At 40.7% G+C, this 288,358-nt stretch overlaps 14 protein-coding genes across 33 annotated transcripts in view; 6 read left to right on the forward strand and 8 right to left on the reverse strand.

Annotated features, from left to right (window-relative positions):
- The window catches only part of pfkfb3 (6-phosphofructo-2-kinase/fructose-2,6-biphosphatase 3), an 8,326-nt gene extending 4,746 nt beyond the window's left edge, over nt 1-3,580 (reverse strand). For 4 of the 5 annotated variants that reach the window (XM_084910403.1, XM_084910407.1, XM_084910406.1 and 1 more), the window contains exons 1-8: nt 3,297-3,579; nt 1,349-1,477; nt 1,086-1,182; nt 915-981; nt 751-825; nt 605-661; nt 367-491; nt 50-257 (exon numbers count right to left, since the gene is read on the reverse strand). In XM_084910403.1, the coding sequence (XP_084766529.1) occupies nt 50-257; nt 367-491; nt 605-661; nt 751-825; nt 915-981; nt 1,086-1,182; nt 1,349-1,477; nt 3,297-3,366 (828 nt within the window). In that variant the 5' untranslated portion in view covers nt 3,367-3,579. Of the gene's footprint in view, nt 1-49; nt 258-366; nt 492-604; nt 662-750; nt 826-914; nt 982-1,085; nt 1,183-1,348; nt 1,478-3,296 lie in introns of all 5 variants that reach the window. The other variant, XM_084910405.1, reaches the window with a different exon arrangement.
- A 6,322-nt stretch (nt 3,581-9,902) lies between these two features.
- rbm17 (RNA binding motif protein 17) lies at nt 9,903-28,906 on the reverse strand. Of its 3 annotated transcripts, none has more exons than XM_084909885.1 (13): nt 28,800-28,906; nt 28,248-28,395; nt 26,622-26,738; nt 23,615-23,781; nt 23,259-23,371; nt 22,947-22,997; nt 21,501-21,636; nt 21,172-21,323; nt 18,765-18,809; nt 14,753-14,829; nt 14,446-14,544; nt 14,295-14,367; nt 9,903-10,206 (listed from the first exon to the last, which is right to left on the reverse strand). In XM_084909885.1, the coding sequence occupies exons 2-13, from the start codon at nt 28,368-28,370 to the stop codon at nt 10,103-10,105; spliced, it is 1,257 nt and encodes a 418-aa protein (XP_084766011.1). In that variant the 5' UTR covers nt 28,371-28,395; nt 28,800-28,906; the 3' UTR covers nt 9,903-10,102. The 3 variants fall into 3 exon arrangements, with proteins under 3 accessions (XP_084766011.1, XP_084766010.1, XP_084766012.1); XM_084909884.1 differs by having other exon boundaries at nt 28,248-28,465; nt 28,800-28,872; XM_084909886.1 differs by lacking the exons at nt 18,765-18,809; nt 28,800-28,906 and having other exon boundaries at nt 28,248-28,793.
- Nucleotides 28,907-28,933: 27 nt separating this feature from the next.
- il15ra (interleukin 15 receptor subunit alpha) lies at nt 28,934-40,228 on the forward strand. Of its 12 annotated transcripts, none has more exons than XM_084909887.1 (8): nt 28,947-29,165; nt 29,758-29,949; nt 32,551-32,610; nt 32,686-32,733; nt 35,192-35,272; nt 39,045-39,116; nt 39,769-39,874; nt 39,977-40,228. In XM_084909887.1, the coding sequence occupies exons 1-8, from the start codon at nt 29,096-29,098 to the stop codon at nt 40,038-40,040; spliced, it is 693 nt and encodes a 230-aa protein (XP_084766013.1). In that variant the 5' UTR covers nt 28,947-29,095; the 3' UTR covers nt 40,041-40,228. The 12 variants fall into 12 exon arrangements, with proteins under 12 accessions (XP_084766024.1, XP_084766025.1, XP_084766013.1 ...); XM_084909888.1 differs by having other exon boundaries at nt 28,948-29,165; nt 39,048-39,116; XM_084909898.1 differs by lacking the exon at nt 29,758-29,949 and having other exon boundaries at nt 28,934-29,165.
- Nucleotides 40,229-51,748: 11,520 nt separating this feature from the next.
- Nucleotides 51,749-69,645, reverse strand: fbh1 (F-box DNA helicase 1). The gene is made up of 21 exons (XM_084910133.1): nt 69,263-69,645; nt 68,839-68,994; nt 67,625-68,247; nt 67,399-67,535; nt 66,918-67,065; nt 66,642-66,823; nt 66,479-66,553; nt 63,424-63,515; nt 62,716-62,884; nt 62,417-62,636; nt 62,220-62,307; nt 62,034-62,129; nt 61,768-61,904; nt 59,996-60,092; nt 59,681-59,847; nt 59,449-59,545; nt 58,257-58,454; nt 55,976-56,101; nt 55,725-55,831; nt 52,232-52,366; nt 51,749-52,145 (listed from the first exon to the last, which is right to left on the reverse strand). The coding sequence occupies exons 1-21, from the start codon at nt 69,279-69,281 to the stop codon at nt 51,981-51,983; spliced, it is 3,234 nt and encodes a 1,077-aa protein (XP_084766259.1). The 5' UTR covers nt 69,282-69,645; the 3' UTR covers nt 51,749-51,980.
- A 523-nt stretch (nt 69,646-70,168) lies between these two features.
- Nucleotides 70,169-76,407, reverse strand: nudt5 (nudix (nucleoside diphosphate linked moiety X)-type motif 5). 2 transcript variants are annotated; one of them, XM_084910135.1, is made up of 9 exons: nt 76,332-76,407; nt 75,945-76,014; nt 75,647-75,714; nt 74,604-74,656; nt 74,418-74,525; nt 74,215-74,310; nt 73,955-74,056; nt 71,190-71,243; nt 70,169-71,100 (listed from the first exon to the last, which is right to left on the reverse strand). In XM_084910135.1, exons 2-9 carry the CDS (start codon nt 75,999-76,001, stop codon nt 70,991-70,993), a joined length of 648 nt encoding a protein of 215 aa, XP_084766261.1. In that variant the 5' UTR covers nt 76,002-76,014; nt 76,332-76,407; the 3' UTR covers nt 70,169-70,990. The 2 variants fall into 2 exon arrangements, with proteins under 2 accessions (XP_084766261.1, XP_084766260.1); XM_084910134.1 differs by lacking the exons at nt 70,169-71,100; nt 71,190-71,243; nt 76,332-76,407 and adding an exon at nt 76,176-76,316 and having other exon boundaries at nt 73,794-74,056.
- A 496-nt stretch (nt 76,408-76,903) lies between these two features.
- cdc123 (cell division cycle 123 homolog (S. cerevisiae)) lies at nt 76,904-84,833 on the forward strand. The gene is made up of 13 exons (XM_084910659.1): nt 76,904-77,033; nt 77,277-77,348; nt 77,535-77,598; nt 77,828-77,860; nt 78,243-78,338; nt 79,341-79,447; nt 79,722-79,773; nt 82,389-82,464; nt 82,699-82,821; nt 83,131-83,159; nt 83,262-83,363; nt 83,449-83,586; nt 84,054-84,833. Exons 1-13 carry the CDS (start codon nt 76,960-76,962, stop codon nt 84,114-84,116), a joined length of 1,029 nt encoding a protein of 342 aa, XP_084766785.1. The 5' UTR covers nt 76,904-76,959; the 3' UTR covers nt 84,117-84,833.
- A 3,298-nt stretch (nt 84,834-88,131) lies between these two features.
- Nucleotides 88,132-162,397, forward strand: camk1da (calcium/calmodulin-dependent protein kinase 1Da). The gene is made up of 11 exons (XM_084911175.1): nt 88,132-88,504; nt 122,572-122,703; nt 132,697-132,771; nt 144,482-144,620; nt 145,028-145,154; nt 148,029-148,104; nt 152,271-152,383; nt 152,983-153,061; nt 153,189-153,276; nt 153,805-154,066; nt 155,164-162,397. The coding sequence occupies exons 1-11, from the start codon at nt 88,404-88,406 to the stop codon at nt 155,286-155,288; spliced, it is 1,317 nt and encodes a 438-aa protein (XP_084767301.1). The 5' UTR covers nt 88,132-88,403; the 3' UTR covers nt 155,289-162,397.
- A 12,739-nt stretch (nt 162,398-175,136) lies between these two features.
- Nucleotides 175,137-184,839, reverse strand: ccdc3a (coiled-coil domain containing 3a). Its single transcript, XM_084910890.1, has 3 exons — nt 183,827-184,839; nt 182,928-183,105; nt 175,137-175,699 (listed from the first exon to the last, which is right to left on the reverse strand). Exons 1-3 carry the CDS (start codon nt 184,231-184,233, stop codon nt 175,394-175,396), a joined length of 891 nt encoding a protein of 296 aa, XP_084767016.1. The 5' UTR covers nt 184,234-184,839; the 3' UTR covers nt 175,137-175,393.
- A 2,421-nt stretch (nt 184,840-187,260) lies between these two features.
- On the forward strand, nt 187,261-194,197 carry optn (optineurin). Its single transcript, XM_084910398.1, has 13 exons — nt 187,261-187,409; nt 189,340-189,464; nt 189,582-189,790; nt 189,887-190,030; nt 190,157-190,341; nt 190,529-190,622; nt 190,756-190,871; nt 191,030-191,179; nt 191,354-191,438; nt 191,585-191,728; nt 191,869-192,011; nt 192,288-192,370; nt 193,261-194,197. Exons 2-13 carry the CDS (start codon nt 189,344-189,346, stop codon nt 193,371-193,373), a joined length of 1,587 nt encoding a protein of 528 aa, XP_084766524.1. The 5' UTR covers nt 187,261-187,409; nt 189,340-189,343; the 3' UTR covers nt 193,374-194,197.
- An 86-nt stretch (nt 194,198-194,283) lies between these two features.
- mcm10 (minichromosome maintenance 10 replication initiation factor) lies at nt 194,284-203,531 on the forward strand. Its single transcript, XM_084910397.1, has 18 exons — nt 194,284-194,899; nt 197,133-197,184; nt 197,268-197,540; nt 197,629-197,844; nt 198,026-198,163; nt 198,270-198,477; nt 198,589-198,754; nt 199,152-199,319; nt 199,914-200,030; nt 200,104-200,306; nt 200,659-200,753; nt 201,043-201,156; nt 201,298-201,768; nt 202,070-202,194; nt 202,682-202,795; nt 202,897-203,042; nt 203,142-203,184; nt 203,276-203,531. The coding sequence occupies exons 2-18, from the start codon at nt 197,178-197,180 to the stop codon at nt 203,357-203,359; spliced, it is 2,688 nt and encodes an 895-aa protein (XP_084766523.1). The 5' UTR covers nt 194,284-194,899; nt 197,133-197,177; the 3' UTR covers nt 203,360-203,531.
- A 470-nt stretch (nt 203,532-204,001) lies between these two features.
- Nucleotides 204,002-212,429, reverse strand: ucmaa (upper zone of growth plate and cartilage matrix associated a). The gene is made up of 5 exons (XM_084911206.1): nt 210,926-212,429; nt 209,831-209,890; nt 209,647-209,739; nt 207,213-207,311; nt 204,002-204,526 (listed from the first exon to the last, which is right to left on the reverse strand). The coding sequence occupies exons 1-5, from the start codon at nt 210,981-210,983 to the stop codon at nt 204,438-204,440; spliced, it is 399 nt and encodes a 132-aa protein (XP_084767332.1). The 5' UTR covers nt 210,984-212,429; the 3' UTR covers nt 204,002-204,437.
- A 9,856-nt stretch (nt 212,430-222,285) lies between these two features.
- On the reverse strand, nt 222,286-230,453 carry phyh (phytanoyl-CoA 2-hydroxylase). Its single transcript, XM_084910870.1, has 9 exons — nt 229,335-230,453; nt 228,570-228,625; nt 228,234-228,344; nt 226,569-226,737; nt 225,255-225,336; nt 224,636-224,817; nt 224,402-224,551; nt 224,108-224,242; nt 222,286-222,986 (listed from the first exon to the last, which is right to left on the reverse strand). The coding sequence occupies exons 1-9, from the start codon at nt 229,398-229,400 to the stop codon at nt 222,933-222,935; spliced, it is 1,005 nt and encodes a 334-aa protein (XP_084766996.1). The 5' UTR covers nt 229,401-230,453; the 3' UTR covers nt 222,286-222,932.
- Nucleotides 230,454-230,476: 23 nt separating this feature from the next.
- Nucleotides 230,477-279,349, forward strand: cdk17 (cyclin dependent kinase 17). The gene is made up of 17 exons (XM_084910866.1): nt 230,477-230,770; nt 255,420-255,564; nt 260,054-260,218; nt 266,246-266,379; nt 269,726-269,851; nt 271,273-271,329; nt 271,420-271,534; nt 271,856-271,950; nt 272,069-272,131; nt 272,408-272,531; nt 272,622-272,742; nt 273,869-273,966; nt 274,077-274,182; nt 274,418-274,460; nt 275,369-275,459; nt 275,579-275,656; nt 276,331-279,349. Exons 2-17 carry the CDS (start codon nt 255,438-255,440, stop codon nt 276,369-276,371), a joined length of 1,584 nt encoding a protein of 527 aa, XP_084766992.1. The 5' UTR covers nt 230,477-230,770; nt 255,420-255,437; the 3' UTR covers nt 276,372-279,349.
- Nucleotides 279,350-279,440: 91 nt separating this feature from the next.
- Nucleotides 279,441-288,358, reverse strand: part of elk3 (ETS transcription factor ELK3) — a 10,143-nt gene continuing 1,225 nt past the window's right edge. The window contains exons 1-4 of one of the 2 annotated variants that reach the window (XM_084910868.1): nt 285,242-285,488; nt 284,414-285,148; nt 283,110-283,232; nt 279,441-281,522 (exon numbers count right to left, since the gene is read on the reverse strand). In XM_084910868.1, the coding sequence (XP_084766994.1) occupies nt 281,427-281,522; nt 283,110-283,232; nt 284,414-285,148; nt 285,242-285,448 (1,161 nt within the window). In that variant the 5' untranslated portion in view covers nt 285,449-285,488 and the 3' untranslated portion in view covers nt 279,441-281,426. Of the gene's footprint in view, nt 281,523-283,109; nt 283,233-284,413; nt 285,149-285,241; nt 285,490-288,358 lie in introns of those variants that run through there. The other variant, XM_084910867.1, reaches the window with a different exon arrangement.

Raw genomic sequence — 288,358 nt, forward strand, 5'->3', positions numbered from 1 at the left:
AAAAATGTATCAGCTGATCAACTGGAAGCTCTTATGCTCTCTTTTGTACCTGTTTGCCATGAGGTGAGAGGCCAGCGTCACCCCCCAGCCTTCCCTTCAGATTGTCTGTGCTCTCCCCGTGCCGACACAAGTAGATGGTTCGGGGCTGGACGTGGATGTTCATCAAGTAGTAAACGATCTTGCTCTGAATGTGATCCTGGATGCGGTTGACGAGAAAACGGCGACCGACATCGATTACCTTGATGAAGGACAGATCCCTGGGAGAAGACAGGATCCAAATGATTCATCTGAAGGTTTGCAATGACGCGACATAACCAGCAAGAAAAATTTAAGCCGAGGATTAAATTTTAATTTTATTTTTTTTACCTGTCATATTGATCTGGGTCCAGAGGCTGGTAGCTCTTTTTGTAGCATTCAATCCTTTTCTGGAAATCCAGCATGGCTTCAGTCTTGTTACAGTCCCGGTAGTCCGGGCAGGACACCTTCACTTCCTGCGGAGGAAGGAAAACTGTCAGACGGCGAACAACATGCCTGATGCCAGAGATTTGTGAGCATTGTGTAAAAACAGCACAGTAATGTCTCTGAGGTTATATTTGTGACTCACCATGATGTTCGACGCAATGACGCTGGGATCATCGCACACAGACTCGATGAAGAAGATCTAAACAGAAAAGTGAGACTTTGTTTAGAAAGGTGCTCCACATCACTGATTCAGTACTTTGGTACTCTGATAACGTTAGCAGCATGTACCTTAAAATCATTCTCCTCCCCAAACTTGAGGATCATGTCTCGCCTTTCTCTTGTTGTATTGGTAGCATCAAAGACCTACAAAAAAAGAGAAAAGTTTAAGAAAAGCTTCACCACAGGATAAGGTTGTCACAGAAACAAGTTATTTGAGAAAATGGAAAACTCACCGCTACTTGGCCACCTTCGTCCTTCAAATAGGACCTGACATCTCTCAAGGCTGCTAAGGCACACTGCCTGAAAAGCAATGATAAGAAACGTTTGTTTTCTTCTTCTTTTTTTTTTAATAAACAAAATATGTTTTTATTTGGGGTGTTTGTGTAACATGAGGGGAGACTTACTGCCTGATTTTCACAGCACACTCATTGTCAGGCTTGAAGAAATCATAAGAGCTGTAGTTCTTGACTGCTTCTCTGCGGTACTCTCCTACATTGAAGACTGCAACACACACGAGAAAGACAAACAAGTGTGAACACAATGTCCTGGAATTGGAAACATGAGCTGATGCCGTTTACTTCCAGGACCACAGTGTTACTGTGAAACTGATAAGCTACTGAACAAATAGGAACAGTGTACAAATGTGTGTTGCCGTCTGTAAGCATACCTTTGGTGGGCATGCCGATCCAGTTGAGGTAGCGGGTGAGTTTCCTGGACATGTACGTCTTGCCCCTAGCCGGCAGACCCACCATGACAATGACGGTGGGTGGGTTGGCGAAGTGGGGAGCACCACCTGCTGTAGAGACATTGTGAGATATCACAATTGCGCTTGTTTGCAAAACGTAAAACATGTTTTGTGTGTTTAACTTAAATTATTCTAGGGGTCTTTTTGGTCACCTAAGTCCCATCTCTTTAAGTCAAGCCTCTCTTTAAGCCAACAATACGCTGATTGGCTGCTCATCGTAAACAACATTTGATGAGCAAGTGGCTGGGGCTTCTGTGGTCACAGATGACCATAACAGACATATACCCTTATGTGACATTAGGCAGAGCCAAGACTTTTTTTTTTTTAAGTCAGCTTTTTGCTCCAGTGATTAGTTGAACATATACCAATCTCATTATTTGAAACTTCGACAGTATGCAATGCTTTTAATTACAGGTCCATTATTTTGACTAGCATCAATGAAACACTGACTTTAAGTAATTGACTGCTGTGCAAACTAAGGTTTGTATCCAGTTGCATAAATAACGGGTTTTGAATTATTCTTTCAAGTCACCAACCTATAATCTCCATTTCCCGCTGACGGGCTCACGTTCAGCTTCAACCTCACTGCACATCTGACCCACTTCTGTTAGCCTTCACGAGCCAGGACAATTTGTGTTCACATGACCAGATATACAGTAAGCCCCCCAACCCCAGAGGCTCATGGGAGATTTTACAGGGCTTGCTTCCTGTCACGCCTGCTCCCTCTGTCCGTGCAGCATCAGCCATTCATCTTCAAATAGGCCCACGCATCCCCACAGCACTGCTAATCTTGTTTCCACAACACAAGTGCTTAAACGGAAAGACGGATCAAATTTTAAGGAGATGCTCAGACATCAGAATCAGCCTTCCCTGTGTTGAACCTCCATCTTTCACAGCTGATCACCAATAGTTTTAGGTCTTATGACAAAAAGGTTCAGTTGGATAAATTTGCAGGTTTATCTCTGGATCAGACCTAAAACAAAGCTTAAGCCAAACTCCCAGCACTGACAGACGATTGGTGAACCATGTGCAAAATCCCATCAATAATCAGTCAGAAGCAGAATGAAGTAACCAGTGCATTCATGTGTATTGGAAGTGGGGTAAAAATACTGTTATGTTGATTTTTTTCTAAAACTTACTAATAAGAAATGTGCAAATAATTGTAACAGCACACAAAATATCAAAAAGACCAAAAAGGGAGAAAAAAAAAAACAAAAAACAAATTAGGGACGTAAATGACATGAAATTCGCTTTACTTCTATCAAACAGGTCATTTCCCTTAGCATTTAATTCAGTTTTAAATGATCCAGAAGCAAGAAAGCAACGGCTTCGAGTCACCGCCCCATTCACGGTCACCGCCCCATTCACGGGCATTTGCCGATTGACCAACCAGAAAACGGAACCAGCATCGTTCGCAGGTTGCGCGGGGGAGGGGAAGGCACTATTAACCATGGCAACAGGAGCTTTGTCAGGCCGGAGAGAGGTAGTGACGTGTTGCACGTGCTGAGCGAGACCACCAATCAATGAATGAATGATGCCGGTTTTTCGACTTGGCGATTTAGAAGACCGGCGTACGCGGCAGGTGCAGTGCATCACCCAAAGACTCAAGAATATTCGACCAAAACTGCAATTCCGTCACAAAAGTAACACTACGGGGTTGTTTTACAGCAATGCAGCGACCTGGTGACGTGATAAGCATTCATACGGCAATACCCACCCAGCACCACACTCACATGTCGTCAGAAAAAAAAGAACTAGCTTGATTAGCGTACGTTAATACGCGAAAATACATTGAAAATACCAGTTATCGTTACATTTAAGTAACTACTGAGGTACCCACGAGCAAAGCATAATATCTGCAGTGTTTTACCTCTCCGCCTGTCATCCTTTGTGGGAACCCAGATCTTTTGGATCCTGTTCTGGGTGAGCTCTCTGGGCATTCCTTTGGGCCTTATGAACTGCACAGCACACAGGAGAACTAAGACGCTTAAATCCCGTCGATAAAAAGACTTCGAAGAGCCGGAGGCGATGTAAAACTAGAGCGTAGTTCTTCCGTTCAGTGTGTTCAGCGTACTGACCGGTGCAGAGCCGGGTTTAATCTACCGGCCTGTGCCACACATCCGCTATTTAACTCCGCCCGCGCGGCCGGCAGACAACGTGACTTGGGACGCGCGCGCGCAAGCACATACGTTCACACATATTACACGCGCACACAAGCTGCGCCACAGCGCCACTCTGTGGTGATCCTTAGAACAGCACTTAATACGTAACCCTTTTTTCATTATCGACATTGTGTGCAATAGTTCTTAAACCGACTGCAATCCACGGTATATTACTCATTTCATTCTATTTTTAGCAGCGGCGCCAGCGGCGGGTATAACTGATATCTGATATTTATTAATTAAAGCTCCATGTGGTTCTCTAAGACTGATTTTCAAATATTCCTGAAGCTTTCTGCTGTAGGTTTATTTTTTAAATATTTTTTTACCATTTCAAAATGCAGCATTGCCATTAATTTCCATTTTGTCTCGGTCTAACGTGTAGTGTGAATGTATAACATTAACAATTTTTCTGTGTATTTCTGTGTATTCATAATATTTTCGAATATTATTGTTTTTATATTTTTTAGGATAATTCTGATAAAGTTTTTATAAAAGGGGGGCTATTTATGCGTTTTATTTTATTTATTTATTTTTATTTTATCAAAGAACGATTCGAAATTGATACGATTTAATGTCTGAAACCAAATTTTTCTTTTCTTTTTTTCCCTCCACGTCCGCGGTCTTTGTGGTCAAGATGATTTGCCCCCCCCCACGTTCTCCACGTCCACTCGCAACCCCCAACAAAATCTCAGCTACTTTGTTCAGTCTAAAGATGTGTGAAACCAACCCCAGAAGAGACGTGCAGAGCCTCACGTCACCTCTCTCTCCTTCCTCATACTGGGCCGTCCCACTGAGTCACAATGGGTATCATTAGACATACACTGGTGTGGATTTAACTTTTTCAAAAATGTCCGCATTAGCCAAGCACGCTTTCATCTTATAGCGCAATAAAGACATTCGAAGGGAAATGACGTGGAAAGGGAGAAATGACAGACAAATGATACTGAAAGAAGCTCAGGTTTGGTTAACAGCTGAAGAACCTGGAGAGGTTTAATGATATATATGTGTATATATATGTGTGTATATATATATATATATATATATATATATATATATATATATATATATATATATATATATATATATATATATACATATATATATACATATATATATATACATATATATATATACATATATGTGTGTGTGTGTGTGTGTGTATTATTTGAAAGGTTTTAAACCCTTGCTCTAAAAAGGTCACTTTGTTAATTTGAAATATGTAAACGTGTTTTTTTACATTCAGTTATCCTTTTCCAACAGACTGAGCAAATACAACTGCCTTTGTTTTGCAGTTGGCTTTGTAACTTAAGCCTGAGCACTATAACAACAGTCTGCGAAGGGAGAGCTCAGAAAAGCTGAGCAGACAGACAAACTGATACATTACTCTCCAACTATAAAATATCAACAGGCATTCTATGATCCCATTACTGACTTTATAATGGCTTTTTAAAAATGTATTGACGTGTGTGAGATCTTTCTAAAAAAAAAAAAAAAAAAAGTGCCACATAGTAACATCAAAAAAATATGGGACAATTTGAAACTTCTTCATTGCCTAAGTTGGGACTCCTTCTGACCTCCTTTCAACCTTTTTCCCAAACCAACCATGATTCTCTACATCGTGTCCTGTTTACCGAATGAATCAGAGTGACAAACTCTTTCCTCTTGGACAAACAGTGGACACAATAGTTGTGGAATTTACATCCATCGTAAATATTCATACCACGCACACTCCCCCCCCCCCCAGCTGATTAAGAGTTAAACAAGGTCAGGTTGTGAACTTTACCTGGAGGGTTAAGATATGTTCGGAGTCTGCAGTGAAAGGGTTCAGCTGAAATGACTGTGAAAAAAAAAACATATTTTCCCCAGAAAAAGAAAGCAGGACATATATAAATGTTTGTAGAAGCACTGACACAGTTCTGGAATTTTAGATAATAATATTATGCAGACGGGCCAGTTCAACACCCAGAGTCGTCTACTACGAAGTCATGCTGTTGTAACAGCCGTAGGGTGCAGTTTAGCATTGTGTGCAAATATGCAAAGCCTTTTCTGAAAAATATCTGTATGTATGGGAGCATATGTTGCTCTAAAACCTGCATATACCTTTCAGCATTGATGGTTCCTTTCCAGTTGCGCAAGCTGCCAGTTGGACAGGCAATGATGCATTGCCATACCTTCAAGAGAAGCAGGTTTTTGTACTGAGCACCAATAACAAGCCATTGTTATTGGTGTACTGAGCACCAATAACAATGCCTCCTCTCTGGCATCCATGTTTTCCAAAAGTAAATTAAACCAGAGAAGAGTTTTACACTTTCCTCAGTCCATTTTAAATTAGCTTCATCCAAGAGAATATGCTGGCATCTGGATCGTATTTACATATGGGTTCTTCTTTGCATGATAGAGCATTAACCTGAATTCATGGATGGAACAGAAAACTATGTTCACAGACACTTACTTCTGTAAGTGAGGGCCCAAAGTTCACAAACATCCTCTATTAATTTGTTCCTTCATTCGTCCCTTGTGCACAGATTTCTCCAGATTCTCAGAATCTTTTTATAATATATACTGTAGGTACTGAGATAATCAGTCTTCACATTTTTACATTGAGAATTATTACTCTATTGTTTCACAATTTTCTTTTCTCTAAGGTGTTACAATAAAGTTTAACTTCCAAGGATTTCTGAATAAAGCATTTATAAAGTTTAGCAGTAAGATGTTAGCAGGAAATTAGTTAGTTCCCACCTAAAGATGACACACTATGTTCCGATTGAAGAATTTCTAAAAATTGTAAAATGCACAGCTCTGCTATAACTTTCTATCATATCATCATAAAGCAGAACTAAACTTCAGCCAGGAAAGCATCTGACATAATCCATCCACATCACAAGGTTAGTCGTTAATATGTTGCCGCATGATTTTGATTACTCGATATGAAAAAGTCCTGATCCTAAGTAAGATCCTGAAATCTTCTGAAGTGCCCATGGGCTGCAGTGTACACCATGAGATTTTAAAGATTTCCTAATTTGCTGGTGTGCAAATAAAACGCTGAAGAGACCAAGAATTAGGCTGGTTTCTATCAAATTAAACAAGACACAAACATCCTAAAAAGATGACAACCTCAATTACTGCAATAGAAGCTTGGACCTGGAAACTGGGCTGATATGTCATCACCTAACAAGTGGATAAGCATAGAAGCCCCACCCACCTGCTGTTTATTAAATGTTTTGTTTGCATGAGCTAGCCAATCGGACGAAAACTAGCTTAAAACATGAATTAAGGGACGAATCATAAGGGGAATAGCATAAGGTAAAAATGGTCAACAATAAAGAGTTGGAAATGAGCAAAAAAGTGTTGAGATAAGAAAACTGCTGATGACTGAGCAAAACCCTAAATATATATATTTAAGACTGCTGTTGCTTCATATAATATGCAGGAACAGTGACAGTGATGCAGACTGTATTTTGTCTCAGGAGAGTAAACTGCTTGTCTGTCTTGGAATGAGCTCCCATAAAAATAGCTGTTCATCCAAATGGGGCCAAGGCTGTATAGGCATCAGGTAATTAAAGCATTATTTTGAAGGGAAACTCTTGATTAAGTCTTTTATTTGACTGACATCTTTCTACACACAAAGGGATTTCTGCTTTGTTATCAAGTTTTACACGGAGGACTAATCTCATCTTGAACTGATGAACAGAAGGACAAAGTGATTACAGTTAAACGTTTAAGAAAATAATCACAGTCTCGAAAGTAAACATGTAGTGTTGAGCTTTTTGAGGTGTCAGGTGTGATAAAATTTACAGACGTGTATTTAAAAGTCATTACTGGATCATTTGCAGTACTTCACTTTGTGTATTCAATTTGCCCCTAAGCAAGCACTCAGTTGGGAGGAAAAAACTCCCTCTTTAATGTGAAGAACACACAGACAGAAAGGTGAGAGAGGATCAGGGAGACAAAGGAAATGAGCAACAATATAACAATAAACACTTAGCTTGTTGATGTGTCTGTGTGGGTGTGAATGCATGGAATGAAGGTAGGAGAGGAGAGGTAATCAGTCCATCGTTTGAGGTCACGGGAGCCTAACTAAGGGACATGTCTGTGAAGGTTCTCAGTCATCCAGGTCATCGTAGTCAAAGCAGCTTGCAAAGAAAAGCGTCTGGACTTCTTTAAGTTGCTTGAAGACGTTTCACCTCTCATCCGAGAAGCTTCTTCAGTTCTAAGGTCAAATGGTGGGGAGTCCCAGATTTAAACCTAGTGGGAGTGTCCCCCCAAAGAGGGACAAAAGGACCCCTTGATGATCCTCTAATCGCCTGAGCCAAGGTGTGAAAATGGGTGTGGGTCCCAATCAGCCAGGGTTTCGGGTGAGCTCATTGTGAAACCTGGCTCAATATCTTTGGACAGTACTAACCTTTCTTTAATATTCCGAAATACAACTTGTGTGGAAAAAATGTAACAGCCACCTCACTAGGACATCATCACTACACCACTACAGGCTAAATGTATTACATTTCTGGATTATGACATCAAACTGTGCCCCCTAACACACGGTGTAAGGTCAGGATTGTAATGACCTCTCTGCGGGCTATTTTGTAAAGCTATGAAAGTCACCTGGAACCAGTCTTCAATGAACAAACAATTTATTATGACATGATTTAGTTTAGTTTAAAAACTATTCAGAAACCTTGCTTAACTGTCTCTAATGTGAAAGACACATACCGGATTTTAACCTCCAAAGTCAAAGTAGATGTTCCCAGTATCCTTGAAGGCATGTAGTTAACAAGGGAATTAGTTGTAGTTTTGGACCTGGCCATAAATGTTGAGCTCTGCCTGTGAGCACAGAACACTGTGAGCACAGTGCTCTTGTGTTTGCAAGGGGCAGCCAATCAGACGAAAGCTGGCTTAAAGGGAGAAGAGTTCAAACTGTTTGATTCCTACAGTGGATGAACTGAGGGCTTCCATCAAGGCCCAATAGAAGATAAACAAGGAGAGTAGAGATCAAGAGAAAGATGACCCTTTGAAGTAAGAGCAGAGCAGTGGTCTTCAAATAGCATGCATTTGATATGCAAGTGGCTGTGGAAAATTTGTGGAAAATTCATTTTTGTCACCTTGTTGATTTAAAGATCAGAATCTGGAGTAATATCTTGGACACAAGTTGTCATCAGGATAACTACGAAAGCATAAACAGTTCTTTCGAATTATTCCCCCGGCAGCCAACATGTAAATAGTAATGTACTCGGGGTAACTTCCTGACAAGTGCTGCACAACACTGTTGAAGATCAGCCTGAGAATGCTGCAGGAGGCGACCGATAGTTGTTGGGGAGCATACCACACGTGGGATATGATTCACATGCAAGCCGCTTTACGTCATTTACACTGGAGTGGCTGACAGGAAAGAGACGACTTACAGCAAGTGGCCCATGGTGGAATCAAACTGAGGCCAGTGCAATAAATATTCAAGCTCAGTACATGGTGTGCGAGTGTGCGCTCCACTACGGGAACTACTGCGAGTAAACACCGTGGCCACCCCCCCCTCCTCCCTCAAGTTGCACTGTTGACACATTCGTTAGTTTCATAGACCAAACAGCACTCTGCTGTGCATGCTCAGGACACACGCTCAACATCAAGCCCTGCTCCTGGTTTGCACTCTGACACAAACACACTGCACACGCTCAGTAAAAGACTGAATAATCAACTTAACATTTTGTTGTTTAATGCTCTTAGCTGGGCTTATTTCATAATCGAGCAGTCGATCAAACATTTGTTTTTATTCCTCAGCTTTTACCCATTAACTCCCATCACTTCAACCTTTGACCACTGCAACCCTAAATGAACGGAATGATTAAATCTTTTAAATGGGTCTCGCTTCTTGTTTCGTTTCTCTGTCCAACCTGTTTTCCTGATCTGATTTAAACCTTCTCCAGTGGGATCCTTCCTGACGTTTTTCACGGGAACCTCCAGGGCCCTTCTGGCGCACTTACATAACTTCTGAATGAGGCTGGGGTTGCGTTCACTGTCCCAGTCCCCTTCCTATAATCCGGCAAGGCTAAATCAAGACAGTCTCTGCCTGGGGATGTGTTAACACTAGCGAGGAACCTGCGTTATGTCAGACAAACTTCAGACGAGGAAAGTAGGCTTCCTGGAGATACAACATATGATTGGAGTGGGTTTCTAGAGTTTAACCTCTCGTTATATTAGTGTTCATATTTTGACACTTAAGAACACAACGACAGTCAACATGAAGAATGAGCTTTGTCTTAACTAATGAAGATCTAAAACCAGAAACAGAAAATTTTCTATGTAAAAATGACAAAACCATCAACTCAATGTTGTTTATATCCTTTATTCTTTTTACATAAAGGTTTTTTTTTTTTTTTTCAACACAGGACAAACAAGCCAATATACTACAGACATGTATCACTACACAGACTGCTGTTCAGGAAATATAAAAAAGGTTTATGTACATGTGGGGAGATGATGTGAGCTCCTTGTGTGGTGGTTCTTGTAGTTTCCCAGGGTGAATTCAAACCTGCTCGCCGAGGTCCAAAACCCGAAACTTGTCTAGATTGTAGAAGCAGGCCTTGACAACTCGCCCACCGAAATATCGTCCGTTCAGATCCACAACAGCTGCAAAAGAGAGGAACGATTAATGTCAGAACCTGGGAAAACAAAGTAGAGTCATATGCAAAAAGAACAAAATCCACCACATTTTGGGACATTATGTTTCAGTCCACCTGACACTGGCAGGTTGCACCTTGCATCATCCAGGAACTCATTGATGCTTCCGAGCTAGGAGGAACTCCCCCAAGGACACCCATGATCTCATTAGGAGCATGTTGTGATATCAGTAATGCATTCATGCATGTGGGGCTTACGGAGTACCATTTTGAGTTGCTGCAATGAAATTTCAGCCCTATGGACCAACCTCCTTCATTTTCACATACAAATGTTGATCTTTTTCCATCTCCATGAAAAAAACGTGGCATCTTTTCACTCCTAACAATTTACCCAAACCACATCAGTATAGATACCCAACACAACTCAGCTCCATGCTGATTTTTTTTTTAACAATATGGCTGTTAAAAAGTTGTACAGTTGAGGCTGCACCCTATTCTGATATTTACTGGGTAAGCATGTGGCCTTCAATTAAAAACACTGATCAAAACAGGCCCATCAAAAGACATCAGAACACAGATGCTGTGGAGTATCTGGCACAAATCTGGAAACATTGTGCTTCTTTGAAGCAGATCCCTACTAACATGAGAATGCTGTATCACTTACGCACAGGAAGAACAAAACACAACAAACTAAAACAAAGTCACTATTGTCTCAATATGTTTTATGGTAGATTTATTCTCTGTGACCTCCAAAGATCAGTTCATCTCTCCTTTGTAAAAAATAAATTATTACACTGTTTATGAAAAACAGCCGACTCATGCTGGTAGTTCCCAGCAAACAACACTCAAGAAGAGAAAAAAAAGAAAACTTTTTTTGCCTCTCGTACTTCTGCATTCTAGGAAAATAGGAAATTTTATGTCAGGGTCATTTCCCAGGACCGTCTCCTAAAGATGAACCACTGAGGTAATGATCCTTTAAAAAGGACGCGTCTTATCCGACTGTGTGAGAGGACAGGATTCAGCATTAGTCACTGAGGCATGTGTGTCCCAAGCATGATAATGGATCTTGAAGGACGCCGGAGATCACTTCAGTTGGTAGACAGCTATAAAGCGTGTGCATATGCACAAAACAACGTGTGTTATGACTACAGCAGCTAAGGGGAACATCTTGATTTGTATGGAAACAGATGGTTAGTGTACAATTGTGCATCTTTTCAAAGATGAATTCAGACCATTTTTTAAACGTACTTTCTTCACAAGGGTTAAAGAGAGCAATTATTTTATGTTATGGGTGCGGTTAGGTTTGCAGATGATTTACAAAAGTTGTGCTGTTTTCTAAACGCAGGCGCACTCTGTTCATTTCAATGTGACACGCACAATCTGCCAAGAGCTGTGGGTAATTTACTAACAGGACAAGCATATCAATATAAATCAGTTGTACATGTGTACGTTCAGTGTAGGCCTACAGTGGCAGTCATGAGCTCGTTAGAATGGAAACGGGCTTTAGTAATTGCTTCGATGTTGACAGTACCACCATAACGGTTCTACGCTGAGAAAGAGACAGATAAACACCTATTGCCAAAGTGCATGCAGCTGAATTTGTGTAACCCATGACAAAAAAACCAGTCATGTGTTAGAGGATCACGAGATCATGGTGAAAACCATGTGCACCTTTTATGATCCTGAAATCAAAATGCTTTAATTTCAGTGTAATAAAACTTAAAAGACATTTTTTCCTTAACAAAGATTTATTAACATAAATGCATCAATCAGACCAACATCCATATCCAAGGCCTGAATATACTAAGGACAGGGTCCAAATTCAACATATTCATTCCCCCTGTTCTTGCCATTCGTCAGCTGTTTCGCTTTGAACCTCCGTGCAGGCTGTGAAATAGCCACAGAAGCCGCAGTTTACAGGAACCAGAAACTGAGAATTGAAGAATTGCAATAAGTTTTGCTGCCGCTGGCACTGCGTGACTCTTTTAGTTTCCAGGTCATTTCGGAGTTCACTAAACAAATTTAGAATTAGGTGGCTTTGTAATCCATCCATTTTTAAACACATCCTCATCTGGAATTCCACATAAATTAATAAGCGCACTTCTAGCGCACCCTTAATTTACTGCGATGTCTCCTCTACACAGCAATAACCGATGTGCAAAAAACTGTTATTAGATATACATCTTATGCATAGCAAAACTTAAATATTCCCCTCACTAAATTTTGTGCCCTGAGAAAGGAACTCAGAGAAACGCCTATGCAACAGGGCCAATTGCAAAAATCTGAGTTTCCACCTCTCATGTGCAATACTGTCACTGTGCTCTTTCTGTAAATGCCAAGCAGAAAGTGCTAAATGTCCAACAACAGATCTAAATTCATCATTATAAATCTTTACAACTTCTCAGTAAAATGACAAACTGTTCCTTTAACTATTGTCATTTACTATCTGTAATCTAATGAAGGTAATGAACAACTTTCTGTTTGAGGACAATGTGCAATCGCCAGGCTCTGTAACCTTTCCATCACCTCATACTCACGTCAGCAGTGAAGAGAACCGACAGGATTATTTAGCTGGTTTCTATGTAGCCATTAAACCTTTCAAAGAATAGCCGGGAAAATTTAACCTCAAACTTTATCTTCTTGGGTATTATTGCATTCCTTCAAGCGTGGACACTACTGTGATGTACTGTTGTGTTGCCACTGCTTAAATAACAAAAAAACAAAACACAAAAAAACTAACAACAACAACAACAACTCTGCATGTCTGATTAGTAGTGTTCTAGCAGAATACAGTATGTTTCAGTATTTGAGAGGCTTTAGCTGACAGTCTGACCTTGGAATCCTGTCACCCAAAACTGCTTCTTACTACTTCTGAGTCACTGTCACGCTCACCCTGTCTCAACACTGAAGACAGCATCGATCGCTTTAATGGGGAAGTTGGCGTTTGCTTTTTGTGCACATTCGAGATGAGCGATAAAAATCACAGAGAGCGGTCAAGATCAGAACAGGGCTTAAAGGGAGCCATCAAAGGGTGTTTCACAACTGCGCTGTTTGGTCTGTTTAAATCAAATGTAGACAGATTGCAGTCAGATTGGCAACATGCTTGATGTCTCAATTGGTGGATTCAAGTCTTAGTTGCACATGATGACCAGAGGTGCACAAAGATGCAACCTTGGAGGGGAGATAAAAATGTGGATGTTATGGGCAGACTGGTATATCTTAACTGCACTTTGAACAACTCCAGCCACATCCAAAGCAACTACAAATGGAATTCATGAGCTAAATCACCTCTACTAGAAGAAACTAACTTAAATGAACCAGGTGCTAGATGCTACACTCGCCGTTCTCTTCCCTGTAGGGGAATCATAGCTAACATGAGGATAAACATGGCCCATTTTCACACAGTGACAGAAGAAAATCAGGTTTAACTGGGTTCCAGCATATTATTTACAGCTACCCTGACGGACACTAAATACAACAATCATCTCCGGCCTATGAGTGCGAGAACATGCCCTCAGACTTCACTTTCCGGATGTTTCGTCATCACCTCCAGAAACAGATCACTTAGTGTGAGACTTTTAATTTGATTCTTTATGACAGGTTTTAGTGTCGTTCTTTGAGAACCTGCCCTGCTTTCTGAGAGCTGTGATATAAGCGCGGTTCTGCCGGTGCCACAGGGAGACGCCTGGGTTGCTGGGTTACAAATGATGTAACACCGCAGGGAATGGGAGTCTCACCTTGTTTCTGATCTGGGCCAACTCATTTAGAATGGGACACATTTTCACCCACATTATTAGAGCAGTTATGCAATGATTCCTCCCCCCCCCCAAAAAAAAAAGAGAAAGAAAAAGGAAAAGTGCGATGCTGTTACATGAAGTAATTTAGGAAACAGTCGCCTACATATGCAGACTGAAAACCATTGTTTAAATGAGAATGGAAATGTGTGAGGCAACCACTTTCATTATGAACAAGTGCACAGCGAGGAAGTTCCTCAAGCTCCTGTGACACTTGAAGGCAACATGGTCTGATGCAAATGCCCGATATTTCATGAGTTGAGGCCTATTCCAGGGATGGCACTTAAAAGAAGTGAATACTGACCTTTGATGGCCGACTCCACCCTCTCAAACTCCAGAAATATTCTGACGGCTTCATCATCTGGCACCTCTGCAATCTGACAGTGGAAAGAATCTTCACGCTTCTGTTTTGATGACTTTAGGTAAATCGAGTTTTATAAATCACGTCATCTCACCTCAAAAATGACACATTTAACTACTTTGCCGTATTTCTCGCATTCCTCTTTCGTCTCTCCCTCCAAGTCCTCGTCCACCTCTCCTCGCCCCACCATGTTCTACAAAGGGAAACAAAACATGTAACCAAGCTGCACGGGACATCAGACTAGTCATAATCTCATATTAAAACTGCAGTCCTTCCATCACCCCAGTGTTCTGTGTTGAAATAATAACATGTGCCACTTATAACCCACTGATCATGTTTCTAATACTATAGTAGCCAAACCTAGAAAGGGGGAATTTAACAGCACACAGGGATACACGTACCCTCAGCAGGACCACCTTGGTCGGGTTTTTCAGGATCTCAGTGAGCGGGTTCGCGTCAGACTTCTTGGAGGAGTCAGCTGATTGGAAGAAAACAGAGGTGATCATAATTTTTTCCTTATCATCAGAATATTTACAGGCAGCAGGTATGCTGGATGGAGCAACAGAAGGTGTCGGACGATAAGTGGATTTGTGCAGGACTGTTCAAAACTTGGGAGCTTGATTCAACACAGATGATAAATGAAACAATTCAGCAGTTTGTTTTGCGTCAGCTGGTCTGATATCTACTTCGTCTGACATCCAGTTGGCTTTTACTGTGCTGCTGAGAAACCACTCTGGGTCATTCTGGGTCATTCAAGTAATAAAACTTAAGATTTCTGGAAAGTGGCCAAGTTGCCAGTCTCACTCAAATACTGAAATGTATAAAACAAAACAGAGCTGAAGTTTTTCTGCTCATCTTTATATTTTTCCGTTTAGATATTAAGTTAAACAACAAACAAACAAACAAACAAAAAAAAGAATGCAATTTCCACACTATTTTTCCACATTTTGGAAATCTAAATGACGATCTGACAAGAGTATTGATATTACTAATTAATAATAATAAGGGGTTAAAGGGTGTGCTTAAGCTGTTAGCACATTTGAGAATATAAGAGATTATCAGAGTAGCTATGTTCTTATTTGACACTCATTTAACTGGACAATAAACAACACTGATAACAGAGCTCAAGTTATTCAACAGGCATACAGAAAAGGTAAACATGGATGGAGCGATATCCAATTGTGCCCTCTAGTGGTTAAACAGAAACACTGACATGTTTAATGACAGGGAGGAGTCGGCCTCTTATTACAAATTGGCTATTTCATTTTTAATCTATGCTTGCTATATATGGCTATAAGCAATAAATTGCAAAAAAAAAAACAAAACTCATGTATACGAATTGATGTCAATTGGTTTTTGTTTTTTTTTAATTTGTCAGAATTTTCCATAAATGCCCCAATATTTTTTTAAAAAAAGAAAAAAAGGCGGGAATTTTATGGCAATTATGTGAATGTGCAGGCTTTACTGGGTTAAGTCATAATGGAATACATTGCAGATTTGACTTGTCAAATGATTGTCCAGGGGTTAGGAGAACAGGTCAAAGAGTGAAAACTGCACAGAAGCCAAACATTTGATGAAAAGCTGTTGAGAGGGGAAAATAAGGGAGACTTGAAGCTTGTTTGCGTTGGCAGCAAAGAGCATGCTGTACAGGCAAAACTCTGCACCCTGCTATAAGAAGCACAGACCAAATTCAAAGCAGGGAAGACTTAACCTCCTAAGACCTGAACCCTTCCACGGCATGCATTTTTAATTTCTCTTTGATATTTGGGCTGATTGGGGCCCGATGAATGTAAAAAACAAAGAATTGCCAGATTTTTTTTTTTTTTTTTTTACCTGATTTTTGTCTTTAAGAAAAATAAGAGCCACATATGAGGATATTCGTTTAAAATTTTGATAGAACAGTAGAAGTATAATGTCCTTGTAAGTGGATATCAGGCACTTGTAGAGCAAAATTGAGTATTTTGGTCTAAATAACCCAAAATGTGATGTCCACATATGTGGACGCCAGGTCCTAGGAGGTTAAAATAAATTTTCAAATTGAGGCCGGGTTGCAGCTTCAGCCTGGGCGGCATCACAGCATTATAGCACAGCAGAGCATTTGTGTTGCAGATTGCAGTACATAACCAGACTACAGTATTGTTTGATCGAATCGCATTTTCAAAAGTTACAAAAAGGTGATAGAGGCCAAATTGATAAATAGAAGATAATTAGGGGACTCATAGTACGTTTATAAACGGCATAATGTATTGCCATGCATACATGATTTTTAAGTCAACCAGCTGTGGAATCTACTACAACACTCAGTATCCAGACAGTGTCTACCGCAGATTACGTGAATAATGAAAAACTGGTATGGAAGACGATAGAGTAAAAGAGGATTTTATAACTTAATTTTTTATGACATTGGCTTATTTACATTAGCCTTATGGTTTACCTACAGTAGCACCTGGCAAAAATAACAAGCTGGAAAGAAAGTGCTTTAGTAGACTGGAGGAATTCACATGGCTTGAAAGCCCTTAGCATAAAAGTTCAATTATACACTTATTTATCCAACATTAAAGTTTTGATATAGACCCTAAATACAGTAAACTTCACTTCAGATGTACATGGAAATATGAATATTCAAGATATGATAAATTAGATACTAATGTCATTAAATTAAAATAATAAGATCCTTTTGAAGGTGTTACAGGTGCACAAACTCAATCACTTTTTGCCCACTGGTAGGTGGCTGCCAGGCAACATAATAATATTCCCATTATCTGATATAGACAAGAAGCTTCAGGGGACTAAGATATGAGCCAAGTTTGGGTTATTCAACTCCTGATTATCAGATCGAGTTTGTAAGCAAACAAACAGACAGAGATTTGGTGTTATATACTGTTGATGCTGTATCGAGGTTGTCATATTATAGTGCACTGCATAATGACGCCACCAGAGGGCAGTTTCTACATGTGAAACACTGAGTGGAGCTAAGTGAGCTGTGAGCAGGGTCTTAGAGTGCAACCAAAACTCCTGCTGATAAAAGTGGATAAAATGGATAAAGCTGTGTGCAGTAGGGCTGCACGATTTTGCATAAAATGAGAATCACGATTTTTTTTGCTTAGAATTGAGATCACGATTCTCTCATGATTTTCTTTTCCAATATAAATATTTATTGCACTTATTAGCTGCACATCAACTTCGTAACAGTTGAGACTGAACATAAAAACCATAAATGTCTCACATTTTGTCTTTGCCGCAAAACGTTGTACTGCTTGTAATTCCGTCTCCACCGTTGCTCGACGCTGCGTGTATAGAGCAGGTAGTGCAACATTTGAAAAATAGTTGCGGGACGGCACTGTGTAGCGTTTGTCTAGGGTGTTGATCATTCTCCTAAATCCCTTGTTTTGCTCAGTGTTGATGGGAGCCATATCTTTAGCCAGCCTCCGTAATTTCTTTGTGCCTGCAGGAGTTCGACGGATATGGGGAAGCGCTGTATAAGGTTCCCGTTATTGATGTTTGGGTGGTTGACCGGGACGGATTTTCTCCTGTCACTTTCTTGGCCTTTACAGCTTCATCATCTCTCATGTGCTCTCCGTTGTTTTTTCCCTGCCAGCTGGCTTCTGTATCACGTGGTATAAGGCTCCGCCCTTGTCATTTGTTTTCATGCAGATCATGTCCCGGATCAAAATGCGGTACAATCGTCATCTTTTTTTTCTTTTTTTAATCATTGTCATTTGGAAATGAGATCGCACATATGTATGAATTGAGATCGCGATTTTCTAACGATTAATTGTGCAGCCCTAGTGTGCAGTATTACCCTTGAGAACAGATACACACTTTATCTCCATTTAGCGCACTTTTAGCTACTGCCTGGTGTCAAATGTGGCTACAAACTCATATCAATAAGCTATGGAAGAATGTAGGTGTCCCAAAGTGCAAATGTCCTAATTAAACAGAAATTTAACCATTAAACTAATCATCTACTCTTGAAGTAAGAGAACACCAACTTAATATGATCAATGTTAGCAGTGGAAGCACTAGCAGCCTTCTTTCTTTGTAGGTCAAAGTCCACACGTCTATATTAAATGTGGTTATGCAAGGTTCCAATAAAGTAAGTTAGCTTTGAAATAATCCTCATCTACTTTACAAGCTTATAATACCCCCAGCTACCATATGTGATAAGTCAGGAAGGTACGAAGGTATCAATAACTGGATGTGTCCAAGCTGACAGCTGTTTTAACACAAATATGCTGCGTAGAGAACATGGATGCAGAGATTCATGCCAATACAATGAATCTGTGACACGCGCATAGAGTAACTGTGTGACAGTATGCATGTATATAAAAGTCATGCAAACACAAACTTTAAAGATGATCCGTGTGGCACATTCTGCAATATGAAAGGGAGAAAATGGGAGTGGAGGCCAACCTGCAGAGCCTGAAGTCTCAGTGGCACCTGATTGGCTGGAGCCTGCTGCTCACACACGCACGCGCACACACACACACAGAAACACACACACGCACACAAAAAATGAAAAGACATGCATGTAAAGGTCACTGTAAAACATCTAACTGATACTGAAATGGAATCTTGCTGTGGTCACACCCAAAACAAAAGTATGTGAAAACAGTGGACAGCTAAATATTGCACATGCTCACACAGACCAGGACAGGCTTGAGACAATACAGGCAAAAGCAGCTTTTCATGCAGCTGACAGATATAGAAAATCACGTTAAAGCAGACAGGGTGAAAAGGAACACAGAAAGGTGGGGTGGGGCATAAACATCAGAACACGAGCGGTAGGGCTGGGCGATGTGGATCTTGAGGGGCAGGCTGAGAGTAGTGTGCTACTGGAGCACAATGTGAAGAAATAAAAAAAAAAAAATTTTAAATCCAGTTGAGCTAATCTAGTTTAAAAGGGTCATAAAAGAGTATGTTATGAACAGAAGCCAATAAACCAAGACCAAAACTGTAAAATTGATGGAGACCTATATATGTATTTATTTATTTTAAATTATATGGCGCCAAATCACATCAACAGTCACTTCAAGCAGCTTGATATTGTAAGGCAGTGATACTCAAGGTTTGGCTGGGGACCCTGAGTGGGCTATGAAGGTACTGCAGGTGGCCCACAGCAATCACAGAAATTCAGTTTGAAGTTATAAACATTTACAGTTACATATTTATATAAAATGATTCATTTCTATAAAAAGGGAATTAAAACTGGTAATAGGAAGTGATTAGTTTGTGATATTACTCACTACTCTGACTATTTAGGGCAGAGTAGTGAGTAATGTTGCTCTTGCACTGGAACTTGGGGCCCAGTGGTAGGTGGGTCACACAGTGGCTCAGCACTTAGCATATGACTGCAATACGTTTTAGCCATTTAAAGCGAAAAAGCCTGTGTTGCTTATGTTTTTGTTTGGCTTTTTTAAACAGAATTTTTAGGAAATGAATTGCTTTCTCTTGTAACTTGACTTTTCTTTTAAGATTTGGCCCATGGCATTTTCTGGTATTTAAGTGGGCCGCAACCCTCTTGAATTTGAAATGACTGTTGTAAGGAAAAGACCCGACAATAACACAGAGAAAACGCAACAATCAGACGACCCCCTATTAGTAAGCACTTGGTAACAATGGGAAGGAAAAATTCCCCTTTAACAGGAAGAAACCTCTGGCACAACCAGGCTCAGGGTGGGGCAGCCATCTGCCGTGACCCCACAGCCACATCAGGCACACATGTGCCTGTCATAAATGCTGTTAGGAGTCTTACAAGCGCCTAACTGGCACGGTTGGATGGCACAAAGCTACAAGCACGAAGCCAAAGTTTTGGGTCCGACCTCTGGCTTTTCACTCCTGCATGTTTAGGGTTGAGACCCACACGCTGCATGCTTCAGGTAACACTGTCATTATAATAAACAGAGGTACAGTGAACTTAACATTGAGTAATGGAGGGAGAAGAATCCTTACTAGACACGTAAGGATGATTATTACAAGCAGCAGAAATCATTTTACAGTGAGCTGATGGGTTTGCAGTATTTCAGGGTTTTAGTTCTGTTTTTACTCAGATTGTTAATGTTCCCATGATGGACCACACACACACACACACACACACAAAAAAAAACCCAACTAAACTGTAATGTGCCTATTTACACAAGTGGCACAGAAACTTTATTAACACAGATACAGTCATGACCTGACTGCAAATGATGATTTGTGTTTTCCTACAAGGTCTTTTTGTACGTGCCAATTTACCCACGCTTAGTAAGTTCAAGTGTAAACTGACTCACTAAGTCAACTCTTGAAGCATCATGAAAGAAAACATTAGCTTATTGCTTCGCTTTCTAACCAGAGTCTCACTGGTAGGAAATGCTTCATTTCTTAACGAGGCTTTTACAGTGAAACATTTGCAGGAATTTGTATAAAAACCTAAACTGACAGTCTGACACATGATTACAAATTAATATACATTTCTTCATTTGTATATTTAGTTAAGAAGTAATGCCGTTTTTAACAAATGGCAGTCTTATGTTTAAAATAATGACAGTAGTTCAGCTGAGTGCAGTTTAGTTTTGGTTTTCACTGTGAGAGTGAGCATAGAATTCAAAGAAATGAGAGAGTGGGGGCAGGGGAGAGAGCCGTAAACATCTATATGACTGCACAAATATTTATGTGACACAATGATCAAATTATAACTCGATCAACCAACTTCTCTGATCTAACCTGCTAATGTACTGTTTAAAAACAAAACAAATACAAAGGCATCGCCCAGCCCTAAGCTAAAGACGGAAAGGACAAAAAAAAAAAAAAAAAAAAAAAGCACAAAGGTCGCTCTTACGTTTTTCTGCTGCGTCACCTATGATGATCTTTCCACCTCTCTTGCTGGTCTTTTCCACGGACAGCGCCGTGCTGAGGCCTTGCTCGTGCTTCCCGAGGCCCTGGCCTTCTTTGAAGCCATATTTCTGCATAATCTTATGGGCCACTGTGCCTCTGCAGGTGAAGGAGAATTAATGTTAATGCATAACATGAAACATTCAGCTATACAGTACATGTAAACATGATATACAACTGATTAACTGTAGTATTTAACTTGAAGTACTTTTTATTCAAGCAGAAATAAATGAAGTAACTATATGAATCTACTTGTTGTGTAATATAAGCACCCACCCCATGTTAGCAAGGAAGGAGCTGGTCGGTCCAGGTGGTGAGCGGGGCCGGTCTGAGTCTTCATACATAGGTGGAGGGATGGCCGCCTTTGAGCCTCTGGCAGGACGGCCCTCGTCTTCATAGGAAAATGAAGAGCCTGAGATCCCACACACAAACAGAAAATGGCTGATGATTTATAATGCAGTAACAAAGGGCTCAACTGCAATGTCAACATGCATTCAAAGTAAACTTTAGGCATATAAAGGTGACCTATTATGGTCATTTGAAGCTCCACATCTTTATTTGGAACTGCATGATTCACAGTTAGATGGGGGTTGGTAAATACAGCTATATTCATCCTCTGTCTGAAACCATGTTTTAGTTCCTCTTCCTTTAACTTTAACACCACCATCATTCCATTTCCTCGACAGGCTGCCTGTAGTAACCTGAGACAAACATACACGATATTGCCAAAGGCATTCAGTTAACAACCGCTGACCCCGCTCTCTGATTTTACATGACCTGCTGCTTCATGTCTGAGTTGTTGTCATTTTCAATCGTTTCTACTTTGTTATAATACTACTAACAGATGACTGTGGAAGATTTAGCAATAAAGAAATTTCATGACTAGACTTGTTGCTATCCTATCACAGTACCACACTGGAATTCACTAAGCTCCTGAGAGCAATCCATTCATCCACAAACATTTGTAGAAGCAGTCTGAATGCCTACGTGCTTGATTTTATCCACTTTGGCCGTGAGTGAGTGGGTGAGGAAGCACTTTTGGAAATACAGTATGTGATATCCACTCTTACTGCCATTATATGGTGCAAGGAGCAGAAAGAAATGACTAGAATTGAGCATTCAGAAGTCTGAAAGCTAAACTTTTGTACTGTGTTAAAGTTAAAAAACTTAAAATGCAGTGTGGCAGTACACACTGGCTGCCTTGTGTCCCATTCTCTGTCGAGATGATCCCACACTGCTTCAATAAGGTTGAGGTTTAGGCTTTGAGGAGGCCAATTAATGAGTGATAGTGTTCCAGCATATCCAGGTGTGCCTTTATCTATCCAGTAAAAACATACCTTTATCTACCAATGCGTGTAAACACACTATTAATGTGTGCTATCATGCTGAAAAACAAAGCCACTCCCAATCAGATACTTCTCAGATGGTATTGCATGGTGGAGCAAAGCTCAAACCTGACAATCCTGACTTTACCAGCCCATCGGTTTTCACAAGATCCCAAAATCTGTGTGTCATATTCTGTGTCCATGACACAGAAAGAAAATTCAGATATATTTTAAATGAAATTCTACTAAAAATATTCAAGCTCATAAGCCCCATTTTTCCCTAAAAATCCAAACCCTGCAGGAGAAAAAAACCCTACAGTTTATCTTCATTATTCTGCAGTGAGCCAGTTGTATGCTGCTACTAAGATAAATATCCCCTCAGACTTATCAGACTTACCATCTCTGTCCACAAGGGAAGATGGAGGGGCAATGGCTGCTCCACCCATGCCTGAAACAGAGACAAAAACAGATCAAACAATCAGGCAAGTGGATTTTACTTTGTTTTACTTTCAAAATAACTTCAGTGATCAATTTATGATAAGAAAACAAAGACAAGTAATCTCTGGGAGGGGCACAAACCATCTAGGGTGTCAACTGATTTGAAATCACGAGACGCTAAATGTCCAAACAATGTGGATAAGGATCAGATCACAGATTATTTTACTTGCAAATCAGAGTCAAAACATCATTCGGTGTTTCAAGAACTCACTTCTTTTCCTCCTCTCCTTTTCGTACTCCTCCTCCTCATCCGAGTCTTCCTCTGCTGCCGGGAAACGAGAGAAACCACTGGGAGCTCCACTTTCGTGTCTGTCTTTCCTTTTCCTGCAAACACAACGCCCACATTCAGGATTTAGTTGTCTGCTTCATTCAGTTCATTTCTAAATCAAAGTAAAGATCCTCCAAATTCCTGAAAACTAATAAATAAAAATCTCTTTTAATCATTTTAAATGTGGAAGAATAGAAAGCTTCAAGTATTTTATTTCATCTAGTTTGTCAATCTTTAGCTTGTATAATACATCACCTACTGAGGAGAATTTAAAACAAAAGAAAAGAAAACAGCCATACTTTTCCCTCTCTTCAATTTCCTTCTGCCGCTCCTGCTCCCTCTGTCGCTGCCGTTCTTCTCTGTGACGCTTCACCACCTTCTCGTAGTCATTGGGGAACATGGGGTCATACTCGTCTGCTAAGGGGATCAGCACATCGCTAGCAGAGAAGGCACTGGGGACTGCATCCTAAAGCAAGAGCCAGCAAGCATGAGAACAAATGCAACATATGAGTGAGATAAATGAGTTCCTTGACAATTTTTACACTGGACAGTTATATTTTCCCTCTGCATCTTTAACAAAGATCCAACTGAATTAAATTTTAAAAAATTAAAAATTAAAAACAGCAAAATACAGACAACATGAAAGAACTGGTTGACAACATTACGCTATAGAATACTATATGTAATACTAAAGATAAAGCTGGATTTATGGCACACAAGGGGTGGATGAAAGCAAGGGAAATGTGGTGATGTGATTCTTCAATTGTCTTTATACCTGCAAAGCAAAGAGCAGTTGTTCTTAACTAAAGAAATAAAACTTATTTCATTCCACCTTGCTCATCTCTACTGCAGCGCTGCCTCACTGTCACCCAGAAAGGAGTGGCTGCAGCTCCACATACACTCATCACTGAACCATGACGACAGCCGTGTAAATCTGTTTCTTCCTGTCTCATGTAGAAACTGAGAATAAGCTTGAATTTAGTATCTGACCAGTGTCCAATAAAGAAGCAGTGGCTGCTGCTTATCAAACAAATCAGCAGATGTATTTTAAAAACAGCATTCAGTCTCGATTTGAATTTGGCTGTGCAACCTCTCAACGTATATTTAATTTTTTCAAGTTTTAAAAAAAACATGACATCTTTAAGCCACCGGAAAATAGTAGGATACTTAACAGACTTCCAATGCAACAATATTAGACGTCTCGCTAATAGGGATTTGAAGGCTATAATATCCTTTTGTGTGGAATCAAGTGTAAGTGAGCGAACAGGAATCCCAAATACAGCAATCAGAGGACAAGGATGAAGAGTTACCCCCAGAACAGTTGACATAATAGCAAAATACCCTGTCCAGAAACCTTGTAGCTCAGGACACAGTAAAAAACATGTGGCTAAGGTGACAAGGAGAACCATGGCATTTATCACATTTATTTTCCACTTCTGGATACAATTCAGAAAGTCTAGACTTAGAGAAATGCACCCTGTGTATGACCTTAAATTGAATAAGTCCATGACGAGCACAGGAGGTGGAAGATCGTACCCTCGCTATAGCCTGTTCCCAAGACTCCTCATGTATTCGAATTCCTAGTTCTCCTTCCCATGTACACTTAAGCTTAACATTAGAGTGGTTACTAAAAGACAGAATAGCATCATAGAGTTTCGAAATGGTTCCTCTGTGATGAGGAATAAATGATAACGTAGTTTCCCACTGCTGTTCTGGAGGTAAAGAGGGCAAATTTGGGAAACACTTGGCAACAAAATTTCGAATTTGAAAATAGCAAAACAAATGGGTAATAGGGAGATTATAACGAGAAGACAAGTTGGGAAAACTATCGAAAACACCATCCACATATAAATGTTTGAACTGTTTTATACCCTTGTCACACCACACTGAGAATGTCGAGTCCAAAAGTGAAGGGGGAAACAAATGGTTGTCGCTTAGAGGACCCGAGGAAGACGGCATTACAAAATTAAAGTGACGGCTAAACTGAAACCAGATTTTGAGTGTGTTAAGAACCACCTGATTATCAGTGTACAGAGAGGGTTTTACGGGTAAAGAGGAATAGAGCAAAGCCGGTAAAGAAGAGCTCTTACATGATGATAGCTCCAATTTACACCACGAGGAACCAGAAGATTTTAGCCAGTAGCAAAGTTTATGGATGTGAGCGGCCCAGTAGTAGGCTAAAAAATTAGGTAATGCAAGTCCTCCACTAAATCTGCATCGCTGCAGCAAAGTTTTAGAGACCCTAGGTGGCTTCCCTCCCCAAATGAAAGAACCAATAATCTTGTCCAGTGAAACAAAAAAATGTTTCGGCAAAAATAAGGGAATTGACTGAAATAAAAATAAAAATTTTGGTAAGATGTTCATTTTAACAACATTAATCTTACCGATTAAAGAAAGGGGGAGATTACCCCATCTTTGAATATCAGATGTGATCCTTGATATAAGAGGAGACAAATTTGCTGCTTTAAGGCCAGCTAGAGAGCGAGTCACATTAATCCCTAAGTACTTAAACCCAGATGGACTGAGACGAAAGGGTAGATCGGACTGTTGAAGTTGACGTGCTGCCTTATTAACAGGAAAACACTCACTTTTCCCCAAATTTAATTTATAACCTGAAAACAAACTGAAGTTCTCCAGAATACTTAAAACAGCAGGGATGGAGCATGCAGGGTCAGTCATATATAATAACAAGTCATCCGCATACAATGATACTTTATGTGTAATTCCATTACGGATGATTCCCCTGAATACAGAAGAAGATCTCAATGTAATAGACAGAGGCTCGATGGCAATGGCAAAGAGTAAGGGAGACAAAGGACAACCTTGACGACAACCACGACCCAGCGCAAAATAATCAGAGTAAACATCATTAGTATGAACACTGGCTTTAGGGGACGAATAAAGAAGCTGAATCCAGGAAATAAATTTATCGCCAAAACCAAATTTCTCTAAAACTGCAAACAAGTACTCCCACTCCACCCTATCGAAAGCCTTTTCAGCATCTAAAGAAATCACAAGTTCAGGAAGTTCAGATAGACGCTTTGAGTAAATAACAGCCTTTGCTTTTAACATTCAGCCTGCAAGCCATGATCAGAGAGAATGTGAACACACAGCAACGTCAGACACGATCACCACCAGCTTTGTCGTTATAAAAGACCGGGTCTAACAGATATTTAAGACTCAAGTAATGCTGCATAAACAGCATAATTTGTCCAGGTGTTTTTCAATATTTCCATACTGACCAACCCAGTAACAGTTTAACACTGGTCTTGAGTACCCATCCATAACAAACACTGTGAGCCGTACCTTGAGGCCAGCCGCAACATGTGGAGGAGCGTCTGTGATCTGTCGCTCATCACTGGAACTTCCTCTCTTAAGATCAATGACAGGCGCCAAGACGGTGGTCTGCTTCATCCGCTGGGTCTACAGAAGAAAAAAAAAAAAAAAAAGCATAAACAAAACAACCAATTAACCTTGTTCTTCTTCTGATCAGTGACTGTAGAAATACATCAAACAGAAAACCATTTGCACCACACTGGCATGACAGACAGTTGCCGCGGATATATTGGCTGCACATCCCAAACATGCTCTACTGAATTGTAATCTGGTGACTGCAGAGACCATTCGAGCACAGGGATCTCATTATCACATTCAAGACTCCAGTCTGGGATTATCTGAGCTTTGTGACATGGGATGCTATCTGCAGGAAGCAGCCATCAGAATATGGGCACACAGTGGTCATGATTGGATGGACATGGTCAGCAACAATACTCAGAAAGGAAGTAGCATTTAAAAAATAAATAAAAAATAAAAACTCTGTCTGTATAAACAAGCCCAAATTATGGCAAGAAAACTGCTGTATATAGACAAGTTCATTCAGAGATGCTTTTCGGCATACTCATTTTTAGTTTACTCATAGTGGTTATTTGAGTTAATGTTGCCCAGGGCTGCAATGATTCATCAAGTAAATCAAATATTTCAATTTAAAAAAAGTTTTTGACACAAATTTTTTGCTTTGATGCTTCATTTAACATACGACTCTGTAGCGTGCCATTATCACCATGGAAATGCGAGCATTTCACCCACATTTACATGTAAAAACAGACCTACAATAGAAGCTTATTTAGGAGCAGCATGTAAATAATAGGTTTGACCAAATTAAGTCCACACAGCCTCCAGTTTTCAACAAAAGCACTGATAACACAACAGCAGCAGTGATGATGACGCTGGTTTAAGATGGAGCCATATTCTTTTTACACATACACAGATTGCAAAGAGCAAAAAGGCAGAGCTGTTACCGAGACGGTAAGCTCAGGCTAAGTGAAAGAAAACTTGTTTCAGGCGTCCAAAACATCAGCGTGCTTCCTGTGATCAACATTAAAACCTTTACTGGGAAAAAGTGAGTGGGAGTCCTTCATCAAAGCACCTGATCAACAAACTCCAAAGTGATGAAAAGTGAGCTTTGTAGCTGCTCCATCCACGGCTATTTGTTTATTTAAAAAAAAAAAAAAAAGTCCTGTAAAGCTGCAGAAGTTTTATTAAAATCTGCAGAACTATTAACTTAGTCTGATACTGTGTTTAAATCATACAGCTTAATGAAGGCTGACGGCAACCGCTCAGTTTTACATAGAAGGGAAGAATGAGGCAAACACCGGTGAGTCTAGACTGGGATGTACTAGACCAGATTTAATTCAAAACTTTCATAACATTTTTCAGACCAAATGTAAAATAATATAAAATATTTTGTTAATTAAATTACATTAATATTTAACAATATAAAAATAAGAGCTTTTTTCACAAGCTAATAAAAATGTACACATGTACACACATAAGCACTAGTATCATCACTTCTGACCATCTTATAAACAAAAGTGTACGTTAAGCTTGATTGAATGACAGCCCACTATAATACATGTGTAGTACTGCACGCACCTTGGCCTGTGTCAGAGCCGCCTTCTTCACCTTCAGCTGGGACTGTAGTAGCTTGAAGTTCTTGGACCAGCCTTCGGTCTTAGTGTCACTGGCACCCACACCGAGGTCATCATAGAGCGACATTGCTGTCCGTCAGTGCTCCTGTTGCCTTCGGACACACAAACACGTTTCACTTCTCAATATTTATGGAGCCTACGGTATCATCATTCAGTCCTTCACTGCTTGGAAAAGCAAAAAAATAAAATCGGTTATAACGTGCAACAGCTAAATCACAAATCTCCGCTATAACCTTTTGTGATTCGGTCGTTTGTCGCTGATACTGAAGCAAATTTCCCAGGAGAAACTGGGAAACGTTAGCTAGCTAACGAAAGCTAAGGCTAGTGTTGCTAATGTCTGCTCCTTATGAAATGTGTCAAGAAAAGACCCAACATTCGTTCCACTGTCTCTATACCTACCACTATTATATAGAATTTAAAATAAAATAAATTACAAGTCAGTTCATATTAATCTACTTTTTTTCTTTAAAAAGGCTAACCAGCGCATTTGATATACCTCCTCACTGCTTGTAACGGAAGCCTGAGCGCAAAAACAAAAACCAAGAGCCAACATTTGCCGGCATTTTACGCTTTTGCGCCATCTGGCGCCCGGATGACTCATTTGAAACCAGCGATTTCTGCAGAAATATACCCTGTTGTTAAAATGGGCGGATCACACACGAGCACAAGGGGAGTGTCATGATATAAAGCGAAAGTGTGAACGAAAAGAAATACCGAGGCGACAACGACGATGGTCTTTACCGGCCTGGTTTTATTTAGTGAACATGTTTTAAGTCACTACCGAGGTGTCCGATGGCTCTGGTTTCACTGGCTTTCCCTGTCTGCGTTATGATAGTTTGTTGGCCTCAATTATCCAGCAGCGGTAAGTGCAAACAAATTTCAACTCGAGCGAGTACGCTCCAGAAAGTGCTTTAAACTGCGCATGCCGCAATTTGTTTTCTTTATAGTTTATCGCTTATTTAATCAGTGATTAAATTTGATCACCTTCAAAGACAAGTCGTTCAAATAGAAGGCATAAACTCGCACACTTCAGCGTTTTACGGTGAGATATGTCGGAGGGGGATAATTGCTTATTGAAGACATACCTGCGGCTTGATTTGTGTCTTGTTTGTTATTTTTGGTAAATCATTGTTTCTCGCCGTCTCGGAGTCGGGTCCGTATCGTAAATCTTCATAGTGAAACCTAAATGCTGAAAGTCGCAAGTGTGTATCGTTATGAATCCTGCTAAATTTTTGACTTAGAAGCGGGGTTGACCTGATGTGTGTGTGTGTGTGTGTGATGGTGTAAAAGTTTTTATTGACGCCATCAGGTTACCATTAGTACATTGCTAGAAGTTAGAATTAGAATTATAACTTACGTACACCATTCGCCAAAAAATACTGGTTATTTATTTTTAATCGTATGGTTTTATTTAAAAAAAAAAAAAAAAAAAATTATCATTATTATTTTTACAGATAACAGCTGTCCATGTCCAGAAATTCCAAAGTTGAATTTAACAAACCTCCCACAACAAGGCTGCTTCAAAATAGATGCCCATTTTCGCTACAAATGTATGGATGGTTACCTGAGAAAAGCGGGAACCTCAAATTTAATCAAATGCGAAAATCCTGGAGCACAGTGGAGCAAACCATCGCTGGTGTGTATACGTAAGTATTATTTGCTGGTACATTTCTGAACACCAAAGATGAAAACATCTCTCTATCCACACATGTGTAAACCGGTACATTGTTACGAGGTCCCAACCACAGCTGAATGGTTCAAAGAGGCTTCTCTTCTCTTGAAGTTCCAAGCTGAGGTTATTTGGAAACAGCAGTACTGCGGCTTGTTGCTTTTCTTTTTCCCTTTTAGTTTAAAAAGTTCCACTTGGTTAACTTTCAAGTATTCACATTAGATTTGGCCTTGGGGGGTGGGATTACAAATCCAGTATCCATGAACCCATATTTGTTATAACCCTAGATTCTTAGATTACAGCTAATGGTAGCTAATAGTGCTGACAGTCTGAATTTTGAGTGCTCAGAAGTAGTAGTACTGGTATTATCATAACATGAATCCATTACCATTATCCATTATCACTTTGAAAAATGGGAGCTGTTATGTTCAGTCATTACCCCAGGGGATGACTGAATTGCTAGGTAACCCTGAAAGTCTGCTCTGGATGAATGGGTGGAGAGGGTTTATAGAAGGCCAGCCCCTACATGTGTTCCCTGGAGGAACTTAAAATATTAATACAGAGCATAGGCTGGTGCCTGGTATCTGTGGCACAACCGAAGGATGTCTGATTATCGGTGGATTATTTAGTCTTTGTCTGTCTCTGGCTGAATAAAAGTCACACTCGCCTCTGTTTACTGATAAAACCTCAACAGTACTGACAGCCCCGTGTGTCAAGATGGTTCGGTTCAAACCAGCCGACTAAACCATCCCACGCTCTCTAGTACACTGGCACACCCGCCCTTCCGATTTATCAAATGTAGAGTCATACTAGAACTGTTGACGGCAGGTGTCTGGCTGGAAGTCTGAAATTTACAAGAGATAAGAGAATGCAATGGTTCCTTTTCAGGTGCAGTGGAAAGCCACCCACATGTGGTTTGTTTTTGTGTTGTCACAGCTTATAACTGTGAGCAGTTTCCTTTTTAGACTCTCTAGCTTGGCGTAAAGGTGACATTATCTACTGTAAAAGGAAATGAGTGAATATTTCTCTAGGGGAGTGGTTTCAGAGTGACAATCTCATGCATGCACCCGTTTCTACACACCACAAACATTTATTCACCTGCTAGGACACAGATTTGATGAAAGGTTGTCTATAGACTCAAAACATTGGATGGAAGGAGCACTTTTAAGGTTTCATGAAAGAAGGACATGAGAAAGGGAGAGCAGAGGAAGGACATTTAGTAATTTAGGGGATCCAGAGGATTAGTAAGGAGGAAGTGAGTGCAGTGGACTTTTTGAGACACTGTGTAACACAATTAGACAATGCCTATAAGGAATGAAGATATCTATTTTTACAAGAACGGCAGTGATGTGCAGTTATAGTGGGGATATAATGTCACTTTCCCTGGGTCTTGTACCCAGACTTATGTTTTATGGGTTTGATTTTTTTTTTTTTTTTTTTTTAAATTCTGTTTATCATGCAGGTGGAGATGAGTATCTGATGCTTTTCAGTCTCTATTTTTGCCTTTAGTTCTTTATTCTGTTTCTCCAGTTTTGTCTCATGGTCATCCTTCTGCAAGTATGCATGGCTGAGTCTGTCATTTCCTGTTTTTACTCTGGTGGTCTGTCTCTTGTGCTTTGTATTTGTTTTGACTTTCGTAGTTGCTTTCTTGCTGATTATACTCACAATGTGTACCACTCTTAGCCTCATTAGCTGTCCAAGTTTCCTGCTGTCTTTCCACAAGGCTTTGTAGAAAGAGCACTATAGATACACTGTTTTCTTGGGGAGTGCTGATGGAGAAGTATATAAAAAGTCAAAAGAAGTTGTACTGTCTTTAATCTAGTGAAAGCATAAGGTTGGTGCTTCATGAGGAAGTCAGGAGTGGCAGAGGAAAAATCTGAGGGTGATGCAGCAACAAATGAGGTCATTGTGGAGGTGGGATTACATCAGGGACCAGCTCTTGGGTGCTTCTTGTTTGCTATGATAATGACGAGTGAGGTCAGACATGAGTCTGTGTGGACTAGAATGTTCACATTGCGATCTTTAGTGGGAGCAGGAAGCAGGTTTAAGAGAGCCTGGAGAAGTAAAGGAAGGAAAGTCAGTAGAACCAAGACACGGTACATGTATGTAAATGAGAGGGAGATTGTTGGAAAGCTGAGTATGCAAAGAGGGAATGTTGATGCCTTTTTTAAATGTCTATGGTCAACCATCCAAAACAACGAACATTGCGCAAGAGAGGAGAAGAAAATGCAGGCAAAGTGGAACAGATGGAGACCAGTATCGGGGTGATTTGTGACAGACAGGTGATGTGCAGAGCAGTGCATCATGGGAATGCAGTGAAGTGAAGAACTTTAATTAATGCAAAGTAAAAGGGATTTGACTGTCTACCTGTAGAACACCCTGGACGTGGGGAATAGTTGGATCTTAGTCAAGTCTACGATACTTTCAGCCAGAATGCGGTGATAATGGATTTATAATCTATAATAGATCTCTGATCCATACAGTAATTATTTTTTTTTTTTTTTTTTTTTTTTTAGCTTTCCCACTTTCATTTTCTTTTTTTTAAATGCATCTCTTGCATTTCTTTGTCATGTTTCAGCTGACCCAAGGATAACCACAACACAACCACCAAAAGCAACAAGTACAACAACAACAACAGGTAAGCGTCTGTCTAAGGAAAATGGTGTTTGCCATACTTTGCTGACATGTGCTTAATGATGGTTTGGTTTTGCAGAGAGTCGCACTGATATTTCCTCTTACTCCGTCAGTACTTCCGCTATCAGTAAGTTCTCTATTTGCATGATTGTGACGATCAAAAACCGTGACCTATAACCACTACTAATAAACTAAAAGGAAACTAAATGTCTCAAGGGTGTGGCAGTAATACTAATATTAGAGCCATGTATAGTGTCTGTGTATATATTACACTCATTTTACTTTTATCACCCATTTTACAACTTCTTATGGAACAAAAACAAACCCCAGTACCTGCAGCCATCAGGCTTCTTAATTCATCTGCCATTTGTATGAGAATTAAGTCAGACACATGAATTTCCTTTTAGTTTAACCCTCTCAAGGCAGGCGTTGCCGATTTGCAACAGTTATAAACTGATTACGCCACATACATATTTTATGAGTTTTTTTTTTTTTTTTACTCAGAAGTACCACTGCAGGACTTGGTTGTGCATTAGCAACAAAAAGTTTAATTTGAGCCTGAGAGGGTTAAGTTATTATTCTTATTGTTATATTGCAGTGTTAGAGGTTGGAATGTTAAAACTAGTAGATGTAACATGGGCTATTTAAGTGTACAGTGAGCAAATGGTCCTAAAAGACTATATTTGAACTGGGTAATTTGGGTGAAATGACTCTCCAAGTAATCCAGGAGGTGTTGCAGTGCAACTACTATTAAAGGAAATGGTTCACTGTAGTGAAACCTCAAGTCCTACAGCAACACAAAAAGATTTGATATGTAGCAAATCTGCTTTGAATGACATCAAGAAATTTAGTTTTATTTCTTTATTTATGATTTTTAGCATCATGGAAATGAAGAGCATCTGTTCTTGTCAAATCAAAATGTATCCAGTAACAGAAACCTCTGGTAGTGTTCCCATGGTTAGTTGCTTTAATCATTATAGTTCAACACAGCTCAGCTAAGCAACCAGACAATCTTGATATCATAATCACCGCTTCAAGAACTAACTTTTGAAAATTATGGGACTTGGTTTGGGCCCTTACTAACAGTAAAGTAAAAACACCCCAGCTCCTATGAGTCATTCATTTCACAGCAGTTGTCATGCTCAGATTAACTGTAAATGATCAGTGGGGCAGTTTGCATTTCTGCTGTGTACATCTGTGGCTGTGAACCCCCACCCCTCCCCTTCCTCATTTGTTATTTGCATATTTGTCATACTTGCATGTTTCAGATCATCACACAAATCTAAGTGTTAGACAAACTTAACCCTGGAAAGCCAGTTTTGTTTTTTTGTTTTTCTTAATGAATTAAATCATTAAGTTAAAAATCATTGTCAGAGTGCACTTGAGCTTCATGGCATGAAATTCCTGGATATTCTCCTACAGGAGTTTCTGACTGAGAGAATAATTGTTTCAGTCAATTATGGCAAGTTGTTCAAATTCTGAAAGAGCAAAGTAGACACGGATCATTGCACTACCATTTGACTGTTAGTATGATGTTCTTTTCATGAAGTGCTTTGTTAGCTGTATTCCAGATGTAATGAAATGCAAACCTCAACCCTTTGTCTCATCAGTCCATTGACTATTTACTCAAACAAAAAACTTGAAGAAAAAAAAAAAGTTTGGTTTTTTTCTTTTTTACTTGTTGGTACTGAATCATGAACACTGACATTAACGGAGGCAAGTGTGGCCTGCATTTTCTTTTTTTTTTTTGTAAATGTTGGGGCTTTTTGTAGTTTTGTCTCCTGGATGAGCTGCCAGTGGGCTCTTGGGGTAATTTTGGTAGGCTCACCACTCCATGACGGTTTCTTTAGGGTTAGCATGATGTGTTGCTTTTTGACATCTACTTCACTTTGTCAGACAAGATCTGCTTGAGTGATTTCTTTAACAGATATGACTGTAATCATGCCCAGGTGTGTTTAGTGAAATTTAACTCAAGCTTTCCAAAAATGTGGTTAGTCATAGTTAACTTGTTTACTCATTCATGACTATCACTTAGTCATGAATGAGTGAAGACAAGAAGCTACTTGTAATGTGACAAGTGTAAATGTACACAGCTCACTCCTTTTGGGGATGCTCATATGGATCCTGCTGCTGCTGCTTGTATTTATTAATCTGAGGAAAATTCATCTGGGAGCAACAAATACAACTCCAGCTCCTCTTAACATTTTGTTAAACAAAATGTTAATTTCCGTTACTAATATTAAATGGTGGTTGGGGAGAGGGAGGTCTGGGCTTCTCTGCTTGGGCTGCTGCCCCTGCGACCTGGCCCCGGATAAGTGGAAGAAAATGGACTGATAACATTAAATCCTGCATGTATTTTTCAGCTATTGTAATATACGTGGCATGTTGAAGCTAACTAATGTAAAATCAAACGCAGTATAACACTCCATGCATGCTTGAAGATAGTTATGGGGTTTTAGTTTGGGATAATGGAACAAACGCATGTTTCATAACAAAGAGATAATTCGTGCTACAACTAATCTTAGCAGTGTGAGATGTGGTCAGGGTTTTTACAGTATTAATAGAGGTGGGTTTTTTCTTCTCAGCAACAGCTTCTACTGCCCAGATGATGCAGAATGCAAGCACAGTGCTTGAACAAGGAACCAGTACACATACAACCACCCACGGTAAAGAACTTAAATTCATACGTACTTTCTCAGTTGGCTTCCGCTGAGCTGTTGCTTTCAAGTGTGCCAGGTGAAATGTTGCTACCGACACCCAAAGTCATGACTAACCTCATCCCCCAGACTGCTTATAGGGACTCTTGTGTTCAGTGGCTCTGTCTCATACTTGCTGTCAAACGTGGTGGTGCAGAGAGGGGATGATTTGGGCTTGTTTCCTAGTGATTAAGGCTACGTTCACACTGCAGGCGAAAGCGCATCAAATCGGATTTTTTTTTTTTTTTTTTTTTTTTTTTTTTTTTTTTTTTTTTTTTTTGGACCCTATGCGACCCATATCCGATCATGGTATGACAGTGTGAACGGCACAAATCCGATATTTTCAAATCCAATCTGGGTCACTTTCGTATGTGGTACTGAATCCGATACATATCCGATGTTTTAGAAAGCAACTGCTGTTTGAACGGTCATGTAGCATTAAATCAGTCTTTTACGTCACTGACACAAGACAGACGCCAATTATCAGCTCCGGAGAAGACATCGCGAACGCTTCCTGGTCATCCAGTGAAACTGCTGGGAAGACAACGTTGGAGAAACGTTAACATTTTATTTGTACTGCATAATCTGCAGATTCTGACAGAAATCTGCAACTATCCTTTGAAGCACCGCTCCTCTCTAAAACAGCAATAAGGATAATTATTTGGTTATTCACATTATTATGTAAATAACAAAATAACTTAAAGCAAAAATTGGGAAACGTGAAGTCCGAAGTCTTTATATTAAGGGCCATCAGTCAAACAATATTGTTTGCTCTGGGTCTAAACAGAGCGTGTTGTGTGTGACGTCTTCTTTTGGCAAGTATGAATAATACAGGCCAGTAATCAAACACAAATGTTGTGTGTTCTTGAACATACAAACTGGACGCTTTAGTAATCTATGCAGTGTGGACATGTTTTGTTAGAACTAGTGAAAGCTAACGAAATCTGTCTGACTCAAAGTGTCAATGTGGTTAAAAAAAAAAATGTGGTAAAATAATCTGGCGTCCTCAATGCTACGCTTGCCACATTGATGCTAAAATTTCAATAGAAACTGTTGACAAATTTCTTTGAAACTACTTTTAGTAATTCGGTCACCTATAGAAAGAAATCAGCTGTTCCAAGCCACCAAGTCCAGATCATGTAGTGGACTAAACCACTTTGTCACTTGTATTAGGTGAAAGCAGATGGGTTTAGGCACTCACAGCTATGCAAGGAATTGGTTAAAATCTCAAATTAAAAAAAATTGTCTTGTAGCAGAAACTACTTTCTACATTGGTGATATAAGGGACGTCTAGGGATGGGCACTTAATGGACTGTGTACTGTAAATATGATGTGGAAAAGGGAACTGAAGTAGTTTTTGAGGTTTTACATCATACATCAACATCTTTAAGAGGATCTACAATGTTGTGATACACAATCATTAGCATTAACAGCACTTGTTTGTTTTTATGGTTGGGTGTTGAATAGCACAGTGCTGTTCAAAAGGTTGTTAGCCTTTAGAACTTTGGGTCTTCCTTCCCTGTCATGCTAAAGCCAGGACACAAAGTCTGAAACCCAGATCTGTTTCATAACAAACAGCAGCTATATACAGGTCAAACCTCAAAAGCAGTTCCAGTTAAACCTCAACCACAAATGGTGACAGGTGAAAGAGAGCTGTACACTGGAAAGAGTAACTGGTTAAATGGGTGCAGGCCATGTTACTAAACTCTAAGCAAACAGCAGGTCGGGGGAGACAAAGATTGTGGATCTCTAGTTGCTGTACTTCCAAAGGAAAGGTTTTATGAAAATAATTTAGGAGGAACTGAAACTGGGCAGGTGCCATCTAAGGTTTTAATACCAAGGTCAAAGTCTTAGGCAGAGGTGAATAAGCCTTTCTCTGCACTTGAAACTGGATTTTTAAAAAGTGAATTGTACAATACCTGGGCTGCAGGACTTTGGTGCCCTCAGCATATAAAATCATGTAATGGATGATATTTTTGCTAATGCTGGTTCACAGGATATTATCAAAGTGCTTGAGAAATAAGTCTGGGCTTCTGAAGCCATCTTTGAAACTTCTCTGGGCTACATAAAGACGATATCTAAATGAATTTACTTCAATAATTTTTTGTGATCACAGGCTCAAGTTTCAAAACTAGGGCTTCATTAACATAAAATGTAAAAAATATCATACTTTGACATAAATGTGTGTGGGTTGTTTGTGTGGTTTTTTTTGTTTTTGTTTTTGTTTTGTTTTTTTGTTTTTTTAAAGCAGTACAGATATCATTACCAAAACAACACCTGAAGCTGCTAATATGCCGTCTCTTCCATTGAATTCAATTTTATTTATATAGCGCCAAATCACAACAAAAGTCGCCTCAAGGCGCTTCATAGATACAGAGAAAAACCCAACAATCATATGACCCCCTATGAGCAAGCACTTTGGCGACAGTGGGAAGGAAAAACTCCCTTTTAACAGGAAGAAACCTCCGGCAGAACCAGGCTCAGGGAGGGGCGGCCATCTGCTGCGACCGGTTGGGGTGAGAGAAGGAAGACAGGATAAAAGACATGCTGTGGAAGAGAGACAGAGGTTAATAACAGATATGATTCAATGCAGAGAGGTCTATTAATACATAGTGAGTGAGAAAGGTGACTGGAAAGGAAAAACTCAATGCATCATGGGAATCCCCCGGCAGCCTACGTCTATTGCAGCATAACTAAGGGAGGATTCAGGGTCACCTGGTCCAGCCCTAACTATATGCTTTAGCAAAAAGGAAAGTTTTAAGCCTAATCTTAAAAGTAGAGATAGTGTCTGTCTCCCGAATCCAAACTGGAAGCTGGTTCCACAGAAGAGGGGCCTGAAAACTGAAGGCTCTGCCTCCCATTCTACTTTTAAATACTCTAGGAACAACAAGTAGGCCTGCAGAGCGAGAGCGAAGTGCTCTAATAGGACAGCTGTCATTGCAGTATTTATATAAGCAGTTATTTAAAGGGGACCTATACTATTCTTTATCATAAATGCTGTAACACTAGTTAATTATCATATTAAACACAGTAATTTCTGAGAGCTAATAGTTCGATTGCTGTTCAAGTACTAAGACTCTTTGCAAAAAGCCAAACAAAAATGACGACAAAAATCATTTGACTTTGAAATGGTGACACAGCCATTTCCATGTAACCATACCATTTACTCTGTTAAAAATGTATGAAGAAATACTAGTGTTAAGTGAGGCTTGCTAAAGGAAAAACACTGTTGCATTGGGAGCTCCCCCTGCTGGGCAGATGCAGTAACTGTCCACACCTGAATCTGCAGATTACCAAAAGAATGAAACTCAGGAGAATCATTTGTGATGAACCAAGGATTGTTTGTTTGAGAAATGTCAGCAGACTTTCAAAGAGTTATCAAAGTAAAGACATATATTGAACTGGTTATCTGTTACAGAAGGATGTGTATGTTTGGATTTCAGCTGATAAGCCTGTGAAATAAAGCATAGGTTATATAAGCCATAAATGCAATAGGGTTTGTTTGTGTTTGTTTTTGTTTTTGTTTTTGTTAAAACACAAGCACTGCCACCCAACCTTACCCCACCTTGTGGTAATTTACTAAGTGGTACATAAAGCTTAACCTTTGATATCTGCTTTTCCCCCAGCATTTCACAAAGCTGCATGTACATGCATAAGAAACTTTTCAGGCATGACACTGATTACGTCTTTTTACCTTTACAATTGCACTAATTTGTATAAATTTTATTTTGTACTGGAAAAGCAGAACCTGTGATGGAGACAACAGGACAGACTGACACAATGAAGAACGCCACCCATTCTGCGCTTGAAATTGGTAAGCTTCAACGGCGTTATTTCTTATCTGAGATGATCTCATTTAATACACTGATCAGCCATAACATATTTTAGAACCACTAGCAGGTGGTGTGAATAACACTGATTAATATATGCCACATAACAAGTGCAGTGATGAAGAGATAATCAGTGTTATTCACATCACTGCACTTGTTATGTGGCATATATTAGTGAGCAAGTAGGAACATCAAGCATCTGTGGGATGTGTGGATCAAACTTCTTTAATCCACGCAGGCCCCATTGTGATACATCCAAAGGAAGTCTAGTAAAGTAAGGACTGCTTTGGTAGCAAAAGGAAGCAGGTGGTCATAATGGTCTGCGAGTGTCTGTGTATTATTTGTAAGTCAGTGATGCAACTTCTCGATGGACAAGCAGGGAGTCCCTTGAGGCTAAACGCTGTTTGTGAAGCAAGACGTTTTAGAAATGCTGAAGGCCGCAGAGCAGACTCGCAGTGTAGATTCCCTCATTGATGTTTAGGACGGTACATTCTCTGAGATTGTTTGTTTGAAAACACTTAACTCACAAAGCAGACTTGGAATTGTTGTGTTTAATGAGATGCAGTCATGTTATACCTCCTTTTCAGTGAAGAAACTGAATCAGAGCACATTAAGGATTTTCTCTCCCATTTGCAGATGCTGCAGCAACCACAGCAGACGCTGCAACAGCCACAGCAGCAACGGTCATCACTGTTTTACTGGTGACTCTCTGTACTGCAGGGATAGTCTTACTGTATCAAAGGTAAAAACAAAATTACTTTTTGGATTGTCTTTCTATACACTCATTGTTTTGCAGTTGGCTGGTTATAATCCATTTCAATCCTGATTGTCCTTTTTGTCTCAGGAGGCGAAGAGAGCACACCCCAGTGAACCAAGACCCAGAGGAGCTGTGCACACTGGATGCATGAGTCCTGGCCCACCTGCAGTGGACCAGTAAAACACACTGACTTTGTTGCGGTTGCAGAGAGCTGCAGCAGTGTTTTACCAAAAGCAACATCCCACTAAAGTGAAGAATGGACTCTTACCTCCACGTAGGACTGGTTGTCATCAGTGCCTGATAACCCATTTGAACGTCTGTGGACGTCATCCCAAAGAATCACAGCCATCTTAATATGGCAGTGCAAGAGGCTCAATCTATAACTTTCATCTTAACAGCTTTCTAGCTTCACATTACCAAAAAACAACTCTATAGGAACTTTATCGTTCACATCCCTCTGGGTCAACCATTGCTCTGGTGCTCTGGTGGGAAGTGTTTGATTTCTATCTCTTTTATTTATTATTCAGATCTCATGAAAATACTAAAACTGATAATGAGTTACTCAGACTAAATGTTGTCTCTAGCCAGGCATTGATGCAATGTATTGCTTTGTCACAGAGATTAACTCTTGTACAAAAACGATAATTATATAATACTTTCCTATCTTCAGTATCAATCAGGCTAGATGGACACAAGCATATTAGAGTATTATTTCGGCCAGTAACAACATGTCTTTTGGAGCTGCTACGCTTTCTGCTCAAACACTCAGTAATTTATGTGGGTCCTTATTTATACCTGGCAAATGGATTTTAGCCCCTTAGAGAAACGATCACTGGCCACTTTGTTAGCTATGCCGGTTTGTTAAGTCAGACAAATCAGACTTGCCTAAGTACATCAAGTTTTACTTGGGTATGGAGATTGATCTTAAAGGAGAAGCTAAATTATTTATTACATGTTACTGTGAATGGAAAAAGGAAATGCAGTAAGATATGAACTACAGTAGGGAGATCACATTTTGCCACTTTTTTTTAAAATATATCTACTGTTTTTAAATTCTGCATTGATGAATCATGTAATCAAGGCTTTTAATTGTTTAATAAAGTATTTATTGATGGATTGGTAGTTGTATTCTCTGGTAACATATCAAATATTTTATCAACATAGTCATAAATTATAAAGTCATTAGAAAGTGATTTACAGCTTTATTTCATGGACTGACTTTCCTGGTCTTCCATATACTGTGCTTACCCTCCTTGTGAAGGGCGTTCATGAGCATCATGTGGTAGTCAAGCTACACAAGGGAAGACTGCATTATCTACACAAGGGAAGACTGCAGTACCCACTGGACCTTGTTGACCAGTGGTTGCTTGTACTTGAAGTGTAATCCTCAGAGTAGTTAGGGTTGAAAAGTAATTTACATACTGCAATATTCTAATATTTCAAGTATTTTATTTTCTGGGTTGTTTTTGTGGGTGTTGTTTTTTTTTTTTTTTTTTAAATGCTTGAAATGTAGCCTCCACGCAAAGACCAAATAATATATTAAATATTCATTTCTTAAAAAAAAATAGTTATTTTCTATCATGAGAGGAAAAAATCTAATCTGAGCAAATAATTTCGTTTCACGGGTGCACTTCTTTGAACAGAAATTCAGCAATCCACGCACTTTGAACTCGGCAGCTGCGCACAAAGAAGCCACTGTGCACACACTGCTGCAGTTAGCATATTATCATATCATGCATAAAAAGCGCAAGGTCACAAATGTAGGACTTTGCATCAGCATTAAAACAAACTGTGTGAACTGACACAAAATCCTCTCAAGTTTTGATCAAATATATGCATTCTAGAACTAAATATATGACCAAAGTGCATGAGATATTCTTCTGTGCCAGACAATCACTGATGAAGGCAACAAGCTGAAACGCATTAGTCAGTTATTAAAGTTGTTCATCTTCCCTTAAGTGTTGCTGGAGTTCCTGCATTGTGAATTCCGGCAACAAGCTGAAACGCATTAGTCAATTATTAAAGTTGTTCATCTTCCCTTAAGTGTTGCTGGAGTTCCTGCATTGTGAATTCTTTCATCCTCTCCATGCACCTTGGAAGTAGGTGAAGTTGTGCCAGAAATTTTTGCAATCATTGTCTATTTCCCAGAATGCTCCAAACTGCAATACCGCATTCTTTCAAGAGCAGTAATTTTCTGCTTCGCTGTTGCTGACAGCTTATTTTTACCTGCTCAGTTGGCGTTACAGCCAAAATTAATGACTAACCGCATCCTTTCCAACGTGCTTATGAACTCACCTCTTCGTCCTCTTCAAGACCAAGAGAAGAGAACTGGAACATTCATCATCAGACGACCTTTCAGAGCTGAACAACCATATCGAGGACAGATAAACATGGGTAGTTAAGGAAGTCATCAAAGCAGTTTAACAAAACACTGACAATTAACAGTTAGTAGCATCCAGAAATAATTCATCTTTCTGCCTTAAAAGCACCACAGATGAAACACAAACACCTATAAAAGGAATTTCAAGGGCATCCCATAGGCCAAATATGCCCTGCTAATGAGTCTAAACTATGAATGGTGTGTATTCTTTAGAAAAGCAGTGTGAAGTCAATGTGAAGCCTCACCTTGAGCTAGCTAGCTGAGCTATGTTATCTTGTTTTTAGATTTTAGCTGTTAAGTCTCTAAAGAAAGGCATGTATCTGAGGTTTCACATGCTTATCTAACATATAGCTCTAATAACAGAATTAACACTGCCACAGATCCTTGCTGCTAATTTGTGGTCATTTACTGACACCATAGACTGTGGGGGATTTTCCGGCAGAAAACGAGATAGTGAGAAGAACATCTGTGCACTCCAGTGTGATCTAAATGGTCAAAGTCTTTCTTGTAACTCAATCTTGGCCGCAGTGCTTTACCAAAGGTAAAGACGAACTTATTTTCACTTTGATCTTAATCTCTTCATCATTATTGTTTATTCTTGTTTGCCACATTTCTAAGTATTGTGAGTTTTAGTTCCTCGTTTCCTTGTATCAGTTTACGGTTATTTTCATGAATATTCTGCGTCAAGCTTATTTTGTATAGTCTGTTGTTGTTGTTTTCTTATTCTTTCCATTAGTTTTCTCTGTGACAGGTTTGCATGTTTCAGTCTGTCATCCCTGATTTGTTCACATTGTGTTCCCCAGCCTCATCACATTTTGTATTTATTTTCTCACTCTCTCCCTTGTCCTTTGTTGAGTTGCCCCACATACAGGGAGTGCAGAATTATTAGGCAAGTTGTATTTTTGAGGAATAATTTTATTATTGAACAACAACCATGTTCTCAATGAACCCACAAAACTCATTAATATCAAAGCTGAATGTTTTTGGAAGTAGTTTTTAGTTTGTTTTAGCTATTTTAGGGGGATATCTGTGTGTGCAGGTGACTATTACTGTGCATAATTATTAGGCAACTTAACAAAAAACAAATATGCCCATTTCAATTATTTATTTTTACCTATGAAACAAATATAACATCTCCACATTCACAAATATACATTTCTGACATTCAAAAACAAAACAAAAACAAATCAGCGACCAATATAGCCACCTTTCTTTGCAAGGACACTCAAAAGCCTGCCATCCATGGGTTCTGTCAGTGTTTTGATCTGTTCACCATCAACATTGCGTGCAGCAGCAACCACAGCCTCCCAGACACTGTTCAGAGAGGTGTACTGTTTTCCCTCCTTGTAAATCTCACATTTGATGATGGACCACAGGTTCTCAATGGGGTCCAGATCAGGTGAACAAGGAGGCCATGTCATTAGTTTTTCTTCTTTTATACCCTTTCTTGCCAGCCACGCTGTGGAGTACTTGGACGCGTGTGATGGAGCATTGTCCTGCATGAAAATCATGTTTTTCTTGAAGGATGCAGACTTCTTCCTGTACCACTGCTTGAAGAAGGTGTCTTCCAGAAACTGGCAGTAGGACTGGGAGTTGAGCTTGACTCCATCCTCAACCCGAAAAGGCCCCACAAGCTCATCTTTGATGATACCAGCCCAAACCAGTACTCCACCTCCACCTTGCTGGCGTCTGAGTCGGACTGGAGCTCTCTGCCCTTTACCAATCCAGCCACGGGCCCATCCATCTGGCCCATCAAGACTCACTCTCATTTCATCAGTCCATAAAACCTTAGAAAAATCAGTCTTGAGATATTTCTTGGCCCAGTCTTGACGTTTCAGCTTGTGTGTCTTGTTCAGTGGTGGTCGTCTTTCAGCCTTTCTTACCTTGGCCATGTCTCTGAGTATTGCACACCTTGTGCTTTTGGGCACTCCAGTGATGTTGCAGCTCTGAAATATGGCCAAACTGGTGGCAAGTGGCATCTTGGCAGCTGCACGCTTGACTTTTCTCAGTTCATGGGCAGTTATTTTGCGCCTTGGTTTTTCCACACGCTTCTTGCGACCCTGTTGACTATTTTGAATGAAACGCTTGATTGTTCGATGATCACGCTTCAGAAGCTTTGCAATTTTGAGACTGCTGCATCCCTCTGCAAGATATCTCACTATTTTTGACTTTTCTGAGCCTGTCAAGTCCTTCTTTTGACCCATTTTGCCAAAGGAAAGGACGTTGCCTAATAATTATGCACACCTGATATACGGTGTTGATGTCATTAGACCACACCCCTTCTCATTACAGAGATGCACATCACCTAATATGCTTAATTGGTAGTAGGCTTTCGAGCCTATACAGCTTGGAGTAAGACAACATGCATGCAGAGGATGGTGTGGACAAAATACTCATTTGCCTAATAATTCTGCACTCCCTGTACTTGTGTGCCTTCATAGTGTTTCCGCTCCTTGAGTTAGCTGTATATGTATTCCCTGTGGCTTCTGGTTATTTGTTTCCCCTAGCGTTCCTTCCTGCTTTCGGACCATGTAAGCCTTTGCACTATTTAGCATTAAATACTACCCCCCCCCCCCCCCGGATTTTTTTTTAGACTAGGACACGCTGCAGGCACAGCACAGAATCCCACTGAGTTTCATTATAGTCTTTGATGTTTACGCTGAAGCACTTGAAAGATTCACAAAGCCATCATGTCTGATTGTCAATGGAAAATTGTACTTAGTAGTCAGTATAATCTTTAATGATATAAGTTTGCATATGGTAGAATACTGCATGTAATCATTTGTGTTTAGAAGTATATAGTTGGTGGCATATTGAAAGAATGTCTCACCCTAGGAAGTCTGTAACGACGTTGTGTATATTCCAGAGTGTTCTGCCACTTACCCCCACATCCTAGGAGCATGGGAAAGGTCGTACCTTGTCTTATTGTTTTATGGTAGGATAAACGTAGCTATATCTGTTTTAGGCTAAGTGCCTTTTGTTTAGATGAACTGCTGGACTTCCAGACCAGCAGGTTTAGGGAAGTCATTTATGAGGTCACACTCTGACACACACACACACACACACACACCTCCACATTTCAATGTATGGAACGAACGCTCACTGAAGTGTATAAATAAAGACGAGGGCAGTCCTCAGTGTTAGTCTCTGAGCCTCACTCTTGGTGTGTGAGTTCTGGAGGCTGCCCTTGCTAGCAAGAAAATCTGTGTGTTTCTCCTCTCTGATTCTCTGCTGAAGAAGTGTTTTAGAATATATCTCTTAACACTGATAAAATGCCATATTATATGTATTATTTTCTGTGGAGAAAATGAGAATGAGAGGAGTACATGGGTAGAAATTGATGTTCAGTATTTTCTCTTATTAGCAGGACCTTCTAAAGCAGCAACGCTGGCATCCATCTCTGTCATTGTTTTACTGGTGATTCTCTGCTCTTTGGGCATCATCACCTTAATGTATCAAAGGTATAAGAAAATGTTTGGATAACAGCGAGCTTGGATGAATTTTGTCATGCACCCATCACGTTACAGTTAATTGTTTTTTAATCAATCTCATTGCCATTTCTCCCTTTTGTAACTCAGGAAGTCAAAAAAGCACATCCCAGTGCAGACGCCAGATGAAGTAAAACCCATGAATTCTGGCCCATCTGAAGTGGACTTGTAGATACTGTAGTACCCTGTGGCTTTCCCACTGACTCTTACCCTCACATAGAACTGGACTCTGGTCAGATGGTGTTTGTCACAGCCTAATAACTTCCAACAACACCATTCCCAAATCATCAGGGCTATCTTGCTATTATTTTAGTTGTTTATATAGCCTAAGAAGCTTAATAAAAAATAAATAAATAAAAAAAAGACTACTCGGTTGTTTCTGTCCTAGCAGCAGTTTGCTTCTTTTATGTAATAAAAATAAACATAATTAACTCTGTTAAGGCATAATTCTTGTTGTTTTCTTCTTCTTCTGTTTCAACTTATAGTGAAGTTGTTTTACTTAATTCAGCCGCTAAATTGGAGCATTCTTACTTGAGAATGATTAAGTGGTATTTTAGTATTTTATCTTCACTACCACCTTGTTAAAGGTACTTCATTCAATTGTTTTTACAAACTAAACTTTCCTGTATCAGATTAAAAGCCCAGAGTTTTAGTAAACAGCATCACTTCAGTTGTTATTGTAGTGTGTATTGTGATACATGGAATTAGTAAAGGAGAGAAAGAGTATGAAGATCTTCATCCTGGCAGAGATGAAGACAATCAGATATTCAAGAAAAGGAGATCTGCTAGAAGGACAGCTGTATGGGTATACAGAGGTGTTAAACCACCAAGAGAGAACTGAAAAAGGATTTTTGAAATCAGTGACATTTTGACAGTAATGAATTCAAAAGCATGGGCCTTCTTCACAGTGTGTATGCACAAAACTATGCAAGAAGGAAATTGTCAGTATTTAATTACCTGGGTTTGTTTATGCTCTGCAAACAGACTTGGAACGGGGCCAGAATCCTCTCACTCATGATGAAATACTTTAGAAAAACGTGCATAAGGCACGAAAACCATTGTTTTCGAAAACAAAACAGTTTTTCTAAAGTAAAAACTGTTTTGTTTTCGAAAACCATTGTTTTCATGCCTTATGCACAGAAATTCTCCCTTTTTGTTTGTTTGTTTTAGCCATTAATGCTGCTGTCTTAAAACATTGTTCTCCACAATACACCTCGAGCTAAACATATTTCTGTTTCCACCCATTTAACCGGCACGCCCAATGCTTTAGAGCATGGGTGGGTAAACTCCAGGCCTCGAGGGCTGGTATCCTGTAGGTTTTAGATGTGTCCTTGATCCAGAACAGCTGATTTAAATGGCTAAATGACCTCCTCAACGTGTCTTGAAGTTCTCCAGAGGACTGGTAATGAACTAATCATGTGATTGAGGTGTGTTGACCCAGGGTGATATCTAAGACCTGCAGGACACCGGCCCTCAAAGCCTGGAGTTGCCCAGCCCTGCTTAAGAATAATTCTGAATGAACAATGAACCGTGGTAAGAAATTGCCTGATGCGCACGTTGCAATGCGTAATTCTGCCTGTGAACCCAGCTGATACCTTAGTTCAATCCAGCTTACGTTTTATGTCAACCTTTCGCTTTACATGAATAGGCTACAAGCCCCTTTATCTTTACATCTTTATCTTTACAAGCCCCTTTATATTTATCTTCTGTCCCGTGTAGAGGACACTAGGTCCTCCTTGATAACAGAATGATGTGATATGATTATGCTGTTTTGATTTTTGTGTGGATTTCTTGTTAAATGTATTTTCAGTTCATGAGCACTACAACAGTTAGAAAAACACATCTGAATCCTGAAACGTTTTTTAGCAAATAACTTCCCATAGTGAAGCCTTTTGATTCAAAAAAGAAGTTGAGAGCTCAGACGGAGACATCCTAGCTTCAGAGGAGCCTGAGGTGGGGGAAAGTGGCTGAAGTGTATTATGGATAGTAAGAATTATTTAAGCTGGAATTTGAAGTTGTGGGAACATAAACATCAGGTCAGACTTCTCCAAAGGCAGCTGTTCATCCCCTGAAATTCCTCAAAGCAGTTTAAATGGGGATCCAAAAGACGCCTGCTTCCAAACTGGGAGCGCTTTTAGCCTCACGCGTATAGAAGATAATGCGAGGAGAGCAGGGATCTCAAGTCTCAGATGCAAGGAAAGTAAAGGTGGTCCAAAATGGACCAAGTACCTGCTCCAGTGTATACGTAAGCCTTATTTATTTTTATAGTCACAAGATCAAAAATATCCAGATTCTGGTTAGCAAGAAAAACGACCTTAATGACTATGATCGAACATATTTCCACACTATTTATTCTCAAGCTAGTTAAACACTAGATGGGCCTTGGATTTATAACCCTTGATTTATAAGTAGCCCAGGAGAGGTGCTATGGCATCTATTAGAGAAAATATTTTTGTCCCCTCCAAATAATTAATATGTAATAACATTACCAAAACTAAAACTTAAATGAAAATGTATCTAACCACAGTCTGTGGTTAGATACAAAAAAGTTTGTTTAAAGAGACCATAGAAGATGGTAGATGCACATTTGTTAAACAGTAGCTATAGCACAGTTCACACGTCTTTGTCTATGGGAATAACTAATAGCCATGAATAGAATAGGTAATAGTCATATTGGGGGACCCTCCAATGAAGCCTGTGTTTATATAGACTGAGATCCACTAGCTTAAGCTTTAATTGTTACAGATTTGGCAGCAGTATTTGTACATGTAGAAGTGCTGGTACCGGAGCAGTAGAAACACTACATTTATTAAAGAAAGAGTTCATAGCAGTTGTATTAAACAGTGTAAAATAATGCAAAATCTCTCGTGTACTTTCAGCTTTTATCACATTAATTCTAAATGTGCAGCAAAGTGCATGAAAGTCTTTTATACCCCACCACCGCTGTCCATGTAAGAGTGCAGAATCAATATCCCAGTATGCTCCAAACCACAGAGACAACCAGGCTTGGAGCGATATTAACACACTTCCATCTGTTATGTGATGCAGAGCAGAAGCATTTTACCATCACAGAGTCAACAACGCCTGGTAAAGCGTTCAAATAGTGTCAACTAATCTGTATCAAGGTTAGATGTTGATAAAGGTAGGCAATGTCTTGGCCGCATCCTGTTAACTGGAACCCAACAGAACCCTGAGGTAGTAAACATTCATAATGAGTGAAGTTTTCAGAGTAAAAGAAGCACACCTGGGCTGAGACATTAAAATAGTTTAACCAAACTTGAGGTTTAATCTGAAGTTCTGCTAAGTTTCAATACCAAAATAAGCTAAATTTGTCCCCCTGCTCAGTAAAACTAAGATTAGTCATTTTTTAAATTTGTTCTTTCTGTGTGTGGAGTGCTCCTTCTATTTTGTGATTTGTTTATATCTTGATGCTTCTTACAGATAGAAACGCTCCATGTCCAGAAATTCCTCAAAGGAATTTCATTAAACCACAAATAGATTGATTCAAAATCGCTAGCAATTACAAGGGATTCCACAAGAAAGTGTGGGAGTTCAAAGTTCAGTAAATGCATGCAAATTGAAGGTGTTCAGCAGTGTAACGGGTATAGGTTCGAGTATAGGCCTATACGTAATCCTTGGGACGAGATCGAAGTGATGTCTCTCTCTTCAGCTAGCCTAATACAACATGAGCATGACATCCAAATACCTACTAATGAGGTGATGAGATAAGAACAGCTTGTACATCATGTAGTCAAGCTTTTATCATTGGCAGCCTCTGTGAAAGCAATGGTCTCCAGATCCAAATCAGATTGGCTTGATATTAATCAATTGCACATCTGAAGACACTAAAAATGGAAGTTTTGTCTTGACAGATCTCAAGAATTGCGCAAAGGAAGTTTAACCAAGTTTAATGATGACATTCCTTTGGGTCAAGCATGCCCCTGGTGCTGTAGCATCTGCCCTTTTACAAACTGGGATGAACTTTGTTACACTTTTTTTTCACATATACGAGGAGCAGAGCTGTTGCTTCCGCTATTAGCAGACACGGGGCTGTTACCGTGACGGTACCTAAACCAGATCAAACTGGTATGTTGCCTCTAAACTCTTGCTTGTGCATAAACATATCTGTGAGTTACACTGATGAAATCATCGAGCGATGGAATTTCTTCCTGCTGAGCTGCATATCTTTAAGAAACATTTGTTCAAACAGCCAGCAGTTGGTTTCTTTATTGAACCAGCCAAATATGTTAATCCCCACTGATACCCAGTCAAGAAACAGAACGGCATCCTTTGATTTATTTAGCACATAATTAATCTGAAATGTACCAGACTTTTACATCTAGTAAGTGTCTGGGCTTCTCAAGGTTTTCTTGTCTTTTGTTCTTGCCTTCTGTCACTTCCCTTTTTCCCTTGCTGTAAGGTGGAGGTGATCCGCCTACTCCTGTTCCTCATCATGTCAGGACCTAAAAGCATTTAGGGACAGCTTGTTTATAATAAGGCTCTCTGATGATAGCTGAAATCTGTGGTGTGGTAAAGTCCTTCTCCTTGGAAAATTCTTCTCGTCAGCTGAAGAGCTCTCTCCTTGTGGATATTATAGGTCATCAGCTAATCAGTAGGTTGGTGGTTTGATCCCTGTGGTCCAGTCTGCATGCCAATCCGTGATTCTACATAATGAGGCCCTATAAGTGCATTTGAAGCAAAACTTTTTGTAGCCTTAGGATGTTAATTATAGATTTTTTTACATACCTTTTCTTCTTTTATCTGCTATATTTTTTTCAGCCAATTATAGGTGTGTTTCTTTGCATGCAATATGTCTGCAAGGGGTACTGATTTCCTGTGTTAAAACCATCAAGAGAGTATAGATTATAGAGATAATTTCAGTTTGCTCAGCGGCACACCAAAGTTTTCTGTGTAAAGGTAAAAAAACAAGGCAAAACATGTTTGTGGCACCACCTGCTCTTCTTCCTGAGAAAATCTAAAGATCGAAATTGAAAGTCTCCTCTTTGTATATATATCTTTAGTATCACGGAAAATGTTAATATTACAGCAGGTGTTTCCATTTGTAACTGTGACCTTTATATGATGGCAACTAAAAAAGTTGTTTGTGCGGTGCTTCAGGTTGATATCCAAATCATGACTAAATATGTACCATTATTTTGGGCATAAGTGCTAGATGTTTAAATGAGGGATGTCTGACTAAACCCTTAAGATGGGTGGAGCAGTAAAACTGTCATGTTTTGTCATTTAAATGTTTATGTATGACTTAGTTATTTTGGTGCAATATGAATGGATCCTGAGGTCTTTGTCAGTACGTAAAAGCTGTGCAAGTCCAAAATCGATGCCTTCCTTCCTTCACATTTTCCAAAGCTTTCCAGTGGGCCATGTTGGGAGTCTTTGGCGGGCTGATTCTGGCCCCCAAGCCTCATGTTTGACAAGTTGTGTTAAATGTATTGAGTGTGAGCTTACACCTTTCTTTTTCTGCAAATAAGATCACTGCAGTCTCGTATCTCACAACAAACTTCAGGCTGTGGCTGCAGGAAGTGGACACTGATAACACCACTTCCACAGTAACCTCACTTGAAATATGTCAACATTTTGCCGTCATTAAGTAACATTTGCTCTTCCTGTCTTTCTTGTTGTTTTCCATAACTCAAGGAACTTGTACAGCTTTTCAGTTAAGACTAGTGCATGCAAACACATTTCTGTTCTGTCACCCCACCAGTCATCTGGAAGTTGTTTAACTTCAAAGTTTAAAAAGTAAACTTAATGATGAAGCGATACAGAAACTGAAGTTTCCTGTTATAATTATCGGTCATTGCCTTTGAACACAAACCAGATGGGCTTGTAAAGCAAAACAAAATGAGATTACAAACAAGGACCATTCTTAAAAACTGCAAAACGTTACAAATTATTCTGTTATTAAAATGTAATCAGATTTGATTACAGAAAAGAAGACTTAAAAAAAAAAAAAAAAAAAAAAAGCAGCAAAAGTGGCACAAAAAAACTTTTTTAATAGTCACACAAGGCTGGAGGCTCTACTCTCTAATTCAAAATCACACAAATTATACAAAAAGTATAAAAATAATCACAACAGACAAAATACTTTTTCAGTAGTCGGTCTGTTTAACTAAACATTAACCCCAGCTGTCTGTGTCCTGCTTTGAGCGTTTCGATCTATTTTCCCGACCGGACCGTATCACTGTAGCGCCTTAAAGACGAGCAGTTAGAAAAAAAGCTCCAGGAAAAATGCATGATGGACCGGCAGGTCGAGTCTTTGTGGGATTTCGGCCATTGAGAGCACGTCTTCAGTCATGAGGAAGGTGATGGGCCCGACACGGGTCCACACACACTTCTCACACAGCGGCCCGCCTTGAGACAACCCATCGGTCTGCAGGAGGGCAAAAGTAGAAACATAAGAATTAAATAATATTCTTATATTATAATATTATCCTTTACATCAAAGAAGGGTCTTACACATCGCATCTGCTGTCGGCACATGATGAAGGCTGAGCCTGGGGTGATGCAGTTGGGACAGTTTGCGATGGAGCATGGGAGAGGCTGGTCGCTTTTCAGTAGGGAACTGGGCATCTCTGACCTAAAAAAGTACTCCTGGAGATAACAGTGAGAAATGGCAGACAGTTTCATTTATATGGATAAAACCGCCTGGAATACAAGGAGCGGGACATTTGATAGACAGTCTGGGAACGCACACGCTAAAAACCAAACCCATGAGCCAAATCCAGCCCACCCGTGTCACCCAGCTGTTGCTGTGATGTGCACTGACACTCGTAAAGCATAAACCATGTCAAACTACATGTGGCACAACTTTTAGCTTTTGAGTTTCACAAGGCTGAACATGAAAAGAATCGTCTAACTATGTACAAGAACAAAACAAATATATGCCCATAGTAACAGTAGCTGGTCTTAGTGACTCAGCTATAAGGTGGCCGTTCTGACAACAGTTTTGCATTTGGCTGGGGTCAGCGTCACTGCTGGCAGCATGATGTGATACCTAGAACCTACAGAGGTTGCACAGGTAGTCTCACATCATTATCTTTCATTGCCAAAAGGTTTGCAGTGTCTCCCAGCACAGTCTAAGAGAATGGAGAAGATTTCAGCAGACAGGCAGTTACTTCAGTCTCGGACCAATCTAAAACAGACTTCGTGAGGGTGGCCTAAGGACCCAACATCCTCTACTGGGCCCTGTGTTCACTGCCTGGTATTGGTATTTGTCATATGATATCAGAATTGGCAGTTCTACCACTGATGCCCTGTGTGACGTGACGTGAAAGGGTCTGGAGAAGCCATGGAGAGCATTATGCTGCCTGTAACATTGTTCAGTATGACCAGTTTGGTAGTGGATCAGTGATGGTCTGGGAAGCATATCCATCGAGGGACACACAGACCTCTACAGGTTAGGCAAAAGCACCCTGACTCCCATTAGGTATCGAGATGAAGTTCTTGGTGAGACCCTACGGTGGTGCAGTGGGTGCAGTTCGTCCTCCAGATGAACACTGAAATTACCATGGTAACAACACTCCATGAAAAAGAAACAATACAGGGCCCATAAGTTTTGGTAGTAATTTATAGACAGAGAAGTGAAAGCCACTTGAGAAAACACAGGAAGTATAAAAGCAGAGCAAACATGATCAGCTATTTCTGTTTCTTCTTGCTTCAGGGAGATTCCTTCACTGTTTAAAGCTGCTATCGTATCAGAATCTGTTTCCTTAACCATCACACGTATATATAAAATCCTTAAACCATCTAGGAGGAGACAGAGGGTAAACTGTAAACGTAAACTGCACTTGCGATGGCGGCATTAACTTCATTGCTGTTGTGTTACCAAACTTTCAAAGTCTGTGTGCACTTTTTTTTTTTTCAAAAAAAACTGAGGTGAAGGTGTCATTACCACACACCCCTCCCCAAACAGAATCCAACAACCACCCAAGAAGCAAAAAGAAAAGACAACAACAGACTATTATGGCCATGCAATTTGCCCACCACTCCTTTTAGAGTGTGCGTTTTAGACTGTGTTTGGCTTTCTGCAAAAACTGATCTCACTGACTCGGCTCCCAACATCTGTACACCGACTGGGCTGCATTTACAATGGGAAAACTTTATCGTGGAGTTCAGGCAACAGTCTATGTTTACAAAAGATAATCAAAGCTTGATAAAAACCTCCCTAAACAGAAAACGTTTTAGTTTAGCTGTACTGGAAATATAAAGGGCTGAAAATCAAAGTCCTTTGAGTCACTGGAAATGCTAATTAACAAATACAGTGCTTTCAAAATACATCAGATCAATGAGAAAAAAAAATCATACTGGATATCTATACTGATATGGGAACAAAATAACAAAAGGATGTCACATCATTTGATGGAAATGAAAATGATCATCCCACGGAGGGCTGAATTTAAAGACACCCTGAAAATCAAAGTGAAGAAAATGATGCTGCAGGCTGTTTCAATTTGCACCACCAAACCAGCCACGTTTGATGATGAAGCACAGCGTTCTCCATGGCTTCTCCACACCCTTTCACGTTTGTAACAACCCTCCTAGAAATCTCCTCCATGCTCTGGGAGACACAGCAAACCTTCTGGCAAAGACATGCATTGATGTCCCATCTGAAAGAGTTGGACTACCTGTTCTGTAGGGCCCAGGTACCTCCTCATGCTGACCCTAGCTTAGCCAAATGCTAAACTAGTGGAAAAAGAGTCAGAAAAAAAGATAAGGAGGAAAAACTTTCAGTGTCCAGCAAGTCATGTCTTTTTTTCCTCTGACAAAAGGGAAACACTGAGCACCTTCTTATATTATATTTTGTATTGAGGAAAGGGTGATTAGTGTTTGTATATACTGTCAAACAGTGATCACTGTCAAGAAGTGGTATTAAAAAAAGATAAAACAATCAGCCAAGAAAAATGCAACTGATTTTTTTTTTTCTTTAATTGTTGGCACAGCTGCCTGTTATAGCTGTTCTACTTCATTGCTTCTTTTTTTTGCTTTTTCCTTCTTCTTTTTTTTATTTTCACACTGAAAGTTCTGCTGCCTGGAATAAATCCTGTAATCAGCTTGGGTCGTCTTCCAGATCCTGAAAGGAGTGACCCATCCGAATATCTTGTACTTACATACAGATTTTAAGAAATCGCTCAGAAAGACATGACCAAATTTTGTAAATCTACAATTCTTCATTTAATTTTCCCAATTCTTATTTTTGAAAGTCATTAAAAATATCTGCTGTGTAATCATTCCACCTTGGAAAAAGAATAGTTCAAAGAAATCCCCCCAAAAAGACCCACATAATTATGACAGTCATGCCCATGATGAGTGTATGGAAACTTCCAGCACAACTGTATTTGTTTCATGGAGCTGGAGCTGCATTTAAACTTCCCCGGCCACATTCTGTACCTGGCTTTGGGGTTTTTCAGTCCGGAAGGCAGCAGAGGGATTGATACATTTTTAGACGGAAAGTCATGCGAACCTGGTCATGTTACTGCAAAGAAATACTTCTTTGTCCTGAATACTGTACTGCCACGTGTAAAATGTGCTCAAAACCTTTTTTGGAGGAAATTCTGTCTTTGAATCATAATGGAAAACACATGGATCCAAACCACCCTCAGTGCCACTTACTGGAAATTACGGGACACACAGTAAGGGAGAAGCAGCATTGCAGTAATCTGAAACTAGGAAGTCAACGTGAAGCTGGGCGGGTCCCGAGTTGAGAGCAAGGGGCAGCTTTTTTTCGTTCTTTAAATTTTCTCATCTCTTCATTCTTTTAAATGTGCTCCAGGTTGTGTTTAATGCTGTAACTGCTGTGACAGTCATTTCTCAAGGTTTGGTTTAAATGAAGTGCATCTATTCTCATGACCGTGTTGTTTTGATGCCATTATGAGGTTTACATGTGAAGGCGTTACTGAAACTGCACAGCAATAGGATAAGAAGTGAGATGCACAGTGTGAGAGTTTCGTACCCCAGCCATTGTGATGATGCGCCGGATGTTTTTTGTGATGATGAGAGTCGTTTTGGCACGAGTGACAGCCACGTACAGCAGGTTCCACTCATCGTCAGGAATTTTAGCTGTGTGTCGGGGGGAGAAACAACAACAGTTAAACAACATTCCTGCTTTCAGGTAGAAATCATCCTCCTTACTAGACGTGCTTCATGCCACTCATGACAAAAAGGTCCAAGAAAAAAAAAAAAAAAACAACCCAAAAAACATACCAAATGAGAATTCAGGACTGTGGCGCAGGTTGTGCTTAGAACAGGGAACCTTGACAAAGTCATCAGTGACCATCACGGTGTCAAACTCCAGACCTTTAGACTTATGGACAGTTCCAACTATGAAGTCTGGAAGGAGAGCCAGAACACAGAGCGGAAAAACAACACTCATTAAAAGAAAGACTCCATCCCCCAGACAATTAAAGTCATCTATCTAATCCTGAAAGAAAAAAGAGAGACAAAAGAAAAAAAGATGTTCCAGCTCATGTGAACATCTCCATAACAATAAAATAAATAGTCTATAGTTGCTGATGGTGAGGTTTGAGAGACAAGAGTAAGAAGTCTTCACTGAGTAAGAAGACGACGAGTCCCCTGCTTTTTTTCTCTTGCTTCACTTCCTGGTGCTTGTTCCAATTTCAACAAATCAGCATCAAATAAAATAAAAAATTATTAAACACATAGAAAAATTGAGTGTTGGCAGTGGTTATAGTGATGGTTGTCATCCACGTCATTCAAGCCCCTGGCATGACGCATGAAGTCATCACGAGAAGATTTATAGACATCACTATAAGGTTAATGTGAATGAGTCAGCAAAGGGATTTGGAATCATCTTCAAATTATTTAGAACAAATCCACTGTATTTTACTGTGATGGAGTCTGTACTGACCACCCCAACACAACAAACCAGGGTAGAAGAAGTTTTTATTGGATGCAGATTCATATTTCAGGAGCTTTCACATGTACATACAGTTAAAGAAAGGAACTGTGCAGAACTGACCCAAATCAAAGGTGCGGCAGGACAAAATAAGAGCCAAGAGTCAGTTTGCCAGTTTAAAAAAAAAAGAAAAAGAAAAACATGAAAGGATCAATCCTGCCTTCTGTCAACCATTCAGGCTGTGTCTTGATTCATGCTCAGTCATCCAGATAAGTAAATCCCAAAAAGTTGATTCTGTTCTTCTGGATGTAGCGTTTCTTCACTCATCCAAGTGACTGCAACTGTACTTTTTATAAGATTGGGGAAACCCGCAGTGAGCTGAGACTGAAGAAGTCACTTGGATGAGTGACAAAACGTTTCTCGCACTGAAAACGCTACGTCCAGATGAATAGAATAAACTTTTGTGCATTGAGGCTGTGGGTACTGGTAGTGTAGTGATATAGGGAGGATTTTCTTGACACACCTTGGGGTCCATTATTAACAACTGAGCATTGTTTAAACATGACAACCACATGAAAGAAGTCCCAATGTACCCATCAGAAAACGGGTACATTGTGTCCTCCAAATCTGAGGTCATAGTCCTCAGCCGGAAAAGGGTGCAGCGCCCACTCCAGGTTAGGGACGAGTTTCTGCCCCAAGTGGAGGAACTTAAATATCTCAGGGTCTTGTTCACGAATGATGGAAGAAGAGAGCGGGAGTTCGACAGACGGATTGGTGCTGCAGCTGCAGTGATGCTGATGCTGTACTGGTCCATCATGGTGAAGAAAGAGCTGAGTGTAAAAGCAAAGCTCTCAATTTACTGGTCGATCTACGTCGCTAACAGGAGATTCACATCATGTATGTGCAGCTGACAAATCTGAAGCAAGTCTGTGATTATGTTATGTCATCATGAACCAAAAACTGAAGTGGAACTGGAAGCAGAGCTTTCAAATGGACAACAAACACAAGCAAATTCAAGAATAGCTAAAAATGAAGTAATGGATGTTTATGCTCCACCAAAGTAAAAAATAAAAAAGTTTGAATTCCCCAGAAATGCTGTACAAACATTTGAATCTGGCTGCATGCAAAAATCTGAAGGGGATTTTTATGAGTGTGGTTAAAATAGTACCATGTAGAAAGCAGAAGTTGTCTTTTTTCCTCCCACGACACGATATTCCTCACTATTGTACAGTTACATCGTATCCTACTACGTTCTAAACGGAAATACAAAATCCAGTTTTTGAGTAAAACCTAAAGAAACAAGCAAGAATCAGGAAAAAAACTGAGCTGCCATTTCTTCATTTTTCAGCAAACACAAAATTATTTTAACTTCTAAAATCAATCCCGCTTTTGATACCCAAAAAGAAATTTTCCATCCTTATTTGAGGAAAGGAATAAGTGTTTCTATCTTGGCCAGGTCTCCCTTGAAAAAGAGGTTTTTAATCTCAATGAGATCTTCCTGGTTAAATAAAGGTTAAAAAAAATAAATTAAATTATTTTTAGTAACTGAAGTCACTTTATTAAGTTATTATTTTTCCAGGCTTCTTTGTGGAAAATGCAGTGTGTGTGTGTGTGTGTGTGTGTGTGTACCTGCATTGCATAAGTCATTTTCAGAACAGGCCTTCAGTCTTGACACCAGTTCGGGGATTCGTTTCCGATACTTTTCCACGATGGTCACCTTTGCTTGGAGTTCATTATCTTCTGTTTGTTCAACATATTTTTTGAAAGCAAAGAAGGGATTCTCACTTCGACGAGAGGCGAACGAGCGGATCAGGGGGTCCCTGATGTCTGAAAGCAGAGAAAGTTCAACATTAGTGTCCGAAGTTTGAGTTCTTTGAAACGCTGTTGGTCATGAAGTCTGTATTATTGCTTTTTTCCTTTTTTTTTTTTACTTCATTTGTAAAACTAGAGCAATAACACAGCACAGAATAACGGACATTGAAATAAAGAGATTATTAAATATGTCCTGATCATGGTTAAAAGAAGGAGTATGAATAAGGTTGATTATCACTGCAGGGTTATGGACTTGAGGACTTCGTGGACATCTTTAATATTTGGATCATGATCAGAGGAAAGATGTTACCTCATGGATCTTTGAATACCTGAACTTCCAAAACACATTTGGGAACTTTTCAAGAGTTTTTTAAACAAACAGTAAATGAAAGTGCTTGAGAACCGGACTCCCCACCAAATCTTTTGAACTGAACAAAACTTTTCAGATGAGAAGTGAAACGTCTTTGGAAACCTGAAAAATTAATCCCATTACCTTCAAGTTAAGCGCCTGACCTGGATGACTGAGAACCTACACAAACAAAGCAGTTGAAAGCACTAAAAGCCTAATATAAACCTTTTAACTAAAGGAAATAAATTATAATTACAGAATAAAAACTTTCTTTTCATGGGCCAGAGATACACTTTGTTATTTACTTTTTTTTCTTCCCCTAAACAAAGCAACAATATGATTATTAGGATTTTGAAAGTTGCTGCTAAACAGCCACCTTCAGTCCCCACAATCTAACAGTGGCTGGTAAGATATGTTCGGCTCTGGTATCAATGGCAAGCTATAGAGCCACTCCAATCAGAAGATGGAGCAGATGGTGTAAAAAGTGCAGAACAGGGAGCATCATTGCTCAATGCAGTTTGAAAGAGAGCAGATGGATTAAAACATGCATACAATTTATTTCTTTGGCAAAGCAAATATACCACAAATATACTCCTGTCACAATAGTCTCATGCTATGGGAAATACTATATTCCATTGCTGTGTATCATTTTATTCTTACAGTGAGGTCTTCGTTCTCCTTCTTGGAGCTGCTGCCCTGTTTGCTGCAGCAGGTGCCATACATCCATGATACGGTCCAGCCCAATGTTCTTTATATCCTGAGGGAAAATATCAATACTGATTTCTAAACGTTACATACATTGATAACAAACAATAAAGTCTTAATTTTTGATCAAATTTGACCCGCAACGTAACGCATCCCTTCGTATAATTATATGTGGATACACACTCACGCCGATGAAGTGGAGCCTGCAGCTGGGATTTGCATCTATAAGTCGAACGGCTTCACTAAACACGCCGAAATTGCACCTAGATAAGATGGCTGTCTTCCCTCGGCTTTGGCACGCACCTGCCCCCACAGCCTCAACGACTCTGTCTGCAGTATTGTCACACACCCCGCCTACAGAATAAATAAAACAGTCAAAATCAATTATGCTCAAGTCTTTAAAAAACTGAAACTGGTTCTGAAAAACCACATATTTTTACATTTTTATAAACACAAAATTAAAAAAATGTGAAAAAAAACCCCAAACATTGGAAGAGTTTACCCTTCTGGTTTCCTCCGACAAGAATTTTCTGAACTCCCTTGCAAACTTTGAGGATGGTGGCACCCACATAGGCGATCTCAGCACCAAATCGAAAGCTCTGGACAACATGAATGGCATGAAGGTTTAATAATAGGGGCAAAAAGCATTATACATGCTTGATCCTTTTTTTTATAAAGACATTTAGAATTTACAGTTGAATAGCAGGGGAAAGTATAACTGCAAACTTTATAACATGCTTCAATACAATTTTATTTATACAGCACCAAATCACAACAACAGTCACCATTTGAAGGTAAAGACCCTACAATAACACAGAGAAAACCCCAATAATCATACGACATGAGCAAGTACTTGGCGACAGAGGGAAGGAAAAACTCCCTTTTAACAAGAAGAAACCCCTGGCAGAGCCAGGCTCAGGGAGGGGCGGCCATCTGCTGTGACCGATTTATTTAGGGTGAGAGGAGGAAAAGATGCACACGAGGAAGTTGTCTTCCTGCTTGCAGGCGTCAGTCAGCTACTTGACACACGCCAACATAAGCAGGTTAAGTGAAGATAACATGCTACTTGAAACTGATAGCAGTTTTTCCTAGTGACATAATTCCTGCTGGAATATTTGGAAGAATCAGCCCAAGTGAAGCTGCAATCTCCCACGTTTAAGCTGAATGAGTGAGATGGTCACGTGTCCTTTAATCTTCTTCAGCTGCAACCTGATGTGCATTGTAACTGCTGATGTGCATGACTATGAGCTACTAGCTAATATTAGCTACTGCTAGATTTAAGGTTTTAACTTTTCCTTGGAACTCCAAACTGACTGACAACATGTCAAAGGAAACTGCCGGTGTGGTCGCACTGTGCTAAAATGGAAAACGGATGGCCAAAAAGCTGAGTTTAAGCTTTGTTTACATGTCACCAGACTGGATCTGATGCCTCCTCTTTCATATAAACAGACAGATGCCAACTTCAACAGCTCAACTGTTCTGGGAAAGCTTTCTACAGGATGTAGGAGTGTGTTTATGGGAACAAAAACATTCTTTTTGATGATTATTCCAAAAGCACATTTGAGGTCAGACTGTTCCCGCAAAGTTGGGAGCATGAAGTTGTGCAACATGTTTTGGTATGCTGAAGCGTTAAGGGTACCTTTCAGTGGAACTAAGGGGCTAATGCAGTGGTGGTGCTCTACACCACCACTGCATCCAACGCTTTGCATTCCGCTTGATGATACAAGGCTTGAATGCAGCTGCTCAGGCATGAAGCTCTATACCCACCGCTCTTGAGCTAATCTGAAGCCTACATGAACTTTGGAGGTCTGCGGCGATTGATTTTTCAGAAAGCCTCTGCACACTATGGGCCTCGGCATCTGCTGACCTCGTTCTGTGATTTTATGCGGCCTACCATCTCATGGCTGTGTCGCTGTCATTCTCAATCGTTTCCCCTTTGTTATAATATCACTAACATCTGACTGTGGAATATTTAGTAGCGAGGAACATGTGGCATCCTATCACGGTACCACGCTGGAATTCACTGAGCTCTTGAGAGCGATTCTATCACAAATGTTTATAGAAGCAGTCTGCATGCCTGGGTGATTTTATCCACCTGTGGTCATGGAAGTGACTGGAACACCTGAATTCAATGATGTAGATGGGTGAGTGAATACTTTTGGCAGTATAGTGTATCTTTCTTCTTTTGCTGTATTTGTCAACTTTGACACATCTGATGCTAAATAACATTTTCTGTCCACGTTTACCACGGTGTGTTTGGGTAGTTGTGTGTACCTGGGTGAGGTAATAGATGTGGGTGTGTTCAACAACATTCAAGGCATTAACAGCTCCTCTGAAGGTGTAGATCTGCTGATGAGGATCGCCAACCAGGATTTTCCCACAGCTCTGAGACAGCAGCACATCCATGATGGCTGAAACAAAACAAAACAAAACAAAACAAAACAACAGTCAGTGGACAACATGAAAGCATAAAAGCTGAGCTAAATCATCAAGGATTTGCTTTTCTGCAAACATGTGAGCCTGTGGGAGTATTTCAGTACCGGGAGTGCAGTCCTGGGCTTCATCAATGAAAAGAGCATTGTATGCACCCGACAAGCAAGGCTTTGGGTCTTGGAGCTGCCATAACTTTAGGTAACCTGGGAATGAAATGTTCCAGTGATCCTCCATCATTTCTTTACACAACGTAGTAAACATAATTATATTTCTTCATTTCACAGTTGGCGTACCATCGTGGGTCATGTAATAGGCATCTTTTGACTTCTCATTCAGATCCTTCATTTTTTTCCAGATTCTCTGTGCATCACGGACGACCAACTGAAACAAGGATTTCATGATAACATAAAACACACTTTAGATGTAGCTTCATAATAATTTACTTCATAGGTACAGTGCCGATCTTTTATATACTTTAAAACGTTTGTACCAGTTTTTCATCATGATCTATATCCTTGCGGAAGTTGTTTTTAGTCACACGAGAGTTGGGAACATGTCTTATAGTGATGGTTTCATCTGTAGAAGCCATAAAGGCATTGAGGGTTGTCATAACCACTTTGGCCTTGGTGAAGCCACCGCGGCCTTTGGGCAGAACAGAACTGATGGCGAAAGCCTTCATGTTAAAGGTCAGCTTGTCACGGAATTTGTATCTGAAAGGGAGAGAAGAGAGCACGATAGTATTAAAACGAAGGCCTGCCATCACGAGCATCTGAGAACTCTGATTCTCACCTCTTCCCTACGTCATTATAGGCCAACGAGTGGACGGTCTTGCAGTCCACGTTCCTGGGGAAGCGGCGGCGTGCCTCCGAAGCCACAGAATTGTTGAAGGCCACATAAAGGAAGCGAAGGTCCGGCCGCTGCTCAGCGTACTTCACTAGTGTGGTAGTCTTCCCAGTACCTGTGTCACACAGCACTGAACTTAATGAAGCTACGACACAAAGACCCGTCATCTGCAAATGTAGCCTACATCACACAAGTTGCAGTGATGACAAAAGATTCATATTTTACATCTATGTTCCCTACGGGCTGACGGCATCTTTATACCACTGTCTGCTGCAGAACCTTAAAGAGAACGGAGGTAAAATGGCTCATTTCAGGCTAAAAGGCTTCATGAAATCATGTAACGCTCCTCCAGGGCAATCCCACAGCTATAACATAAAGAAATGAGCGTATAAAAATGAGCATATTACACCCATTTTACCAAGGTGTTATAAAGGAGAAAGAGCGCCCCCTGGTGATGTCTCAAATCCTATAGCATTAAACGTATTTAGTGCAGACAGTACATGCAATGGGAACGAACGGGAAAAGTTGATAAAAATGGACATTGCAGTGTTGTTCTTCCATAAACATTCAATCCACTGGCCAGTGACACATACTCTGGCTGACCTAAAAGATTCATGTAAGGGCACTGTCTCCAATTCCACTTCTTTACTGTACCTGCAAATGCTATTATCTTAACCACGTGGTCATCCTGGATATTGTGGCTGAGGATCTGCTGCTGTTCTTGCGTGAGGTGGATCTGGGGCCGCCTAGCAGAGACACCAGAAACAAACAAAAAAAGTGCTAAAACTCATCAAGCATCAGTCCAGCTCTTATTATTTAAATGTCTGCTGAATATTACATATACAAGTTCAGAAAAAAGAAAATCACACTGGCTGTTAGTTTATTATGTGAATAAGCAAAAATCAATCAGAAAAAAATGGAATGCAGTGAATTAGTTTGGTCTGCAGTTTGAATCCCTGTTAAGACAGTTACACAAACATCATGAGCTGAAACATGATTAGATCCAGAAAAAAAGGACTGAACTTCCATCAAGGAAGGTTTAAGCAACTTGCAAGTAATTATGACGGTATAAGGGGAGGAGGACTCACTCTTTATGTAAACAACCGCTGGTGTTCCTCTAGTCACGTTAAGGTGAGGACGGCTGTGCGTAATAAACACACTGAACTGTTAGCAATCGGTCTTCGACCGTATTATCTACCGTGAGAGTTTTCCCTCGTCATAATTATCATTGTTTACATCACCCCTGACGCTAACGCGGTGCATGCATATGATGTCATCAGCTCTGTGACAGCGGACCTCCTGAATCAAAGCCCATCCACTTTTGTGGCTGTAACGGGCGATTTTAACCACACAAATCTTTCTACTGTTTTACCTACATTCAAGCAATATGTGGACTGCAAAACCAGAGTCAATAAAACACTGTACCCGTTTTATGCAAATGCTACTGAGGCATACACCTCCATCCTCTCCCTCCCCTAGGCAGGGCTGATCACAACCTTGTCCACCTCCAGCCCTTTTACAAACCTATCATCCAGAGACAACCTGCAGTCACAAAAATTATTATAAGATGGACAAGGAAGACAGAAGAGACTCTGCAGGGATGCTTTGAGGCAACGGACTGGGATGTTCTCTGTAATGCTCATGGGGACAATTTTGACAATCTGACTGGCTGTGTTACAGACTATAGCAACTTCTGTGCGGAAAATGTGGTTCCCAAAAAAAAAACATTCATTGCTTCCCCAACAATAAACTTTGGGTAACCAAAGACATCAAAGCTACGCTAAACAAGAAAAAGAGATTTTTCAGAAACTGTGACAAAGAACAGTTGAAATGTGTGCAGAAGGAGCTTAAAGCCAAGACTGCTGATTGAAACAAGTCCCTCAGAAGAAAGCTGGAAAGCAAACTCCAAGAAAACAATACCAGGGAGGTGTGGAAGGGAATGTGAGCCATTACTGGCCTGAGACAAAAGAGAGGTGTGTGGATGGATGGGGATGTTGAATGTGCAAACAACCTAAATCTGCACTTCAATAGGTTTGACTGCCCTGCATCTCCTGTCCCCACACCCAGCTCTTCCCATCTTCTCCATTTTCCTCCCCCCCTCTCCTGCTCCCTCAGCCTGTCTCTCTTTGTCCCTCTCAGCAGATGACATCAAAAGGGAACTGTGCATACTCCACTCCAGTAAAGCTGCTGGCCTTGATAGTGTCTGTTCCAGGGCCCTTAGGTGCTGTGCTGCCCAGCTGTCTAGAGCTCTACATCAGATCTTTAACATGAGTCTGAAACTGCAGAGGGTCTCATCACTCTGGAAGACATCCTGCCGGGTTCCTGTCCCCAAAAAGATCAACCCGTCGATCCCCAGTGAGTACAAGCCAGTGGCTCTGACCTCACACGTCATGAAGACGCTGGAGAGACTCACCTGCATCTGCTGGTGGAGCCTTGGCTGAACTCCTTAAAGTTTGCTTATCAACCCCGTATCGCCGTGGAGGACGCCATCACCTACCTGCTGGACCAGGCTTATTCTCATCTGGACATTGTTGAGAGCATTATGAGGGTCATGTTCTTTGAATGCTTTTAACATGATCAGTCCATCACTGCTGGGCAATAAGCTCAAGAAAATGCAGGTGGATGCATCAATGGTAGCTTGGATTACGGACTATTTAACAAATTGACCACAGCATGTCTGGCTGAAGAGCTGCCACTCGGATAACATCCTAAGCAGCATGCTCCTCCTCCTACCCCTGTAACCATCAGAGGGGCTGTTGTGGAGGTAGTTGAGGACTACCGGTACCTGGGGGTACACACTGACTGTAAACTGGACGGTCCAAGAACACAGAAGCTGTCTTCAAGAAAGGCCAGAGCTGGCTTTTCCTACTGAGGCAGCTCAGGTCCTTTAATGTCTGTAGGAAAATATTTACCAAGTTCTATCACTCTGTGGTAAAGAATGTTGTGTTCTTTGCAGCTTTGTGCTGGGGCAGTGGGGTGAAGACAGCTGATGGCAACAGGCTGGTTCTGTCCTGGGTGTCAGACTGGAGAACCTGGTGGAGGTGTCTGAGAGGAGAATGCTAGAAAAGCGTCTCAGTATCATGGACAACCCTTCTACGCCTCCATGATGGGCCATCGGAGCACACGTAGAAAAAACGCATCGCCTCTGAATGCAGAACTGACAATAAGACTGTACAACTCTTCTTTCATCTGTAGATGATTTTCTAGGATTAATATGATTGTATTTTGTTCTCACTCAGATTGTGCAATATTATTCACCTGTATGTTACTGAATGTTTGTTTCATCCCCCCATCATATGCTGCTACTCTCTTTATTCATTGCACTAACATTATGTCACTTGTCATAATTACTTGTAGTGATAGTTATGTTATTTTATTTTATCTGCGCTCATTTTTTCTCTTGTTGCATTGAGCATGTTTGCAACAAAAGAATTTCCCTCGAGATAAACAAAGTTCTTCTTATCTTAATCGGTTAATGGGCTTCACCTAATGAGAGTTTACCAGAACTGACTGAAACTGCTGAGAATTATAGGATCAGTTGGAATAAATTCTTGCAACAACAAGAGAAACGCTTCAAATCACATACAGAAAGAAAGCTTGCTGAGCCGCTCTTCTTCAGTCTTCCCAAAGTATTTTAATTCACTGAATAAAATATCGATATTTAGCGTCCCTGTATCGGTATTACAGAACTAACATATTTTGACCTCACCTGCTCTGTGGAGAGCTGACAGGGAAGGGGCCATTCTCCATCAGGTGGAGGACATAGTAAATGTTGTAATGCAACCTGAGCAGGCAGAAAAAAGAAAAACAAACAAACAGTGTGACGAATGATGAGAACAGAAATCCAGATTGCTACTCGTTATTCATCTTACCTGTTACTGACAGTGACTTTGTTCCTTTCTAAAGCGAGCAGCATCATGGCCATGTGGCAGAGGTACTCTGTGATGGCCGAGTGTGACATGCAGCCCGTGAGCAGAGACACCAAGGCCTGCACATCACCAACACCCTCACTCAGGATCAGTATGACAGCCATGGCTGCATACGGGTTAGGACCCTGGAAATCAGATCCATTGTGGACACACTTTAAAACTCAGATTGTCTCTATATGATCACATGGCATTTTTTATGTATTAATGAGTGAGTCATACAGTAATTCCAAGGTTAAAGTGCTTCTGAACATCAGAAATACGCAGTCTGATGGAGGCCTCAGCTTGAGGGAAAAGGCGATGTTTCTTTACACGCTCCAGAACGTCATCTGGCCTCAAGCGCTCTCCAACCTTATGCTGAGCCATTAAACTGATAATAAAGACAACACACACACACACAGAGTGACATTTTAAAAATGAGAAATTGATATCAAATTCCAGTCACACACAATGTGAGATCAGCTTATTTACACTTTTGTTTTTTTACAGCGAGGGTGGCCACAGCAACTCATATACAGGAGAGACTTGCATCACTTGCCAAACCAACCTTCCCAGTCAGATCAGAAACAGTCATATTAGAATCATATTAACCAGAAATACATGAATAATTTTCTGCAGTTCTAGGCGAGACTTCATGTGGTGGATATTTTACAAGAACTTCAACTGTTTTGTAATTTTTCTTATTAAAGAAAGAGTAACTTACACAACTAGCTTTCGTATGCTGTGCTCTGAAGGTGCTGGCCCTGTTATACCGCTGTTCCTCAGGATGGAGCAGATCTCCATCTCTGTATGCCTCTCTCTCATCATGTAGCGATAGTATTGTTTCTTGAAAGGCACAAACTGTAAAGAGAAGCACATCCAACATGACTTTGACATTTCGTTCCACATGCTCATTTTCATTTTGCGATTGTTGTTTAGTGTCATCTTACCGTGCTGTCCTGGACGATGTTCCTCCAGCGATGGCAAACGAGCCTGACATTGAGGTACAGGTCCTGGGCAGGTAGGACGCACAGCACTTCTCTCAGCACCTCCTCTGGAAGGTCGTCCATGCAGCCCTGGGGTTTCAGCAAGCCGCTTCTGCTGCCCAGAAGCCCAAAGTGGGCATCGGGAAGGGCCTCCACCTCCTCTTCTTCATTATCAGTGTCACACTGGTCAAATTCATCATCATTCCCAAACATCTCAGCCGTCATTCCCTCCAGATAATCCACTTGCTGCTCTTCCTTCACCTTAGACTGCGGCATTATCTCAACAGCCAACAGGCTGGCATCGTCAATCTCCTCCTCCTCGCCTATCTCAGGCTCTGGCATCATCACAGCAGCTAAAAGACTGTCATCGATCTCCTCCTCCTCTGTTACCCTGAGCTGTGGTGCCAAAGGTACAGCCAACAGGCTGATATCATCATCCTCATCCTCCTCTTCTTCTGCAGCTCTTGGCTCTTCCTTGGAGGTGGAAGGCAGGGAGGATTTGTGCGGACTGGAGCTGAGGACTCTCGCCACAGAAAAAAATTCATTGATACCCTTCTGTCTCCCAGAAGGACTTCCTGTGGCAGGTGCTAAGAGAAAAAGGACAAAGATTTATAATCTGATTCCTTCGACTTTTTGTCAAAAGGCAAAAAATACATCCATAAATCATTGGTTTAGTTTAGTAAGGTTGTCTGTTGTGTTCTTTCATTTCTTTTGGTGTCACTGAGCTGCTAAGTGTTGATTTATCAAATTCTAAAGTCTTTGCCGATCTCTGATAGTTTTATTGGTGGTTTTCAGCCTTACTTGCTCCAACATATCTTTGGGTCTCATATTTAAAATTGCATTAAATTTACAGTTAAATGCAGTGCACTTCAATCACAGCTTGACTGCTTGGTTTACAGTCCACTACAAAAACTGTGTCTTCCTCCTAAAGACATGACACAAAGAAGCTGGGGTGGCTGTAGCTCATGTGGTAGAGCAGGTCATCTGTTAAGCAGTCAGCACTTAACAGTTAAAAGTGCTTGATTGGGTGAATTAATTAGTTGTATAAAGCACTTTGAGTGCTCATATAGAGTTGAAAAGTGCTATATAAGAACCAGTCCATTTAACATTTACCAAGTCACATGCTCAGTGTTCCTTTTCTCACACCACACTGTAATAAAAGCTTTACACCACATTACCAAACTTTGGCCGCTTAGTGGGTGTCCTGGGGTAAAGCCCCCGGTTCGGATCACGGTTGCCCATCCTCTGGTTAAAGGTGTGAGGCCGGGTGAGGACTGCGCTTTGTCCCAGTCCATCACAGTCTTCTGCATTTAGGTGCCTCCTCTTGGCCTTTCCTAGAAAACCACACAAGATCCAGCCGAGGCAGAACAATTCAAATCACAGTACTGGGATTATCCTGCATGCAGGGTAAGCCTTTCCTTAGATTTCAGCCTACAATTGTTTGCTAACTAGTTTACCTTTAAAGATTATATTCAGTTTTGTGGGATAAAACATGGCAACAAGTCTAAAAAATCTCGTTAAAACTTTATTTTTCGTATACGTGCATTTCAAAAGTAGTACACGAGTACATACAGTGTACTTAGCTTTAAATCCTGAACTTACCTTTAACAGACACCTCCATTTTCTGCTGCTACACCTACAATCTTTCAGTAACAAAGCCACATAATTTCACGTAAAGAAGTCTTTATATTGATTACACACGAACAGCCTCAGAAAATACACCCGAACCGTCCAAGCTAACGTCCACAAACGATCACTGCTAGCCCGTGTGTGCCTGCTAACATTAACAGTACTTCTCCCAGAAGTACTGCTAATGCAAAAACTACTTTAAAAACGCGACTTCTCCTAAATGTAAGCGGACTAATTTAACGTTAACAGGGATTCATTGGAGAAAACGTGCTTGTATGTTTTTGTTTTCGAGGAAAGCTTCTGAAGTTGCAGGTCTGGTGTAATTGGTCGGTTTGTTCTTCTTTGAATCTCAAACCAACTTGAAAGGCGCATCATCGCCACCTACTGGAAAGCTGAAATTCGCATTTTGCGACATGGAGCGAAGTTCCAGTTTTTCAATGGCTTGATCCAGATGCCACAAAGTTTTTGCAAAAGTGAGCAAGAAAGATTGTAATCAATTTAAAAACTGATTAAATAAAATATAAAAGATTATCCTCTTATTTAAATGACAAACTGATTTGATTAGTAGACCCTTAACATAACAGATAGAACTCTGTTTGGCTTACAGGGCTCATTTACACATTCCCTGATCTTATTGGAAATGGCAGCCATGTTTCTTATGAGCATTTACAACTGTAACAACAAAATAATAATAATATATATTTTTTTTTTAAATGCATCATAATAGTTCAATGTTGATTAAAATGAGCACTCTAAGCATTTGCCTTCAAATAATTTTTTGTTCCACAAATTTCCTCACCAAAGCAGTAAAAAGTACATTTTAAAAAACCAAACATATCTTTGTTTGTTAAAGTGTAAAAATTAAAACAGAAGCACATATTCCAGAACAAGTAGGGGGAATATGTTTATTCATGGGTCAGTAATTTCTAGGTGCTAGGGTAAATACAGTAAATCTCCAGGTAATTGCACCGCATCAATGTTTGAGGCACAGCAGTCACTGAAATCAATAGAGTTCATTTGCTGTACATTACAGAGAAGTTACACTCTTAAAATGTTAATACATCTGCTAATTATGTTACCGTTATCACTTTGTGACAGTTTTTTGTGACCAATGGCTCCTTTCCATTCTGAAATGACCAAAGGAGACATGAGCTGGAATTATTCAACTTAGTGAAGTCTGTTTTTTCCCCACAAAGCCCAAACAGCCAGCTTTTAAACGGGTAAGTAGTTTGAGGTGGATTTTTCTCTCATTAAGTCAAACAGTATGTAAGTACATGTAAAGGAATGTTTTCAAATCAGTAAATACAACCTACAAGAACCTGTGTTAAGTCAAGCTATCTTATAAAAACTTGGAAACTACTATTTGTCAGGCTTAAAGCCCAACCATGATTTATGGTGGAATCTTCACACCAAGAGCAAAAACTGGTCCAGCACATGTAGTGTAAACAGGGCTTCTTCATAGGTTTGCTTTCTCACAGCTTTGAATTCCTCCTTACTTCAAGTTTTCGGTTTTGAGTATGATTTTAAACACATAGCTCTATTAGTCCCAAAAGCACAAATATTTTGATTTCACAATTTAAAAAAAAAAAAAATCCTCATTTTTAAAAACACGTCCAAATTTTGTGCTCCCATGCAGAAGCCCCATGTAACAAAAAAAGAGACTATTTCTTCCTGTCATTCCTCATCTTCAGCGGGTTGCCTTCACTGCTTCAGCACAGGCAGCTCTCTTGGCTTAAAGAAGGCCTGAGCCATCCCCATGGCGAAGATGTACACCCTAGCATCCACCATTATTTTTTCCTTCTGCAACAAATCTGTGGGGTAAAATGAGGGAAGCTCATATTAGGCTTTAATTCTTACAGTCTGAATTCTTGCACAAACTTTAGTGTGTGAAAAGTCGCACCGTCTATTTTGGCCTGGAACTCGTCAAGCGGTAAAAGAATAACTTCGACAAATTCTGGAAGGAGAAGATCAATGAAATGGTCACATGGGCCTTTATGTCTGAGGGAAACTTAAAAAAGGAACTGAAACATGACTCACCTCCATCATCTGTGGGGGGGGGGAGAAAAAACAACACAAGAGAACAAGATTAACATAATGATATTGGCTTTTTAAGAAGCATAAAAAAAGGGAAGACTGAGTTTCTCTTCATGTTTTAGAAGGTTTAACACGTGAACGCTGCACAACAGTGGGACAATCTGATAGGGACAGTTCATGTTTGAGTACAGATGCTTATGACAAAGATAAAACTCACAGGAGACAGCAGATGCAATTAGTCTTGGTATTGTATCGGATCAATACCAGCACGACAGGATTGATACTTTGTTTCTAAATTGCCAATTGAACTGCAGAGGCTGGAAGGTTTGAATGTCAAAACCAACTGAGACTTTCGAGTCATTACACTAACCCAGACTGCTGCAGTAGGCTTCAGCATTAGATCAGCTGCTCAAGCAGGTGAGCTACAGTGACATGAAGTCACGAAGGTATTGTTCATTTTTAACAGAAAGATCACAAAAACTTCAATTTACAGATTGGAAAAATGATGAACCAACTACTCATTTTGGCCTAACTTTAATTAACACAACCAAAACCTCTAAATTACTATTTCATCCATTTATGAATGAATTGTTAAAAAAAGAAAAGAAAAAGGGGCACAGGCTTGTTAAGGCAGATACTTTGTGTGTGCTTCAATAAACTACACTACCATAACCTCTTGTTACTCCCAGCAATGTAAAAGCCTGCATGAGAAAAGTGAAGATCCAACTACCAAATGAAGTCTAGAAGCTGTCCAAGGAGCTCATTACAGTAACGCATTTAAGCACCAAAACTAATTAAGAGTAAGCTAATATTCTCCTACTCTGACAGAAATCATGTTACAGGAGCAATAGTACAAATAAAAACTCCTTTGTCCCACACACTGTCAAACTGGTTAACTCCTCTCTGGAGGGGAGGGGAAAGGGAAGGACAAAGGAGGGTGGGGAAAACCAAACTAGTGTTTGCACAACAATCACTGAAGAACTAATCACTGTGCAATAGACTGACAATAGTTGAAATGTGCAATAGACATTTGGCTGCTACATCTCATAAATGAGTATATTTCATGGCCTATTTATATATTTTGTATATATGCTAATATTATATTCTCTCATTCACCTTTACTTTATATTCTTTATTTTATATTCTATTTCTTTACTATGCAAATTTCTGTTGGCGTTCTGCTACTGGAAACTGAATTTCCTGGAGGAACCTACCCAAGGGATTAATAAAGTTCTATCCAGGTAAATCATAACATTTTGGTACAGATTAGAAGGCCTATTTCTTTTTTTGTTAACAGTACTACACAGTACTATGTAGTAGGGCTGCCACGATTAGTCGACTAGTCACGATTACGTCGACTATCAAAATCGTCGACGACTGATTTAATAGTCGACGCGTCGTTTGAAGCTTTGTAAGATCACAAAAGACGCAGGAATAAGTAGTAGGATTTAAGAGTGTAATAACGGACTGAAACAGAAGATGGCAGCACTGCATGTACAAGGATGCCAGCTGCCGTTAAACCCCGAAGAAGAAGAAGAAGTAGCTCTGTCCCAGAATTCATAGAGTGGCCCAGCTCAGTTTCCAACAATGGCGGCAGCTAGTTAGTTTCAATATTACTCTTATTATTCTTTCTGGGTCACAAAATAAGCGTTTACCATATTTTCAGGCGAGAATGTAGCTGTGTTTACCTCAAATATCTGCTCAGTTTATCAAGACACCACATATTTTCAAGCTAATGATAGTTATATAAGAGCAGATGTATGCTGGTGTACGCTGTACGTCCAATGGATGCATGATCTGATTAGTCGACTAATCGCAAAAATAATCGGTGACTAGTCGACTATCAAAATAATCGTTTGTGGCAGCCCTACTATGTAGTTACATCTACAACAACTTGAAGTCTCATGACATGACATCTATGTTTTATCATCTGAGGAAAGAAACAATGTGACTAACACAAGAAAAACGAGCAAACATACTTATTTATTCCTGACAGTCTTGTAGTTCGGAGTTCAGCAATGTTACATCCTCTTCAAGACAGTTTCAGAAACGCTGGCTAACAGCTTCAAAAACAGCAGCGCTTACTGACAGAAAACTTCAACATATCCTCAAATTTTCACCTCACTACAGCTGCCTGACAGAAGTGAGCTTCACTGACTCATGACCTTTATCAGACTCCTTTCACAAAGTTTTACATCCTCCTCCAGAGTAAATAGATGTGGAAGCTCTTCACGCAGCATATAAACAGCTAAGGTGAACAGTGGACTGCTGGCCTATACAGACAGCAATAGACACCAGGGTCGATCCAGTCAGGGGTCACTTTGCTATCTGGGGGAGTCATTTCTGTCCGTGATCATGTCAGATGAAACAGTGACCCATGAAGCATAGCTCAGGGTAAAAAATATATATATATATATATATATATATATATGAAAAACATCAAGTTTTCTCTCTAGAATACAGTTTAATTATTTTAGCACCGGCTTCAGATTACTGCACAGGAATTCTGCTTGTAAGTGAATCTAAGAAAAGTGATGAAGGCAACATGGCCAACTGAATTATGTCCTAAACAAGTTAGAGTAAAAATGAATGATGATGGTGAAAAAACTGAGTTGTGAAATGTTTTCTCACCCAGCTTCTGTGTTGGGTTGATATTCTCCACATCGTCACCATTGATGTTGACCAGGATAGTCTGAATGGTGCAGTTAGACAGACCAGGGTCCAGACAGGTTGCTGCAAGCAAAGCAATAATGTTAGCCAAAACAAACTTATCAGTCTACTTAAAAACCTTATCGCTCTTATTGGAATTTTCAAAGATAAAATGTGTATGGACACTTCATCCTGCCGATCCCTGAATCGAATGAAGTATGAAGTATGGTGTGTAATAGTACCTGGAGTGACTCCTACTACTTCTCCTGTGTAACCAGTTTCCTCCTTCAGTTCCCTCAGTGCAGCCGCCTCGGCAGTTTCCCCCTCATCGATCAATCCTAAACAACAGAAAAATAACAAAGTGCCAACTTGGAGATGATTAAGCACTTCTCATTACCCTGGAACATACTCCATCATCGAGCACATCATGAGTGAAAAAACTGACCTGCAGGAAACTCCAGAGTGCAGCATCCCAGAGGAGGGCGGAACTGCTTCACCATCACTACGCAGTCCTTATGCAGCGTCCGTTTCAGCAGAGCGATTATTCCCACACCTGGAGGAAATATGTGTTATGCCTTCAATAACTCTGGCAAAAGCTGAACAACCAGAAAATGAAAGAAGATACGCTCACCATCTGCTTCAGTGTTGGCCCGCCTCGTTGTCCGTTTCACAGTCTCCCAGGTTCTGGAGGTTTAAAACAGGTAATCAAAGTAGTTTAAGGGTGGACCTGTTGTGCTGTTCTACCATCCTTCCTTCCTCTTCCAGTTAAGCTAACTTTCTTCTGATTGGCTGCCCATCAAAATCAACATTTTTGAACAGTTGGTGGGTGGGGCTCCTGAGAGGAAACATCCACATAACCATCTACTGACATCGTATAGAGACAAGAGCAGCAAAAAACCTCTCTGAAACTGAGTGTTTCAGACAGGTTTGTACGTCGCTAAGAGTAAAAATGAATGATGATGGTGAAAAAAAACTGAATTATGTGTCTACGTCGCTGGGTAGCAGTCTAAGCAGAGATGCTCAGACTTCCTTCTTCCTAGCCACCTCTTCCAAGTCTTCCATTGGAAAGAGTTTTTCCCAATCCATCTGAGAGACATAACCTCCGCAGCAAATCCTAGGTCTACCCTGGGGTCTCCTCCAAGTAAGACATACCTTGCCTAGAAGGGACCCAGGCACTATCTTAGATGCTCAAACCACTTCAGACGACTCCTTTGTGGAGAGGCAGCGGTTCTACCCAGAGCCCCTTCTCGCCCTCAGCTCAGCCACCACTCGGAGGATGCTTATTTCCAGAGTGTGGATTCGCGATCTCATTCTTTCCATTGCTACCCATAGATCATGACCATTGGTGGGGGTAGGGATGTAGCACTAACAGTAAAATAGTACCGTTGCTTTCACATTTGGCTCTCTCTTCACCTCAACAGACCAGCAATGTGTTCTGTGTTATTCTTTCAAGCTACTCCATTTTATTTAAGCTATTATATTACACATTAAATTTATTGTTTTGTCTGGATAAACACCAAAATTTCCCAAATTTCTAAATTAAATAAAGATCTTTTTGTCACTGCACATAGACTCATTATTTTAAACTCAGGCTATGTTTTATATTACTATCCACTATTTATCAGTGTTAATTAATCTCACTGAGAATATGGAAACCCACAGACAGAACAATACCTGGTGTTTCCAGCGGGGTCCACATATGTAGTCTTTTCCAGCTTCACCCATTTCCCTGCCGCAATAAGCTAGAAAACAAACAAACACATACACACAGCTCATCACATGCCTACTGTTCAGTAAACTAACATGGAAGCTCCACATTGAAACTTTATTACTTTAAACTGTATAACACAATTTTTATATTACACAAGTGAAGCCAATTTATAGCCAATGCACTATTATAGCAATTTTATACTGCTAGCGTCGACATTTTTTTTCTGAACGCCCTCATTCACAAACATTTAAACACACACACCTCTTCTTTCACAATGTGAGGAGCTGCAGTGTCTTTGGGTTCTTCGTGGTTGCTCATTGTTACTGTCCGACTGAAAATGAAAGAAAGACGAGTCAGAAAGCCTGACCTGGGCAGGAAAATAAAGCAGTTGTATCGACCCGTGCTTAAACGCTGAAGAGACGTTTCAGATCATGAGCTACTCAATTAGCTGCCAGAGCCAGGCAACTGCAAGACCGTTCAATTTCCCCCTACCTTTCCGCATTTAGCTTTCCTTCCCTGTGTTTCTTTGTTTATTTAACGGCGGGTATCTGCTTTACCCTTCACAGTGCTACAAACTGCCAGAGCTCGAGTATTTCAAACTTTTAACAATCCGGTAAATTTGTAAAAAAAACACTCAAATTAACTCACGTGAACTCCCTTTCGTGTGTGACTAGTTGTAGAGAGTAGAGAAACGATGATGAGTCACTCTGCTGCCACTTCCTGATACAACAAACGTCACAATAATGGGAAGAACCGAGAGACTTAAATCTATTTCAATAAACAGTTTCAATGTTAACATTTTTAATGAAATATTTTCAATACAAATCCAGCAATTACTTCATTCTAGTTTTAATGATCGGCTTTGTTTGCAGTAAAAAAAAATTAAGACATTTCACGGAAAATACACCTATATATGAATCCGGTTAATTCTTTAAAATAAATAAAATTTTTATTTTTTTACGTTTACAATTGTAGTTTAAGGCATCCACAGTGAGGTCTTCTTTTTAATAAACGATCTCCGTCAGCTCACTGCACGCCTACATGTGCACCATGAAAATGATTCCCTGAGCGAAAACTTATGGCACGATTTTTAATTGTACCAACAGCTAACTAATGTATTTATTTTCACCGTTTTCTGAGTAAAATTAAAATCATTAAAATCGATTCATAACTGTGAAGATTTTGTGTAATTTCAAGCCAGAATTTTAATGTGTTTCTAAAAGAGATTCGGAAGTTATTTACTGATGGACTCGTTTCCTTTACAGGATATTGCAGCATGAAGAAGGAGCAAGTTGTCAACTGTCAGTTTTCGGTTTGGTATCCGATATTTAAGAAACATACGATTAAAAGGTAAACTGCTAACGTTTGTAGAGCAAGTGCACTGAATGTTTTTATAATTGTTGCTGTAAAATAAAGGCCAGCTAGCCGGCTGCTAACGTTAGCCGACAGACAAAAAGCAGACAGCTGCCCTTTCTGTCTTCGTGAGTGTAAATAGTAAACAGTGCACCCTTCTTCTACTTCTGTGCTTTTATTTCATATATTTTGTTGTTTTCTGTGTATTATATACGTGATATGGTTCGTCTTGTTTTCCAGTCTGATTCTTCCACTGCCTCAGAATGTAATAGACTATTTACTGGACGATGGGACACTGGTAGTCTCTGGGAGGTATCAGACTACGCACACACACACACACACACACACAGACGGTTATGTTTCCTATGTGAAATTTCACAAACGTATTCTGTCGTGGAAATCATGATTTAAACGTAATTGGGCGTTATGACAGTTGCTCACAGATTACATGCTGTCTCTTCTGATTTTACACTTTTCCTCATTCTCTCTTCCCTCAAGTGACCACAACACACAGCAGACACAAACTAACAACAGCGACTCAGATGCAGAGGAAGACATTCAGGTAAGCTGGAGCCTTTTTTCAAGATTGGAAGAACGTCACAAAAATCATAAATGGATCGCACTGTCACTATCGCACTGAATATGACCTAAATAAGTGTGAAACAAATTTAAAACCTTAAATGTGACATATTAAGCTTTCATGTCTTTGGTGTCACATATGTGCTGTTACAGTGGTGGATGCTCATTTGAAGCATGGCCGATCAAGTTTCTAACTCTCTCCTCCCTTCTAGTGGTCAGACGATGAAACAACTACAACAGTCACTGTAAGTGTCCTTAATGGGTCCAAGTGCGCCTCATTTTTAAGGTTTTCTGTTACATCTAAAATGTTAGGATATATGTTATGTATTCATTATTATATATTTACAGTTAAACCAAAGACAGTCAATTCGGATGATTACGTAAAACCATTTTGCTAAAAAAATAGCCGAGTATCAGTTTGTAGTTTACATTACTTCCATGTATATGTTTCTTCATATGTGTGCTGTTATGTTAATATAGATATAAGCATTTAAGCTAAAGAGGTGAACTCATTCTTCTTTAAATCAGGTTGCATATATGTAATAAATGTGCATGACCTCACCTTTAAGCCTGTAGTATCATTTTGCTTGGTGGGAATAACAGCCTGAAATGTCATGTTTCTGCCAGGCTCCTGAGTTTCCAGAGTTCACCTCTAAAGTGCTGGAGGCCATAAACAGCCTGGGTGGGCGTGTATTCCCTAAACTCAATTGGAGCGCACCACGGGTAAAAACACTGCTTTCCTCTGCTTCAGATTGAAGAGTGTTAGCATGACCAACATCTGTTTGTCACTAAATGCCTCATGAATTATTCATTAAGGATGAGGGCATATAGTCCTGCCAGGTTTTTCTGATGTTAGTGTGACGAAACCATAATAAGTCATGTTTCCCACCTTTGATGTGACCTATAACCTTTACAGTTCAAGTGAAAACCAAATAAATCCAAGTGCAATAAGCTAGTTGCATAAGTGGGCACACCCTTAAGCTAATACTATTGAAGCACTTTTTGATATAATCAAAACATTCAGTCTATCAGCATGGCAAAACTTGACTTCGCAACATTTTTCCACCATTCCTTGCAAAACCTCTCCAGATCTGTCAGATTGTGAGGGCGTCTCCTTTTCACAATCCTCTTAACATCTCCCCTCAGATTTTCTATTTTGATTTGATTTTTCTGTTTGATCTGAAATCCAGCTTTGCCATTCGAATTTACATTTTATTTGAATTTACGTTTAGGCTCTCTGTCATGTCATACTGAAGGTTTTAGACTAAAAGTGAGTGGTATTTGGGAGTGTTCACAATTCCCTTCACCTTGACTAATGCAAAGCAACCTCAAATCATGATTATGCCACCACCATGCTTTACCTTGGTTTTTGCACCAAACATGCCTTTGGAATTGTGGCCAGATAGTCTTATCATACTGTAACACATTTTCCCACATGCTTTTGGGAGACATGATGTATTTTTTGCGAACTGTAACCTGGCTTGAATGTTTTTCTTTCTAAGAAAAGGCTTTTTTTATTGCCATCCTACCTCATAGTTGAGACACATGGAGAATCTGGGAGATTGTAACATGTAGGACATGTAGGACTCTTGGCAGCCTCATTTTCAAATGATTTATTGTGGTCTCATTTTTTAACAGCACAGCATGTTGTCATTTTAACAGCTGAATGCACACGTTTTATATCCAGTGTAACTTAACGTGTGTGTTTGTTTCCCCTCCCTACAGGATGCGAACTGGATTGCTCTGAACAGCTCCCTGCAGTGTCGCAGCCTCAGTGATATATTTCTGCTCTTCAAAAGTTCCGACTTCATCACGCATGACCTCACCCAGCCGTAAGTCCCATTGCCTAACAACAACATCACAATCGTAAACAACTGGGTTCGTTTAAAGAAAGAAAAAAGGAAAAACACCTGGTGTGGTGTGCGCAGGCCCATTTGAACTGGCAGTGTTGGCTGGAAAATTTGCTGGGCTGTAGATTTACCTCTCGCTGCTTCACACTCCATGACAAACATTCAGTATGGGCAGTGGTTGTGGAGCAGTGCGGGGAAAGTGAAAAGTAAATTTTTAAGGTTTTTATTATTACTTTTTTGTCATTTCCATGTTCAGATTCCTTCAATGCAGCGACCAGGACTCCCCAGACCCAGTCATCAACTATGAGGTATATACTTTCTTTTTCCCACCATAAAGAATATTGTACACATAATAGCACTGCAGCACATGCTAAGAGAATAGTCTCCAAATGTGTTTTTGTGTCATTACCCTGAGGCTTAATTTACTCTTGCTTTACACATGTTCACAAAATATAATAGAACATAAATCTGGAACAACAAAAAAGTAGATCAGATTAGACTCTCTGGCAGCAACAACCATTCAAAGTCTTTTCAATTACCTTACTTAGTTTGAATATCAACAGGCCACCTTGTCTATGTCTACATGCCTAAATGCATTTCTGTCATGTGATTGGCTGATTAGATCATTCTTTTAATGAGCAGCTGAACCGATGCAAATATTGAAGGTGCTGTTGAGTGTTTAGCTTCTTGTTTAAAAGGACTGATAGAACAAAAAACCCTCTGGCTTCTGCTGGTTGCCGACCCCACGTCGTTATGGAAATAACTGAAATTACTCGAGCACTTAAATCAGCTCACAGTGGTTCTCATCGCTGTTAAAAGATTGCCAAAGTATGGCCCGAGGGCCAGTGGCAGCTGTTGGTAGCATATGGTGAGGATGATGGGTGAAACAGTGTAATACTGCTGTCCCACTGTAATACAGAGCTCAGAGCAAGACCAAGAGAGCGTTTCTGTTCAGTTGTAGCTCTTCTATTTGAGCCATCACAGCAGAGTAAATCCCTCTGACAATAACAAATATAGCTGGAGTCAAGAAATGCCACCTCTCTTTATGATTAAGAAGAATAAAACCTAGAAAAAACTAAAAGTAAAACCCTTTTCTGAGCTGTCACTTTATGAACACAAACTACAAATGTGTCTTTTTATGGCGCCTCAGTCACTCGCTGGCTCCCAAAGTTGGCATTTTGAGAACCCAACAGAAAAATGCAAAGATTAAAATTTAAGACTTATTCAAAAAACTGGAGAGAAACGGTTTCACAAAAAACTTCACCATTTACACTCCTCAACATTTTCAAAAGAAATCATGTTTGATTAGTCTCTTTGCATTGTGACAGCACCTGTTATTATAACCCCGAGCTTATTTTGGTTTTGGAGATTATGAGGGAGCGCTGGCTCTGACTAAAAAGCCTGTGGACTTTCCAGACTCATACAGCAGCCACTTGTAAAACATACCCTGATCTCTATGATCTGTTTGACTCCAAATACACCAGTAATTTCTTAAAAACAAACATTGTATTCAGTAAGTAGCTGAGACTGAAAACTCACCAGAAAAGCAATGACTGGGTCATAAGTCAAGAGAGGTCATTTTCTTACAGGCTTGTTTTTCGTGACCTGGTGAGTCATCCTGTGTTGGCCATTAGGCTGTTTGCATATGAAATAAGATTAGTTAATAATTGTCAGCCAACCGCTACATCAAAAAACAGACACCCACAAACATGAGAGCAACAAGTGGCGACCTTTTCTGACTTCCCCTAATAAGTTTTGACACCTCAGTTTATATCAATAAAGATGGAGTTTGTCAACTATTAGATTGGGTATTAGGTTTTTCCCGAGGGTAGTCCAGATAAGCTATACAGGCAAAGATCACCCTCACTAACTTCTAATGCACATCCAGTCATTTAGTTCTGGAAGGAGACCTGAAATACAACAAAAACATGTCAGTTCAAAAGAGAGAAACAAGGTTTATCCTTAATACGTGACTAAGGAGGGAAAGAGTTGAAGTAACAACAGATCCTCTCTGTTCTGCATGAGCTGTTTTATTTATCAGTTTAACTGACAGAGGAGAAAAATGAGTGTTTATAGCTGGTGTGCTTACACAAAGGGAGCCTGTACTTCCTACCAGCATTTATTAGCACAAACTTGGATTCAGTCATGTGAAGGATTGGCTAAAATCATGCCAGACAGCCAGCGAAAATACAAAAATGTCGGGGAGGTCGATCCCATGATTTTTCCTGCCATTCAACTAAAACTTAAAAACTTGACTACTACAGGTGTTAGAGGTGGACTCTATAGAAGCACGCTGGGGAAAAAGAAAAAAAAAGACATTGCAGCAGAACCGAAATCCTGGAGTCTCCAAGGAAACGGAGATGCTGATTGATTGCTTTACAATCACGGCCACATTTATGAGCCAAGTAAACGCACTTTCAGTGTGTTTGTACAAAGTAACCTGTGTAATGTCATTGCTGTGTACAGTAATATTCACATCCCTTTGTTGTTTATATGCATTGCTCAATGGAATTGAATGCACATAACAGGACTGGGTAAAAAAAAAATACTGTAGTGCAACTAAATAAGATCAAATAAAACAGTTAGAGAGGTTTGATCTGCAAAGGATCCTGCACCTACCATCGTTTCTTCAGTTTTTTGTTTGTTTTTTTGAATGACACCATTTCACAAGCCTGTCCAGTCCTGGTTTAAAATGTCAGACTTGCATGTGAGTAAACTAAGAATAATGGTGTCATCTGAAAACTTCATTACATATTGATTCAGTTGGGAGTAATTTGCATGCAGAGCACTAACACATTCTTTGGGTTTCCTTGTATTATCAGCAAATCTGCTGCCGTATTTAAGTATTTCTATTGGCTTACTAGCGCAAGTGTCTCCTCTTTAATGGTTGTCTCACACTCTAACACTTGTCTTCTTTCTTCAGCTGGTACTGAGGAAGTGGAGTGAGCTGATTCCTGGCGGAGAGTTTCGCTGCTTTGTCAAAGAAAACAAACTGATCGGTAAAAACTGTCCCTCTTCTTCTTTTACCTGAGTGTTGTCCATAAATATCTGCACTGCGTTTGATCACGTTAGCCACCGAGTGGCTACAAATGGACATAAAGAGAGTACGCTTCATGCGTGAGACGGGAATTATTTTTAAAAATTCTCTGTACAGTTATTCAGGAGGCTAATTTAGAACCAATTATAAAATGTAATCTAAAGTGTGCTGACGATGTGTCTGTGCGATCTCCCAGCTATCTCCCAGAGAGACTACACGCAGTATTACCAGCACATCCTGAAGCAGGAGGAGCAGATAAGCCAGGCCATTCAGGACTTCTTCAGCCAGCACATCCAGTACAACTTCCTGGATGAAGACTGTGAGCATCAGCCTGCTTTTATTTTTCCCTGTACATGTAAATTTTAATGCAGTATTTTCAGTTTTGTAAGTTCTCCTCAGACAGAAACAGACTTTTTGTGGAGTACTGAAAGTCATTAAATATGTACTGTTAAAAATGGGGTCATTTAGGCAGGACGGAAATGAAAGCGAAGACTGATGACATTTCACTTAATTGTGATTTTAATGTTTAATGTGAGGTGGTAATAAAAGTTTGCTTTTTGAAGTTGTGCGAGACAATAGTGTGAATGTTAAATGATTACTCATTCAGATGTTTTTTTCTGCTTTACAGTTGTGTTTGATGTTTACAGAGACAGCCAGGTAACTCGATACTGAATGTTTTTCCTGATAAATCAAAAAAAACCCAACACACACTTTGTGAGCTGCATTTACGTGTAGTATGTGTCTTCGTGTGTGTCGCAGGGGAGGGTGTGGCTCATCGACCTGAACCCATTCGGAGAGGTGACTGACTCGCTGCTGTTCACCTGGGGCGAGCTGACGTCTGGAGAGGTCGCAGAGCAGCAGGTCAGTCATTGTATACTGTATGTCCCGTATTGCAACACACTCTGGAGTCTTAATGAATGCTCAGTGTGTCTGTGGACCTGTGCAGGAAGGCCCGGCGTTCCGCTACACCACCAGCGAGGTGACGGTGCAACCCAGCCCCTGTCTGAGCTACAGAATTCCACGGGACTTTGTCGACCTCTCCACAGGAGAGGATGCATACAAACTTATCGACTTCCTCAAGCTGGTAGGTCCTGGAAAGTTGCGTTCATGCATGACGAACACGTCGTCATGCATGAACGCAAATGTTGTTTGCCATTCAGGCGTTGAAACAAAAGACATAGTGAGTGCATTTTCAGCTACGGCTGCAGCAGAAAAAACTCAACTTCTTGCACCAGCATGTAGCCCAGGTTCTCTAAAGTTTGACCACTGACTGACCACCATTGTACTACCAGCTGGGACCTTTAGAGAGCATCCCATCAGTAACCACTGGACATGCTGAGCTCATCTGGTGCTGACTCCGTTACTGCAATCTTCCCCTAAACTTAATCATATGACGTGGAGAGTTTTTGATTATTTTTATTACCATAAAAAACGTACAAGAAAAGTACTAATTTCTAATGTTATACTCAACTCAAACACTACACTAGTGTAAAATGACAGATGACTGCAGTGAAGGGTTAAACTCTCCTCTCCTTCTTCTCCTGTTCGCAGAAGAAAAGCCAACAGGAAGAGTCTGAGGAGGAGGAGGAAGAGCAGGAGAACACGCCACAGTGACATCAGCGTCATCGGCTCTCCATATAAAATCTGCATGAAGTGACTCTTCACCCTCTCTTCTGTTTCAGCACCAGTTCCTTCTACTTTTTTTTTTTTTTTAAAATCTCAGAATGGTACGCGGTATACCTGGGATTTCCTAAATAGCTCCTTCACATTACTCGAATGGAGCATGTTAAATTAGCAGATTGTGTTACCCGTTCCTTAGGGACTCATTTCCTTCGACACTGCCTAGCGCCTTATTGCCGATCTTAATAGAGGCCTCTGCCGTGTCCAGGGGTTGGTTATTTCACTTTTTGTGGGGGCGGGGACTGTGTTACTGTAAAATGATGTATTCATTAACAATGTAAAGAATGTTTGCTTTTATACTTTGAGCCTGTGCAGTAGTCTGTGTATCTGTATCACATCTCAAAAACAGTCTCTCTTGGTTTGAAATCAATCTGATACACACACACAGTGTTAGTTTGTTTCTTTACCTATGGGGCTGACAGACTTCTCTATTTAACACTAAAACCCTTCATCACTGAGTCACCTTTAATTTTCTTGCCAGAAATCCCAGCTCCTCCATCTTTCCCTGCCAATTTCCTCTGAGCAGTTTTGACACAGTCATTGCTCCCAGCGCTCATTTGGAGTCCTGTTATTTCTTTTTTTTTCTCCCCTCATCACGCATCAATGTAGACTGTTGCTCCAAAGAACACCATTAAACTTCTTTGTCGTGTATTGACTCGGCTGTCAGTCTGGTGGGTGCTGTAAACCAGCACATTAGAAATTGATTGCACTTTTACGCAACAGCTCTCATTACCCCGAGAGCTAAATGAGCTGTGCACGCACGACACAGGGCAGTACTTTGTTTCTTTTCCTTTTTTTCCTCTTTTCCTCTTCACTGGATTGATGGAGCAATTATGGGGAGATGAAAGAGTGGGTGTCAGAGGTACAGCTCGCCAGGTAAACCGCTGTGGACGAGCAGCAACAGTGTGCATGACACAAATATTGTGAATACGCCTCGCCACTTGTCATCATTATGAAACTGAAACGTGTATGTAAACATCCAGTTTGACCTGGAAATAAGGACGAGCTTGTCTGCTGAAATGTGACACGGGGTATTTGCTGTTGGGGGGAGGGGGCAAATCACAAAATCTGATCTTGGTCATAAAGACTAAATAAAGGGTAAATACAAAGCTTAGCTAATGATGAACTCCAGTCTGTGATTAAAAATATAGATGTACGTACACACACACACAGTCACACTGACTCCAGTTCATTAAGTGCATCAAGCTAAAAAAAATACAGATACGATAGGCCTGCAGTTACACTCTCTGCTCACATTATTAGGTACACTTGTTCAACTGTTTAAGATATATGTCTATGAGCCAATCATATGGCAGTAATAAGGGCTGATAAGAAGGCAACAATAGCTCAATTAACCACTTGTATGCAAGGTATGCAGAAGAGTGTCTCTGAGTATACAACACACTGAACCTTGAAGCAGCAGAAGACCACACCAGGTGTCATTCTTGTCAGCTAAGAACAGGAAGCTGAGGCTACAGTTCATACAGGCTAAGTAATACTCGTCAGCAGAAGATTGGAAAATGTTGCCTGGTCTGATGAATCTCTATTTCTGCTGGGTGTGATCGCCTCGGTTGCTACCTTTATTCTGCCGTCAATTTTGATCCTCAGCATCTCTCCTTGCAAGTGGTTGGGCATCATGTGCTTCAGTTAGACTGATGTCCTTTACCAGGGCTGCCTCATCATATCCATGCTGCTCATGCTAAATGCTGTGCAGTAACCTCTCGAGCTCCAGCTTCAGTCATATCTGTGTTCTATTTGTCTTATAGCACTGAGCTGCCAAGTGCTTCTCAGTCATTGTGGATGTTTGTTTTCTGCTATTCTACAGTTCCCATGTGTTGCATATATATCCGCTGTCATTGAGTCAGCTGCCAGTTCATCGAGTCCATGTATGCCTTGTTTCAGACATACTTCTTTTCAGTTTGTCATTGTTCCTCAACAGCTGACTTCCAGGCTAGTATAGTGTTTTGTGGATACTCTTACGGAATGCATTCCCTGACCAGGATTGAAACCCTGACCTATTGTTCCAAAGAATGTAATGTTGAGTACCGCAAAATCCAGCTTCTTTGGTTGGCACCTAAGCAAATATCCAGCTCCTTAATATGGTAGATCGTGACTGCATTTCAGTATAACATCAGCTGCTAAAGAAATCCTTTCATCCATCCACACATTACATCAAGTCAGATGTCAGGTAGGATGGAAGCTGTACTGAGTTGGGGGCTGGGAGTGGGTCATTTAATACAAGCCATTTCAGAGTGTGAAATCGTTGGTGGGTTTGACATTAGAGGAAATATGTATATCAGCATCTCAGCCAGGCAAATGATTTCTGTACGTGCGCACATGTCTGCATTTAGAATGTCAGTGTTCAAGCTGCAGGCAGTAAGTGGGCCCCATTCGTCTTCCATGACCTTCATCTTCTTTTTTAACCATGGCTCTAACACCCACCTAGGATCCTCCCTCCCTTTGCAGCCGGGTAATCATCTTTCACCGGGGGAGGTCAGGTTTGCTGACTCAGAGAAAAAGACTAGGATGAGGGGGGAGAGCGTGGGGGAGAGGAGGTTTCCTCGGATGCTGCTGAGGAAGAGCTGCAGTAGTTTGCAGCCGGAATACTCATGAGCAGCTGAAGCTGCAACACATTGTCCTCCACCCCCCTCTCTCTCTATCTCTCTCTGTCTCCTTATAGTGCAAACATAACCTAGTGTGTGTGCGCGCGTGTATGTGCGCGTGTGTTGTGGGCAGTAACGCGGCCTGAGCTGACCTCAGCCCCTGCAGCTGTCAGAGCCCGGGGATCACCGCTCTTTCCGTCTGCAATCCAGGTGTTATGAGGACCACTGTAACTTAGGTGAGCACGCTGCTGCAGCTGGGCTCCCCGCTGATCCCTGGGCGCCCCGCTGAGCCACATGGACGCCTTTAGGGATCCCACATGGTGATGAATACATGATAGCTGTTGTCATAATGCTGGCGCATTGCGAATTTGCTGCTCAAAAGAAGTAGCAGGATGCAAGGAGCAGCATTCCACCGGCTCTCTTTAATGTCATAACACTCACTGCCAGAGTATGACTTGGACGCAGTTGTTAAATAAACAATCACAATCATAGAAGCAAAGAGGTGGATTTGAACACACTAGATATTTCATGCAACAGTGGGAACGGGGGGGTGGGGGGGTGTTCACCAATTAAAGGCGTTTATTAAAGACGTTTATCGAATTGCAGGTGGAAGCAGATTAGCCGCCAAGTTAGAGATGCTTGACAAACGCGATGCCGGAAGTTGTGAGGCTCTGTCTTCAAAATAAAACAATTTTTTTTGGGGGGGAAAAAAATGAGTGACGTGAAATAAATCATTCCAGATAGCGTATATGTGAAACTGTTTGATAAAACATCTTTCAAGAGTGAGACGTGATTAACCAGTTTGGTGAAAGTGAAGTATGAGTTTCCATTTTATTTGACTGTAAACCCAGAAAATAGGTTATTTAAATTATTGGTTAATTTCTTATCCAGTGAATGAAAAAAACAAACAAAACGTCATTGGATAAGAAAATAAAAAATCTGGAAGAGTGTTTTTTTAGACTGATTAATTTATTTACTACTTCCCGCCCCCATTGGTGAAAGTCCAGAAAATTAGTCTACTCGATTTATTTTATTGTGTTTTACAGGGGGGGGTTTTTTCATCTTTTTTTTCTTTGTACATACCAAAAGCTAATGAAGTAATTCAGACTCACAGCGTCAGCAAATGATTTCCCCCGTTCTTAAATCCTATGCTTTGAGTTTACTGTTAGCCTAGGGATTCTGGGGCTGATTGAAGACTGTATAATAGCTGTGGCAGTTGCAAGAAAAATGTTATTAATAATATTATTCCAGCTAAATTTTGGCTTGTCAAGTAACATGCTCTTATTTTGAAAGACCGTGGCGGAGGCTCTTTTGTTATTCGTCTACGTTTACGCAGCCACTATCCAGACGGAGGAGGAGGCAGGAGGGGGAGCGGATAAAGGGAGAGAGAGTGAGAGAGAGAAAGAGGAGGAGGAAGCGGGGACACGGTAACCTGCAGGAGGACTCACATGGTCCTGCAGCAGCGGATCCCAGACCATCAGGACTCTCAAACCCCTAACACTCTAGCCCACGTCTTCTTCCCCAACACCACCCCTCCTCCTGTAGTCTTATTTTATTTTCGCATCCTTGCTCCCGCAGCCCAGTGTTGGGGTCAGACTTGGGCCGGCAAAGCAGCGCCATGGCTCGGGAGAACGGAGACACCACCGGCAGAGGGGAAACGTGGAAAAAACAAGTCGACGACATTAAGAAGATTTTTGATTTTAAAGAAGTCCTCGGCACGTGAGTACACACGGTTTTTGTCTGAGTTCACCTCGTTGGTCTGAGTGATAGTCCAGTAATATCCATCCGGGCTTGTGTCTGTCTACAAACGGGGCTGCTGGGAGAGTTTATGGTGACCTTACTGCGCTCGGGGGCAGCGTTCAAATGGACTTGAAATGTGCATGAGTGCTGACTCTTGGACCGCTTTCTACATTCTTCTTCTGTGTCGCTATTACTGTAGTATTCCTGCGGATGCTTGTCGGAGCTCTGTGGTTGCTCAGCGGGGGGCTTTAATCACGTCAGTGGATTTCGTGCTGTGGCATCGCTGTGTAATAAAGCACCGAGTACTATTAATAATGACTTTATAGCAGTTGAATATTCCGCTTACACAAGATGTTCAGCTGTTTCAGTTTGTTAGGGATTACTTTTAGCTAGCGTGATAACTGTTTACACCAAATATTGAGAACTTTTAGCTAGCTTCACAATTCACAAATGTTATCTTTTCAGTCGTTTATATACCCACTTCGGCCTCTCGTCGTTAGTTCTACCTGTCGACATATATTTGTAATCAGTGACATTACACACATAAATGATTGTAGTGGTTTTAAATCAGGGCTTTGTGATATCAGCACATCAAGTGTAGTATTTTCGCAATGTTTTGAAAGAGGCTTGCAGGGCTTTTGAGAGCTTTTTGAGTAGCTGTAATCAATGTTGTTGCGCTCATCTTTGGCATCACATTGTCAGATTCCCATGGAAATGACTGTACACGTCTTTCATTTATTCCATAACAAAACATGCAGAGACTTGAGAATTGTGTTAGAGCTGACAAAATCATTTGTAAAAAGGGTGTTTTTTATGCTATGGGTGGCTTTTTACTGGTATGGCATGGGTGCACTTGCCATTTTAGAGGTAGCGATGCATTTAAATATTGGCCAGTTATTAATATTGGCTGATGTTGGCCCTGTCTGTTGATTTATCTGCTAAATACCTATACAGTCATCAGCCACTTTCTTAAGTACACATCTCTAATAACGAACGGGTAGAACCCCTGCTTCGCCTTCAGAACTACCTTAATTCTTAGTTGCAGAGATTCAACAAGGTGTTGGAAACATTCCTTACAGATTTTTGTCCATATTGACTTGACAGCATCGCGCAGTAGCTCCAGTTTTGTTGGCTTGCGCATTCATGATGTGAATTTCCTTGTTCAACCACATCCCAGTGGTGCTCTGTTGGGTTGAGGTCTGGTGACTGTTCTGATATCTGATATACCTGTATTAGTGCTGTTCCTGTTGTTCATCATAATTAGCGTTGGTCCAGGTTCAACACTGCGGTCATTTTTTTTCCTGCGTAGATATCAGTAGACAACCTTTAGCAACATCCAGGAACAGGATCCAGGATCCAGGAACAACACCAATGTGGGGATGTCAGATACACCTGATGAGTCATGTTCAAGAAACCAGTTTGAGAGGATTTGTGCTTTATGACATGGCACATTACCCACTAGTAGATTGGTTCAATGTGATCATAAAGGGGTGGACATGGTCAACGGCAATACTCGGGATAGGCTGTGGCATATAAACAATGCTCACTTCCTACTGAGGTTCCCAAGAAAATATCCCCTACACCATTACACCACCGCCAGCAGGCTGAACTGTTGATAGACTCATCAGAGCAGGCCATGTTTTCCATACTCGTGTCAACCAGTCTTGGTGAGCCTGTGTGAACTGTAGCCTGACTTTCCCGTTCCTAGTTGTCAGGACAGGTACTTGGCAGGGTCTGTGTGTTGTGCATTGAGAGATGCTTATTTGAGTTACCGTTGTCTTCCTATCAGCTCAAAGCAGCCTGGACATTGTCCTCTAACCTCAGGCATCAACCAGGGATTTCCATCCTGAGAACGCCCGCTCACCACATCTTTTTTCTCTTTTTCAGTCCATTCTCTGTAAACCTTAGAGTGCGTTGTGTGGGAAAATCCCAGAAAATCAGCAGTTTCTGGAATACTCAAGACTAGCCCGTCTGGTTTGGCAGTAAGTGGTGGCTACTCGCCTTACCAAGGCACTTTGTGTTGGTTTTTCCTTGAATTTTGTGCATACAGATGTCTCTGATTTCCCTGCAAAGTAAGTACAGTAGTTATTGCTGTTGAATGGATTTACATTCGTTTAGTGTCTCCTTCTGTATTCTTGTTTGTTTTCCTGGTGGCTTTTCTGCTGTATGGGATGTTTACATAGGGGCTTCTACAGTGACTTAGGATTGCTGAGTTGTTTAAAGGTGACCTTAAGCTGTAGCCGTGAAGGGGATTTTCTTGTGGATGACAGCGAGGCTTTAACAGACTGCAGGAATTTCATTCCCCTGGCAGCTGCAGCAACAGCAGTATCACCGATGCACTCGCAAGCTTTTTTCTACTTCAAATTAGACTCCTTCACACTTCCTCTCCTTGCTCCCCCTCATCCTCATTTAAACAGCAACAGAAACACAGGTCCACGCCTCCCAAATCTCTTGACAGTCTGTCCCTGCGAGCATCTGTCTGCCCTCTCTGGTTTCCTGCTGCGAGCAGTGAGCTGCGCCTGTTTGGACGGCAGCCTGGAGGGAGACAAACAGGGCGGACACAGATTGGGATTAACAGCAGACAGATTAGACGAACTTCCCCTGAATAGGAAGGAAGTTCCGTCACATTGTGTAATGATGCTACACCGCTAGCTTGTCTGGTCTGCTTCTGTGCCAGAACAGCCACAAATTTTGGACCCGACATTAAACACAGAGACAGGCACACACAGAAACGCACAAGCTCAGGATGCAGGCTGGTACAGGACTCAGTGATCCGAGTCGGCCATGTTGCAGCCACACATTAACCAGGGCTGCTGCTGACGGATCTTTGAACCTGATGCATCAGCAGAAAGGGGAATACAAATGTGTCTGTGTGTGTGTGGGGGATGAGGGAGTAATTTGTTAGGAGAGAAGGAAGAAGAAGGGGAAGATGAGAGGTGACTGGATGTGAAACAGATCCGTTTTGAGTGATGAAGCTGGGAGATCAGGGAAGAAAGCAGCAGACTGGAACAGCTCACAAAAAAATTCCTGTATTCCAGAGTGTGTTTGCTCATTGGAGATGAGTTTCCAGGGTAACTTTTTTCTTCGGTACCGGCACTGTGTTCGGGTGTAGCAGCACGTTTATTTATTTATTTATTTTTTGTGGAGGGCAGTTGAAAAAGGACTAGTCAGACTGTTGCTGCAGTGTTGAATGTGCTCTGCGTCAGCGTTTTGGAGCTGCATCTGCACCGACAGGATTTGATGTCACAGACCTGACACCGTCTCCTCATGCTGGATCATCCTTGATTCTTTTTGGGATAGTGTGTTTGTGTGCCTTAAACACCTCTTCTGTTCTGGGTCTTAATACCAATGTGTGACATATATTTTGTGTCCCCTAACACTGGATAAACCTCAGAAGGATTAGCTTACGCTGGCAGCTGTGTGTGCATTCGTGTTTATGTGTGTGTTTGGAGTCATGTACATAAAGCTCTCCTTGGTGTCTTATTACCCTCTCCTGGTGTGCATGCTCTGTGCGTCCCTGTCGCTCTCTGCTCAATAATTCAGCACTAACAGCAGTGTGTTCTTTGTGTATACACGTGTGTGAGAGCCTCAGGTAGGCTGCAGCTCTCAGCAGGAGGGATGATGATGAAGACGAACGGGACAAACTTTAAGCATCCGAGGTCTGTGGTCATATCCAGAGTTCCAAATATAATCTTCCCCACCCTGCGCCCTGAACTGTTTTTCCATTTCATAAATAAATGCGATAATGACACAATTGAGAGCGACAAATGCGAACTGAGGAGGAAACGCTAAGGCTTGCAAACCAACAAACAGGAAAACTAGCTGTGATTTTATTGCTATATCGATTTAGTGCTTTGATATCATTAATATAAATGTTAGTGTAGGGATGGCTTGTGAGCCAGAAGTACCTGAGGTTGGTGATATGCATAAACTGTAGGTTCCAGATCTGAAAAGTAAGGCTATATGCAGGTTAAAGTGCCTTAAACCAGTCTTCTTTTTTATGGTTTGCAGGGTACTACTCCAATGGTTTCAAAAGTACCTCTAGTTCTATATAAGTCTATGGGAAGACATCATTGGGCCCCCATTCTTCTTCTTTTGCTCCCTTTAGGGGTCACTGGGACTCACCTTATCTCTTACCTCAGAAAAGACTCACCATGCAATTCTGGATCTCTCCAGCACCTCAACTGGCTCCCTTGGAGGAGGTTCAGGCATGTCCTCCCAGAAGGAGGACTAGGACAGACCCAGGATATGTTTAGAGATTCCACCTCTCATCTGGCTTGGAAGCACCTAGGTGTCCCACTGCCAGAGGCAAAGGAGATGGCTGGGAAGAGAGAGGTCTTCTTTGATTAGACATCTATCCACACAACCCAGACGTACATGAATAAATGGAGGCGATTAGAAGTGAATGATTTACTAAGTTGAGTTTTCAGTGATGCAGCTGGACAGATCAATGCAAAGAGCCAGACAACCATTCACACTCACATTCACACCTAAGGTCAATTTAGAATCCCTGTTTAACCCAACTCCACTAACTGCATGTCTTTGGACTGTGGGAGGAAGCCGGAGTACCTGAAGAGAACAGGACGTGTTTGCGTGCAAACTTGCTGTGAGTCAACAGCGCTTACCACCACATCACTGTGCCTTAGGCACACTCACAAACTAAAACAATGAAACAACCAGTGATTAACTTGGCCAAAAAGCCAATATATTCATCCAATCCTCCAGCATTTGTAAGGCAGTCAAATCTGAATACTGCTGCCCTCAACAACAGCATGCGCTTACCTGTGATGCTACTCTGCTACATGTGCTGCAGAGTGCAATCTACAAACAGTGAAGCTGCTCTGACTTAGAGACTGTGACAGCATCATCCATAAGCATTTTTCAGCAATGTGTTCAGTTAAAAAAGAAAAGTTCATATCTGCACATGTTGAACAAGAAATACATGAAGATAGTCTAACAATACATTTTGTTGAGGTCTGCAAAAGTGTCACTGAGCACAGTGTATGCCAAACCTTTCATTAGCGCTGTGCTTTGTGTGTGTGTGTAAAACAGAGACTGAAAGTAAAGTGGTGGCCGTGATGGTGATGCATTGTGGGAACTTGACTGTCCCATCTAGGGCACGCTGCCCTTAATTGATGCTCTACTTCCCTGCGGTTGGCACCGTTCTCTACACTGTTTCTGGGACTTCACAGTCCACCCTCCCTTCATCTCTCCAACCTTTGAGATCTCTCTATAGCTCCTCTTTATGTCTGCAGCTCTACTTTGCTTATCTCGATTGTGTAGCTTTGCTGTGCCAACATACACGATGTCGATTTGAAAGTTTCTTTTCTTCTTGTTATAAATAGCAGCTTAAAAATAGAACAAAAGATGATTGTTTGCTATGTGACAACTTCATTAGTGGACTGCAAGCCCACGCTTTTAACAGTGCGTGTATGCAAACATGCTTTTGTGTGTGTTTGTGTGTATGTGTGTGGGGGGTGTAGGTAGGTAACTTTGTACATATGTACGTGCACGTTGATTTTTTTTTTTTCACAATCAGTTTGAGGCTTGAAAACTCACAGTGTGTCACCAGGCTTATCTGTGCATCTGTTCCATTTTCTTTATTTCTGCCGTTGAGTCATTTTCTCAGGCTGGTAAACTGTGATTGGTTGTTAGTTGTTTATAATCCTGTAGTGTTTTGTTTAGTGTTTTGTTTAGTGTTTTGTTATATGGGATCCATGTGTTTTCCAGACCAGACCCAGCTGTGCGTCTGTTAGGGTTGCAGAGATGCTCAGACCTCCTTCTCCTTGGACACGATTTGTCCAGGTGTACCGGAGGGACATCAATATAGATAGTAGAGCAGGGCGATATGACCAAAAGTAGGTGGAAAATCGGGAAAAATTCGGGAGAATGGTGGCTCCGGGAGATTTTTGGGAGGAGCACTGAAATTCTATATTCTCCCGGAAAAATCGGGAGGGTTGGCATGTATGGTTGTGGCAACATCATTAACCTTGTCAAACACCTCAGAGTAAATCATATCACAGAATATGACGAGCGCATGTTGAGGCGAACTGAAGAGGAGGACAGGGACAGGTGCTGCTAGGGCGAGACAGACGTCTCTCACGGAGTCCTTTAGTGCTGCAGGCAGGCAAGGTGTTCAAATAGCGCACAACTTCAGTTTTTTTATTTCTATATGATGATCTCTGGATGAGCTGGAGTCGAGTGTTTTAACCGATGCATGAAACTATACATTTTTAGACATAAGTTGTAACAGCCGCCGTTTTCTTTGTGAGTATTTATTACACGGCGTGCTGCGGGGAAAAGCCTGTTCTAACGTTTGAGTCTAAGGTCTATTTTTTAGCACCTGGCGGCTCTTTTTTACTTCTCATCTGTAAATAATCTGCTCTTTCACGTGATTCAGTTTATTTTGAAAAGTCTCAACAGGATCTTGAGCTTTATTGTGAAAGGTTTATGTGGAACATAAACAAGCGGACACGCGATGGTGTTACCGTCGTTGTTGCTAACCATAACGCATAAAAACAGGCGCTTGTCCGTCCGTAGTGTGGTTATATTAAATATAAGAGAAAGAGAGAACTTTAAGAAATTAATATAGCCACTACAGTGTCCATCAAAACCATGAAAAAATATTGCTGTAAACAGTTTATTTTGCGACACCACGAAACAAACGATAGCGTAAAATGAAAGATAGACGTTTTTATATCGTCATCTGATATATATCGTTATATCGAACAGCCCTAACCCTGAATATTACTTGGTATCAGATCGGAAAGAAAATCAGTGGTATCGCACATCACTAGCACTCATGCGATTGTTTGGCCTCCTTGGCTCCAGGTGTTGTGCTAGACAGTGATCATGATTACCGTCCGCGGGAGCGCGCGCAGCTGCTTAAAGCTGTAGCGTCCAGATTATTTACGTAGTCAGCTACTTCCGTGCAACTGATATAAGATGCGGTAAGCTGAACACAGCTTCAACCGTCTGTTTGTTGAAAAATAGTAACGGACCGCATTTTCTTGTTAGTAACTGTAACGGCGTTGTAACGATAGGAATAGTAATTAGTTAGATTACTCGTTACTGAAAAAAGTAACACCGTTACTTGTAACGCCGTTATTCCCATCACTGTTTAGCACCCCCATCATTTCAGCCCGAATGCAACTTTTTATTCATTTACTTATTTGAAATGGTTGTCGCTCAGATGGGAACACTTCGGAAAGCTGCCACTTCTCTGGCTTCCTCCTCAGGTCTCAGAGACAGTTATTTAAGTTTCTCTAGTCGCACTTTCTCCGTCTTAGCAATGCAAGCTTTGCTCTCTGCTTCACCTCCAGGTAAGTGTGTTTCCTTATACAGAGAAAAGTCTGATTCACTAAAATATCAGTCAATCAATTTATTTATAAGCACATTTAAAAACAACACAGGTTGACCAAAGTGCTGTACATAGTAAAAAGGTAAAAAGTAAAAAGTAGAGCAAACGCACACAAAGAACAAAACAAAAACGGAGTCACAATTAAAAGCCAGTTAGTAAAGATGCGTTTTCAGACGGGTTTTAAAGATGTCGAGTGTTGGAGAGATCCTAATTTGAAGAGGTTCCAAAGTTTGGGCACAGCAATCGCAAAGGCTCGGTCTCCTCTGTGTTTCAGTCTGCTTCTAGGAACAATTAGAAGCAACTCATCAGCTGACCTGGGAGTTCTAATTGGAGTATTTTTATTGAAATTTCAGAGTGGTCTGACAGAGCTAATCCATTTAGAGACTTAAAAACAAGCAATAAAATCTTAAAATCAATTCTATAACATACTGGAAGCCAGTGTAAACGAGCCAAGCCTGGGGAAATATGGTCGTGTTTACGAGTGCCTGTCAAGAGTCAGGCTGCAGCATTCTGAACTAGCTGAAGACGAGAGAGCAGAGCCTGGTCTAAAGACTATTACAGTAGTCAAGCCTGGATGAAATGAATGCATGAATCACTTTGTTGAAGTCAGCAGATGACAAAATGTTTTTAATTCTTGCAAGGGCCCTGAGCTGGAAGAAGCTGGCTTTTATAATTGAATTTATTTGTTTCTCAAATGAAAAACTGCAATTTTCCAGAAGGCCAAGTCACCCCTAAAAGAAAAACGAGGGTCAGAAGGTCCAAACAGTACAATCTCAGTTTTTTGAACATTCAAAAAATGTAATGCAAACCATGATTTAATGTCATCGAGGCAGTCAAGCAAAATTTTTAGGGAATCCATAGAATTCTTTTTAAGTGTAAAAGTAGATTTGAGAATTATCGGCATAACAGTGACATGAGATTCCATATTTTCTGAAAATATATCCTAATAGGAGCATGTAAAGGGAAAGAAGTAGTGAACCAAGGATAGATCCTTGAGGGACCCCACATGTAAGGGGGGGTGGATGCGGGTGAAGATAAACTTCTGTCAGTGCAGTTCCTTCATAGCCACACAGCTCTCCAGTCTTGACAAGATAATCCCATGATCCACTCAGATCTAAAAGCACTAAAGTGGCAGAGTCAGCAATTAATAAAAGATCATTAAAAACCTTTAAGAGCAGGTTAAGAACCTTTCCACGCACATATTTGTAAACGTGGCCGAACATACTCGAGTGATGTTTAATGATGTTCCGAGAGGCCAACGAAAAACAGTAACACTGCTCATGCTGCTGCAAGTCTACCGACCCCCAGCACTCCTTGTCCTCCTTGATCACGACAACAAGGGTGCTGGGGGTCATCCCCAACTGCTAATCTCATCACAACAAGCATTTGTGCCCCAGCAGGCTGTATCCCTGATTTCCCTCTCGAACAGCAGATGTTGTTGTCAGAACTCTTTAGGATTGCGCAACAGGTCTGAAACCAAATCCCCCAGTCAGGAAAAACAAAGCGAAAGATTACCGTCCAGTTCTCGACGCCACCTGCGTTAATTTTGTCCGACTGTCATCTCCGTACATCTCATGTTGGATATCATGCAGAGGGAAGGGTTTAGTTTTTTTCTTGTTGAAGAAAGTGTATTCAGTGCAGCATCTTTGAGGGCTGCCATTTAATTAATATAATATTAATTATTTAATTAATTAATAAGTAATGGGGAAATATGATTTTGTTTTCCATAAGTGGCAAAAATGGAGTCACAGTAAAATATAAAAAAAAAAGTTTCTGCTACGTAACGCCAAGCCTCAAATTTATCTGACATTTTATTTTTTAATGTACGACAAATGGTAGTGCGTGCCGTAAATGAGAGAGTAATAGAGTGAAGAAATGAAAGGTTACAATAAAGAATGGTTTTTAATGTCAAACCTTCAGCTGCTAAAGCAAAAACATGTATTACAGCACAGAAATTGGCTGAATTTCTTCTTTTTTTAAAAAAAAAAAAAAAAAGCTGAAGACAGCAAAGCTTTCATTTCATGACAACTTTCAGCCATTCCTCTGATGTTCCTACATGAACTTCCCCGCACTGTTCATCTATTTGAATAGGTGGCTGTATTTAGACATGAGCAGCAAGACACCAGTGTGCACACAGCTGTTCACCAGAGCAGTGTCACAACAGCACAGGGACAACAGGCTTTCAAGCTCGGGGCCATTATAAGCTGGATGCGGTTGCTGGGAGGCTTGAAATAGAGCGCTGATCCGATAATGGACTAAAGTTTATGATCATTAATACTCAGAGGTCTGAAACACGTGTCAATCTGTGCAGACAGATAGGTGTCCCCCCTCCACACCCATGCAAACATGCATACACACACATGGACACACCAGCAGTTTTGCCTCAAATGCATTTAGTGATGAGGAGTCTCGACAGCTGGCGAGCGGAAAAGCTACAAGGCTGTAGCTCAAATTTAGCAACGCTGAGATGTCAAACTGATTTCAGCTATTCAGTGCTAATTCCTGTGGAAATGCTCAACTCATCCATAACAAACCAGAACAAGCACCGGCAACATTTAGGTCAGTAATGACAGGATTCTCAAGTGCTGTGTACAAATCAACAACAACAAAACTGTTAACGGGAATTTAAATCCAGCGTTTTAGGCTGGGAATCCTCACAGTGACACCACCATGTTAACGCCAGGTTAATTGCTGGGATCCGGCAGAACTATTTAAAAAAAATTTATTAAAAATAAATACATTGTAAAAATGAATCTTTCTTTCAACCCAGATTTCCTTTTGTTCTCCAGTGAGCTCCTTTGGAAGCTTTTTAAACTCAAATCTGATTTATTCATGGGGGTGGCTCAGCAGTGCAGTGTTAGCACTGTCGCCTTACAGCAGGAAGGTGGGCCAGATGGGACTTTTCTGTTTGGAGTTTACAGGTCTCCCCGAGCCTTTGTTGGCTCTCTTCAAATAATCTGCCTTCCTCCCACAAGGCAACTTCTACCTGTGATAGTTAGGATGGGAACTCGTTTTACAATTTATAGGTATAAATTAGTTAGAGTTAGTTATATTCCATTTATAATAAAATAGTCTATAATCATAGCATCTTTAATGAGCCTCTTATATAATGGAGACGAAGACAAAGGGAGTTCTCAAACATTTTATTTAATAATGGAAAAGGGCAAGTCTTTTCTTGATTGTAAAGACCAAGGAAATTGTGGCTGGTTTTAAGAGGAAACCATCATCCCAGCCCACCATGACATCATGACTATGAAAGGCGGAAGAGGAAGTAGTTCCTTTGAATGTAGACAATCCGAATGTTATAGTTTCTTTCCACTGTGTTCCTGTTAATGATAAACTACAAATTTACTCTAAATTACTAAAATATCGATATTTTAATGTGAGAATCTATTCTAGAACATAAACGACTGGTATCGGAGGAATTGATATTTCAGAATCGATCCACACATCACTAATGAGTGCTGCTGTTTGACTGAGGAAGAATAAAGTAGTCGTGGTAAGCCAATCACATGACCACTTAAAGACAAAGCAACAAGGTGATATATACCAGTTTGTAAATTGTGTTGATAGGCCACGTAAAACCATGATAAACAATATATACGTGGCGCTTTTTCCTCAATAGTTTCGTCACGTTTACTATCTAAGGACAGCGCAGCGAGCACTCTCTGCTTATGACCAACCCCCCCCCCCCCAAAAAAAAACAAAAAAAAAACAGGGGAAGTTTTAGGAGTGACGGCGAGAGAGAGAGAGAGAGAGAGCGAGAGACAGCAGAAAAAGAGAGAGAGAGAGTTTTGAGATGTGAGAGATTTGTGACGTTTAGCGTGTTTGGAGTGTGTAGTTTGTGTTGTGGATAGTTTTGTGTTGTGTGTCAGAAGAATGAGGCGACTGCTGTCTCCAGGTAGAAAAAGGAGTGATACACCTGCTGCTGTCAGACCTGCAGGTATCAGGCTGTGATGTTCTCCTTTATAGTGGACAGAAATTATTTTTTTTGGAGTGGCACAAATAACTTGTGTGGCATCTTATCTTATCTTATCTTATCTTATCAACTAAAATAAAAATCAAACCTAAAATTTTGAAAAAAAAAAACCAAAACTAAATGAAATGATTTTGTAAACTTGGAAAACTAACTAAAATAAAGGAAACAATACATAAGAGATATCCGTAGTTATAGTTTATGTTAGTTTGGTAAGTTCTTGTTACAGCTTGCTTGATGAGGCATTGATGGACGTGTTTATTATGACTCGGGATGTCTGCAAGACTGTGAGTCACTGCTTTCAACAAGTTCTGTGTTTTTATTGTAACACCTGTACTAATTTCCTAAATCTTGCCTCTGACACATTTGACACAATTTTAAGTCCAGACTCCAGATTGTCCAGCCCAGTTGGGATAATGCCACAAAAGACAAAATAATGTAAGGAATACAGGAATATGTTTAAATTAAATGGCCAACAACTTTACACTGGATGGATAGTCATTAATTTATTTCATATAAATATTTGTATTCATTCAGAACCTCAAGATTAAGCAGTAACACCTTAATATCAAAGAGGAAAAATACGCAAATATCTAATATTATATGTGTAAGACATGCTGTATATGTAACATTTAGGTACATGTTAGACTGAGGTCCAGTAATTAGTCCTCTTGGGTACATTCATGTTTGTACCTGTAGGGGCCGCTGTTTCTGAGAATGTTGCTCTGGTGGTCAAATGAGAAAGATGTGTCGAATCTTAGCAGTGGCAACAAGGCTTTTAGCAAAATAATGGACTAAACATGTAATGAACAAGAATATTTTCAGTAGCTAGTTAAAGAAAAACAATGTCCTTGCAGAATTGTTTCATGCTGGAGGAAATTAGACCTTCTGACCTCAGCATGTCTTTAAAACCCTTGCAGCCTGCTAGCTAAGAAGCCTACACCATGTATGAGACAAACTGAACTAGTCTCAAAGACCTGACAGTGAAACAAAATGCCATCATTCAGATTTGAAATGCTTCTGTGATTCACGCTGTCACTGAAACACAGCAGATGCAGTTTCCTGGATAAGTCAAAATGAAGTGCCTGTCAGTAAATGTCATGGTTACTCTCAGAGGAATGCTTTGATTGCTTTGTGCTGTTTTCTCTGTTGTAGTTTCACTTCAGGCTTCCATACCTGGCCTGTGTTTCCTGTTAGTGCCACTCAGAGGTAGCTGCCGCTTCTATAGAGCTGCCAAATGGTCCCAGTTGGCAAACCATACTATTAATTAGCTTAAGAGTCACACTGTTCCGTAGTACACGCCTGGGCTTCAGTTCAATGCTTAATTCATTTTCATCTTCTCCCATAATTCCTTGCATTGCCGCAGAAGCACGTGATGGCCGAATGCAGTGAACGCCATAGCTTTCTGTCCAGTTCCCATCACACAAAGCTGCGTGGTGCTTTTTTGAGTTGGATATCCACTAAGTAGATCACAGAGGGCCACTGAAGACTTTTATTCTTATGAAAGTGTTCCAAGCCATCCATTTTCTTAACCCCTTTTCCAGGTTAGGATTGAACCTATCCCAGATGACACTTCAGTAGTAAACGCTGATGTCTGTGATACCCACTGCTCTGACCAGGGTGGCAGCCTCTACCTGAACAGAAATCAAGTCAGAAAGCAACTTAGCATATTTCCCCTGAAGGCTTTATTGCTTCCATTAGAGCCAGGAAAAAAAAATGAAGAGCGGAGGAGGAGGAGGGGAAGGAAGAAGAGATAAGAAATGAGGAATTGTAATGAAAAGCAATGAGGGAGGGGAATCGAAGCAAGTAGAAGCCTAAGGGGGTGGCCTCAGGGGCTCTGAGCGTTGTCCTCTTTCACTGCCAAAGAATAAGTAAGCTGGAAGTGATTTTTTTTCCCTGTCACCCTTTCACTCCTTCCACCATCTGCCAGTACTAGGAACAGAGCTTTTGATTTGAAAGTACAGCACTTGTCTTCCTGTTTTATTTTGTACAGCGATTCAGATCAGCCTTCCAGTGCTCATTATGCAGAACACAGAGTAGAAGCTAATGGAATCTTCATATTCACGATTGCCATCACAGTCTTAATTAATTAATGGTAAACTGCAGCAGCGTTAAAGGTTCATCCCAGAAGCACCTGACAGGATGCAGTGCTTCGAATGCATAATAAAATGATCAATCAGGCTGTGTGCGCCAGTGCCTTTGTCCTCTACACAAACATAAAGATCTGTGCTTTCCCTTATCTCTGGTCTGCTGCTGTGATAGCACTGAGCAGGAGGATAGATTGCCCTGCTAGGATTGATTTTTTTAGGGCAGGAGGAGGGAAACTCCAAAAGAGGTCTGTTCCATTCAGTTCAGTGATGCACTCATGCGTAGTAATGTGTTGGGTTTTTTTCCGACCCTGGAAATCACCAGAGGATACCTTTGAATCATATTAGCAGACGGCTATTGAAATCTTGTCTCTGGAATCAAGATTGAGCTTAATGGCAGCCATCAGTCCAGTCCTAAGGAGTAGATGAAAGTACTCATCAGCTCCACATGTCATCACAGGAGTGTAATAAAAGCTTAACAGGGAAGTTGTGCACAAGATACTGCTTTTGCTGCTTGTTGCTTCTATAAGGACATACACACACACATCCAGGCCAACAAAAGATTAGTTGTTGTGCTGAAACAAGCCAACAATAAAAGAAGAGAACTAACAGGTCCAACAGGCAAGGCTTCAGGTTTGGTATTGTTCCACTGTAATTGTGCATAATATACCGGGATATTTATATTTTAGAGCTATTTTGTTATATTTTGTAATATAACGTGTAATTTAATGAGTTAGTTACTGTTCTTACTATCTTCAAACAACTTCAGAATTTTGATTTTCATGATTCTGATTTACTATTTGTTGCACCCTTGCACAACCTTTTCTTGCACTGAGATTTTGGCAATTTAAATTCTGACCAAGAAGCACAGTAGCATGCACAGCATTTTGTTTTGAAAGCATATTTCCACAAATTCAGGTGATGCCATTAAGCTTTTTCACCAGCTGAAGCATTGCCAGTGCCTTGGAGCACTCACAATGAGTCCCAGACACTTTCACCCCTATCGTGCACTACTACAGAAATTGAAACGACACAGTGATATCACGAATGCAAAACCCTACTGTGTTGTAAAAGGCACAATGCCAGTAAGCACAGCTGAAAATGTCTGATTTAAGTGGCTGATTAAAGTAATTGACCCTCGTTACCGACTCCCTAGACATAAACATTTCCCTCAGTTACCCCCAGCTACCCAACAGCTGTGGCGTACTTCACTATCACATCGCATTTGAGGTCAATTTGCACATATGATCCATATAGAAAAGTTGACCCATATCCATATTTTGTATACATTTGAAGGTTTCTCTAATTTTTTTTTTTTTTTAGATTAGATAAAATAAAACTTTATTAATCCCCCGGGTGGGTTCCTCGGTTTTTACACAGCTGAATAAACATCAAACAGAAAACTGATTAAACAGAAGTGTGAGACGGTCGAGAATTTACGCCAGTGTCCTGTTATATTTTAGATAGCAAGGAGCAGACGGCCAAGTTTATTAAACTCCACCGAGATAGCGGTGACGCTAATCAGAAGGCTAGACCGTCCAATTTCCCCAGCCGTTTACTTCCAGCCTACCCAACCTTCTGAGGACCCAGCCCACGTAGACCGCGAAGCAATGAGACCGCGAAGGCTGGGTCCTCAGGAGGATGCAGCCCATGAATTTTACACGACCATGGATTCACTTAACTGGACCTCTTAACTTTGTTTATGGTGTTCGAGTATTTTAATGCTGTTAGCTGACAAACAGCATAGCTTGTTGTGTAGTTAATTGCAGTAGCAGTCTGTGTGTTTTTGTGAGTGAAACCCTAGTGCTAGCTAGCACTAATTTAGCTTGTGTTTGTGTTTCTGCTGATGGAGCTCGCTAGTGGTACTGAAAACTTTCCACCCTTTTTTTGTTTTTTTGTTTTAATACAGTCATTAAATATTAAAAAAAAACACAATATCTTAATTTTTGCAGTTCTAAAATTAGGGCTTCAGTCCAAGTCCACAAACTGTCCATCTTTTATATACAGTTAAGTGCTTTTTATTGCTTATTTCTTCCGCAGCTTTCTTTGCTTTACATGTTTAACTTATATAAAAGTAATCTCTACCTGTGAACATAATACACTTGAAACTTTGTGCAGTTTATCCTGGAATGCTCGTATTAGCTGCTCGAAAGCATTTCATGGTAGTTAAAATACATTTATATGGGATTAATTGTAATCAATGGACGGGCCATTCTGAATTTTGTAGATAGTTTGTTTTTTCTTAACAACTTACTTGCTTCTCAACTCTTATTTCACCATAATAACCTTTCAGAACTTTATATATAGCAATTAGATGGCTCAGATTCGTTATAACATAACAAGATGTACCCAAATAATATTTGGCAGGCATGCAGTAGTGTTGCTGTGGTAACACTTAGCCGTTGCCCATCAGATTGTAAAAGATCGCTGCCATTAATGGAAGCAGCACCGCAGGAGCTTTGCTGCTGGCCAGAACACACTCTATCTTCTGGACAGGTAATTTAGGGCAGACCATAGGTGCACACACGCACACACACACACACAACACAAGAAAATAACACACAAAAGCACAAACACAGAAGGGGCAGACTCACTCTGATATACATGACTCAGGTCTTGAAAACACACCATGCCAACAAAATGTCAGCATATCACACACACACCAAATTTTAATCCTGTGGAATTTCTGTGGAAAACATAAAACATACCAAAACTAATACGCATACCCACACACACACACATATTTAAATATTATTAAATGACTCACATACACATTGTGTTTTGGTAAGCGTTACACTTTACAGTGACACACACATACAGTACACACACACACTCATCTTCACCTTGGAGGCTTTTTCTGTATTATAGCAGACCTATTTTCACTGAGTCCCACTACTGTACGTAGATAAATGTGTGTGTGTGCATATGTGTGTGTATCTGTGGCTGTTTATCTTGCTCGACTTGGACCAGTTGCATTCATGTCGTCCTTGAGCAGAACACAATGTTGAATCTTGAAGTCTTAAAATGTCTCAAACTTCGAGAGCGAGAGAGAGATGTTGTGCAACAGCTGAAGCAAGCACAAGCCTTTATAGGTTTGAGTCCTTTATCTGAAAGCTACTTTGGGCCTGGGCTTACATGTACATTAAATGCAGTCAGCCCTCTTTAAACCGATGCGTGCTTCATCATTTAATTAGCAGAAACTTTCTGAAATTAAAAACCCACTGGGATAAAACAGTATCGCAAGTGATGCCCACAGCAGTTCAAACTAATCAAAGAAAATGTTTGGATATTACCCCAATCAGTCTGGGAAAATGTCTCTCACATTAGAGTGCTGTGAATGCAGATCTGTATTCTCAGCATCTCGATGTAAACTAGACCAAAGGGGAGTGTTCAGATGCTTAAATATGTATGAATGAATCAGTGTGTTAACATGCAGTTGAAGCTTCAGTAAGTCCGAATTTGAAAAGAGATCGCCCTTCTCCCACAGCTCTTCCCTGACTCTTCCCACCGGACGAACAACCAATGCAGAAATGTCAAAAGCTTCTCAAAGTGGCTACTTGACTTCCAGTTAAAATCCCTAACTTGGATTAAGAAGAATGTTTACAGTTATGGAACTCATCCGCTGGGATACTGGGCTGTGGGATGGGGCCACTTTAATTGACAGGTGCGCCAAAACAGGAAGCAAGGACTGTAAAAAAATGTTGTTATATTTTAAAAAAAACACACACACACACCTTAACTTACTCCAATTCTTTATAACATCAACCATCTTTCTGTAACTCCTACTGTTAATGAATAAAAATTCTCAGTGTAAAGCTGAAGATATAAAAAGAGATGGTGCTAAAAATATTCGACATAAGTTTTAATTTATTAAAACAGCATCATTTGTGTTCAGCTGATAATATTATGGTTTGTTATATTTTTAAGTCACTGTATTGCCTGCTAGCTAGTAATCTGATTTACTGATTAGCTTACAAAACACGCAACTTACTGGGGAAATTGTAATACACCTCTGCTGGTTGTGGAACTGGGCCTGCAAATTGAGAATATTGGGTATATACACACAAATATACATACATACATTATGATCATTATAATTGAAGAACTCAGGATTGTGCTCAGCAAACCTGCTGTCCTATAGAAACAAATGTTTTCTTTCTTCTATGTACAGTCTATCTTGCATATGCATTAAAAAAGATTCTTTACTCAGCATTTGAATTCGGAGTAAAGCAACTACCACATCTTCTTAAGTAGATTTGCACTTTATACTACTTAACACAGTACCACTTAGTCTCGTTGGCTCAGTGTATCATAATCCTGGGGCAGGAATTGTACATGAAAATACACTTAAAGGCGCCCATTTTTGTTAACAAATAGGTTAAAGCACTAGGTTAAAATCTGGTTTCTGCACTGACCTTGTTTAATCATTATGGAAACTCTTTTTTTCCATTGTGAATTGGCAATGAAAGTAACGCAAGCTACGTCCCTGCTGTAAAACATCCATTTCTCGGTCATGTCCTCTACACTAAGCATGCTTCTAATCGGCTTTCACATAGACATAATGCCATTCCCCTCTTCCCCCCATGTTTCCTGTCTGTTTGTCAGCGACATCCTCCAATTAAGGCTAAATGAGAGGATTAATACCACTCAGCCTGCCGTTGTTAGCTTCATTTATTACAGAGACTGGAAAGGTACCAAAGGTAACCGATTCAACCTGGCAGCACCTTAAAACCAAACAGATGTCTCCTGCTTCACTCATCGAGCCTGCATCATTCTGGGCTGACATCATTTTTAGGTTGCATCATCCGGGAAGACTTCAGGCCCAATAAAGGGCTGGCATTTCATGCATTTCACTGATGTGACAGTTCATTCCACTGACTGCAACCCGGAGGCCACCCTGAGCAACCTTTTGCTACCGATTACACTCTTCTTGTTGTGCTCGTGTGTGTGGGTAACTTGGGCGTTTGTGAAGTTTGCAGTGATTTACAATCTGTTGAACAGAGCCAGAATAAAGTTCACACAGTAACTGTTATGCTGGAGCGCAATCATGTTGACACCTGTTCTGCAGCGTGTGACTGTGTCTGGGTGTGATGGCAGTATAGTTTGTGTGCTTGTAAAATAGTACGGCAGAGCTGCTCAAGAAGTGAATACATAGTTTATTCAGATTGAAAAAAACAAGTATGAGCATGTGCGTGTTAGTAATGGCAACTGTGCTGCCTATTATTGCTGACATAAAAGGAGCACCTTTAAATATTTACGGTAGGCTTGTTGATAGTGATGTCATCATTAAATATCACACAAACGTAGGTATCCATTGGTGACAAAGACTGACTTGTTAATGACTGTGTTACATGTCTATAAAACTAGACAGCCACTGAGAAGGCATTATGTCCTTTTCGTAATTACATTTTCATTCATAGTCTCCTTTACTATAAATGCACTTTTTAAGCTTTTTATTCAGGTAAAGCTCACTTTTACACTTCCAAATGCCACAATGTTGTCTGCAGAGGTTCCATTGTTTCATGATACAATGTACACAATGTATAATATGTGCACATATTAGAGACCTGTCCATTTGTTTAGAACTGTTGCGTTAATTAAGAAATCATTTAGAGCGTAGTTAGATTAGATAACATAAGTCTAGGCGGTGACAGAGAGACTCCTGGGAGAACTAATCCTCCTCTATTAAACTCAAACGAGGTACATTCAGTGAATTGTCAGGCCGTGATGTACACCTGTCTGAACATGGTTGGATATCACTAGCCACCCACACACTTGGTAAATCATGTAATCACAATGAACTGTGACTGGAAGAGTGACTTCAGCTTAAGATAAATGAGATATAATAATAGTGTCGCACCTATACAGTGACGTTTCCTCACAGTGTGTAATAGATCAACTCTAACCCTAAGCATAGTCTGTATAGAAAAGATTTAACCATGTTGATGCCACCAGGTGTTTTCCCGTTCTTGGTGTTTTGCTGGAGCCAGAAGTGAACATGTTTTTTTAGGGTGGAGTTATCAGCTAGCACTTGGTTAGCAAGTAACGTATACGTGGGGCTAAGGGAGCAATTTTAGAAGATTTAGTGTTGTATTCACTGATTGTGGTGCTATCCTCCCACTATTACGAAGAAGCACACACAAAACAGCAGATCTGAGAAAGGGAGGCGGTACAGAGGAGAGAAAGACAGAGACTCTGGGGAATACATTTTCATTTCCAACATGAAGACATAGTACATGTACTGAATATATACCAACTGGAGCGCTCCTCATCATGACCTCATTTACCCTACTTTAATTAGTGGACATAAGCAGACATCTGCTGCACAGTTAAAATGGTTTTATATCATAATATGTTCTTGTTGTTGGTGCTTGGTTCATTTTTAATTGCTGCAAGGAAAACTGCTTTTATATGGTTAAAAATGGATAATGAAACTGGTAGGCTAGATACATTACCAAGCTTATGGTTGTGGGATAAAACAATAAAATACATATCTGGACAAGGGAGTCCATAAATAGCTTCTCAGTCTTATTATTCATCATATACCTCAGTGAGGTAATGCCTGGCAGCTACAGCCCCTGTTTTTGTAGCCACCTGTCACTCAAATCAGCCGCACCCTTAATCTCACATAACTTAAGTCCTTAATGCAGTTAAATCAGTGATGAGTCATATTGAAATTTTTGGGGTTGTCATGAAAGGGACAACTGAAAATGTCCTTTTCTCTGATGCAGTGAGCATCAAAACTGTTTATTCTACCAGGTTTTAAACATGATGTTCTAAAGCTGGACACCTATACAGCAATATAAAATCAATTATCTTTTGCTGATAAAAAACAAAAACATTAAAATGTAGGTCTTGTCTTTGTACTCATATCCCAGTCTATGGACTGGGTTAAAGTTGGGACATTTTTACAAAATGTAAGGTTGTATTAGTATGCACTTAGATACAAATGTTGGTGTGAATTACTTATGCTCCAATATGACCATTAAGGTGTGATTATATATATATATGTGAACACAGTATGCTTTGTAGTTTTGTATTTATAGTATGCTGTGCTTTATGTAATTAAATGTTGTCAATCTTGTTTGTGCATTGTGGACAATAATACAACACGCTGTATTGTACTGGATTGATGTCAAACTGTCCTTTTACATAAATCAATAAATAAAAAAATGCCCATTTTTTTTATCTTTAGCCCTTTCTGGCATTGCAATTTTTTCAATGTCCTCTCTCTCTGTCTCTCGCTCTCTCTGTCCTTCCATATGTCTCGCGCTCAGCATGCACTGACTGTGAGGCTCTGCTGTTCTGCTAGCAGTGTTTGTATTGCCGTCACTGCAGTCAGCCTTGTACCTTTTTTTTGCCACATGGACGCTTTTGTGGGCATTTTATTTTTGATTTGCATGTTTTTATCAAAGACTATCAAGTAATTCTGAAATGTTATCTTTAGGAATCATCACATTATAGGCAACAATAAAAACCAAAGCCACGGTCTTACATGTTTACAATATACCAGTAATTGCTGATAGTCCTTGGATCCAACCGTTAACACCACGACACACCCGACACACAACTATGCCCAGCATTATAAAGTTGATATGAAAACATAACAGAAGCTGAATGGAGGACTGTCCCTCTCATCTACTTGTAAACTTGTTCCTTGTAGCGAACATAAACAGGGTCTTCCACTTCCACATGTCTTATTGGATTATCTAAAGTCCGCACACTTACTCGCGCACGAGTCTCAAAGCTGTTTCCATGGTGATTAATGTAAACATAATGGGAGTGTCCTGACATCCCAGTAGTGGTCCAGGCTGTTTCCATGGTAAATCCATGCCTCAGTAGCTGAGTTAGAGAGCGCTTGTTCATTACTGTTTGTCTGTGTCTCTTTCCTGTGCAGTCCTTCCACATTTCCACTGAATTACACACATACACATCTTATACTACTGTGTTGGTCTCTTATCTTCTACAAATTCATTTAATTAAGTTTTGTATCATGGATGTCATAATCAAACACTGACAGAATCAGCTTGTTAATAATATTCATGGATGTTATTCTGTTCATATTGGGGGGGTGGGGGTGGGGGGTCATTAAGCAATAGAAGTTACTATAAAGTACATGTAGAATAGATTAACCGATGAACCGCTGTGAGCACTGACAGCATGTTGCATGGTGATGACTGTGATACTCATCTTCTTTGATCACTGTGCAGGCTTGTAAAGTCTTGCATGTCAGAGGGGGTGACATGGATCTGATTAAAATCTTGGCCCCATACTGTGTCAGATTATACTCTTTCACATTTTAGATCCGTTTTGTTCAAAGTGTAAATGAAAAGAAAGAAACATGAAAGCAGAGACATATCAGCAGCTCATCTGGTTCTAAGCAGAAACCAGGGGTAAAAAAGCTGTTTCATGTACATGTTTCTGAATGCAATGAGGGAAAGTGATATTATTTTTGCTGTAGTTTGGTGGAAATCTTCATTGTTTTGCAGCAGATAGTTTCATTTCACATCACGTATTCCTTTGTCCAAATCAGCAAACATCAATTTAATTTGTTGGCTGAGCGTTTGTGTTTGTGCCATGCTAGCAGTTTGATACAACTGTATAGACAAAGAGCATCCCAGGGACATATATTTAAACTAAATACAGTTGATACAGTTCCTTATGCTTTAGAGTCGAGTGATTTTGAGTACATGGCCAACGCTCAAGTCTTCAGCTTCATCTGAAGCAAGCGTCGAGCTCAGCAGCGTGCACATTTCCTGAGGGCAAGATGATTCAGATAAGTGCTTTTTATGCCTGGTAACCTTACCAGCCACACATTTTGTAGTTAAAGTACCGCTAGCTTTCAAAACTAAAATGTACCACACCAAGTAGACCTCTTCCAAATGGACCTGGGAGAGTTTTGTGTTATGCTAAATATTATTGAATTCAGGTGAGTAACGCTGGACTGGGTAGACTGATTCATTTGGTATTATGGCATTTAACAGCAGTTTCTCAGTTAAACTCCCAGCAGTCCAATGAGAGCCACAAGCGGACCGACAATTAGCCAATTAGAAAATGCATGGATCTACTAATGTTGTGAGTTAATGTTGAGCATTGCTACACTGCGCTCTGCAACAGGGTAGTTTAAACGACTTGTTTGTTTGTTTTTGGCACACTCATGACATGGCTACTACACAGCCAATGGAGAAACACAATGAATATTTTGTATTTCACTTTGCTCCATTCTTAAGACCCAGAGATTCATACAAATAACATAGGAAAGCCGAATTACAACTCAGCAGGAACAGGAATCTCCATTTTGGCTTCCAGTTAATCCTGCTCTGGAGATATCAATGATGTCATAAACCGGCTGAACCAGTGAGAAAAACGGGCTAGAGCAAAACTGGCCAGAGAGTGGCAAGACTCCAGACTCCACCCCACACGGTTAGAGAAGATCTGCTCAACCCATCCTGGCTCAGAGGCTCAGAAAAACACAAAGCAGTGGTGTGCTATGACAACTGATCTGTTTTCATTAGCTGCTTGCTATAGATGCTGAGCTGAAGTAATCTCACAGGGTTCATGTGTTCCTGTGAATGTTGTCCTAATGTTTGTCCTACAGAGTGTTGGATGCATGATCCATCTGTTGGTGGTGGAGTAGAGTGAATTATTCACACCCAAATTGACAGTGGGTTGGATTTACCCTGTCGGGGCAACTTCTTGTATCTAAGGATGGATTTTGGTCTTAATTGCGCAGAAGACTGTACAGGCATTTTCTTTCAGTGCGCTCTCTGTCTCTTGTCTTCATCTTCTTCTGTCAGAGCCACAGTGAGAATACAGACTATAATTGGCACTTAATTGCTGCCGTGGCAACAGTGCTATTTAAGGCTACGTGCTCTGCAACAAAGCCATATAGCGCGCACACACAAAACACAGGGAGGAAGACACATGGAAGGAGGTTCCTCAGCTCTCTTTCACTCCGAGTGTTTATGTCTTTAACATATGGTGACTAGTTAGGCTAGAGAGGTTTTGCTGAAAAAGCAAAAACAGGGGGTCTGTTGTATTCACCTGACTTGTTTTTCTGCTCCATTTCATTTAGACAACAGTCATAATAAAATCCTCATCTATCATGCTTTACCTCCCGTTGCCATAGTGACTCCGATCAGCAGCCTTCTGCCTGTGGGTCAGAACCCCACACAAGGTCTTCTGATAAATTTGGTGGGATATTGCATGATGAAATGTTTGCACACTGTAATGCTGAAGTTACAGTTCTTTGTCTCGTTTGAATTTAAAACATAAAATAACCGATCAGCTAAGTTATATTGTGTAACTGTTAATGTCCAGTTTTTTTCCCTTTTGTATTGTTTATTGTATTTTTTAATGCTCTCCTGTCTATAGTAATGGCACAAGCATATTAAAAATTAAAATATTGTTTCTGTTAGGCCAGAGGAGCAAAGCAGAAAAAATGTGTCCGCGTCTTTTGGGAAATTTCTGGTTGAAACTGCTTCAGGCTTTGTGAGGTCTTTTTATTTCATTATTCATGCTGAGACCTGATAGTCTGAGACAGAAGGTACACCATCACCAGTAAATGACAAATTGAACAGAGGACAACAGCAATATTAAAAAACTAAATAAATGAATAATCATCTGTGATGTAATTCATTTGTCAATATTGTTGTAAAAAGAGTGATTTTAAATGTTCACATAAACTATCAATAGAAAAAAGTTAAATGTTGAATTAATTTCTGTTAAATTTCAAAACATATTGGGACATAAATGGTAAATGTACTGATTCTTATATAGCACTTTTCTACTCTCCCAGAGTACTCAAAGCGCTGTATACAACATGCCACATTCACCCAATCACACTCATTCTCACAAGCACTGACTCTAAACTGAGTGCTTTTCTAACTACATTCACGCACATTCACACTCTGATGGATGCATCGGAGAGCAACTTGGGGTTAGTATCTTGCCCAAGGATACTTGGCATGCAGACTGGAGGAGCCAGGGATCGAACCACCAACCTTCCGATCAGTAGGTGACCTGCTCTACCTCCTGAGCTACAACATATACGTATACAACATAAAAACAGTTCAATCTGTTCTTAAAGCTATGGATAATATTCTAATGACAGTTTCCACCTAAGATGCTTCCAATTAATTAAATAGACAGTTACATTAGTTTAACATGACAAACTCATGATCAGAAGGAGACATAACCTACTGGAGGGTTATGTCTGGAAGGGCATCTGTTGCTGAGAACCCTGTGAAGAAGAAAAGAAAGATAAAAGCAGCTGAAAGATGATCTGAAATTGTCAAGTAAAGAACTACATTCCACAGTTTAATTCAGTTCTGTTTGATTTTCATAGCACCAAATCACAACAACAGTCAACTCGAGGTGTAAAGTGTAAGTTAAAGACTGTACAATAATACAGAGAAAAGCCCAGCAATCAGGTGGTCAACTATGAGCAAGCACTTGGCGACAGTGGGAAGGAAAAACTCCCTTTTAAGAGGAAGAAACCTCCGGCAGAACCAAACTCAGGTTGGGACATCCATCTGGCACCAGCAGTCAAGGATGAGGCCGATACAAAGGAAGTGTCTCACTTTACGCTGACAGACACTTTACTTTTAAACTTTTCAAGCTACTGTAGCAGATATAGCAGCTGTTTAAAAAGCAAGTAGTTGGGGCCTTTGTTGTTACATGTTGTTAGGGTGTTGTTAGGCACATCATCGAATTCATCTCTGAGGTGATTTCTCCAGATTCCGGATAAAGACTTTGCTCAGTGTGGAGCCCCCGGCTGCATTCACAGCCAGCATGTTTTTGTCTGAGCTCTGCAGATGCTATCTGAACTAGCTGTGAATGCAACTAAAAGCAACGCCAAGATTCTAAGAAGCAACATAAAATAACAGAACGAGATTATTTTTGATGCTACAACCATTGCCAAAATGAACATTCGCCAAATATCTGCTAACCCTGCTGAACGTCTCTACTATCTTCCGGAATAGTTTGACTGTGTCAGAGTTTGACACATAACAAAACCTTTCACAGCAGATATATTTGCCGTTAAATAAATTTTATGCTGAAGACTTGCATTTGCATTAAGGCTTGCATGGTTTTTTGCTCCTTGGGCTGAAGGGCCCATAAGTTTAGTCTATGGTGAGTCATTACACTACTCCACCTAGAATATTAGTCAGAATTTACTACACAAAATGAACACGTAATGGGTCTTCACTCAAGTTGTGCTCAAGCTCAAAGTCAAGTAATACCTTATTGCTAATCAATGCAGTTCTGAAACAAAAAGCATTATATTCATTTGGATAGGCAAAGTATCCAGCTAGGCCTGCTAGATTTATTGACCTGCCAGTCCCTTTGAGTGGTTAGCCAAAATACAGTGATATACAAACTTTCCCTTCCTTTGGATTGAAGTACTTCTGCCTAAATTAATGAAATACGACAAAACAAAGCCAACTGTCACTGTGTCAAACCCAAAGTGAGATCACATCCTGTTGTTGCCCCTTCCCCATCCTCTTTCTCCTGGTTCATTGAACCTGCATAAACAGTGACAAAATCATGAGGTGGAATCCCAGTGAGCCAAAGCGACTTTGCTGGCTGGCCAGCAGTGAATTTTACTTCAGGTGAAATATTTACCTTGAATAGCCAAATGGCTTCTTTCCCAAACTCCACCAGTCCAGACGTCCTATGTGCCAACCACATTTCATCGACCAGTTTCTCCCATTGTCTAATCTTTTTTATCCACTCTGGGTTTCCATTACTTCTTTTTCTCATTTGCATGTCATGAGCTTCCTCTATGTGGTAATCTTTTTTTTTCTTTTTTTTTGAATGGCCACCAAGACAGTGAGACATAATTCAAGCAGATTACTTTGTATTCAAACCACATGCAAATAATGGTGCATGCGTTTGTGCTCTGCCGGTGATGACGTTAGTTTCGTGCCGTATAATTGTCCTTGTCCATGCTCTGTCATTATCAGGCCTTCTGTTATGTGTGTGTGTGTATTAGTCAATTCAGAGGCAACCACTTCTGCTTTGATTAAACTGCTAATTATTGATCGGGCAAGCACCGACCTCCAGAGCTGACATTATCCTGCTCTGTGTGTGTCTGTGTGTGTCTGTGTGTGTGTGTGTGTGTGTGTGTGTGAGAGAGAGAGAGAGACACACACACACACAGACAGACAGAGTAAGAGAGTATGAATGAGAGCTTACAGCTTCTTTCCCAGCTGCTTTTTGTTGTAACACTTCCTCTCATTCAGCTCCACTTGTAATTTCTTAGATAAATGTTTATTGAGCCTGTAGTTTTCATTTTGACAAACAGGACTGCTCATATTCAGGAGCATTTCGACTTCAGATAGAAGAAGAATAAAATCTGTAAAACTGAGATTGTATTCCAGAGATCCAGCATTGATATAATAATATAATGAGGGAAGAGAAGCTTTGGAGTGATGAGGACTTGAGATGAGTGCAGGCAGAGGAGATATTGTCATGAGAAGAACTTTGTGTTTTCCCCTAATCTCCGAGGGATGTGTTGACAGTTTTCACAAATGAATTCATTGTCATTAATTATCATTAGTGATATCTTAGATTGTCAGAGTTGTTGCAAGTCTGCTGTACCTTACCTTGTTGAGAATCATGCCAAATAAACCACAAAAAAAGCTGAGCTGTGTTTATTTTATCAAATGCGGAGTTTATAACCACAATTCCAAGAAGTTAAAATGGTTTGTGAAATGTAAATAAAAAAAGCATCCCAACTTTTTTGGATTTGGTGTTGTAGTTCTTTTTGGCTGGGGGGACAAAAAGCCATTGGGTTGCAAAGTCCGGTTTTTGAAGCTTTGACTTTTTGATACTTGACCAGAATAGTAAGGATGAGATCCAACTTAAAGCCCACAAACGCTGACTAATATTTGCACACCCGACTTTAACCAATTTACAAAAGGGACACCATGTTGTATTCAGTAAGTCTTGAAACTTGAGACCATAAACTCATCTGTGTGGGGGCAGCTGGGGGCCATTTTATGTCTTTTTGGAGCCACAAAAGTCACCCCCTACTGGTGATTAGAAAGAATGCAGGTCCAAGGAATTTGCACATTGGATTTGCTTTTCAAACTCAGTAGCTACACCCATTTTTATACCCTCTGAGTAAAGAGCAGACAGTTAGTTAGAGCATGGGAAATGTTAAATGACTGAAGTTAGCAAAAACAACCGCCAGTCCCTCTGTGACAGGATAACTGAAAAGAATTTGGTTAACTTAGCCTTTTGCTTTGATCATGTCATCCATTTGTTTCATTGTCCCCTCCCTATCTGTGTAAATGTCATACGTTTTCAGTGGAGCTGGGTCAGCTCACCTTCCCAGACTGACTTTCTGTGTCTATAAGTGACCAATATGGCATTACACCCATAAACACACCAGTACAGCAAACTTTTGCAGTGGACGTGGAAGGATTTCCTCAACAAAACATTGGAAACACAATCTAGGACATCCAATTGGTTCACAAGCTATAATGAGCCAGCCATTCTTCTGAACATGCTGAACATTATACCTGCAAAGCAGCTACAATGATGAGCATCACCATTGTCAGCACATTCTCTGTTTCACTCAAACCCCAACCTGGTGTTGCTGGTTCATTGTAATCTGATCAGGTTTCCCTTGTAATAATAGTTTTCTTTCTCTGTGCATTATTGTTTTCATAATAGCTGAGAGAACAGCCTTAAAGAGACTGAAACCCAGACCTAATGTTTGCCAGTGCTGTTTCAGACACTTGAAACCATCGAAATTTTCCAACCCCGCTGCGGGACCTGGAAATAGTGTCCCCAACACCAAAAAGAAAGACACCAGTGGAAATCTGAGATCTGTTTATAGCAATTTTACTAGGTGCTTTTAGCAAAACATGGATGAATGTGATGACTGAACAACTTTAGATCAGTGTATTTTCAGCCTGACATTGACAAACACTGATGGCTCCTGTCAGTTTAAATGAGACACTCTTTCACCTTGTCAGCTTGTCCTAGCAGCCAGCCCCCCCCCACACACACACACACACACACGCACACATCTATCATACACTCTGTGTGTGTGGGTTAAGGTGCACATGTGTGCACGTGAGACAGACTGTTTCCCTGTTGGATATGTGATCTAGTGGAGAAACATACCCATGCACACACCATTGCTGCCAATACATTTCCCGCTCAGTGCACTGAAGGAAGCAGGGGAGCTCGACTGACACAATTACACAAATTCCTGCAGGAGGAAATGCAATCATTGTTGCCGCAGGTAACAGCAAACTGGGGACTACCTGCTAGTCAAGCTCTGGGATAAACAGATGTATAAACACAGCCCATCGTGTGAGCTCAGCTGCCAGATGTTAGACAGGTTCCCCTTCCTCCAGTCAATGAACCCCACAGGTCCCTTAGTGTGTGTTTGAATGAATTTAGGGTTGACGAAATGTGAAGTGGACCATGCTGATTTCCTGCTGTTGTTGGTAGTGGTGTGTGTGGAACTGCATGGAACTACAGTGATGAGGTCCATTCTGCCTCCAGTCACATTTTCAGCTCTCTCTTCTGACCTTTCTCCTCACTTCGGTGCAGTTCAGCTTAATTTTGATTTTGCAAAATAATCATCAAGAACAAATACAGCATGCACATGTGTTTCTGCCTGTAAAAACAAAATGTGATCATTCAACTGTTCACGTTAGTGTAGTAGGTTATCGGTTGCCATGAAAGTATTGATGGGTTATCAGTTTGGTTGATCTAGAAATTGAGAGGCATAGTAGGAATAAAGATTCGGCTTTTCTGGCTTAGCTAGAAAAGTTTGATTTAGAGAACAAATTTGCCACGGAGTGATAATAAAATGACATAGTCTGTATATGAAAGAAGGCCACAGTGTTACCCATTGTTCATGAACTACCATTTTAAAATTAGGAGTCTTGTTTCTTCAAGCAAGACATGACCAGCTTTGGATCACAGAGTAGGAGTTGTTAGCTAGCTAAACAACCATGCTGGATGATTTACTATTATATAAAACGGGATCCTTACTCAAATGTATCAAATGGTTTGCATTCTCAAGAAATATGGCCGGGTTGTGATAAGGTTTATTTTTTATAATAATTTTATTTCATGATCATTTCAGTGTTTAATGTAATAAATACATAAATAAAGTTATAGAACTGTAGACTACAAAACTAAAACAATGAGAAAAGAGCAGTTTTGGGTGGTAGATCTCTGTTTCCATGACATATAAGTGTCCCCTTAATGACACAATCCTCTGATTCATTGTTACTATAAAAATGTTGAATACACAAGCTTTAATGGTTGGTAGCATTAGAAAGATTATCAGTGTGAGAGAAAATTAAAGCCAACAATTATCATAGAATGGGAGCACCTGGCTTGTTTAGCTGTTCTTTAAATCACGATTGTACAATGAAAGTCCCGTATCATTTTACAACCTATAGTTTTGATGCGGCTAATGCCCTCTTGTTTATCTGTGATGATGTTTTTGATATTAGCCATTATTATGGGATTATAACAAAGGAATGTTAAGTGCAGGTTAAGGCTCTTACTCAAACAAGCCTGGCAGTGTGTGAGAGTAGCCTTAACAGTGTATATATACGTGTCTCTTTGTGGTTTTATGCTGCACTGGATGTTCATTCATGTATAGCTCTCTTTGAGGGTTGTGGATGAAAGGCTCTAAGCACTTCTGACTGAATGAAGCAACAATACAAACATCACGGCCTGCTTGTTTTTGTCTGGCTTTGACGTCACCGAAACCCACAATCGCCATTATCAGTGCAAGCAGGTCTCTCTTTTGTTCACATAGTCAACTGAGAATCGGTAGTCAGACAGATCATCATTTTTTATCACTGGGGCAACCAGAGGCATGATCAGTTGTTGCAGTAAAATATGTTCGAAGCATGAGATGACAGACAGAAAGGGTGAGATAAGGGAGAGAGAGGAGGAGGAAGTACAAGTGAGAAGAAACATGATTCCCACTGAGAGGCATGAGAAAAAACACCAAGCCCCAGCGACTGCAGGAAAGATGGTGACAAACCGTTTTTCTCTGCACTCAAGTTTGTGGCTGATGGACAGCTTGTTGAATGCGCTTCGGGGAGCCCAAGGGATTTCTGTATGTTGCCACAAATATATTGATGCAGAAGGAAGCCCGTTCACAACATCCTCTTGCACTCTCGGTGATGCTTAAAACACAGAAATACTCAGCAAAATACATATGGATTAAAAAAACGGGGATGCTGTAATAACGGTTTAATGTGGTGTTTGACGGTATGAAAACAAACCCAAGGTGGAAGTAATTTTTTAGCCATTGTAAAGATGAAGAAAAAAATGCTTTTATTGTGAAAAGCCTCTTGAAAGCGCTGAGTTTTGATCCATGTAAACTTAAAAGCCCTTTAACATCAGCAAATTTGTGTAAATATTTTGTTCATTAATGCAGCCGTTTACATATTTAGTTTAGAATCCACATATATGTGTATATGTTGTCAATATAAACAATGGAAAGGTCAGAGGTCAAATGTGACATGATATTTTAAGTCTTTATATGGTACTTTCTATACATTGACAATACACACTATACGTGGAAGAATCAGAGTTTCTAAGACATGAGTTTTCAATTTTTGACTTATAAATCATTACGTACCTCGAGGACCTTGGTGGTTATTAGGGCTGGGTATCGTCACTGATTTCTAGAATCGATTCGATTCCGATTCACATGGTCCCGAATTGATTCGATCCACGATTCGATTCGATTTGAATCGAGGAAATTTTGCCTCAGACAGTCAGAAATATTATAATTCTGATCACTTATCAGTACATATCTATAAAAAGAACCCTGACACTTGTGAGACTTTATCAAAGGTGTAAGCATCACAGCAGATTCCTTTGTGTCAGTCTAACTGAGGATAAAACACAGAAAAATATGAAGGTGGTTTTCCTGGTCTGGGTTTCTATAGCAGATGAGCTTAAAATATTGTGCAGTCAAAAACGAAGTGAAGCAGAGCAAAGTTACAGAGAATTGATTAGAGACACAGCTAAGCATTTTGCAATTTTACATAATTAAAAACACAACAAAAAATAAATATAATCAAAGATTCAGTGGCACCTGTTTAATTCACCTGATTCGATTCACTTGTTTAATAGCAGGAGTGGGGCGGGTGGAGGTTTGCCTTGTGTCATGTCAGTGGGGGGATCCGGGAGTTTCTCTGTGAATTTTACATTCCTGTGGCAGCTTGCTAGGTGCTTGCTGTCATGGTCCTGGGTGTTTCCCAGTGTTTTGTGTTTGAGTTCCTTTTCCTGATTATTGGTTATTCATGGTTTTCTTCTCTTGATGTTATTTGTTGCTCTGGTTTCTAGTTTAAGTCACCATCTTCCTTGTGTTCCATGTGTCATATTCTTTCTGTCTGTCTCTGAGTATCAAGTCCACGTCTTTGTGAATTGACTCTTGTTTCCTGTTTTATTTTGATAGTCCCGGTCCTACGTGCTGTGACTCTAGTTTTGCTTCCCCTTGTCTCGTTAGGTATAATTAAGCCCAGCTGTGTCTCCCTCCTGTTTCTCATTCCCTGATTGCTCCTGTGTGTATATAAGCCCTGTGTTTTCTCCTGCTTGTTACTGGTCCTTCTGTGTTTTCTCCATACAGCTCGCCATCCCCTTATGTTTCAGCAGTGTCCGCATCTTGGGTCCTTTATTGAATTCCACACGTCTGCAGCCGTGACACTTGCACTTGATTTGGAGTTTAATTTTTCGCTGTAGAAAGAAGTTTCAGTGTACAGTGGACGCTAATGTTTTTGTCACTTTTTAAGGAATCAAACTCAAAGTAATGTCAGCACTTCCAAGCTTTTATCGCTGCATGGCCGTACTCTGTCCCACACTCCATATTAGCCATTGTTGATCAACACACATCTGTTGCTGCCACGGACGTCGCACACTCGTACGTCAGTGTCATGAGACACTCTCACAAACAAAATCAAGGTTTTAGTAACGCAGCGCGCTTACGGGAAAGTAACAGTAATCTAATGACTTTTTTTGCAGTAGTAATCTCTTACTTTACTCATTACTTGAAAAAAGTAATAAGATTACAGTAAAGTATTACTTGTAACGCGTTACTGCCCATCTCTGATCGTATTTACAAACAGAACGAGATCAGTCAGATTGCAACTCCCTGGGTAGAGCAAATGATATATGATATATTACTCGATAGGGTTTCTTGAAGAATTTTTTCAAGGTAAACTGAAAAACTGTGATTGCTCACCTGTCCAAGTTTGAGAAAAATACACATTGCGATCTACTCTTTCATTACTTTGTCATGAGTGCTCCTTCCTCAGTGTCAGGGCTAATTAGTAGTTAGGAATAAGTAATGAAGTCATGTTGTAAACTGCAGCAAAATAACTCAATAACAGCTTCTTTTGATACTTTGTCAAGGGCGCGAAAGGCTACACAGGGTCCTTTTTTTTTCATCAAGGAGGGCCTTTGAGGGGCCTTGCGGGGTTTCCGAGGCTTCATCTTACTTGGCACACGATTTGTTTGGGCAGCATGAAAGCATTAGATGGAACGTCGCCAACAAGCCAATGTTATATAAATTTAGGGCCTTGGATGCAAAGTTTTGCTAAGGCTCGATTTCGGAAGGGTAAAAGAAGTTGTGACTAGGGATCTTGCACATGCGGATGTGGAATTAAAAGTTCAGATAAATAGCACGGATCATAAAGTGCCTTAAGAGAGCTTATCCTCTTAAATTCAATACAGTTGCGCTTTTAGAAGATTTCATAAAGTTCGGATTTGTGTCAGCTGCAGGTAGTTGGACAGTAAGAGGAGGAGGTTAGAGATGAGATAAAGACATGCATCCTTATCTCATCTCTTCTCTCCCCTTGTTTACTCTAATGCGCCGGTGAAGCTGAGGGCAGATCGACTCAGGAGTCAACACCCGGTTCAGCCAGATAAACTCGCAATAAGCTCATCTTCATTCATCACCCTGCTCGTCTTCGTGACGCACGCACACATGCACAAATGCGCACTTACACACACACACACACTCGTTCAAGGACTGGAAGATGGATCTGGATTGAATCCTCCAATTGGCTAATTCCAGTTTCATGACTATTACTGAGGATCGTCTGTGTGTATGAAATGAGACACAAAACTTTGAAATTATTTTTCGGTCGCTCTGAGCTAATTAAAATGCCAGTGCTCTCACGTTACACTTGGCAGATCCAATCTCATTGTAATTTTCCGCCTGTTAATATCAGACTTTACCTGCTGCACATGGAATCTTAAAGGAAAACTAGCTGAATTCACTTATTTTTAAATCTTTTTTGCTTTTTTGTAAAGTACTGTTTTTATTGGATGGACACACAGTTTGCTCATTATTATATAAAATAAAGCAGACAGAAGATTCCAAAATTGATTTCAAGTGGAAGTGCTAACTGGAGTATATTTTTGATAAACATTAAAACTTTGTACTCAAATACGTAATCTATGTTTTTTCATGCTTGTCTTTGTAAGAGATACATAAGAAATATTCAGATACATTTTGTCTGACACTGAAATTATTGACCTTTTTTTCAGTCTTTTATATATATATTTAAATGTACAAGTCTGCTTGTGACTCACATGAGTTTGCATGTGTTCACAGAGGGGCGTTTTCAGAGGTGGTCTTGGCCCAGGAGAAGCTGACCAGCCGTATGTTTGCAGTGAAATGCATCCCTAAGAAGGCTCTGAAGGGGAAGGAGAGCAGCATCGAGAATGAGATTGCCGTGCTGAGGAAGTGAGTGCTGTGACACGAGAACACAAACATAAGTCTACTAATTCCTGGTTACCGGGGCAACTGTATCTCTGATGCATCATACCCCATCAAGCCCCCCCCCCCCCAGGTCACGATCCACAGCCTGCCTACCCTAATACAAACAATATTCAGGACTGAAAATTCTGTCAGTGTAGCAGCTGCAAAACATTAACTTCAAGAGTTAGGCTAAGAACACTGTTTGTTATACGGCGTTTCTTGTTGGTGTTTAAAGTACATGTTAGATTCAACTTTACTCTGTTACACAAGAGCCGAACAAACACTTTTGTGCTTAAGTAACAGAATTTAGAATTTTGCTTAAAGGTCTGAATGGACAGCAAAGTCATTTAAGTAGCAAGTCTCTGCAATCAGCAGGAACATTGTCTCTGCCCAGATACTTGAGCAGTTATTTTGAAGTCATCAAATCGGTTTAAAATCACTTGAAATCTTTGTTGACTTTGCCCCAAAATAAGGTTTCAGTATTTTTATATTTTTTTCCCCATGCCAGTTATACAAATACACACAAAATGACGTGATAATGACGTTTTCAATCACTGATACAATATTATCACAATACTTCACTCACAAAATGATATTATTGTGAATTTTGCATTATACTTAGTATTGCGGTAACATATATTAAATAGTTATAAAAGTTATTTCTACCAACCCGTCACTAAAAGACACCATAAATGTTGACATAAGAATCAGAATCAGAATACTTTATTAATCCCGAAGGAAATTAGGGTTACAGCAGGCAGCACGCTAATGGCGCATGCGCACTTACAAAGGAACCTTCTGACCAACTTTACACAAACATCACATTGGGGAGACATGTCAGAAAGGTAGGCTGATAGGAAAAAAACAACAAAAATACATAACATGAGGTAAGAGGAGGAGAAAAAAAAACTCCACTCAGACTGAGCTCCTAGTGGGAGAACAGTTTGATAACAGAAAAAACACCTCAGCACAAAAAGCACATGACTATCAATACACCATAGAAACACAAGAAACACAAGACAAGCAACAGGGGCGGGTAAAGAGTAAGAGAAAGCCGGTGTAGACAGCGCATCCAGTCCTGCAGCATGTCTGCGCTGGTCCAGTCGACTGCCATCTTCCCCGGTAGGGCACAAGCATCGAAGGCGTTTGGAAAGGGAGGGGGGATCACTGTGTGCATATCAGTGTATGTGTATGGGCTCAAAATGTGGTCATAAATATTTTGTACTTGTAAATCAGGATTTGTATGTGTAAAAAAAATTTGTGTGTGTGTAAAAAAGATTTGTATGTGTAAAATAAATTTGTGTGTGTGTAAAGAAGATTTGTGTGTGTAAAAAAAATGTGTGTGTGCGTAAAAAAGATTTGTATGTGTAAAAAAGATTTGTGTGTGGACTTAGCCAAAAAAAAAACCCTGCAAGTTACAAGTACGAATTTTGACCCTATTTTTCTTCCTTTCATCTGATTGGTCAATGTCATGTCAATCACAAATGTAACAATCCAATCAGAGAACAGATGGGTTTGGCTGTCGGAGGGGCGCTTTTTTTGAACTGCAGGTCTTTGAAGGGAATAAATGCCCTTTTACATGCCAACCCAGCGTTTTCCTTCATCACCACGAAGTAAAACAGTCTGTGGTCGTGCGAGTTTGGTGATTTTTGTGTCACAGGGTACGTGTTTAATACAGGGACTTCCACAGCCTTTTCAACAGCGCTGCGGACCGCGGGGTGGGGAAATGACAGTCTTCATCACAAAGCTTTCTTCGTTATGAATTAGCATAGATGTTTTTATTGAACATTTGAAGAACTAGCAAAAAAACCAGAAACTCTTGTAGAGGACATAAAGTCAGAGATAGAAAAGACAAGGAGCAAGTGCATCTAGTACAGGTAGAGCTGCTGCAAAAGCCCACAGAGCCCAGCAGCCAGCGCAACAAATTCTGGATCCTTTGCTTTTAGTTAGCAGTTAGCATTAGCAGCACATCCTGCGTCCGATGTGAAAGGACTTTTATGCTGCGCACTGTGACTCACAGCAATGGTCCCGGGTCAGCCCTGACTTTGTGTTAAACTAATCCTAAAGTAATAATGGTATTTCTAACCACTGATATACCACAACTTTATCCTTTCAACAGCTACTGAAAGTTAGGGGACCTAGCTGCTATCGGATATTTATATAGAGATCCTCCAGCTTCAAACTGTATCACCCTTCAAGGACCTGCAGTTCAAAAAAGCGCCCCTCCAACAGCCAAACCCATCTGTTCTCTGATTGGATTGTAACATTTGTGATTGACATGACATTGACCAATCAGATGAAAGGAAGAAAAATAGGGTCAAAATTCGTACTTGTAACTTGCAGGGGTTTTTTTTGGCTAAGTCCACACACAAATCTTTTTTACGCACACACAAATTCTTTTTACACATACAAATCTTTTTTACACATACAAATCTTTTTTACGCACACACAAATTCTTTTTACACATACAAATCTTTTTTACACATACAAATCTTTTTTACGCACACACAAATTCTTTTTACACATACGAAACTGATTTACAAGTACAAAATATTTATGACCACATTTTGAGCCCATATATGTGTGTGTGTGTGTTCAGAGTTCAGCTGAGACAGTGTCCTTCGCCCTGCCAGGCTAAGTAAACAGTCTTCCAGCCAACCCAGGTGGCCTTGCATGGAATGGGGGGAACAGTCTAAACACAGTCGTTATCAGGGTGTTTTGTTCAGCTCCAGCCTTGAGACTGCAGCTGGCGCCGAAGGGGTCTCCACATGAAGTGATGATGGTTTTTACTTTAGTGCGAACAACTCATATGAATTTCAAAGCTGTTCTAACAGTCCAACACTGGTCTCTCAATCTCCCGTTGGAGAGCCGTGAGCTTTCTATGATGTTATCCAAACTTACGTTCCGTGATGTTGTCATTCTTTTTGCTCAAAGAGCAGGTTCTGAGAACTCACGACTGCAGTGCACTTCCCAAGATGTGATCCAATTTGTGCTCAAAGGTGTTATTCGAGCTAGCCCCTCCAGATGTAATCCAGTTTTTCACTCAGAGGTCTTGTTCTGAGTATTCACGGCAGCCGTGCGTTCTCCAAGATCTTATCTGCACTCAATGAGCCCATTTTGAGAAACTCACGCCTTGTCCCATCATTTCAATCCCAGCGGGCAGCCTTGTGGGGGTTTGAACAGCCGGTTCCGCTTCCTTAATTCTTCGATAAGCCAGGGCCAAGCCAGCTCCAATCAGCAAGAACCCTGTTATCATGATTCCGAATAGGTAGATATCTTCAGCAGTCAGGCTCACCCGAGCCCAGACTTCTCGTTGAGAAGGGGTGTCAATTGCATTCAGAGACCAGTTGATCAAATCCATAATTCCTCTTTTAGGTTTTAGAGAACAGACTGTGAGAGAGTGTTCCAGGGAAAAGTAAAAACACAAGACAAGACAAGGACATAAGAAGCTAAGCAGGGAAGATAAGGGCAGGAGAGGAGAAAAGTGCGACCGCCTTCGCTGAGAGCCAAAAGTATTACATGGCAAAGTCAGTCTGCAATTGAGTGGGGTCAAGTTGCCAATTGCATCCAGTCTGTTTCTGATATTACAGCAATTAATTAAAATAAATCGTTGAAAAACATATATGTGTATGTGTCTGCATGGACAGAAATTTTCATTTTACTATTACCTTGCGCTCAGCAGCCTTCCTGTTCTATCATCATCATCATCATCATTTATTTATATAGCACTTTAAAAACACACCTGGTAGACCAAAGTGCTGTACAATACAAATATAAATATGATAATAGATAGCAGAAACCAGACATAGCAATAAAATTAATAAAAATGTCAGTTACCCACAGAGTTAAAAGCCAGGGAATAAAAATAGGTTTTTAATAAGGACTTAAAAACTGGCACTGATGAAGCCTGTCTAATATGGAGAGGAAGGTTATTCCAAAGCATCGGCGCTGCAGCAGAGAACGCTCGGTCTCCTCTAAGTTTCAGCCGTGACTTTGGGACCGAAAGCAACAACTGCTTAGCTGACTGAAGGGAACGAATGGGGACGTGGGGCTTCAACAAGTCAGACAAATAAACAGGTGCCAGACCATTTAGAGATTTAAAAACCAATAAAAAGGACTTTAAAACTGATCCTAAATTCAATTGGAAGCCAATGTAGAGAGGCCAAAATCGGAGTGATGTGGTCAAATTTCCTTCTGCCAGTTAAAAATCGTGCCGCAGCATTTTGCACTAGTTGCAAGCGTGACAAAGTGCCTTGCCCAACCCCTATTAAAAGAGAATTGCAATAATCTAAACGTGAAGTAATAAAGGCATGAATAACACTTTCCAAGTCACTCTTGGAAAGAAAGGGCTTAACCTTCGTTAAACGTCTGAGGTGATAGAATGCTGATTTTACCACCCCGTTTACGTGGTCATCAAAGGTAAGTGCAGAATCAATTTTTACTCCGAGATTTGTGATCGAACTCTTTAGTTGGGAAGTCAAAGCTGCAAGATCAACATCTGGAGCGTGAGAAAAACGATTTGGGCCAAATAAGATCGCGTCTGTCTTCCGATCATTAAAATTTAAAATGTTTTTTGCCATCCATGCTTTAACATCACTAAGGCAGTCAAGCAGAGGTTGACTTGGGAGACTATCAGAATGACTAAAAGGTAAATAAAGCTGGCAGTCATCTGCATATAGATGGAATGACACAAAATCGCGCCAAGAGGCAAAAGGTACAGTGAAAACAATAATGGCCCAAGATGTCTGTGAAGGTTCTCAGTCATCCCCTATGTAGCCGGTGTATCAGAGAAACTCAGGAGAGTTTAAAGGACAAGGTCACTCTTTCGAGGATGCCAATGTTCACATTTTGGACAGAGAGGACAGATGGTTTGAAAGAGGAGTGAAAGAAGCCATTTACGTCCACTGTGAGCGACCATCTTTGAACAGAGGCGGTGGTTTGCGACACCAACTGTCTGCCATCTATAATCCAGTTTAGAGATCCCTTCCCAGATGCCTTAACGCCCACTCACACCCTGGGCCATCTGACCTCAGGAAATCACATGATAGGGTGGGGCCAGGTTTCACAATGAGCTCACCCGAAACCCTGGCTGATTGTGACCCACACCCGCTTTCACACCTTGGCTCATGTGATTAGGTAGAGGATCATCAGGGGGTCCTTTGTCCCTCTTTGGGGGGAAACTCCCACTGGGTTTAAATCTGGGATCTCTCAGTGACTCTCCACCATTTGACCCTTAGAACTGAAGAAGCTGCTCGGATGAAAGGTGAAACGTCTTCAAGCAACTCAAAGAAGTCCAGACGCGTTTCTTTCCAAGCTCCTTAGACCAATAATGGCCCAAGAATAGATCCCTGTGGCACACCCCAAAGCAGAGGGGCCACAGAGGATGAAGCCGACCCCAACTTAACACAAAAGGTTATATTTGAACGATAAGACTTTAACCACAAAAGTGCCGAACCAGAAATTCCCACACAGTGATGTAAGCGGGAGATCGGCAAATCGTGATCCACTGTGTCGAATGCAGCGGTCATGTCCAACAGGACCAGCACTGCATGTCGCTATCAGAATGTCATTCATAACTTTTACGAGGGCTGTCTCCGTACTGTGAAATGGCTTATAGCCGGACTGAAAGATTTCCGACAATTGAGAGTCATTCAAATAGTCCATCAACTGAGTATAAACAATCCTTTCCAGAATCTTACTAAGAAAAGGAAGCTTAGAGATGGGTCTAAAATTTGATATGACTGAACTGTCTAAGCCTGGTTTCTTAAGTAAAGGATGTATGACTGCATGCTTAAACTCCTTAGGTACTTGACCAGACAAAAGACTAGTATTAATAATAGTTCTATAGGAATATACCCAGAATACAACCAGTTGGCAGCCGTGGCCCTTCGAGCTCTGTTCATTGAAGACTTATTCAGACTTATTGCAGCTTGTTAGAGTATAGAAGTGCTTTATAAGAACCAGTCCATTTACTGTTGGAGTATAAAAGTGCTATAAAACAACCAGACCATTTATTATTAGAGTAAAAAGCACTATATAAAAACCAATCCATTTACCATTTATGGGAATTAGTTATACATGCACTGACCTCAGTGTTTAAAACTTACTGAGCATTCACTACAACAGTATATGTCAGAAAATGAGGAAAAGCACAAAAAGAAATTTGTGCTTCCCATTGCAAACTGTCAAAATAATCATTTCAAATGACATGGTTCTTTCAGCTGCTCACTTATTTCCCTAAGGGGTTGCTACAGAAGATGGATCCACATGTTGATTTAATACAGATTTTATAACGGATCCCCTTCCTAAAGCAACCCTCCTCGTCTGGGCTTGACACCAACACTTAAGAGCATGCTGGTTTGTGACCGCCTTCGGCTGGCTTTGTTTCACCGCCTGGTCTCAAATCACAGATCTTACACATTAAAGGTGAATGTTTTTAAGCACTACATCACAGAGACACCAAAGTTATCATTTCAAATAATCAAAAAAGAGAAGTCTTCGTCTGTTTCACCCTACAGACAAACAAGTGATCTCACAGTTACACAGAAAAATCAAAGTGCTGCAGCAATTATTATGCCATTAAATGCAATAACTTTGGTAATTTGGTTTCACTGTTAACATTAGAGAAAATGCAAATTGGATCCACGAGGGAGAGAGCAGACATCCATTTAGACAAATGAGTGTAATTTCAGTGCATGTTAGAGAGCATCAGTGAGCAGATTCTGTCTCAAGCAGTCTTGTGCAGGGCAGAGACACCAATTTGGCTTTGGAGGGAAATCTGCTGGATCAGGTTATGGCAAGTTTCAGAGATTTTGGTGGCAGCAGACGGTGGAAAGAACTGTAAATCTGACCCCAAGCGCTAACAAAAGCATCATCTTGTTTCGTCAAATACTTATCTTCAGTAGCACAACTTTTCGTGCAAGCACCTCAGCGCATGCTGAAACACTTCTGTGTTCTGGGTGAGCTTAGGCAAAATATGTCACTCACAGCAGCTTCTTTGAGTCCCACCTCTGATTTTTTCCAGAGAAAACTACATGCACCATTTTACCTGCCATCAGACAGCTCTTGTCAACAAGAAGTGAAGTCGTCACGTTCCACCATCATGAAAAAGACACTGAGATACCTAAAGTCTTCCACTTGTGACAGCAGCTTATTGCTGCCATAGAGTTGGCACTCCACCCTTTTCCAGCTGAGAACTATGGTCTCGGACTTTAAGGTGCCAATTCTCATTCTCTCTGCTTCACACACTTTGGCGAGCAGCCACAGTACGAGCTGTATGTCTGATGAAGCGAACAGAATCACATCATCTGCAAACAGCAAAGATGAGATCCTGAGACCACACTTGGCTATATCTAGAAATTCTGCCCATTGAAAGTTGTGAACATGAACAGAATCAATAACAACCCCCAGCAGAGTCCACCACCCACAGGGGAGGGGATCCAACTTAAAGCCTTCAATATGAACCAAGCTCTCACTGGACCACATAGCCCATAGCAATGAGCCACGTACCCCATACTCCTGCTCAACAAGATCCTGTGAGGGATGTAGTCAAATGCCTTCTCCAAGCCCGTGCTGATCTGGACAAAAAGCACAGATGCAATTATCTACTTAATTTTGTTTTAATCTCGTTTTTTTTTTTTTAAATATATTGATATATTTTAAAATATGTACAGATCTCACATCTGAAGGTGTCTTTTAACATCTGAATGAGCAATCTGGTCACCTGTCTCACTATCTTACTAACTCTGTTTTATAATCTTCTGTAAGTTTCCTATATTTGCCTCTGATGCACGTCGTGCTTTTTGCAGAAGAGAGATCAATTTCTTAGTGTCTATGTGCTAGGGGTAGGGCACAATGCTTTGAAACTCACACTGCAGCAAACACAAACACAAAAGCATGCAAACCTTGCTGTTCGTGACATTGCCAGAGAAAAATTAATTAATTAACGATCAAATGTTGAGTCTTTTGCACATGTGGCAAACGTGGCTCTCACATCACCGTTGCGGGGATGTCGGCATGAAGGCGTGAGGAAGTGTTAATGTCGAAGAGGCCTGTGTCTGAATGACACAATCCCGTTATTTACCCAGTCTATGTGCAGCAGTAACAGGAGATACATGCAGGAGAAATCCATGAATGAGAACAACTAACTGCCACACCAGGCATTTAATGCAAAAAGAGGGTTTTTCTGAATGCACTCCAGATCTGCTCTGCCATTACACTCAGGCTTTTCCTGTCAGCCGTTCATTATCCTTGACAGGGCACACACACACACACGCTCACACACACATTACCCCTTTTCAACCAGTACTTGTATGAGCATGAGTATGAGTCACGTCTCAGCTCTGTGATTCATACCTGCTGCCGCTGCGATCATACGCTCTTTAATAGGTGTTAGATGTTTACCTGCACACCTGCTGTGTGTGCCTCTGTGTGTATATGCCTGAGTTAGGCCAGGGGGGATTACCTCTGTTTACTGTGCAAAAGATGATTAACCTGCAACCACGCACACAAAATTAGTCGTGTTTCCACTAGGCACGGTATATTAGGATAACAAACTGACAGCCACACACACACAAACACGCACACACACACACGGAAGAAGGGAAACACCCCATCATGCTGCTGTAACCATGGAGAAATCAGCAGAGAAGCAAAAAAAAAAATGAGCAGAAATTGTGATGGGAAAGTGTGAAGAGGTTTTGGTTGAAATAGATTGTTGGTTCGATTTTTGTGAAAAGTTTGTGCTGGCATCAGAGTAAAATAACTTTTTCTTGATTTTTGCAATTACAAAAGGATCTAAATTCAAGGTACAATTGCTATTTATTTTTCTGGAGTCGTGTACACCACAGTCTTCACTGGTTGCTGCGAGTATGGATGAGGCAGAGAAAACATGGTAGCTGCCTTGCTGGGATTAGTTAGGATTGTGACATACATGCACACTGTATAAAGTTAAATATAAATTGTTTAATGCCCTATAATTCAGTGTGATTCTTGTTGGTTTAATACCTTTTCAGTAAATCTCTTCAGTAAGGTCCAACCAAACCCCCTTTGCCTTCAGCTGTATTTGTTTCTGTACCTTAGTTAGTTAGTTAGTGGCAAATCGCAACTCAAGGCACCTCAAGGCAATTTATTTTGTAAGGTAAAGACCTTAAAGTAATACAAACAAAACCCCAACAATTTGACAACCTCTTGTGAGAAGGCACTTGGCAACAGTGGGAAGGAAAAACTCCCTTTTAACAGGAAAAAAAACCTCAGACAAAACCAGGCTAAAGGAAGAGCAGCCATCTGCTGTAGCCGGTTGTGGATGAGGGGAGGGAGACAGGGCAAGCAAAGAAATTAAGTAATTCCGGTTTTTAATACTTACAGCCAACTACATTTCAGAAGAAGACAAGAAAACACTTCGTGTTAAATGACTACAGGCCTTTGTTGGGATTGTAATATATAGAATTATGGCAGTACAAAAAGTAAAAGTGGGTCTAACCCTGTACTAGTAAGATGTAACTAATGGTTACCAGCATGTGTATGTTCATATTCTTTACAAAATACACAACATATATACACAATATATATTATTTATTATAGTATTTTGCAAGGATGTCAAAATCATCTTAATATATGAAAAATAAGTTTCAACAAGTATTTAACATGACTAAAAACTGAAATTTCTATAATCAGTACTGAGAAATCAGGAACTTTACTGTCATTTAACTGCCTGTCTATGACTTTATTACTTTGCGATAGTATAGATGGGCTGATTGTTTAATTCAATCAGTAGCTTCAGAGCAGCTAAGAAATGGATCGTGAGGTGACACTTTTTTGTTGGTTGAGACATCAAGTGTTAACAATGTACAACTCAGAATATTAAGGTGTACAAAAGACAGTTGGAGCATTAATCTGCACTGTGACTGTGGCAGAAACTTTAAAAAAACAGATTTAAAAAAACAAATCTTTACTGATTGCTTTGTCTTTGTTTTGCAGGATCAAGCATGAGAACATTGTGGCACTGGAAGACATCTACGAGAGCCCCGACCACCTCTACTTGATTATGCAGCTGTGAGTCAATGTTCTTTTTCTTCTTCTGTTGTCGTCATTGTGTTTAGGACATTGTGTTCGACAATGTGACTGATGGGAACAGAGACCCCCAAATCACCCACATCTCCCTGGAAGACCATTTCATTTAGTGACTGCAAGCTCTGCTCTGTCACATAATGGGACTCGTCAGCCTGTAAAAGCTGTTGTGTAATATATTTGTGGGTGTGTTTGTGGGGGCGGGGTTGGGGTTTGTTATTTAATATTGTATTAGTAGGGTAGAAATTAAATAAAGAAGACATATTATTTCTTTAAGACAAAGCTGGTGCTACAAAAGTAATATCAAATTATAGAGGGCATAAGCCGTCCTATTGTGAAATTTTAGCCTACAAATGAGTACATTTTAAATATTAGTTATAGTTTATATGTAAAATCTTTCTCGAGTGGGTCAGATTTTATTCTGGCAGATATTTTGGTTTTCTTATAGCGAGGGACAAGAATACAAATTCTTTGTTGTTCTGTTTTTGATTTTTATTAATAATAATTTAATGTTTCAGATGTCGGAGTGCGTATTTCTTATTTGCTTCTGACTTAAATTGTTGCTAATTTACAGTGTTTTCAAATTCTCACACTTTACCTCTCGTTCTTCTGTCCACCCACCCATCACATAGACACACAAAAAACACACAAAGCCCACCAGTCCTCCCACATGCACGCACACACAGACACATGTACTCAAAGCCCACCACACCGCTACGAGGCTTCTATTACATCATCTGATGTACATCTCTGCTTTGATGGTCAGCACTAGAGGAAAGGGTTCACCCACAGGTGTCCCACTAACCTCCTCTTCGAGGTTAGAGCTGCTTACATAAGGAGTTGATCTGGAAGTTTGGCATTCGGGCTGGAAACAAATCAGTCAAGTTCAGGTGGAAGTCAGAGCCGTGGTTTACACAACAGTGGCGTGGTTATTGCCGATTCCAGTGGATTATCTGCTCCCCTACCGCATGTGTTTGGGTGGTTGTGTTTCTGTGCCAACTCGCGGCAATACAGGAAACGATATTGAGGTCTTTAACTTATGAATAAGCTCATAAGTTAAAGCTAATATTTAACCTACCTATGACAGCTGGCAGATAATCCACTCACTTATTTGGTGGTAAGCCATTGTGTTTATGACATTTTGCACCCTGTTGGAATTCTTGGATAAAAAAGGCTCTCAAAGTGTTGATCCAGCCCGTTCTCACTCCCGAGGCGTAATATACTGACAATTTCTCAAGTCCCGAGGCGTTTCTGAGGAACGCAAAAGGTGACCTTCCACGCTCTTATGCTACGCGCTGGGTGATGGATGACATCCAGTAGAATGACACTCCCACGGTAATACACGTTCCAGCCATGTATTCCAGCCCTAACCTTATCCCTAACCCTAACCATAACCTTATCCCCAGCCTTAACCAGCACTTTAATGACGTTAGATAGTGTTTTTCAAAGCGATTTAAGTAAAACGAACTTACATGTGTAGATTCATTCCAAATGGTTCTCATGTTTCCTAATTTTTCTGATCTTGTAATGTAGGGACGTGTTGGGAACCCGGAAGCGCAATATGCCGACAATTTGTCACCTAGTGTAAAATGTTATGCTTTGGGAGTGAGACCATGTTGTTTGATCACAGTTGTTGGAAGATGCAAATGTACCTCTATCAGCTTTCTCATAGTCAAAAAAATTATTAGATGATCAATTAAACTTTAAAGATTTGAGCATGAATGAGGTTATTTTGGCTGGATGATAAGCCTGGTTTTAAAAGAAAGAAAAGTTAATATGTAGATTCAAGAAGAATTTGCATTCAGTTCTGTCAAAGCCTCGTAGTATACTACAGATCCTATTACTGTGGACAACTGATAAATAGTCAACAGTTTTACCAACTCTTTAATAAGGGGCTAGGTGAACTTGGTGAGGTTACTGTGACATAGTTAAGTCAGACCTGATCTAGTAATGGAAGTTTGAACTGACATCAACGATATTTAATGGTATTTATGTTCAGCAGCAGGCAGAGTTGTACATACAACCTTGGCATTTTCCATCCAGGTCAAAAGCATTTGTATGAGAATAATCCTGCACAGCAGCTATAGATGCTCATTATTAACCACCACATCCACATACTTTACTGCATATAACTCACTGTGTCATAGCAACTTGGGATGCAATTATTAATGCTAAGGGAGTAGTATGATATTTATTTATTACCCCGTACTGCTCTTGTTACCCTTAAACAGACTAATTTTAATACAGGTTCATTTTAAGAGCTGTCCCTTTTTAAAATAGCCTCGACTTACTAAGCTGCTTACAAATGGAATAAGCTCCAAAAAGTATGAAACTACCAGCCTTTTTTAAAGTAAAACAGTTTTAGGTTTGCAGATCCTTCAGTCATTTATCTGTCAAGTTTGTCCCAAACCTTTTCTCCTTGAAAAAAAGATCTTAATCTTAATGGCTTTTTACAATCTTATTTTAAAAAAATGTTTTAAGAAATGCAATATTACATGTCTAAAAACAGATGTTAGAGACGTTGAAATGCAATATGGATATTATCATTACTAGCAAAACGCTGCCCTACAGGTGGTTTTTGTTTTTTCTAGTTCTTCATTCTGTATTTATTCACAAGGGGAACAAAATTCCATTGTGGATACAAATTTTGGTGACTGCTACACACACACACACACACACACACACACACACACACACAAACACATAGATTGTTAAATAGTTCCATGCAATCATTATAGTTAGATTAATATTACCAGTAGTAGTAATAATAATTGTGCCAGCTAAAGCATTAAATCGCCATAAAGTCAGCACTCACTTAGTAATATTAGATTATGAAGTGTTTCAAATGAGCTAAATTAAGCTAGTCTACAAGCTAAAAATGTAGAAGCAGAAACTTTACTTGTAGTGTACTAAGCAAAGATTCCTATCAACATTGGTGTAAAATTTGTAAATTTGTTATCTACATTTGCTTAGTTACTTTTCCAAGGTTGTACCTAATCTCTAGGTCCGAGGTAGCTAGCTAAGATGCCAATGTGTTGATGGCAAGATAAATGGATGACTTTCCAGACATAACAAACACAGATTAACTACGTCTGGGCAGCACTTTTTTCCTCCTCACTCCATTCTGATGACAAATTAAGAAACACAGTTTCCTTAAGCTTTTACGTCACTTAAAATCCTTCTGTTGGCCAGACTCCAGTCAAAGGTCTTAACTGTGGTTAAGCTGTTAACCTACAATCTTAACATTTTGATTAAATCTCCTGTTGTCATGGATAAACCAGTTAACAGAGCTGACTGCTGTTTGGTAAAGAAGCAAGTTATTATCGCTGAGTGCTCTCACTTCATCTAGCAGTGACTGTGGTTAAAGTTAAGGTTAAGAATCAAAGGCAAGATTTTTTTCTACTTTGACTAACATAGGTTTCAAAATTCAGTAGTTCATTAACCAAAAGACGTTGGCTGTACCTGCTGTTTTATTTCTTTGAGAAAAAGAACAGTAACAAGAAAGACCGGTCTCTGATATCTCCCTCTAACCCTCCATCCCTTTTCCTCTCCTCTTTCACACCATCTGCCCTCTGCTTTTTTTTTTTTTTATTTCTTTGCTTTCCTTCTCTTTATATCTTCCTCCTGCTCACTGTTTTTCCAGGTACAATCTGCTTGAACACAGGTCAGCTTCAAACATGGTTAAATGCTTAACCCTCTTTGAATATATAACAAATTGGGCATATGGGTAACTTACATATTAATTTGCAAATAATATGTACATGTTTTATACATGTACATATTATATATATTATATACTATTGCAAGGGGTATCACAGTGGCACGGCGGTTCTCAGAGCTAAAATTGCCTGAGATAACCATAGTTTGGATAGAAACAAAATGTGCCCAAAGTGATTATTTGTACATGTGCTGAACTAATTATTTCAGTGTGTCAGTTGTAGTTATGATGCCCAGATGTATTATGAATTTGTCATAATATAAAAGGCAATGTGAAAGGATCAAAAGATAGAGTAGCTCAGAATCCTTTTTGATCTAGCATCAGCATTGCATGCTGTCCTTCTCCAAGCAAAACACAGAACTGCAGCTTCATCTCTGCATCTATTTTAACCCTGTGCAGCTGTGTCCAACTGTTCTTGTAAATGGTGACTGAAAAGCTGCGTTTTCCCAGAGCACCAACTCAACAGTGCTTCTGCAAAGTGAAGCTTGGCAATAGCTGCATTTCTACTGATCATTACAGTACTAATTAACCTCATTTGTATTCAGTGGTGTGCTGGTTTTCTTATTCAGTAATCAGAAACCACAGTTAAAAACAAGGATTTTTGCAGATTTCTCATGTAATTGCAGTATGGCAGATCAATGCAGTCTGACAGAATTTCCTTCATTCCTGTTCATCATAGCTTGTCTTACGTAACCTTGACCGCAGGGAGGCAATCAACCCATGCTGCTATGAAAATCGATGCAACCGAGTGCAATGTGGACTTTATATTGATGCTGTTTGTGCTGTGAATTGCATATCAGTAAAAAATAAATAAATAAAAGAACTGGCTTTCAATAAACCCAAACAAAGTAGCACCTGGGATTCTTAATACAGTTTTCTATATTCCTTTGGAATAGTATCATCTTTTTCAGTTTCTTCTATTGAGCTTGTGGGAAGCTTGTAATCAGCAGGACTCGACAGAAGCAGACAACTTTTTTTGTCAGTATTCATAATTTTAAGCCTTTGTTTGTTGTGGATTGTCCACTGACAGTTGGGTTGTTGGCTGTATTTAACTTCTTCAGTTCATTTGTACAGTTTGGATGTGTTCAGATGAGACTGAAACAACATTAGAACATGGCTCTTGGTCTTGTTACAAGATAATACACTGAGGACTGATTGGGGGGTGACAAACAGGAGAAATGAGGTAAAGACGAACGTAATTAACAGAAACCGAGAGCAATTAGGGAATCTGGAGTACTGACAGGAAGCAAAACTAACACAGCAAACAACAGAAAACTAACCTCTAATGTAAAACAGAAACAGTAACCAAAAGTAACACTGACCTGAGTTTTTAAAAAACCTAACAAGAAGTCAGGGAACAATGAGGGAGCAATATTTATCACTAGAATAAAGAAAATGCAGGGACCTTAGAAACCTTGCAAAGGGAATTAAAATATGTGTCTAAGCCTGAAACTACCCAAAACTAAGAATCAAAACACCACAAACCTGAAAAACAGAAAAGCCTCAAATAGAGGACTATTTAAAAAAACCCAAAATAGTACAAAGGCTGTGATACGTGAGTCGAAAGCTGAGGCTTCAGACAACACTAAATCCTCAGGCTTTTTTCTACTCTAAGTAAGATGTCACTGACAGAGGATATCTTTATTATAGTCATCTCAGGTTCACAGCGACTGAGGGGCAGCTACTGAGAAGAAAGTTGGATTAAAGGGAGGGGAAAGGGAACTAAAATAACTTGTTTCAGACAGAGGATTAACTCAGGGGCTGCACCAAGTCCCGGTGTGAGATAAGTAAGGATTAGTTGACCTGTGAGTCATGCAAAGCTGCTCGATTAAAGAATAAAAATCTGGAGTTGGAAAAGAGCAGAATAGCTTTCCGTTCAGTCGGGGCTCTTCCAAAAGTCTTGAAACATTGCAATTAGTCCTGAGTTGACCACCATATTGATTTTTTGTGGTCTTTTCTTACGGTTGTATTGTTGCGCAGAAAATGTGTTTCCAAAGTTAAATTACAAGTCAGCTATAATTAGCAATTTAAAAAGTTGACGTTAAAGACCCAACTTGATCCATTTATAGAAGCATTTGCCTGATTAGAGCTCTTCTATGTTCTACAGTATGCACCTTTAAAAGAGTGCCCTACATGATACTCTTCTCTCTCTACTTACACTTCTTATACGCTAGCTTCACCTAAAGACCTAATCAGATTAGTTATTTGGGTCTTTAGGGTCTTTAAAGGATTTAATTCAGTTTTATTTACACAGCAACAAATCACAATAGTCACTTAAAGGTGCTTTACATTGTAAGGTAAAGATCCTACAATAATGCAGAAAAATATTTATATATATTCATGTGTGTGTGCGCGTGTGTGTTCTCTGAACAAGAAACAAACATTTTCTCCTAAAGCCTGAATAAATGCCACAATAAGACCTTATTTTTGTGCTGTTGCTTAATAGCTGTCTCGCTGTGTTAATCAGGTTGTGTTTGCACAGATATGGAGTATAATCTAATTGTTTGCATGATATTTTAGACAATTAATCTCAGTTAAGTGTTCACGTGAAAAAACAAGCTTGAGATCAAAGAAAGCAGAGTGGAGGTGTAAGTGCAGGAGTGGGGTTTTCCTCCCTACATTTCAGCTAATGAGGCAGCGGTCAGATCTCTGTCTCTCTGCTGTGATGAGCAGAAAATGAGGCTTGCCGTCGTCAGCGACGCACAGCCATCGTCCGGTGAGAGTAATAGCACTGTCTGCTTGTAAACACATCAGCTGACAGAGGAGAGATGAATGAGGCACAGTGACATGACAAGCGGGCTGACTGTTGCAACATTTACTTTTCAAAAATGTTCTTGCATCGTAAGCAAGGATGTCATGATTCCACCCTACAGCCCTGCGCTACATTGCAGTGCGCCAGCCCAGTGTGGCAGAGGTGTGGCTAATGCACACCAATATGAGGCTGGATTAGAAAAAATACATTATAGGTGACCTTGTTAAAGGTGGCTATAGTCATAGCCAGTCATAGTCACTCCTTTCATCCCTTTTAAACACAGGGATCTCTCCATCATTACACCATGACAGCTTAGGTATCCTGTGGAGTTTTCCTCAGAAGAAACCTAATATCACCGAACAAGACGTGGGAGGCTGCCAAGAGAAGGCAATAAAGCTTCTTCCACGGAATTCAATTTTCTGCACATATTAAGGATCGTACAGTGTGTTAAATGAATTTATTTATCAAGACAGTCTTATATATTGACAGTCTTCATTTGCCCTAAAACCAGCTTTTCAGATGAAACTCACTGCATGTTTTTTTAAAAATAAAGGAATTCTATAATTTATTGTCCAGGCTATGCAAGTACATGTTAACAAAGTTAGAGCACAATTGTGACACATTGCAGACAAGGTGAGGTGAAAGCTATTTAACCTGTTTGATGCACTTGTCTAAGCATGGCAGGCAAAGATATCAGTGGGGTTACATATCATTACTTGGAACTCCGAGCATCAGTCAGAACTTTAAGAATAAAATGAGAGCGAAAAACAGGATGCATTGATTTGCAGATGGGCCCGTGCATCAGCGTCCAGCATGCCTGTTCAATAATTCATTGAAACAAAACGAAGTGTGGGTTCTTTTGTTCTTTTTGTAGTCACAGCAGTGCTGCTGTGTGTAATTGTGGCTTGACATCGTCAAACATCACACAGATGGATGCAGCTAGATTAGATGGATGTGAAGACACAAAATTAAGATAAAAAGTATGTCATTTTAGATTATTTGCTGTTAAGGATTACAGAGCTCCTAGGAACCACCCGTTCAATCTTATTATGTCTCATAATATTTTGTTTGTAATAACAGGGAAATTTGATTAGAGGGGGTTGTATAATATCAAGTAGCTATATAATTGTGTGTTTTCCCCAAATAAAGGTAAAGTACTTTCAGCTGCTCCCTTATTTCCCAAGGGGTCATCACAGCAGATGGATCTGCATAATTTACTCCTGATGCCCTTCCTGATACAATCTTCCCATTCATCCATGCTTGGGACTGGCACTAGGAGTACACCAGCTTGTGGACCCCTCATGCTGGGTGTTTTGTCTCATCCCGGTCTTTACTAGCAAATAAAATGGCCAGAATATCATCATTAGATATAAACCGGACTTAGTGAGCAGACTTAGGTAACTGTGTGCACGTTTAAAAGGTGTTTTGGGTTGAGTAATGATATGACACATAGGTCTATTAGAGATGAGAGAGAATGCTAATACTCATATATGGGTGGTGAGTACATAGCATAAGGTCATCTGAATTTTTAAGATTGTCTTACCTTCTACAGAGATAAATAGAAGCTCAGCTGGGTTACCAAGGTGGGGCGGTACAGGTGAAGAGCGGGCAGGCAGGTTTTGAGTTGGTGAGTTCCTTCCTTTACAAGATTCACCGGCTCAATGCAATGGAGTGATGCTGGTGTCATCCACAGGCAAGAGTGACTTGAGCAGACAGATTTTCAAGGCAGATTCCAGGCACGAATAACTTTGAGACAAGGAATTAACCGTGGGAGTTTGTCACCGTAGCAGCGATGACTTTCTGGCGAAGAACGGTGCACTTTTTTATTCTTCGTTTGGGATGTAGTTTGGGAGGTAGAGCAGGTCATCTACTAATCAGAAGGTTGGTGGTTTGGAGGTTTCCCTGGCTGCTCCAGTCTATATTGAAAGCGCCTTGGGCAAGATACTGAATGTGAATGTAAATGTCAGATAGAAAGCTCTTAGGCATAGACAAATATAACGTAAGAACCAGTCTATTTACCATTGCTTCATACCTGAAACTGACCAGTTTGGTCAGAACTCCTGCACGCTGGGCTGATGTGGGAATGCCAAGTCCAACCAGCAACTTCACCTGAGAGTGAAGAGTTAACCACCTGAGAGAAAGTTAACCAAACCCAGCCCAACCTACCAAATTATGACAATTCCACATACATGCTTTGTACTCTTGATTAGAGAAGGCTGTCACCATACCATTGGCACCAGGATCATAGTGGACCACTGGAATGGCATCATCACATCCTCTGCTGCCCTTCTCCTCTTACTAGAGTTCTTCTAAAAGCTCCAGCCAGAGATATCAGGTGCTGTCATGGTACAATTAATTTCTTTGGTCACAATGACACAAAAACCTTGTACCAAAACACTGTTCAAAAAAATTTCCAAGCTGGTTAGGCCCCTGCAGTTTCTTTTCAGTTTCACAACACTGTGGCTTCCATATGGAGGAATCCAGACTGCTGACAGGATTAACATCTTGTCATATGTAGGTGAATGAGGACCCAAATGCATACTCACAGGCAGTCAGGATTAACATTAAGCTCATCTCTAATTTATTAAAGCTCAAATAAAACAGGAACTTAAAAAAGCAAGCCAACAGCTAACACAGAGACAGAGACTGAGGCACAAAACATGGGGAACATATTTCTCTCCTGTCCTGGGAGAGTACTCAGCAAATGCCATGCTGATTCACATTATGGAGTAGTACTCTATGATTCTGCTTTTAGCTGCTGATCACATTTCTTTACTGTGGAATTAAAGTCATTTAAAATCATTTGTAGCTATCATCAAAGACATAAATTCTTGCCTGAAATGAAAAAACAGGGTGATACTTTGAGTGTTTTTAGACTTGGCCATTATGTGTGTGTTTAACAAGTCTTCCCCTGCTGATAGTGACGGATGTCGGGGGCTGTGCCCTGGGTGGGGACACCTGCTTTAGTGGAGCCATGGTCACATGAGGCTGGGAGTATGATGCTTAAAGCTGATAATCAAACAGCAGCAGGTGGTGCAGATTATCTCTTTTGTTGTTGTTCTTGATTTTTTAGATGAAATACTGTAGGCTAAACCCATATCCAGCACAGCGTGGAGCATTGTTGACATCGGGATCTTTGATCTCCCGCATTTTGCAATGATATGTCAAATGAGAAATGATGAATGCGGGTAATTTGGCAGACATTATTCTGGTGTTTGTGTGTCTTAGGATCTGTGTTGTGTCTACGATGTTGCACGTGTTTGTGTTTTGATTTTGGTCTGTTTGTGCTCGCCTTTCACTGCATTTCCTTTTCACTGTGTGTGCTTATATGCATGTGTGCACATGTGTGTATTGTGTATGTGTGTATATGGTCCTGCCCTTGTATCTGTACGTGTGTGACTGTGCACTTGTGTTGTGTTCTTGTGTGGGAGCTCCTGTCTGATTGCCATGGTCTTCTTACGCAAACACTTATGCAACAATGCAGCCTGGTGGCTGATCTCCGTTGTATCGTGTGTGTGTGTGTGTGTGTGTGTGTGTGTGTGTGTGTGTGTATTCAGCCCTTTTTTGTCATGCCCAGGCATTGCGCTCTCTAAAACTGAACAAGTCGCTGTCCTCTTTGAGGAGAGAAAAATTGGTTTAGTGGTTCTTTTAGATTTTTATTTTTTTTTATGTCGTCATTGTGAACTGTATGCTCGAATCTGATCTGTGTGTGTGTGGACATGTTTGCCCTTGTGAATCCACATGTGTCCTTTCTGTCATATGTACACATTCCTGGCCATGGGTGTGTTTCTATATATGAAGGGTATATTTATTTCTGTCATTTTTATTCGTGTGTAAATCAAAGCATACTGTATAAGGCGTTCTACTTCTATCATGTTTTTGTGCTCATTCTTTAACACTGTGACAATCGGTCCAAACCCCAACTTGTATCTTAACTGCTCTGTTACTACGGCTTTGCTTGTTACTGTACAGGCACAAAAACTAAATATGAATTAACACGAGGAGGTTGTTAATCATAAATTCCTGTAGACTAGTTGTAGACAGTTATATATTTGTGTAACTTTTCTTGCTCATGTAACAATAGTAATGTTACATGAGCCTGAACTATTAATGTATTCTATTACTGCTAATGTTGCTGGGGCAATTAAAATGGTCCTCTCCAGCAGGGGGAGCTATGTGTCTGTTAACTAAGTGGAGGGCTGTTCTCACCTGCATAAACTCCATGTTGTGTATACCTGGACAAGTTGTTTCATGTGCTCTCGAGTCATAAAAGTTAACACTAACTGTTGAAAGAATTTGCCCGGGGTGGAGAAATTTGCCTTTTACTTCCTAAATGTTTTTCTTGGGTCACAAATGAGTTTTTTTCTCCGACTGCTGACAGTGTGAGCTGCATTGCAAATATTTCAGAACCTTTTGATCACTTTGATGGGAGATGGGTTTTTTTCCTCACTGAATACTTACACACTGTCTTCTGTCCTTCTCTTATAATCTTTTCTCAAAATTGAGCTGCCCTATATTCATGGAATCTGATGTGCCGCTCACATTTTGGGACAAGAAAAACAAATGAAGTGGAATTATCCTTTCTGTAAGATTGAGGCTCATCTTTAATCATCTACTACTGCAGTAATATCGCACGTCACAAACGCACAAATTCACACACATCGGTCCTTTTTGTCTCCTCTTGCTCTTATGTCTTTCCCCCCACTGCTCCACTGTGACATTTTAACTTAAGCTTTTTCTTTGGCTTCTGCTGCAGTGAAAGGAAAAGAAAGTAGGATAAAGATTAAAGAATATTCTTGAAATATTATAAAACTCTGAGAGCTGCAGTGCAATCGTGGAGAAGTTAGAAAATATTTAAGTCAGTGGTGAATGTTTATGAAGGAAGAAATGAAAGGATTCGCTGTAGTTAAAGGATGCTTTGCCAACTTTTAGCACATCTTCAAAAGAAATGTGTATATATTACAATTATGAAGCTGCAGGGAAAATCAGTGTGTGTGTGTGTGTGTGTGTGTGTGTGTGTGTTTGTGTTTGGTTGTCCGTGTGTGTGAGCTGGCACATGGCTCACCATTTCCACAAACTCTTGGCTGGGAAGCTGTACTGCTCATAAATTACCAAAAATATCAACCCAGCAAATCCCCCCAGCCTGCTACCAGATACTGCTGTGTGTGTGTTTGTGTGTGTAAGGTCTTCTTCTTCCCACATGCACCCTTTGTCCTGTCCTGCAGGGTGTCTGGCGGCGAGCTGTTCGACCGAATCGTGGAAAAAGGATTCTACACGGAGAAAGACGCAAGCACGCTGATCCGGCAAGTCCTGGACGCCGTTAACTACCTGCACAGGATGGGAATCGTGCACCGAGACCTGAAGGTAACACACTCAAACACACACACACATTCCCTGCTTCTTCACTGAAGTCTTACCCCACATACACACAAATACTCACTCTCCCATTCCACACTTTAAATCCACACAAGTGCTTCATTCTCACTTGACAGCCCGTGATTTACTGCTGCAATAAGGGCAGCAGCTCGACACATGCAGTGCATTGTGGGTGAGTGTAGTGTGTGTCAGCTGTTTGAAGGAATGGATTGGTCAGAGTGACCTCCATTAACCAGGACTGTGTAAAATGAGCAATAAGGTTGTCTGTCTATTAACTGCCTGAGACATTAAACAAAGTGACAGTGTTTGTAATCCAAAATTCTTTCTTTCTTTCTTTCTTTCTTTCTTTCTTTCTTTCTTTCTTTCTTTCGTTCTTTCTTTCTTTCTTTCTTCAGCCAGAGAACCTGTTGTATTTTAATCCTCAAGACGAGTCCAAGATTATGATCAGTGACTTTGGTCTTTCAAAGATGGAGGGCAGCGGTGACGTCATGTCAACTGCCTGTGGCACGCCAGGATATGTGGGTAAGCCGGTCACACCATCACCGCCTGTCCTCAACGTTCTTATTTCTTTCCTTTTAAAATCACAGTTTATCCCCTCTGTTAGTGCTGTTACTGTTTTTGGTCATTAAAAGACATACAAGAAAATAACCAGTGTTAGCTAACATTAGCCAGAACCAAACAAAGGGACCTTTATTTGTTTTTGGAGATAAAAAAAAATCTATTGTGGTTTCGTCTGACAACTGTGAGCTAACACTAGCTTACCTGTTTACACAGATAAATTGCAACTTGTCTAAAGTCGCAAAATGCTGTAACGAGAGATGAAGGTCCAGTTCATCCAGACCTTCAAATCACTTCTGGCATTACACACTAATGACTGCACACAAAAAAAGAGAAAAAGAGAGTTTTTCACGAAACCCCCCGCCCCGCCAAACTATCCGTACCCCATGATTCAGTGGCTTGTGGAAGCATCTTTAGCAGCAATAACTTGAAGTAATTGTCTTTTGTGTGACTTTTATCTGTCTCTCACATAATTGTGGAGGAATTTAGGTCCTATTTTCTTTATAAAGTTGCTTCATTTCAGTGAAGTTTATAGGCATTCATTTATGCATGGCTCTATTAAGGTCCCATCAGAGCATTTCAATCAGGTTGAGGTCTGGACTTTGAGCCACTGCTACACCTTGATTCTGTTCTTTTTCAACCATTCTGTTGCAGATTTGCTGCTGTGCTTGGGCTCATCGTCCTGTTTCATGACTTCATTTTTCTTGGACAGATGGCCTCACATTTGACTCATGAATCCTTTGATAAACAGAGTAGTTTATGGTCGACACAATAGCTGCAAGGTGTCAAGGTCCTGTGGCTGCCAAACAAGCCCAAATCATTACTCATCCACCACCATGCTTGAGAGTTGGTATGACGCGTTCGTGCCATATTTGGTTTTCTCTCAACCTGGCAATGTGTCATGTTCAAAGATCCTGACTTTGGTGTGGACATTGTTCCACAGTCTGGTTTGTTCTAATGGAACCTTACATACCGAACATGTGCTGCCATTTTTCAAGAGAAGAGGCTGTTTCCTGACAAGTCATTCTTGTTCATTCATTTTCTAAATGCCCTGTTAGGCCTGTAGAGTCTAAGATGTAGCTCTTTGGGTTCGTTCGACCCTCTCCGAGCATTACAAAGTTTGACCTAGTTCGACTAGTTTGACTTAGCTGTTTCTGTAATGATTCCTGTGAGCCAACAAACACGTGATAAATTAAATGCGCACATGTTGTTCCCATCTGACGCCGTTTACACTTCCTGCATCATCTCTTTTCTTCCCATGTCATCTGGAGCGATGCGTGTTTGTGCTCTTCACACACCCCAGTCATGCTTATCACTCTGAGACAGACAGTCATGCTCTGTATCATATTATATCTAATTTTTGTGTGAATCTGTGTGCAGTGTGCTTAATCTGCTTGTGTGTGAGCATTTCTTTGATTGCATGCTACAGCAGACAGAGGTTCGGTGACACACATTTGCATGTTGCAAAAATCGTATAAGTCGCACAAACAGATCATTTCCCACTATTCACACAGAAAGGTACATAAATGTTGAATCGTTTTTGTTGCAGGGCAGCTTTACTAAATCCAGCTGTGTGTCTGTTTAGGTTCTCAATCGTCCGTGTCATGGTGGACTAAAGTGCTTGAGTCGAAGCCACTCGCAGAACTGGAGTGGCCTTTTAGATGAGTTGGGAAATATCTTCAAGAACCTGAAAGAACTCCAGCTGTCTTTGGCTCAAGCGCTTCAAAGCACCCTGCTGTTCTTCAGGTTTTTTTTGGTGTACTAACTTTAAAGAGTCAGTTCACATTCTCACCCAGTCAGCAAAAAATTTGCATCGTTTTTCTTTGAAAGGTCAGAACTTTGCATCAATTCCTCTCATCCGTGAGAGGAACTCCTGCAGTTTTTCCACTCAAGGTGCTTTGTGTGAAAATACAATCAAAGAAGGTGACAATTTACAACTGCGTCTGAATGAAAGACTCAGTTTTCGTTGTTATTTTTTCATTTTCTCATTATGATAACTTTCAACTGTCAAATTTGCTTCTTCCAGCAAAAAGAAAAGTCACGCTTGGAAATAGGACATAGCCAAAGACCCACTACGGGGTTAATTAAGTGATTTACTATTAAGAAATTACACATTATGGTTGTACCCTGATACCGACTCTGGACTTAGTGAGCTGCAGACACGGTGATCTCAGTGGGTAAAAATGCTCCAGTTCTGCATCCAGAAAACCCAGAACAGACACACACACAATGAGTCAGATTAGACTAATAAACAAATGTAAGCACTCAGATTCAGCACAAGTGTGCAAAGTTTATATTTTGATTCAGATATGACTGGTGTTCCTTCTGTGTGTATGTGTGTGAGCATGCCAAATCTATTTCGAGAGCCTTGTGTGTGTATATGTGAGGTGATATTACGGCGACCTCGCTGTCATCAGTAATTTGCTCTGTCCAGGGCCTTCGGTAATGAGCTGCAGAGAAAGGTCGGGCCTGGAAAGCCTCCCTGACCGACACCAGCAGCAGAGAAAATGGGTCTGAAGCTAACTAGAAGAGCTAGTTGGAGCTAGTTGTACCATGTATTTCTGCACCTATGAGAATCTGTACCTCCTGCAAAATATTTCCCACCGTGCATGTGATTTTAATTTCAACAGACATGAGGTGTCTGCATATTTTCTCTGTACTCAGTCTCATTAAACAGCCCCTTTTTCATATAAAAATCACACCGCAGTTGTTACTGGACCTCAAGCTGAAAAAGTAAAAACGCACTGTAGTTAGGTTTACCACCAAACTGAGGTCGTTTCAAAGCCGGTTTTTTCTCTAACCCCACTGTGTCTGCTTGTTTCTCCCTCTCTCTATCAGCTCCAGAGGTTCTCGCCCAGAAGCCGTATAGTAAAGCGGTCGACTGCTGGTCCATTGGAGTGATCGCCTACATCTTGTAAGTACCAATTAAACTTCTTTATATTCCACTGTACAGGAAGCAGTTTCCATCAATCCCATGACTGACATCACCAGAAAGCACATAAGCTCCATTAGCACCGGGTCATGGTCACGGTGGGAAATCTGAATTCTTGATGCCTTATTTATCATTAAGGTTGTGATTTCATTGCCAGAAATGCGGCCAAGTCAATCAGCTAAATACATTCACATGTTTGCCTTGCATTGAGTCACATGACTGCTAACCATTAGCTTGTCCATCCGTTGTATACACGTAACGCTGTAGGGTGAATAAATTTTTTTTTATGAAAAAAAAACTTGCAGATGAAACTATGAACCAATTAGGAAATTGTTAACTAAAGTCATAAAACCAGTAAGAAGTAGGGTCGTTTTCTCATAGATTTCTATACAATGAGACCAGAGAAGTTGTTGCCCCTAGAGGCCATGCAGGCTTTGAAATAACTGAAATAACCCGTGTCTAGACACAGGTATGAAGCAGTTTTAGGTTATTGTAATAGTGTTTAATTAGTGTGTTATTTACACCTTTGGTTTTCCTCCTGTGACATATTTTTACCAAATCTTCCATCAAACATTATATCAAATCTCTGTGTAGCTATTAAAGTCATTTTACAAGTTCCCTTGGATGTAATCTTTGTACTTAAATAGAATGAAGGTCTTTATAACAGCACAACAAAACAGCCATTTTCATACTAGTAGTTTTCTAATCATCAGCTGGGCTATGGAGACCTGGCTCAGCCATGTATGAATCACAAAATTGAAAACACCTTAACTGGAAAATCTGTTTGTAAACATGCATTCCATTCACATCACATTTACGCTCATTAAACGGATCTCCATCTAGCCTTTGTCACCCTTCTCATTCATGTAGTCATGAGTAAGTGCTCTGCAGTGAATACAAAAGCCAGGCACACGCAGTGACTCACTTTACCTTAGCCCCTGCACACACACAAAACCACTGTGTCAGTTGTAATGTTTTCCAACTACAAACACACAACCCTGGCTAGTTTGTGAATGTTTGTCATGTACTATCAGCTGCTCCCAGACACTGGAGATCTGCTGCATGGCCTTTTAAGGACTTGAGGCTTTGGACGAGATTTCATTTTCATTTTCTTGTTTTTCACCAGTGTTGGGGAACAATGGAAACCATGTTTGTGTGCTCAGACTGCAATCTTGTTGTTGAGAACGCCACTGTTGGAGTTATTTTAAGGTGTATGTTGCCTCTGCATCTTCATTTATGTTTAACACCTGAGGAGCAATCAGAGAGCTCACAGTGGTTGAGAGGAAAGCAGGCGCAAACAAACTCACGTGACTCTCTCACGCTGACTTTTTCTCTGTCTTTCTCCCGTTTTACGCTGTACTTTGTGGTGAGTAGTGAAGTAAAAGCTTTTGCTAGTAAAAAGCATTTGGAGGATTTGACAGCACAGTAGAAATGGCTGTGCGTGTGTATGTCCGTGTGTTGCTGTGTGCGTGCAGGGTAAAAGAAAGAGCAACTCCCTGCTGGCAATTAGCACAATTAGCGTTGGGATTCAGACCTTGTTAGGTTTTAACTGCTGCTCAGGTGGAAAGATCACATCAGGTAATCAACCATGATAATCAGCCAGGATCCCGAGTGCAAGTGTATTTGTGTGCGTGTGTGTGTTCGATGGAGTGGAGAGTCAGCCGAGTAACATGACAAGTGAGTCTTTAAGCAAATGAGAAAGCAAAAAAAAACAAAGCAGAAAACCCTTTTCCCCTCACGGCAGGCAGAGTCCTCCTTCCTCTCTGCCCGGTGCGTTTCCCTTTTATTCTTTCTTTCCGGTGTGTATTGATGGAGAACGGCATTTTAATGAGTTTTTATGAAAATCTCCTGGTGCATCCAGAACCTCGGTAATGAGGTGTTTTGGGCTGAGCGGCAGCTCTGCTGTTGCTCCGCTTTGTGTCGTTATGGAAAATCAAACTTGGACTTAAGTTCATTTGTGCTCATCAGCACCAAGAACCAGTAATCTCATGTTAATGCGATTAAGGCGATACAGCCAACTACCACTGCTACTACGCAGTCACAGTAATACACTGCTCTGAGTTCAAGTTCAGATGTGACAACAATACTGCGACACCACCTACTATTAATTCAAGTTTGCAAGTTTAGCAGGGGTAATGGAGGGTAGCAGAGTAACTGGAGTACTGGAGTATATCTTGACTGCAAATTGTTCTTTGTTACCAGTGTTAAAGCGACCACTGCAAGCCACAACCTGCCTTCACAGATGCATTCTGAAGTGCGGACATTCCTCCTTTTAGATAGTACCTCGGATTTCCTACAGCCAGACTCATAGTCATGACAGTCAGCAATAATCTTTTACTAAGTTTTCGATAGGATGTATATTTGCTATCTTCACCACATATTTGATCCACACAAATCAGGGATACATCACCATGACAAACAGAAAAACAGGGCTTTAAAAGAATTGAAGCTTCTATTTAGCCTACACTATGATCTTTTTCTAAACCTAACCCAGTACTTCACAAAGTTGTTTTTAGCACCAAAGCCTAAACAGGAATTTTGTTTTGATCTGATAATGTATTTCAAAAAGTGTGGTACACAACTGAGGCAAGCTATCTTGTCATTTCTTTAAGCAGCCTTCGGGAATAGTTCTCCAGGCTTCCTGAAGGACATTCAAAGCTCTTCTTTGGATGTTTTCTGCCTTTTGTTCTGTTCTCTGTCGAGACGATCCCTCACTGCTTCAGTAATGTTGAGATCTGGGCTCTGGTAGGCCACTGTGTGTTTTTCTCTCCAGGTCTGCATTGGCAGTGGGTTTGGGATCATTGTCATACTAAACAATGAAGCCACTGCCAATCAGACTCTGACTTTCTATGTTCATAATTTCATCAGTTGTCACAACAACACTGGCTGAAATTCTGCCCGGAACCACGACAGAACCGTGTTTTGCAGATGTCAGTAGACACTCACTGTTGTACATATTGATGATGATTTGAACTTAAAATTTCAAATTCCTATTCATCAGTCCATAAGATCTGTTACCACAGATTTTTAGTCTAGTCTTGTGTAATTTGGTATACCAAAGCCTGGCTATCAAAGGCTTTTTTTATAGCACCCTTCCACTGAGATTATTTCCGAAGAATCTTCAGTGAACAGCAGATGATCACCTGCTGTGGCTAGTTTTTTTAAGCCTGCCACATCTTCTTTTGTCCCCCACTTTTTCAGTTCCCTTAGATTTTTTTATAAAGAACACACTGAGCATCATGCTGAGATATACCAGGTTTTCAGCTAAATAGCTGTTTGAGAATCACCTTGTTAGTGCAACAATAAAGGTTTATACCTGCCGTTGTCTTTGGTATTCTTCATAGATTCATCTGGGAACAAGTGATGTGTTTGTGCAGCAGGCTGCTAGTAACAAAGTGCATAAAGATACAATTTAAAATGGGCTCTTTGCCAGTTTGTTGTCTGTGTAGAAACAACACTGGTTCATCCCTTGGGTTATGTGCTTTATTATGCTTCAGTGATTCAGAGGTCAGCATTAAGTGACTTAACAAAAAAAAAGAATCCTCTGAAAATCATTGGATACAACAACTGAACTGAAAATGGGTGAAAAAACAGCCAGTGTAGAAAGGAAAATTTTGATTTTTTTTAAATTACAAGAAAGTCTGATTTCTTGGAAGCAAAATACAGAAAAATGAAGGGTGGGTGGATTTTTAAGTCAAATTGTGGTCTCTGCCATGAGTAGCAAAATCCTTACAGGCTATAAATCTCTAAATAAGGAGTTTTTTACCTTTTAAAAATTAAATATATTCATTTCATATTCAGGGATCCTGAAAAGAGAAAAAGAAAACCTGTCAAATTCATGTCCAGAAACACAAATCTGCCTGTGGCACTACACTGTTGCCTACATGTGAGGCATTTAGGGGACATATGTAAATTGTAGCTACAAAGATTAATCTGGGTTACAGTATTCCCTTACAGACACAGATCTAGTCTGTCTCTTACATACACATGTGTTTGCATTTAACACTATGTGTCCTAAGCAAGGCAGTCATATCAAAAGGGTGACAATGAGTAAAGGGACTGTGTAGTAATCAGTGAAATCATTTATCATCAATGAAAATAAGTGACTGTTAAAGATTAGACCAAAAGAATAAATATCTCGTCTGCAGGTTGTGTGGTTATCCTCCATTCTACGATGAAAATGACTCCAAGCTGTTCGAGCAGATCCTGAAAGCTGACTATGAGTTTGATGCACCGTACTGGGATGACATATCAGACTCAGGTGAGGCCTCCTCTTCCTCCTCCTTCCTCCACCATCTGTCCTTCCGCCTTCTCGGTCCATCATGTGGCACATATGGCCCACACACCACCTTTCCATCATAGTCGCTGATTTAATCTGCATGGAATGAAAATATGTGAGAGTAAGTGTGTGCGATGTGTGGTTTGATCCATTACCAGCACAGTTACGCACATAGACTGGAAGTAAAACCAGCGTTCTATTGGCTGGAAGTCTATTTCAGTCACCAGTCTATTGTGTTAGTGAGGATAAAATCGCATTCATGGACTGTCAAGAAAAGCTTTGTGTTTTCAGAAGTGTCAAGTTTCCTCAGAGCAAATAGAAATCACTCCTGCACATTGCTAGTAATATAGAATTAACAGAGGTCAACTTGGCTGATACAGTAAAAATCAGATGGTAGACACAGCCCAAGTTCTCAGTAGAAACCAAACAGTGCATTACTCTGTGCAACATCTGACATCTGAAAACATCTTTCCCTGATCGAAATGTCAAAAATTTTCAGTGTCGCAAAATGTTTTGTGAGCGGGTTTTAACGTAGTAAAAAACAATGTGGTGTTTATATGTTTGGTTTGTTTTTCTCCCAGCCAAGGATTTCATCAGCAGACTGATGGAAAAAGACCCAGCCAAGCGTTTCACTTGTGAACAGGCACTCAGACACCCCTGGTGAGAAACACACAAGCACACACACAACAGCATCACAAAAATCCATCAAATCAATATTGATATTGATGTACATTCAGAAGTATTGACTAAGAAATTGTGTTTTTGTGTCGTTATATATATATCTCAGGATCGCTGGGGATACGGCTCTCTGCAAGAACATCCATGAGTCAGTCAGCCGGCAGATCAGAAAGAACTTTGCCAAGAGCAAATGGAGGGTAAATTTTGTTTACTGCAGTTTATTCTCTGTGGTTTTGGCTCTACTGCAATAGACTACATTACCCTATTACAGCTCCTCAGCCAACTGTTTTTAGAAGGTGAATCACTCAGCAATAAAAACCTGGCTCGTCTCGTGGGTAAGATCTACCTCTCAACAGCTATTTACCCCTAAAGAAGTCAGAAGAAATAAGAACAAACTTCAGATTTCAAACAATTCCCATTTTCCACAAGTGAAAATGATTTACTAGGTCATTTTAACACAATATATTTTACCATAACATTACCAGGTTATTGAACTCTGCCGTCATAATAAGGTATGGCTCAAGAGTTTATGGTCTCAGTCATTAGTTTGAACTCTGTTTAAATACGGCTAGATGTTAATTTTTTAAACAATAGTTCCCATTAGTGTACAGAAGGATGATAAAGCAGGGTATACTTTAGTGCAGACCTAAGTTGTGATGGCTCAGCGTGCATTGTCCCAAGGTTTCGTGATCAGATTTTTCCTTTTGTTTCTATGCTCTTCACAGCAAGCGTTCAATGCCACTGCCGTGGTTCGGCACATGAGGCGGCTGCAGCTTGGCAGCAGCATGGGGAGCAGCATTGATGCGTCCAACCCACCGACTAGGCCGAGTCAGACGCAGAAGTCAGCCCAAAGCCAGAGCCAGGCGGGCCAGAACCAGCCGGCTCAAAGCCAAAATACCGGCCAGACGGCGCAGAGCCAGAGCACCAGCGCTGTCGCCAGCAAGATCTCTTCCATCGATAACAACATAGCAGCTCCCCACAAGGATTGTGAGTATGATTCAGTGGTGTCAGTGGCATCAGAAAGTTAAGAGAACATATGTGAGCTGTTCATAGGAGTATGTAACAGTGAATGAGCAAAATTTTAGGGCACAGTGTGGGAGCGCAGTGCCTTGCAGTGTCTTCAGGATTTGGGACATTATGAATTCCAGAAAAAGTGCATTTACCTGATTATACTGAATAGGTGTTCCACTTCTTTGGTTTAACAAACTCCTGGGTTGCTTTGGCTGTATGTTTGGGGTCACTGACCTTCTGTATTATGAAACACTGCCCAATCAATTTGAGCATGAGTATGTCACTGAACACCTCAGAATTCATTCGTCTACTTCTGTCCTGTGTCACATCATCAATAAACACTATTGTCTCAGTGTCACTGGCAGCCATGCACGCCCAAACCATCACAATGGTTCTGCTTTATAGATGATGTGGCATGCTTTGGATCATGAGCTGTTCCACGCCTTGTTCGTACTTTTTTCTTGTCCAAATATATATGGACCTAACTGTATTTCTATAAAATACTGCTTTTCAAATGTGCTGTTTGAAAATATAAACAGCAAGATTTCTGGTTTTTTAGAGGGGTAGCCCTGACAATGGAGAGGAAATGATGTTAGTGTAAGTACGGTACAGATTTACACTTAATACCTCATCTCAAAGATGGAGCAGTGCGGTTTATTGGTGTAGCTCTAGTTACATCTTTGAGATAGACACACCTCATAAATGGATTGGATTTTAGTGCAAGAGAAATGAACAGTGGTAAACCTTGTTCAGCGAAGATTGAGTTAGTAGACGGCAGGGCTTGTAATACAATTCTGAACAATAAAATTTACACTAAATTACATGAGCTAAGGGCCAGAACAGCGTTACATTTATTACCTACGTTATTTTGTATTTTTCCTCAACATATTTAGCTGTACAGTGCAAAAGCTGTTTCATGTCTTCACTTCTTTATCAAAGTGAAACTAATTTTATCTTAGTGATCCAGTCACTAGTGAGAAATGCAAGCCTGTGGTTTTCTGCTTCTTTTGGAAATCAAGGAGGGATTTCAGTATTACAAGCAGCTGATGCAGCTTCTCATTCCCTTCTTTCAGGTGTCACTGCACCAGTCACACCCTGCAGCCTGGCATCTGCAGCCTCTTCTCCTGCCACGGGGACGGAGCTGAACCGGCCACACCCATCTGCGGTCCCCGCCCCGGTTCTCACGGAAACCAAGTGACGCCAGGTCCCGCGGGGAACCAGCTGGGAGGCCACGGCGCTGTGAAGCAGGGAGAGCGGGAAAGAAAGAGAGATTGAGGACGACCAGTGAGGAAGACGATCGCCCTCTTCTTTGTCCCTCCCTCTCTTCGCTTTACTGCCTCTCGGATAGGCCCCCCAGCCAGTACCCTGCCCTGCTCGTGGGAGAGCAGAGGACTTTACCGCCACCCCACCGATTCAAGCCACCATTGTCATACTGCACACCCACCAGGATGTCAGCGTAAAACTCGTCCTGCCACAGCCACAGCACACCCACGGTCTCTCACTGGGGATGTTCACACAGTTGGCTTTGATCATTACCTGATAAAAGGGTGTCCACTGCTCCACGTGTGAGCTGCAGTTGGTGGTTCACGGTGGAGCTGCTGGTGTCATACAAGTTCAACCTTCCCATTCAATCTGATCTTTCCCGCATCAATTTATTTAGGTTTTTTTTCCGACTTAGGTTTGACTGTTGGCAAACGGATTGTTTTACTTTTATTAACTGCTGTTAAATTTAAAGACGCTATGTGTAACAAACATATCATTGTCAAATTGATATTGCTACCTTGGCATAATTAGTGTAACCAAATGAGACAATACCCAAGATGAACCACATGTAGTTCCTCTTTATTAATAGCTGTTGTTGTGTTTGGATCTAAATTAGAACCCAATTCCCATCATCGCCAGATGCTTGGTCTAAAAACAGCAAATCTCACTTCCTGTTAATCAAACACATCTCCCTGCCAATCTGACCTGGTAATTGTGGAACACAGAAAACAGACGGTCATTGTTTTTTTTTAAACACAAATGATGCAGATGTAGCAAATTCATGTTGACAGTGGTTTATCTGTGTAAAAATGCCACACATAGCACCTTTAAGACATTTGTGTGTCCTTATGGGCTTGGTTGTCTGTTTGTTTGTTTGTGCTTTAAGAAGTGCTTTAAAAGTACCATATGACTGTTGAGATGTGGAAACATGAGTAAGCGCTTTATCTATTTTGCACAGAAAGGATCAGACATAGATTAGCTGCCATTCACATGTGTTTATCAGAGAGAGTAGAGATTGTAAACCTTTATTGATTGGATGTCAGAGCATTATACAACTTGTTTATTGTCTGAAAGATTCTGATTTGTTTATTATTTTCTTACTTTATTAAACTTTTATAATAATTGCCCTTTAAGGGACACACATAATGGTTATTATGAAACATGGAATAAGTTTAGGATAGAATTAGAACACATAGAGATAAGTATTTACTGGAAAACACGTCCAGGTAAAAAAGTCAGAAACTAAAGATGGATTGTCATTAGACTTCCCAAGGAGCTACAGGCAGTGCAGCATAGTTACTAAAAGAAAGGCCTGGTGGGTCCTCAGAGACACAGTCCAGAATGGAGAAGCTGTAGCCTGCCGTCGTTCTTTATGTCTCTACCGAAGCCATGATCTCACCTTCTTTATTTGTCAAGCTGCACCCAGTCCAGAAGTGCTCAGGGAAAACTGCAGCTGCACTGTGCGCTGGTGAACACCAGTTTCCTGATTTAGTCTTTTTATTTTTGGGGTTTGTCACAGTCCGGCCGTTCCAGCCAGCATTGCAGTTAATGATCCAGGCTTCAGGACGTTAGCTGTGTCCTTACTGTAGTGTTGTGTTGGTGCACGACTTCAGCATTGATAATTTAGACCTGGACTACTATTGACCATATACATACGTGGGCTCACTGCAGGCACCAGCAGGGCATCGATGCTTACTTTTGAAGCTTTTTTTGAAGCATTTTCAAAAAACATCACGAAATGTAATTAAAGACTGAAAGCAGCAATTCACCAACCATTTAAACTTTTTGACGCTGGCTGATACCTGCAGCACTTTTCAAAGAAGTTGGGACAGGGGCATATTTCCTAATCACCACTTATTTCAATTGTTTTGAAAAACCTGGAGGCCGATTGCTGTAGTTTTAAAAGAAAAAATGTTTATCCCACTATTCTTTGATATTGGATTTCAGCTGCTCCACAATGTTTCTGATAGCTTTCAGAAGCATTTCTGAACACATGCAGTGATTTCCATTAAAGAAAAGCAGCAGCAGTAAGTTGCAACTAACCTGTCCTATGGTGGCTTAATTCCAGTTGATGATCTCTATGGACGGTTTATGCTTGTCAGTGTAGCCCTAAAACATGTGCAAGTGTCCCCAGGTTAGGCTTTACCACCTTTTAAGAGATTACAGGGCTGTACTGATGTCACTGGTGATGCGTGCAACACCTAAGTCCAGGTTTTTTAGGCATTAATCTACTTTTCCAGTCGTTATTTCTGCCCCAACTCTTTCAAACTTTTTGCTGTTTTCAAATATATAATGAGAATAATGTGTTTTATCTAAACATAATAACATTTCTCACTATCATTACTTCATGTTTTCTTTATGCTATTTTCAATTCAGTGCGGAGGTTAGGACATGGTAAATCAATGCATTCTCTTCGTTATTTACATTCTACATGTTGTCCCAACTTTTTTGGAAACAGGGCTCTAAATAAATGCACAGATCCACGACTCAGTCAGTATTTTTGACTACTAACCCGACTTTTGTTTTCTTCACTTAATGGAACTCTTGAACATGGCTAATGGCCTTTCCTGTCCCAGAAAGCAGAGCTGTACAATGTAGGGTGCTCACTCACACATATCAGATTGTCATGTCTTTATTCGATGCAATTGTACCGATCCCTTTATTGAATTGTAGCCAAAGACTATTGCTTGGTAATGAAGACAATTTGGTTCATTCTGCAGTGCTTGACAAATTAGAACAAAACTAGCCAGATTTGAAGTTGTTCAAGATGGAAACTAAGGGCTTAATTATAGCTGCAAAACAACCTAAAGAGAACATTTTGTGACCTTTTATCTTTTCAAAATCTGTTTCCATTTACATTATTTTTATTGCCTGAATTGTCTTGCTAAAAAACTGTGTTCATAGTGCTTTTCTCGATATGTGGCAGCTAAGGTGGGTGTGAGGCCACATTTGGATAAAATTTGGGTTAAGGTGAAAATTACAGTAAATCTACACTCACCAAAGTTTTCTTGAATTCATTTTTGGTTCACTGCACAGTTCTCAGTTCTGTGTGTTAGACTCCATCTACCATCTAGATTATCATCTCTTTTGCCCTCACTGAAAGGATAAGGAGTAATGTTTCTAAAGTACTTCTGCATTTTTCCTATTGTCAGCTAATGACAAAGTCACACTAGGGTAAAAGTGGCTGAAGATTGCAGCATGTCCAAAATTACTGTGGCGATGTAGAACGATATTATGATCTTGCTTCCTTTGAAATGGTTGCTTCGAACACTGGGACCAGTCTGCAACCACTCGCAGTCAGCTGCCCCCTTCAAAGCAACTTTGGTGTGTCAGGAAGGCAATAAAATGGCAATAAGACCAAGTCAGTCTGCTATCAGTTTGTGATGGAATGGAAACAAGTTGGTAATTACATGCTGTCTGTTTGTGATAACACTCATTAACTTTGATAAATTGGTTAAAATTGCTAATTTGTTGCCATCTTCATACACAGAAATTCATCAGAACCTCATAGATTTGAAACAGACTCAGAAATGACTCTATAAGTAATGACTTAGTTGCTGCATGATGGCAATTTATTCCAAAAATGGCATAGGTGCTTGGCAACCTTGCATTTATATTGGAATATAACCAGACTACAACCAGTTGGCGACCAGTTGAGACGAGTCCTCTTGCAGATGAGTTGCACTCACTAGCACACTGACTGAGATTGATTGCAGTGTGTTGGCAATTTGTCTGTTTTTAAAGTGTGTTAATTTACACACCAATTATTTCTAAATTCTGCCATTCAGAGTCTGTGTTTGGAGACAGGTTGCTTTCGTCACTAAAAGCAGAAAACTTGAAAATGCAAGTTCCAGGTCATCATCCTATTTTTCTCTAGCATAGACTAAGCCATAATCCCACAAAAAGTCCAAAACCAGCATTGTGTTTAATGTATCTTACCTAGTTTACAAAGTTCTTGCCCCACCTGAAGCTCTGACCCCAGAGTCCTTCCTTCTGTTGGTTTTTCAAAAATAAGATGTGGGTCCAAGTATGTGAGTGTGATGAAGCAAAATTTCCAGCCTAATCCAGCAGTGTGTCTAAGGTGATGTGTTTCTAATAGGTTTCGGCCAAAACATTATGCACAAAAAACGCATGTTTTTGTAGGTCCGCTCGTTATTGGCTTTGCTTGAAGGTTGTTCAGGGGAAGAAAAATGTCATTTATAATCTTTTGAAGGATGACAACATAGAAATCCATCAGCTATAATACACAATGTAAAGTCGCAGAAAGACCATAAACTACTGATTATGTATTTTAGGTTAAAGTTCAGTTAGTCACATTATGGGATGTGGGCCCACCCCATATTGGAGAAATAAAAAGTCAGTATATCTTTAGCTTTTCATTCTGTCTGTGGCAGTGGAATATTTGACATTTTAAATACCCTTTTAATGGATAGAAGACTGCGAAAACCACTAATCATGCTGCAGTTGTTGTTTATAAAACTACAGTCTCCGCAGAATGTACTGTTTTTCAAGCACTATAGGATAAATTGTAAAACTTGCATAATATATGGTGACACTACTGATGCAGAGCAGATACTTCTCGGTGTCATGAAGACTATTCATTGGCTGAAAACACTTCTGTTACTTTATGCACAATGCTGTAGCAACCAAGCAAGTCTGAAGTTCGATGAGTATGAATATTTAAGGCAGCGTGGGTCAGGGCAGTCAAAAAAGAAACAAACTTCTAATGTTTGAACTGCTGCACACATGCCTGCGCACAGATAGTTGAGATTTCTGAAGGTTTGCATTTATTCCGACACATTTTTCTGAGAGGAACCTAATCCGACTCTGACGTCAATGTATACCGAAGGGAACTTTCTACCATGTAAGGGCTTTATTCCAATGACCACCTTAATCTTATTCTTCACTGTTATCGCGTCTATTTACCCATTGATTGCTATGCATTTTTTAAAAACATTTGAAGTGTGTTGTCAATGTTTTTTATTTCTGGAAAGCATGATCAGGAAACAAAGGAAAACATCAGCAGCTCTATTTAAATCTATTCAAGACCATTTCACTCATTTACCTATTATTATTAAATTTGAATGAGCTACATTAGGGATTTAAGAGGTTGTTCAAAGAGGTTAATGAATTAGGAATACCGTTCATTAAATGTGAAGTCGTACACTTTAGCTTGGACGTGTGGGCTTCTGAATGTGCTGTGAGGCAGGCAGAGGGTTCAGGTTCATGCTCCTCTGTGGTTTTATGTCTGCTGTTTTTGTTTGCTACAGAGAGAGAGAACATAAATGTAATCCAAATGAGTCTTTCCATGTTAAAGATGCTACTGTAAATAGATTGTGAATACTGATGATCATTTTCAAGGTAATGTTTTGCTGTACAGGCATGTCTGAGTGAGTGAATGAATGAGTGCATTCGCAAGGGAAGTTGATTGTATCCTCTATGGAATGTTTTAATGTAAAAAAAAAAAATGTAACAAAAAAAAAAGCAGCTTCAAGTCTCCTTTACTTCCCGACTTTGCGGTTAGCTTTCAGAAACTGTCTGGCAGCACGCGACTGCTATCAGCAGAGCTGCACAGCGCAGTTTAATGCCATCAGTGTTCCACCATCACTTCAGTGTCAGTCCAACTAAAAAGGTGAAATCATCGTTTACTGAACTCAGGCTTACGTTTTTGTTTTTTTGCCATTCTAAAGGGAGAAATCCAAAGCTGTGACCGACTCAGAAACACACTGTTACGGACGTTCGCTCTCTCCACTTTAAACTCACCATCCTTTGACTTTTCTTTCTTTCTTTTTTTATGAAGAAAAAAAACTGCACCTTCATGAAAAAACACAAGCATGTTGAAAAAAAGTGCTTCAAGATTTCAACTTTACCATGAGTGTTTGCATAATCTTATATGCCCTTGTATGATGTTCGTATCTCTGTATTATGTGAAGACGTACACAGGTTGAGATGACCGGGTCCACAAGAGCCAAGCAGAGTATTTGTTCTAACTGGCAAAATTGTGTTTGGTGTGTAAGGAGTTTCTGAAAAATCAATGAAGAAAATTAATAGTAAATTTAGGAATTAGAGATTACTATTAAGCTCTGTTCAAGAAAAGTGCAAGTGAATGCATTTGCACTTATGTGCAATTGTGTTTGGGCATAGAGTTCTCATCTAAGGCATCTAAAAACTGAATCAAAAGTGCAACTATAAAGAACTTTTAGTTTCATGATTTTAAAATGTACTATGTTAGCTTACCATATGTGCATTAGCTTTTTATTTAGTTTGGCTAAGTTGATAACGTATATTGTGTAGCTAAATTCTCTGATACTTTCCTTACTTATTTGTATGTCATAAATGCAAAGGCTAGAGAGTTTAAAATATATATATAGCCACTGACTGTGTGTTGTATGTAGACTAATTAGCGGGGGTGGTTTTACCTAGCTAAAGTCTACACAATTGTTCAGTAGTTATTGCATTTTGTTGAAACTTACAAGGAACTACAAGCATGTATTTGAATTGTTACCAACTATTTCAGTGTCCTCTTAGACTGAAAAAGTTGTTAGACTTTGTTAGCATTAGTAAATGCATTAGCTAGCTTTGGTTTAGCTGATGCTAAAAACACTCCACCACCTCTAACCTGAACAGCTAACTGACCAGTTGAGAGAATCTCTCTCGCTAAGATTTCTTTGTAGAACTAAAACTCTACACATGCTGCTCTTTGGCCCCTGGTGTCTCCCTGTAGGTGTCCTTGTCCAGAGCCTGCTAATTTAGCTGGCTGTATTTACTCTCTGCATGTGACCACAACAAACTCTCATCCTGTGCACTGTCGTTACGTCGACGATGCTCTCACCTATCGGAGCGGCCACTGCCTGCCGCACTTAAATGTGGTGTGATAATGATGATTTCGATGATGATGATTTTCTGTTGATGGGGCTTGTATATCAGATGCCTTTGACAATCATGTGCACATATCAGAGTTACCATAACAACACAGGCCGGAGCGACTGATTGTGTTTTGTTTGTCTTTTCTCCTGGAATAAATCCTGAATGATCGTAAAATGACTCTCTACTCTCATTTACTCTTTTTCTCTGTCTGTTTGTGTGCATACTCGACAAAATAAGACTGACTTATTAGCACTTATTAGCACTCACATACTCAAGATTCCATGAATCTGGAACTAGAGCAAACACTCTTTACTACAGTCTGACTGCATTTAATGTATATGCTGTACAGCAGATGGCTTACACACAGAGGACAGATCTTGCAAAAACTAAAGGCACACCTTGCCTTTCAACAGATGTAACTGTCCAGCATAAAAGTGAACACTCTACTTGAACACGTTCTCCTTTGGTTTACACTCCAGTTATCACTACTTATTGGATGTCCTCATGTGTCATTGCAACTAAGGGTTCAATAAAAGTGCAGAAAAAACTTTGGAAATACAACATATCACTCTGTATTTTTGTAGTAGTGATAGTTTTCACTACTACGGGCAGCACGGTGGCATGGTGATTAGCACTATTGCTGCACAGCAAGACGGTCCTGAGTTCAATTCCACCATCATGCCAGGGTCTTTCTGTGTGGAGTTCTGTGTGCATGTTCTCCCTGTGTTTGCGTGGGTTCCTTCAGGTACTCCGGCTTCCTCCCACCGTCCAAAGACATGCAGTTTGTGGGGATAGGTTAATTAATTAATCCAAATTGTCCACAGGTGTGAATGTGAGCGCAAATGGTTGTCTGTCTCTGTGTGTTAGCCCTGTGACAGACTGGCGATCTGTCCAGGGTGTACCCCGCCTCTCGCCCTATGACAGCTGGGATAGGCTCCAGCGCGACCCTGAAAAGGATAAGCGGACGTTTTCAGTGACAGAAGTTTATAAACCTTTCAGCAGCCCAGCATCACAACAAATTCATTGTTAAAATGTGCTGATCAGGTTTTGGTTAAAATAAGAATTTTGTCTGAGATAACAGCTATAGGATTGATTGTTATGAACTGCTGTACAGATATGTATCATCACCAGTCTATGAATCCTGCTCATTTGTGGGAGCCTCTGACTTTTCATTTAGTCCAGTCATGTCATTTGATATGCTGTGTGTCAACTATGTGACTCTGGTGTTCAGGTGTAATTTCACTTTTTGTATTATTTAGCTGCTAAGTCTTGGTGAAGTTAACGTCATGCTTACAATCATATCTTTTGCCTCTAGTATCATATTAAACGAACATTTTAAACATATAACATTAGTGGCAATTCTAATGCTGTTATTGTAAGCTGGAGAGTATCTACGTCCCCATTGTCCTTTATCCCTCATTAACCATCAGAGAGCAACTTGGGGTTAGTGTTTTGCCCAAGGATATTTGGGAGCGGCCAGGGATTGAAGACCAATCTGCCAATTAGTAGATGACCTGCTCCACATCCTGAGTACAGCCACCCCATCCACCCAAAAACCCTACAATAATATAGGGAAAGCACCAAGAATCAGATGACACCCCCCTGCAATTGAGCAACTTTTGCAACAGTGAGAAGAAAAAAGTCAATTTTAACAGGAAGAAAATGCCAACAGAACCAGGCTCAGGGAGGAGCGTCCGTCTGCTGTGACCTGTTGAGGGTGAGGGAGAGGAAATGCTGAGTGGTGTATAAACACATAGTGAGTGAAAATAAGTAAGAAAAAGAAGAGAGGCAGAGAGTTGCACAGAAGAGAGCCTCCAGTTCTACTTTTAAATACCGGTTGGGGAGAGAGAAGGAAGACTGGATGAAAGACATGCTGTAGAAGAGAGCCAGAGATAATAATAACAATAATAATAATAATAACAAGTATGATTCAATGCAGAGAGGTCTATTAACAGCATGCTGTAATCTCTAATAAAATATTATGGTTAACAGTATCAACTGCTACATTGAGGAGAAGCAGGACAAGCACATAGATGAGCCCACTGTCAGAGTCCTTCTGCTGAAATGAACTCAGAAGGATCAATAGAAAAAAAGGAGTCTAAAAAAAAAAGAATAGTACTAAAGGTAGCTGTAGAAAATGTTACATCTGTGAGGGTATTATTAATAATTATTTGTCTAATGGTAAAAAAAAAAAAAAATTATTTGTAAATAAATTCATGAGGTCATTACTAGTAGTTGTTTCTATCTAATGAGACAATGATCCCATTGCGGTTCATTGCAAAGTATCCATTGTTTTCAAGGTCCTATATTCCTAAGGTTCTGCCCCAATGTCCTATGTGCCCATTGTCCTGTGTTTCCAGGTTCCCATCCCTATTGTATTCTGTTTTTGAGGTTCTATGTACCTAATGTCCTATTCCAAAAATGTATGTTCCCAGGATCACATCCCAAGGTCCCATGGTTCTGTGTTTATAAGTTTCTATCTTCCCATTATCCGTTGTTTTAAAAGAACTTTCTCAGTGTCCCTGCTATCCTATATTACCAGGATTCTATCCCAATGTTTTATGCTTTGAGAGCCATGTCCCATGGTCCCTTGGTCCTATGTTTCCAGGGTCCAATTCCAACGCAATGTTGCAAAGGTCCCATGATATTCCCATCACCCTAACCCCACAACCACGAACCCTGGAAACACAGATTAAGCTACCGTTGACTTTCTTCCATGTTTAAATTTTACTCCATACTGGTTCCAAAAACAGCTTAAAAGAGATCACCAATGAAAGCTGCAGGATACTCTCAGCCTTTGTACCCATTCAGGATTACAGTTAATCAGCTAACATGAAAAAAGAAATCTCTCTTTGAAAGTTTATTTTTTCTTTTTTTTCTTATCAACTGAAGTAAGTGGTTAAGACGACGTTGACTTTACCGCACTGAGCGGCATCAGCCTGAAGGTCTATATGTGCTCATCAAAGATAAGCTGTATTAACATTAGTTCTTTATTAGCAGAGTTTGGCCTGTTGGAGCTTCCTGTGGTTCAGGTCGTCACACTTCCTTTACTTTCCCCTCCATCTCAGTTGGAGACATTCCTCCCACTGTCTTTGTATCATGGCTGAATACAGAGGAACGAATGTGCTAACTTATTCAAAATCAGTTTTCCGTCTGACACACAGTCCAAAGCACTGAGATGAAAATTGTGAAAATCAAAGTATTTTACATCACTTTGCAGCACTTTACAACAACATATGCACATATTCATACATGGAGACATACAAATGGGAAAGCTGCCAACTGAATTTGTGCTTAATCAAAACTGCTCTTCATTTTTACACATGCACGCTGAAGACATTTCTCGCTGAAATTGGCTGCCAAGCTAACTTGAAAAACACTTAGGGCTCTGTAAGTGTGTTTGTGCTCTGAGTCACTGATCTCTGTGCTTCTTAAACTGATTTCTCCTCATCTATAATTCAGCACTTCTCTCCCCCCTCCTCACCACTTCTCTGTAAGGCATCCTCTTCTTCATCACATTTCTCACTGCAGGGTTTTCTCCTCTCCTCTTGGCTCGCTGCTTGTTTTGTTCTTTGCTGAGCGGCAAATCGTGCGTATTCTATAAAGCTAATGACAGGCAGATCATCTGAAACGAAGAGATAGCACTGTCGCAGGAAATGGAGGCAGGATTGTGGCGTGTTGTGTGCAAAGATCATCTGTGTCATTTGGGTTGACAGCTCTGGATGCAAACAGCAGGGGGGAAGTCATATATTTTCCTTTTACTGCCCCTAACAACCAAACAAAGTTGAAAATCATATTGCACCACCATAGTTACACCAGAGATGATTCTAAAAGGTATTTTACGATGATAGAAAAAGGTTTTGGGTTTCAGTAAAGATATTTTCTAGCATTCTCTCCACATTTTTATATTGAGGAACATTATTCTCAAATTGTTCCACAAATTGTATTTGCAAGTTTTTGCAGATTGGTGAATCTCAGCCCATCTTCATTTCTCAGAAACTCTGCCTCCCTAAGATGTTCTTTTATATCCAATCATGTTACTGACCTGTTACCATTTAACCTTAATTCTGTTCCTTCAGCTTTTCTTTGTAGCGTCACTCATTTTCCCATTTTTGTTGGCCCGTCCCAATTTTTTGAGACATGTTGCTGCCATCAAATTCAAAATGACCTCATTTTTAAAAATCTTTGTCAGTTTAAACCAGTCAGTTTTCTAGGTTCTATCATTAATGAAATGTGTGTTATTAGATTTGATAAAGATTGCACCCTGTTTTTTATCTACATTTTACACAGCAATCCAACTTTTGTGGAATTGTGGTTGTACATGGAGAGGGACATTTTAATTTCTTGCATGATGAGGTAGATAAGCCCCTAACTCCCACCTCAACAGCCTACTCATGATTTGACATACTGCAAAACAAAACATTGATTCCCTCTTTAAAAAAAGACTCTGCAGATGAAAAAAGATATGCCATTAAAAGAAGCCTTCAAAAAATAGTTTTCCCCTTTAGCAATTCAATTCAATTCAATTCAATTTTATTTATATAGCACCAAATCACAACAACAATCGCCTCAAGGCGCTTTATATTGTAAGGTAGACCCTACAATAAAACATACATAGAAAAACCCAACAATCAAATGACCCCCTATGAGCAAGCACTTTGGCGACAGTGACAAAGAAAAACTCCCTTTTAACAGGAAGAAACCTCCGGCAGAACCAGGCTCAGGGAGGAGCGGCCATCTGCTGTGACCTATTGAGGGTGAGGGAGAGGAAATGCTGAGTGGTGTATAAACACATAGTGAGTGAAAATAAGTAAGAAAAAGAAGAGAGGCAGAGAGTTCCACAGAAGAGAGCCTCCAGTTCTACTTTTAAATACCGGTTGGGGAGAGAGAAGGAAGACTGGATGAAAGACATGCTGTAGAAGAGAGCCAGAGATAATAATAACAACAATAATAATAATAATAACAAGTATGATTCAATGCAGAGAGGTCTATTAACATATAGTGAGTGAGAAAGGTGACTGAAGAAGAAAAACTCAATGCATCTTGGGAATCCCCCAGCAGCCTACTGTTAGGGTGCCTGGGTCGTTGACCCAGAGTTTAGAGCACAGGTGTCGAACTCCAGGCCTCGAGGGCCGGTTTCCTGCAGGTTTTAGATGTGTCCTTGATCCAACACAGCTGATTTAAATGGCTAAATGACCTCCTCAACATGTCTTAAAGTTCTCCAGAGGCCTAGTAATGAACTAATCATTTGATTCAGGTGTGTTGACCCACGGTGAGATCAAACACCTGCAGGACACCGGCCCTCGAGGCCTGGAGTTCGACACCCCTGGTTTAGAGTTTTCATTATTATTGTACTTTGGTTTTTGCCTTTATTTATCATTTCTAGTCTTTTGGTTTCTTTGTCAGAGTTGTGCCTTCTGGTTTCTGTTCTGTTCCATAGTTGCTGTATCCATGTGACATAACACGTCTCTGTGTTATGTTTCCTGTTTTACTTTGAAAGTCCGTGTCTCATGTTAATGCGTCTGGTTTTGCTTCCTTTGTCTCGTCAGCCCTGACTTGTCCCAGCTGTGTTTCCCTCCTGTCTCTCATTCCCTGATTGCTCCCTCTGTGTATTTAAGCCTCGTGTTTCTTTGGCTGTATCCCAATTCAGGGGCCGCAGCCTCAAGGGCTGCAGCCTCAAGGGCCGCGTACTTAAAGACCGCTAAGGCTGGAAGTGCGAGGCTTGTGAAATGGGACGGTCTAGTAGTGATGGGCAGATGAAGCTTCATGAAACCCTGAAGCTTTTCATCCAATTGGTTCACCCCAGCGCAAAGCGTCTTGAAGCTTCATTTGCTCTAGTAGGACATCTACTGGACGTAAAAATATTAGTTGGCATGAATTTGAAGAGTGTGGCCTTTTGCACACAGCCTGTAAATGTCAACAACAAAAGGAGTGTGTAAAACATGCATATTGTAGTGATGCAGTATACTGTCTGTATTTATACTGGCAGTATGGAAAATGATCATTTGGAAATGCTTAAAATGGAATGATCATTTACTGTGAGGTGAGGTGTGGTTGGGGTGTGGACAGTGGTGGTGCTTTTGTAACGTTGAGGTATGGACAGCTACACACTGAGGCTTTGAGCCTCAGTCCTGCCCACATTTTATTCTGTAAAAACTACATTTTCACTGCTTTTATGACCTTTTTAGTGGGGAGAACATAGCTAGGATTTAATGATTTAACAAATCTTTTAAATCTTTTGTCCTCCACAATGCTAAATGGCTGGGAGTCCTCAATCACCATGCTAACCAGGTCTTCATCAATTTGAGATTGTTCTCCTGAGGAAAGACAACAAAAACAAAGCACAAATATAAATATCACACACGTAACTTATAACAGCTGTATAATATTGTTATATCTTTTAGTTACATTACTGCATGCTATATTATCATGGCATTTGATGGCTCACCTGGTCTTGCTCCACAATCGGTGTTCCCCCTATTCTCATGCAAAGCCCTGTAGTGCCTAAGCATGGATGAGGTGTTGTTGTTATATCCCAGCTCCCTGGCACATAGCAAACACTTCACCTTGTACAAAAGTGAAGACAGCTTAACAAAAATTGCATTGCACCATCAGTATTATGAAAATACATCTTCTGTAGAAATTTACATACCTTGTTGGGAGGAATAAAATCAAAATGTTCCCACACAGGGGAGGACATCCTCCTCCTCTTAGCTGGCTCCATTCTCTCCTGACTTTCTCTTCTCACTCTCATAAACCTCCAAACTGTCTCCAAACTCTCACTAACCGCAACTCTCCATCAAACACCCACATTTTTGAATGACGTCTGAGGGGTTTATATCATCTGTCATAGCTCGCGGCAAAGTTCGAACCACTTCATGAACCAGTCACGTGGTACAGCCGGGTAGCAAGGCTTCGGACGTCATCATTTTCAGCTCCTCCCATAAATGAAGCAAGCCTCGATACGCGCATCGCGGAAACGCCCCCTCAATTACTCGACACAAGCTTCGAAGCCTCGATACAGAACGTCACATCACTACGGTCTAGCCTCCGTTGCGCTGCCCAGGTTGCCTAGCAACCGTGATACTAAATCATACAGCTTTGTTTGACAGAAATGAAGGAGAAAATCTTTCGTTCATTTGTTTGTTTGTTTCTACATGAGCTTTGATCATTCTCTGTAAGATTAAGGTCAGCTATTGAACGGCGTATATTTTAAAGTAAAGGCTGTAAAACCAAGTTAGTACAAACGTCACTTATGTCACATAACTTTGCCGACATGTGGCCAACAGTAATGTTTTAATGTTCTTCGTTATTAAACATTTGCACATAAATAAGTGACATGATATTCAGTACTTACTTAAAGTTTACTCTTCGGGCGCCCCTCATCCACCGTTTTTTCGGCAAAATTATCCACACCCACCGCCGCGCTATGCATTCTGGGATATATTGGGCCACGAAGGGAAATTAAGGACGCATTTCGAGCAGCCTTCGAATTGGGACAGCCTTCGTCGCGTCGCGGTGACGTAATCGGCCTTAAAATGCGGCCTTTAAGGCTGCAGACCCTGAATTGGGATACAGCCTTTGTGTCCATGTTGCGATCTCCCTTATCCACCATCATATATGCTGTGTATTCTGTCTGCCTGTGTAAGATATTTGGATTCTTAGTTTTCTTCTGTTTGAGATCAGCATTTGAGTTTACGTTTGTCTCCAGAGTCTGCACTTTGGGTCCTTTTCCTGCCTGCACACAGCCATTTCATAACACCTACGACAGGTATGGCAGGGAGTTCAGCACTTAACCAACTACAAACCTGGCAATACCACGTTGACTGAGGGTAACGCGGAGCTTGCGGAGGAGCTGAACCACTTCTTCGCACGCTTTGAGGTGAAGGGACCAGAGGCAGCAGCAGCAAAAACATCGGACAGCAGCAGCAGCCCAAGCCTCATAGTGCAGGAATATGAGGTGAGGCGCACACTGAGGGCAGTGAACCCCAGGAAGGCCGCCGGACCAGATGGGGTAACCGCAAAGGTCCTAAAAGAGTGTGCAGACCAGCTGGCTGGGGTCTTCACTAAGATCTTCAACACTTCACTGTCCCAGTCCTGCATCCCGCCGTGCCTAAAGTCAGCCACAATTGTCCCACTGCCAAAGCGTACTAACATTAGCAGCCTCAACGACTACCGACCAGTTGCTCTAACACCTGTTATAATGAAGTGCTTCGAGAAACTGGTCCGACGTCACATCATGTCCTGCTTGCCACCCACACTCGACCCGCTCCAGTTTGCATACAGAGCTAACAGATCAACTGAAGATGCCATCGCTACAACGCTCCACACCACCGTCTCTCACCTGGAAGTGCAGGGCCGTTACGCCAGGCTGCTCTTTGTTGACTTTAGCTCTGCTTTCAATACGATACTCCCGGACAGACTAATAGTTAAACTGCTGGAAATTGGACTTCCTTCCACCACCTGCCGCTGGATCAGAGACTTCCTCTCAGACCGTGTACAGAGAGTTAGAGTGGGGCCTCATCTTTCCTCAGCCCTCAGCCTCAACACCGGCTCTCCACAAGGCTGTGTACTGAGTCCCCTACTGTACACTCTGTACACACATGACTGTGTTAGTTCCCACCCAGACAACACAGTCATCAAGTTTGCAGATGATACCACCGTGGTGGGGCTCATCTCAGGGGGAGATGAAGTTCAGAGGCTGTCAGATTGGTGTGCAGATAACAACCTGGACCTCAATACCACCAAGACAAAAGAACTGGTAGTTGACTTCAGAAGGAGGAAGTCCGAGCTGCAGCCTGTCAGCATCAACGGGGAGTGCGTGGAAAGGGTCTCCAGTTTCAAGTTTCTGGGTGTGCACATAGACACAGACCTCCAATGGAGCTCTAACACCTCTGCGGTCTTAAAGAAGGCCCAACAGCGTCTCCACTTTCTGAGAATCCTCAGAAAAATGGACCTGAAGAAGGAGCTGCTGACCGTCTTCTACCGCTGCTCCATTGAAAGTGTGCTGACATATTGCATCGGTGTGTGATTCTCCAGCTGCACCACAGCACACAGAAAGGCACTCCAGAGGGTCATCAACATGGCCCAAAAAATCATTGGACATCCTCTTCCCTCCCTGAAGGACCTGTACAGCACTCGCTGTCTCAAGAGGGCACGCGGCATCCTACGGGACTGCACACACCCAGGACACCGGGTGTTTAAGCTGCTGCCGTCTGGCAGGAGGTTCAGGCTGCTGAGGTCCCGAACAAATAGACTCAAGGACAGCTTTTACAACAGGGCAATAGCCCTGATCAATGCAAATAGCTGACCTGACTGGATACCTCCCTGGACTTTTTTAGGGGGGAGGTAACAATGTTTAAAACAATAACAATAATATTTATATTTATAACAAGGTGCAATAATAATTAATGTGCAATAATAACAGTGTGCAATACACATACACTTATTCTTCTTTTTTTATACTAAGTTAATATACTGTGTTGTGTTGTTTGTTGCGTTGTGATGTGTCATATTGTGTCGTGTTGTGTTATATGTAGTGCCGACGTAGGACAGTTTTCCAATTTCATTGTACTACTGTACTATGTATGACTGTGCAATGACAATAAAGAGTTATCTTATCTTATCTTATCTTATTGCAGCATAACTAAGGGAGGATTCACCTACAAACCAGCAAACGTTTTGCAATTTTTTTTTAACATATCAGAGAAAGCACAGGTCACGTATGTCGACTGTGACATTTAAAGGGAACAACGCCACTTTAATTCCACTCATCACAAGCCAAAATGTGTGCTGTAAAACGATTTAAACATTTTTTTAAAATTTAATTCTTTTATTATTATTTTTTTTTAATCCTGTAAAATGATTAATTGTATGTGAGTTTTGGTAGCTAAAACCTGACCACTCAGTTGCAAGATGTTTAAGAATAAGCAAACACCACTGCCACAATATTTCAAAGAGATTTGGATCTGGCCTTTAACATCATTATTCTGTAACCTTCTGTCCTTCCTTTTGAGCCATTTCTTCTTCGTTGTGCTTGTTCAAAAGTCCAGTCAGATGGACTTTCTCATCATTTTCAAGCACAATTTGATAAAATGTAGAATTGCTAGTTGCACTTTTGACTGCTAGAATATTTCTACCACCATTCCTTTGAGTTGGCACGAGGTTTTAATAAAATGCTCTGCTGCAACCACATCAAGTGCTATTCTGTCAATAGAGTTGTTACCATTTACTTGTGTTTACAAGTCTTGGCTATCTTATCTTTTCTGGATGCTTTAGGGTTGATGCAATTGTCTTGTTACTTGAGTCTCCTGTGAAGTTACTGGTGACTTCAGGTTTATAATTAGGTGTGTGTGCATGCCCGTCCGTCCGTCCATTCATTCATTCTGTTCCTTTCATCAGTCTCATTTCTGTGTTGTATTTTGTGTTTCAAAGTTAGTGTTATGCTCCTGTGTAGTTGTATCTCACTTCCATTACTCCTGCTCATCCCAAACAGCTGATGGCCTCTCTTTCTAGAGCCTGGTTCTGCTGGAGTATTTGTCCTGTTAAAAGGGAGTTTTTCCTTCCCACTATCGCCGAGTGCTTGCTCATTGTTTTTCATCTGATTTGGGGGTCTTCTCTCCCTTATTGTCGGGTCTTTACCTCACAATATACCGTTGTGATTTGGTGCTATATGATTTGAACTGAAACAATACACACAGCAGACTATGACATAGGGTTAAGGTTGACTGCATTTTGTGTTTACTTGTGTTGTCTTTGGCTGATATTTAAATGTGTTTGATGATATAAAACATTTAAGTGTGACAAACATACAAAATAATCAGAAATGAGGAAGGGGGCAACACTTTCTCACACCACTGTATGTATTTGGATACAGCATTTCCTCTTGATACATGCTTTCTTCCTGGAGGGATACAATATTCCAGCAAAATGTTTACTATGGTTCAAATATTTTAACATTTTTCACAAACAACAGCTTTCCCATGAAATCAAACCACGGTCACTTTAAATGGCCACTTCATCTTACCTAAGAGTCTCTCGGCAGGATGTACAAAAAAGGAGCGTTTTCCTTTTCTAAGCTTGTTTTTTTTTTTTTTTCAGGATCTCATCAATCGTTACACTGCAGGTGATAAACTCCTGCCTTATTCTTCACCTCATCATCACAAAGCTTTTCATCAAGACAGACACAGTGAATCAGCTTTTGGTGAAAAAGATCTCTCCTGCGTCTGCATCCCATTCCGGCTTGCCCCTCAATATGTCCTGCTTTAGTGATTTGTTTTCCTTCCACTCAGTGAGGTCTCGTGATGCGATGGCCTCCCTCCAGAGGAATATTTCAGCAAGATCCTGCTGCTCAGAACACTGCTGCCCACACAAACACATTCCAGTCACTTGATGGACCAGACACGCACACACATATACAGTGTCTCCTCTACCCTTAACCTCTCTTTACACTCTCTGTGTGTCACTGCAGAGCTTAACTGGCACACCGTTTGTGTGTGCTTGCTCATGCTGGGATTTGTTGTTTGTACTCTAGTGACCTAGATTTTTTTTCTCTCCTTCAAACTTCCACTCTGAAGTTCATCAAACTAAAATTTTATATACAGAAAAATCATTCATACAAAAATATTCACAAGCTAGCTGTGTATACAGACTTTAACTTGCATTAAAAATAAATGAGCCTTCTGTCAGAAATCCAAGAATTGTTTCATCATCGCATTACTGATATTGGACGAGCTGTTCCTTACACTCAGCCGTGATCATATATTTTTATAAAAACTGATACACTGACAACTGAAGCTGTCGGTTAGTTCATTTTTCCGGGCGTCAACTCTAATTTTTCATTTCAGTCTAATTGTTCTCATCAGCATCACTGGCAGCTGCGTGTAGAAGCAACAAGGAGCTGTTTTCAAGCAGCAGCTTTGAAAATGTGCTGTATGCATACCTATGCAGGTGAAAACAGCATGCACACAAAGTTTTGGGACTGTAAGTTGTTTTTTAATGTCAGCTTTCTCTCTGTAGTCTATTTGTAGTCCTTGTAGTATTGATCAATGAACTTTGAGCATGCTTTGAATGCATGCAGGTCACTGTGAAGAACAAATCTATTTGCCAAAGTGCTTCTCGAAACCATCAGCTGTCATCTTATGAGGACTGACCTCAAACCCAATTGGTATCCAAATATGTAGTTCTTTACTTTTTGCTTTGTTTTTAAAATTGCTTTCCCAATTTCAAAAGTTTACCTGACTTCAAAATGATCCTAATGTTTTCATTATGATCAGAAAATATGTAAGTAACTGTTACCACATTTAGAGAATATATTATTGCCCTCCATGAATCAGCTGAAGCCTATCTCAGCTACCATAGTGCCAGAGCCTGGACAGGATGTCAGTGTAATGCAGGGCTTTCATTAATTGATTGATTGATTGATTGATCAAATGGTAAAGAACTTGTATTTGACTATTAATTTACATGCATCCTTTTAAATGTACTATTCAGTATTTGGCATTTGCAAATGCAGATCTTATAACAGAGAAACCGTGAGGCCAAAATCCTTGTTATAGACTTTATTGTAAAGCTGACACCTCCTATAGCTTGTGAAACTTTGCCTATCTGGCATTCTGGCATGAAACTGAACTCTATCTCTAAATAGTTCCCTGGTGCAGATTTTTTCCACTGAGGTAAAAGTGGTGCCTTGTGAAAATCATAACTGTGTTTTAATTAACAGCTGAAAGGCAAAGAGAACTAATTGTCCTTCACATCCCAATAAGCTCCCACTGTGGCTGTTACTATTGCTCACAGCTGCTCTTAGTGTCAGAGCAGAGCAAGACAACATCTTGAGATGAGCACAGCTCTGCCACTTAATCCACTCATGAAGGCAGCAGAGCTGAACAACCAAAGAAAGAATCAGTGGGAAAAGAAAAATGTTTGATTCTCATTCAGAAAACTGTTTATTTTTATCAGATAAGTGGGAATCACGCTTATCCACAGTTTATTAGAGGAGTTCCAGGTAGAAAGAAAAGGGATAGCAGTTTATTTACAAGACAACTGTGAAGAGTATTGCTTTTAAAGTGTTTTTACTCATAAGTGACACTTCTCCGTCCCTTGCAGAGAGACCGCCCAGCAGTCTCTCCAGATCTACAACCACTCTGCAGTCCAGGTGAGTGGCACTTATACGATTTAAAGTTGCATCCTGTGACGTATCGCTGCACTTGTGTAACCCCCGAGTGGAGGCTCCTTCTGTGTTATAGTGTTGAGGTGATGTCCCGCCATTCTCTCTGAGGCTTTTAGCCTCTGTTGCAGCTCCTGTGCCTGCTGCTCAGCCTTGCGTGCAGCTTTGCGGGCGTTCCTCAAGGAACGCTTCACCTTGCGAACTCGCTCCTTCAGCTGCCGGTTCCTCCTTTCCGCTGCAGCCAACCGCTCCTGCAACTTCCGGCCTCGTTCCTCCTCCTCAAACAGTGCAGCCTGCACCGAGGAGCACAGCAGCTGGGGGTAAGGAGGAAAGAGAAGATGGTGATGTTAGTTAGCATACGTGAAGGCTTGTTGTCTTAAGTGTCTGACAAACTGTTGTAGACTTCCAGCTGCTATCTCGTCGGCTAGATGTGTAGAGTGGGAGCTCTACATGTCATGTGTGTGTGTTTTCTCTCCTGTGCATGTTGTTTATCCTGTAACAAGCCTAGCATGCTAAGCAGGAAGTCTTATTTACTTTTCTATAGGCTTCTACTCCCATTTCAAAAACACGTGTGTTTGGGTACCTGTGTAATATAAATGTACTATTGATCTCTCATCCCTATGCAAGGGTCACATGTTAGATGTTTCTGGGACCCTAATGTTGCACGTTCTTGATGGAAGCTGACCTGAACCGACAGGGTTCACAAAGGTGACAGCTGTTGACGTCCCAGTAGGAATGTATGGTTTGGTTTCCTCTGTTTATGGGCGCACTTTATCACAAGTAACATATACAAACTCAAAAATATTGTGAACTAAAGGTATGTACTGTACATTCACTATTTGTCTCACTCTGCATACATACTCAAATGACCACAGTCGAGGTTAAGGCCAAGCCCCTGTTCTTTTAGCTTGCTGTTTTGTACTGTGGTACCAAGGATCGCAAAAAATGGACACTCGTATGGTTTTGGCATATAATGCAGTTTGTTTTAGTGCCATTTGTTTTGGAAAACAATTGCTGAAAAATTGTCTTAAACTATGTTAAAGAAATACTGAGAAGACATTACTGTTGTGTCTGTTAGCTAAAACTGGAGGGGCTTTAGCTTAGTGTTTAGCTTAGACTAAAGACTACAAACTGAAGAAGCCTCTTAGTGTAAGCCTCCTCAGAAATGGTATTAGTGGGAGGGTGGGAATGCTACACCTTGGTAACAAGGTGTAGCATTCCCTCTTCTTTTAACAATGGTCCATAAAAGTCTGGGAACAGAGAAGACCAGTTGTTGGACCTTTGGGTCTATTTGTATTTACATTTTATATGGCATACTACCTTTCTTGGAATTAGTGTTGCAATACAATACACCCAAATAAAACAAAAAACAAAAAAACAAAAAAACCCTTTACATTAAACTTCATTTTAAAGTTTAAATAGTTCATACTGAGACTGATGAAGATAATCTCATGAGGACAATGTTACCCAGCCATATGGTGATACTGCACTGTATGCACAGACTACAAGATCATGTTGTTTGTAGTACAAGCAAGCAATAAAATTCCATTTACCTTTTTATCAGCGTAAAGGTAGAAACCCATGTGAATAAAACCAAATCCCTCTGCATGGATACAATCCACTAGGGTGAGAAAATATTTCATGCATTTGTTCCTATTCACTAAGACTGAAGTCAAATTCATATTCTTTTTTTTTTGTAACAGTTTGAAGCCTTGCCTTTTCAGTTCTCTTAGGAAATTTCACAGTGGGATGTATCAAGCACACACACGGACACACAAACGCACACCAACTGTCAAAACATCCGGGTCACACCTGCCTGCTGTTTAGCATCATCTGTATAAACAGTATTCAGAGGACATGTGACGACAACTGAATGCACAAAGGTCCACAGTGAAGAAAGACAGAACACAGAAACATTCAGGTTCTTCAGTATCCAAAAGTCGGTAAAGAGAGGCAAGAAACTATGGGGATGTCGTCTTAGTTTGTTCAAAACTCTATTTATTTAACAATTAACATTTACAGCAACTGTGGTCTAAAATGACTACAATGACTGATCGCCCTATGTTGCAGTTTCCTTCAGGTCGGGTCACATGTGACCCTTCAGGTCCTTGAAACCTTTCAGTCTGTTCTGATTCAGTCTGACATTTTGGCTCATCAGTGCAGGTACCACATCTTAACAGTGATGTCATAATGAAACATTGCCTGACTGGAAATAACATGAAGTCAGAGATTTCTTAACATGGTGGATATATTTTGGTAGTTCGGTTTATAATTATCTTATGTGTAGTTATTAGAAAGCATCCATGCAAGCTTTTGTAAACTTCAATGAACGGATCAGAAGATTTTTAAATCTGTGTGAGAGCTAACTTGACTGAAGGACACACTGGTGTTTGTCATTAGATTCTGATCGATCCCGTCTCGGTGTTAGAGATCTTTAGTCATGAGTAATTAGTGCAGCCAGGCTGCAAAACACTAATGGACTTACCCTGCTTCTGTCTGATGCTGAAGGTATGCAATAAACTCTGAAGAAAGACTTCTGCAAATAGCTGAAAGCAACAAAGTAGTTCTTACTCTGATCACAGTCATCACTGAAAAGTCTTGCAAATCTGACCTGTCAGTGACTCTGTCTTCATCGCAATAATGATTTTTTTTGTTTTGTTTTTTTTGTGAAGTTGCATTTGCTGAACATTCTGTCTGTAACATATTTGCAACAGTGAAGCAGGTGAAGGTGTTTGGTAACTCTGGATAAAGAATTTGAAAAAAATGTGGTGCTCAGACTTTGTCCTGTGTTTAACATGTATAGCTGTAGGTTTTGGGGGTTTATAACTCATAACTGCTGCAAATGTAGGAAGGTCAGAGAAATTAAATCAGCCATGCAAACCTCATGACAGCAAGTTTAATGTCACTGCAATACTTTGCACTGTGACACCACAGGCCATCCAGTCCAGTTCTATCAATGCTAAACTTGCTTTTAGAACATTTTGCTCTGGAGCAAACTTGAGGAATTTATGTAAATTGATTTTTTTTTACTCATTTGTTTGAGTAAAAGAAAAAGACACAATGTCAAATATGGAAGAAAAAGAAGCAAAAGTGGAAAAGAAAACACAAAAAACCCCAAAGGCTGTAATCATGTTTGAAAGAATTTAGAGGTGTTTTTGTTTGCGCCCAGCTTGACCTGACTCCTCATTCATTTCTGCAGACTTTTTGATTTCTCTCCCTAACTTTATATAGAATCTCAGCAGGAGTCCACACAATTACACAGACAACACACATGGCCAGACACCTTTACACACAGTTAGTGGCTTTAGAGCTCCACTGCTGGCGTTAAAGAGCCAAGCCAGGGTTTCTCCTCTCCTTGTGCAGATTTTATATTGTCTGTGCATGCGGGGGAAGGGAAGGCTAGAAAATGGAAAGAAAAAGTGATGAAGAGACAAAAGGAACAAAGAAGAGACGGAGAGCAGAAAAGAAATAAAGGTGGTGAAGAGGTGCTCCATAGGGTGGCATTTCTCCTCTGCTTCTGCACTTTTCTCCTTTATTTCTGTAAAACACAGTCTGATAATGTATTTTTTATGAGCTTTAGTGTCTAACTCTTGAGTGAAACAGGCACTCCCTTTTAACCCTCTGTAAGCACGTACATAAAATGTTAATGAGAGTCAGGAAACTTGTTAAAGGGGTTTGCATGAGGGTTCAAAATTCTGCCTTCCCTTACCGTGGGTACAATCAACCAGTTCTGTATGCATACACAGTAAAACATGTGCTGTATATGGAAGTGATTAGGAAGTGTTCGAGCCATCTGCCTGCCTTCTTGTGACCCATCAAAGAATCAAAGAACTCATATGATATGTATGTATTATATCTGTATTAGACCCACAGGAGTGTCTGACCTGGCTTGTGGTAAAAGCGGCTCTGAGCACTACTGATAAGATGAGCCTTTGAACAAAAGCTAATTGAAGGTTTTGGCAGGAAAAGTGCAGTGAAGGAAGTCTCCTGTCTATCCTTCTGGCGGGGCATCTGGTTCCCACAAAGCTGAAATCAGAAGCAAACCTCCTCCCAGCTCTGATTTTAGGGATTTATTTTTTTTGTCTTTAAATGCAGCTGAAGGATGAAAGCACAGAGAGTGATGCAAGAAGGGAAGCGAACTTTAGATAATAAAAGTATTAATAGGCTTGGTTCTTGGCTGTTAGATTAAAGAAGGATAAAAAGAGAAAGAAGAGAGATTTCTTTCCCCATTTTTTACGTCTCTATATACATTCCCAAACAAAACACCTGTTTTGTCCTGCCTTGCCTAAAGGTTATTGTAGAGGAGCACGTGAATCCTCCTCTACAATAACAGCACCTTTATCCCCTTTTTGCCTGAACTATGACCCCTTAATTCAGAGGCTAGATCCTGTAGTTTAAACCAGAACAGAAACAGAAAAGAAGGCACTACAACACCACACTTTGCAGCCCTTTAACAGTTAAATTCTTGCTCTTAAATAATGCTGTGGCTAAATTAGCTGTGAGATTATTTAAAGCTGAAGAGGTAAATCAGCTGTGAATGCTGCAGGCAGTAGAGAAAAAGTCAGCCAGGAATGAGGCACAACATCCTTCAGAGTGTTAAGATGATGATAACGAGTGCAATAAATGGATACAAGTGTATGAAAAAGATCCACGTAATGCTCCACGGTCCACCGGATGTATTAAATGATTCTAATAGAGACACTGTCTGTAAATCGCACTGACTTTAAAGGGGATCTATTGTGCTTATTTTCATCTCCATTATTTCCAAATCATGCAAGGAAAACAAAACCCACACCCAAAACACTGAGACAGAAAAAAAATCAGTTATGATATGAAGGAAGACTTGAAGCGAATGAGCACATCAAGTGCCCTTTGCCAAAGAGTGAAGTGTCACCATAAATTGTGTTTTAATTGATCATCTTTATCCCTTCAAGAAGCATCCTGAAGGATGTTTTTTCTTCCAGGGTGTGATGTTGCCTTCATCCACAGGGCACCAGGTTTGCTGTGCTCTTCATCATCATTAAAACACCAAAGTGAGGGCCTCTTCTTTGGTGTGTCACAAAAACTATTCAGCAACCACTCAGCTGTACCTTTTCAAAATAAACGCAAAGACGTGTCGTAAATTTGTCTCCAGCTGCCGTGTCCTGTCTTGTTTGAGGTGCGAGCTTGGATCAGTCAGAGCAGATGTGATAATGAATGTCTGAATCCCAGCAGCAAAGCTCTCATCACAAGCTTCAGCCTATCTCTGGTCCGAGGTCAGCGTGATATGTTGCTTCATGCTGATACAGATCAAAGCTGCAGACTGACACGCTTTCAAGCTGGTGGTGTCAAAGTCGTGGATCTCTGCTATTTGATCTTTGACCCCGGGGTGCACGGACAGTATCCGATATGCCTGAGGTGCAACCTGGAAGGACCTCGACTCATCAGTTTGCTTTGATCTACAACAGGTTGGGACGTGATTACGTCGGGCCAATCACATATTAAAACTTTATTAACAGTACAATTGATTCTTTTGTGTTGGCGCATGTGGGCATTTTTGTTATCCTTCTGAGAATCAATCCATTTTGTGTGGGTATTTGTGTGTTCAGCTCTGCGCAGTGCCAGAGGGTAGTTTGACTGATCTTTCTTTCCCACATTCCTGTCAACGGACTCACAACTCAGCTCATTATTAGGTGTCCACACACACAAACCAAGACCTCCCTCTGCTCGTACACATAGTTCAGCTACAGCGGTTGATTCATTGCCAGTTTCTGACTCAAACATTACCGAAACTACAACACCCTAATATTGTTAGTTGCTCCACTTCCAGTTCCAGTTCCCTGCACACTGCTGTTTGTCTGGACCCTTAATCTGTTATCACCATGGTAACACATGGTTTTGAGTTTATTTACATTTTCTGCAAACCCCCACAAAAAGTTGGCCTATTTGAAACAGGGGACTGACCAGCCTCATTCTTCTAAGAAGCTCTTTTTTTAATAGCTCCTTTCATTTTAAGGTCAGCAGCTCTTTAAGCAAACTTGCTTCTGATTGGCTGCCCCTTGTAAATAGAAGAATCGTGTGAGTGGTGCTCCTGTGTTTGCGTCCAATCAAAGTTGACTATATGTACTCTCAATGACATCATGCATAGCCAAGTCTAGAAAAAAACTGTTGGGAATGGAGCCCTTAGAGCCATCTGAGGCCTGTGATTTTGGGAATTAGCTACTATTTATACAGTGACATAATTTTCAAACCTTTAGCTATGTTCAAAACATAGCTAAAATATCAAACAAAAACACATGACATAAAAGTTGCAAAATTTGAGTTACATGTCAGTGAGTTAAATAAGTATTTGATCCTTAGATAACCATGACTTACTACTTGGTGGAGAAGCCCTTGCTGGCAAGCACAGCAGTAAGATGTTTCCTGTAGTTGGTCAGGTCAGGTCTGCACACATCTCAGGAGGAATCTTGGACCACTCCTCTTTACAGAAACTCTCACAACCCTTTAGATTTCTTGGCAGTTGCTTAGTAACTCGAAGCTTCAAGTCCTTCCACAGATTTTCTAGAGGACTGAGGTCTGGAGACTGGCTAGGCTACTTCATGACCTTAGTGTGCGAAGATGCACATTAAGGTCATGAAGTGGCCTAGCCAGTTTAGCCACTCCTTTGTAGCTTTGTCAGTATGTTTCGGGTCATTGTAATGCCTGAAGACCCATCCATGACCCATTTTCAGTGTTCTGTCTGAGCGAAGGAGATTTCTCATCCAAGATTTTAAGGTACATGGTCCTGTCCATTTTCCCTTAATATATGTTAAGCCATCATGTACCGTTAGCAGAAAAACAGCACCAATGCATGATTTCCGCTTCCACGCATGACTGTGGGGATGGTGTTTTTTGGGTGATAATCAGCATTTTTTCTACAAATATGGCAGGTCAAGCAAGAGAGCTTGAGTTTGGTTTCAATGACATCTTCTCACAGCTCTTTGCTCTTGCTCACAGCGGTGGAGAGGTTGGAATGGAAGAAAGTGATTCTTTGGACAGGTGTACTTTATACAAATAACAAGCTGAAATCGATGTCATTAATTGGTTGTTTGAAATCCCACCCATGGGAGTCAGATGCCTAGCTGGGTTGCTGGGGATCAAATACTTATTTCACTGTGACTCATATTCATTGTGTGTGTGTGTGTGTGTGTGGGGGGGGGGGGGGGGGGGGGGGGGTTAATTCTACGGTTTGTTTTGTTTTGTTTTTTGTTTTTGTTTTTTGTTTATTTATTTTTTTTGGGGGGGGGGGGGGGGGGGGGTTAGGGATATATAAAAGGCAATAAAAATACAAATTTAATAAAACACATTTGCTCCCTGATGATCCCATGGACTATTTGTTATCTCTGTGACAACAAGATAGTTTTGTGTTTGTTTGCAGTGTCAGCAAAACCCCACCAACATTTCTAAGAAGATAATGAAGCTTTTTATTATAGATTGCAATGGTCAGTTTAATCATAGACATTTGGTTTCTCATCTTCATGTACAACACTTTAACAGGCTAACTATGACTAAGTGATGCCTTACCCTGCTGTCTTCCTGCGTGTCCCACTCGGGGCTGAAAGTCTGAAATGGTTGGCTCCCCTGAGTGCAGTTGGAGAACTGAAACAGACTGGAAAACGTGCGTCTGTTCTCAATCGTGTCAGCAAAGATGGCATCTTGGAAGTTGACCCCATGAGGTCGGATGCTGTAGTTCTCATCCATCCTACAGAGGAGATGAAGGGGACAACTGTAAGCAGCACATTTGAATCTGCATTTAAAAAGAATGCACTCTGCTCCTTTCCAGTATATTTTTGTTCTTGGATTGTACCGGAGAAGCTTTGCATGATTCACAAATTAAAATAATGAGTATTTATGCTAGAAATGTATTAGAAATAGCATTCTGAACCCTGGCTATTTGGTTCTGAGGAATTATTTGCAAATCTATTGATCTTGTTATTTTAAACTTTGGCCATTTTCAATATGAACATCCACCAATGTATTGTATACTATAAGAAAATAACTAGTAGGTCTGCTTTAACAGCCAGAATAGAGAACAGAAATACATCATGAGGTCATAATCTGTTTGGCTGATAAACTGATCATTTGCTAATAACTCCAATTTATAGCTGATAGGTGTACAGTAATAAAAAGTCTTGATGAAGGCCAAAGCCAAAAGTGGCAGTCCTGCAAAGTGGTATTTACTCATTTGTTTTACTACTTTGATTATTTACATACAAACAGTGTTAATTTAAAGGTGCTCTTTCATTTATGTGGCAACAATAATAGATTTGATAAATTCAGGTAAAGCTGAAATAGTATTTAATTATGGGTTATTTTTTGGTTTGGTTTGGTTTCATTTTTTTTGCAAAAAAAAAAAAATAGAACCAAAAAAATATATCAAATTAATTTTCTGAAATAAAAAGTGACCGTTTTTTCTACCTCACCTGAGGAAAAAGAAATAGGAGTAGTTCTCCATCACGGTGTGGGACTGACAGGACAGGTAACCAAGCCCGGTCAGGTTGAGCCTGGATCCAGAGGGTACCTCCAGCATGCTGCCCCAGGCTTGGTCACACAGCAGCTCCACCTCTGCAGAGTACAGCAGCCCTTCCTCTGCGCCCTCGTACCCGTATCCGAACCCGAAGGGCAAGGAGTTGTACAGACTGCCCACTCCAACGCCCACCGGCTCCCGGTGGATTGCCAGGACCCGGGCATACAAGATGATCTCCGCAAGTTCCGCCCGGCAGCCCTCGCTCAGCGGCCGCCATTCCGAGGGGAGCTGGCAGCCACGCGTAAAGGTGTCCAGATGCGCAAAAACGCAGAGCGTTGCGAGGAGGATAGTCGTGGGAAACATCCCGAAAAGCCTACAAAATCTTATCTGGCACCTCCTAAAGTCTGCGTTGATGAGTCTTTCTTTTTTCCCAAGTGTTTCCAGGAGACCCAGCCAAGTGGCCGAAAGTAAACAAATCTGGTTGATTTTGCAAAAGTTATGCACATGTGTTTACCTCAACCACTTGATGATGCTAACACAATGAAAATAATTTTTCAGACAGAGTTTTTGAGCATTAACACAAACTCAAGCTAGCTTCAATCGTCTGAAGACTTTTGGAAAGAATAAAGTCGGATTAATATGAATGTGCAAAGACTAACCGCTCCAACCTGCAGCTCTGTCCGTTCTCCTGCTTGGAGGAGGCGAGGTTTAAACAGAGCGATGGTGATGCCTTCAAGGACTCGTGCGCTGCTTTGATATTTAGAGTTTCAATGAGGGGTGGTCGATGCGTTGAAGTGGTATTTTGCCTGATGAAAAGGTGATGAACCTGAGGTTTTGAACCTGTTGACCTCAGACATAATATTATAACCCACATGATGTATAAAACTCTTTCGATCAAAAAGATTATTAATTCAAATATACTCCAGGTTCTTCACAAAACGCGTCGCTTTATGAAACGAATACTTCCTTGAGGAATCGACTTCTTCTGCTCGGCATGTGAAGGCGTTAAACGTGATTATAAAGGGACAATCACTGTGGTGGGAGATGGTATCACAGGAGCCAGGGTTTGGCTGGAGGAAGTTCCATGGGAGATAAATCAAAGCATCTGAGAGGAATTTGAATGGGTCCAAAGGGGGGTGCTGCTGAAGTTTCCACTGGGTTCCAGAGTACCTCGAATTTGTTTTACAACACACTGGGGGTACAGTGGGTCTTTTAGGTTATTCAAGCGCTATTCTGGGAACTTAGTGTGTCGTGTTGTGTGAGTCCCAACATTCTTTCTGATAGACCTTTAGTACAAATCTTTATTTTGGCTACCTATTGTGGGTCAGTGGGGTCCAGTGGCTCCTGGACAAGGATCACTGGGAGTTTTGAAGCACTTAAGGGAAATCCCATGGGAGACAATAGGCTTTCTGTGGTGAAAATCCTCCAGGGATTCTCTCTCTCTCTCTCTCTCTTTCTCTCTCTCTCTCTTTTCTTCTTCTTTTTTTTTTTTACCTGATATAAGGGACTCTAAAGATGCACCAGGACTCTATAATGTGATTACATTTCACAATACCTAAAATATTTTATTAAGAATAGCCCACATAGCATCATAGTAAAGATTAATAATCACTTTCAGTTCCTCAACTATAACCACTTTAACAGTCTTCCATACAGTTCTAGGCTCAACCTCCAGTAAGTACAGTGACCATCTCTGATTGCTTTAAACCAGGGGTAGGCAACTCCAGGCCTCAAGTGCAGATTTTAGACATCACCCTGTGTCAACACACCTGAATCAAATCATTAGTTCATTCCCAGGCCTCTGGAGAACTTCAAGACATGTTGAGGAGGTAATTTAGCCATTTGAATAAGCTGTGTTGGATCAAGGACACATCTAAAACCTGCAGGACACCGGCACTCGAGGCCTGGAGTTGCCTACCCCTGCTTTAAACTAACCTGAACATGAACATCAGTAGATTGCTCTTGAATAAGACTGCCATCTAGTGGAAAGTAAGTATAACGGTATATATAAACGTATAGCTGCACAAACAAGAGCAGAAATGGTGTTTCTCGGACATTCCATTGTATTTTACTACAGTAGCCTCTGAGTGTTCTGTGCTACAGTATTGACAGATATCCCATCGGAATCAGTTACACTGTCGTCGCCATTTATCATTCAAAGCTGACATCAGAGGGAATCTCCAGTCCTTCCTTTCCTGTTTGCAAGTGTAAGGTGACTCCTGAGGGGGAATTCCCGCTAACAGCTGATGGTCTAGCCCCGCCCCCACACATGTCAGCCTCTTGCCGGTGTGTAAAAAATGCGGATGGACCCGTGCCGCGGCGGCGCTGCTTACGCGCAGGCGCTCTTTGTTCTCAGATCAGTCCTCTGCCCCGTGACGTCACTACGAGGAAATAAAAACCGTCCGTAAACTCCGCACAAGTGAACTCGGTGTCGAGTTGTCGAAAATTAGACCGACTTAGATAGGAACTGTGGCTTTCAAAATAAAAGCAAAGCGTTCTTGAAGAATGAATTAAGATTGCCCTAAAAACAAATATCAAAAGCTAAGGACTTCAGAAAGAACAAATAATCACTATAGTGTTTTAATATGATAAATAGAAGTGAAAATAGCTACACACAATACAGTTTAATGAATATAGTGTACTTAAGCCTTATTTAATTCCAGCGCAAGATAATGGTTTTCCTCTGATGATGAATTTAATTTTATAAAGACATTATTTATTTTTAGGTGGATTTGTTTGTTTTGTTTGTGTCTTTGATTTTGTCTTGCGGTTTAGCGGATTCATCTACTGCTTATTAAAATAAACTTCAGATGAATCGTTGAATTAAGTCTTTACTGTTTGAAACCCCCATTAGTGGAAAATGTTATTTTTATATTATTTTAAACTGATAACTACACTGTCACTATAATTGCTCTATAGTTGTTATTTGTCACAAATCAAAACAAAGCTCTTGATCAAAAGAGTCACTGATGTGATCTAGGTGCATATGCACACAAAGTCAATTTCCAGTCAAAATCTTGGCCTTTCAATGATTTATTTTTGCAAGAAAGCAAACCAAGAACTAGGCATATATGCATGTTGGTACCAATTTACTGAGATAATCATAGATTCTCGATTTTTTTTTTTTTTTTAATCCATAAAAATAACCAATAAATTAGTTAAAATTACCTAAAAACAAAAGAAACTAAATAGCAAGCATAATAATTCAACAAAACATAATAATAATAATAATAATAATAATAATAATAATTATGAGCTCTTACGCGATTATCACTGATAACGCAAAACGCAGAAAGATAATTTATTCGATTTAAATCAACAAACACAAAAATGCATAGTTTATCAGTACTGCGCCAGTTAATGAGTTTACTTTGAAAGGAACAACCGGAAGTAAAGATCGTTTTTTCTGTATCGTCACTCAACGCCCCTGCTAACTAGAAGAGCAATATTACTCGACATACACAGCCACCTTTGCGATACTGCCTATGTATTATCAGCGCGAACGGGCAGGCTGTGTTTAGTTCTCGAGTTGCCAGCAGGTGAGTTAAAACCTTTAAACTCGGTTGACGTTTGGTGTGACGCAGTTTGGTTGAGGTTAAAGCTCGTCCGTGTTCGTTTTAAGTTACTGGTAACTTTTTATTGTTTACCAAAAGTCGCACTTAGGATAGGCCTATTCCAAGAAAGTGAAAGTAAAACAATACTGAAAGAAAGCCAAAACAAATATAACTATTTTTGGCCGAACTTAGTGTCCTCCAAGCTAGTATTACACGATTATTTTGAACTAGCATGTGAGATTTCCGACTCGTACTTGTAAATTGGCGATCAACGGTGATATCCGCTGTTAAGAGCTTCTAAATGTGATATTACATCTTATTTAGGCCATTGTGTAGTATACCATAGCGTTAGGGCGAAAGGACAACACAGTGTCTCTGTTATTGAAATCAAATTGCCATATCATGTGACTCTTGATGGGATAATTCCCCTCGGCATGCTCCTTCTCGGCTCCCGAAGCACTGAGTCACTTAGTGATGTCAGCAGACATTTTTTTTAAACATGTCTTACTGGCAACAACAAGCCAAATGAGATTAAACGCAAACGTATTCGCAGTTAAAAATGCCGCATTTTTTTTTTTGGTAAACATTAAAATTAGCTGTTAAATTTACAAAAAAAAAAAAGAAAAAAAAAGATCAACGTTAGTATTTAAGTCAATTTCTTCTTGTGATTGTGATTATTTGAAACCATAAATCCCGAATGTATTAATTATTTTTAAATTAACTTATAGTGCGTAATATATAACATGGGATCCTTTTGATTTTATATTATCTGATAAATGTTCCACGTGAGGAATGCAGCATTAAAGCCACTATATGTAGAACTGGAAGTGTGAGCTTCAGTGCCCCCTAGTGGGAACAGCAAACACTAACACTTACCATACAGTCATGTTATTTTAAAAAAGTGCACCCTTTTTAATTTTATACATCTAAACATTATATCAGAACATAACAAAGAAAATCATCAGGTCCTCATCAGGTTCTAAGATGATTTAAATACAGCCTCATATGAAAAACAGTGTGTGATGTATTACACTGTGTTTAGAGTTATTAATTTAGCTTTAGTTATTCACCTAAAATTAAACCAAAATACCAAAACAGTTTGTGAAGAATCACTTTGTTGCAGAAGAATTTTGGCCCAGTCATCTTTACAATGTTGCTGCAGTTCTTTGACATTTGCAGGTATTTATTCATACGCATCTCTCTGAAAGAACCTCTGCACCATTTCAACAAGGTTAAGGTCTGGACTGAGTATAACTGTATATATTATTATCAGTATAACTGATTCTTTACTTTTTAACTCGTTCTATTGTAGATGTGCTTCTGTGCTTGGGATCATTGTCCTGTTTCATGACCACAGTTTTAGCCACGCTTTAGCTGTCAGACAGACGGCCTCACATTTGACTCTACAATATTTTGGCATATAGAGAGAACCCAAATCATCACCCATCCACCACCGTGCTTGTTAGTTGCTTTTAGGTGTGTGTGCTGATATGCTGGTGTTTCGGTCACACCAAATTTAGTGTTGTACATTATGGCCAGACATCTTCACTTTGGTCTTGTCTATCCAAAGACAATATACCAGCTAGTAACTGCTGGATAAGGGAAGTACGTGCGCCCCGGAGTAAACCTTTCTCATGTTCCAAGTGAGCAAAGCGACTACCAGTGAGGGTAAAGAATAATATTTATTGACGTATGACCTGGTAGTTTATGCTACCCAGGCAACCAGAGCCAGGAATGTCAGGAAGCAACCACCCTCCAAAGCAATGTGTATAGTGACTGTGCTTTCTTTTTCACATGACTGTAACTGTTTGGCTTTGTTCTCAACCTTCTCTTGATGACTTATTTGTTGCCAGTGTTTCTGATTGTTTAATATACAAATAATATACAAAACATGACACAACGTCCTTCCTCTCAGCATCATGGCGTCTGGAGGCCCCGTGATGAACGGCGACATCTCTCGCTCTGCCAATCAGCCCGGCACACTGGAGGAAACCCTGCAGCAGATGAACATCCTCATTCAGGAGAACAGAGACCTGAAAGGTGAGAGCAGTGATGACCGAGGATAGAGCAGTTAGGGAGAGGACAAATAGTGAAAAATTGGTGATAGTTGGAATGAGTGAGTTTGTAACACCCGCATTTATTTTAATTCTCTCTCAGAGGCTCTCCGTCAGACCAACTTGACGATGAAAGAGCGCTTTGAAGGTTTGTCTGCGTGGCGGGAAAAACAGAAGGAAGAGCGGGACTTCCTGGAGAGCCGGCTCGAGGAGGCCCGTGGCCGCATGGAAGCACTTACCCTCCAAAACCAGGAGCTGAGCAGGAGGCTGGAGGACACCGGGAAGACCGGAGGAGCTGTGGGAGGAATGCAGGTGAAGCTGATAATATTGCGTATATATTGCACTGCAGATTTACGGAAACTTTAGTCATTTCTGCATTTATGCTATGTAATGTCATCGTCCAATCAGAATGCAGAGCTGGAGGCCCTGCGTGCTCAGGTTGCTCGGCTGCAGGCAGAGAAGAATGACCTGGTGGCCTTGAACTCTGAGCTACAGCTCAAGGCAGAGCACGATTCTCAGGATGATTCGTTTATTGAGATCATCAAAGTGTCGGTGAGGACGGATGAATAGCACAGATCATCATCAAACACTCGGGTTGTTTTTTATATTCAGCCTGATTTTGGTGAAATGACAAACAGGAGGAGAAGCTTGGTGTCTTAGTATTGTTTTTCCTCCCAGGATGGAGGTATCGATGGCGTGAACGAGGCATTGGGGGCAGAGCGCAGCAGACGCCAGGATGCGAGCATGACAGGGTCACGCATGGACAATGAGGAGGTGACGGTTAGCCAGCTGCTGCAGTCCCTGAGGAATGAGGCGGAGAAAAGCGAGAGGCTGCAAGGCGAGCTGCAGGCCTGCACGGCCAGGTACAAGACAGCAACAAAAGGAAACGTTTCTCAGCTGTGAAAGTGCTTTAAATGTTTTTATTCTGAAAATGAAGCAACAGATTTGTAGCAGTCTGCTCTATTAAAAAAAAAACCCAGTCACAGTTCTGTTTCCATAATATGTTATGGATAATACATTTATTATTTAGTTTCACCTATTATCCAACAGAATTCGAAAGCTAGAAGAAAAAAAGTCCAGTGTAGAGGAATTCACCCAGACACCTGAGCCAGAGACCAAAGAGGATTCTGCGAAAAAAGATAAGGTTTGTTTCCTTTTTCATTTTTTTATATATCACAGTAGATCTGTCGTGCTGAAAGCTGCATTATTGGTTATGTCTTTTCCCTTCCTCTGTCGAGTTTGTGACTTTTTGTGTGCGACTGTTGCAAATATTTCAGGCAGCCTCTGAGGTGGAGAATCTGAAGGCTCAGATGATGACACTGTACAAAGAGCTGCAGCAGGCTCAGAGCAAACTGGATGAAGCAGAAGGCATGAAGAAGAACCTGCAGGACAGGTTTGGGCCACACAAACACACTTGCAAATGATTATTTTAAACTTAAAAACAGAAACGTGCAGAAAGATAACACCACCTAAACTAAATGCTATACCTTGTTTAACTGATGTTCTGTGTTATTTGATTTCTGTCTTATTTTTTGGGGGGGGGGGTTGAAGATGTCGGGAGGTGGAGCAGGATGTGGCAACCCTGAAGGCCCAATTGGTGGAGAAACAGGCCGTTCAAACGGAGAATGACCGACTGAAGCTCCAGCTGAACAGCATGCAGGCCCAGAGCCTGATGGAGCAGAGGAAGACTGCAGAAGAGAAGTCAGAGAAAACACAAGCATACATACACATTAACTGATTGTGTGAGAGTGCAGAAACGGCATATTGTGACACTGATTTTTATCGGGTTGTGTTACTGTACTTTAACTACATAGAGCTTTGTAAAGCGATCGGGTCACGTCACACAAATCGCTAAACACAATTTACTAAACACAGGAACAACCTGGCGCAGCTGAAGGACGCCTACACCAAACTGTTTGAGGACTACACTGAGCTCAAAGACGAGAAACAGAGAAAAGAGGTAACTTTATGTTGTGTTGTGTGGATCGTACTGATTTTCACAAACGTGATGCAGTAAAAAAAAAAATATTGATGGTATTTAAAAAAAAAAAAAAAAAAAAAAATCAGAGATAACTGGCACCTTTACCATCCTGTTTGGTTCTGCAGTCTCATCTGGCGGAGGAGCTGCAGCAGCGGCTGACAGCAGCTGAAGAAGCTCTCGCTATTAAGCAGAAAAAGATCGATGAGATGAAGCAGGACATGTTCCAAAAGGAGAAGGAGCTGGAGACCATATCTGTTTTCCAGGCTCAGGTCAGTGGTTCTTTACGTGTGAGCACTTGAAATATATAATCTAGCATTAAACCCAACAATCAGAAGGCCTCAGCACAACAGGATTGCCTCCACTTTTAATGGTAGTCATCGTGTTTTTGTTTTTTCTGTACTTTCTGCAGGCAGAGATCTACTCCTCCGACTTCCACGCAGAAAGAGCAGCAAGGGAGAAACTCCACGAAGAAAAGGAGCGTCTGGCTGCTCAGCTGGAGTACGTGAAGAAGCAGAACACCCAGCTGCAAGACGAGATGGACTCAATGGGCAGGTGTGGATTCAGAGAGAGGACTGACCTGGTCACGATTTGAGCTTCTTCAGACTAAATGTGTTAATTTCTATTCTTCTTGTGGAGAAAAACTCCTCGTGATTTAATAAAGGATCGAAATTTAAAAGTAGAGTCTGCAGTTCGACTAACTTACAAATTAACAAAGGTTTTGCTGTATAATTCTGCCAAACCCATTTCTATTTGCATGACATGACCACAGAAACAAACTGAGTATAATGTCCTGATTCGGCTCATCTGAAGCTTTTTCTTTGTGTGCAGGCGCTCACTGAACGAGATGCAGAGGCGACATTTGTCACAAGGTGGAAACCCACATGGAGGTGGACCATCTTTAGTTGGAAGAGGTACAGCATGTTATAATTTAACCTCTCACACAAACCTTATTCCTGGCTTTCTCTTATATAGCTTATACCGGACTCCCCTCTGACATTTTGATTATTTGGATGTTATTACTGGCTAGAAATACAATTACTCTAATTTATTATCTATCCCTTTTATACCAAAAAGGGATAGATGGTCTTTTGAAACACATGCCACTATATTTGGATAGAAATATGAGGTGATTAGCTAGCTTGGTTTTTACGGTGATGTTGTGTGATTTTATTTGAATGCTGTTTTTGGCTAGTGAAAAAGCAGTTTAATATAAAATGTAGGCTACTTGCCAAAAATGAAGAAAAAAAACAAAACAAAAGTCAAATTCTTTGGGTGTCTTTCATTACAACTGTTCGCCAGACGAGGGAATCCCAGAGTAGCCAGACCCTAATACATTCCCTGCTTAATCTTCTTATAAGTTATATAATGAGCATTACATAATTAGGTGCAACTAAGACTTGAATCTACCAAACGAGACAATGAAGTCATTAAGAAAATATCCAATCAGACCTGTTTTTTTAAATAGCTGCCCTTTACTGGATGTTACAGGGAATACACCGACTTTTCATCAATTTTTATTTCCATCGTTTTTGCCTCAGCTCTTGTTTCTTTTTTTTTGGGTACTTTTACTGCTGACAGGAACTGCACAAGATTTTTCTCTGCACAAGTAATGACTTTGCGATTAAGGAACGTTACCTGACCTTTTGCAAAATGATAGTTAGATGCAGCAAAAATCATTCAGTATAGCCAAAACATTCGACTGAATGACCTTTGTGGTGTAATCAGTCTGTCAGAAAATACAAGTGGAACTGGAACAGCCATCCAGCAGCCTAGAGTTGTGATCAGTGTCTCTCACTTTCAGGTACTGACTGGCAGCATCAGGGGAATATCCCTGAGCACGCGTGTCCCAAGTGTAATGAGATCCTTCCAGACCTGGACTCCCTGCAGATCCACATCATGGACTGCATCAACTAGACGTGCGTCACAGCATATAAGCATTCACGGCAACAGCGGCTGCATCATCACCTAATCGGAGTCTTCCTCTGCTTTGTCCTGTACCTCTTCACAAGAGATCCCATATGGGATTAATAAAATTTATTCTCGGGTGGGAACACTTTGCTTTTGGAAGAAGCCAAACTGTGATGTTTGGAAAGGCATGTAAAAAGAGTATGTTGACTGTATTTTGTTGTACATTTAAAAGTTGCTCACAAACACTCAGAACAGTATAGAAAACATTCTACAGAACACCTCCTATCATGCGGCATGCTGTGCGTCACATTGTTGGGGGTTTTTTTTGTAGCTGTGTTGTCTGAAGCAAGCTGAAAATTTTCAGGGGCAAAACAAGTTCAGAGCAAACAAAACAGAAGCTGCATAGACCTTTTGGTTAGATTTTAGTTAAGCACTGACCACTGGTCATAAATATATTAATAAATCAACCAAAGTTGAGCCTTTAAAAGCTGCATCTGTTTACAAATATTTGGTTGCTGAAGGCTTTCTATATTTTTGAAGGATTCTTTTTCAAATTAAAATGAAATTGCTTCTATATTTTTCCTCACTAAGGATATTTTAGTTCATAATTTGGTGTTTGGTGGTAAAAGCAGCATTCACCATGTAGGCACTTTATGAAAGATATATATTTTATTTTGACTTTGCATATTGTACCTGATAATCAGAATATAATGTATTTAACCTGATGATCAATTTGTCACTAAAGTGCAGGTAGAATCTGTACTCTGTAGACTGTAAAGACCTTCCTGATTCAAGTTCGGTGAAAGAAAATAAAAGCGTTTGCAAATGTGTTTGCTTTTACTCATGCCTGATGTCACTCTTCATATATTATAAAAATGAAACAAACATTTTAGTTAAATACGATGAAATAAGCCAGAGCTAATGCTGTTATATAAGCACTTCGCATATTACATTACCTTCCTGTTTAAAGATACCCTTTAGGGCTTTTCACATCTTAATCACAGTCGACTGTAAGTATTAAAAATGCTTCAATATTGACATGACTTCATATGTTTTAAAGTCCCGTAGAATGACATTTTAGGCGACTGGGGTTTCCCTGTATAAATAATACAACAAAATCTACTTTAGTAGTAGCTTATGTTGTTTTTGGGGTTTTTTTACTTTTAGCTCATATTAATATCTAATCAAAGAATTTGCTATCCAAGCAACCACCCATTAATCTCTTTTTCTTTTTTTCTTTTTTTTAAATCAGGCAAGATTTTGGGCACCTACCAGCACTCCGACAACACAACGGGGTCCTTCGTTTAGCGCCAGTTTGGATTTTCTCCCTCGCCCGGCCTGTGTGTTGTGAATTACAATGAGGTTTATTGTGTCGTTTTTATTAAATATAACCGAATGACTTGTACATCGCCACGAAAGGCTTTACTTATTGGACAGTAGGCATTATTTTCGAGAGGTTCAATGTGGTCGTAACATCCGGTAAGGTGGTTTTCGGGCTGCTTGAGTGAAGGAAGACGCAAAGTTGCAAAAAGGTAAACTGTTTGTGTCATTATCTTTGACTTGGTCATAAATGAATGGAAGCTGTTTGTTTGTGTATATATACACATATGCAGAATTATAGTTTTATATTCACTTGGGAAAGTGGCTGTCCATATCTTCAAACATTTATGCTCTTAGTTGCTTTTTACCGGGTTAAGTGTAACCACTTAGTCGTTTCATTTTACATTGTAAGTCAAGCTTAACTTATCTCCACTTTAGGCTGAACCTAGATTTTAATACTTTGGACATCTTTTCGTTTTCACATAGAATGAGTGTTAAAGCTGTTAGCGTCTTTAAAACAACTGGGTGAGCTACAGACAGGATTTTAATTGTGCTCAGTAGCTCACAGTGTTGCACTGTTCTATACTGTGCAGTAAAGTGTAATACACAATTAATTGATTTAATGTATGTAGAGGGTTAGTTACTGTTAAGTTACTGCTGCTAAAAGTGATTCTACAAGCTATTAAATTGTGCTTTGTGCTTAGTTTTTGCACAGCACTGCATAGAGTCCTGTGAAAACTGTTTTTCATATCACTGTAGTTTAAATTATTACTTGCATCGTGAAGAGATTGCTCCAACCTCTGCTGGAAAATCTGGAATTCTTTTTTTATGCTAATGTGTCCCCAGCAAGGAGGTAACAGGGTGATATCTCATCAGTGCAATTGTGTTGGATGTAAAATTATCATGCCAAGAGCTGGACAAGCCAATCATCTACACTAGCAGTCAAAGGTTTGGACACACCGTCTCATTTAAGGTTTTTTCTTTATTTTCGTGACTATATACACTGTAGATTCTTGCTGAAGGCATCAAAACTATGAATGAACACATGGAATTATGTAGTAAACAAAAATGTGTGAAATAATTGTGATAGACTGGCGACCTGTCCAGGTTGTATACCGCCTCTCGCCCTATGACAGCTGGAATAGGCCCCAGCGCCCCCTGCGACCTTGAAAAGGATAAGCGGAAGCGAATGGATGGATGGTGTGAAATAACTCAAAACATGTTTTATATTTTAGATTCTTCAAAATACCTGCCCTTTGCTTTGATTACTGATTTGCACACACTCTTGGCATTCTCTTGATTAGCTTCATTTTTGAAATGGTTTTCCATTTCAGGTGATTACCTGAAATGGAAAACTCTTGAAGGACTTCCCAGAGATGCTTAGCACTTGTTGGCCCTTTTGCCTTCACTCTGTGGTCCATCTCATCCCAAACCACATCGACTGGGTTTAGGTCAGGTGACTGTGGAGGCCAGGCCATCTGGTACAGAACTCCATCACTCTCCTTCTTGGTCAAATAGCCCTTATACAGCCTGGAGGTGTGTTTGGGGTCATTGTGCTGTTAAAAAATAAATGATGGTCCAACTAAACCCAAGCCAGATGGGATGGCATGTCGCTGCAGGATGCTGTGGTAGCCATGCTTGTTCAGTGTGCCTTCAGTTTTGAATAAATCCCCAGCAGTGTCACCAGCAAACTATTCCCACACCATCATACCTCCTCCTTCATGCTTCATGGTGGGAACCATGCATGTAGAGACCATTTACCTTTTCTGTGTCACACAAAGAACCAAAGTTCTCAAATTTGAACTCATCAGACCAAAGCACAGATTTCCACCGGTCTAAACAAATCTCTTCTGCTTGTTGCTTTTCCTTAGTTGTGGTTTCTTAGCAGCTATTTATATTTGATGTCTTCAGTTTATATCTACAATGTAGAAAGTAGTAAAAATAAAGAAAAACCATTAAATGAGAAGCTGTTTCCAAACTTTTGAGAGAGATAATATATTGGGATAAGCTCACAAAGCCTCTTGTTAAGTCTAAATTCTATATTACTGTATACATAACACAAGCATTATGAAAGATGCAGCATTCGGTTAACTTTAGAAGTTTGTAACCTTGAGAAAGAGGGTCGAAGACAGCATCTAACTTGGAGCATGACACGGCTTGTTTAACTTTGTCTTGTAAAGTCTGTAATCTCTCAGGTGGTCAGCTGGACACCTTGGATACATGAGAAACACGGCTGCTGGAGTGTGTTACCACACTTTCCTGTGTGCAGCTGTGTGGCCTGAACAGTTTCACAATTCAGTCAAACATTTAAAGAATGTGTTTTCTTGAATGTTTTTTTTTCTTTGTGGAAATTACAGCCCACATCTGGGTTTTTATTGTTTTTGTTTTCTGCGGTTCTTTCTTGAGGTTCTGCCAAAGTAATTCCACATATTTGCCTTTCTGTAGGTGACCAGGTGATTTGACATCAACGACACAGTGTAATTCCTTAAAATGGAGAGTAAGTGTCTGATTTAAAGCTCACGAGAATACTGCTTTATCAGTGGGTTAAGACACAAATGAGTGCATGTGTACTTCACTCAGGTGAGGATGATCTGGATATTCTGACTGCGCTGCTGGCTGAGAGCGAGGGTATTGGTGAAGAACAAGAAAGCCAGGAGCAGGCGGACGATCTGGACGGGCTGTTTGATGAGGAAAATGACGAGGAGTACAAAGAGGGCGTCGAGGAGGAAGAGCGCAATGTGGACGAGATGTTGGAGCTCTTTGGAGATGTGGATGACATCAAACAAGAGGAGAAGGACAAAGAATCAGAGGGTGACCGTGAGAACCTGAACAAGTCGAAAGAGGATTTACAAGGTTTGTTGATGTACAGTGGAGATTAGTGGAGCTACATGCTGAGCCTGTGTTGTCAGCTTAATTTTGTTATGCATTTTTTCTTCTTCAGAGGAGTTGAGGCGGATGAAGGAGCAGATGGAGAGGTTGCAGCAGCAGCTGGAGGCCAGCCAGAAAGTCTCAGTCCCGTCAGCCTCTTCAGCCAAGACTTCAGGAAAAAACTCACCAAGTGTCACACCAGTGAGACCCAAACCTGCACCTACCCAGCAACCGACCTCCAAACTGAGCCAGGCCAGACCAGCCACTAACACACAGAAGACACCAGCAGGTAAAGAAAACAGTGATGCCAATTCCCTCTGTACTGCTCAAGCACATTGTACTGTGTCTAACCTTCTCTCTGTGCGACTGTAGTAAAGCAGTTTTTCTTGTGTATAGTTTTGTTATAGCTATAACCCACCTCATGTTTCATGAATGCTTTCTTCTTCTTTTTTTTCCCATCCTTCCACCAGCGTCTTCATCCACTCCAGCAAGAGCAGGAAGCCTCAAGCTCCAGGAGTCCTCTGAGTTTTCTTCTCAGCTCAGCTTTGCTGATTCATTTAAAAGCAAACCGAGAGTGGCTCACCAACCTAAACCCAGCACATCACCGGGTAAAACACCAGTTTTTCCTTAAACAAAGTGATTGTGTCGTCACACACATTAGAGTGATGCACGCATGTTCTGTGTCTGAGTTTTTCTTGGCTGTGCTCCCCTCAGAAAGCAGAGGACCACTGGTAGAGATAAAGATCGGCAGCTCCTTCAAGCCCATAGAAAGCACCAGCACAGCCCCTGATGCTCTGCACTCACCTTCAGCGTCCCATAGCAGACCTGCAGCAGCTGCGTCAGCAGTGCAGCCTAAAGCTCCTTCTTATCCATCTCTTCCCAAAGACGTGGCTCTTGAGAAATATTCAGGACTGCGGCTCAGGTCAGAGCACTGAAGTGATGACAAGTTGTCAGTTGAATTAGGTTTTCTTGTTTTGTTTTTTCCCATTCCTGTGTTTTTAAGTCTTTGGCTCGGTTCTGTTTGTCTCCTCAGAAAACCACGTGTTTCTTCTAGCGAGATGGACCGTAAGATGGCTGACCGCCGTCTGATTCGACTGTCACAGTTACCGGAGCGTATGGCTCGGGAGAAGCTGGAAGACAGCGACTGGGTGACGTTTGCTGTGCTGGTCAATAAAGCCACGCCTCAAAGCAACAGCAGTGTAAGTCAGACCTTGTGGACTTTGTTTGTGCAGCATCAGTGACAGTTTCATAGAAAACTATACAAAAGAAATGAATAAAAATTCTTTGTAAAAGAGTAGTTAAGGATGAGTTTTTCTGGTTTTAATCCAGCCTTTAGGGATGACTTTGAACAGAAGTAGGATTGTTCTGCATATACAGGAGGCAAAGAATTTTTGGTGTTTAATATATTTAAGTTGGAGTTAATTAAACCAAACTATTTCAGTATTGCTTGCATATGATGCTAGGATTTGTTTTATTTATTTATTTTTCCCTGTGGAAGTCAAAAACCTTCGTGGTAGCACTAAGAAGATATTTCTATGCGGATGATAAATACATTTATCCTGTAATATTCCTGATTGAGCACTTTCTTCTCTGCAGGGCAAAACCTTTAGCATCTGGAAACTCAATGACCTCCATAACCTGGAAGTGTTTGTGTCTCTGTTTCTGTTTGGTGAAGTTCACAAAGAGCACTGGAAGACTGAGACGGGCACAGTAGTCGGACTTCTCAACCCAAACCCCATGAAGCAGAAAGAAGGATATGACGGGGTGAGCAGAAAGTCTGAAATGAATCTAATGTGGAGTCTGAGGAAAAATTATTTTCTCATTCTCAGTGATTTTGTACTTTAAAATCAGCTCCCAGTAGGAAAGACAGTCTGATATGTTGAATATTGGACACACTTGAGGCCTCCACTTAAATGTTTCTTGAGGGTCTGAGGCTCAAACCTTTTTCTTGCCTTTATGCCTTTAAATTAACATTTACACCTAATGATAAACAGATCCTCAGTCCATCTATTAATGGCACTGTGATATAAAGGTTTGACAATGTTACATTTTACTGCAAAATGTAACTAATATGTCTAAACTTTATCTCATTGGATAAAACAGATACGGGCAAAGTCTAACTTTGAGGATACAATTTGCAATTGAAAAAAGGTGACAAAAGGCAATAATGCACAATAGTCTGCACATTGCATTATTAAAGTATCGTGATTGAAATGATGGTATCGTATCATGGGCTGTCTGGTGAGTCCCACCTCCAGTAGCTAACACCCATCATGTACGTCTGTAGTGTCTGTAGTTTTTTGTACTGTAAGCTGATTTCCTTCCCAGAATATAAAACCTTGTGTTGAATGTGTGCAGGTGAGCCTGACGGTGGATCACCCACAGAAGGTGCTGCTGATGGGTGAAGCTCAGGACTACGGTATCTGCAAGGGTGTGAAGAGGAACGGAGAGCCATGCTCGCAGATAGTTAACATGGTTAGTCTGTTCTATTGTGTTTGCTGTACCTAAATGATTATCATGTTGCCTTAAACTTCCATCTCCTCCACAGTATGAGTGCCCATACTGCCAGTATCATGTCAAGGCCCAGTATAAGAAGATGAGCTCAAAAAGGGCCGAGCTGCAGTCGTCGTTTTCCGGAAGAGCGCCCAGTAAAGTCATGGGGAAGGGGAAGGCAGGTGGCCTGAGAGAGCGGATTTGTCAGGACGGTTTCTACTACGGCGGCGTGTCCTCTGCTGCCTGTGCCGCCTCACTGTGAGTGTGTTTTTTCCTATTGCTAAAGTTCAGGTCAGTCAGACTGTAAGAGGAAGCTCTTTCTACTTTCCCTTTACATCTACAATATATCAAATGAAGAACAATGCAGTAAAATCAATAAAAACTTGACTCAGCTGTTTCTGTTAGTATCCTCTGCAGCAGTTAGTCATGCAGGCTGTGGTCATAACCCTGTCCAACACAGATTCTGGCTTTAACTGGATTTTCAAATCAATAGTGTGTGCTGAAGTCAGTTTGCGCAAGTTAACTGCCACCCTTACAAAACCAGGAACACAGTGTGGGACTGAAAGCATCCAAGCTGCTGCATTTTCAGTAACAAGCCTGTGTGTTGCAGGACCGCGTCCAAACCAAACAAACCCACCCAGAAAACTCTGGACAAGCTGTTTGTGAGAGGCTCGGCTCAGCTCGTCAGTCAAGCCAAGAGGCTTGGTAAGGACTGCTAGATTCTCTCACACTCACAGATTTGAATCATTCCTCGTGGAAGTTGATGTTTACAAGCCTGATGTCGTAGGTGATAGATATATAGAATTGCATAGGAGTATTTTTTGCTTCAAACCCTTTTTTCCTTACCCTGACTTTCAGATCTAAAAATAGTTTTCTCCTTTGATTAAAATACTGATGTAGTTTTCAATCCTGTCAGTAATTTTAGGAGAGATCGATGAACAAAGGCAGAAGGGAGTTCCCTATTTCAACTGTTTTTGCTTGTGTGTGTTTGTAGCCATGCAGTCTGGTGAAGTTGCAGGTTGCTCAGATGAATTTAAGAGCCTGATGTCAGTGCCAACACCTGGAGCTTTGCAGCTGAAGAAGCATCTCACACAGGGCAGCCAGTCAGGTACACAACCTGCAAATCTTTTGCACTTTTTGGCAAGCTAGGTTATATTAAAGATGCGTTTGATTACAGTGTTGTGAACTCAGTCATCTGTCTCACACACACACACACACCAACAAAAAAAATCTTATTTGGCATCCTCAGTTTCCAAAGAAACATCGGGAGCTCCTCTTCAGTCCATCTCGGCCTCAGACCTGCTGAAGCAGCAGAAACGGAAGCAGCGGGAGCTCCTGGCGAGCCGGCGGAAAAGGGTGGAAGAAGTTCAGAGAAGGTCGCTGCAGAACTCGGGCGGTGCGACAGGCCAAGATTGTTTAATGTCACCAAAAGCTGCTTCTGAAGTCCCCACGGCCTCCCAAAGCCCGGCGGCGCCCCACACTCCGACCCTGGGCCGAGGCTTCTTCAAGGGAGATGATATCCTCTTCTTTGATACCAGCCCCCCTCCAGCTCCTTCTCCCAGCACCCTCAACCTATCAGCTGCCAAGCTGGCTGCTCTGAAGAAGCTAAGGGCTAAAGACACGGGGCTGGTGAAGGAAGACCCCAACGCTGTGAAGAGGAAGAGGAGTGACAGCAGTGAGATCAATGCCCGAGTAGAGCGGAATCGCACATCACCCAGTGGTACACATTTCAGTTTTTTCCAATGTAATTCATACATCTAGATAGCTATCCTCTTTTTTTTTTTTAACTTTCTTGTAAAGTTTTAAATTAAAGATAACAATAAATTGTTATTTTAGCAGTACAGTACCTCACAGGATGGCAGGATATTGTTGCCTCTGTACCTTGACTGCATAATGTTATCTTTTTGTTGTTTTTGTTGTTTGTTGTGCTGCCACAGATTCTTGGGAACACAGGTCTTTATCTTTTTATGCTGAAGTAAACTTGCCGTTGCCTGTTTTATGGTTCTTTTCTTTGTCTGAAGCCTCAGCTAATGAGGAGGAGGAGCCGGTGCAGAAAAAGAAGCGAGAACAACTCGACTATGTCCAGTCAGAGGAGTTTCAGAAGATCCTGAAAGCCAAATCTCGCCACGGGATTATACTTCAAGCGGTATGACCAGTGACATTTGATGATGCATAGATGCATATGAAAAACCAAATTTAGTGCAAATTTATAAGTTTGCTGACTTACAAAGAATTGAACTTCCTCTAATTTTTATGGTAGTTTCATTTTAATGGGAAGAATCAGAACCAAAATGCCAGAAAAAAACATGTCAGTTATAGTTATAAGGTCATGGAGTGGCCTCAGCCAGTCTCCAGACTGCAGTCCTGTAGAAAACCTGTGGAGGGAGCTGAAGCTTTGAGAGTTTCTGTAAAGAGGAGTGGGCTAAAATCCCTCCTGAGATGTGTGCAAACCTGGTGACCAAGTACGACAAATGTCTTACTGGTGTAAGAGTCATGTTTTGTTTGGGGATTAAATTCATATTTCTCTTAATGACTAAGGCATAAATATGTATGTGATATGGTTGGTTGATCCAATAACCTTTTTTTGCCCCACTGTATATTTCTTGATGAATAGCTCTCTCTTTCTCTTTCAGGCGGAGTACCAGCTACAAGAGCGCTACTTCAATGTTCTGGTGAAGAAGGAGCAGATGGAGGAGAAGATGAGGAACATCAGAGAGATGAAGTGTCGGGCTGTCACCTGTAAAAAGGTACTGAGCCAGAAGTTGAATTCACCGCTGACCCAGGTGTGCTGTGGTTGTCTATCAGAAGTCACTGAAGTAAACCGTTGTTACTCTTCTGCTGGTTCCAGTGTAGTTACACCTACTTCAAGCCGGCGGATCGTTGTGTAGAGGAGAACCATGATCTGCGGTGGCACGAGGCAATGAAACGCTTCTTTAAATGTCCTTGTGGACAGAGAGCCATTGCTCTGGACAGACTGCCACACAAACACTGCAGGTAAGACAGTGGCTTTCCGACAAGGCCTGGCAGAAACACTGAAATGATGTGTACACTGTAGTGGGACTCGCCAACTCATTAGTCATTTTGCCTTTTCAGCAACTGCGGTCTGTTTAAATGGGAACGAGATGGGATGTTGAAGGTAAGCTGTCACAGATTACCGATTTAAAAGTTTAAAGCAACATTTGATTGAAACAAAGTAGACTGATCACACACTTGACGTTTCATTGCAGGAGAAAACTGGCCCTAAGCTTGGTGGAGAGCTCCTCCTGCCTCGAGGAGAGGAGCATGCCAAATTCCTCAACAGCATGAAGTGATTTATTATTGAGGGAGCAACCTATAGACTTTTATGTTTGTAATTTAAGGTTTTACCAGGCTTTCATTAGTATCAGTTCTGTTTTTAAATTTTGACATTATGTAGCTCTTGAGTGTCTGTGGTGATACCAGATGTGCTGCAAATTGGCTGATTAAAGCTGATTAAAGATTTTATATGTACAGACTGTTTTTCCCTACAAGAGAAGAATTTTGGGGGGATTTATGTGCTCACCTATATTGGCACAGAAACACCCTCTAACACACTCCATATGTTGGTGCCAGGCGGAGCCAGGTGGCACTTACTCAATTCTTTGAGCCAATCCACATGGCTTTAAAGGTCTGAGGTGGAATCACAGTATAGAGATAAAATAAGCTTTTCTGGGGTTGAAGCTGTGTGATTAGCAAGTGCAGAGTGCCATGCCACATCATTGTGAGGCTTTTATTTTTGCTCGCTATCCCGTCGCTGCTTGTTCCCCCCCCCCCTTCTTTCTCTTCACTGAGCACTTTGTGTCTAATATTTCCACTCTGGAATGTGGGATCCATTTCAGGCTGATGATTTCTGCAGCTCACCTCATCTTTTATTCCAAACCGCCTACCTCCCTTTAAGTAAAACTCAAAATACCAGACAGTGGAAGTGTGAGGAAAAGCACATCATTGGAAATTCATCTTTATTTGTCATTGTGACTTGGATATGAAGGACAGTTTGTTGGAAAAATTAAGCTACAACTCTTATCTGGCAAAACCATTTGTGTATAAAAGGTTGGTTCCTTGCCGCTAATACAGCACGTCAGGCTGAAACGACATTATATAGCTTCAATGTACATATAAAAAACCCCAAAAAAGCATGCAAAATTTCTGCCCAACAATACAAAAGTTGATCTTTACAGTTTAACAATGAAGACATATATTGCACTCTTTAAGTTGTATACAGAAATAAGGTTGAGAAAAAGGTGTAGATTAAAGTGGGACAAATACAGAAACGACTTGCGCTCAGACAGAGTCGGGCTGTCACCTTCAGTACGGGGTAAAGGTTGTGGCAGTGAGAGCTGCTGTTGCCCAGCTCTCTGTGATTGAGGATGCTTAGTGGAACCAGTAGTAGCGAGGAGAGAGACCATCGTAATGAAACTCACGCAACTGCTCATTTGTCTCTCTTGACCTCTCATTAACCTCTGTAGATGGAAAAAGAAAGAAAATCATAATTAAGGCAATGCAATAAGCAAGCATATAACAAACTATATGTAAAATATGTTGAAAGCCACTGTGACAGCACAGTATTCATAATCACATTGTATTCCTGCTCTACTGTAGTTTACAAAATCAAAAATGATGCTAAGTTTGAAACTTGCGATTGACACCATAAAACAATAGGGAACATTGTAGCCTGGCATGGGTGTTGTGGAAGGAAAAGACTGATGAAAGGAATACACAACAACTGGAGCAAGAAAATCAGATGCAACAGGTCTGTAGAATTTAGACTGCAAACTGTTGCGGAACATGGATCTCCTCTTTGAGTCCCAACTCTGACGGAGGGTTCTTCCTATATCATGCTATATAAATGAAACCAAATTGGATTGTTGTCAGGAGAGATATGTAACAGTCATTTGTAAAAGACGATGGCGGCAGAGTCATGGTTTGTGGCTGCATTTTACATGGGGGAACACAATCATAACTGGCCTTCCCAGAGCTCAGACCTTGACAATAATGAAGCAGTGTGGGATAATCTTGACAGCAAATGGAACAAGAGGCAGCCAACATCCAAAAAACAGAGCTTTGGAAGATCTTTTAAGATGCCTGGAGAACTATTTCCGAAAACTACTATAAGACGTTACAGGAAAGCTGGCAAAGAGAGTTCAGGCTAAACTAAAGAATAAAGGTGGTCACATTAAATATTGATTTTTAAGCCTGTTAGAATTGTTAGACAAACTGTTTTTACCTTCTATAAAGCGCATTTCCTTTTACACGTTCAATAATTTGTTACACCTGTTTCCTATTTTGTGAGGTGGCTCAAGACTTATCAGAGTACTGTACAAACTTTTTCCAACATACAATTTTAATGCTGTACTTTAATCCTCACTCTTACACCTCATTTTATTTTTGTACTGGCGGGAAGCAGTTCATCAAACAAAACAGATGAAGTCACTCAGTAGATGCTATCAGGTGGAGGTGACTGTAGTGGGTCATATAAAGAGGAGGTTGTTTCAATCTATCCACTGTCTATTAGCATATACAAAAAGAACTGAAATATTCCATACATAGCCTGAAACGTGACTCTAAAGTATAATGCTTTTCATTATTAGCAGTGCCTTAAATTCTTAGCTAGCTAGGCTAGTGTTAGCAAAGCTGAGTTTTTACAGACCCTATTTACAATGAGGACAAATACTGGTGACTGCTATGCCTTAGCCTCATAGTAGATGCGCCTATGGTATGAATTTTAAAATTCCTACATTGCTTTTTTTCCCAGTTACCACATCCCCAAGATTTTCAGAAAACCTGACCTCTTAAACTCAGCTGAAATTTTTAGTATGCTAGGTGTACCTATGGTATCAATTTGAAGCTCCAATGATGGCTTGCTCTCAAGTTATTGCATTAACAAATTTGGGAGTAGACACCGCCCACCCACGACGACTACAACAATACGCTATCAGCTTAATATGGGTGAGGGGTAAAAAACATTTATGCTACCTCTAAGTTGCATTCCTGAGTTAGGCAATTGATTCTTCTTAACTATAATCTCAACTACTTTCAGAAGCTAACAATAAATCTATCAAAAAGTGAAATTTTATGAAACCCTTGCTGCGAAAAGTAAATCACACTAACTTGATAATAATAATATAATTAACTATAGCTCATCTTTTGCACAGTATAGAGAATTTGTTGGCCCCATAGCAAAGCAATGTATGTGCTCACTTCAGAGTAATTCAGGTATTGTTCAAAGTTTGGTATCGCAATATTTCTTCCATTCTTTATGGTTCACCAACTTGATTTTAAATGCAGCATAAAGTGATAAAAATGGACCGAGACATGAAAATACGAATTCTGTGTTGGCATTCGGTTGAGACCTTGTTTATCTTTAGAACTTGTTGACTCAAACCATGCAAACACCGTCTCTTACAAATAAAACCCAGTCCCATCTTTATGGTTAGCAGTTCTTAGTTTAGAAACTGTGAATGCAGCTATATCACAAGTGACAGACGACCACAGGGAAGATTGTCAGCTTGGGATCAACCACAAATAGACACTTTGATTTGGTGTGGAGTCTCAGGCACTGTGCTGTGGTTCAACGGCTCGTGGGTGCCAGAAGATCCAAACGTAATCTTTGTCCCTCAGTGTGGTCTCGACTGAGGCCTCTCATGGTGACTAACATTCAAGTAATTGTCAGTTTCCTGTAAGAGTGAGCTCAAGTTGGCTGTTGCAATATCGCCTATCTTTTCTGTTATAGTGCTTCATTAGGGGTCTCAAAGCAGATTGATGTTTCCATTACTATTTCTGTTAAATCAGTGACAATGATTCATGATTATTTGTTCTTGCATTTTTTTACTTAAGGTGTTTTGATGATTTCACCTTCAGCACACAGAAACAATGACTTTAAGTAAGCATTTGGTATTTAATTGAAAATTCCTTTCCTCTTTTCATTAGCGCTATAAACAGGATAATAGGAAAATGTTTTCCCCTGCTGTGTATTTCCTAATTTGATGTGCTGTTGTGCAATCTCAGCAAAATGTAGACTTGAGGGAACATATCTAATAGTAGGAGTCATAGAATCGCCAGATGCCGTAACTTAATTTTTGTTTCATGGTGTTAAATCGGAGAGCACAGGAAACTGCTTTAAACAAACCAGGTGAATTCAGGTCTTACCGTCTCGGTCCTCCTCAACATAGTTCTCATATTCGTTCCTTTGTTCCTCATTGTACTCCCTCCTGCGCTCATCGGCTGCCATTTTCACCCTCTGCTCAGCTGTTGGTGATGGAAAGAGTTATTTGCTTACAAAATAGTCAAAATAGAAGGTTGTATTTTTTCACATGTTCAAAACTGTTTTAGTAGTTTTTACTTCCATGGTCTGATTCTACTGTAACCTTTCTTTTTTATTCATTTTTGATTAATCATTTTATTCCATTATTTACCTTCTAATTGGGATAAACATCTAAAATATTGTGTGAACATTATCCCAGGTACAGGTACAGGGTAGGCTCTTTATGGATTAGATAAGACTTCTAATCCATACATAGTGCCTGTAGGTCAACCGTAGCTGCAGTGTGGGAAATAATTATATTTGATGCCTTGCTGAATTTGTATTTGAAGTTTTCTCACTTAAGAAGAAATGAAGAGACTTTTTTAGTAGTTCCATTTTAATGGAGAGACACCGATAGGCTGCTGCTTGCCCATTTGCCAAATAGACCACAATCAGTCAATCAATTACACCTGTCCACACAATCAATTCCTTCTCCACCAACATGTGCAAGGCCAAAAAGCTGTTAAGGGACATGGACCTGCAAAAGGCTGCAATGGGCTACAAGGCCATCAGCAAAAAGCTTGATGAAAAGGTGACAACTGTTTGTGTGATTATTTGGAGATGGACGAAATATAAATGGCCATCAGTCACTCTTGGTCTGGAGCTCCATGCAAAATGCTACATTGGGTGAAGATGATCATTAGAAAGTTTGTGGATCAGCGTAAAACTATATGGGGGAGCTTCCAAAAGTTCTGAAGGCAGTTGGGACCAGTCACAAAAGACACCATTGGTAACACACTACACCATAATGGACTGAAATCTTGCAGTGCGCCCAGCTCAAGAAGGTACAGATAAAGGCCTTTCTTAAGTTTGCCAGTGAACATCTACATTTTTCAGAGAAAGTTTTGGGAAAAGTGCTGTGGTCAGATGAAACCAAAATCGAGCTCTTTGGCATTAGCTCCACCTGCCATATCTGTGAGAGGGAAAATGCTGAGTATGACCTAAAGTCAAGCACGGAGGTGGATTATTATGCTTTGGGGGTTTTCTGCTAAGACTACATGACACTGCATTGAGGTGCCAATGGATGGGGCCATGTACAGTAAAATCTTGGATAAGAGTCTTCTTCCCTCAGCCAGAAAAATGAAGATGGGTCATGGCTGGATATTCCAGCATAATAAACATAAAAAACATACCACTAAGACAACAAAGTCTAATGTCCTCTTGTATTCTCTAACAGATTTAAAAATGGAAAAACAAAAATGGGGAAAGGGAAAAGAATAGTAGAATGCTACAGACAGCTGCTCTGGTCATAGTAGGTTAAGCAGTCATCCAACATCTGTTGGAAATATTATACATAAAACAATAAATTTTTGCCTTTTAAGTAATTTTGAGCACAGAGACTTCTTCCTTTCAATAAAATCTTTCCTCTGTAATTGGTTGTTGTGCATCCACCTTTACTTTTCTCTCCAAAGAAAAGTCCTTTACACACACACACATAGTTGACTAGGGTTCAAATTGACTAACCTGGCAAGTAACAATATCAACCTTTTTTCCAAGAAAAGGTTGTTTGTCTGTTACTGCTACGATGGGTGGGAAAAAGTGTCATGAAAAACAGCCTGTCTCTAGAGGTCTGCCCAGGGACATGCATACTTCTCTGATAGTTTTTTCCAGTATAAAACATATAAATCAACAAAGAAAAACTTCTGGGTTGGACTGATGGTTGTGCAAGTGAATGTGTGTGTGTTTCTGTTTAGTTAGTTTTAAGGTGTGTGAATGATGTTTATTGTACTAATTCTCAGAATGAAAGAATGGGCTTACTGTACCAAGAAACTTAGAGAATGAGCCTGCTCCAGAGTACCCTGTGACTCCTTCTGCAGCCTCCAGTTTGTGTGTGTGTGTGTGTCTGTGAGAGACCCAGATTTGAAAGATGCTTCTGCATGGAACACCTGCCTGAGTTTGTATCACTCTCTTTAAGTGTCCCAGCTTGCAGCCAAAACAAACTGTGTCATCTCCGATCCCAACCACAAACGAATAAGCCAACAGTCACACAAAGAATATCTATGGAACGCGCCATAATTGAGTGTGGCCACATCAGCGACTCAAGCAGGGCCGAGGAGAACTAAACCACATGTAGCACTGAATATAAATCAACACACTCCCCACTCCCAGACCACACCAGCCAAACAGCGCAAAGGCAGTCAATTCTTCAGCTTTTCAGAAATAGCCATTCTTCCTCCAAAATGACTACAAAACAACATGCAGACAGCCCTAAACAATTTCCTCTTGGTGGCTAGCCTTTGTTTTAAAGTGGATGTGTAAAATATATGGTGTGCAGCATACCTAGGAACTCGTAGTATCGGACTGAGCGCCGATTGCGGCGTTTGAAAAAGTTGGAGGCGTCTGACTCGGGCATAAAAACCTGCTGTGCAGCACCTAAAGGTCAGAGGTCATAAGTTCACAGCTGCATGAGCAGAAATGTAAAGAATAATTTACTGGAAGTAGCTTGAAGGATAAAAAGTCATACCTTTAGCATCTGATGCTTTTGAGTCATCCCGTACTGCTGCACCTTCCACCAGGCTGAAAACTAAAGGTGAGGGGAAAAATATTTTATCTCATATATATATATATATATATATATATATATATATGCTTTACACACACACACACACACATATATATACATATATATATATATATATATACATATATGTATATATATGTATATATATATATATATATATGTATATATATGTGTGTGTGTGTGTGTGTAAAGCATATATATATATATATATATATATATATATATATATATATATATATATATATATATATATGCTTTACACACACACACACACACATATATATACATATATATATATATATATATATACATATATGTATATATATGTATATATATATATATGTATACATATATATCATATAAGTCTTTAACTGCAAATCTTTAAATACAGCTTCAAATACAGCCCCTCCACTGTGAGTACTTCTTGAACAAAAGCTTACTGGTGGATAGCCGGGGGCACAAAACTAACGAAGGACCTGACATATAAAAAATATAAGTGTTTCCATGAGGCAGTTTTGTGCAGCACTGAGTGTAAAAAAACAAACTATGTAGATTTTGAATCAAAATTCCATTTCACAAATTTGTCATGTCTTCCTCTGTGCTGTAGTTTAGTGTAGCTTGCTTCAGATTAGATCAGTTTCTTATTATAAGCATCTAAGCCACACCACATTTTTCAGTGATTGGTCTCATAAAACTCATGCCTCACTGTGTCCTCAGCCATCACAAAGGGGCCAAATGGAAGAAAACTTCTTTTTTTTTTTTTTACCTTGGGTGCCAAACCTAAGCATTTAACCATACATACTTGCCTGTCCCAACTGAGAAAATATTAAAAAATAAAAAATAAATAGAAATAAAAATACATTAAAAATATATATTTTTAATATTTTAAAATTGTTCCCCAGTCAACCCAACACAATGCATCAGTGCTTTGTACCCTCAAAGCGACTCTTGTTTTTTCTACCCTGAAGATGTTGAATCCAAAAGTTACTCTTCCACTCCCCCCACTCTTTTCCCCACCTACCAAGACGAGGTACTCACAGGTAATGACAAAGAGGGTGGTGAGAACAGACAGGACAAAGACTCGAGCCCAGGACATCTTGAAGGTAAAAGGCAGAAGCTCCACTGGACTTCACAGCACACCTAACAGAGTTCAAGTGAGTGAGGATAGAAGGATGAAGCAGGGAATGGTGGAAGATGAGAGAGAGGTGTGGAGGGAGGAAGAGAGTGGGAGGAGAAAGGAGGAGGTGAAGCTTTACAGAGGGAGGGAAGATGCTGGAATTTCAGTTCCCCAGGGGAGGAGATGACGGAGAAAGCAAGGAGGGAAAGAGGAGAGATGAACTAAAAAGAAGAGGACAGCTAAATAGAAATCAAGATTAAAAAATACTTTTAATACAAAATGAAAATTAAAATCATAATCCTTTTTTGATGTGACCATCCTTTGCATTTAAAACTGAACTAAACTCCTCATACCATTTTCACAGGTTTTTTAACGTAGTTGGCAGGCAGTGTTGTTGTCATTTTTGCACATTAAAGTACAGATCTGCTGCAGGAGGCAACTTTCCCCTCACTGAAGACAGTTATTTAAGACACATCAGCCTGCTGGAACCAATCACAAGCCTTCCCGATGGACAACAGTGCAAGTTTCTGAAGTGCCTGAAAGTTTTTTTGCCCTGCACATAATGCATATTCAGTCCTTGCATTTTGTGGGTAAATCCTTTTTTATCTCTGAATTAAATTATGAAACCTACTTCTGTTTTGCCCACTTTGTGTTGTTTGCAGCACATACTGATTTTCCGATCTCACAAAGGAGCTAGTAACTGCTAACTTTGTGGCTAACTTTGGGATTTTATTTTCTGCAGCTAACTGCCTGCTGTGGTTAGAAATAGGGCTTCAGAAATTCATCCTGACCCTTTTAATTCATCCTGGCCCTTTTAATTCATCCTGACCAAACTGGTTTTATAAAAGGTAGGCACTCATCAACAAATACACGTAGATTACTTAATTTAATAGACTACTCATGCAGTAAAAACATTGAAACCATAATATTTTCTTTAGATGCAGAAAAAGCATTTGACAGCGTTAACTGGAAATTTCTATTTGCAACTTTACATAAATTTGGTTTTGGACCCTCTTTCATAAACTGGTTAAAAATATTATATAACTCCCCAACAGCTTGTGTCAGAACAAATGACCAAACATCCTCCAGCTTCTCTCTTCTGAGGGGCACCAGGCAGGGATGCCCACTCTCCCCTTCACTGTTTGCAATTTTTATTGAACCACTAGCAGCAGCAATTAGACAGGCTACAACAATTAAGGGCATAAAATGTAAGTATATAGAACATAAAATCAGCCTTTATGCAGATGATGTGTTACTTTTTCTCCAAAACTCACAAACCAATATCTCTGGGGTAATTGCGTTGATAAATTCCTTCTCAAGTGTCTCAGATTATTCAATTAACTGGTCGAAATCAACAGTTCTTCCGATTAATTGCTCCTTCCATAATTCTTCTCCTTCCCCACTGCAATGTGGAAATATAAAATATTTAGGTATCAATGTCTCTCCTAAACTTTCAGAATTAACTAAATTAAACCACATCCCACTTTTAAAGACAGTAGAAGGCGACCTGGCTAGATGGAAATTTTTACCCATATCACTCATGGGAAGGGTCGCCGCTATAAAAATTATGGTCTTGCCAAAAATAAACTATTTATTTTCAATGATCCCAAATAAGCCATCACAAGATTGGTTCAGATCTCTAGACTCGTATATTTCTAAATTCCTTTGGAAAGATAAACCCCCACGTATCAGCTTAAAAACACTACAAAGGACCAAGGATAAAGGAGGATTAGATCTGCCTAACTTTAATCACTATTTTTTAGCCAACAGGCTTCAGTTCATCTCTAGATGGTTTAAACACACCTTCTTAGATGAACCTTGGATAGATGTAGAACAGGCACTATGTAATAACCTAGAAATTTCAGACCTACCATTTATCAGCTCAAACATCAAACGACACGAATGCTTTAAAAGCATCAATATTAGCTCTTCTCTGACAGCATGGTGGGAGTTTCTAAAAATGACAGAGTCTTCATTAATCCCATGCAAACGTACACCTATCTGGAACAATCCGGACATATTACAAAACAATAATATGATAAACTTTCCAGATTGGAGTTGCAAAGGAATTAAATACTTGGAACATATGTTGGAAGGAACAGACTTTATTTCGTTTGACAGACTAGTTACACAATACGGGATCAACAAGAAACGATTTTTGGAATATCAACAAATTAAATCCATAGTAAAAAAGAAATTTAATCCCAGTGAAGCTGAATTACAAACACCACCAAGTGTGGTACAATTTTTTAGTCTAAATCCCCCCAAATTATTGTCTAAAATATACAGAACACTTTCTAAAATAGATGAATCAATATCCCTTCCTATTGCAAAATGGGAAGCAGATTTATCAATCAACTTAGACCCAAACCTTTGGTCTCAGATATGCTTAAAAACCTTTCAATGGATCAGAAATCCCAGTTTGCAATTAATACAATACAAAATATTACACAGAGTGCACTATACTGGTCATAGGATGTTCAAGATGGGCTATACGCCTTCCAACAACTGCTCACACTGCACAGCAAATACACCGGACAATTACATCCACGCTCTTTGGTTCTGTCCACCAGTTCAGAAATTTTGGCGTGAGATATGTGAAGACTTATCAAAGTGTCTGAAATGTAACATTCCAGCCTCCCCTTTAGTATGCTTGCTGGGCAACTTGGATGAGGTCACTGCAGAAATAAACACAGCCCATGTTGTTTTTACGGCCCTATGCATTGCCAAGAAAATGGTCCTCATTAACTGGAAAAATAAAAATAATCTTAATTCTAACCAATATAAAAACCATCTAATAGATCACATTAGTCTTGATACAACCTCTGCCATCACATTTGATCAATCCCTTTGGGCTCCTTTGATCGGCTTCATCACCTAGTGGGGGTGGGGGGTCATGGTTTGGTCCTGCCTTCGCTATTGTGGTTGATATGGGGGTAGGGACGGCCTTAGGGCGTCTGGGGAGTCCCTAGGGACGTTTCCCTAGAGGGCCTAACCTGGGGGATGTGGCCATGACCTGGTTAGGAGCTCTGGGGGCTCTTAGATGGTGTTTTCCTTGTGGCTGCGTACAGCGGAGATGGGGGAGGGTCTGTGCTGGCGGACGTTGGTTACTGGCCTGGTAGCCTGGCTGCCCCTGGGAGGGTCCGGGACGGGCGTGGAGGCTTGGGGGTCTGGGGGTGCTCCGCCCCCTGGTCTGGGGTGCTGGCCGGGCCTTGGGTGCTTGGGTCCTGGCTGTTGTGTCGCCGGAGCAGTGGGCAGGGGGGTGCAGGGGGGCTCAGCCCCAGTGCGGGGGACCTCTGGTGCATCGGCCCAACTAGGGGGCTCTCTAACTGGTGGGGAGGTTGTTATACCTTTGCAGGTGGTCTCCTCACTACAGGAGCTCACTCTGCAGGTGGGGGGAGAGATATAGGAGAGGTGGAGAATGAACTCAACCTGGGTGTCTATTGTCTTGTGTAGTTTGGGAGATGATTGGATGATGGAGTGGGTGCAGTTTTCTCTGGGGTGGAGTCGGGTGGGCTGCCCCGGACTCTGTGAGGCTGGGCGGTGCTGCTGCTGCGGGCCCCGGTCCGGATGGGCCTGGGCCCCCTTGCCCTGGTGGGTTCCAGAGTGTGGGGGTGCCTACTGGGGTCAGCGGGGGAGCTGGCCCCAGGGAGGGGCCGCTTGCCCCTCCCTTTCTTCCCTCCCCATCCTCAGCTGCCTCCCTATTCCCGCTCTACCACACCCACCCACACACGCAGGGCTTGGGGTGCAGGTATGTCACCAGGGTGCAGGGGAGGCACTCCCCCTCTGTCCCCTTCTGGCCGCCTGTGCCTCAATTTTATTCTGCAACCTAGACATCCACATTACTCACACTCTCACATAACACATACATATAGGGCCTTGGGGGTGGGCACGTTTTACAGCATCCAGAGGATGGTCGGTGTATTCCAACCCACCTCTGGCACTGGTGCCCTACCCTCAATTTTAAATGCATTTAGACACTAAGGGTTTTCGGGAGGAGCCGTGCTGCTCTCTGAGAGGAAGCTAGTACCATGCTCTCCTGAGTTTTAAATGCACTTTAGAACAGCACACAGCAACACTACATATGAGCAGGCGTAGGGAGGTTTGAGGTCTTCACTCACCCTGGTTCTGTTAGCTGTCAGGGCTGGGGGGCTGGGAGGAGGTGCTGGCCGTCAGACTGGGGTCTGGGATGCGGGGCCTCCCTGCTACTGCAGATAAGGAGGTGGTCCGCTTGCCTCCACCCCAGAGAGAAGGGTTACATCTCCTGGGTCTAGGTGCGGCTTGCCCCTCTGAGGGCGGGGGTACCTGGACCTGGGATATAGAGTATGTTTGGGGAGTGCGACTGTCTGTGCAGTGTCTATTTGTGTCTGTCTACACGTTGGGTGAGTGCCGAGTATTTGGTTGTGCATATGGGGGTGGGAATGCATGTTTGTGTCCGCGTGCGCCTGTTCGTCTGTGTCTATATGTCAGGTTGGGTCTTAGACTCAACCTCTCTGGGTACATCTCAGGCCCTCCAAAGTACGGAGGCCTATCTCCCCTCACCACACTCCCTGCCGGTGGCTGATGCCCTCAGACGTTGGTGTGTTGGTGGTCCTTGTCGTCTGGGGCTGGGCGCTCATGTATGTACCGGCTCACTCCTGGTGGCCGATTGGCGGGGCCGGGCGCCTGCGGCCTGGCTGGGCTCCTTCCGGGGGGTGGGATGCCCTCAGGCCTCTGGCCTCTGGGCCTGAAGCTCGGTCCTCTCTGGCACAGCTGGCTGCCGGCAGAGCCTGCGGGCACGCCACTGCAACCCCCTCTGGCCTCTGCTCCGTAGCTGCTGGGTGACCTCTCGTTTGGGGCTCTACTCAGCTCTTCCCAGGAGGGTGGCACGGTTCCCCCCCCTTTGGTGGTCCTCCTCGGGTCCCTGTACTCTGGGGCCTCTGGATATCTGGGGCCTGGATCTCCTCCATACCTGCTTCATACCCTGGTGGACGGGGCTATGGCTCCCCACACTCCCTAGCAGATCGTTACATGGAGAAACCTTTGGAATACAAGCATGCTGATCCACACAGGTATGCACACAGGTGTACACACGGGTGTTCACAGACGCGGACTACACCTTTCTTGGCTGCTGCCTCAAAGCACATTGTGCGCTGTCTATCTTGCGTGCTGCACAATATCGTTTATTATTTAGTATCTACTGTTATCTACTGCTAGCTAGTTTATTGTGATGGTGCTGTTTTTTTTATTATGTTGCTCTTTGTTATTTGCTTTCTCTTCTGTTTTTTTCTCCATACAGGTGATCCAGGTGTTTTGTTTGTTTGTTTGTTTGTTTTTCTTTCTTCCCCCCCTTCTCACCGTCTCTTCTCCCCTTTGGCTTTCTTTCTCTCCCTCTCTTTCTTTCATTCTTTCTCCCTGTCCTATCCCCCAGTCATGTCTGTCCCGTTTGTAGCAACCGAAAATAAAATAAATTCATAATTATAATAAAGGTCAATCAAATGGACCAATATGGCAAGGCCATGATGATCCACTTGGTAAAATAAATCCGCTTGGAATCTTTCTTGGCCTTAAGACAACAATTCTGATGGCTAAAGATCCAAACGGGACACAAAAAAAAAAAAAAAAAAAAAAAAAGATAAATAAAAAAAAAGAAATAAAAAAAAAAGAAATAGGGCTGGGTATCGTCATTGATTTCTAGAATCGATTCGATTCCGATTCACAAGGTCCTGAATCGATTCGATCCACGATTCGATTCAATTCGATTCGATTCGATTCGATTCGATTGGATTTGAATCTGGGAAATTTTGCCTCAGTCAGAAATATTATAATTCAGATCAGTACATTTACATATTTTTGTATCTATAAAAAGGAAGCTGACACTTTCGAGACTTTATCAAAGGTGTAAGCGTCACAGCAGATGCCTTTGTGTCAAAGTAGCTGAAGATAAAACACAGAAAAACATGAAGGTAATTTTCCTGGCCTGGGATTTTATAAAAATATTCCACAGTACATCAAAAACGAAAGAAAACCATTAACCAGCATATGAACATTACCTCTGAAGTTACAGCGGTTTTATTAGAGACACAGCTGAGCGTTTTGCAGTTTGCATAATTTTAAAAAGTTTAAATTTGTCCAGAAGCCTATTGAACGGCAGAAATTAGATTTTCATATGAATATCAAATCATATGAAATAAAGCATAATAGACTTTTTTAAATGGCACTTTTATAACTGTTGTCTTAACAAACCACCCACTGTGCATTTTTCTCTTTCTATGTATTGCATGTTCTATGTACTGCAGAGGAATGGTTTATTTCAGGAGCTTCATTCAGGTTTCAGAATGCATCACAGTACAGAAACAGCCTTAGTGAAGGTTACAAATGGTCTTCTTATAGCCTTTGATAGTCGAGTCATCTCTGTGCTTGTCCTGCTAAGGCCAATACTGCTGATCATAATATTTTATTACAGTGATTAGAGCATGCTGTAGGTATGTGCTGCAGTGGTTTGAATCATATATATCTAATAGACTCCAATTTGTTCATGTAAATGGACACACTAAGGTTAATTATGGAGTTCCACAGGGTTCAGTGCTAGAACCAATTCTGTTTACATTATACATGCTTCCCTTAGACAGTATCATCAGAAGGTATAGCATACATTTTCACTGCTATGCAGATGACACCCAACTTTATCTTTCCATGAAGCCAGATAACACACACCAATTAGTTAAACTGCAGAAATGTCTTAAAGACATAAAGACCTGGAAAATTTGGTTCTCTAGTAACATTGTGAGGAATCTTTGAGTTGTTTTTGACCAGAAGGTCTTAAATAATCATGCCCCATCTTATCTTACAGACCTCATAGTACCGTATCACCCAAATAGAGCACTTTGCTCTCATACTGCTGGCTTACTTGTAGTAAGCCGGGCTACTGAAGCTACTGAAGCTACTGAAAAGTAGAATGAGAGGCAGAATCTTTCAGTCCCCTCTTCTGTGGAACCAGCTCTTAGTTTAGATTCAGGAGACAGACAGCCTCTTTACTTTAAAACTGTGGTAAAAACTTATCGTTAGAGCTGGATCAGGTGACCCTGAATCCCCTCTTAGTTATGCTGCAAAAGGCTTAACCACTGTTTCCCTCCCCACTCTTACCAAGTAATAACCAAGGGGGTTATCTGATTGCTAAGGTTTTCTCTATATTATTGTAGGTCCTTTACGTTACAATATAAAGCTGATTGAAGTGACTGCTGTTGTGATTTGGCGCTATATAAACAGAAACAGAAACTCTGCCTCTATAAAATGTTCCTTTTATACCCATCATGACTATCCCATTTTAAATATTTAATTTGTTTTTTGTGTACTACTGTGAATAAAATATGGGTTTATGAGATCCACAAGTCAGTGCATTCTGTTTTTACACCGCATCCCAACTTTTTTGGAATTGTGGTTATATAAAACATGGCCAAAGTCAAAAGCTCAGGGTTCACCCTGCTTAATGCTCCTTTTCCTATTTTTTTGGCTCTGTATGATGTCAACAAAAACAAATATCTCTAATATGCTCGCCTCAGGTACATGAATCTGGCGGAAAAACATGTGAGCGTACTGCAACAGGGTCAAAGAATGAACATGTGGAGATAGAAATGAGAATAATAGTTCCTCTTTAAATTTTGAGTTGCAATTTAAATTGGTCTCTGCAGATTTTACCCTGGAGTGTTTGTGATCTGAAATTTCCTTTGAAGGAAACTCAACAGTCAGAAGTCAGAACCTGTTTGCAAGAAACACATAGTTACAGATGCATACGCAGCATGTGTGTGCATGTGTAAATATGGGTTTTATATATATGCATATGCATATACCAGTGATGGGATTTCCAGCTCTTTTTAGAGAACCGTCTCTTTTGGCTCGGCTCACTAAAAAGAGCCGGCTCTTTCGGCTCCCAACCGGCTCTTCAGGTTGTTTTGTTGCTTTAATTAATTTAGTATTAACAACAATAAAAAAAATTATGCACAAAAGGAATTACTAATGTAAAAAAACTCGTGGTTTTATTTATATATGTTTATATATAAATATATACGGTGGCCCCAAGAGACAAAGCAAGTACAAACTCCAAAAAGCACGTACAAACTCCAAAACACATTTCTAGCGTTAACTGAACTTCCTTAATGCTGGGCAGACACTGTGCGATTTTTTCAGCTCCTGCTCAAACTGTACGGTTGACTCGCAGGGGTTAGAAGTTCATAGGTCACGATGCAGGGTCTCACACTGTATGGCTGATGCTCTGATGCGACCTGAGTGCTCACACTGTGCGTACATAAAATGAAGGTTATAACAGAAATTCTGTCGCTCGCTCTCCCTCTCTGTCTTTCACTCACTCACACAGACACGCACACCACCACCATCAACTTTGCTAAATTGCTAATGAAAAACATTGATCAGGCAGCTGTGATTGAGCAGCAGTGTAGATCCAACTATTTTCACGGTTGTTGTGGTCGTGATAATTTTGTGAGGCCACATCGAAAAGGCTCGGATGAGCTTTCCAAAGTTCTACAAGTTGTGCCTCCATCGCTTGTGTCCAGATCACACGCTGCACTGCCGTGCTGCGCCGTCTTTTTCGCTGACATTTGTGTTTGCGCGTGCGCAGTGTGACAAACTGCGGTGACAGCCTCACGACGGTCGCGAGGATTTCAAACAGGTTTTAAATCCTCACGACCAAGCGATTGATGATCGGGAGCTGGTCGTGAGGTGTTAATCGCGTCTCGTTACCCCACGTATACTACACGACGCACGACGCACGATGAAGGCCAAAATCGGGCCGATCGCCAAAACGGTCGCACGACTCAAAAATCGGCTCAAAATGGGCCAAAAATCGCACAGTGTAAGCCCAGCATTACAGAGCTACCTAGATCACTTAAATTACATAATTGAAAGCATATGTGTATTGTTTGTGTATTTATACACAAGCACTCATATATATTCAAATAATAAAAAAAAATGTTCATTTACCTGTTACTACCACACACCAAATCCGGCTTGTGTAACCACTAGGTAACAAAAGCTCAACACTGCGCCTAGCATCCTGGAGCACTTCTGTTGTGTTTGGAGTTTTTACGTGTTTTGGAGTTTGTACGTTCTTTGTCGCTAGCGGCCACCGTAAATATACTTTTATTTATTCACTCCACATAAAATGTAATAAATAAATCATATAATACAAAAACCAACTATTTACATTTCAACTTTTAACTATTTAAATTTTCAGCTTTTTCCTTTTAAACAAATTTAAAGTGAAACAACACAAAACACAATTAAATATAAATTAAAATATGAAAACTAAAAGAAGATGCACATTCTCTGTCATATGGGCCTGCATGAATAAACTTTCTGAATCCTTTATCATCCGCAACTGAAAATAGTTGTGGATGATAACTATACCTTTCTAATGTGACATTGTTGTCCCTGGCTCTTTCTCTCTCTCTTTCCCTTCTGCTCTGTTCCTGCGCTACTGCGAGTGTAACTACCGCCCCTCCCCCCTCATCCCAGCGGAAGGCACAAGGCTCGCGTGCCTAGTGAAGTGGGGAAAAAAGTGCGAGAGAGAGAGAGAGAGAGAGAGAAAGGGAAAAAAAAAAACCGGCTCGCATTGTTCACTTCAAAGATCCGGCTCTAAGAGCCATTTGGTTCCTGACTAGTATATACCACATTTTTTGTGAGTAAGAGCGGATGCAGTGATTGCAAAGGTTTAAGTGTCCTCTTTTGCATTTTCCTCCGCATGACAACATGTACTTATGTAACATATATATTTTTCTAGGCTTGCTTTTAGTGACCATGACGGTCTCAAAGTTCAGCTCCTACGTGTGACCGACTTTCATGCTTTTGAACAAAGGCTTTGTTGAAATGTAACCACTCACTCTTAGCAGTGCTACTTTTAAAAACAACTAATTAATTTTTCCAGTCATATGACTGCCACTATCATCAAGTGCCAGCCACTTTGACTTTAATTCAATGTTAAACAGAGAAGTTCATCAGTGTTTTACAACTCTGTTTCCTCCCATTTTCACAGTTCCTCCCATTTTCAAAGTTAAAACTTTCAGATCTGGCCTCACAAAACCTTTTTCTTTCTTCCAGTGGAGGGCAAGCAGTTACTAATTATCTTGCACTGCTTTTCATCCAACTATATCAGGTTCAAATGCTGATGCTCACATTTGTGGTGTGCTGCCTAACTCCACAACAGATAGGCCTCAACAACAAAGTGACATAGTTCTTGAGCAGCTTGTTTACCAGACCTGTTTGGCTATACGTAACTCTTCATGTTAGATCTTCAAAGCAAATCACACTCTCCTAGGTACAACCAGAAGGTCGCAGGTAAGAATCTGGTGACCGTGATATATTTTTCCTTGATGCCTTGTGTTTTGGAGCCATTCTGTTTTCAGGTATCAGCGTCATTGCTTGACCTCCACATTTCACACAGGATCTCCAGAAGCTAGTACGACTTGGAGCCTCTCTTTATGTGGAGACTTTACTAAAGCCATGTCACTGTCTTTCGCTGCTTATGAATATTGTGTAACTAGAAGGTCATACAGATTCAGGCAAATTAGTCTGAATTAGCCTCACCGCTGGACAAAACAGCAACTGCGATAACAGGAACATAAAAAGAAGCACTTATCTAATTCAGGGTGGGTTGGAGCCTATCACAGTTATCATAGGGCAAAGGGTGGGATACGCCCTAGACAGGTCGCCAGTATAAGTGCACAGACACAATAACACCCACAGAAATTTAAAATCACCAATTAACCTAACAAGCATTTATCTGGACTGTGAGAGGAAGCCAGAGTACCAGGAGACAACACACACAGGAACAGGGAGAACTTGCAAGCTCCACACAGACAGGCCTCAGTCAGCCTGATCTGCAGTCAAATCCAGGACCTTCTTGCTGTGAGGGGACTCTACCAGCCACTGCACCACTGTGCTGCTCTGGGAATGATGTATTCAAATAAATTATATTCGTTCTTCAGATGCAAAATGCCTCTCAGCAATAGAAACATGTCTCACATTGTGCCACGCCAACACACCCTCTGTGCCACATTTAGGTTTGCTGGATCTGGTCACCTTGCTCGGAGCAAACAAGTTAGGGACTATCAGATAAAAACAAACCACTTCAAATGACTCTCCTCTTGAATTCGAGTTAAGTTTCTTGTGCGCTCAACAAAGAAAGTTCTATTTTGTAGGAGTGAGTGGATGATTACCGTTCGGTTTAATCCAGTCACTGGAACTTAAATTATTACAAACCCCAAACTTTCTGTGTATGAAACTCAAAACCACAGTCTGTTTATATAGCAGTTAATTCTGAGTTTTATTGCTAATATTAGCAAAATACACTACATTTATTACATGAAGATCAAAAACTCCTGTTGAAAGATTAAAAATGCCATTAAAGATGCAAAAATAAACATTCTCATTAATTTACAAGGCAGAATGCCGCAAGATTAAGGCATTTGTTGGTGTCAATTCACAAGTGCAACATCACTTAAACACTTTCATTAATCTTTCTTTCCACTTAATCCCTTTTTGAACTTCACACTCTGTCACTCGTAACACACTCGGTTTTCTTTATCAACATGCAAAAATCAATTATTATTTAGAATCCTCATTTGTGTAATTAATGTCTTCTTTTTTTCCACTTGGCTAAACAACTTTACAGATGGATTTTAGAAGGATCTCTGTGCAGTAAAACACTGTTAAATGTTGAATTATATGCAGACTAATCCAGTGCATTTACGTGAAAGAAAATCAGTGACTGTTTTCGCATAAATTAGATAAGAGTGGTTTGAAGCCCTTGCAGAGCCCTCAGCATAAAAACCCAAAAACTTTGCTGCAGTGATCCAAAGCCTGTTGCTTCTCATTCAGTCGCTGTGCTGAGATGGTGAAGTTTGAGCTCAGTTTCATCACCCCGCAGCAGCGTCTTCACATCGAAATCCTCTCTCCCTGCACCAGACGACCCCGAATTGCCCAGGTGTCCTGTGAGAGAGACGGATTTGAAGGAGAGGTTAGCCACAAAAACAAACCCCTTTTATTTTCCTCTGTTTTTTGAGTTTACAGGAACAGAAATTCCTTTAGCTTTTCATCAAACATCAGCTGCTCATTATGAGCCAGCTCATAATAATAGCAATCTTATTTTAGCCGTGTTTGAAAGGTTTAGCAGATGGTGGTTACATGTAAGCCAGGTTTGATGTTTTTTATCTTTGTGTTTACATACAGTAAAACCAATGTGTTATATTCTGTCTGACTCTGTTGCCAACTTCCTGAAATGTCTGTCAGGTGTTTTGTTCATATAATGGGAAGAATGTGACTTTAATTCAATTTCAGCAGGAAAGTTTCTACACAGTCTTTATTCTCAGGTTGTTTTCTCGTTTAGGGCAATTACATCCACTAAGCCACACTTCATTCTAAAGATGCATTAACTGAGTATCTTGCTGCGCTCAGTTTCTGTTTTATATATATATAATGACACGCCAGGTTGCACGCTTCCTGGCACACATGCTAAGCAGAGGCTGACCTCGAGGTAAATATAGCCCATAACAGGATCTTATAACGTGGGCTTGTAAACGACAACGAGACATAGACCAGGGATGTTGTTACCTAACGATGCCACTGTAATTTTAACTTTTTTATAAATAGATTAAAATCATTAAGTTAAGACGTTTGAATAAAGCTCAGGCGATCATTACGTGCATATGTACAAACACTGATGATATGTGGCAGACTACAAAAAGGCTGATTACAAATGTGAAACGTTGATTTCAAAAGATTTTGTTTTGAAGGAGCCTTGCATGGACTACATGACCACAGCACCTGCTTCCTGCCCTGGGCATCACATGTAATTGACAACCTGTGTCTGACTTTGTTTCCAGTTCCTTGTTATGGTTTAACTTTGTTATTACTCCCTCTTTCATTGCCCAGAGCTTTAACGTGGACACTTTCTGGGATTGTGAGCTATCAGTGCTTAAAGCTAGTGATAAATCAATTGTAAACGTATTTATGTGATTAAAAATATAAGGAAAAGCATAAGAGGCTCCTTTTAATCAAAAAGCAATAATGGAAAGAATAAGATAAATGAAGCTTGGATGAACATGTCTGACCTTGAAAGTGACTTCATCACCAACACCGTGCCTCCTCACTATGATCTCCTTCACCTCTTTCTCTATGTTTTCCTGTGTGGTTCCTTTCACGTCAATGTAATAGCAATCACCGCTGGCATAGTGGCAGGAGATGGCCTGTGAAAACACACACACACACACACACACACACACACAGATATCACACCTCATTACTCGTATGCAAAAAGAAATACCACAAATAATCATGTGGTTGTATGGAGCTAATTTGCATTAGAAAATATCAGGATCTCAGGTGGACTCTGGGTAATGCAGTACCTTGCGGAAGCCCTGTGTCTGGTTTATGCCAGATCCGTGGATGAGCAGTGGGTGGAAGAAGACTGTGTCACCCTTTTCCATTTCTAGGTGCACCCTGGGGTGCTCCGGGTCATAGTCTCGGACTCCATGGTACATCTTGTTCACCCCGCCCTGAGGACATATGCAATTATTTAAACACTCTGTGTGTGTACATCCTAGCAGGCATGACTGTAGCTGTTACAGTGTTGTGTGTACCTCCCACTCAGGATAGTCATGTTCCTGCAGCGTGCCCTTGTGTGATCCTGGCAGGACGACCAGGCAGCCGTTCTGCCTGTTCACAGTCTCCATAGCTGTCCACGCACAGACAATCCGATCGACTGGTCGAAAGGGAAAGTAATGCAGATCCTGATGCATCGGGTGACGGGACGTCTTCTTACCTGCAATGACAGAAGACACGTTAGACATTACGATACCAAACTCGTTTTCATTTTATTTTCTTCTCACAAATCACACCTTAAAGATACTCTATGTTATGTTTGAGCTTAAGAAATGTATTTGATGCTTCAGATAGATAAAGAACTGGCCATTCAGAGGGAAGATTACTAACACAGTCTAAAAAGAAAAGCTAATAACAATCAAGCACACATCAAGAGTGTTGATGTAATTATGATCACTGCGGGGAGGGAGACAAAACTAAGGGACACGTCCAGTTATTACATTGGTTATTATTTATCTGCACAATACTTGTCCTAAAAAGAGTCAGGTACCTAAAAATACTGAATTTAAGAGTAAACCCAAGAAGTACACAGCATCCAAATAAGTATTAAGTATTTGTGACTTTGTCGGCCAAACATTTTAGTGAGAATTGAAATACCTGCATCAGGAGGTTTGTTGATCAGCATTGTGTGCATTGCCATGATGTTCGGTCCAATGAAACACTCAACATACTTCAGGATCTGATAAAGAAAAGCAAAAATTTTTGTTCTGATAGTCTTCAGGCTTGACTTATTTCATTGTTTATCAAAAGAAACAAATTCAATGCCTATTCATTTTTTTGTTTGTGAAAAACATTTAGACATTCCAGATTAATGATTGAAGTCCATGTAATGTTTTCTGCCTTATCACCTGTGTGATTACTGATAGCACCTCTGTGAGGCACCAAACCCTTTTTATCAGAATTAATTTGGCAATTAACACAGAAAAAACAACCATCCTTTGACAAAACAGTCAGATAAGTCAAACTTTATCCACCTTCTTGCTTCCCCCACTTCCGTACCATTGATTCATTAATGTTGAACTCTCTGGCAGCTGCTCTATTCCCATGTTGTTGCAGTATATTAATGACTAACCTCGTATTGTGGATGGATTATCTCAGTTGTTTTCCTGACTGAAGTTTGGTCCATTTAGAGCAGGGGTGGGCAATTCCAGGCCCCGAGGGCCGGTGTCCCTGCAGGTTTTAGATGTGTCCTTGAACCAACACAGCTGATTTAAATGGCTAAATTAGCTCCTCAACATGTCCTGAAGTTCTCCAGAGGCCTGGTAATGAACTAATCATCTGATTCAGGTGTGTTGACCCAAGGTGAGATCTAAAACCTGCAGGACACCGGCCCTCGGGGCCTGGAATTGCCCACCCCTGATTTAGAGCATCCTGCCATGCGATTGCATTTGTCCCTAACCATCAGGAACCTTCACGTTAACTTTTATCGAGTGGAAAAAAACTTAGCGTTCATCCTCCAGTTTCACTGGTTATGTTATGCTAACATAGCTGTAACCCTACAAATGTCACTGCTGTTTAGTTTTCTGTCCTCATTTATGTTGGAAGTGATAGCAGAGCTGTACGTTTTAATTTTTTCAGAAATCTCTCAGTCAGAACATGCTATATCATGTTTAGGTAACTAGCGAAACTAGCGAGCTAACTTCCGCTAAATTCTAACTCTGTTAAATTCAATAAATTCTGCTTTCATGGATGCCTCATTCTCCGTTGCCGCCATGCTTTTTCGGCCATGTGCATATGAAAACAAAGGCACTGCGCATGCGCGTTTTACCCATATTCTATCGCAATATTTTATTTTCTTATTGTTGCATAACATTGTACCGGTATTACTGTAAACGGTATAATATGGCCCAGCCCTACGAAAAACCCTACTGCTGTGTGTATTGTCTTTGTTTGTATGTGGCGTTCCAGTACCTCTGGTAGAGAGCAGTACCGGAACAGCTCAGGATCCTCCTGAAAGTCCTGCACTTTTGAGACAGCTCTCTGATCTGGGACAAACTCGGACTTTGCTATAGCCACGTCCCTCATCACCACCAGACCGGGAACCTTTATTTCCTGTCGACAGATCCGTTCAAACTCCCTCCTGAAGGAGGCACCAAAACACACACACACACACAACAGTCAGGACGGAAACATAATGTCTCACAGATGTTCTATTGGGTTTAGGTAAGGTGAGTATGGGGGTCAGTCAATGGCATCAACTACTCCATCCTCCAGGAACTGACTGCACTCTCACCACATGAAGCTGTGCACTGTCATTCACCAGGACAAACCCAGGACTTGCTGCACCAATATAGGGTCTGAGACTGAGTCCAAGGATTTCAAGGATGCTGTTGCCAAGCCTGTAGGTCTGTGTCCCTTCATGAATTTGCCTCCCAAGACTATTACTGACTCACCACCAAACCGGTCATGCTAAACAATGTTACAGGCAGCGTAATGTTCTTCACGGATTCGCCAGAGCCTTTCACATCTGTCACATTTGCTCAGAGTGAACCTGCTCTCCTCTGTGAAAAAAAGGGTGCCAGTGGTGGACCTGACTGGACTCTGGTATCTTATGACAAATGCCAAGCAGTGAGCAGTGAGTGCAGGGTCCACTAGAGGACATTGGTCCACCCTCATAAAGTCACATTTCTGATGCTTTAGTCAGAGACATTCACACCAGTAAACAGCTGGAGGTCATTTTGTGGCTCTGGGAGTGCTCAACCTGTTCTTCCTTGCAGACAATGAGCAGATACTGGTCCTGCTGATGGGTTAAGAACCTTCTACAGCCCTGTCCAGCTCTCCTAGAGTAACTGTCTGTCTGTTAAAATCTCTACCATGATCTTGAGACTGTACTGGACTGCAAAACTTCAGGCAATGGCATGTATTGATGTTCCATCTTGGAGGAGTTAAACTACCTATGCAAGATCTGTAGGGTCTCCCCTCATGCTACCAGTAGTGACACTGACCCTAGCCAAATGCAAAACTAGTGTAATAAAAACAGTCAGATGAGCAGGTAAAATGTCACTGTCCTCCAGCTGTAAAACTGTGCCTGTTTTGGGGGTTGTCTCACTGTTGCTCCTCTAGTACACCTGTTGTTAATTTCATTAACACCAAAACAGCTGAAATGGAATAACAACCCCTCTGCTAATTAAATGACCAGATCAATATCCCATAAGTTTAACTGACTTGATTCTACACTCTGATTAAAGTGTTCCTTAAACAGTCACTGTAAAATTGGTAGATTTTCCTATGGCCAAACTTTCACATACTGAGTACAGTGCATGTATGAATAATCTCTAAGCGATAAAACGATCAGCCTTTGGACTGCTGTAAATATTTAGTTTTCCTGCTTATGAAAGATCAGATATCCTTGTCTACCTTCTGTGCGAGGGCCAGCCAATCAGAAGAAAGCTAGCTCAAAGGGGATGAAAGCTAAAACTGATTGAAATGATGGGGGATCTGCCAAAGGCTGGCATAAAATAAATAATCAATATTTTGAACTGTAACCTATTCAAGTAAAATAATTATTTTATGTGTTTGTGCTTTTTAAAAAGTACTTATTTCATTTATTATTTATTGCCAAGTGTCTGATGTTACCTGAACCTGTCGATGTCCTGCACGGACACCAGATTTCTGATGAGAAGGAAGCCATTTTCCTCATAGAAGAGCCGCTGTTCCGGGGTCAGCAGGTCATTATCCAAAGTATACCTGCCAAATTGAAAAAAATATAAAATAAAAATAAAAAAGCTTGCCTTGCCTTTTGAGCCAATGGCACTGTAGTTACCACTTGCTATTACACATGGAGAGCAGAAAAGTGGGACACTGTGGACCTGATCAATAGAAGAAACTGTGGGAAAGGTGAACGATAAACACGAATGATTGCTGAGTGCATAAAAACCTTTAGCCCGAGGCGGAGCTTAGGTGTGTCCTTACCTCAGTCTCTGTGGGTGACCGTAGCTGACGGTTTGAGCAGACGTGGGTGCAGCTCTCTTCGGAAAATCAGTCAAGGATAACAAAAAAAACAAAAAACAAAAAACAAAAAACAAAAACAAAAACAAAAAACCAAACAAACCAAAAACACGGGGAAAATGTCTGCTATACAGCAGCGAGAGATTATCATTTATAGATTTCAGATCATTTCCAAGATTTTACAGTGAAACATTCTGCCTTTCTGCCAAAATATGTGAAAATGTATTTTATGTGAAAATCTGCATTGCTGCTGCATATTAAAACCAGGGAAACCGACAACACTTTTTAAAAAAACAAATCACATGTATAAATTTGTAACTAGCTTATCTTTAAGTTGACCTATCTACAGATAGACCTAACAGGGTACACCTGTTATTTAACAGGTTGATATAGAAAATAATCCAATAACAGTAGTTTCCGAGCCCTAAGTAACAGTTATAAATGTCTCCAGCTAGCTAGCATTAAAAACGTTTATTACAAATGATGTGCAGTCCAAACAAACACACTTGTAGAGAAACAACGGCGAACACGAAAATAACTAGCGGTGTTAACAGCGCAAGAATAGTTACAGGCATTCAGCTCCTGTCCTGTCCTTATGTCAGTATTCTCCGGGAGGCCTGCAGTCCACCGCGGGTTCCCAGTAGCGGAGTATCGGGCGCTCACTGCTTCGCTATAGGCTAAGAGCCTCCAACGAGCCGATTTATCGCAAATACGAATTAAAAAAGATACAATCCCCGCAGAATGTCTGTCAAGATGGTTGATAATGACTCGCAGTCTCTCCAGAGGACGAGACATTTTCTGTCAAGTAGCAGTGCTTCGTGTCCTCTGTAAAAGTAATGGAGAAGTGGGTTGTTGTACTTCACGTACCTCCGCTGACTGGGGCAAAGGCTAGCATGATGACACGCTCTGTGAATGTGCTGTTATGCAAAACACCTACAGTCATTTATGGATCCGTTAAAACACAGCCCAGTCATTATCACAACGCCGTAACAAGTTTAATAGAATCAAAAATACTTCAATGATTTGTAAGGGAAATTATATTTCTCCTCCTGTGACTAGATGAACGGATCCTTTAAAAATAGCAGGAATATCGCAAAAATGCTAATGGTGTAAACGAGTAAAGAAAAATGAAAACTCTATTGTAGAGTTCAAGCATTTTTATTCCTTTAGCAAACCTTTTCAGCTGTTAGTGAACGTTATTTATTGCAAACGACGGGATTTCATAAGGATTATTTCCAGCATCACTAGTAATTAAAGTTTTATCCAGCAGGGAGCGCCACACAACAATAATTATTCCCATCATCTTTATAATTTATGCTAATTTCGAAGCTGTTGAAACCCTAAGCGCTATTTAACCATTCCATCATTTTTGGCATCTTCAACAAACACAGACTATTTTGTAATAGAAATTGAATCGATGAAATAATCAATCTACTCATTTAAAGACTGAAATGGACAGTGTTGCATTGTTATAGTGATGAGTTACAAATGAAAAAGAACGGTATGCTAACAAAGCCTGCAGCTGTTTCTTATTTTATCCATTTCCCAACTTTGACAAACTATACTGTACTTAACTTCTAGTTTTACCTACGAGCTAACAAACAAAAAGGCACACAAAATAGCACTTAGAATGTATAATATGCAGTATGTATGTATGCATAGTTTTTGGTGTATGCGTCTATCTAGACGTTTTTCTTTACGTTTTTCAAGTCTATGATGTGGAAGTTGTCTGTACAAAAAAAAACAGCTTTTAGTTTGCACACTGACCAGATAGACGTCACAGTGGCTTTTATTTTGGAAATTGCAATAGAACAGACCTTTGTTTTGAAATGTCAGCGGAAGTGCCATTATCGTAATCTACCTTACATGCTCGCACCCCTCCCGTCTCCGCACTCGACATCCTCCAGCCTCTTTAAACTGTCTCCGCTGCCGAAACAGACGACTTTTTCGGGTTTCGGTCTGTGTCTGTTCGCCCGCACACTCGCACACCTTTCTGCTTGTTTCGGAGGATATTTCTTTCTCTGGCGGAGCGTGTGGAGCACAAACTGAGCACAGACGGAGCTGTGTTTCAGGCTACTTCAGTGGGCGGGTAAAGCGGAGGAGGGCATCCGGGCCTGGCAGCTCCGGAGGGTCGGCTTGAAAACGACGGAATTCACCATTTTCAGGTAAATTCGTTGATGGGTCACTTTCAGGTAACGCTTAATGAACAAGCAGGGGGCTATGCTTCGCCCGGCGACAAAAGACGAAGTCTGAATGGTGGCCATTGGAAATGGCAAAACAGAGGAAACGGCAGCTGGAGAATAATACAGCCAGACTCTTACTGTAATTCATATATTACTGTTTACCCAGCGCCTTTATCCAGCACGGTTATACGTGTTGTTTTTGCGCCTCAAACACTGTCCAAGCGTAAAATATCTTATTTTACGGTATGTTTGTTTACATAACGTGGCTCAGGCATCGGCAGCCAGAATGTCACCAGCGATAGAAAGCGAACTGTAGATTAAAGGATGAAATAATGCATCCTCGAAATCGCCCTAAATCCCAATGAAAACAGTATGGATCATTGCAGGTATAATGCAAGACCTGTTCACAACATATTCATGTCACCCCAAATCTGCTCACAATACACTGTAGCTATACAATGAGACTTCCCTTTAAAGGAGTAGAGGTGCATTTACCATCAACCGGCCTTTGACTTCATATAAGTGTGAAAGAAATGGCTTCTCTGCTACAGTCAGCGCCTTTACTTCAGCTTGTGCCACGTTTTTGCTGATGTGAAAGCACTGTGGAGCAAAGTTGGAATACAAACATTATGAAACTGAGTTAAATCCCTTAAAATAACCTCCAAAGAACTCTTGACTTTTACCAAACTGTGGTTGTTCCTGTCAAGTTATTTGAATACAGTTGAGACACGTTGCTGAAAGTGGAAGATAAGAGACATGCCCTTGAAAATAAGTATTATGGACTGACTGTGTTTAAGCAGACACAAGCTCAAGGGTATTTTAATCTAATGCACCAGGAACACACTGCCCTGCTGTTACCCTGAAAACAGTGACCTGATCTTAGGTACACTATTGTCCTAGAGTTTCGCCTTTTTTTTCTTCTCCCAAATCGAATACAAAAGCATAAAAAACAAGCAATTACACAACTAGAAATCCAGCATAAATAATTTCAGTTATTATCACCATTTAATAATATTAGAGCTCTGCCTATATGAAAGTTTAAAATTTCTGATTATGAAATTAGAAAGAAAGTTTGCATTGTTGAAAGGGAAATAGCTCTGCAGTATTGAGCGCTTCTCACCCATCTTTGCCGGGAAATGCCTGTGATGCTTTTAGGCTCTTTTCTATTTCCCGTTTGACCTGCATTCAATTCCAGTGTCCTTCATCTGGAACAACTAGCTGTTCAATTATGTGTATTTGCGAATCTGCATGTGTGCGTTTTGACCCACATTCAGATCTGGGCTGCTGGCTGTGGGAACGATACACCCTGAGAGAACGACATTAATTACCCCGACAGCTCCCACTCCATGCCTGTAGGCCCGTATAGCAGTGCACATATCGATCAGTCTCTGCATTGTGCCACGATTGTGGGAGGTGTGTGTGTATGTGTGTGTACACCCACTCTATGTTTCTCTCTTTTGCTCCTGGGACTGACACATGAGGATGTATATTATAATAATCTGTCTTCTAGAAGAATGTGGGATGTGTCAGTGGTTTCGGTCTGAGAAATCAAAGTGTCTTGTGAAGGACTCACAGCAGGTGTCAGCGATTAGTTTGGAACTTCCTGTCAGAGCGAGTAAGTGACAAATTGGATCAGAGTACTAACTTTGGTGTAGAAGCAAGTATGAGATTGTTAGAACAAAAGGTTTTTGTTTTGTTTTTTTCTTTTACCATTCAGAGTGACACTGGGCTGTGATTTTAATTTTTCTGTGTCATATTAAAATCAGACAATGTGACTTTGCAGGTGGTTTCCCACATCTCAGAAAAAAATCCTAATGAGATCATCGGGGGATATCCAGTCTTAGCTTAGACAAAAAACTGAAAGGACAGAAAAAGACATGTTTGTGTCATTGAAAACATTACCTTAGTATGGGGTAAACAGCTGTCTCCCTGGTGAACAGCTGTACAGCTATCTGTATCTGCTATAGGGATGGGTACCGGTATCCGGTGCCATGATGGCACCGGTTCTGACATAAACGGTAGTAACCAGACCGAAAAGCAGCGCACATTTCGGTGCTTTATTTCGGTGCTTTATTTCGGTGCTTTATTTCGGTGCTTTTTTTTTCCTGAGCTGTGATACACTTTAGATTCTAGCCAATCATTTTACGTTTCCGAGGATAGTAGGCGGGGCCAGGTACGTACGTTCTTTTAGAGCAGAGCTACAGATTAAAAACGCCCAAGGCGAAGCGGTCAAAAGTCTGGCTGTACTTCACAGCAAAATATGCAAACTCAGCAGCCTGCAACAAGTGCTTTAAGGTGATACTGTGATACTGTCAAAGGAGGTAACACCTCAAATCCGATGAAACACCTGGCGACGCATAGCGTTTTTTTTGAAAGCCGAGAAATGCGCCGTATTTGATAGCTTGCTGCGAGACCTCACACCGAGCACATCTACTGCGGGTGTGGTGCCTGTTATCGGACCCGGAGTTTGCAACATCCCCCAAAAACCCGAAGAGGAGAGTCCTGGCCCCTAGCCCTGCCAGTGTAGCAGAAATGATGACGGATGATGATGGCAGCAGCAGTCGTTCTTCTCTGCTTGAGTAGCTTAATGTTGTTCGTGTGTAATTTACGTTGAGTAGGCTAACCACGTTATTACATTAATGCATGTAAGGTGAACTAGCAAACATCATCATAGCTACATGCGGCTGTCTTCTTGTTTGCTGGCAGATACTCTCTTCACCCTGGCCAAAAAGGCTAAAATGACCAAAGAAAAAGTGTAAAACAATTAAACATGAGAGGTTTTTGGACAAAGTTTGTGTTTGTCCATTGTTTAAGCACTGCTTCCAGACAAGAATGATACTATATATGCCTCATAGCTGCAGAAAAGGCTAACATTGTTATCTTTTTACAAAAAAACAGCTGAACATGAGAGGTTTTTGGACCAATTTTGTGTTCTCCATTCTTTAAGCACCGGTTTGAGCACCGTTTAAGCACCAGCACCGTTTCAAAAGTACCGGTTTGGCACCGGTATCGGATAAAACCTAAACGATACCCATCCCTAATCTGCTATCTGCAATTTTAACTTGAATCAGTTAGTTTTTGCCTGTATCACTGCCTTAAGGTGGCTTATGTTATGGAGCTCTATATTTTTATTCTACCAGGGTAGCTTTGAGTGATTTACAGGTCAGGACGGTCCTTACTTTTCTTATACTGTGCCTTGATGCAGCACTTAGGATACATCCTTTCTGGACCAAAACATTTTTTTTAAATTCTCCATTGCGTTAAGCCAGCTTTTTTTTCTGATTGGCTGCCACATTTAAACAGAAGGTTTGAACAGTAGGTGAGTGGGGCTTCTGTCCTTACGGCTAGATGACCATATTAAGGACCTGCTGACCATTAACATAGAGCAGGGGTCCCCAATCCCAGTCCATGAGGGCCGGTGTCTCTGCAGGTTTTAGATCTCACCCTGGGTCAACACACCTGAATCACATGATTAGTTCATTACCAGGCCTCTGGAGAACTTCAAAACACATCGAGAAGGTAATTTATCCATTTAAATCAGCTGTGATGGATCAAGGACACATCTAAAACCTGCAGGGACACCGGCCCTCGTGGACTGGGATTGGGGACCCCTGACATAGAGTTAAAAATCTGAATGTCTGAAACACAGCAGTGGGAGCAGTCTGTAGCCGTACAGGGATAAATTATACATACACTGACCTTAATATTTTAGATTTCTGAAATCTGTAATCTGAGCAGGAACTGCTGTAAGAGTATAAACATAACAGGAAATAAGGAAAATCTCAGTAGATCCACTGTAACTGCCACAAAGTATTTGGGAAAATATGTTGTATTCCATCACATTTTAACTTAGCTGCTGCAGTGATGTAGATGATAATGGCAAGAAAATCATCAGAAAAGTGTTTTGTTTGTTTTTTTCTTCTTTTTACTCGTTAGTTTTTCACAAAACACCTAAATGTTTTGTAGGAAGAAGCGAATTAGCGAATGGTGGCTTATAATAATGGTGGCAATATCCCAACATGCTTTGTAGCCAAGCAGACTGCACTTCCAAAACACTGTTGCTATTGACAACCAGTCGAATAGCTTTCTCTCTCCCTCGTCAAAGGAGCTTGTAAAGAAAAGCGTCTGGACTTCTTTGAGTTGCTTGAAGACGTTTCACCTCTCATCCGAGAAGCTTCTTCAGTTCTAAGGTCAAATGGCAGAGAGTCCCAGATTTAAACCCAGTGGGGGTATCCCCCCCCAAAGAGGGACAAAAGGACCCCCCTGATAATCCTCTAATCACCTGAGCCAAGGTGTGAAAGCGGGTGTGGGTCCCAATCAGCCAGAGTTTCGGGTGAGCTCATTGTGAAACCTGGCCCCACCTTATCATGTGATTTCCTGAGGTCAGATGGCCCAGGATGTGAGTGGGCGTTAAGGCGTCTGGGGAGGGAACTCAAAACTGGATTATAGATGGCAGACAGTTGGTGTCGTAAACCACCGCCTCTGTTCAAAGATGGTCGCTCACGGTGGACATAGATGGCTTCTTTCACTCCTCTTTCAAACCATCTGTCCTCTCTGTCCAAAATGTGAACACTGGCATCCTCGAAAGAGTGTCCTTTATCCTTAAGATGCAGATGGACTGCTGAGTCTTGTCCTGTGGAGGTGGCTCTTCTGTGTTGTGCCATACGCTTGTGAAGTGGCTGTTTGGTCTCTCCAATGTAGAGGTCTGGACATTCCTCGCTGCACTGTACAGCATACACCACATTGTTAAGTCTGTGTTTTGGAGTTTTGTCTTTCGGGTGAACCATTTTTTGTCTGAGTGTGTTGCTGGGTCTGAAGTACACCGGGATGTCGTGCTTGGAGAAAACTCTCCTGAGTTTTTCTGATACACCGGCTACATAGGGGATGACAATGCTGTTGCGTCTGTCTTTCTTATCCTCCCTCGCTGGTGTCTGATCTTCTTTTCTGTGCCTTTTTGCTAACTTTATAAACGCCCAATTAGGATAACCGCATGTTTTGAGTGCTTCCTTTACATGTGTGTGTTCCTTCTTTTCCCCCTCACGCTTAGAGGGAACATGTTCTGCCCGGTGGTGTAGGGTCCTAATTATTCCAAGTTTGTGTTCCAGAGGGTGATGGGAGTCAAAGAGGAGGTACTGGTCCGTGTGTGTGGGCTTCCGGTAAACTTCGATGTTGAGGTTGCCGTTTTCTTCAATGTGCACCGCGCAGGTGATTAGAGGATCATCAGGGGGTCCTTTTGTCCCTCTTTGGGGGATACCCCCACTGGTTTTAAATCTGGGACTCTCTGCCATTTGACCTTAGAACTGAAGAAGCTTCTCGGATGAGAGGTGAAACGTCTTCAAGCAACTTAAAGAAGTCCAGACGCTTTTCTTTGCAAGCTCCTTTGACTACGATGACCTGGATGACTGAGAACCTTCACAGACATCTTCTCTCTCCCTCCTTCTACCGCTTGTTTATATAACTCCAACTTGTGCCATATTTTCCAATCAGATAGGTGTTTTTGTGTGTGTGTCTTTCTGTTTCCACACCTCTTTCTTGACTCTTTGTGCTTTTTAGAATGTTTCTCCCTTCATCTTTGAAAAATGTTTGGTTTGTGTGTGTGCGCGTGCATGCTGTTTCTGTTTAATTCATGATTTTTCAACTCTGGTGTTTGCTTGTGCTTTTTCATCCTTGTTCTGTGTGTGCGCTGAATTTATTAACCCAATAAGCTTTTCTTCCAGCACTGCGTAGCTTATTGTTGTGCAGAATTTGACAAAAACTAAGAGGTGGACTAGCTAACAGCCAGGGGGAATGAAAGGGAGGCTGTTACTGTGCTGCTACAGGGTGGGCATGATGTAGGTGAAGTGGTAATTTCTGGGTTCTTTGGGGGACTGACAAAATTGTAGGGCTTTCAAATGAATACAGTTAGTGTGGGCTGGGTGCAGCGCAACTACACACACACACACACACACACACACACACACACACACTCTCATTCACGCACTCACTCGTAGCCACATGAACACACACAGATGAGAAAGTTATGTGAGCCATGCAAGGAATGTGAATTGGGAGTTGACTGTCTCTTTTACACACACACACACACACACACACACACACACACACACACACACACACACACACACACAGCTTCTTTCAAGCTTCAAAAAGTGAAAAATTTAGGTCATATCATCGAGCATTTCTGTCAGCCCTACTGCTGTGTGTGGGTGTGTGTGCTGTCATCTTGTATGAATGTATTTGGCTGTTAGAGGTCTTGTAGGATGCATGTGTGTTGGTGTTAAATGGATTGAGCAGGTGTGTTACTTCTCTTTATTCTCTTCTGAATAACAATTTTCATACATTGTCTTTTCACATAAACAAATTTAGTCTTCTATTATTGCTGTATTCTGTAGCATTATGGAGCCCTGTCCAGTTTCCCCCCATGGAAGTCTTTTAATTACACTTCTCTGTGCGATTGCTTGTGTACCCAGGGTTGAGTTGAGTGAAATTGACTCATAATCTGGAGTTTAAGCATTGTTAGAACCACAGCACAAAATAAACGTTTAACATATTTTCAGGCGAGAATGTAGCTGTGTAAACCTCAAATATCTGCTCAGTTTATCAAGACACCACATGTTTTCAAAAGCGCTCCGACGTTTTCGGAGACGTCTGTTACCCACTAGCTCGATAGCTAGCCGGGGGCGAGGCTCACTAGAGTCCGGTGAGAACACCGGACTCCCGGCAAATCGTTTTCAAACCCACCGCCGTCTTTCGCTACTGAGGTTAAACATATATAAGTCACTTAGATAACTTAAAAATGTTATCGTTTGGCTTTTTTTTTTTAGTATTTTATTTGTTCCTGAGTAAATCGGTTTGGCTGAGATTAAAGTTATAGTTTTTACACAGCTGAATAAACGTCAAGCAGACAGCTGATTATCAGAAGTGTGAGATGCTCGAGAATATACTCCGTTGTCCCGTTATATTTTAGATAGCAAGGAGTTTATTAAATTTCACAAAAACAATCTGCAGATTTCATTAAACTTTAATAAACTATCATCTTGTCTTTATTTTTAGTTAGCACATACCTTAAACACTTAAAGCTGTAAGCTAATGATAGTTATATAAGAGCAGATGCTGCTGGTGCAATAAGCTGTACGTTTTACGTCCAATGGATGATGATCTGATTAGTCGACTAATCGCAAAAATAATCGGTGACTAGTCGACTATCAAAATAATCGTTTGTGGCAGCCCTAATGTCATCTAAAAGATCTCTATCCATCCATTTTCCATTTTCACTGCTTCATCACAGGGACAGGCACCCTTGGATATGTTGACCAAAATAAACGTGGTTAGGATTTCTGCTGCTTGAAACATAAAGACATTTAGCTGTTCCGCTTGTCAAGTTGGAATTGGATTTTTGGAATGCAACGTTGTACGAGTAGCCGATTTGTGCCCAGAGAAAAGTGGCACAGTGTTGATGCCAATTAGTCAGCTGGAGTTGATGTTCTGCTGTTTTGTTCATCCCGTCCTACACAACTCTCACCATCTGCCTACTTTTCACAAACAATTCTTCCAACATTTCACATAATCACAACAATGACACGACAGTTGACATTATTCACCATCGGTAACGATTCTCCTTCTTGAGCATCAAACCCGTGAGCTCTTTGAATTTCAAGGTTGTGTAACTGTGTTCTCATTGCCCTCTTTTTAGCCGGCTGCCTACTTTAACTTTAAATTCCACTCTCATTCTAAAATTGAGTTTCCCTTTTAATTGTGAGCAGGAATCTCTAATTATCCCGCTTTCTTCCCGTTAGGTTAATCATTGCCTCCCAGATAGGCGTTATCTGCAATCAATGCCAGCAAAGTGCACCGAAAGTTCACAGGAAACAGACACAGAAATTGGACCGTAGTTGCTTATGAAACGTAGAGCGTAAATACTCAGGCCTTGATGCTTTTTAATTTAGCCACTTTTAACGATTCTTCTGTGACATGTTGCTGAAAGGAGTCAAGTTTCGCCGTACTCCTCTTCCTATTTCTGGAGCTGTTCTCTGCATTAGCATGAGCAAGTGTCCCCTTCATCTTTATTTGAGAGGTCAGATGGCTGTGGATGCTGATAATCTTATGTAATCACACTAAAGAAACACTCCACGATGAGTAGTGATACACACTACAGAGTAGTAAAACACAGAAGCTTTTACTGACAGCAGTGGTCTGTACTACAAAAGAAGTTTGACATAGCTTGGTTTTCTTTGTATTATCTAGCCTGAAGAAACCTAAAATCACAGTCTGAGATAACGGATACAACTTTCCACAATCAGGCTGTGCGTGGGCTCAATAAAAGGGGCTGTTTTAATGCGTCATTAGATGTGCTTCTCTGTAGAAAATGGACCATCTGCAGAATAACTACTGAAATGTGGCAATTCACACTCTGACACTGAAAACTGGTTTTAGGCTCAACAAACCCATTGATCTTGCTTTGCAGTGCAACCTTCAGGTCTCAGAGAAGTACATCACAGCTGTGAGCACTGGGTATTAAGGGCACAAGATAAAGTCAGAAAACAGTCATCCACCATGAATTTGGCAGAGTTGCATCGAGGCAAGAAATAGAAAATTTGTTCCATCATGTTTCCTGATTGCTGGCAGCAGGGAAAGAAAATGAGGAGTAGCAGGTCTTTGGTCTTCAACATTATGTGTTAGGGTAGAAGACATGCAGAGTTATTTTCTGAAAACTGAAGCAGTTATTAGGTACAGAGGGGTGGCAGAAAGAAACGAAAAGCGCATCTGGTTTCTGCAAATGAGTGCATGTCCAAATCTAATCACTGCAGTAGACTCGGATGTGGAGTCTGAAATCTTTAGGAAACGCCGCCATAAATTAGTTTCCTTACCATCTCTAGGTACAGTAAATACAGAGCTATCTCCTGCATATAATGTTGGTAAGAGGCTATAGGGGCTTTACAGCAAGGCACAGTAACATGCTTGACTCTTATAACAGAGTGCCACAGAACCTGTGGGAAACCACAGTGTTGTTTTTACAGTTCTTATATGTTAGCTTTTGGCAGAGATGTATGTACCATCCAGCTGTAACATATGACAAGTTTCTAAAAATGTCAGGATGTAGGCATTAAAGATATTGCATATGAAAGTCACACACAAAAAAGATGATTTAATGATGTATTGTCTAGTTTTGATCTCCAGCAACCACAAATTTCAACCATGCTTGGGGCACTGCTGCGACAGAAGTTGACATAAAAAATTCTTTAGCCTGCAAATGTGCATTTTAATCAATTTATGGAGAATTTTGCATCTCTGGCTGCCTGGTAAATTTTGTAAGTAACATGCACCTCAGGCAGGGAACACCTGTTTCCAAAGGCCTTGGGGTAATGAAGGTGGTTCCAGAAACTGTGTAGGGGGAGAGGCAGGGCGTGGGGGGGGGATGCGTGACAGAAACCCATACAAAAGACAGAGGAGGAAGAGGAGGAGCAGATGGAAGTAGGAAGGATTAGAGTTCTGTTTTACACATATGAAACGCAACCTCAAAGCTGTCAGCAGTTAAGCAGTGTTTTTGTATTTTGTCATCAGATGTGGGTCACTCTAGCTGCTGTTGCATTTATGCAACTGTGAAATGAATTTAAAAGCTTTAAAATGTGCCTATATTTTGCTTGTTTTTAAACTCTGTGGGACACCGACTGACAGTGCCTAACACTGGTCTGTGACTCATTGGTCAGATAAAGCACTGTTGTTGCATTATCATTACTATGTGCAAATATGTAGCACATATATTTATTTTTGTGGCAGAATAAATCCTCATTGGGAAGATTTTTTTTTTTTTGTGTGTGTGTTTGTGTGTTGTTGTATTTATTTATTTTTTCTGTAGTTCTGTTTTTGTTTTGTGTGAGTGCGTGCATGTAATCTTAACATCGCATAATTCCCTGTCTTCTCTCTGCTGGAATGTGCCATCTGTTTGGACCAACCAAACATCCACACAGGAAAATACACATTCTTGAGTGTTGCGTTCATCCAGCTGTGTGTGTGCATGCGTGCATGCATGCCAGTTAGACCAGAAGCTTCTTGTTAACCCTGGTTAATCTGGTGAACGTTGAGACGGATGAGCATCACATAGCAGGAGGAATAACAGTAGGACAGAGAAGAAGGAAGGTGTTGTTTTCAAACACATTGTTATTATGTAGTTTGAAGTGTCAGCATAGTAGCTGGAGGAGCAAATTGAAAAAGAGAATTGACAGCAGGTGGTTAGTGTCTTTTTATTTTTTGGAAATAGAAACTGATACATTTTTTTGCTGCCTTAAAAAGGTCTCCAAGAGTTGAGAGTGAAAGACATGGGGCAAAGCAGGACGGACTCAAACCCGGACCAGCCACGTCCGGGTTTGAGTCAGTCCAGGTCACCTTCTCTTCCTATTGAGCTAAACCAGTTTTCTCAACAGTACATCAATACATAAGCTTAAAATGTCTGTTTATGGCTTCCTGTTATACTGTGTAGCAGGCCATAGAAAGCAGAATTTAAACAAAATTTAAAGCTGTGGTTGGCTTTGGAGCACACTTCTACAAGTCAGTAGTAACAAGTAGAGCAGGGCGATATGACCAAAAATATTTATCACGATATACATTTGAAAATTTGTGATAACGATATAACTGACGATATAATTGACACTAGACAAAATACTTTACAACTCCACAACTTTATTAGTGCAAAAAACCCCATCAATGTATTTTCACTTAAACAAGCAGCTGTTTTTTATGTGCATTAAAGTTATATAAAAATGTAACAGTGCAAATTCTTTGCTGACAGTTTAACCAAAAGGTGTTTCCAGTGGAAATTGGCCGACATATCCTCAGCATAACCATGTATAATATCCACAAAACTTAAAAAGAGCTTATACACACACAATACGGTCGTACTAAAGTCGTACTAAAACATTTGACAGATTTTCGAGCGCCGTGTACATAAAATCGTTTCGAGGTCAGTAAACACAACCAGAATTCATACATAAGGCACACGGGATTATAAGGGGCACTGTAGATTTTCAGAATTGGATTGATTTTAAGTGTGCTGTATTTTCCAAACAACACGGTAATAACGACGGCCCGCTAGCATGCGCTACCAAAAATAGTGCTTTGTTGTGTATCTGACGGACGAAAGCTAAACCAGTTCCACACCACTGAAGCTGCAGCATTTTTACAAACCAATTCTGGTTCATCCGTTTCATTTAACGATCCGCTTTCGCTCTTCTCATTCTGCGTCACCGCCATGTGCGTATGTAAACAAAGGCACTGCGCATGCGCGTTTTACCCATATTCTATCGCGATATTTCATTTTCCTATCGTTGCCCAAAATTACACCGGTATTACCGTGAACAGTATGATATAGCCCAGCCCTAGTAACAAGTCACCTATTTATGCAAGTACATGCAACAATGAGCTAAACGAGGCCACACAAACATCATTCATGGGAAATAAAACTACTAGTTGCAGATTGCACTAGATGACAATCACGCTCACTACACAAACAAAACAGAGATTGTGTGTGTGAGTGGAAGAGGACACAGAGAGCAGCAACACTTACTGAGACAGCACCAGGTGCCTGTTTGGTTTTTTTGTGAACTCAGGAGCAATGTGGGAAACCAGTAGCTGTATTAGGCACCAGCTAATTCTCCGTCATGTAAAGTCGTGTAATAACAGTTGAAAAAATGTGGGTTGCTAGTCATAGAATCCACCCACGAGACGAATGTTTTTTTGGGAATCCTTACATTTTTGTTGATTGTCCATGAAGATAATGAAAATACAGATTGCATTTGTGGTGGAAGCGGGGCTACAGGGGAGTTTGCATCTGACTTCATTTTGCTTTGCTATTTGAAGAAGTGCCACCCAAACTTCTGAAACCCGTAGTGATCTCTGGCTTTTCATAATTCTTCTGTTTGTACATTCCCGCTGATCTCAGGATTTCTCACACATTTATCTGTATGATACTGTAAGGCAGCATCAGAAAATAGCTTCTAGGTGCAAGGCACTATACACACTACAAAAGAAAAATCACAAAACTGACATACAGTTTTCGTGACCTTCTTTATGCAAGGCTGTAAACATTTTTAATGCCCTTTTGTTGGACATTTTAACATCTAAGTGCACACTGACAAATTCTTTGGAGTCAGCCTCCCTGTGAAAAACAGTTGTTTAATACAGTAACAAAAAGAGCTGAGTGATTAAATTCATGTTCATTACTATGATGTACATCATCATAGTACATCTGGTAATTGCATTCATTTTATATGAAAACATTGATGAGTCCAACTTTAAACAAAAAAAAAATATTCTAGAAAATGTGGCTCATTTTCAAGCCATGCTCCACTCTGCTTACGTCAGTGTTTGTGTTGAATTGTATACAGTTACCTAGATTGCACCAGAGCAGTCTACGTGCTGCTGATGGCTCTGCCGCCTACCGAGAGAGAGAGTATGTGTGTGTGTGTTTGTGGACTGATTACAGTGCTGGTGTGAACAACTGATAAGAGGATAATCTATCCTGCACGCGATCGCCGCTTTGTAATTGGAAGACGGATAAGGTGTATTGCCTTTGGTGTGACCTCAGGCTTACCGGCCTCCCTGCACAGATGTACATACACATGCAGTGTGTTTGTTTCTTTGAAGCTCACCCTCCTCTTGTTGCAAACAGATGACACTGGAGTGTCTGGGCGTGCAGTCAAATCGTGAGTGTGTGCGTCTGTGCATGGATGTGTGTGTCTCTGTCAGCTGAGTTCCTTGTATGTTTTGTGGCCTGTGGGCTTTGTGTTTTGTTTTGTTTTTTTGTGTCATGTGGCAAAAAGAGCTATGGGGTAATGGCGCTCTATGTGCTGTGTTAACATATGTTTGTTTGTGTGTGTATTCAGCTGACAGACCCTGCAGCATTTTTTTTTTTCACCTAAAATTAACTCCAACGCACTCTTCCTCTCAATCTTTATCTTCATTCTCCATCTCCCCCATTATGCCTCAAGATCTGCGTTCTTCTTCTTCCTCTCTTCCTTGTTCTTTCTCTCTCCTTTCAGGATCACATTTTGTTTATGTCTCTCTGTCATAGATTATCACTTAGTTGTTTTTAATGGAAGCAATTAAGCGTGGACTGTTTTGATACAGTAGGTAGACACTAGAAGCATAAACCAAACTGAGATATTTGTCAGGTACACTTTCACATCCATTTAACTGATATGATCACATTTGATCATTTTATATGAACTGTTTTACTCTTCTTGGGCGTAAAAACAATACAGTATTTTTTTTTGTTTCTACACTTAAAATTTTAAATTTGTTAATGTAAATCTTAGTGGCCTACATGTAACTCTTTCTCGAGGATAGCCCATGCCAGAAGGGATATGTAATCACACCTGTTAGTAGGATTGTCACGATGCTAGAATTTCAAACTTTATACCGATACCCAGGAAAATACTTTATCACTGCTGATACCGTGGGAAAAATTTTGACCCCATCAAAGTTCATCGTCTTGTCTAAATCTCCCAACAGCCTCTCTTACTCTCTCATCCAATCCTCACACTGCTCCGCCTTAGTCTGCAGCTCTTCAGCCTTGAAATCAATCTAATTCTGCTGCCCTGCTCCAGATTTCACTCTTTATATGCTCAGATTAGTTCTCCACACTCTGGACTCTCTGCTCTGTTCAGGTTAGGCTGTAGCTGAAGGTCATAATGAAGATCACTTAGTAAATTGAAGCTTCATCTTCGGGCTTAATCCTGTCTCACTTGGATTACTGATGATGTCAAAGCTATGTGAATGCCATGCTTCATCCTACGCTGAACTATACACAAGACCTTGATAAACACAGTGTTTAAATTGAGGGCTGGGCAGTGGGGAACAGAAATTATAGCTCAGTATTTTTAGATTGAATGGCCTTACACAATACAAAAATGACATGTGAGATATGAAAATCACTTTGTTTAAACATGCTGGTCAAAAGCAGTTGTGTCTCAGTCAGGAGCAGCTGCACTGTCAGGAAAATTTGTAAAAACCATCTGTTTAAAATAAGCATATCTTGTTTTTGCTCATTTCGGGGTAGTTTTATATCTTTGCAGTACGATTCTGAGCGGTAAGTTACTTACAGTACAGGGCTGCAGGTAAGACCCCAAGCAGACAGGAGCAAAATAGATTAGAGCCACCTAAAAGAATCAATACTGGTTTAAGTGTACACTATATTTAGAACATCTTTATCACTTTACGTAGCGTCAGACAGCTCTTTCCAACAAAGAAGTAAAGCTGTTAGATACTTCCAGACCCCAGTGACAAAAAAGTCACTTTATCTCATAAAACACAGCAGTTTTCTGCTACTGCTTCCTCTGTTATTAGTTAGGTGGTGTTATTGTGTGGCTTTAGTATTTTAATTGGTTAGTTGACTAACCAAAGCCACACAACTGTGCAAAAGTGAAAACCTACAATTTCTTCAAGGTCTCCTATTTTTTATTAACAACGTCTGGTGGATTTGAAAAGAGCGACACTTAGAATTTTAACATTAATTTAGCTTATAACTCCAAACTTTGAGTTGTTGCCCCAGAGCTGCGTCTCCCAGGTTGCTGCAGGAAATCTTTGAAAGCAAATTTAAGGAAAATGTTGATCTGTCTGTGCCAGTTGAGGCCAGCAAAACATGTGAAGACTTTATTGCAACATCAAACTTCCGTTTATATGTGCAAACTTTTCTAATTATCAATTGAGAAACGGTGCTAAGGTGGACCTGAGAGGTCAAATACACTGCAACTTAAGAAAACATCTGCACATAGAAAAAGTGTTGCAAAAGCACCCAAAAAGTTGAATACAACAAAATGGAAGTAGGAAAAAAAGCAAATCTCAAAACACAAATAAGGTTTTATTGGGGAGACGATAACGTGACGGGACAGCTGTGAAAGTGAAGGAAACTGGTTTCAAAAAAGGAGAGGGTTGGTCAGTGTATGATGCAGGTAATGGGTTTTAATCACACACGTCACATAATACTATAGATCAGGGGTAGGCAACTTGAGGCCTCGACTGCTGGTGTCCTGGGATTTTAGATGTGTCCTTGATACAACGCAGCTGATTTAAATTGCTAAATGACCTCCTCAACATGTCTTGAAGTTCTCCAGAGGCCTGGTAAAGAACTAGTCATTTGATTCAGGTGTGTTGACACAGGGAGATATCTAAAACCTGCAGGACACCAGAACTCAAGGCCTGGAGTTGCCTACCCCTGCTATAGATACATATTCACTGTTAGCACTTTACTGTTAGCTTCACACATTTTTTTTTTTTTTTTTTTTTTTGTTCTATTGAGAAAACCCCTTATGAGCAAGCACTTGGTGACAGTGGGAAGAAAAAACTCCTTTTTAACAGGAAGAAACCTTTGACAGAACTTGACTCAAAGAGGAGCAGCCATCTGCCCCAACCTCATTTGTTCATGTTATTGTGCTGAACTGAAATTGTACACAGCATCCTCTTAGCATATGCATTTTGCGACTGAGAGCCTGTGAACATGCTTCTGTTCCTCTGTATATTATTTTAGAGATGGAAGCAGAAACATGGTTATCGACTCTCGTTACATCACATTTTATCTAAATTGGAGCATTTTCAGTCACAATGTACAGTACAACTCACTTAACACATGGCACAACAGATTACAGATCGTTTTGATTTGCTGCTGCAAGAAGTTCTTTCTTCTTTTTCCGATCATACTACATTCTTCCTGTTACTCAGCACTCTGAAGTGCTGTGATGGTGCATTAAATTTAGCATTGCAAATGACCATGTGGGTGATTCTGGTGTCAACTAGAAAAGCTAACTTCAATCTCACTTCACTTTTTATCCCCACCGAAACCGTTCTCACTTGTTCCTGTTTTCCTCCTACATCTCTTCATCACCCAAAGGCATGCTTTCACTCATGCTCATTGGTCATTTCCCATTCATATTAACATTGCAAGCTTTTGTGCACTTGCAGACACACACATACAGGGTTATTTCAGCTCAGCCCTCTGGGTCAGTCATGCTGAAGCTCCTTTTTTCAGTTTTTAGACAAACAAAACAAAGGGTCTTTCAGTGAAAAGCGCCCACTGCGCTGGGCAATAGCACTGATGCTCTGTGTGTGTGTGTGTGTGTTTTCTTATAGGCTCACAAACACATACTTGTGACTGTACTCAGTAGGCTTTAGATAAAAATGCGTGCTTGAAAGCTGATGACAGTGCTAATAGTTTTGCAGTGACACTATGCTTGCAGATCAGAATAATTTTTCTTTAATTAATTTTCTTTGGTGTTTAAAAGCCTCCAAAACAAAGATTGGCAGATTTCAAAGTGGTTTTAGTGAGATGTAGGGATTCATCCACCCTGTTGGCTTTAGGGAAGGGACATCCTTTCATCTGTTTGAAGTCTTTGTCCTCGTGCACATCATGTAAGACAGATGGTGGTACTTTGATTGTAACGTATACCAGCAGTGTGAGGGGGAACTCCCTGGTGTCTGTGTGCGCCCTGCTGTGATCTGATGATATGAGTGGTGTAAGGAAGCCCGAGGCAGACATACGCATCTTTTATCCTAAAGTGGTAAATGAAGGAAAATGAAAAGTCAGCACCTGCGCGAGATTGGATTTCGCCTTCGAGTTTTGTTTTGGGCGATTTGTATTTTGTTTTCCATATAAACTTGTCCGACGATGGCGCTTGTCACCATCTCATTCAAAGAGCTGTGACTTCCACCGTCTGTAGGCAGCGAGCAGCCTGCAAATGTGGGAGAAATGGAGCAGAGAGCCAGATAGATGTCACTCGACAATTGAATTATTACACAATCTGCAAGTAAAGGAAATGTTGTGAAACAGATGCGGTGTTAGATAATGTGGAAGGTTCGGATGACGGCAACGCTAAGCTTACGTGTCACATCAAAGATTACAGGCCACTTTGATCAACGCTATACATAAAAGGAGAAAAGCAAAGACTGACTAAATGTGTAATACTTGGGCTTCTCTATGTTCCTAGCTTTAAAATCTAAGCTACAAGACACTTTTTTTTTTTTTTACATGTAGAAAACTAAAGAAATTTTCCAAAATTGATATGTACTGTATTTTCTATCAAATGTCATTCACTGTGAGCACAAAGCTTTGTGGTGCCTTGCCTGTGCCTGCTTTTGGCAACGACTCTAAGCCTGTTTTCTGTGGAAATGCAGGAAACTGGTTCTAATTTAGGCACCAGCATCAACACCACAGTAGTGGAGGTAAAAGAGGAGTATTTGTATTTGTTAGGGATCATTTTTAGTAAGTGTGTACACCAAAAAATTCAGGCTACATATTTGACCTTCAAAAGCTCTTAAGTAGCTATAATTATTATTGTAACAGCTAAAGTTCATATAAAGCTAAATTAAACAGAAACATGTATAATTATCCAGCCAGCCAAATTTTAGTGGTTAACATAATCCCAAATTTTTACAAATATTTAAAAATAAACATCCCGTCCTCTAAAATGTCCCAAATAGATGGCATCATCTAGACAATGGAATAAATATGAATAGTTTGCTTACTGACTGCTTTGTCTGGTTCTGTCTAGCAAGTGTAGGAATGTTTAATCATTTAGTTTATTCACCATATGCATTTCTAATTTTGAACACATGCATTTTTGGGATTTAAAAACAGAAATAAAAGGTAAAATCTGAACGTTTTGGTTTTGTAATGGGAGATTTTGCTGTTTTAGACCATTTACATCAGTACCAAGTTATTACTGTGTCCCATTGAGACTTTCTGTTTTGTAAGAATGGCCTAGTCAAAAGGCAGTTCGTCACACAAACCCAAAAGCTCACACAATGACTCGATAATCCTTGAGGGATGAACCACAAATAAAACTTAATCATTAATAAGCAGATCAGTGTGGCATGTGACATCACTTTCCCGTTTGGGTCCCGTTCAGTCCTGGCTCCTTTATGTCCGCTCTCTAAAAAGAAACTGATGATTTTATCTATTTTAAAAGCAGTTGTGATTCTCATATGAGAGGCTCTATTTTGAGAAACTGCTTTAACAATATTAGCTGTTGTTTTTCCCTTTGAGAAGAAGCGGTGCTGGTGACTGTTTAACCTTCTGTTCAACTCTCCCTCTGTTCATTGTTCCTGCTCCGATTCTGTCACGTCTGTAAACATTTATAGAACGGAGAGGAGTATTAAAGGACAGCTCGTTTTTGACATAAGCTGATAAGAATAGCATCTGATGGTATTTGTACAACAGCTTAGGCTCTGAAACGTATGCACAAAAATTGACATAAGTATAGTTAATGTTTTTAGTAGGATCAGAATTCACTTTGACAGTAAATGATAAGCTGAAACTAAATAATTCCTCTTAAATAATGGCTTTGAGAACAGGGCTTCAGTTTGGGGAAATGCAGTCAGTGACTGCGTGAATTAGGGAACAAACAATATTAATAACAGGAACGGCAATGTCACTGAATAAATCCTGTTTAAATCCTCCATTTGGTTGTGCTGTAAATATTCTACACACCAGCTGCTAGTCTGTTGTGCTTGATGTGTTATCTGCCCACAGTGGTTGATCCATTCATTACCAAGTGGGACTGGAAGCAAATGGACTGAGTGAACTTGAAAATGTATGTGTCTGATTTAGAGCAGATAGCAAGAAAACAGTGGTCCATTCTAGGGTACTGAGGGAGGATTCACACAGATGGCTTTCAGCTTTCAATGCTCTCGCTTCTCATTCACTTTGAATGGAGTGACATCATGTGTTGCCAAACTGAATGTTGGATCCCATGCTTTGTTTTGCTCCCTCTGATTGAAATTCAACATAAACAAATGCTCCAGAATGGCAAGTAGCCAGTAAGATCACATCATACAGACATCCTTTTTTTTCTGCTGTTAATTGCATTAGAAAGTTTAATTGCTGGATAGCGCTACACTGTGACCTTTTCTTGATGTGTTGAGCTTATATGCAGACATGCAGGAAATGTCTTCTGTATTAGTTAGCCGAATTTTATTTAAAAAAAACTAATTTTCAAGTTTTTTTATACTTATAGAGAGAGCTGCAAAATTATCACATAATTAAACTGGAGGGGCGGCAAGATGCATACAATTTTAAGTATAATAGTTGGGAATGTGCTGCAGTTGCCTGTTATTGGACTAGGAGCAAAAGGAAAATGGACTGATTCTTATATAGTGCTTTTCTCCTCTCCCAGAGGACTCAAAGCGCTCTTAACAACATGCCACATTCACCTATTCACACGTGGACTGTTTCGCGTGCTTTCTAACTACCATTAACACTCCGATGGAGAGATGCATTGGAGAGCAACTTTTATATCCTTGGGTTTAATATCTTTCCCAAGGATATTTGGCATGCAGACTAGGGAGAGCCAGGGATCGAACCACCAACCTTCCGATCAGTAGATGACCTGTTCTACCTTCTGAGCTACAGACACCTCAGTTATACTTTTCCTTATTTCCTTATTGTGAAACACATGTAGAATTACTCAGCGGGTTAAAAGTAGCTTATATTAAACATGGACAGAGTTTTAAATACTCAGGTGACCACATGTAGAAGGAATTCCCTGTGCAGCAAAAACTGAAGGCTCAGTTTCAGAAAGTATTTTCTACTCTTACTGTGATGTCAGTCAGAGTGGATATTCCTAATATGGTCATTGCAGGTTGTACCCACCGACTGTTAAAACCTTTTATTTGCGAGTGGCAGTCAATCAGAAGGAAGGTGGAGCTAAAACAGCTTGAAGGCCCTTGATAGGATTGTTTTATACTTTGAACCATGCAACAGTGTTGTAATAGAATTAACAATAAACATATAGGCTATGTAAAATCCCCCCTTTAGTATTGCAGGACACCCTAGTATGCCATAAAAACACAGTTAAAAGGAAAAACATACACTCATCATGTAAGCTTAACTGGGTAGGCTCTAAAGAGCACTTGTTTTTAGTGAATAAATATTGTGTAATTACAATGAGAACATGGACTAGCAGGATTTGGGAATCACACTTCAGTGGTCACCGGGAGTGCTAGCAGTTTCAATTCCCAAGCCTGTGATATGCTAAATTGTAGCTACTGAAACCAAACCTAATTTCAGGCTGGACACCCCCACCCCGACCTGCGAATCTTTCTCGACAGTACTGTACACGCTTGCAGTCACTTGGGTGATTTCATGGCTCTTAACCAAACACAAAGGCTCCATTATGGCTCCGCTCACTGAAATAAACTTACTTTCTCTCCCCTATTCCTTCTCGCCCATTTTGTCCTCTTCCATCTCCTCCCACTCTTCCGCCTCCTCTTTAAATTCACACTTTCACCCACTTCTCTCTGAAATCAAATCTAAAGCCACATTTTCCATTTTGTTACCTCATTCTCGTGTGGAAGTGGGGGAAGACGGAAAGAGGGGGAAATAAGGCAAAGAAGACGAGGAATCGAGGAGAGTGCGAGTATAATAATTAGCCCAGTAATTAGGTCTCGTCCCTAGTTCCCCCTCCCACCTTCCTGTCCTTTGAAGTTCCCTCCTCCAGACTACCTTGGATGCACTTGGGAGGCATCCAAGAGGAATGGGGGATCACAGGTGTGTGTGTGTGTGTGTGTGTGAGAGAGAGAGAGAGTGTTTTTTTGCAATGCTGATGATGAAAAAGAGAGAACGTTGTGGTGCACTCCCTCAGTGTCTTTCTGTCATTGGCAGATTGCTTGCTTTTTATGTTGAAACCCCCCACCCCCGTCTCTCTCACACACACACACACACACACACACACACACACACATCACTCATATGTGCCAGATGCTGTATTTTCAACACACAGAGATTCAGACACACACACACACACAGATTCAGACACACACACACAGATTCAGACACACACACACACACAGATTCAGACACACACACACGTCACATGAGGCTCTTTGTTTTGGTTTGCTGCAGAGATAAAACCCGGCTCTGTTACACTTCTCTGTAAGGGAGACAAAGAGCGCTTATCTCATAACACTGAATGTGTGTGTCTGAGGGAGAGAATGCGTTTGTGTGAGTGTTTTCCAATGCAGTCATTTTATTTATGCATTGAAAAAATATTTTTTCTTTAACTAGCTGGATTTTCAATGTACTTAAGTCTGTTTTTTTTTTTTTTTCTGTTTGTTTGTTTTGTGGGGGGTTTTTCCCTTGTGGATCTGTGTCTGTAGTCATGAGATCTACATGCTGATTTAGCCACCAGGGCCAGCATGACACACTTCCTCTTGAAAAAGAGGCTAATCACACGTTAAAAGATTTAAGTTTAAAGTTCAACACAAACACACTATAGACGGATTGGATGGGAAATTATTCTAAAAAATGCTAAAGCAATAAATAAAAGAAGTTGCCAAAATAAAAATCTAATATCTCTGTGAGCAGTACCTTAGCATGTTTTCAATAGCTCAACTATTTTTAGTTCTAATACAGCCAGAGCTGGGTGGCAACAGTGGGGGTGGCAAAAACTGTCCAATAGTAGGAACAAATGCTAAAAAATAGAAAATATACTTTGGTGACTCACATGAGTAAAGTCTTTTTAAGAAACAACATCCATGCACGCACCAATCAGTCAATCCTTTTTATCTGTTTATCTGAGCCTTGGTCGCAGGGAGCAGCAGCCTAAGCAGAGAAGAGGGGACGTCCCTCTCCTCAGCCACCTTATCACCTCCAGCTTATCCAGGGGAATGCCGAGGCATCCCCAGTCCAGCCGAGAGATATAACCTCAACTGGCTCCTTTCTGTGTGGAGTAGCGGTTCTACTTTGAGGACCTCTCAATTAGAGCAGGGCGATATGACCAAAAATATTTATACTTTATTATATTATAATTTTATACATTTGAAAGTTTGCGATAATGATATAACTGACGATATAATTGACACTAGACAAAATACTTTACAACTCCACAACTTTATTAGTGCAAAAAAACAAAAACAAAACATCAATGTATTTTCACTGTTTTTATGTGCATTAAAGTTATATAAAAATGTAACAGTGCAAATGCAAAATCCTTGCTGACAGTTTAACCAAAAGGCATTTCCAGTGGAAATTAGCCGACATATCCTCAGCATAACCATGTATAATATCCGCAAAACTTAAAAACAGGTTATACACACACAATACGGTAATATTATGATGAAGCACAGTACGTGTCACTCCGCGAGGCTCCTCCCTACGATAGCCGTAATGCTCAAACAATCCATCAAGCTGTGCAGGTTCGTAGCTTAGCAAAGTCGTACTAAAACATTTGACAGATTTTTGAGCGCCGTGTACCACATAAAATCATTTCAAGGTCAGTAAACACAACCAGAATTCATACATAAGGCGCACGGGATTATAAGGGGCACTGTCGATTTTCAGAAAAATCAAAGGATTGATTTTAAGTGTGCCGTATTTTCCAAAAAACACGGTAATAACGACGGCCCGCTAGCATGCGCTACCAAAAATAGTGCTTTGTTGTGTATCTGACGGACGAAAGCTAAACCAGTTCCACACCACTGAAGTTGCAGCATTTTTACAAACCAATTCTGGTTCATCCGTTTCATTCAACGATCCACTTTCGTCCTTCTCATGCTCCGTCGCCACCATGCTTTTTTTCCCCCGCCATATGCGTATGAAACCAAAGGCACTGCGCATGCGCGTTTTACCCATATTCTATCGCGATATTTCATTTTCTTATTGTTGCCCAACATTATACCGGTATTACCGTGAACAGTATGATATAGCCCAGCCCTACTCTCAATGACTGCACTCTTTACTGTCTCTGAGTAAGAGGCCGGCCGCCTTTCAGATAAAGCTTATTTTCACTGTTTGTATCTATAATCTCGTTCTTTTGGCGACTACCTAAAGCTTGCGACCATAGGTTACGGTTGTAGCTCGACTGGTAGATCGACGGCTTTGCTTTTGTACTCAGCTCTCTTTTCAACATGAGGGGCCGGCGGAGCGTCTTCATCACTGCAGCTGATGGCCCAATCCGAGGAAACCGCGCTAACGCGTCGATGCTGTGCGGCCCCAAGCACGGGCGATCTGCAGTAACTCGCTAACGGAGATTTGTCGCATTAATGCGGTTATGGCGGTAACGTCATTTTAACAAGATTAACGCTGACAGCACTAAAAATAACACATAACACAATGAGTGAACAAAAGAAAAGTTATGCAAAATTTTGGCACTTATTTAGTTTCACTTCAGTGTTTTTTACTGACATTCATGGTCGTGATAGTTTCTGCTTTCTGCCTTTTCATTTTTAGTCTTTGCATCTTGTTAGCCAAACTGTATGGAGTAAACAAAAACATTGTTTTTTGTTGGAGGAAAGCATGTATTGTAACTGAGAACACTTGAGAGCTTGGTAGGTTTTTACCTGCTGCTTACCTGGTAGACCCACAGTGAACTAAGTGTTCCTAAAATTATTTTGCATAAATTATTTTTAAAATTATTTTATTTTTGTATTATTTTGCATAATTATATTGTCAGTAATATTGTAATTTGACACAGACAGTGGTACTCCAGGCAGACCTTCAACAGCCTTTAACCTGTTCTGTTTTGTAGCAAAACGTCTGTGTGATGTTGATGTGCGAACGGCATCACTAAATGTTGGTTAGCGTTTACTGATAGCAAAGGGGCGAGATCAGTGTTATAGCCAAGATTAAATAGTTTTTAATCCTCAGCATTTATTGATCACACATCACTGCAGTCTGGGATGATGCTGCAATATATATTTTTCTAAGGCCTAGTTAACACACAAAACAAACATATTATGGTTTTGTGTTGGCGTGAGGTTACAGTCACATGTGCTGACATTGACTGAAGCCATTTTCGCTGTGCGGTGTCATGGATGATGTATTGGTGAAGGTGTGTGTGTGTGTGTGTGTGTGTGTGTGTGTGTGTGTGTGTGTGTGAGAGAGCGGACAGGCAGATGGGGTCTCCTGAGTATGAAGGGAGCTAACGACCTTGAGAGAGAAATGAAAAGAGAGGCATGGTGACGGCAGGGGTTAGCGTGTTTTGTGCCGAGGGTCAGGCAGCATGGGCGGGGCATTTCTGCTGCCGCTGCTTCCTCACTGCATTTCCTCCACTCAGCCTGCCTCGTAAGTGCACGCACACATACTCACACTCATGCACACGCACACATTGACGAGGCGATACCGCAGCGACACAATGAACACGGTCTGGCTTCAGGCAGATTGAGCAAGGTGTTTCCTGTGACCTGAACAACTGCTGCGTCAACACAAATACATTCTTCTGGAACAACACTGGCAGGCGCTCGCAGCCGTGCACAGCGTGTACGTGTGTCTCGGCAAACTGATTTGACTCTGTCAATTAGCGCTCATTAATTTCTCCTCGTTTGAATGCGTGAGCGTGTGTGTAAGTGAAAACAGCTGTGTTCAAGTGCGTGATGGTCATCCTTTATTCATGCTTCGTTCATGGTTTATTCATGTACTGTTGAAGCATTTGCAGAGTGAATGAATATTGGATTAAAAGGAGCTTTGAGTTATTCATGAGCGGAGATATTTTGGACTGTACGGGTGCTCACAAAATCTTCAACATCGCACAAGAATGCACAAAATAACAGCACAGATGAAAGCAGTCTTCTAAATGTTGCATTCTTTTGTAGATGTGCATTTGTTCATTCTCGCTGAATTAAAGCCGACTCTGTGTTTTTGTGTGTCCTGCAGGCTGTGCATTGCCCTGTTATGGAAAAGATGAAGAGGATTAAGAAGCGTCTGTCATTAACACTCCGCCCCAGTCAGACCATCGACGAGTCTCTGTCAGAACTGGCTGAGCAAATGACCATTGAAGATGGTGGCACCAAGGACAACGGTATTCACCTTTTCTTTTTACAAATCCTGTTCTAAAAAAGATATGAACATATAGAAATATTGAAATACAAAAGAACAAAATGGTAAAAACATATTTTAGTTGCAGTGAATAAAATGAGGATGATTCATTTTAAAAGGGTTACAATTCCATTAAAAAATCTCTGATTTGAGTCCCTGCCTGATCTGCACCAGCGTAGAAAATTCTACCAGTCTGGTTTTTCTAAGTGTTTTCTTGTGCATGCCCTTCAGCTGATATGTAAAAGCTACAAGGACACGGGGGTTTTGTATCTCGACATCTCTCAGGGACTTCTAAATTATACATCTCTGAAGCTGATGAAGACAAAGTTCAGCATGTGTGTCAGTAACAGTTGTAAAGGCCTTCCTCCAAGTACCTCTCTACCGAGTTATGTAAGAGGAGTAAGAGCAGAGCACTTAAAGACACACACACACACACACACACACACACACACACACACACACACACACACACACACACACACTGAGAGCTTTTCAGACGATCAGAAAGTAGTCCATAGTGAATGATCATTCACAGACATCCAATCTTTTTCTGCTTTTCCCTCATATGTGCTACACCACGTCTCCAGTGAACCTTTGGGTTGATAGACACATGACCATAAGTGGCTGCTGCTTTTGATTGACAGCTGTCAGGATAAATGAACATTAATCACTTCATTAATGTGTACTTAGTTTGTAACTTTTTTTTTTGGTGTGACAGCATCATGATTGAAACGTTAGCAAAATCCATCCGCTCACAGTTGAAAATGGATGGAGGATGCACTAAAGGACTTTGTTGGATCTTTCTGTTCCCATCAATCTATTCAAGTGCAGAATGAAACCGTGTCTGATGTTTTTGTATGTATGTTAAAGGTCCATATGGGAAAAAGTGTTTTGTAATGTTTTCTTAGAGGACAGGAAACTTAATTGTTGTGAGAGAGCCCCACATTATGCTTTCAAATATTTGTATACTTGGCCATTTTTCCCTCAGTATTACAATCCTTTTTTTTTCCGGTTTGCTGTTGTTTCTTTTTTTTTAAATTATGTCCACTTAGAAAATTATTTTAGATGCCTTTTTTTTTTTTTTCTAATTTTGGGGTTAGAGAAAGTCTATTCTCGTGGTTGCAGAGGCTTTCCCAGAGAGTAATTCCCAAAGGGAATAGTTGGACATTGAGCAGAAAACTTAAAAACAAAAACAAAACTGCTTTTACTTTGTTCGTATTTTGACTTCGCTGTTTTATTCTAATTGCTATTCAAGCAATGAAAGGTGAATCATTTCTCAGTACTGACATCTATCATTTAGGAGTAGACTGCAAACCTCCACAGACTTTTTTTTTTATCTTATTTTGAAAGCCTCTAGCCCTTCCCTTCTCTTGTTTCCCCACTGGCTGACTCACCGGTCATGGTCTTATCATGGCGATTGTCGTTATCATTCAGTTGCTTTCCCAGAGGCAATCTAGTCCCGTCCTGCAGTGGGGCATACTCTTGACTCCTCCATTTTTGACAGCAGCAGAAAGGGTACACTGCAAATACAGTTCACAGCCAAGCTTTCTTTGCATTAGCTGGCTTGACAAAGCCTAGAAACCCAGTAAAGCACAACAGTGTTGTAAATAAGACAAAAGATGAGTGCTGCAGAAAACGGTTAATCTCACACAGAGCGCTAAAATAAATGTTTTAATTCCAGTTAAATTGCTGCTGTTGAATTGTAAGCTGACAGCTGGACATTAGATTTCTAAAACTTTAAACTGGATTCATTTAGACATTATTACTGTCCCACAGCCTAATAAAGGCCATGTGGAAATCCCTTTATTATGTCAGCAGATCAAGTTGAAATCAAACTCACTGATTGAACATCTATTCTTGTGTGTTTTTATCTGTTTTAGTTGCTACAATTCCAGCAATGTAAAAGAGACTTTTACAGCAGATTAGAGTTCAACAACATATAGATATTCCTGTGTCAATGTGGTGCTTCATTCAGGTTTCAGCAAGGAGCAGCTTGACATCTTGCACATATAAGACTTATTGGCCCAAAACATAATCTATATGGCACTTAGAACATGCTGTAAATTAAAGAACTTGAAAAGATGTGGCGCTTCCAGCTGAATTTAAACCACAAGAGCCACTTTCATGACACAGAAAACTCTGACTTTAAGCTCAACATAGCCCGCTAAGCCTTTAACTAGCTGTGTAGCACACCTCTCTGAACAAGAAGTACCCTCGCAACTGCAGTCTTAAGACCTAGTTGGATTAGAAGTAATAAGCAAGCTAATTATATCAGTTGATCACTTCATTTCTTAAGAAGGACCAAAATGCTCATAGAGCGTTCGCTCTCTATATCAACCTTTGTAGTCAAGGTTTGCACAGTACAGTGGGGCAAAAAAGTATTTAGTCAGCCACCGATTGTGCAAGTTCCCCCACTTAAAATGATGACAGAGGTCAGTAATTTGCACCAGAGGTACACTCCAACTGTGAGAGACAGAATGTGAAAAAAAAAAATCCATGAATCCACATGGTAGGATTTGTAAAGAATTTATTCGTAAATCAGGGTGGAAAATAAGTATTTGGTCACCTCAAACAAGGAAAATCTCTGGCTCTCACAGACCTGTAACGTCTTCTGTAAGAAGCTTTTCTGTCCCCCACTCGTTACCTGTATGAATGGCACCTGTTTGAACTCATCATCTGTATAAAAGACACCTGTCCACAGCCTCAAACAGTCAGACTCCAAACTCCGCCATGGCCAAGACCAAAGAGCTTTCGAAGGACACCAGGAAAAGTATTGTAGACCTGCACCAGACTGGGAAGAGTGAATCTACAATAGGCAAGCAGCTTGGTGTGAAAAAATCAACTGTGGGAGCAATCATCAGAAAATGGAAGACATACAAGACCACTGATAATCTCCCTCGATCTGCGGCTCCACGCAAGATCTCATCCCGTGGGGTCAAAATGATCATGAGAACGGTGAGCAAAGATCCCAGAACCACACGGGGGGACCTGGTGAATGACCTGCAGAGAGCTGGGACCACAGTAACAAAGGCCACCATCAGTAACACACTACAACGGCAGGGAATCAAATCCCGCAGTGCCAGACGTGTTCCGCTGCTGAAGCCAGTGCATGTCCAGGCCCGTCTGAAGTTTGCCAGAGAGCACATGGATGATACAGCAGAGGATTGGGAGAATGTCATGTGGTCAGATGAAACCAAAGTAGAACTTTTTGGTATAAACTCAACTCGTCGTGTTTGGAGGAAGAAGAATACTGAGTTGCATCCCAAGAACACCATACCTACTGTGAAGCATGGGGGTGGAAACATCATGCTATGGGGCTGTTTTTCTGCCAAGGGGACAGGACGACTGATCCGTGTTAAGGACAGAATGAATGGGGCCATGTATCGTGAGATTTTGAGCCAAAACCTACTTCCATCAGTGAGAACTTTGAAGATGAAACGAGGCTGGGTCTTCCAACATGACAATGATCCAAAACACACCGCCCGGGCAACAAAGGAGTGGCTCCGTAAGAAGCATTTGAAAGTCCTGGAGTGGCCTAGCCAGTCTCCAGACCTCAACCCCATAGAAAATCTGTGGCGGGAGTTGAAAGTCCGTGTTGCTCGGCGACAGCCCCAAAACATCACTGCTCTCGAGAAGATCTGCATGGAGGAATGGGCCAAAATACCAGCTACTGTGTGTGTGCAAACCTGGTAAAGACCTATAGTAAACGTTTGACCTCTGTTATTGCCAACAAAGGTTATGTTACAAAGTATTGAGTTGTATTTTTGTTATTGACCAAATACTTATTTTCCACCCTGATTTACGAATAAATTCTTTACAAATCCTACCATGTGGATTCATGGATTTTTTTTTCACATTCTGTCTCTCACAGTTGGAGTGTACCTCTGGTGCAAATTACTGACCTCTGTCATCATTTTAGGTGGGGGAACTTGCACAATCGGTGGCTGACTAAATACTTTTTTGCCCCACTGTATGTAGATAGGACTTCTGTGAGCATGAGGGGATCATGTTAGGTATCCCTTTGACATCATACAGAACCAAGAGCACAAAAATCTGTATAAAACAACCTGAAGTCTCAGTCTTTGACTCACGGAGTATTTGTGTGTGTTTATTTGTGGTATTATTCTCCTCTTAGCATAGGTTTGTCACTCTGGGCATTACATAACTCTGGAGAATATTTGATGTCGTCTCATGTTTATTTCTACCCATCTCCCTGTAATTGAGGCTGAAGGTTGGTATTTTTTAACATTTCTGCATCTCAACTTAAATGTTAAATAAAATTCTGTTGGTTCAAACAAACCTCCGCTGCACAGTATGCATGTCACATAACCAACACATTTCAAAGGTTGAAGGAGATGGGACGTGATATTCTTTGGTGCTCCGTGCGTGCACCCGAGGATTTGTGATTCCACTGTGGAGCATCTGGGTGTCATGAAATCAGACATCCTGACACTAGCTTTGTTGTGTTTCAGAGCCCTTCATGAGGAATGGCCGCCCACCCACCTCCCACAGCATGCACTCCTTTCTGCACCAGTACACCGGTTCCTTCAAGAAGCCGCCCCTGCGCCGGCCACACAGCGTCATCGGAGGCACTCTGGGGTCTTTCATGGTGATGCCGCGCCATGGCAGCCGCCTGGGTGAGAACACAACACACACACACACGGATGGAAGTGAGCGATAGAAAAGCAGATGCCATCCAAGAGCAAACAGGAAACGTCTCACGATCCTGAGATTTCACATTTGCAGACAGATTCTGGGCATTAATCCCATGAACCCTTAGCAGGCCTGCTTTTTACCCATGAGGCAGCTGGATGGGGGAACTCAGTCAAACGTTATGCAGTTTCCTGCGAGAACTGACTCATCACAGTCAAGCCTAGTGACGAGTCTCATCCTGACTGGTGGAAGTGAGATGATGTCCAGATGATTCAGAGCAGTAGCAGATTTCAAGGTCGGGGTTGAACAACCCACATGGTGGCAAAATGATTCACAGGATGTAGAAACATGGTCTGAGACGCTAATACTAAATGTTGGTGAATACATCTTGATATTCAGTTCAAGTTCAAATAAAAGTGATGCTAAAATGTGGTGTACATCATGGGACTTCCACACAGGACGTGCTGGGTTCAATGGGAGTTCAATTGAGCCACATCAACTGCGCGTTTGTCAAACTTTGTCCTCATAATCTACCAGAGCTCCCAATTTCTGTGCTTTGCTTGGTGCATCACTGTATGACACCATCCACTGAGAATAACTGGTTTCAGAGCGATGTGCTATGTGATAGCACCTTTAGACCAATTTTGTGACTAAACAGTTTTTGTATTCATGCTTGTAGGAAGTCAGAAGACCAGCTTTATGTTCTGTAGCTGGCAATCATTGAAGTTTTAATGTGTTCTCTCCTTTTGTTGTGAGTCTGTTTGTAGCATGTTGAATGAGCTGCTGATTGTTGGGCTTAAAAGATGACTGAGGACCACTAAAAACATTACCAGTTAACATTAGGATTCTACATGTTTACATGAGCATTTAGCTTAAAGCCTGTCAGAGTGGTCACAACCTGTTAATTGTATTATATTCGTCAGTTTCAAATTTTTCAGATGGTGCCATAAACATTAAGCAAACTTTAAAATATTTTTCTTTTCAAAGTGACCCAACAGCAATAACCAGCATCTGTGCAAACCATGTGTTCCACACAATGTTAGACATTTTACAGCTCAGGCTTTTTGCTGGTGCTTTTTCTCAGCCAGTGGAACACCAAAGGACCTGTTGAGCCTCACACTGGACCCTGGCCTAGATAGAAGGACTTGGATCTAAAAGCAGGCCAGTTAAGTAGGACATTGATGTACTGCATATTGCTGCTACACTCTGTTTGCCTTTTGGCAAAGCTGCTAATGACCACAAAGAGAAGGAAGACAAGTAGTGAGAGAGAGAGAAATGTGGCGATGTGTCAAAAGCTCTGTAGAGACAGGGAAATAAAAGAAGGATCAGTGAAAATGTTCAGCAAAGAAAGCTCAATTATGGGTGGAGAACGAAATCATTCAAGGTTTTTGAGAAAGAAAGAGGTGAAGCAAGACAACCTAAAGGAAAACAATGTGGGAGGAAGATAAGAAATCAGCATAGGGGGATTTGTAAGAAAAAAAGACTGGGTTTGGTTTGGTTTAATGAGAGAAAGTCAAAATATTATTGAGAGAGGAAAAAAAATGTGAGAGTTCTTGGAGAGGATGAGGGAAGACATAAAATAGCAGGAGATGATGCAGAGGTATGTGAAAGTGAAAGGAGGTTAACGGGAAAAGAAAGTAGGACAGATTAGATCATTTGAAAGCTTTGGAGAAGAAGAGGCACAACAAGGGCAGGTGGGGGGATTCTGCTGAAGCAGTAGAGGGAATCAAATGAGCTAAAGCCTTTAAAAACTTCACACACAACAGAAAATAAGCTGGAAGAGTGAGAAATGCATAGAATAAAAACACATGAAAGGCAGAAGTGGTAGCTGAAAAATGCTGAAGTTTCTGAGAAAGAAATAAGTGTGCAAGTCAGAGGATCTGAAAAAGGGGAAAGTGGAATATTTGGAAGTTTTTCGAAGAGAAGGTGAGTTGAAAATTGGGACAAAGATGAGTGTTTGTGGAAAGACAGTAAGTAGGTTAGGTTGAGATGAGTACGAGCATTACAGGCATGAAAAATGGAGTGAAAGCTTTCTGGAATAAAGAAATTAGACAGTTTTTATCTGTAGGCACTCATTTATGAAAACACAGGAACATTCTGAGCATTTACAAAGGAATAACCCATAAAAACCCATATATATATATTTTAACTCAAACGTACAGTTTTTAAATTTAATGTTGCTGAAACAACAAAGGGATAAAATAATAAATCTATCTGATCGAGAAATCACTCATCTTTGGAGAAGAGAGTTTATTACACAGAAATGGCTCTTTCCAAAATAAAAGCTATACTATACGCTTCTTCTGGGGTATATTCTCAGCAGCATATTAAACATATCAGGTCCCCATAAGGAGAATCCTGTGCTAACGGCTGTCTAAATGACTCGGGTAAAGTTTGTAGCATGCGTGCTTGTTGTTTTTGTCTGCTTCCACTTGTCTTTGCACTAGGATGATGTCGGCGTAAATGTGCAGTCATATTCATTGTGTTCCCACTAGTGCTGTCAGCGTTAATCTGAAATGACGTTAACGCCACAACACGGCAAATCTCCGTTAACGAGCTACCGCGGATCGCCCCGTGAGTGGGGCTGGACAGCATCAACATGTTAACGAGCAAACTGCGCTAACGCAGTAGTTCCCACCGTGTAATTGAGCATTGCGTGGCACATCCGACATACTGTTTTACTTTTGTCCATGACGCGCTTACCTTCAGGGTCATACTTCTCATGAAGACCAAAATAGTTCCAAATGAGGGTGGGGGAGGTTCAGTTTGCCATGTTGCAAGGAGAGCTTAACTTCTGTCTTGCTAGCTTGCCCTGCGCTCAGTGCACTGTCGAGCGCAGATCCACTGAGCTCTCAACACAGACAGCATCGTCAGATGAAAAGTTGATAAAATAAATTAAAAATTTTGTATTGTTCGATACATATGCGTACCAAACCGAAAGCACTGTATCGAACGGTTCAATATCGATACGAGTATCGTTGCACCCCTAAAAAAAAAAAATATATATATATATATATATATATAAAAAACTCATATGTCATCAACTTAAAACAGAAGCTTCTCCTTCTAAGTAAAAGTAACTACCCATGACAGTTGATAATAAAATTCAAATAATTTGATTCATGGTTGGCCTGGCAAAACTTTAGGTTACTGTTTGAAACAAGCGTACTTTGATACTTCGTGTAATTCTGGGAGCCCCTGCTTTAAAAACAAGAGTGACTTATGCACTGTTTACAGCACAGCCAAACAAGGTCATAAAGCAGGAGTCGTTTACTTTGTGGAGGAGTTTGCAGTCCGCAGTCCCATCACTTGCAGATCTTTATTTAACTACTCATCATGCCTGTCCCTGATCAATGTTTGATCAATAAATCCAGAAGTGCAGTTAGTATTAACGTATGTGACCAATTCTTTTCATTTTTCCATAATTTCTTCATAGTAAAAATCACTTTATTTACCATTATAATGCTTTTTTGTGAAACAGCAGCAGTACACTTTAGAAGAGAGAGTGTGAATAGTTCAAGCTGAAATTCATGCAGTGTGAACCAACTTGAGAATTCTGGTCATGTGACAAAACGACTTAACAAGCAGACTTGGACCCATTAAAAATCCAGATAATTTTAACTGCAGTGGTATATAATTGCATGTCTACGCTAAAGAAATCGTTTTCTCAATTATGCCCATGTTGTTGACAGAGGTTTGAGTTTTTCTGTCTGTAATTTAGACCTTACTTTACCTGCTGACAGATTTGTAGATACACGCCATCCTCAAAAGTCAGTGATGAATGGATAAATACATCTATGTACATAATTAGTCAGTGAGACTGGGAAGAACTTTGGTTGTTAAAGCACATGAAAGAGCTGATTAACAAGTGTAATGTTTGAAATATGCAAAGTTAAATCTTCTTAAGAGAAACCTTGCAGTGATTTCTTTTTTTTTTTTTTTTCACCCTCCTGTTTCTCCGCGCTGTGCCATTTGATGATAGTCTGCATGGTTGGAGGTGCTAACGCATTGATGACAGAGAACTACTCAAAACTGTGGCTACTCATTAACTCTGTGAGCGTTTTTGTGTATGCGGAGGAGAGGGTGGGCATGTGGTTTGTACTTGAGTGTGTTTGCCTCTTTTGTGTTAGTGGTAGTTTTATTGTGGAGAAGGTAGCGATGTTGTGGCGTGGCAATTTTGGGCCTCTGGGGTTATAAGGGTCTGAGAGGAGATGAATGGGAGAAGGTGGGCTCTGTGAAATAAAGCTGTACATTTTTGCTTTCATTAAGTTTGCTTTGGAGACAGACTAGTGATGATCCCCAGGCTTTACTATTTAATTATCACCCTGTGGTCACTGATGGATAGTGTTTCTGTCATATATTCTTTCTGTAAGTTTCTTGTCATGTCTTACTTTTTGTAAGACACTCGATTGATCAAACTTAATCAAGCTAAATGTTTAATGGGGTGCTTGTAGCTCAGGAAGTACAGAATGGATCCGCTAAAGGGATGTCTTGGTTTATCAATCGCTGGCTGCTCCACTCTGCAAGCCAAAGTAAGTGGGGGCAAGATACTGAGCCCCAATTTGCTCTCCAATGCATCTATTGGAGTGTGCATATATGTGAATGTTACTGGAAATTACTTAGATAGAAAAAGCATAGAAAAAAGTGCTTGTAGATCTGCATGGTGCTGGAATGGGCTGCAAGATTATGAGCATGAACCTTTGTAATAAGGTGATCATCAATTGCCCTTGATCTGGAGCTCTGTGAAAATCATGGGGTGAATGATTATCACAAAAAAGGTGGTGGATATTCCCAAAACTACATGGGAGAAGCTTGTTACACAGGGGACCACAGTCACAAAGAATATCATTTATAACATACAATGCTGTAATGGATTGAAATCTTGCAGCGCCTTAACCTGCTCAAGAAGGCACATGTACAGGCCAATCACAAGTTTGTCAGTGAACATCTAAGTCAGGGGTCCCCAATCCCAGTCCACGAGGGCCGGTGTCCCTGCAGGTTTTAGATCTCACCCTGGGTCAGCACACCTGAATCACATGATTAGTTCATTACCAGGCCTCTGGAGAACTTCAAGACATGTTGAGAAGGTAATTTATCCATTTAAATCAGCTGTGATGGATCAAGGACACATCTAAAACCTGCAGGGACACTGGCCCTCATGGACTGGGATTGGGGACCCCTAATCTAAGTGTTTCAGAGAAGGCTTGGGAGAAAGTGCTGTGGTCAGATGAAACCTGTGTTGTGGATGAGCTTCACTTTTTCACCTGCCTGAACTAACTCTATTTTTGGGTAATAATGTGATAACACTGCCAGCTGTTGTTGTTCTTTTTGTTCTTCTTTTCCTTCTTTTTCTTCTCCTGCTTCATTTTCTTCTTGCTTCATTTTCTTGCTCACCCAACACAAGATCAGTTCACAAGTACATTTCTCACTGATTATTGTACTTGAGATGGCCAAAAATCTCATCAGCTGCATTATGTTTAGCAGATGTGTTTATGGTGATTTATCAGATGTCACGATTTAAAAGTCTGAACAAGATTATCCCATCGCCCACCAGGCAACGCTTTGAATATTTGCTGTTGGTTACTTCTGAATGAAGCTACAGAGCCATAAAAAATAAATGTCTAAAATATGGTAATATGTGCTTGTAAATGACATATCTTATGCATGAACACAAAGCAACTGGAACATACTACCTCAGGCTTTATAAGATAGATTTGCAACTCAACTTTTTATCCCTTCTTACTTATAGTAGAAACTGCGCTCTTTTTAATTTATTGACTTATCCTTTAAGAAATTTAGCTTTGGGTGTTTTCTTCTTTGTTTTTCCCCTTTTTTTTTAAGCAACAGATAAACAGATAATCAAAGTTATTGATTCTTGTAAGTTTAGGTCTGTTCTACAAACAGCATTAATCATTAGCCGGTCTGGATCACTCCTAAACCGTCTTAATCTGGCAGTTCCAGTGTGATTTTTATCCAAAGCCCTCTTGTGCCCTATCCTTGATTTTTTTCAGATATTGTCCACGAAAATCTGAAGATGGGATCTGACGGGGAGAGCGATCAGGCATCAGGAACGTCTTCAGACGAGGTCCAGTCTCCAACGGGCGTCTGTCTGAGGAACAGGGTCCACCGGCGAATCTCCATGGAGGTGAGACGTGCAGAATCCCGACACACATGCACACACTGTAAATCATGTAAAAACGGCTTACGCTGCAAGTCCACATACCACGCTTCACCTCCTCTCATCTCCTTCTGCTCGTCTTCTCCACTGCCTCAAGTGATTTGGGAGGGGGTTGGGACAGATTGTTTGTCGGCTAATGGGTTCTAAGAGTCGGGGCGTCATGATACTGATAGCAGCCCTGCTCCCTGAGGACAAAAGAGGCTGGTAAAGAGACGAGATAATCTGTGCTGGTTACCACAGTGATTTTCTTCATGTCAGCTGTCTCCACTTCAGAGCATGCTCCCCTTTATTCTTCTTGTAAAGAAGAATACAATTATGTTGTGCTATTTTAAACAACTGTGTAAACAACTTGTAGCATTTCAAATACAGGGGTGAATTATAATACAATATAAAATGTATTAAAAACAAGCATTAGGCCAATTTTGTTGCATAATCATTTTAAATGACTCCTGTTAGTAATCTCCTTATTTTCTCATTCATATTTTCTGCTTTCGCCACTTTTTGTTTTTCTTAATACCCCAAAGAAAGTTATTTATACATGAAAAACTGGCATTGGTGTCACCCAGGGTAGATTAGATTTAGTCCCTTACACAAGCTCAGATAAGAAAAAAAACAGAAAAGAGGGAGAGAGCTGAATTGAAACGGATCTCATGATTATCAGGGGATTTTTATGCCTTCTAGTTGTTTAATTTTTCAGTGGTTTTGTAATCATTTGAACCCTTTTACTCCAAGAAAATCTGCACCTGTTATGGTGTTACTCACTAGTAAGTTACAGAAAATCTTTTCTCTCCTAATAGAATTAAAGCAAATTCTGACTTCACCATAGATTATGTGCACTATAAAACCTATTTGATATGTTTACTTGTTTGGGGTTTTTTTAATTTGGGGCAAGATTGATTTTGAAAGGAAGACTGAATTCACCTGGAGACCCCCTGCCCCCTGCTGGTCAATGGTAAAATATGCCAGAACCCACCTTATCACCTTCCCTGATGTATGCTACCTCTCACAGAGATACACATGCACACTGACCTGCTTTTCACCCCTTTTAAATGTTAGTTTCATTTGTGCATGAAATAAGTGGAAATCGAGGATGTGGTCAAAGACAGCAGATACGCGTTACATGAGGGTAAGCACACTGCTCTTCTTGTGGTTCTTTGCTGGCGGAGGTTTTCATAAAGTTGTCTCAGCAAAGAGGTTAAGAGCACAGCGAAAGCTCGGTCACCTGGTCTTAGTAAAAGATAAACAGGCTTTTGGTTTCTCACTTGTGAACCAGCTCTATGCCTGGGTAAAATCTGTTTCCTATATTATAAAAGCAGTATGGGTATTTTCTTAACCCATTAAACTGTTGCTTCAGAAGTCTACAAAGTCTTTGTGTTGATTCATTCTTAAAGAAGATGCACAGCGTAGTTTAAATAGGAAGCTACCTAAAAATCGCACTAGCCAATGAGATATCTCGCAGTTTGAAAATGAGTGTTGTAGATCTCAGAATGAATGAATTGGTTCTGTCCCTTTGTCCACACTCCACCGCCTCTCCACCAAGTTTCATTAAGTTCGACCTGATCAATTTTGTATAACTCTGCTGACAGACAAATGGTTAGAATATTGGCTTTTGGAGAGTGCAGTCCTCCCCCAGGGTCAGTGCCCTATCTTACACTCATTAAGAAAGCAATTCACATCTTCACCACAGTTTAATAGGGTCTTCCTTGGCTAGGCTGCCAAGCTTCAAGCAATTGGCTTACAGTGTTGCTGAGAAAGGTACATGTTTACCACTTCCATAAGAGTGCAGGTAGCAGGCAGGTGCTACTAATTAGGTCAACTAAAAAAAAAGATCATTTTCAATTGTGAGCACCTCTGGAGACATTTTGGTAGTTTGTGCCTTTGTGTTAATACCACCAGTCTTCCCATAGTAGTTGTGTGGTTAGACAGATCTTGCGAATCGAAATGTGAGGCCATCTTTCTGACAGCTAAACCTCGGCCCACATGAAATCACGCAGCAGAACGATGATTCCGAGCATGACAGCAAATCTACAACAGACTGAAAAAGTAAAGAATCGAGGCGCTGTGATGTATCACACCCAGACTTCAACCTGATTGAAATGCTGTGGCGGGATTTGTGTGAACATAACTCAGTTCACTGAAGCAGCGTTGTAAATGAGTGGACCGAAATTCCTCCACAGTGATGTGAGAGACTGATAAAGTCATACAGATAACCATTTGAGGGTCGGAGGGTAAGATGGCGCCGCCATTGCGTGCAATAGGTCGGCAGCCTTAACATGAAATTTCCCCTTGTGGGACTAATAAAGTTATCTTATCTTATCTTATCTTATCTTATCTTATCTTATCTTATCTTATCTTATCTTATCTTATCTTATCTTATCTTATCTTATCTTATCTTATCTTATCTTATCGCATCGCATCGCATCGCATCGCATCGCATCGCATCGCATCTAAAGATGGTTTAAAAGCTACTGTATTATAGTGTGTACCTAGTTTTTCACAGAACTGCAGTCCTGTGAAAAACTTTCTTTTTCATGACTCTATCATATATTGACACCATCTTGATGGAGGACAAATTTTCCTTTTACAAGATGCATATGTTGACTATGATCAGACTTTTGTGGGAACTCATAATACTAACTTATTCTCCGAGCAGTCTCAGAAGACAAAAAGCTGTTGTCATGAGAGGGAATAATTTATTTGCGGTGAGGCCAAACTTTAAAGATAAGTACAAAGATGGGGAGTTTATGCACGCTGTATTTTTAATCCACTAAATGTTTTGTTTTTTTTTCCCTTTTTTTCCCATTACATCCATCAGCATTATGTAAGCTCGTCAGTGTCAGATGTGGTGTTCTTGACTTTGATCCTGGAATAGATATGATCTGACATCCAGAACACTTTAGATGTGAGTTGTGCAGTATGAGTGCAGATTGGCTGTACGAGCTTAACGCAGGTACAGTTTTATAATCATGTCGTAATCATGGTGTTGTTTTTTTTACCAGCAGTCACACTTCAACAGGCCGCCTCTTATTTTCACCTTCCATAAGATGGTGATCGACCTGTTTTTTGTCGTCTCTGGGAGTAGGAGGAGAAGAGGACGAGTTATTTTAGAAGCAGCAGGGATGTGGGTGGATTCTGCAGGGTACATTGTCTTGTGCTGCTCACTGCTGAAACATGCCCTACACAACATACAGACAACACGTAACAAGTGTCAGCAGCACATGTGTGATCTTGTTACACAGGCTAACTTTACGGTTTCTTCAGGAACGTTAGATAAAGACTTCTTTATATATATGTGTGTGTGTGTGTGTTTTAGGACCTCAACAAGCGCCTGTCTCTGCCTGCTGACATCCGAATCCCTGATGGCTACCTGGAGAAGTTGCAGCTTAGCAGCCCACCCTTCGACCAACCGCTCAGCCGACGTTCGCGCCGAGCCTCGCTGGTCAGTGTGTGCGCGTGCGTGTCTGTTTGTCTCTGTTCTTTTACTGCTTTGTGGCACAAGCAGTCCTGTTACCAGACACCCTCTGTGCCGGGTTTCCATGGTGATTTTCTTGGTACAAGCCCAAGATGGATTAATCTGTAGTCACATGCGCTCACCTCACACTTGTAGCCTATAAAATTAGATCATAATGCTCTGCTGCGGTGTGGTTATCATCACTGACAGGGAGATTCGTGGTCATCGTGAGTTTGCCTTTGAAAGTTGTTTGAAAGATTAAATGTAAATAAAAAGGTTTAAAGACGGTAAACACTCATAATTAATCGCCTTTCATTCTTCTTGATATCGATTTTTCTTGTTTTTTGGGGGGGTTTTTTGGTCAATCCCTGAAGAGATGCTGTCAGAAACCAGATATGATAGAAAATGTTTGATTCATGCTGCTCTGTGGGCACACATACATGAAATATTCATATGTATCATTATTCATTCTTAGTTTCTTAGGGGATTATCTTGTTCTTGTGCTTTGGAACTACACTTGTTGGTGAGACTGGGTGAATGATTTTGCTACTGAGTTTGTGAGAGATCTGTGGGCTGCTTTGATTTATTTCTTCTGAAGGTCCTGTAATATTAAATATCAGTCCAATTTTTGAGAAAAAGATTTGACTCTATTCTTTTTTTTTTTCTGTTGCACCAGCCAAGTGTAAGGGTCTTTACTAAATATATAAATATTACTGAATATTTATATGTAATACAGACAGATTTCTTTTTTTTAGCGAGTGATCAATGTGAGCTCTTTACTTCAGGCTTGAGGCTCCAGGTGTTTTTTTTCCTCTCTTCTGGGCTCTTTTGTTTAGAAGTTATATACCTAATATGGTCATGTTCAAACGTGTTGTTGTCTTAAAGTGATAGGAGCTAAAACAGCCCATTTCAGACTGGATGAACTGCATCAGTATAAGATAAATACAGAGTATTTTTAACTGCGCTTCATGCACTGGTACTCTGTAAGGGTCTAGAATAAAACTGGAATAGGACGTGATCCTAATGGGCCCTTAATTGCTTGACAGTTTGAAAATCTTTGATCTAAATCATATCCTGCACATGTGAACTTTGGGTCTTTCCCTCTGAAAGAAAAAGTATGATGTGGGTTTTGTTGCAACATTATTCAAAAAAAAAAAACCCTGCTACAAATAACTAAAGTTTGAGTGTACATGATGGGTTATGTAAAGATTTGAGATGCCTTCGGTTTTCTGAAGGGGGCAGGGGACACAGTAAGATGGTGCTACAGGTGCAGCAGGAAAACACCTGCAAAGCCTGCTCAAATGTGAATGGTCAACAGAACGCAGACTGCATTTGTTTGCAAGTGTCTGTTTGCAGAAATGAGTGGACCTAAGATGCAATTAATATGCTTAAATTCTTCTCTTCCTTAGTCAGAGATTGGTTTTGGAAAGTTGGAGACGTACATTAAACTGGACAAGCTGGGAGAGGTGAGGAAGGCTCAAGTTTCCACATGCACTTCACAGTGTAACTTTGCTACACAGTATTACCATTAAATTAATGCTATGTGTTGCTTTCAGGGAACTTACGCCACAGTGTTTAAAGGACGCAGTAAACTGACTGACAACCTGGTGGCGCTGAAGGAGATCCGGCTGGAGCATGAGGAAGGAGCCCCGTGCACAGCCATCAGAGAAGGTTAGCAGGTTTTATGTCCTTTGATACATCAAAGTTCTGGTGTTTCATCTGGAGTCTAGTGTTGAATCCAAGTGGGGGTTTTTTCAAGTAGCAGTTTAACTCAGCCATAGTTGACTACAACAAGACGTGACACCCTGAGAGAGACAGCTCGAATGTGTGAATGTTACATTTTGAACCTTCTTATCTCTAAAATAAATTCTGATTTAAAATCCTTTGTTTTATGAACTGTCCTTTTAATTGGTGTTTCATTTTCCTGAGTCAGGTTTTGTTATATAAATGTTAAATGTTTCTGTCTTTGTAAACATCTTTGTGCATCTGTAGTGTCATTATTGAAGGACCTGAAACACGCCAACATTGTGACGCTACATGACATCGTTCACACTGACAAGAGCCTCACACTCGTCTTTGAGTACCTGGTAAGACTCAGAGTGGATTTGTTGAATGACAGAGAAATAAAAAAAGAAAAGTGGTCTATCCGTTTATAGACTTTTTGTACATGTACGTCCTGTCTAATGGTGCCACCTCTTCTTGAAGGACAAAGACCTGAAGCAGTACATGGACGACTGTGGAAACATAATGAGTATGCATAATGTGAAGGTGAGGATGATGTTTTTTTTCCCCATGCTATGTAAAGTAAGCTCTTTTTTTCAACCCTTCCAGCTTTGTTATATTTCTGTGTGTCTAACAGATTAAACTGTTGTGTCAATTTTTCCATATAAATTCTCCCAAGAGTCTAAAAGCATATTTTGGTCTTTTCTTCTGTTTGTTTTTCCATCACATCAGGCAAATTAGATCAGAAAAGCATAAACATAAGTAATGAAAACATGAGCTGACTTATTAATAACATCAAGCCATTTAAAAATACCTTTCCAGATCTTCCTGTTCCAGATATTGCGAGGGCTGTCATACTGTCACAAAAGGAAAGTTCTCCACAGGGACCTGAAGCCACAGAACCTCCTCATCAATGAGAGAGGAGAACTTAAACTGGCTGATTTTGGTAAGAGGAAGACTAGCAGGAGAGGATCTTCACAGACATAATGCTGATTTGTTGTGTAAAAATCCTTATGAGTCTGTGGTGGCTTTGCAGGTTTGGCCAGGGCCAAGTCTGTTCCAACTAAAACCTATTCCAACGAGGTGGTGACTCTTTGGTACCGACCTCCTGATGTTCTGCTGGGATCCTCTGAGTACTCAACCCAGATCGATATGTGGTATGTAGCTTACAATAACTACAAATAATCCTTTTTATGGTTTTAAACTGCTATCATCACTAATTAAATGCTGAATCAAATGGCTGCTGGTAATGCGACACGTGTCCCTTGTAGTTACAAACCCACAGGGAATTATGACCTAACTAAACAGCACTCTCTACTGTACTGCACTTCTTATTTCATTATTTTTACTGCAGCTGCTAATGATAACAGCTTTTCATTTGCTTTGGATTGTGTATGAATAAATAAATAATGTATGTCTGAAGCCAGAACTAAGTTTTTATCAACTTCTGATTTGAAATACTAAACTTTAAAGGAGAAGCACGGTTATACAGGCAAGGTGCCATAAGTAGGAAGAAGGCGAATACTGTAGGCTCCGACGTTACAGTAACTACTAGTTATTCTTTCAATTTCATGGTGCAAAAAAAAAAAGTGAGGGAATGAAATGAAGCTAATGTCCCATTTACACAGGCCTAGACACCAGTTGGTCATGAATTACTCTGGTTGCTAGGGAAAAACGTGTATTCTGCAACTGGTTGGCTTGTAGTTGCTAGGTGAAATTGGTCCCAAAGAGGCATGTTACTGCAACACATACCTCCCTGCAAAGGCTTTGATCGTTAGCAGATCGCTGTGGTCACCCATACTTTGTATGGAAAACAATGACTCGTCTGCAGACACTTGTCAACTACTTGCTAAGCAGCAGTAAATCTGTGAAAAGTGCGAGAGAAATCAGAAATGAACACCTGGGCACCTTTAGAATAAAAGATTTTAAAGGAAACAGTACAGGTTTTGCTTGCGGTTTTTGTTGCCCTCTTACAGTTTCACTACTTCTTTGCAACCCTCAGATCTTGGCTAACAAACCAGTAGTATGCCTACAGTTAGCCAAAGTCATGAAGTGATCTCTGTTTTCCATGATCACCACATACTCCTCTTTTGTCTGTTTAAATGAATGCGTGAAGAGGTAATGCTTAACTTTAATAACATTTTTGTGTCATGTAAAACTGTTAGCCTCATCATGAGACCTCTTCAGCATTTTTAATTCAAATTATTCTCAGCTTGAAAACTGTTAACCCCACCTCCCACTCACTCATTTATTGTGTGAAATTGCATGTTTGTGTGTCTCCAGGGGTGTTGGATGTATATTCTATGAGATGGCTGCAGGTCGGCCTCTGTTCCCCGGCTCCACCGTTGAAGACGAGCTCCACCTCATCTTCAGGCTACTGGGTGAGCATTTTCTGCAAGATCTGATCTCTTTACCAAACTCAGACGTTTCACCACATGTTATTACCTGTTTAATTGAACATGGCAACCTATATGTGACTGTGTGACTTCAGGAACACCTACAGAGGAGAACTGGCCAGGAATCTCTTCTATCGAAGAGTTTAAATCCTACAGCTTCCCCAAATACAAACCCCAGCCAATCATCAATCATGCCCCCAGGTACCGCTCGCACGTGGGATCTGTTTTTCCTTATCTGCCCCTTTGCATTTATATAATTGATATATATTCTTGGGCGTGTGTGTGTGTGTGTGTGCATGCTTGTGTCTGTGTGTGTATGCCTGCTGCAGGCAGGAAATCCTGTAAAACATTTACAGAGGTCTGTCCACTTCCTTCCTCCCATGAGCGCCTAGATTCCCATCAGCCCAAACTGTTCTCTTCTTTTTGTCTTCTTTAGGTTAGACAGTGAAGGCATCGAGCTGCTGCTGTCATTCCTCAGAGTGAGTCTTTACTGTCACAGTAATCACAATACTGTATAAGTAGTTGTATATATATTGCACTGATATTCCTAGTTTTCTTTGTCTCATGCAAGCCTTTGGTTAAATAGTAACAGCTGGTCAAAACTGAGTTCTGTTAAATGCTCCTATTAAACCATTCACACCCAGCTTTTTAAAAACTGATTTAGTTACTCAAAAAATAGTGAGATGTACATGAATATCATCAGTGGTTTGGTGTAACTTAAGCCCCAGTCACACAGAGCGACACCCCACCCCAACACCCGGCAACCACAAGTTGCCAGGTAAAAAAAAAGAAAAGAAGTGTATTGGTCAATGGGTTAGTGAATGGTTACTACTGGTTGCAGAGAGTCCCAGGGTATTGTTGCAAATAGGTGTACGGTGCTGCATTAAATGCCTCTTTATGTTTGCTATGGGTGCTGGCAGGTTTCCCATAGGTTGCATGGAAGAACCAGCTTGCCTGTATATGTTTGACTTTTAGTCTGGTAGTAGTTTTCAGAGTCTAAGTCTACTAGCAAACAAAGGACTTTAAACTAATGAAAAATAATCTAACTAGTTTAAGGCACCAACCGTGAACCACAGTATCACCAGTTCATATCTGACTTCCGATGTTTGTTGCCTGTCATTTCTCTTCTCATCTGCTGGATATGAAAAAAGGCTGATGTGTTTACGTTTGTGTGTTTCTGTAATGGCAAAGCTTCAGCTTTGCATCACTAGTCACTAGATTTATTTTAGTAATGAATTCCTTTATGATGACAGCAGGAGGCACAGTAACGAACTTCTTCTTGTTCGCTTTTCTAATGTATATCTCTGTGAATTCCCTGATTGCTGCACTGATGCGTTTTTTGATAAAGTCACAGGATCCTTATCGTTTCCTGTTTCTGTCTCCGCAGTACGAATCCAAGAAGAGAATTTCAGCTGATGAGGCAATGAAGCATTCCTATTTCAGGCAGCTTGGGATGAGAGTCCACACACTGCCTGAGAGTGAGCACACACACCTTTGATAATAAAGCTGCTGTCTGTCTTTCAGAGGCTTTGGTTCTCGATTCTTTTATCTTTTCTGTTACTCGTTGGAGTAACTGAACCTCTCCCCTGTGTTTCAGGTGTATCGATATTCACATTGAAAGAAGTGCAGCTGCAGAGAGACCCAGGCTACAGAAACTCCTCGTATCCAGAGTCAGGTAGGTGGAGAATCCAAATGTTTAACCAACTCGGCTTTTTTAGATCATTTAATGAAGAAATGAAATCATGGTCTCAATTACATTTTCAAGTGCTTTTTAATTAACATGATGCTGATTTATTTATTTATTTTAATTATGGTCCATGAATTCTAAAGAACTCATCCTCTGTTCAGCATGCAGTTGTACCAACAGCCACTCTAAAGAGTCAACCACCTTTGTCCTTACATTTTGTCCTGTCCAAAAATAGCTAAATAATATATCGAAGATCAAATGCACCAAGAGCTAAGCTGATCAGCTCCACTCTCTCTCAAACATGTTCGAATCTGGTTTCAAAAGACGAAGAAGGCATCAGCATTGATCTCAACCTCGAGACTTCAGAAAAGTAGTTCATAAACTGTTCGGTAACCTCACTGTGGAGTCAACCATCCTTAAAATTTAAATGTGAACTTTAAAATGCTTTATTGCTATCATTTATTTATGATGCAAAGGCATCTGTTAACTAAGACGGTTCTAGCATCCTAGAATTGCCTAAATGCATGCATGCACGCACACACACACACACACACTTACAGAATGTGCAGTTCTGAATGAGGAACACCTGCGGTCTATGGCGTAAACCAAAGGCATTATGGGTGATGAATTTTACATGTTGTATTTTTTTTTTTCTCTTTCAGGTAACAGCAAGATCAACAGGAGGCAAAGCATGCTGTTCTAGTGTTTCATGAAGAAGACGCCCCACTTCATCTACACCTCCCAGCAGCCTCTTGCATGAGCCCACCACCCCTCGGAGTGACACCCACACCACCCATTTAACTACACACACGCGCACGCAAACACTCAATCTGAGCGAGTGACTCTGAGTTGAATCTATTTGGTGACTGTTTATTTATTGGGGGTGGGGGGGATGGGTGAGGTTGAACTTTTTTTTGCTGCTAAACTACTACTGTCTGTATTTAACACAGTGTGTGTCTGCGCGAAGGCGTGTGTGTGTGTGTTTGCACAATGTGAACTCGGGATGCCATGCACAGTTGAGCAGTCAGTAAGGTTACTATTGTTCTCCTGACGACGATCCTCCGGCTTCTCATGAGTCAACTGATGTTGATGTCGATGCTGTGACCCAAGTTGTTGTTCTTGTTGTCGTCGTCCTTGGAGATCGAAAGCTTCTTTTTTAAAATATGTATATCTCTATATACATATATATTTGGAGATTATGTTTTGTTTTTCTTCGAGCTTCCGTGACTGAACTCTACAACATTTCCAGAAACACTAGATGGTGTTGGTTGTCATTTTTCCAAAAACATTTAGGATGGACTTGCAGAAGACCCGCTGCCCTCTGGGGTTAAACTGAAAATCAGAGAGTGTGACTATGAGTGGACTGACAGCTGGGGGGTGAAAGAAGCACACGCAGAGCTACATGGTCTGCATGAGAACATCCACCCCTTGCTTCTTTTTGACCACTGTTGCTCACCAACGGGACCAAAACTGAGATGTGACGGGAGGGGAGGCAAGCAGATGAAAGAAGAGGAATACTGGAGCTGAAAAGGAAGTCATGTGACTCCCACAGGAAGCCAGCAAGCCTTCCCTAAAACCTCTCACAGAGCTGCCAGGATTTCAATGCTTTGTTTCCTTTGTTTTCTTTTGTGTGTGTTTTGTTTTTTGTTTTTTTAAGATAAATGCAAACTACACTTTCTTGCTTTGTGTACATTCAGAGATGTCACTGCAGTAATTCTTTGTGTTTAACTTGCACTTCATGTGTGTGCGTGTATTTTGTTTTTGGTCTGTTTCAGTTTGTTATTTTGTTTTATTTTTTTTCTTTTGGAATCAGGGACAGGAGCCTCGCTTGGCCAAGTTTACCCAACAGTATTAGGATGTGTTCTCTGTGTCTGTGACCTCTCCTTGTGAAACAGCAGTGTCAGTGTGGCATGTTCTCAGAGCTGGGGGGTGGGATAGTGGGGGTGGGGAGGGCTGTTCAAAGGCAATGAGGGTTGCCTTTGAACAACCACTGCTCTTTCAGTATTTGTACAAAAAAAAAGACATTTCAAATTGAAATTTTTACATTTGCCCGCTATGTTGTTTGCAACCAACAGTGATGCTACAGATGATAAAGCCTGTTGAGAAGTCTTGCTTTTGATTATATGTTTACTGAAACAAAGGGAAGACCTCCTCAAATCACCCTCTTATAAATGTTCACTGGTGTGCTTTGCATCCCTGGCTTATTTTAGTTGTATATGCACTTTTCTTTTTGCCATGGACCAGTGTAGGTGTAATCACTCGTGGTCCAGACTTTGGCTGATCTTCATTGGAAATGGTTACATGAGAAGATTGATGTCATGCTAAATGTGAAGCTTTAGCTTTGGTTGGGTTAGCAAAAAGACTGAAAAGAGTTTGAAATGACGAGCTTAACTCTGTAACATTTGTCCACACCTACAAAGCTGACAAATCAACGCATTCTGCTTTATTTTACCGTTTAAGTGAAAAACATGATCACCTGTAAAAACCAAAATGTTTTTTTACAGGTGTTGGGAATTTTAGCTCAGTGTGCAAGCCCAAGAGTGGTGTCAGCTTTGTCATCTTACTTGGGGCACATAAGCATGTTTCTCGAAATGTCAAACCATTTCCTTAAAGGATTAATAGTAAACATTACATTTTTGTGGCAGCAAAAAAGTCACACGCAGAAGAATTACGTAAAATGTCAGCGAACACCTGCACTCACAGTAGCAAAACAGACCTGACTGCAGTGGTTAATCTTGTGCAACTAAATACCAGGGTGCTTTGAACATCACATGTAAGATGATCTGATGGAGGTTTTCCTGTTACTGCAGTTCTTTTGGTCGACATCTTAATGAAAGTTTTGTATTTACGCTCTTTTTTTCTTTTTTAAATGTCTACAGTAGAGATTTCTCTTTCAGATACTGATTGGGTAGAAAAATGCTATAGAAGTGCTCGAGGCACAACTAATTCTTGATAAATTAATATATGAAAGCATTAATGGAGTAAACTAAACTAACACAGTTTGCAGCTAACAGTTTAATAATCCTGTAGATAACTCTTAGGTAGCTTTCCTCATAAGGGGGACATTATCATGTTCAAGAGCTCAACACAAACTGTGACAACACAAATACTGTAAAGAAAATATACTGTAACCAGTTTATATTTAGAATAATGTATAAATTATTGTGTTCCCAGGAAAATGTCATTATATTAATGGTAGATTTCCTGTATTACATCGACCCAAAACATGTCTCTTTAAAATAAAGTGGCTTTCTTATACTGCATGCTTGGATGCTTCACTAGAATAGTTTTTGTTTTCAGAAGTTATTGATTTCCATTTTACTTCGATCAGACCGAAAGATGCAGGATTATTTCTCCGTGAACTGCAAACTGTTCCTGTTAATAGGACATTTGTGTACATGAACAGCAGTAACGTGCACAAAAGGAGATTTCGATAACAGCTAAAATATTTATCATTGTAAAACTGTACTTTTTCAAAATGTGTGACTGATGTATTTTTCCGTGAACACGTCTGAACGTGTGTGTGTGTATGTGAGCCTGATGCATGGAAGGCCTGCTGTGTTGTGAACTTGACCTCTCTGAAACACTGAGCTGCCGGTGAACAGTTGGTGTGTGACTCTTTTTACTGGAACTATTTATTTCTCATAACCATGGAAAGTAAATTTAAACAGTTTCCTAAAAGCTCTGTGTAGCAGTCATTCTTTGTTTTCCATCCATCCATTCATCCATCCCAGGACCACCTTGTTGCTACAGCGCTAATCACCGCACCACCACGCTACCCGATAGTTAATTGTGACTTTTAAAAAAAGTACTATAATAATTCTATTTCAAAAAAATGTAACATTTATTTAAAGAATGCAGAAAACAAGCAAATCACTGAGAATACACTTCTATTCATTTCTCTAAAACAAAAAACAAACCATTAAAACAAAAAAACAAATTCTTTGTGCAATTTTGACTTTGAATGTCAAACTTAAGCTAAACACATTTACATAAATCTTACATATTGAGAAAGGCACAGCTGGTAGAAGGTTAAAAAATTACAGTGCATTTGAAAAAATACAAGATATTATACAGGAAATAATGACTTCCACAGCGTTGTAGCACTCTGGCTAGCAGGAGTTCTGCTAGGAGTCAGTGAAGGTCCCTTGTCATGTGGTCACATGTCCGGCTCAAAGACTTTTTTTGTGTTTAATAAAAAAAAAAATAAAATCCTGAGACCTGCAACATCCAAAAAATGTGAACATTTGTAGATTTGGTATATTAAAAGGAAGGTTTAGCAGGGAAGGAAAGGGGGGGGAAAAAAGCTGTATCATCCTCATTCACGACTTGCTCGCTGTTGTAGCAAGTTTTCTTTACTGGCCTATGTAGCCTGTAGTGTCAAATTCTTGAGTTATGGTCCCCTTTTGATCAAATTTTGATGAATTCAAAGACTGATCCTTTCATATATGTGCAGTAAACATTAAGCTAGAACAGTTCATTGACTGTTTCAAAGGTTACAAAATCCATTACTAAAGCTTACTAGTGATTAAATCACTAAGTTTTTAATCCACACACACAAAAAGTGTTTTGAAGCTTTAAGTTGTGATTTTAGGGTTTAGGCTGTGACTCTTCTCTTGATATTAATGAGATTTTGCCTGAAGGTGCTTTATGTTGTAAGGTAGAGACCCTACAATAATACAAATCTGTCCACAATTCACAAGGATCGCTACTCCTCCTGGAGTATTGGTCAGAGCTGACTCGAACCTGCACACAATATTCACCCAAACTGTGCTCAAGGTCAAGGTCAAGACTATGTTTGAGATTTCATGGATGCCTTGTCCAATTTTCAGAAGACCACTCCTCCTAGAACACTGGTCAGATTTTAATCTATTGGGATTCATTAACAATTAACATGATAGGACTGTAAATGTCCTTGACTTTTTAGTGAATTTCAGTTCTTATTTACACAGTTCAGCCAAGTAAGTACTTACTTTGCGTACTTTACACATTAAAATAACCTGTGAATTGTGATGAATCATAAGCCTGAGAATCATGAGCTTCTATGTCAGTGATTTTCTGGGTTACAGGTCAGTTTATTTACAGATAAATCTTTCATGAATGAGCTTTCAAGTATTTGGATTTTATTACCTTGTGAATAAGCAGATCTAAACATTTAACTGTCTGGCTCTAGCTTCATTTTCTGCACACATACGCGGGAGTGCCAACAATCCTGGCATGTAACACTAACCCTCAATAGGAAAGTATATTTCTGTGCTTTCTTTAAGCTGCTGGTATGAATCTATTAAGACTAGCCTCTGACACTGTGGTGTACACTAATTAGGAATGTGGATACTGAGTTTAGTTAATGCAAGGGGGGAAAAGCAGTATTATATTTCAGCTGGTCTGCATCACTGAAGCTTAGACAAAGTGGAATGAGACTGAGTTAAAAAAATGACATGAGAAATGTGATGAGGTCTGGCCTTCACTCAGATTCTTTGCTTGAAAAAAGTTCAAAGATTTCTGTCCTGAAGGAATGAAAACGCCAAACACATGTTAAAGCAAGTAAACATGAAAAAGGGGCCAATGCAGATGCTCTTCTCAGAGAGCAAAGTTTCAGATAAGCTCCTGTTTCTTCTATAATCAATACAAAGCAACAGGTGTTGGATTTAAAGTGTAACAGAGCGAGTCCAAATCCTCGGCGGTTCATCTGTGTTTAATGGGCGCCGGTTCAGTGTTAATGTGGTGCGGCCCATTTCCCTGTTATCTTAGGTTGGCATCAAGACTTGTGGGAGCTGGAGGACAGCAGCAGAGGAGAGGAGGTGTCCATGGCGGGCAAAGGCACAGGGATGGGTCCGTTCAGCAGTGTGGGGAACTGCAGAAGGAGAAGAAAAAACTGGATTTTTGTATTTGTTGTGTTGTTTGTGTGAATGACAAAATAGTCTCCTGACCCAACGGGCCCTTCAGTGTTTTCCATGGATATAAATCAAAATAAAAACACATACTCTATTAACAGTCACTAAAAGTGAAGAAGAAAGATAAACTCGATAGTTTTAGAGTCATTTGTTACTTTTCCTTCAGTCATTTCTTTTTGTTCTTCTGCATGCTTTTAGAGCAAATCACAAAAAAATCAAATCACCTTTAAAGCATGTTGTTTTTATTTGTGGCTTTACGCTGACTCATACATTAGTCTGTTATATACTAACATTACTATGTAAGTATATAACAGACTAATGTATAAGTCAGCGTAAAAATTGTTTCATGCCAATGTCTAAACAATCTGCTGGAGGAAGTGCTTCAGGTTTCGAGACATTGTGAGGACGACACTGGGACCAAATCCTGTTCTGAGGACTAAAACTGTGTATTTGATGCTTGGTTTAAAAGTTTATTTGTTGTAGTGTGTGTGAGAGCTGACTTGGGTGGGAGAGACTCCTGAACAACCAACACTCTCTTTTCCCCCTACACAACAGGAAGTTGCCCTCTTTTCTTGTCCACACCAAAACGGAAACATCTGCAGCTTATTTTGAAACCCTTGGCATAAAGTGAATCACACACACCTCACACACATTAATGTGAGAAAACAACTGCAACTGCTTGTCTCAATGCCATATGAAATGACTATAAAGAGCAGTTTGTGTAAACTAAGATAGTTTATGGGCACATCACTACATTTAAAGATGAAGACATTTATCTTTTCATGTCCTCATCAAGTAGAAACTGCCAAAAATTTTCTATGTTGGTTTTAGGTGAAGACATAGACTGTATATAAAAGATGAGTTCATCATGGTTAGAAGTCCCATCTTGAAGCCTCCAGCTGAGCATTTTAACAGGTCTCAACATGATGAGTGAGGCAACCTGAGGAATTGTGCAGTGTCATTTAATTTCACACTTTGTGGCCATACAGTCATAACCTGCTTTGTGTCTGTTTGACCACAATTTACAAAATGAACATCATTCTGTAACAATCATTATCTTGATATCTTCTGCAGGGATAAATACTTGTTTTTCTAGCCAATGCAGTCCCCCTGGGAAGTACATCCATCGTAGTCTATGTAGAAAGAGTGTAGTTTTTGCTGAATAACCATCAGTGACAAAACCAATGAAATCAATGTAAGTGTAAGAATGCAGCAGACATGCTCTCCCTCCTTGGTTCTGCTGGCAACCACTTCCTCTTGGAGGTGGGTTCTTTATCCCCACTGTTGCCAAATGTTGCTCATAGAGGATCATTTGGGGTTCTCTGTCTAATATTTTGATCTTTGCTTTCCAATGAGTTGTTTTGTAACCTGGTGCTAAACAAAACTGAATCAAGTTAAAATCAAATCAACTTTTAACAATGTAGCTCGAGCCTGTGGTCCGTTCCTGAAGTTAAGATATTTTTAGATTAACAGAGGCTTGGCAAATATCTGCAGCTGCTGAAGACAGCCCGTGCACATGCATGGAAATAAAAATAAATGACTGTTACCTGGAAGAGGGGCGCGTGGCTCTGCAGTTGGGCAGGGCTCAGGGGTCCCACTGGACTGAGGCTGGACCAGAATTGGATATTGGAGAGCAGAGGGCTGGGAGTGAGCAGCAGACCAGACGGAGTCTACATAGACAAAACCCCAAATGAAATGTCAGGGAATAAATACACCAAGAAATAGATGATGGTGTTTATTCTGGCAGCACATCAGCGGCGAGGCTGTCGTGTCACTCAGTCTCACCCAGAGCTCAAAGCCAAGTGTGCCCTCTAGTGATCTCAAACCGACTTGGCAGACTGTCTCCATGCAGACCAGGAAGGCCCACTCATGCAAAATTCATGACATCTACTTTCTGTCTTGGCTTTCTGAGATATATAAGAGCAGTTTGGTTTTCTTTTCTTCAACAGTCTGTAAAAGGTAAAGGAATGCTTTTGTGTTCCCACTGTCAGTACAGTTACACTTTCAGCAATGCTAGACTGCAGACGGCTGTATACTTATGGTTTTTAGCTGATGACCTTTACTTGATTGCCTGCCATTGATCTGTCTGGTAATTCCAGGACCTCAAATGTCTTTTGTTTTACCACTCAAAGCTGTCTTATGAACCTTGTTATAAACCATTTATTGATGTCCGGTCCACTGAACTAGATTAAGATTGTTTGTGGCACACGATTTAATGGATTTTTGCTTCTTTACCAACCACAACCTACGAAATTTGAAGAAAAAAAAAAAGAAAAAAAAAGCAAACACCATAAACTTGTTTCTCACAGTTCTATTCTGGTTGTGATCCAGGAAGTGAAAAAGGGGGGAACAAGGTCTTTAAAAAGTTCCAGACTTTTTATTAAAATTCCCATGTGTTCCCATGGGTGAAAGTGGGTTATACATACTAATATTAAATAAGTGTGCACATGAACGCAGCTCAACTTTTGAAATAATGAGTGAACAGGTCAGCCTATACTTTTATTTTCCATCAGTGATGTATGCACAGCAGTGTATGATTAGTCAGTCTGGATAAGAGCGTTTGCTGAATGTCTGAATGTAGTCAGACTGTCCTGGTTTGGTCAGTGTGTTGTTGCCAGTGAATCGGAAGCTGCATGAACATATGGCTTCACTTATGAACCTCCTCCCTCCCTCCCTTCCTCCTTCTCTTTCCGCTCACCTCTTTCCATCTCCTCCCTGTCTGACTTTCCTCATCCAAAAATCTCTTCTTTCGCTTGTCTGACCCTCATCTCCTCATTCCTCACCTATTACCTACTGCATTTCTGGAAGCATGAATGTGTGTATAACAAGTGTGTAATGTGTCACGTTGTACCTGTGCTGTGAAGAAGGCTGAGGTCAGGGACCCAGATGGCAGAGCTGGGCTGTTGAGGGCAAGTGAGACAAGGTCACTTCCTGTCAAGAGATGTGAAGGGGCGGAGATTTCCAAGCCTTTGGGTTTTCTTCCTTTTAGAGGCGTACTATTGGCCAGTCCCCTCCTTTCTGGTGTTGTCCTGCTCTGTAACCTCTCCCTGTCTCTCTGACCAGATGACAGGTTTAGAGGTTGTGCGCTGGGCTCCAATTCATCTGCATCTGTGCTCTGGACTCCCACTCTCACTAGCATATGGGTGGGGCTTTGCGGAGGGGAGGAGGAGGAGGAGGAGGAAGAGCGGGCCAGCTGAGGAGACGGCCTGGAGGAATGGGAGTTCTCGGTTGAGGATGGGGGTGGGGGTGGGGTGGAGGGGAGCGAGGAGTGACCACGATGGGTCATGAATCGGATGACAGAGGAGCCGTCATCCGGACGATCGGATCTGGGCTCTGTCTTGATTGGCCGGTGCTGCTCTAAGGAGTGGTGCAGGGAGCTGATCTTGAAGGAGGAATACAGGCCGGAGTGGAGATACTGGTTCCTCTCACCCCCATCCTCATCTTCAGCCTCGGGTTCTGATGCAGTGCCCCCGCTTTCCTCACTGCTGCGACCCGACTCCACCAATGCAGGGTCCATCTTCAGAATCTCAGGGAACGACACAAACTTGTAGACAAACTTCTGACCGATCACCTTCTTGATGATGTTCTGCAGGAGAATCACGATGAAATGTGCAGTTCATTACAACTGAGGAGACAAACCACTTCAATGTTGTGTAGCTTAGATATATAAGTTGTGTACCTTGTCATAGTAGTAGCGCAGTGCTCTGCTCAGCTTGTCATAGTTCATGTTGGTCTTGTTCTTGCGCAGGCCCCACAGCTTGGCCACTTCCTCTGACTTGAGCAGCTTGAACTCGCCATCATTGGATGTCCAGCAGATAAGATGTTTGTGGCTTTGGTCGAGCAGCAGCTGCAGCAAGAACTGCCAGAGTGTGATGGAGCTCTCCATGATGATGGGGAGGGAACGGGGACACCAAAGACACAGGTGATCTGCAGTAAAAAAATCAGATCAGGAGAAACAGTCAATCTGGAATGGCCTATATTCCTTTGCAGGGGTTGCTTCTGTATCTCTTTGTACATCTGTAGAGTGAAAATAAATTCTTTACTGCACAAAGAGTGCAGTAAGGAAGAGCGCATCTCTTCTATAGTTGAATCTGTACCAGAACATTCACATGTCAACTGTTGGATGAGTAAAATCATGTCACATATGAATCTCTGGAAGTTATGATGCTGATAGGAAGTGTTCTCCTTGCTGGTGCATTACAAGTCTACAACTTACAGCGGCTTCTGTTATAATAGCTAACAACTCTATGTTCTTTTACTCCATGAATTCACAGTTAAACTTAAGATCTGATATGACTTGGGCCCAAGTCTTGTCATCTTCATCTCCCCCTTTCTTGTCTCTCTTGCCTCATTCTGGACCTGTTTTTTCTTTTATGTTTTTTTACTGGATGAGTTGGTTCTTTATTGTAGTTTTTAATAATACCGATTACATGTTTATGTTTGTCTAAAGACAATAAACATTTGATTACAAAAAAGCCCATCTAGCTCTTAGTCCCTTTAGAATGAAATATCTAGTTCTTTAGCTTCAACATGCTACGATGAGCTAAACCAAAACAATGAGCTCAAACTATGATGGCCCTGAGAGGTTAAATGCACTGCAACTAAAGAAATAAACTCACAAACAAAAAACAATAAAAAAAAAAATACTGCAGGATTTTTCTATTTGCTGGTGTTTCCTAAAGTTGCACTGCATTTGACGTCCAGGGCTGCCATATAAAAGACATTAAAAGGTCTTCTTATAAACTGCACAGTTGGCTGATAGAATTTGTGACACTCTGTGCATTACAAATATTAATTTTATATTAATAATGTTAATTTGGTGTCATAAAAATATTGATTAATGCAGCTTTAAAGCTCACTTTTATTAGAAATACAATACACCATTCCCAGTGAACTTAAATAAATGAGAACCTTGAACTTGGAAAAACAATCTAATTGAAGAGTGGGATGCTGTGTAAAATGTAAATAAAAATATTTGCAAGTCAGCTGATCCCTTTTACTGATAAATGTTGCTGTGCTTCAAAGATATATCTGGACATTGTTGATGGCATCACATTCAAAGTTCGCATTTGCATTTCACGCAGAGGGTTAACTTTTGTGGAAAACCGTACTTAAAGTACATCACAATACATGCAAGTCATCCAGTGTCCTTAAAAGATTATAGATTTTAATCTTTCCAAGACTCAATTGTGAAAGAGGACATCATAAAAAGAAAGGAAAAGGGTAGTTGGTGGGTGGAGAAGAGAAAGACTGTTGGCATCAAAACAAAAGTGTATGCTGATCCTTCTTCTGGTTCAAACATGTTTAACACATGTTCAAATAACTCAACCTTTGAATAACAGAGTAATAAAAGAGCTTTTAGAACAGACATGCAACGGTCATCTGTGAATATGGATGTTTATCAAGGCATACGGGTAACTTTCAAGGGGAAAACGTCATACCCCCCCCCCCCATGCGTTGGTCCTCCTCAAAAAGCAAAATAACACACTTGGGGAAACTGTCAGTGTATGTTGAATTATTACCCGGTGCTTTGCATTACAAAAATAAAACATTTCCATTCTATATTGATGCACAAAAGCTGGCGGTCACCCATGCATTTCCATTTGAAATGAAAATCAGCCCATTATTTGGTTATTTATGCTTTAATGACACACCCAGAAGATTTATACACGGAGTATGAAAAATGATTTGCTGCATTAAAGGTCATTTTCTTGCCAAAATCTTCCATTATTGTCAATCTTAAACGATCAGAAAGCCAACAGTTGTTAGCTCTGTTCGTATTTACTTGGATTACTTTTGCTTACAGTTGATTAGTGTGAGATATGTAAACCATGTGTCTGTGGGTACTGGTTTGTGTTCTTTGCTACTTCCTCCCGCTACTTGTGTGTGTGTGGAAGTGTGTGTGTTACAGTACATGTTGGGGTGGATCACTAGTGTTACAATTTCTGAAAAGAGCTCTTTGATCATTTTTCAGTTTTGTTTTAAGATGCAAAACAATTTCCAAAAACAAACAAAAATAAAATCTCTCTGGGATTTCCTCAAACTCCGACACTGCTCTTTGTGCTTCTTGTTATTTCGCATGTGTGCATGAGCGCATGAGCGCATGAGCTCTAGTATCACGTGTGTGACACAGAGAGAACGAGAGAGAGAGGTTCATACATTTGGTTGGTTGGTTTTTGGATGTTCCCATGGTGATAAAACAGGATGTGGTCAGTGATCTGCCAAGGCGAGCCTGGGTTTTTAACTGACGTTTACCTGTGGGTGTCTGCCTGTCGCTCCCTGCCTCCTTTGTCAAATAAATTAAATTACAGTGCCTGAGCTGCACACTGCGAAACGAAAAATAACAAATAACCGCTAATATTCGGAGTAATCAACTACTGATTCGATCTAAAAATACAGCGTACACCTTTCCCTTTGTGTCTTTCTGAAAGGAAACCAACCAGCAAAAGGGGGGTAGGGGGTGAAAGTGCATTTCGTGCAAACAATGACCCATCATCGTGAACACACACACACACAACCAAGTGTGTTCTCACTTCCTATTTCCTGAATGTGTGTGTGTGAAGTGATGGAAGAACTGTACTGATGTCCGTCTGTCTAAACGAGGACTTCCTGTCATTCAGTTTCAGGGGCGTCATTCCCGGTGAGAGACCTTTCCTATCCAGGACTTCCTGTCACAGAGACCCACTGGGAACGAACACACACACACACACACACACACACACACACACACACACACACACACACACGGTCTATACTTCTATATAGATCTTTTATATGGGGTATACATGTATGCCCC

This window comes from Perissodus microlepis, chromosome 17, assembly GCF_051167445.1.
Source record: "Perissodus microlepis isolate ML-2025 ecotype Zambia chromosome 17, ASM5116744v1, whole genome shotgun sequence".
In the NCBI taxonomy this organism is placed as follows: Eukaryota; Metazoa; Chordata; class Actinopteri; order Cichliformes; family Cichlidae; genus Perissodus; species Perissodus microlepis.

Bases quoted from the DNA above. Each gene is read 5' to 3' on its own strand.
- fbh1 (XM_084910133.1), bottom strand. The intron at 62,885-63,423 runs GTACAGTAAAGA...TGTGTGACACAG, and splicing joins TAAGATAATAGCATTTGCAG to GTACTGGGAAGACTACCACA. The intron at 59,848-59,995 runs GTAAACTCTTCC...TTTATTCTGTAG, and splicing joins TGTCGGAGGAAACCAGAAGG to GCGGGGTGTGTGACAATACT.
- rbm17 (XM_084909885.1), bottom strand. From the start codon at position 28,370: ATGTCGCTCTATGATGACCTCGGTGTGGGTGCCAGTGACACTAAGACC. The intron at 21,324-21,500 runs GTGGGTGCTTAT...CTTCACCTGCAG, and splicing joins TCCTTCCTTGCTAACATGGG to AGGCACAGTGGCCCATAAGA. The intron at 18,810-21,171 runs GTAAGAGCGACC...GTGTGTGAGCAG, and splicing joins AGGTGACGCAGCAGAAAAAC to CAGGCTCCAGCCAATCAGGT.
- mcm10 (XM_084910397.1), top strand. The intron at 198,755-199,151 runs GTAAGTCAGACC...TCTTCTCTGCAG, and splicing joins CGCCTCAAAGCAACAGCAGT to GGCAAAACCTTTAGCATCTG. The intron at 202,195-202,681 runs GTATGACCAGTG...TTTCTCTTTCAG, and splicing joins ACGGGATTATACTTCAAGCG to GCGGAGTACCAGCTACAAGA.
- cdc123 (XM_084910659.1), top strand. From the start codon at position 76,960: ATGAAGAAGGAGCAAGTTGTCAACTGTCAGTTTTCGGTTTGGTATCCG. The intron at 83,364-83,448 runs GTCAGTCATTGT...GGACCTGTGCAG, and splicing joins GAGAGGTCGCAGAGCAGCAG to GAAGGCCCGGCGTTCCGCTA. The intron at 83,587-84,053 runs GTAGGTCCTGGA...TCCTGTTCGCAG, and splicing joins TTATCGACTTCCTCAAGCTG to AAGAAAAGCCAACAGGAAGA.
- camk1da (XM_084911175.1), top strand. From the start codon at position 88,404: ATGGCTCGGGAGAACGGAGACACCACCGGCAGAGGGGAAACGTGGAAA. The intron at 148,105-152,270 runs GTAAGTACCAAT...TCTCGTCTGCAG, and splicing joins GGAGTGATCGCCTACATCTT to GTTGTGTGGTTATCCTCCAT. The intron at 152,384-152,982 runs GTGAGGCCTCCT...TTTTTCTCCCAG, and splicing joins GGATGACATATCAGACTCAG to CCAAGGATTTCATCAGCAGA.
- nudt5 (XM_084910135.1), bottom strand. From the start codon at position 76,001: ATGAGCAACCACGAAGAACCCAAAGACACTGCAGCTCCTCACATTGTG. The intron at 75,715-75,944 runs GTGTGTGTGTTT...TTTGTTTTCTAG, and splicing joins CTCACATTGTGAAAGAAGAG to CTTATTGCGGCAGGGAAATG. The intron at 74,657-75,646 runs GTATTGTTCTGT...TTAAACCTCCAG, and splicing joins GACCCCGCTGGAAACACCAG to AACCTGGGAGACTGTGAAAC.
- ucmaa (XM_084911206.1), bottom strand. From the start codon at position 210,983: ATGTCCTGGGCTCGAGTCTTTGTCCTGTCTGTTCTCACCACCCTCTTT. The intron at 209,740-209,830 runs GTATGACTTTTT...TCTGACCTTTAG, and splicing joins AAAAGCATCAGATGCTAAAG to GTGCTGCACAGCAGGTTTTT. The intron at 204,527-207,212 runs GTAAGACCTGAA...TTCCATCTACAG, and splicing joins TGTTGAGGAGGACCGAGACG to AGGTTAATGAGAGGTCAAGA.
- il15ra (XM_084909887.1), top strand. From the start codon at position 29,096: ATGGCTCTGGTTTCACTGGCTTTCCCTGTCTGCGTTATGATAGTTTGT. The intron at 32,611-32,685 runs GTAAGCGTCTGT...TTGGTTTTGCAG, and splicing joins AAGTACAACAACAACAACAG to AGAGTCGCACTGATATTTCC. The intron at 39,875-39,976 runs GTAAAAACAAAA...TTTTTGTCTCAG, and splicing joins ATAGTCTTACTGTATCAAAG to GAGGCGAAGAGAGCACACCC.
- cdk17 (XM_084910866.1), top strand. From the start codon at position 255,438: ATGGAAAAGATGAAGAGGATTAAGAAGCGTCTGTCATTAACACTCCGC. The intron at 269,852-271,272 runs GTCAGTGTGTGC...TCTCTTCCTTAG, and splicing joins GTTCGCGCCGAGCCTCGCTG to TCAGAGATTGGTTTTGGAAA. The intron at 271,951-272,068 runs GTAAGACTCAGA...CTCTTCTTGAAG, and splicing joins CACTCGTCTTTGAGTACCTG to GACAAAGACCTGAAGCAGTA.
- ccdc3a (XM_084910890.1), bottom strand. From the start codon at position 184,233: ATGTTTCCCACGACTATCCTCCTCGCAACGCTCTGCGTTTTTGCGCAT. The intron at 183,106-183,826 runs GTGAGGTAGAAA...TCTCCTCTGTAG, and splicing joins TCCTATTTCTTTTTCCTCAG to GATGGATGAGAACTACAGCA. The intron at 175,700-182,927 runs GTAAGGCATCAC...CCTTACCCCCAG, and splicing joins ACACGCAGGAAGACAGCAGG to CTGCTGTGCTCCTCGGTGCA.
- optn (XM_084910398.1), top strand. From the start codon at position 189,344: ATGGCGTCTGGAGGCCCCGTGATGAACGGCGACATCTCTCGCTCTGCC. The intron at 190,872-191,029 runs GTTTGGGCCACA...GGGGGGTTGAAG, and splicing joins AAGAAGAACCTGCAGGACAG to ATGTCGGGAGGTGGAGCAGG. The intron at 192,371-193,260 runs GTACAGCATGTT...TCTCACTTTCAG, and splicing joins ACCATCTTTAGTTGGAAGAG to GTACTGACTGGCAGCATCAG.
- phyh (XM_084910870.1), bottom strand. From the start codon at position 229,400: ATGTCTCGTCCTCTGGAGAGACTGCGAGTCATTATCAACCATCTTGAC. The intron at 226,738-228,233 runs GTAACATCAGAC...TGCCTCCTTCAG, and splicing joins CAGGACATCGACAGGTTCAG to GAGGGAGTTTGAACGGATCT. The intron at 224,818-225,254 runs GTATTTCAATTC...CTGTCATTGCAG, and splicing joins CAACAAACCTCCTGATGCAG to GTAAGAAGACGTCCCGTCAC.